Below are 288,358 nucleotides of genomic sequence, written 5' to 3' on the forward strand. Positions count from 1 at the left end.
TAGAATGACGCCATTCATTTTACCATTCAATGTACTGTAGAAAAAAAAGTATGGTGATATTAGGAGAAAAAATGCAATTCAGTCATGTTTGTTGTTTTTTTTGTTTTTTTTTATCGGCGTACATTCTGTGTTAAGAGTTACTGTGAATCCTGATACTCCAGTGCAGTACAATTATGCTGATATCAAACCTATGTACATTTTATTTAAAGGGGTTTTCCCATGAATGAAGGACACTTTAATCAATAGATCTGTGAATAAAAATAAGTTTCTCAATTGGATATGTTAAAAAAAAAAAAAGACCTGTGCGTGGACTTTTATGAATGCGGCTATACGAAATATATTTATCTTAATTTCTTTATTTTTAGTGAAGAAAAAGAACTGAATCCATTTAGTTGTGCCTTTTGCCGTTCACCTTTCACAAAAAGTATGTAAGTGTGATGGATGGGTTTGTATAAATAACTTTTAGGCACCTGATTATTGTTGATCTGGTTGTGAAATATATTTATTATCTTAATTTCTTTTTTTTCAGTGGATAAAAAAGGAGTGACTTGAACAATTGTAGTATTTTTTACATTTTTATATATTTTTAATAATTCAGCTTTTTACATTTTTAGTCCTTTAGGCTACTTGAACCTGTGATTGTCCATTTGTATATATTATATACTGCAATACCACAGTATTGCAGCATGTAGTATAAAGCTCAGCCTCCTTTGAAGCTCAGTATATAGCTAAACTTTAGAGGAATACCATGATGGTGGTGATGCGGACCTTTAGCACGCCCCCCAGCTGTCATAGTAACCCATCACTTTCTTACACTTGCGGCTCAGGACCCTGATGAGAGCTGGTAAGCACAAGCAGCGGAGCACGTTCCATTTAAATGCCACTGTCAGAGGTTGACAAATTGCTAACTACCCGCCTATTCTTCTGTACAATGCTTTTTCTGTGATGTCAAGCCATCAGAGCAGTTCCTTCTCTTCCGCTCTGCTCTGCTGACTGGTCATTACTGCTGCAATCATATTGAGAGCCGGCTCCCCCCCGCCTAGCTAGCAATGCTTCCTGTTCTGTAACACTCAATGCTGGGTCAGCGCTATGTATACAGAGATGGAAAAGGTAAACATGGTAATAAACGATGTTAATCTTTTCTATACGGGGTCTGGCTGTGTCTGATAGTCGGTTCCCTTCCTCCGCAACTCTACAGTCTTCTGCCAGCTCCATACACTGTATTGACATTTTAGAACGTCAGTGCAGAGTAAAATGAGGACTGCCTGGATGGGTATAGTCCATGGGCAGTCCAGAAGTAGTGAAGCCCCATAGCCACAGCAACTCAATTCACAATACATTGGACTGCTTGTCTCGATGCATAGACTGGACCAATATCTTCTCCCTTGACTTGGAAATAGATGACGCTCTTAAGTAAGACTGAGCACTAGGGGGCTTTGAATTCAGTATTATAGCCCAGCTTACATGCTTGGACCTTATAACACATAATGCTCTTACCCAGTTATATGTTCTCACCCATATAAATGCCACCATCTCAGTAACATTGCTGCTGAGGCGGGCAGCAGCATCCGCTGCCATATTGTAGCGCTGCACAATTTGACTGTTCACTTTTTTTGAGCTGCCTTTCTTCCATTGAGAACAGATGTTTGGCAGCCTGTCTCTTCTACTTATCGTCCTCTCTTCAAGGAAAAACAAATGTGCACAAAGCGTTACTCTCCGAGCTTCTCCTATTCTCTATCTGGAGTGTTGTTAGGGTTGTATGTCTCGGAGTTTGCCAGTTGCCCCCACTGGAATGAACTCGCACAGCTGGAGGTAAAAGGACACAAACATTTTACAATTTTATTGACCAAAGAAAAGCGGAGTACAATTCCAGAGTAAAGACGGAAAGTGAATAAAATAAAGGTTTACTGCCCATATCAGTTAGGATTTAATTAAGCCTCAGTTTCTCCTGTTTACATGCACGCAAATGTTGTTTAATTTATGAATAGTACAAAACATCAGAAAAATTGTAGGACATAAAACAAAAATAACAAAACAATAAGAAATTAATCAAAAATCACACTGTAAGCCACAGGTAAAAAAAAACCTTGATTTCTTTTTTTCTTTCACTGTCAGTAAAGGCTCATTCGGATGTCCAATTTTCATGGATAGCACTTGTACCTGTGATAGTCTGTAGGGCCATTCATGCACCAGTGATTTTTCACAGACTGAGAGGTCCGTGGAAAATATCGGAGACACGTTCGATTTCGATCTGGGGGTCGGATGAAAATCAGCAGTGCAAGTCAATCTGTTTGTGAAAAAATTGGACTGTCAGAATGGAGAAGATGGAGAATTTATTTATTTATTTCTCAAGAAAAACACATGACACTCGGATCACGCTCTGGTCTAACTCTGTCCAAAGTCTGATTAGAATAATCAGTTCGTTTTTCTTGTACGTGAAAAAAATCAGACATATGAATGATCCCGAAGACAAAAAGAGGATATAAGGGAACTTTTTCCTTAATGTGAAACGCTGAGAAAAATGTTTTGCTAGTCAAAGTGAACCTTTAAGGGTTTAGGAAGATATCTAGACAGTTAAAGGGGTTTTCCCACAAACAAAATTAAATTTTAATCAATAGATTTTTAAATAATAATAATTTTCACAATTGGATGTGTTTAACCCCAAGGGTGGTTTGGATGTTAATGACCGGGCCAATTTTTACAATTTTGACCACTGTCCCTTTATGAGGTGATAACTCTGGAACGCTTCAAAGGATCTTGGCGATTCTGAGACTGTTTTTTCATGACATATTATACTTCACGTTAGTGGTAAAATTTCTTTGATATAACTTGCGTTTATTTGTGTAAAAAAACAGATTTGGTGAAAATTTAGCAATTTTCAAATTTTGAATTCTTATGCCTTTAAAACAGAGAAATATGTCACACAAAATAGTTAATAAATAACATTTACCACATATCTACTTTACATCAGCATAATTTTGGAACCAAAATTTTTTTTCTTAGGAAGTTAGCAAGGTTAAAATTTGACTAGTGATTTCTCATTTTTACAACAAAATTTACAAAACCATTTTTTAGGGACCACCTCGCTTTTGAAGTCACTTTGCGCGGTCTATAAGGCAGACAATACCCAAAAGTGACACCATGCTAAAAACTACACCCCTCAAGCTGATCAAAACAACATTCAAGAAGTTTATTAACCCTTCAGGTGCTTCACAGGAATTAATGGAATGTGAAAAGAAAAAATGAACATTTAATATTTTTTCACTAAGTTGTCACTTTAGACTAAATTTTTTTTAATTTCACAAGGGTAACAGGAAAAAATTAACCCCAAAATTTATTATACAATTTCTCCTGAACATGCCAATACCCAATATACAGTACAGACCAAAAGTTTGGACACACCTCATTCAAATAGTTTTCTTTATTTTCATGACTAGAAAAATTGTAGATTCACTCTGAAGGCATCAAAACTATGAAATAACACATGTATAATTAACAAAAAAGTGTGAAACAGCTGAAAATATGTCTTATATTCCAGGTTCTTCAAAGTAGCCACCTTTTGCTTTGATTACTGCTTTGCACACTCTTGGCATTCTCTTGATGAGCTTCTAGAGGTAGTCACCGGAAATGGTTCTCACTTCACAGGTGTGAACTAATGAACTGCGTCACTAATCAAAGCTCGGTGGCTGCTGGATATGCACACGGGGTGGCGCAAGGGGGGTGAAAAAGAAAAGTTGAAAACAGAAGGCACGAGCTCTGATGAGTGAACTGCATCACTCATCAAAGCTTGGCGGCTGCTAGATGTGCGCATGGAGGTGCCGCAAGTGGGTTCAAAAAGAAAAGTTGAAAACAGCAAGCACGAGCTCTGATGAGTGAACTGCGTCACTAATCAAGGCTCGGCTGCTGCTGGATGTGCGCATAGAGGTGGCACAAAGGAGGGTGAAAAAGAAAAAACGAGAGTTGATTGGCGAACTGTTAACAATCAACGCTCGGCGGCTGCTAAATGTGCACATGGAGGCGGCGCAAATGGGGTGGAGGGGGTAAAAAGGGAAAGGGAAGGGGGGATTGGGGTGGATTGGGGTGGATGAAGAGAGATCGGGCAGGTATCAGGAATCAAAAAACTTACAGTTGTCTCTCCTCTTTCTTCTGTCTTGTCTTCTTCTCTGTTCTTTGTTCAGCAGGGATTGTGGTGTCACAGGCCTCTGTGGCACTACAAGGCCCAGCACCACAGCAGATCCTGTAGCATGACCGCTCTTCAGAATACCTCAGCAATGATCCTAGGCGGGTCATATCCGGAGCACAGCCAGGTCACAGCACGGTCACACCACAGATGTGCCCTGTGATTGGCGCGATCGATGTAATCAGCAGGTACTGGCCATGCCTGGTGTTGCTAGGCACCAGTCTAGGATCGGTGGCCTTACAGCTTTGATCCTAGGCAGGTCACAGGCAGGGCACAGCGCAGTCATAGAATCATAGAATCGTAGAGTTGGAAGGGACCTTCTGGGCCATCTGGTCCAACCCCCTGTTGAAAAGCAGGATTCGCTAAATCATCCCAAACAGATGTCTGTCCAGCCTCTGTTTGAAGACTTCTATTGAAGGAGAAGTCACCACCTCTCGTGGCAGCCTGTTCCAATTATTGATCACTCTGTCAAAAAGTTTTTTCTAATATCTAATCTGTGTCTCCTCCCATTCAGTTTCATCCCATTGCTTCTAGTCTTTCCTTGTGCAAATGAGAATAAAGATGATCCTTCTACAACGTGACAGCCCTTGAGATATTTGTAGACAGCTATTAAGTCTCCTTTCAGTCTTCTCTTCTGCAAGCTAAACATTCCCAAATCCTGCAACCTTTCCTCATAAGACAGGGTTTGCAGACCAGTCACCATTCTGGTCGCTCTTTTCTGAATTTGCTCCAGTTTGTTGATGTCTTTTTAAAAATGTGGTGCCCAAAACTGGACACAGTATTCCAGATGAGGTCTGACCAAAGAGGAGTAGAGGGTAATAATGACTTCAAGTGATCTAGACTGTATGCTTCTGTTAATACATCCTAGAATTGCATTTGCCTTTTTTGCTGCTGCATCACACTATTGACTCATATTCAGTCTGTGATCTATTAGTATACCCGTCTTTTTCACATGTGCTGTTGTTTAGCCCTATTCCTCCCATTCTGTATATGCTTTTTTCTTTTTATTGCCCAGATGTAGTACTTTGCATTTTTCCCTGTTAAAAATCATTCTGTTAGTTGCTGCCCACTGCTCCAGTTTATTTATATCTTTTTGAATCCTCTCTCTCTTCTCTAGTATCAGCTATCCCTCCTAGCTTTGTGTCATCAGCAAATTTAATCAGTTTACCCTCAATTCCTTCATCTAAATCGTTGATAAAAATGTTGAACGATACAGGGCCCAGGACAGAGCCCTGTGGTACGCCACTTGAGACATTCTTCCAACTGGATGTGCAGCCATTTACGACCACTCTTTGGGTCTGATCACTAAGCCAGTTATGAATCCACCTAACAGTTGCCTTGTCCATTCCATACTTAGCCATTTTTTAAGTAAGGATTGTGTAAGATACTTTGCCAAATGCTTTGCTGAAGTCAAGATATACTATATCTACAGCATTTCCCTGATCCACCCAATCAGTGATTCTGTCATAGAAGGAAATTAAGTTAGCCTTACATGACTTATTAGTTACAAACCCATGCATACTCTGTTTAATCACTTCATTCTTATCCAGGTACTTACATACATGTTATTTAATAATTTGTTCAAAGATTTTTCCTGGTATAGAAGTCAGATTCACCGGCCTATAGTTGCCTGGGTCCACCTTCTTCCCCTTTTTGAAGAAAGGAGCATTTGCTCTTCTCCAGTCTTCTGGGACTTCTCCTTTTCTCCAAGAATTTTCAAAGATTATGGAGAGGGGTTCAAAAATTTCTTCTGCTATCTCCTTCAGTACTCTGGGGTGTAATTCATCTGGACCTGGAGACTTTAATTCATTTAGGTTAGTTAAGTGTTTAGTTAAGTGTTTCCTCACTATTTTTCTGTTTATAGATATCCTGGATTCTTCTATTCCCTTAATAGGACAGTGAAGAACAGTTGATGTTACATTTCCTTTCTGAGAGAAAACAGATGCAAAATAGGAATTTAAAAGTTCGGCATTCTCAACATCCTGTCTTACCATTTCATCATTTTCATCCTGTAAAAATCCGATAGCATCTTTGACTTTTCTTTTATTTTTGACATATTCCCAAAATCCTTTATTATTGCTTTTGACGTCTCTTGCAAGCCTCAATTCATTGACAGCTTTAGTAATCTGATTTGTGCCCTGCAAGTTCTGCAAACAGCATTATATTCTTCTTTAGATATGCCTCCCTCTTTCCATTTTATAAACATTTCTTTCTTCTGTTTTAGCATGTGCTTAAGTTCTGAGTTCATCCATCCTGGTTTCCTTAAATGTAGCTGTACTCTGTGTTTGGCGGAATCGATGTAATCGGCGACCGCGCCAATCAGAGTCGGCTCAGGCGATGCCAGTTCAGCAGGCAAATTATCTAGAACAAAACAACTTAATTTTTCCACATGAGTAGAACCCACTTTCAGAGAAAAAACTTCAGACATGAACAAATTCCGTCCCGGATGAAAGGAGATGAGTCAATAGTCACAATTGATGCGAGTGAACCAGGGCTTGCTGCTCCATAGACAGCTTTTGCATCATCTGAGCGAGGCTATTCACCTGCTCAGAGAGAGCATGCAGCGAATCCATGACCAGGGGAAAAAAAAGGTGCAATCCCATTTAAATGTTATGGTCAGTTATAATGTCAGGAGACAGACACTGTGTGCGGTGCATACACACTAGAGAGAGAAAGGACAGTACCGTACAGTACAGAGGGGGAGGGATGGAGAAAGTAGCAGGCAGAAACGACGGTATGCAGAGACACAGACAAGGACCTAGCGGGTCACGTGACCAGAGCAGGAAGGTTCTCAAGCCTAGAACTAGTACTCGTGCGAACTGGGGAGCACGAGGCGGAAAGTAAGAATCGGCAATGCCTGGAGCGGGGTCGGACTAGCCAAGGTCAGTAACAGGAGGACAGCACAGGACAAAAGGAGTGAGACAAAAACGTAGTCAGGAGACAAGCCGAAGTCAAGTACCAAAAGAGCCGAACGAGGTACAGAATCAACAGGCAATAGCAAAGTGAGGGACAGACTGGATCACAACCAGAGAACATACACGCAGTGCAGGCACAAGGCACAAACACACAAAACACCAGGGTCAACTTAACTCAGCCGAGGGCAGGAGTATAACTGACAGTGAACCCTATTCCAGCGTGGGTATAAATATCCCTCCCAGATCCAAAAGGAGGCCACAACAATTAACCCTAAGAGGGCAGGGCACTAACCCTGTCCAAACCATGACAATGAGGTCACAGCTGATTTTTTTTGTGAGGTAAAACATTTCCCTGTCTGTTTTTAAACAAAGTTTTACTTCAAAGAAAGAATCAGCTGTGATCCCATGCTGTAATGTCTGTATACCTTTTTTTCTTTCCCACCCTGCCCAGGAGATGTGGTATGATCATGTTCCTGCACGGTCAGACACAGCCATTACATAGTACACAGCAGGGGTACATTTATAAGATTACCTCAGCACAGGAACATTATTTTTAAACACATCCAATTGTGGAAATTATTATTACTCGAAGATCTCGTAATTAAAATCAACTTTTGCTTGTGGAAAAACCCCTTTAATGCTTTCTCTCTGTTCCATTAGTTTCAAGGTGTACTGTTTAGAGTAGGTACTTACCACAGCAGGACATGACAAATACTGCGCTGCACAGCAGAGGTTTCCCAAACCTTGCCTCCTTCTCTGACATCATTTCCTGATCTATAGCTATTGCCTGGAGCTGCTCTTCCAGACTTCACGCTCTGAATGCATTTACTCTCTGCTTCCTGTCAAGGAATTCTTCCTGTTTTCTAAAATAAAGAGGAGACAGGTAAAATGGAGCAGAGAGCTCCAAGTGTTACCAGTGTTATGTGCAGAATGACTGCAGGTCAAGTGTGCAGAGCAAGGACTATATAAGGGGAAACTGCAGCCAATCACATGCAGCTCTTCTATTTCCTGCTGTGTAAAAAATCAAGAGTGTATATTGCGCCTTGGACACTTGAATATGAGGGAAAAGGGTAAAAGAACTAACTACATTGGTCTGGTTATTACATGACCTAATTAGCTTCACTTTACTAAAACTTTCCTGCTTTTTGTGTTTGTAGCTTCACAGTTTTTCCCCAGAATAACTAATACAGAAAACAAGAACATATCAATTTAAAATAAAATAAAAAAAATAGCATTTCTTGCATGCATGGCAGTGATGTGACTTTCCATAGAATTAGTTGTAAAAACATTTATTTTAGAAATGCCTCTTTAAGAAAAAACAAAGAATATGGTACATCGTAGCTAAGCTAATAGGACACTGACTGTGAAAAAAATGTGCAGAATTCATAAAAGCTAGTCTATATTTACTGGCTAATTGTATTTATCTACAGTTTATACAAGGACACATCACACCTAACTTGGATTTTAATTAGTAGAAACTCAGCTTGCCATCTATAATAGGCCGTTAAACAAGAGGTGAGATTCTCCATAAAACTGATAACTATTTGCGAAACGTGGCAAGAATTATAGTGGTACAGATATTTTGGATACATGAGTTATTTTTGTGTATACAGCTACAGAAGAAAAATAACGCATGTATCCAAAGTATCTGTACCGCTATAATTCTTGCCACATTTTGCAAATTTGTAGACTTCTGGATGTTTGTGTGGTGTCAGAAACAGAACTCTAGTTATAAAATACCAGCCTATGTGTGTGTGTGTGTATATATATATATATATATATATATATATATATATACACTGCTCAAAAAATAAAGGAAACGCTAAAATACCACATCCTAGATATCACTGAATTGAATATTGCCGTTGCAAATCTTTGTTCATTACATAGTAGAATGCCTTGAGAACAATAAAACATAAAAATGATCAATGTAAATCAAAACGAATATCCCATGGAGGTCTGGATTTGGAAAGATACTCAAAATCAAAGTGGAAAATCAAATTACAGGCTCATTCAACTCTAGTAGAAATGCCGCAAAACAAAGGAAATGATGCTCAGTAGTGTGTGTGGCCTCCACCTGCCTGCATGACCTCCCTATGCCTGGGCATGGTCCTGATAAGGCGGCGGATGTTCTGAGGGGTCTCATCCCAGACCTGGATTAAAGCATCAGTCAACCCCTGAACAGTCTGTGATGCAACGTGGCATTTTTGAATGGAACGAGACATGATGTCCCAGATATGCTTGATTGGATTTAGGTCTGGAGAATCGGCAGTTCAGTCCAAAAAGTCATTCCCGTTATCATGCAGGAACCGCTGACACACTTCAGCCACATGAGGCCTAGCATTGTCATGCATCAGAAGGAACCCAGGGACCAGTGCACCTGCATATGGTCTCACAATGGGTCTAAGGATCTGATTCCGGTACCTAATGGCAGTCAGGGTACCTCTGGCTAGCACATGGAGGCCCTCCAAAGAAATGCCTCACCACACCATGACACATTGCCAAACCTGTCATGCTGGAGGATGTTTCAGGTAGCAGAACATTCCCCACATGCTTAGTGTGAACCTGCTCTCATCCATGAAGAGCACAGGGCGCCAGTGTCAAATCTGCCAATCTTGGTGTACTTTGGCAAATGCCAATCGCCCTGCACCCACTTGTGGACGTCACGCCCATATACCACCCTCATGGAGTCCGTTTCTGACAGTTTGAGCAGACACATGGATGTTTATGGCCTGCTGGAGGTCATTTTGCAGGGCTCTGGCACTGCGCCTCCTATTACTCCTTTCAAAAGGAGGAGTTAGTGGTCCTGCTGCTGTGTTTTTGCCCTCCTACGGCCCATTCCAAGTCTAAAGCCCCCTTCACACATAGCGAAATCGCTAGCGATATCGCTATAGCGTCACCGATTTTTTGACGCAACAGCGATATCGGTAGTGATCTCGCTACATGTGACCCGTACCTGCAACCCGGTCCCCCGCTGGATATCGCTGATCGCACGAGAACGGGAAGGCCCATTTTCTTCTCGCTGGCTTCCCGCTGACATCCCGCTGCCACCGCCGAGCGACGCATGGACGCAGGCGGTAGACGCCATCATCGTTGCGTCTTACAAGTAAGTAACGACCGCCGACGGGCTGCTGCGTCGCTGGTGAGATCTGCCTGTTTGGCAGCTCAATAGCGACCATTTAGCGATGCACCAGCAATCCTGACCGGGTCGTATTGTTGTTGGGATCGCTGGTGCATCGGTAAATGTAACGGGACCTTAATGGTATCTTCTCCATGCTCTGGAGACTGTGCTGACAGACACAGCTACCCTTCTTGCCACAGCTCGCAATTATATCACATCCTGGATGAGCTATACTACCTGAGCAACTTCTGTGGGTTGTCTTACTAAGTGCATATCATTTCTACCTGTTGTCAGTTCCATTTGCACAACAGCAGGAGACATTGATTCACAATCTGTGTTGCTTCATAACTGGACATATTGATTTCATAGAAGTGTGATTGACTTGGAGTTACATTTTTGTTTAATTGTTCCCTTTATTTTTTTTAAGCAGTGTATATATACAGTACTGTGCAAAAGATTTAGGCAGATGTTGAGAAAATGCTGCATAGTAAGAATACTTTCAAAAATAGAAGTGTTAATAGTTTATTTTTAGCAATTAGTAAAATTCAAGTGAATGAACAAAATATCAAATCTAAATCAAATCATGATTTGGTGTGACCAGCTTTTGCTGGTGATACACAACTTTACCAGGTGAGCAATTTCCTGTACCTTATTGTCTTTTACATCGGATAAGACCCTATTGCGCTTTTTGCTCAACTTTCCTGAGATTATATGATGAGACAGAAGGATTTGCACAAACCTGCATTCACTGAAGATCTGATCTTAGTTCTCCAAGATGTTTGGATCTACACCCATGCCAAGTTACTTCAAAATTTGTCTGCAAGTGTACTACTTATGTTAGTTTGAAGGTATATGGTGGTTATTCCAAATATTGATTATATGTAGATTTCTCGTTATATACTGTATATAAACAAACATTAAGCAATGACCTATAGAAAAAAAGGTATACAAATTGGCTTTCTTCCTGATAAAATAAAACATTCTATATAGTGCCACCCATAGAGGGTTGCTACTCTACAGGTTTGATTCATCAAAGTTTTCATGCCAGAATTCTGGCATAAAAGTTTTGAATAGTCGTAAAATTTAGGGGGAAATTAAAGTTGTGCAAAAATGTTTCAAATTTTGGCGCTTTCTCCCAGCGCCACCTAATGGGTGGAACTGGGGCAGGACAGGGTGTGGCGAGGGCATGACATTACACCTCGTCTAATTCATGAGCGTTCCATACCCAAGAAATCTCACTCCATTCTTTGAGAGGATTTCTGGCATGGCGCACGTCACCCCAGATTCATAAAGAGGCGGGCAACTATTCATAGATCTGGAGTGTCTGACTCTAGCACACCGCCTTATCAAGACCAGTGTGATCAGTGCCGGTCTGGATGAATCAGGCCCTAAATGTTAATATTTACCCCTTGAGGAAGCACATTGTGAATTTTATTCCGCTTCCTATGACCTACATGCCCATATGGACGACTACATAGGGTTGATCCTACTGTCCGATTCCCATTAAGCCATACAGCATGGGACTCTGGGAATAAATGCAGACAAGAGTCCCAGTACACTTCTTTTGTAGCTGCGCCCATGGCAGTAGGGTTGCTGTCATCAGCTGTATTGCTCGCGCACTTGTTCTGTTGTACATTAGATCACCGTGTTTGGTGCCCTCCAGGATAAGACATATGTTTTTACTCTTTTATCTAACAGGAATGACTGCTTTTATGGTATTGCATTTCTTAATTTTTGTGAGTTTTGAACACAGGTTCTGTAGGATAATCTTCCTTAGTTCAGCACATCCTCCAGCTGTTATCCACCCATGTAGACATGAAGCAGCTGTATAGAAATATCCTCAAGCTTGATACGATGGGTAACCGTAATTATAGCTTGCAAAGTTAATGTCAGCTGTTTGCTGCCGCTCAGTAGTCTGATCTTCAGGGGTCAAAGGTGCAAACCGCTGAGGCGGCTCTGTCTTGAATATAGTGGGCTCCAGTAATAAGTACTTGTCACCTCGAGGCTGTTTGGCGGTATTATTAGATTTTATTTATAATGTCTCAGAATACTCCCTGGAGCTGAAAAAGGTAGAAAAGGGGCACAAAGGCTGGGATCGGTGGTCACAGAATGACAGTAAAGACATATTTATGTACTAACGGCCCTTTGTTGTTACGATGTTTTTGTTGTACGTTTGCTCTGCATTAATTTATTTAAAAAACCACTCCAGTGATTTTTTTTCCCTGTGCTCTAGGTATCATATATGTAAGTGTAATTAGTGTAGTAAATAACTGGGGAGAATCTAGCTCCAACAGGGTCTCATCCAACAATAAGATTTATCAGATTGTGCTAACCTGATCCGTCATTGCGTTTTTCAGGTGTTGTTTTCCTGCTGCGGATCTACGGGTCGTCAGACTGATCAAATGAAGATATGGAGAGTTTGTGGATATTTTCTGCGCTGCCAATTACTGAAGACATCAGTTCTCAAGAATTTACTAAATATGCGGTTTTTATTCAAAGTGCACTTCTTCCTCCAGACACAGGTTGTTTCCTGGGAAAGACGTGGATGTCACTTTGAAACTCAATGAATAAAACCGCATGTTTAATTGATTTTTGCCGGAGTGCTGGATACAATCTCCATGTAAGTCTATAGGACTGAGAACACAACCTCAGAGCCGCCTCTGAATTCCCATAGACTTACATTGAGAATATTCACAAAGTGACCTGACATCCGAGTGCAGTCCAATTTCTGTGGACTCACATAATGCAGAAATCTTGTTCTCCATCTTCTCCACACCTGTGCTAAGGTTCTCTCATCTAAGCGATTCAGATCACACTAAGCGGACACTCAGATCAGAGTTTGATCCGCGTGGCATTTACGTAATTGATCCAATTTTCTCGGAGGAGAGAACATACGCTCGGGTGACCCTGGCCTTATAGATATTTGGGGGAGTTGTTTCCTGGATTTATGGCATATTTTTTATGGATTCATTTAACAATATTGTACTTTGTTTTGGGGCTTTTCCCCCAATTTCTCACAGATTTCCAGACAGTATAACTATATTATTCTCTTCACTAATGCATACTAACATTTCCAATGTATCCTTTACTGAAGTAGTTAAATGAATGTGTATTGGAATATTATGTCCTGTTCTTGTAGCAGCAGCCAGAAACAAACATCTGGATTTCCCAAGAAGACTGCAATCTTTACTGTTTACTTTAATGGGATGAAGCTAGTAAAATGTGACAAGTTACTTCCTTTCCACTTGAAGAATGTAATGAAGAGATTATATATTCTGTATGTGTGCATACATACACTGCTCAAAAAAATAAAGGGAACACTTAAACAACCGAATATAACTCCAACTTAATCAAACTTCTGTGAAATCTAACTGTCCACTTAGGAAGCAACACTGATTGACAATCAATTTAACATGCTGTTGTGCAAATGGAATAGACAACAGATGGAAATTATTGGCAATTATCAAGACACTCAATGAAGGAGTGGTTCTGCAGGTGGGGACCACAGACCACATCTCAGTACCAATGCTTTATGGATGATGTTTTGGTCACTTTTGAATTTTGGTTGTGCTTTCACACTCGTGGTAGAATGAGACAGACTCTACAACCCACACAAGTGGCTCAGGTAGTGCAGCTCATCCAGGATGGCACATCAATACGAACTGTGGCAAGAAGGTTTGCTGTGTCTGTCAGCGTTGTGTCCAGAGGCTGGAGGCGTTCCCCGGAGACAGGCTAGTACACCAGGAGATGTGGAGGCGGCCATAGGAAGGCAACAACCCAGCAGCAGGACCGCTACCTCCGACTTTGTGTAAGGAGGAACAGGAGCACTGCCAGAGCCCTGCAAAATTACCTCCAGCAGGCCACAAATGTGCATGTGTCTGCACAAACGGTTAGAAACAGACTACATGAGAATGGTCTGAGTGCCTGATGTCCACAGATGGGGGTTATGCTCACAGCCCAACACCGTACAGGAGGCTTGGCATTTGCCACAGAACATGAGGATTGGCAAATTCGCCACTGGCGCACTGTGCTCTTCACAGATGAAAGCAGGTTCACACTGAGCACATGTGACAGATGTGACAGAGTCTGGAGACACCATGGAGAGCGATCTGCTGCCTGCAACATCCTTCAGCATGACCGGTTTAGCAGTGGGTCAGTAATGGTGTGGGGTGGCATTTCTTTGGAGGGCCACACAGCCCTTCATATGCTCGCCAGAGGTAGCCTGACTGCCATTAAGTACCGAGATGAGATCCTCAGACCCCTTGTGAGACCATATGCTTTAGCGGTTGGCCCTGGTTCCTCATAATGCAGGACAATGCCAGACCTCATGTGGCTGGAGTGTGTCAGCAGTTCCTGCAAGATGAAGGCATTGAAGCTATGGACTGGCCCGCCCGTTCCCCAGACCTGAATCCAATTGAGCACATCTGGAACATCATGTCTCGCTCTATCCACCAATGTCACGTTGCATCACAGATTGTCCAGGAGTTGGCAGATGCTTTAGTCCAGGTCTGGGAGGAGATCCCTCAGGAGACCATCCGTCGCCTCATCAGAAGCACACCCAGGCATTGTAGTGAGGTCATACAGGCATGTGGAGGCCACACACACTACTGAGCATCTTTTCCTTGTCATGAGGCCTTTCCACTGAAGTTGGATCAGCCTGTAATTTGATTTTCTATTTTGATTATGAGTATTATTCCAAATCCAGACCTCCATGGGATATTCATTTTGATTTACATTGATAATTGTTATGTTTCATTGTTCTGAACACATTCCACTATGCAATGTATAAAAATTTGCAACTGAAATATTTCATTCAGAGATATCTAGGATGTGGTATTTTAGTGTTCCCTTTATTTTTTTGAGCTGTGTATAATAAACATAAGAACCAGTAATGCTGAGCCAGATCTTTCCTACATTGGCTCCTACTGACCAATAATGGGGGTGTTAAGGTATCGCAAGGTTCCCTCCTTGGCTTTCTGATGGCTAGGATACTGTGGACACCAGTACACCGACACCTTCAGTCAGTTATAATGTACAGTTAGGTCTATATATATTTGGACAGAGGCAACATTTTTCTAATTTTTGTTCTAGACATTACCACAATGAATTTTAAACTAAACAATTCAGATGCAGTTGAAGTTCAGACTTTCAGCTTTCATTTGAGGATATCCACATTAAAATTGGATGAAGGGTTTAGGAGTTTCAGCTAAATCCTAAATCCTTCATCCAATTTTAATGTGGATACCCTCAAATGAAAGCTGAAAGTCTGAACTTCAACTGCATCTGAATTATTTTGTTTAAAATTCATTGTGGTAATGTCTAGAACCAAAATTAGAAAAATGTTGTCCCTGTCCAACTATATATGGACCTAACTGTATCTATTGTATGAGAAGTCCTGCTCTGCACTGTGGCGTCCATTAAGAACAGACTCCATGACACACATATGAACAGAGGGACATAGAAGACTTTCTTCATGCAGACATAATGCGTATGAAAGATGATTGATCAGGACAGATTATCATTAAATTATCCTGGTATTACTATTTTATGCTGGATACAATACTGTAGGATGTTACACTAATCTGACCTTCAGGGAGCTACTGAATCCTGCCAGAGGAAAACATGAAACTATTACTCTAAAGTTTTAAATGGGTTAAATTGCAAATTGATTATAAAAACAAGAAACTTTGCAATTTAAGTCTTATTAGAAATCCTCTCTGTTCTCGAAAAAATGAGGAATTTTTGCTCTTTTTTACATATTGTTGTCTAGACTACCGGCCACCACTGCAGTCTATCAGCGGTGGCCAGTCTCCTAGGCAAGGAGTGTAGCGCTTGCAAACTCTCCCCCTGCGCTCCTCCGATGCTATAGGGGTAAAGCTGCAACATCGGAGAGTTCACAGTTCAGGCCAGCAACACACCAATACCGCTAGTCTAAGCTGTCAATCAAGAGCATAACGCCCACCCACCGGCAAGCTGGAAGCCATGAGGCAGGTACACTGCTGAAACACCAACATGAGGCAACTCATGTAACACAAATGTGCACAGGGCCTAATAATAGGTGTACTGATCCATGTCTGTTCTATATCTGGTACGTAGTGTATTATACAACCTGTATACACACTAACACACACAGGCGCACTATTGGCAATACACAGCCTCACCAGGACCAATGATCATGTGTAGGGATCAATCCAAATGCCACGTTCGCCTCACAGAAGCTTTATCGTAATAAAAAGAAGAACACAGAAAAGTTTTCAACTAACTTTATTCTCAATGAAAAAGTTGAATCCAATCTTTTTAGAATTGTAACTGTGCAACAAATCCTCGTAACAAAACATTAATCATCAAAAGGAGCATTTTGTAGCATGAAATGAGGAACACATCTTGACACGGTCAGAAATCCAGGTGTGTCCCTGTCAGTGAGACCCCAAAGTCATTTCAAATAATGGCATCACTAATAAAAGTCTAATGGTCCTACAAAGATCTACATACAGGGATCCTAAGGAAAGCTGAAGCCAGCTTCATCTTCACAAGACATAGGTATTTACACCGAAATTCAAGTATCCGATTAAAAAGTAGAGATGGCAAAAAAAAACAAAGTTACCAACGATGCAGAACTGCAAACATGTCATCCAAAGAAATCCCCACAAAAGTCCCCAACATCAATCTGTCCACTATCCGCCTCCCGCTGTCTCCTACACTGTCTACAATGGCGCAGAGCGACACATACTGATCTGGAAGAAATCATATCATTGCAGGTACATAGAATTCGTACCTGTGTCACAGCTGGATTTGTAATTTGGCACAACTCTCTGGAATATTATTCTATGGATTCACATCAGGTGAGTTTTCTTAAAGGGGTCCTGCACTTATATACAGTTACGCCAGGAGCACATCTGTGCCGGAGGGTGTAATGAGGGGCTTCTCTCGCGTCTTCTCACCACTCTCAGCAGCAAGGTGCACGGTCTAACCCAAGTTAATATTTTCTCTTATCGGCTGCCACAGCACATATTCTGAAAGGTTAATACAAGTATAACTCTGCTACCCCATTACAGCATTGTTATGTTGCATCCTGCAAATTTTTGCTAAATGCATGTTAGTATTTTGTTAGATGGTTTGCTACCACTAAATATTTATTAATGACCTTGTAGGGGGCATAGAGAGTAGAATTTTTAATATTTGCAGATGACACTAAACTCTGCAGGGTAATCAATACAGAGGAGGACAATTTTATATTACAGGAGGATTTATGTAAACTAGAAGCTTGGGCTGATAAATGGCAAATGAGCTTTAATGGGGATAAATGTAAGGTCATGCACTTGGGTAGAACGAACAAGATGTATAATTATGTGCTTAATTGTAAAACACTGGGCAAAACTGTCACTGAAAAAGACCTGGGTGTATGGGTGGACGACAAACTCACATTTAGTGGCCAGTGTCAGGCAGCTGCTGCAAAGGCAAATAAAATAATGGGAGTCAATAAAAGAGGCATAGATGCTCATGAGGAGAAGATAATTTTACCTCTATACAAGTCACTAGTGCAACCACACTTAGAATACTGTGTACAGTTCTGGTCTCTGGTGTATAAGAAAAACATAGCTGAACTGGAGCGGGTGCAGAGAAGAGCGACCAAGGTTATTAGGGAACTAGGGGGTCTGCAATACCAAGACAGGTTATTACACTTGGGGTTATTTAGTTTGGAGAATAGAAGGCTTAGGGGTGATCTTATTACAATGTATAAATATTTGCGGGGACAGTACAAAGACCTTTCTAATGATCTTTTTACTCTTAGACCTGTGACGGGGACAAGGGGGCATCCTCTACGTCTGGAGGAAAGAAGGTTTAAGCATACTCACAGACGCGGATTCTTTACTGTAAGAGCAGTGAGACTATGGAACTCTCTGCCATATGATGTTGTAATGAGTGATTCCCTACTAAAATTTAAGAAGGGACTGGATGCCTTTCTTGAAAAGTATAATATTACAGGGTATACACACTAGTTTCCTTAATATTGCGTTGATCCAGGGAGCTAGTCTGATTGCCGTATGTGGAGTCGGAAAGAAATTTTTTTCCCCAATGTGAAGCTTACTGTTTGCCACATGGGTTTTTTTTGCCTTCCTCTGGATCAACATGTTAGGGCAAGTTAGGATAGGACATGGGTTGAACTAGATGGACTTAAAGTCTTCCTTTAACCTTAATAACTATGTTACTATGTTAAATAAGTTGGAAAAACTTAAGACTAGGTTAAATAATACAAAAAACATAGAATATGTTAAAGGGGTTGTCCGATATCAGGCTGATGAATGGTGACAGCCTGGGAGAACACTGTCACAATTCCCCTGTAGGTTGGTGATCATGTGGCTGTATGTATGGGATTTGCTACATGCTGTCACATGATGACTCTCACGGCTTCTCTTGATAGAAGAACAGAAATGATGTATAACCCCTCCCACACCATCGATTGGCAGATTGTCTACCTTTGCACAAGTATCACAGAAAGTGGCCAATCAGTGGTGGGGATGGGGTTGGACTGACTGGCAGCAGGTTTACTACTGTTCTAATAATAATCTCTTGCTGATCTTGCAGTGATTTTATAAAAATTACAGCAAGCAACCCAGTAAGTGACACATTGCTGGAATCAGGGTCTTTGTCCCTACATCATTCTGTTCTCAGATTAGGTAGCAAAAATCTGGTGATAGATTCCCTTTAAGATATCTAAAACAGTTTTTTTTGTGGGGAGAAAGTAATACGGGGTGGACACATCTCCATTTTGTGTTCAAGCTTTCAACTATAGTGTAAATTTTGTGTAGATGTATTGTTATGGCTACACAGCAGCAAGACAGAAGCAGCTCTAGGTAGATTCTCCTTGATGTTAAGAGGCACATAGGGCGGCCTGATGAGAATAAATATAATGCAGAACAATTCCCACCCAAAATAATTGTGTAGTGATGTATGAACCATACTTATTAGCTGTTAGGATACTCCGTGGAAGGAGAAATCATGGTTTTCAAATCAATATTTTTTTTCTACCACACTTTAAGTTTTCCTTCTCCAAATGTAATTTACGATGCTCCAGTAATTTGTGCTTCTTCTGGAAACATCCTACTCTGGCAGGAAATCACCCAATCGAAACTCTGGCCACTCACGTTATTTATTTCCTGTTAACAAAGGGGTATGTCTACTGTTGTGTCTGACACTGTTATGGGTCTGCTGTTGTGCCTGACACTGTTATGGGTCTACTGTGTGTCTGGCAGCACTGTTATGGGTCTAATCTTGTGCCTGACACTGTTATGGGTCTACTGTTGTGTCTGGCACTGTTATGGGCCACTGTTGTGTCTGGCACTGTTATTTGCCACTGTTGTGTCTGGCACTGTTATGGGTCTAATGTTGTGCCTGACACTGTTATGGGTCTACTGTTGTGTCTGGCATTGTTAAGGGTCTATTATTGCTGGTACTGTTATGGGTCTACTGTTGTGTCTGGCACTGTTATGGGTCTATTGTGTCTGGCATTGTTATGGGTCCACTGTTGTGTCTGGCACTGTTATGGGTCTAATCTTGTGCCTGACACTGTTATGGGTCTACTGTTGTGTCTGGCACTGTTATGGGCCACTGTTGTGTCTGGCACTGTTATGGGTCTAATGTTGTGCCTGACACTGTTATGGGTCTACTGTTGTGTCTGGCACTGTTATGGGTCTATTGTGTCTGGCATTGTTATGGGTCCACTGTTGTGTCTGGCACTGTTATGGGTCTATTATTGTGTCTGGTACTGTTATGGATCTATTGTATCTGGCACTGTTATAGCCACTGTTGTGTCTGGCACTGTTGTGGGTCTATTCTTGTGTCTGGCACTGTTATGGGTCTATTCTTGTGTCTGGCACTGTTATGGGTCTATTCTTGTGTCTGGCACTGTTATGGGTCTATTCTTGTGTCTGGCACTGTTGTGGGTCTATTGTTGTGTCTGGCACTGTTATGGGTCTATTGTCATGTCTGGCACTGTTGTGGGTCTATTGCTGTGTCTGGCACTGTTATGGGTCTATTATTGTGTCTGGCACTGTTGTGGGTCTATTGTGTCTGGCACTGTTATGGGTCTATTGTTGTGTCTGGCACTGTTGTGGGTCTACTGCTATGTCTGGCACTGTTATGGGTCTATTATTCAGCCTGTGTCTGGCACTGTTGTGGGTCTATTGCTGTGTTCGGCACTGTTGTGGGTCTATTATTGTGTCTGGCACTGTTGTGGGTCTAATGTTGTGCCTGACACTGTTATGGGTCTACTGTTGTGTCTGACAGCACTGTTATGCGTCTAATGTTGTGCCTGACACTGTTATGGGTCTACTGTTGTGTCTGGCATTGTTAAGGGTCTATTATTGCTGGCACTGTTATGGGTCTACTGTTGTGTCTGGCACTGTTATGGGTCTGTTGTTGTGTCTGGCACTGTTGTGGGTCTACTGCTGTGTCTGGCACTGTTATGGGTCTATTATTGTGTCTGACACTGTTGTGGGTCTATTGTTGTGTTCGGCACTGTTATGGGTCTATTGTTGTATCTGGCACTGTTATGTATCTATTGTATCTGTCACTGTTATGGGCCATTGTTGTGTCTGGCACTGTTGTGGGTCTATTATTGTGTCTGACACTGTTGTGGGGCTATTGTGTCTGGCACTGTTATGGGTCTATTGTTGTGTCTGGCACTGTTATGGGTCTATTGTTGTGTCTGGCACTGTTGTGGGTCTATTGTTGTCTCTGGCACTGTCATGGGTCTATTATTGTGTCTGGCACTGTTGTGGGTCTATTCTGTCTGGCACTGTTATGGGTCTATTGTTGTGTCTGGCACTGTTGTGGGTCTACTGCTGTGTCTGGCACTGTTATGGGTCTATTATTGTGTCTGGCACTGTTGTGGGTCTATTGTTGTGTTCGGCACTGTTACGGGTCTATTGTTGTATCTGGCACTGTTATGGGCCATTGTTGTGTTTGGCACTGTTATGGGTCTATTGTATCTGGCACTGTTATGGGCCATTGTTGTGTCTGACACTGTTATGGGTTCACTGTTGTGTCTGACACTGTTATGGGACCACTGTTGTGTCTAGCACTGCTATTGGGGCACTAATGAATCTGAAAAGTTAATTGCAGTGCCTGCTTCCTTCTACTTCAGGGTATAATTTTACAGTAATTAATTTTTACCCTAGTTACATTTTCTATTGCAGTGCTCTGCCCACAAACACTGTTATTAGATATAAGATGATGTCAAATGGAACGATTTATTCTAATGCCCGTCTGTGCACAGACGTCCCGGGGGGGAAGGAATGACTGCTGTACATTTAATGCATAAGTTGAATACAGTGTAATAACCTATACTGATAACCCAATTCCCCATGAGAACATCTACATTTCCACAAGTTTATTTGATTTTTGCGAAATTTTCCCTTAAGCATATAAGGAGAACTTGTTATCTTTCCTGGCTGATTTAGTAAAGAAAAAAAATATATTTCCCATAAAATAACAATTTTGGAGCACTTTCCTAGAGTTTCCACTGTTTTGTTCATCTATTCTTCCTTCTGGAAATTTATGAATAAATTGTTAACTGCTTGTTATCATTCCCTTTTACACAGTGACTCAGTCAGCACTGATTGGACAATGTATTTGTATTTAGGAACATACCCCCAACTGCTAACTCTTTGCTGTCCATTTAATCCCAGGTCTTAAAGGGTTGTCCAGGCTTTGGATGAAAGTCTCCAGTCACTCTATGCGACTGCAGACGCTCACCGCATGCTATCAGGATTTTTTGGTTTTGCCAGCATTACTGGGCGGTCATGTGATCCCAGGTATAACATGTGCATACTTGGAACTACAGTCTGACTAGACATTCTCAATTCACTTGAATTAGCACATCTAGTCTGCATATGACCACAAATATACAAATCGCACACTTGCAGTCACATGACCACCCGCAGTCACCGGAGAACCCTGAGAACTTGCAGTGCACTGCTGTAAGGATTCAGGAGTCTGCAGTCAAATGATTAGAAGTATTATATAGTTTACTGGGAAAAGCTCTGGAACTGATATTTTGGGGTGGAATAGGATTAATTACTGGAACAGACAAGTCAGGAGAGCTGACACATCTTCTTTAAGGGTATATCCAGAATCAGAAAAAAACAAATATGAGCTGACTCATCAAAGCTTCTATGCGAGAAAATTGGGAGTAAAAGCTTTGAAAATTTGCAAAATTTTTGCGCCTCTTCCCGGTGTACACAATTTGTGAATCAGTGGAATAAAAAATAAAATAAGAAAAGCTTTTATAATTATTTTTCCTATTTGGTCAGGACTGTGGATAGTAAAGTGCTAGAGATTCCAGTCCTAAAAGCATGGTCAGGTACAGAGAGTCTACGTAAATTTTTTGTTGCCATCCCTCACCAGCAGCTAGCACTTTATACATAGGTACAGACATAATGTACGGTATGTTAAGGAATGTGTTGCCGATCAGGCATTGTTTTCTCTAACAGAACCTATGTCTGTAGGTGGAAGATGACCACCTATAGCCACGTGCTGAGAACGGAAAATCTGCCAGCCCAAATTGCCATCTCTGTAACAATATTTGCAATCAGGCCATAGAAAACATGGAAAAATGCTGCTTCCTCTTGCTGCGTCTGTCCTAGAAATGGTGCAGATATAAATTGACCAGAGCCAGGACCATTAATAGTGCATTACAAAGACAATTTTTATTACTGAAAAAAAAAAAATCCTTAAGATCACAAACACTCTGAAAATTGTAAACAGACAGTTACGGCTTTTACTCCGCTTCCCTCATGTCCGTCGTTACGAGTGTGACACTGCTATGCTACAAAATACACACACCCTACGCCACCATCAAAACTTATCATTATTAAAACACAGGCTATCGTCAGTACCTAGGTCAGTCGGAGAGAAAAGAATCCAGCTTCTCTTTTCTGTGCCATTTCATAAATTAATAAATTGTTATATTTATCATTCAAAAGACTTTATCTATTAAAAAGAAAAAAAAAGGGGATTTCAAATGTACAAAAACTGAAAAGAAGCAAATAAATTATTAGCTAACACCTTGTAAACATCGGTTTATTTGCTGTTAAGGTAAAAACAAAAAAAAAGTATAAACTTAACAGTACAAGGCACAAATGACATGGGCAAAAGAAAGTCTGGGGAAGTAAGAAACCAGTAGACACTTTCCAGGCCCTTCCAATGCACTTGCTCTTCAGCACTCCACAGCGGTGCCAGAAGTGCTACGTCCAGTGCCATTAGCAATTTCTACTTCGACAGGTTGAAGATAAGTAGATCGTCTGTTATGAGGCTGCTTGGATATGTTTGTGCTCATTAACGGATGCAGGTGAAGAATTAAATGTTCTCTACAAAGCTGCCGGGGAACAAACCAGTTTTGCCGTTCCGCTGTAGTGTGCCTTTAAACCAACCGTCTTCACGTTTCTTGTGCACAAATACAATGTCCCCTTCCTTGAGTTCAAGCTCAGCCTCACTCTGCGGAGGATATGATACTACCACCCTGTATCTGGAAAAGAAAGAGGCTGTGATCTCACATAACACACGTTCTAAATCAGAACCATCAGCTACAAGATGAGCAGGAAGTTGTCTGTGTAGAGCGACTACTCTCAACAACATGGAAATAATTACATCTGGCATGAGTGCAGAGGACTGTTATGGCGGCACATGTGCGCAAACTCCTCATTCATGGAAGCTGCGGCTAAGCTCGAGGAACGGCGATTTCACCATGGGTGGTAGGGTGCGCTCATGGTAATGGCTTTACCATCTAAGAGGAGTTTTGGGAACCATCACTAGATATGTGCAAGACAGTGCTATGATATAGGCAAATTAATCTACAAAGAAAATCCTAGGTATCACTCAAAATCGCAGTGAAAAATGATCTTCTAGAGAGCAGACCTCTCAAAAATGGCCGAGTATATACAAAAGTTAAGGGGATTGAAAACCCAGCACAGAAAAATGTGGCCTACATGGGGGTGGTCTTCTCAAAGAGGTGGCCTTTTGAAGACATTTAAAGAATAACCGTCAATTTTTTTTTACTTCATAAATCAATTAGACACATGAAAATAAGCAACTTTGCAACATGTCTTTCTCTGCCAGAATTAATCAGTCCAAATTCTCAATTCTGAGGTAAAATCTGTATTCAGTGAGGACAGACATTCCAATTACTGAAATAGGAGATGGCAGGCGCTACTAATAAGATTCTACGTAGACGGGATGAAGAGGGAGTAGCCAGAGACAGAGCTCCTCCCTCCTCCTCCCGATCTTATCAGTAGCGCCTGCCATCTCCTATCTCAGTGATTGGGAAGTCTGTCTTCACTGAATAAAGATTTTACCTCAAAATTGAGAATTTTGATAATGACTGATCAATTCTGGCAGAAAGAAGCAGATTTCTTTGATAAGATATATCACAAAGTTGCTTATTTTCATGTGTACTAATGATTTATGAAATAAAAATTACACGTACACATTAACTGAGTTTATTTCACTGTATTTTATTGCTGAGATGATTACCTTTCACAGACTACAGGCCGGGAATCGTTAAGTACAGGGCCCAGTGAGGAGCAAGGCTGTCTTGGTGGAGGTGCTATGGGAATGTTGGGATCCACCATACTTGTCTTGCGGTTCTCTTGTGTCATGGTGGACGCTGATACAATCTCACCCTCCACATTGCAGGCAGCTGCTCGACTGCTGGTACCGGTGACGTCAGGACCTACTGCTCCTTCCAGAGCGGCTTCTGAGACGACTTGTTCCAGTTCTTGAGTTGGTGAATGAGGTGGAGATGTCCGGGTCTTTCTCTTAGTGGATGCACCAGACAACAACTTAAGTAAGCCTTTTTTTTCCTTCTGCAACAAATCAGAACACACACACGTTACCGGCCATTCAGCTCTTTTCTCATGGGTGCTTTACTATTGGCAGCAAACAGGAACCGCTTCTATAATGGGGTGGTCCTATTAGTAACCACCGCTTTTAGATTGCATCCACTTTAGAAAAAAATCAGTAGCTGTTTGCTCAATTGCCGGCAAACAACTGACTTTGTTGGGGAAAGCTGAAGCCAGACAGAAATTTGTAGAGATATTACTTGACGACCATTCAAATAAATGGCCATACATGTAAAGCAATCCTTCTCTATGACCACTAGATGCATATAGGACATTGCGACTGGGGTGGTCTTCGCGAGATAACCCTATTGCTAACAAAGCATTAAAAAGGTTGGGGTATTTTTTTTTTTACTTAAATACATGCAATTTGGGCTAAAAAAGAATTTTTGCAATGGAGTTTCACTAAAAGTCAAGCACTGTTTGCCTTCTACAGCCTCTGGTTGCACTGCCCATTGGTGGCTGCACAATGGGTTATCTGGAAATCCATGAGTCAACCTTTTCTGATAGGGACTTAACTGAAAAAAATCAACTGGAGGAAAAGTTGGTATGCATGCAATATATGAGCTTGTTCACACTGGCCATTAACCAAGCAATGGTGTGACCTCCCTTTCTTTGCGCTGAACATAATGTTTATATAGCTTCAACATTCCCAATTAGATGCCCATTTGCTGGGTATCCCTTCGGGACCTGGTCCCTCTCTGTCCATATTCACATTGATGTCACTTTGACACATGGTAAGGTTACTAGATAGGGCCGGCCCAATTGGGTACAATTTGGTGCTGGTGGGATGGCTTTTATGTTTTTTCTTATCAAAAACGGTGTTTAATAATTACCCTACGTTATTTCTAGGCACCATTACCCTTATTTACAGCAGGGTATATGTTCATTTTGTTTCTATCTTGGGATTCTTATAATAGGGAGTGTGTAATTCTGGCATCACTCTTTTTTTTTCCTTTTCTCGGCTGACTTATGGCCACAGCCCACATTAAAGTTGAATGCGCAGGAAACAAAGGAGGCTGCAAACTGCAAACGGTGCAAAAAAGTTTTATGGAACCCAGTTGCAAAAATGATTTTTAGCCACTAATACACAAATGTAAGTGTCAACAAAATGTCCCGCAAGGCGACCAACAATACACAGGTCATATTCAATACCTTTCCAGACACAATGACTTTATGAGCAGAAACTTTCCTTTTTTAAATTGACTGTTCGTGCACAATTACCACTTTTGTTCAAAAAAAATCTATTTCTGCTAAATAGGAAAAGGTCATTTAAATGGTCAGAAAAGCTTTTCACAGCCGATACAAATCATCAAGGGTCGAACATGCAAAACAGCAACCTGCATAGCTAAGCACTAGGAAAGAGGGTCAGGACCAGTGTAGCCTGAAAGGTAAAATACGAGCCCATCCTGCAGGTCAGTGCACAATGGTACCCTCATTATAGTAACATTCAGAGGAAAACAAGCCCACCGGTGGACCACCGCTGGAATGCCACGGGGCCCCTCTATCAGCTCTTTCCTTTCCTAATATGAACTTACTTTTTAGAAGTAATTTTATATAGTTTTCGTAAATCTACAGAAAAACAAAGCTCAAGATTTTCCATCTAGCGTCACACATAATTATGTTACATAGCTGAGACATCACTTCACCTCCGGTGTAGTATAGAGAGATTTTGTTAAACCTGGAACAGATAAATAATTTATGTATCCAATGCTAAAGACGATATGGCTGCTCCTCCTGCACTGAGAGAATAAGTGGGTTCCTGTATAAAAAAACAGCACAGCAGATCACATCTTATGAACTAATTTACACTACAAAATAGACTCTGATCGATTGCTAAATGTAACATCTCCATTTAACGTCTGCAAAATTTTTCATAGTCGATGACCATATTTTGCTGTTCCGCACTCACCTTGCTGTCCTTGTCCTGCTTGTTGGTGGCGGAACTTGAAGGTGTATTATCAGGAGATGAAGAACATCCAGTGACCACGGAGCTTGTTTTCCAGTTGCCATCTACCTCTAAAGAGGGGACACTGGTACTGGAAGGGGTAGCAGCCACTGGCACATTTGGTCTGTTGAGATTCATCGCGGCGTTGATGTAAGCAGCTGAGCTGGAAAGCGGTGGCTGCAATGGCTGAGAGCTGCCTTGGTGGTTATTGACAGAAGCTGGTGGGATAAGGCAAGATGGGTTCTGAGCTTGCATGGGGGTAACTGCAGCAGTCGGACGTTCCTGACCATGAGCAGCGGCTGGAAGGAACCGGTGAAAGAAATAAGTCACAAAGAAGTGTCATTGAGAAGCTCTGGAGAGGGACAGGAACGCACACAAAATAGAGCAATACCGTCTGCTATAAGCAATGGTGCACCTAAAGGTGTTGTGTGCAGGCACAACACCTATAAAAAAGAGTGGAAAGCCGCTATTGCTTTCCCGTAGGTGGAGGAAAAGGTTCTTCCAGATGTATAATGCCAAAAATGGAAGTTGGCACATTGGGTGGGCTGCGCTGCATGAATGGAAAGCCTTGGGATACCAAAACGTTTCTTCACCAGACCACAGCCATTCTCAAGGTAAAAAAACAAGTGACTTGAGAAATGCGCCCGTCCGGTGCAAGAAACGTGTTAGTATTAATAAAAACTGTTTGGGAATCCCAAGGGTTTTCATTCCCGCGGCACAGCCCACCTAAATGTGCCAACTTCCATTTTTGGCACAAAGATGTGTCATGGCAGATAATGGACTAGGGAACCATTTAAAAATTGTATTAGGTGCATTTCCCTAATATACTACTTATACAAGAGTCACTCCTTTTGGCCGGGATCACACTACCGTGTGTGATGCGAGAAACTCGCACGAGTCTCTCGCATCAACTCCCGGCACTGCCGCCGGCACTTGGGACCGGACCTGCGGCTGCATGTATTTCTATCAGATAAGTGTCAGGCATACAGGCAACATACTGTCACAGATGAAAGTAGCCATCGTCTGCACTAGCGCAGGTTCTGGACATTCAGAGAAGCAGCACATGTGCTGAGTGTTTCCATAGAGGTATGCGGCTTATTTAGAAATTACTGAACAGTAAAACGGGAAAAATATTGGTACCTAAGGGATAATATCACCCACCGCCTAGAGGGGTCATTTATTGCTGCCTTCCATGGAGGTAGCGTGCGATTACCAATGGACAAGTCACATGCCCCTCTATCAGCAGCCATGTTCTGGATGGGAGAGGCGTAGTCTCAGTAAGGTAATAAGGAAACAACAAGGAACTTCCACAAAGGATTTAAATAAATGTTTCATATATATGCCTTTTACACATATTATTGAAAATTATCCATAAATCTATACAGTAAAAGGCACAGACTGGAACTTGTCAAAATGTTTTCGACGTGGCTTCCATTGCTCTGTTAAAAGGGTAATCTGTCTCTGTTCATTTCCGCATCGAGAGATGAGTGGGGCAAGGGATGCTGCAAAATATGGTCTGGTTGTGAGAGTGGCTGATATCACAAATGTGTCCTATTCTCATTAGAATAGGACAAGTGTGCTATATCTGCCACTCGCACGATGAGACCGATATCTGTAGATGTGATGTCTCCGATCCCACTCTCCTCTTGAGGGAGGAGTGACCATAGACAGATTACACCATTGAGACCAGAAGCAACTGCATGGTCTGTTCTCACTTTTTTTGGATCTATTGGCACAGGTGATTTTAATCAGCAGGAGCTTGCAAGGGGGGTGCCCATTTTTGCTCTCAGCTTATACACTAAGAACATTTGGAAGGTCAATTTTTTTAGGTCCTTTCACTTGGTGTTGGTTCTGTATGACGGCCATTGTTGCTGTGCCTGTGTGGTGGGGAGGCCTGGTGTCATGAGCCATGGCTGCTCAGCCTTGTATCATGGGTGCTGTTGAGCACCAGGTCGCTTGCCCTGCTGGTGCACCATCCTCGTGGTAGTGGTTGCTGCACTTTTTAGGTCAGGAACTCACTAAGAGGTTTGCCGTGGCATGGTAATGAGCTTCATATAGGCTGATCAGGATGTTAAACTAAGAAACTTATGTCCAGTTTTGTACATTATTGCAGGAGATCAAGGTGTGGTTTTTGGATGTGTGATCCATGAGTTTTTCTACAGCTTTGACAGAAGCACTGATGCTAGTTTGGCCTGCGTCCTCCAGATCAGCTAGGCATGTGGTTAGCAGAGCTGTTTATCAGCACTTGGGTCCAGAGATTGAATCCAGAAAGTTAGATTCTGAGCTCTAGATGGGGGCAGGAAAGTAAGTGAATGTGATAATCTCTGTACAGCGCTGTGGAATATGTTGGCGCTATATAAGCAATGGGAATGTATTATTGTTGTGGCTCACTGAAGGTACATCTACAATGTCCCCTGTCAGCGTTCCACCTCTGAGAATGTAGAAGGCTTATTATGTTGTGTAAGTGACGGGATCTGCTCGACTGGTTACTACCTGAGGAGGTTTAATAAGCGCCGTTAGCGGGAATCATGCGGCTTCACTGCACCGCACCATCAGCAGCTGCCTAATCTAATTACACTTGTTTTTACAGGGCAGAGCCAGGAATGCCAGCACTTGTTTTCTTTTTTATTATTGGAGCCTAAGCTTTAGGTCAATCTGGGCAGAAGGAGTCGGTCTTATAAATTTAAATAACCATATGAGAAAATAACAATGTTTTCTTAGCTTTGTTTTACTGCACCTCACTGCTGCCTTTATTCTCGCCCTTAGCGGAATAACCGTCCATATACTCAATATTCAGCGGAACAGTAAAACCCGATACTTTATTCACCCTTTGACTGAACTCACAAAGATTTTACAGAGCGAAAATATGTATATTTCCCATTTCATCAATTTGTCCTATGGAGCTTAATAAAGAGATCTGTAAATGACGTGCCCGGGAACAGATGTGCAGCGCAGCATTCTCCTACGTCTAAACACTCCCTTTCCAGTTGTAAAACAGATTTGACAATTTCACTTTGGGTAATGTGTTTTCTCGATGGCGCAGACATTTCTACCAATGACCATAAAGAGACTTCTCGGTTTTCAGAGGAAAATTAAAGAGAAAAAAGAAAAGCAAAATGCAATCAGTAACCCCAAAACAGTGTTTAGAGGCCATATTAAAGCATGTGGATCTGGCACTTCGGCTCTCATTGCCTCGTAAGTAAATAATTTTAATTATTTCGCTCATACTCAAAGTTAGGTTAACAGCAGGCAGTAAGGAGGCAGCACAGCCCACCAAGTGCGTCTGCACAAGTGAGAACATAGAAACCAGCATTACAGTTCTGTGTACCCAAGCTTGTATTTAGGTCCACACTTTGTATTAGTGCGCTCCAACACTACATTATTTGACAGCTGCAGTTTCTCCTATGCACATACATATCCATGTCAAAATATGGCTGCATACTTCATACAGATATAGCAGACGTGCAGACACAACATGGCATCTTGTTCGCTAAATCCTCGAGCAGTAATGCAGTGTAAAAGTTATACATTCACTGTTCGATGCTGTACTCCGCCTGCGCCTGTTTCCATTTGACTAATTTTCTTAGGAGGTGATGGTCAGATTTTTTTTTTGTAGTATACATTTGGGGGTAGTGACTGTTGCCATATTTGACGGAGTCCTCCTCCCATCTTTCTAAGGCTAGGGTCACGCGACCGTTTTTCTCTAATCGGTCATGTGGGTGGAAGATGGAATCCCATACTTCGGTATTATGCTCACCACCTCCAAAAGTCTGCTGGACAGTAATATCTCCAAATTATTGAAGTCCATAAAAAAGGACCTAGAGAATCTTCAAATTGTATCTGTGTCGTGGATAGCCAGAATTAATACTTTTAAGATGCTGTTACGTCTAAAAATTTTACATTGCTTTAAATGCCTCCCGATTAAGTTCGCCTGAGATATATATCTTCCCTTCAGAGGATGACCAACCAAGTCATATGGGCTAATAAGAAGCCCAGAGTGGCCAGTAAAACAATAAATTATCCCTAATGATTTGGGGGGATTGGGAGTTCCAAATATATTAGCATATCATAGAGCAGCCATTCTAGGGGAGATCCGGAGTTGCTGGTTAGTCAACAACCCCAACAAATGGTTTCAAATAAAATCTTTCTTTGCTAAAGGGGGCTCAACCAGATTGGTATTGGTAATTGAGACAATTAAACATAGCTACTGCACTCCGTGCCTCCCGACAATGGAGGTTACCTTAAAAAATTGGAGAACACAGGCCCCAAAATTGATAAAAATTCCCCTAATGGACATCTCACTTGAATCTCACATTCCCTTTCTTAATCTTCAAAAATGGGTAGAGGCGGGAGTAAAAAATGTACAAGACTTAATGGACAATTTCTCAGTCATCCCCTTCGATCCATTGACAGCAACATTTCCAGGGATTCAGCATTATTTTTACCAATATCTACATCTTCAACACCTCATCCAGACCTCCCCACAATCTGTACTTTTCACTCTGCCCGTAGAACACTGGGCTAATAGTTTTATTCTACGACCGGATTCTAAGTCTAAAGGAGTTTCAATTTTATACAAAGCTCTGAATGACATAGATTGGGAATTGGAATTAGGCATATCCCTGGAACCAGACGAGTGGAGGGTGGGTTTGGGAGAGGTACAACGTGTATCCTCGCTTATAAACCATCTTGAACACTTGAAAAAGATACACCTATGATGGTATCAGTGGCCAGCGAAACAAGCTCATTTTGTTCCAAATCAGTCCTCACTATGTTGGAAAGGATGTGGGGAGAGAGGTACATTGGGTCATCTTTGGTGGTTTTGTCCTATAGTCACTAATTTTTGGGAGGGGTTAACCGATCTTATTAAAAAGGTTCTCATGACGCAGATATTATTGGACCCCAGCTTAATGGTACTTCACATTGGAACGGATAAGGTTCTTTTTGACCTTATAGGTTCCCTAACTCACATTTTACTTGCAACTAGATTAATTCTCGCTGCTAAATGGAAAGATCAGAATGTACCTACTATTAGAGAAGTGGTTGAAAGAATTAACGTAAATTGTCAACATGAATTATCTTTGGCTCAGTCCTTAGCAGCTAAGAACAGAATATCCCGCATATGGGATCCCTGGTTAGACAGTCCTATGTCCACTCCACGTCATTGAGACAGGACGAGATTTAGAAAAGTAATGGTGGAATCTCCAGCTTCAATGTGACCATGCACATGTTGAGTTTGGGTGTAATTATGGAGTAACAGTTCATATTGCCTCCTTGTCCAATACATTATGTTTACTTCTTAATATTCAAAAGTTAATATACAATACATGATTACTTGATGGAAAAGCTGAAATCAGTGTTATTGATATATTGCACAGATATCCTATGCTAGTTATGTGGTTCCGTCAGCCATGTTGGCAGGAGGCTGTTTGTATTGAATTTTGAAAACTTAATAAAAATTTATTGGAATAAAAAAAAAGACTTGTGAATATGTTCAGGCTTTTGAAAGTTAACATTTTCAGGTTTCACAATACATCACGTGGCTAAAAGAAGAGGAGGATATCATTCTTGACCCCTTCGCGACATGCGCCGTACAAGTACGGCGCATGTTGTGTCTCCCCCTTTGATGTGGGCTCCGGCGCTGAGCCCACATCTTTTCCGGCACATGTAGCTGTTTTGAACATGCCCCTGACTAAGCCACTCTAGGTGGTGACACGCGTCAGGCATTCATCCAGTCCTCTTGATGGGACTTTTTTCAGGCATGACCACCTAAGTACACCGTTATCCTGGGAGGTATTGTAGGATCGTGGGCATTTTTCTTTTTTATTCAGGTGGAATTTAGATGTCCTTTCCTTTTATATTGGTTCTGGACATTTTTGTCTGAAAGCACTTCATACTCAATCTGTATCTGTTGCTCATGGATGCACTTTATCTTGTCACCAATGCATTATTTTTGGAATCTGCATTATGTTATTTCATGGGATCTAATTGTAGATTTTTTCTACTCAATTAGCTGGGTTTACACAGGTTGTTTTTCTGTGCTTTCTTATAGGAGTTTTACTTCAAACTTCCTTATTGCTACCAATGTGTAGGTTATTCTTATGCTGTTTTCCACATCTTTGTTATTATCCCAACATACATTGTCTATAGGATCTTCTATGTTCCATGGATAATGATTATTTTTGGGATATTTTAGCATGTTTATTCCCTTATTCGGCATATTGGTTTAGTCTGTTTTCTAGGGGGCTGTGGCTCTATTATGAGCATTTTTTGTACAGCATATATGTCATTTTATGACTTTTAAATGTTTTTATGTGGGTGTTTTTTGTCTTTCCATTGTACCTAATAAAGTATTGTGATTATTTGAGGTGATCCCTGTCCACATGGTTTGTAGTCTTTACTGTTTATGTTTCCATTTTTGGTTGTGATAGGCCTGAGGTGTATCCCTCTCTATGTAGTGGTGCTCTCCAAGACCTGTTGCTGCTGTTTTGAACATGTGTCCGTAACAGCCGCAGGTATAATTGCAATCCACCCACAGCTGTTAACCTGTTAAATGCCGCTGTCAATCTTTGACAGCGACATTTATTGTGATCGCACAGGAAGTGTGTGGCGCCCCTGAGGGTCCGGTCGCCACAGAGGTACTGCACCTCATCCAGAGGTGTGGTATCCCACCCTCAGGTAAGGAGGGATCACCACCCAGGACTCCTAACACTCGCACCCAACACATACTAGTTAGTCAGGGCATCTGGGTGTACCCTTCGGGAGGATGGCCTTATCCCAGACTGGCTAAGAAAGGGTGCTGGGGAGTTCGTGGGGAAGGTAGGTAGAAGGGGAGGAGCTTAAGAAGTGGAGTGATTTAGAACAGCCAGAGGAGTGAGTGGGAGGATCTAGTCCTGAGGTAAACAGATCTTTCCAGAGAGTGGTCGGTCAGTGGCAGGACAGCAGATAAGCAGGAGGGAGTAGAGAGATACCTTTAAGAAGGAAGAAAGCTGCTAAGAGAAGGAAGGGGTCCTAGGTGCACAGGCAGTGCCATGAGCCACCTGTGAGGCCCGTATCCATAGAAGGAAGGACCAAGCCAGCGAGAGGGAGCCGGCCCCTAAGTCTAGCGGAGTATACCGAACAAGGCTCAACTAGTAAGCCAGAGGCTATAGTGACTGTAGTGGGACAGCCAAATCCACAAGCATTCCTTAAAAAGGCAGCCGTAGAGATAAAGGACCCCAGAGCCTGAGCCACGTCGCTCGGCAAGGTCCGAGGCTACTGGATTGGGGACACTGCTTATGAAGGCGCAGGGCAGGAAAGAAGGGAGAGATCAGCGCAAAGAGACGGCCAAGAAAGGAGAACATAAAGAGGAGTCCTAAAAAGGTGTTACCAATCCACCTGAGAGTTTGCTGGACCCTTTCCCCAGAAGACACAGTGCCAAGCGGGTCATCGTGTGCACAAGAATTGTGAGTAAAAACTCAGAAACTGCACCTAACTGTGTCCTTGGAGTCTTTTACAACTCGCCTGCCATACACTGCATACACCACCGTCACTGGCTCACAAGCACCATCTCAACTGCCCTGGGACACAGCTCTGCCCATGGAGAGCTTCACCATCTTGGCTGCTTTAACACCGTCCCAGTGGATCTGCATCGCATTGTCGGCTACCCTAGCCAAGTACCATGGGTGGCGTCACGATTCCCCTTTTCCCAATTAATTATCCCACCATCTTCCCCCTCATTTGAACTTACATCTTCTTTATTGGACACCCAGGGCCACGGACCAGGTCACCATCACCACCGTGAAACATTTCCCCCTTAAAAGAGCCTGAAAGGCCCAGTACCGAGTTCCCTCGGCCCTGCGGGGCGCTCCAAGCGCGTCACTAATCCTGCCCATTTTTGCTACACACAGGCGATCTGATCATCGCCTTGTGTAGCTGAGGCGATCAGACAACTGCAGCTTCTTGTCTCCCATGGAGACTATTAGGGTGTGTGCACACGCTGCGGATTGTCCTGCGGTTTATCTGCAGTTTTCTGCGGTTTAGCCTGCGGTTTTCCCCTGCGGTTTGACACCTGCCATGGAGCAGGTGCCAAACCGCAGCGGAATCCGCACAAAGAATTTACATGCTGCGGTTTTGAAACCGCAGCAAATCCGCGCAGAAAAATCCGCACTGTCTGCACTGCGGTTTTCATTTTTCATTGATTTTAATGGTACTGTAATGGTACGGATCTGCAGCAGAATCTGCAGCGTGTGCATACACCCTTAAAGCATGCAAAAAGTAAAAATGTTAGAAAAAAATAAAATAAATATAACAGTTCAAATCACTCCACATTCACATTCAAAATAAAACAGTTAAAAAAAACCCAAAAACATATATTTGGTATCGCCGCGTTCAGAATCGCTCAATCAAGCTATAAAAAGAATTAATCCGATCGGTAAATGGCATAGCGAAAAAAAAGAGTAAAAACTCCAGAATTACGTTTTTTCGCATTAAAACGCAATAACGAGCGATCAAAAGAACGTATCCACACCAAAATGGTATCATTAAAAACTTCAGCTCGGCAAGCAAAAAAATAAGCCCTCATCGAGCCCCAGATCATGAAAAATGGAGACGTTACGAGTCTCGGAAAATGACACAATTTTTTATTTTTTTTTTAAACAAATTTTGGATTTTTTTTTCACTGTTTAAATAAAAAACAACCGATACATGTTTGGTATCTACGAACTTGTAATGACCTGGAGAATCATAATGGCAGGTCAGTTTTAGCATTTGATGAACATGGTAAAAAAAAGTCTAAAATACAGTTGTGGAATTGCACTTTTTTTGTAATTTCACCGCACTTGGAATTTTTTTCCTGTTTTCGAGTACATGATATGGTAAAACCAATGGTGTCGTTCACAAGTACAACTCAGATGCAAAAAACAAGTCCTCACATGGCCATATTGATGGAAAAATAAAAAGTTTTGGCTCTGCGAAGAAGTGGAGCAAAAAATAAATGCAAAAACGAAAACGGGTTGCGGCATGAAGGGGTTAATGCATCTTCCTCTCAGAAGATGCTCTATACTTTACAATCTAAGTCAACAAGAAGTCTCAAAAGATGCCTGGGTGTCTTATTGTAAACTTTCCCAAATTCTTCAAATAAGAAACCGCAAATAGTTTCTTCATTGCTGAATGGAGAAAAAAAAAAGATGATGTTCTGCACACCAGTCTTGATGAAGAGTGCTCTGGAGTAACATGCACCAAATTCATGCACCTCTTAATGAATTTGGTGTATCTTTCAGCTGTTGTGCGCCACCACAACCAATGTATTCCAGTCAGAAACTGGAGTATATTTGTGTGATAAATTACTCAATTTTTGTGGCATAAATTGTAATGAATTTGTCTGCCGCACTTGACCATGCTCCTCCCAGCTAAGTTCTGGCCACTTCCCAGAAAGTTGCCGAAACTGGCTGGGATTGGCAAAAAGAAGCCAAAAGTTGCTAAATGATTGTTCCTGCAATATTTTTAATAGTTTTACAAAAGAATTGTGCCGAAAACAGTCTGGCGAATTGTCCCCTCAGTGTATTGCCATTCTTGTATGTTCTTTTTACAGATCTGTCCTTCCTTATTGCTCTCTTGGACTGAGATGAGGGGCTCAGGATGACCAGCTTTGAAAATAAACATGATATTGTGATACTCTGTTGGGAGATGGTTCTGCTATATCTGTGCTCACCCAGCGGTTGAGATGTCATTTTCGGCATGAGGTGGGTTTTCATAGCATGTCACAATATTGTATTTGATTTCCATTGTGAAAAACTGAAGTCCTAATAATATTCATAAGGCCTCCTTCATACGTCATGGTGATCCCGTTACTGGAAAACCTTGTCCGTGTGTAATATACATGTAGCATCTGTGTGCTGTCTGTGTGTCGCATCAGTGTGACACATACTGGCGCCTAAGAAAAGCAGTACAGGTAGCACTGTTCCCAGGCGCCGGGTGCTGAATACAACTCTCATCATTGTTGCCTGCTCTCCCTGCGATCAGCAAGACCAGGCGACACTGATGGGAGTTGGAGTCAGCACTCGCTGTGCGTATATCGTGTATTAAATGAATATAAAAAGTGAAAAAAGGATTGGGGCCCCCCTTCATTTTCCTAACCAGTTGAGGGAAAGCCGACAACTGGAGCCTGATATTAATATTCTGGGAAGTGGCCAATAGCCATAAATGTTTCCAGCGTATTAATAACAGCTCACAGCTGTTTTCTTAGCCTTTACTGGCTATTATAGGGGTAACCCCCCAAAAAAAATGATGTGGGGTTCTCCCCCATGTTTACTAATTAGTAAAGGCTAAACAGACAACTGTGGGCTGATATTAATAGGCTGGGACAGTGCTATAGATATTGGCACCCTCCCAAACTAAGAACATCAGTGCTCATCATTATTCTGGTGCTTAGCCTCTGCTCTATCCACTTGCCCTGGTGTGGTGGCAAGTGGGTTAATAGTTGTGGGGTTGTTGTCAGCTTTGTAATGTCAGCTGACATAAAGTCTTGGGGTTAGTAATGAAGAGGTGTCTACCTGACACCCCCATTACTAACCTCATAGTCAAATTTAATAAAGACACATACATAGTAAAGTCCGTTAATTGATAGAGACATGCCTGTTCTTAGTCCGGGAGCGGGCAATATCCATGGCCCCGTTCACGCCTGTTAATATCAGCCCACAGCTGTCTGTTTTGCCTTTGCTGGCTAGTAAATATAGGGGTGTCCCTCCTATAACTAGTAAAAGCTAAGCAAACAGCTCTGAGCTGGTATTAATGCGCTGGGAAAATTTTTGGTTATTGTCCCCTTTCCAGAATATTAACATCAGCCCCCAGCTGTCGGCTTTCCCTCAGCTGGTTAGAAAATAAAGGGGACCCCACGCTATTTTTTTAAATAATGATTTATTTAATACACAATATACACACACATATACACATCACCATCATTGCCTTGGTCTTGCTGATCACAGGCAGATCAGGCAACAATGATGAAATTAATTCAGCACCCGGGGACTGATAACAGCGATAACTGTATTCCTTTTTTCCAGGCGCAGGTACATGTCATAGCGATTACACACGGATGTTATCTGTGTGTCATTAGTGTGCACGTGTGTGGAACGTGTTTAGTCCGTGGAGTGAAACACTTGACATGTGCACACCATCATTGAATACAATGGGTCTGCATATGTCCGTATTTGCAGTCCTTAAAAACAGACCACATACAAACACAAAAAACGGATGTGTGAAGGGGGCTTAAAATGGTAACCGAGGACAGATTTGTATTTTGTCAGACCCCAAAATACAGATAAAATAAGGGCTGAATATACCAAGGCAAATTGCAAAAAATCTCAAGCAAGTATTACACATATAATACAGACATAAAATACAGTGAGTGAATGTAAGTAAGCATTCAAGTTTCACTTCCCATTTATTTCAATCAAGGAAAAAGTAGGTGTATTCTACATATTCATTGTATGATGAAAAATTATGCAACTTTCATATTATGTCTTTAGGTCCTACCTGTGCGGGCAGCATTGCGGGCTTGGTTCACAGTCATTTGGCCGGTCATGTGAATGAGGACCTTGGACTGTGGGCTGGTTTGGATATGTCCTCCTGGATTAGTTGGGGAGACGCCATTTGCATTCACTGTTTTGCTAAAGTCCACACCATTTCCCTGTAGCTTCTGACAGGGTACTCCACCAGAGCACGGTGCCACCATGTTGACCATCTGGGTGCCCGCTCCTGACGTTGCCATGGCCACTTTAGCCTGTGAGCCAGTGGTTAATGCCCTAAACAAGTAACATTTGGGAGTTAATAAATCTTTTTTCTACAGTCTGTGTTGTAATCCCTGAATATTAGTAGGTATACTTTGAAGTCATCGTACAATATAGGAAAGCTTTTTATTATTATATATAAATGTTGTTTATAAAGTGCAAAACCAAAAAGAAAATCTAAATCAATAAAGGGTCCTGACAACATAATAAACCTATACAGTTAGATAACAAATGTATTCTGTCATTGCTATAAACATTGTTTTCCTCCATCACAGTGATCTAGGTTGGCAGTTCATGGTTTGGGTGCATTCCCTACAGCAAAATGAATAATTCAATCAAATATGTTACACGGAGAAACGCACTAAAACATTAATAGAATTGCAAATGAATAAAAAGAGAAGTAAAATTTGGGGAATCGATCTATTGATATTCAAGCAGTGCGCAGCACATACGTAGCTGTAGAATACAGATCACCGAGTCTTAGGGTATGCTTCCACGTTCAGGAAACGGCAGCGCTTTGGACGCAGCTCTATACAGATAAACGAGTCATACAATACTGGATCCTAACCACTGCCCCCTATTGTACTCACGGTGATTCTGCATGCGTTCATTGAACACATGTGGAATCACTGCATCCTATACAGAGACTCTGTAATTTACCTTGCAGAGACGGAGCATCTCCGCAAGACTAATAGACATCCTGCGGTCCATAAAGACACGCCGCTTGTGTGTATATGCAGGTCTGCCAACTGCGTCTTTGAACGCATAGTGGAGATGGGATTTCATAAAATCCCATCCACTATGTTGTAACAGCTGGACGCTGCGGCTGTACTCAGCGTCCAATCCGCAGCATTTCCTGACAGTGGAAAAATACCCTTACAGTACTGGATCCCAACCACATGGCTGTAGCAGTTCAAGGAGACTTAAAGTACTGGATCCTAACCATATGACCGTAGAATACAGATCACCGAGCCTTACAGTTCTGGATCCTAACCACATGGTTGTAGAATACAGATCACTGAGCCAGTACTGGATCCTAACCAAATGGCTGTAGAATACAGATAAACGAGTCTTACAGTACTGGATCCTAACCACATGGCTATAGAACACAGATCACCAAATCTTATAGTACTGCATACTAACCACATGGCTATAGAATACAGATCACCAAGCCTTACAGTACTGGATACTAACCACATGGCTGTACAATACAGATCACCGAGTCTTACAGTACTGGATCCTAACCACATGGCTGTACAATACAGATCACCGAGCCATACAGCACTGGATCCTAACCACACGGCTGTAGAAAACAGATCACCGAGCATTACAGTACTGGTTCCTAACCACATGGCTATAGAACACAGATCACCAAATCTTATAGTACTGCATACTAAACACATGGCTATAGAATACAGATCACCAAGCCCTACAGTACTGGATCCTATCCACATGGCTGTACAATACAGATCACCGAGTCTTACAGTACTGGATCCTAACCACATGGCTGTACAATACAGGTCACCGAGCCATACAGTACTGGATCCTAACCACATGGCTGTACAATACAGGTCACCGAGCCATACAGTACTGGATCCTAACCACATGGCTGTAGAATACAGATCACTGAGCCTTACAGTACTGGATCCTAACCACATGGCTGTAGAATACAGATCACCGAGCCTTACAGTACTGGTTCCTAACCACATGGCTATAGAATACAGATCACCGAGTCTTACAGTACTGGATCCTAACCACATGGCTGTACAATACAGATCACCAAGTCTTACAGTCCTGGATCCTAACCACATGGCTGTACAATACAGATCATCGAGCCATACAGTACTGGATCCTAACCACATGGCTGTAGAATATAGATCAGCAAACTTTACAGTACTGGATCCTAACCACATGGCTGTAGAATACAGATCACCGAGTCTAACAGTACTGGATCCTAACCACATGGCTGTAGAACACAGATCACCGAGCCTTACAGTACTGGATCCTAACCACATGGCTATAGAATACAGATCACTGAGTCTTACAGTACTGGATCCTAACCACATGGCTGTAGAATATAGATCAGCAAACTTTACAGTACTGGATCCTAACCACATGGCTGTACAATACAGATCACTGAGCCTTGCAGTACTGGATCCTAACCACATGGTTGTAAAATACAGATCACCGAGTCTTACAGTACTGGATCCTAACCACATGGCTGTAGAATATAGATCAGCAAACTTTACAGTACTGGATCCTAACCACATGGCTGTACAATACAGATCACTGAGCCTTGCAGTACTGGATCCTAATCACATGGCTGTAAAATACAGATCACCGAGTCTTACAGTACTGGATCCTAACCACATGGCTGTAGAATATATACAGATCAGCGAACTTTACAGTACTGGATCCTAACCACATGGCTGTAGAATATAGATCAGCGAACTTTACAGTACTGGATCCTAACCACATGGCTGGAGCTTGTATGTCCTCCTGGCCAATTAGCACTACATTGCATACATCTACAGTAAGCAGATTAGATGCTTCACCCACTGTTCATAGGAAAAATTGGTAATCAACCTATATTTTTCAAATTTTATTTCAATATTGCATGTCATTTTTCTTTTCTTCCTATTATGCAGTCATGCTAGTTTATGAAATTATTTTCTTCGTACACATACAAACTGTAATGTTTATTAGAAGCTATTAGATCTGATTCTTTCGATAACTTTCGAGGTATCTGGGACCCTTGGATTCAGGCACATAAAGACGATGATCTTTCCAAAATGATATCTTTATCTATATAATATATTGGCATGGTAGTAGCTCCTTACAATTAGAGACTCTGAAATAGGTACACTGGCGCCCCACGTTTGTGTATCTCGCATTATCGACACTCACTTTGAACCTCCCACTTTCCCTCCCCATCCCATTAAGTCTAACTTAGTTGTGTTATAATTGTTTTTCTACACATATTCTAAGCGAAGATTTTGTAGTCAAGGATACCGTATGACCTTAAGTGCCTTTTTTTCTATGTATTCCCCCTGCGAGGGGATCTTTGTACTTTAATATGAATGTATCTCATGTTAAATGATGCTTTCATTTCAATAAAACTGTTGAAACTAAAAACTGTAATGTTTGTCATTTACCGTGTAACAGGTGCTACATAGTTCCCAGGGAATACTCCGATTTTACTTGTGTGCATGGATGTTCCCTTAAACCAGCCATCCTGACAGCGCTCAAACACTAAAAACATTTCACCCTTTCGCAGCTCCAGCTCATCCTCTTTGCGCGGGAGATAGGGATAGATAGCGACATACCTGAGAAAAGACATTTTAGCATATAGTTAATGGAAGTGAAAAAATATTTGATGGAATGGAGTCAGTATGAGTAAACACTTTATACATTTGCTATCCCCCTACTGGTATTGTAGTCCCCCCATGAAGTTTTCTTTTCAGTAAACCTGTCTATAGGTGTGTGACGACACAGCAGTTGATCGTAATTATGCCAGATGTATATTTTCAGTAGGTCAGGAGACATAGACTATTGTTCATATGAATCTGAACGTTGGCTCTTGAATTAAAGTGTTTTTCTTTTGTGTGTAAAGAGACATAGGCCATTGTTCAAATGAGCCTAAATATTGACTCTTTTATTGATTATTGTGCTGCCATCCTTGGAGGACAGGGACACAGGGTCATTGAACAACTGAGGGTTGCTAATATGTTGACTACCCATTGTATAAGTACATGCAGCTTGTAGACCTGCAAACAGGAAAGAACAAACTATGCAGATTGATTAAATACTCAAACAATGAAAGTTTCTCTCATCCCACCTTACCCCTGACCTGTGGATGATGGCGTAAAGGACAGTTGTAACCTATAAAAGGGGATCTGCCTCTGTTCCAAGAGATAATCTACAGGATGCTAGCTTATATGACCAAGGCCCTAGCTGGAGGAATACAAATCTGCTCCATTGAATATCACTGAACCCTCAAAGACGATTGGGGAATCCAGGTTGGGGCAATCGGGTCACCTGACCACATACTTCACAGCACTCGGACAGCTTCCTAAGCTTGTCGCTACCTCCTCTTTGTGGGTGCCCACCAATAGTGGGATGCCACTGTTGGAGGTAGTCGGCCCTGGAAGCCCTGAAATCGCAGATGCTCTAATTCCTGTGAGACAGTGGAAGGGTGAGAATCTGAAATTTGCACCATCTTTGGTATTTGCTAGGACTGTTCTATATGCTATTGTCTTAAGACCCCGTCTCGCATAGCGAGATCATTAGCGAGATCGCTGTTGCGTCACCGATTTTGTGGCGCAACAGCAATCTCGCCAGCGATCTCGCCATGTGTGACACATAGCGGCGACCGGGCCCCTGCTGCGATGTCGCTGATCGTGCTCGAATGTCCTGGGCCATTTTTTGATCGCTGGTGTCCTGCTGGCCAGCATGCATCGCTGTGTTTGACGCCGGATCGTTGCTGTGTCGTTGAAGAGATCTACCTGTTTGAGTATACAGTATTAATAAACTCACCTATTGAAGCCTTATCCACAATCCAGTGCTGTTCTTCTCTTCTCAGTGCTGTCACAGATCTGCAGACGCTAAGGGTCACACAGAGTGCAGTGAGGTGGCTTTTACATTGTAAGTCTATGGAGCATCACAAAAAGGCTCCATAGGCTTATATTGTAAAAGAGATTTTCAGCTCACACGTAGAGAGCAGTATGACATGGAGAGTCTTAAAAGCAGCAAGGTCACTCAGAAGAGGAGTACAGCAGCGCTAGATAATGGAGAAGACGGTGGTAAGTGAGTATATTAACACACACATTGCATTATATACGGATTTACACAGATTTAGTGTAAAAAAAAAAATTAAAAGGAGGGCATCTTTATGAAGACAAAAAAACATATGACCTGATTCATTAAAGTGCTTTTCTAAGAAATTTGTCATACAACACTTCTCTGGATAATTCGCAACTTTTGATGTTCTCACATTAGTTTCACACAACTTTGCCAAAATGGGCAGAGCTGGGTGTGACGCCACAGTTTATGTAATGCAGCGTGCCTCCCATGTTACAAAGACTGGAGTAAGATTTGTGGCGAGGCATACGCCACTTTTAGGCACATCGGATTCATATACTGTATGTATATACAATATTTCTACTATATATAGTATAGTATAGCACTGCCATACTGAATTCAGTTACACACGCTTCAGATGTTTTTTCAAAACTTATATTGATTGAGAGGCTTCTGTAGCCTTGTAGGAAAGAAGGCGATCACTCGTGATTTTCTTTACTTCGCTAACAAAACAATGACACGCAGATTTAAGAAAGAAAAAAACAAAGCTTCTTGGACCATATCTACAATTTTCTTAATCAGGGGAAAAAAATAGCTGGCTGCTACCCTGCTCCCGCCATGCACATGATAAATGAATAGTTTATTTTGATCATTCTTCAAAGAGCCCATCAGATCTCTCTTTCCTGAGTGTAATGTGGTGGGAGTATGTTATTGGGGTTAGTATAGTCATTCAGTCAGTATGTGTACATGATATTGAATATGTATCTTCTTGCTTTATATATCCTAACAGGAGAGTAATCCTATGCCAAAATGAGCAGCATTGAGGATGGTATGGCGTTATAGTCATAGCATGGCGCAAAGTCACCCCAAACGAGATCCCTGAGCTCTATTAAATATAAACAAGCTAAAAAAGGCCAAATGTGCCATGTGTATACTATGAAATCAGATCTTTATGAGTCAGTGATATTTCGGTTCTAAACAGTAACATGCAGTGAAACCTCCCCAAAGACCACCCATTTGAGAAGAATATCCACTCACACTGACAGATTCCCAGTTTCACCAAATATTATGCGAACATCCTACCTCCCCCAACAAACACCACTTCTCAATGTGGGAGAATACTTCCAGGATTCATTATTTTTTTTAGAGAGATGGATCTTTAAGCCAAAGCTTTTCCACAGAAATCACACTGAGGCAGTATACCAAGATCCAGAGGTTCCAATATTCTCACATCAATCACTCCACCACACCGTTGGATCCAGCCTCAAGCACCACCTCTGACTTGTAGCATCATTCGGTCTTCGGTCTTCAGCTTTCCAATGTGAATTTATCTCCAAACCCCCTAGGCCAGAATATGCACATTCAGATCTGCTCTTTTGTGCGTAGCTACTCACAAAATTCACCATCTGGAGACCTGCTCTTCATAATTGTTTGCTAGACCTGGTGCAAATGCACCAAGCTGGCAGGCAGCCGCGAGCCACACATCATGGGACCGCGAGCCACCAGTTAGTGACCCCTGTCCTATACTACTGTGTTTTGCTAGTTTGCACACAAATATATCTCTCCTTCCATCCTCTTTACTTTGAAATTAAAAATTCCCTCTCCACAAAATTTTATAGCACTGTGTACTTACAATTGCTCATTTTACCCTTCTGCTGTATGCAGAAACAGAAAGTTTCTTGTCCCAGCATTCATCATTCCCCCCTCTTCAACGCCTATCCCATCTGCTCCCTCCTCCCCCTGCCATAGACTTTTAAAGTGATTCTGACTCACACAGGGAAAATTGACCCCCTGTCAACTCAGAAGGAGTCAGCTAGTCAGTTTTTAATCATGTGATGTCATAGACCCAATGGAAAAGAGAAGAATTATCTGGGTAGAAAGGCAAAATGAGCAATTGTAAGTACACAGTGCTATATAATATGATGATTGCAGTATAGTTAAAGGATAAAAATGTTGATGGAAATGCTACTTTAATAATGTTAATTAAAAATAAAAAAAAATATCCATGAGGCAGATGCTAATTGTCCCATATTAGGTGAAAAATCTGTTCCGGACTCCACATACGACAATCATACTATTTCCCTGGATCAACGCTCCATCACAGAATCTGGTGCCCATAACCTGTAATATAGTTTTCAAGAAAGACGTTCCGGCCCTCGTACTATTGTAGTGAATCAACCATTACAACATCATGTACAGAGTACAGTCTCTGTTCCTGTGATGAAGATTGAACCTTCTTTCCTCTGGATGGAACAGATACCCCCTAACTTGCAATTGTAGGTATATTCAGGAGCAATTCTTTGAACTGGACATCTTCTTAAATAACAACTATACCTCGGTTTCAAGCATCAAACCTATTTAATGAATAAGTATCTAATTTTCAGACTCAAGTCGACAATATATGCATCGTTCTGTAGGACATATGGACACCATGCCAAACGCCTGGAAGTCTTAGCTACGAAAAATACAGCAGAGTCCCTGTAGCGTCTCTTTCATCACTAAACTTATAGTCTAGCACTAAAACACTAGACACAATAAGTCTCACTTTTTAACTAACAACATTTTCATTTGTAGTCATTTGTACTGTAAGCCCAAGTGTTTTCCATTGAAATACAAACTTTGAAGTCTGCCCACCACACGTAATGATAACCACATGCAACAGGAACACTCGCATCAAATCAGGATAATCCACTTTCCTAACATATCTCATGGAGGCCTAACATCAGACCACATTTCATAATGATATTTATTTGGCCAGTCAATCAATAGCACTACATGTAATTGGGAAATCTTTAATTTTTACTCCACATCTGGATTGAAGAAATTACTGAACCATAAGTTAAATGAAGACAAGGACATGCTGCCAGAGATATGTCGGAAACTCATGTGGCTGCTCAAAGGAGATCTCTCTTTTACATAAAGATCATTTTAAATATGAAGGGTATAATTAAAAACTTGGTCCAAAATAGAAAATTGGGTTCATAACTCGCATATAGCTAATTATATTTATTATGTGATAGGATGGAAGAATTGATATGTCACCGTATGTTAAAATAAGAATGATATATGTAAAAACAATGAGAACATTTTAACTGCATATTCCAGGGTTAAGGGGTATTCCAGTTTTTAAAAAGTGTTCATGCTAAGCACCACTGCAGAAGGGACCTTCAGTGTGGTCTGACAGGTGTCCCAATCTCCGTCCTCCCACTAGCTCATGTGGATGACGTGTCCTATGTCATCCACACAGTGTCCCCCAATCATGCTCCTGCGCAGGCGTACTTCCTTCTGTCCTGCTGAGAGCAAAGTACTGTAATGCGCATGCTCTAGGAGAGGCCAAAAAGTGTGGATGACCCAGAAGTAAAGCTGATGCATGTGCATTACAAAACTCTGTTCGCTACATGGCAGAGAGAAGTACATATGTGCATGAGTGTGATTGGGGACACTGTGTGGATGATTTAGGATGCGTCAAACACATGAAGCAGGGCAGTAGGATGCCGCTTGCAACAAGCGAGGAGGTGCCAAAGCAAGACCAGTGAAGCCCATTGGACTGGAGTGCACAGTATGGGGGTATAATAAAAGTTATTTTTTTGTGCTACGCAGAAGGGATTGGGAACTGACATACTGCTTAGTACAATACCATAAAAAGAGGCCTTAAAGGTGGTGGTCATACTTGGAAACCTGGTGACAGGTTCCTTTAAAAAATTAGATAACCTTTTTCATTTACTTTGGACATTCTTTCTTTGTTACAAAGATTTAATAAAAATAGACTTATCCCAGGGTGGTGGGGAAAAACTGGCAGTGCCACTCCAGAGTAAATGAAGCATTACACAGTGCCCATAGTATTCAATGGGCTGTTTGTGTAATGCACCGATGTGCCAAATGCTCCAAAGCAACAGACGCCCTTTGCAGCCAATTTCCACTGACTAAGAGATGAGGGTCTTAAATATTATTTAACATGGTATTTGAAATTGAGTCTTATAAAACAAAATTAATGACCTAGGATATCTTAGGGTAGTGAATGCTTAATCTGCCCAATATTATACACCTTGGATCAGAAGAGGCCAGACTGTCCCGTCAAAGAGTTTAACATTTTATTTAATAATGATAGCCTCCATATGGCTCAGCTTTGGAAGAGAAACCATGAGCCAAGGCACAAAAGACAATAGTCTTCCGAGGCAGACCAATCTTGAACAGGTACGTTTCTACTCAATATGTAATATATTCGGTTTACAGTGATTTACTTTGAACAGAACTTTCAATCTATTCCATGTGTGGGCCTTTCTGGGTCAAGTACTTGAAAGGAAATCACCCTCCTTTCATGATATAAAAAATAACTAGCCTAGATAGAATGGACAACAAGATTCTGGAGTGGTGGAGAAAACAAGTTTGGAAACGGGAGGGAGCAGATGTGGAAATGATTCCATAAGGCTAAGTGCACACGTTGCAGAAAATTTCTGCTCAAAAACCTGAATCCCTTCCCAGAAACCGCACCTATTTTTCCGCGGCAGTTTTGATGCGTTTTTCCGCAGCGGTTTCAAACCGCATGGAAGAAGCCAAAACCGCAGAAAAATCCGCAAAATTAAATTAGCATGCTGCGGTTTTTACCGTGATAGAAATGACTGGGAAGCTTATTTTTAGCGGTTTTATAGTGAAAACCGCGGTAAAAAACGCTAAAAAAACGCTGTGTGTGAACACAGCCTAAGGCTTTAGCGTAGCATGGTATAGAGCATGGGTCCTCAAACTACGGCCCGCGGGCCGCATGTGACTTTTATCCGGCCCCTGGCCAGGCCGACATTAACCTGCACTGATTACAGGGCCGGGCCCTGTAATCGCGGGCGGGGCGAGGCGCCGAGGAAAGGCGTTGCGCAGCCCTCAGTATGCAGCAGAGATCACACAGGTGACGTAATTATCACCACGCCGCCTGCGGGGCCTGATGACGTCACGCCGCCTGTTCCTGTGCTGGAAGAAGACGGAGATGAGTGGGCGCCTCTTCAGAGCAGCAGGGGACATAGGTGAGTACTGTTTTTTTTTTCTTTTTAACTCCGGGTCCTATTGGGGACCTGTGCTTCATAATGGGGACCTGTGCTACCTTTTGGGGACCTGTGCTACGTATTGGGGACATGTTCCTGTCTATTTGGGACCTGTGCTACCTACTGGGGACCTGTGCTACCTTTTGGGGACCTGTTACAGTACGTATTGGGGACATGTTCCTGCCTATTTGGGACCTGTGCTGCCTACTGGGGACCTGTGCTACCTTTTGGGGACCTTTGCTACGTATTGGGGACATGTTCCTGCCTATTTGGGACCTGTGCTGCCTACTGGGGACCTGTGCTACCTTTTGGGGACCTGTGCTACGTATTGGGGACATGTTCCTGCCTATTTGGGACCTGTGCTACCTACTGGGGACCTGTGCTACCTTTTGGGGACCTGTTACAGTACGTATTGGGGACATGTTCCTGCCTATTTGGGACCTGTGCTACCTTTTGGGGACCTGTGCTACGTATGGGGGGACATGTTCCTGCCTACTGGGGACCTCTGCTGCCTTTTGGGGACCTGTGCTACGTATTGGGGACATGTTCCTGCCTATTTGGGACCTGTGCTGCCTACTGGGGACCTGTGCTACCTTTTGGGGACCTGTGCCACGTATTGGGGACATGTTCCTGCCTATTTGGGACCTGTGCTACCTACTGGGGACATTTACCTGCCTATTGGGGACCTGTGATACCTTTTGGGGACCTGTGCTACCTGTTGGGGACATTTACCTGCCTATTAGGGACATGTGCTACCTATTGGGGACCTGTACCTGCCTATTGGGGACCTGTGCTGCCTATTGGCGACCTGTGCTGCCTATTGGGGACCTGTGCTACCTATTGGGGACATTTACCTGCCTATTAGGGACCTGTGCTGCCTATTGGGGATCTGTGCTACCTATTGGGGACCTGTACCTGCCTATTGGGGACTGTGCTGCCTATTGGGGAACTGTGCTGCCTTTTGGGGAACTGTGCTACATATTAAGCACATTTTCCTACCTATTGGGGACCTGTGCTGCCTATTGGGGACATTTACCTGCCTTTTAGAGACCAATGCCGCCTATTGGGGATTCTTGCACCACACTAGTCTGAGCCTGTGGTAAAAGTGGAGTTCCACCAATATGGGCACTGGTGAGGCTGCATTGATGTGCACTGATCAGGCTGCATCGATGGGCACTGATCAGGCCGCATTGATAAGCACTGATCAGGCCGCATTGATAAGCACTGATCAGGCCGCATTGATAGGCACTGATCAGGCCGCATTGATGGGCGCTGATCAGGCTGCATTGCTGGGTGCTGATCAGGCCGCATTGCTGGGCGCTGATCAGGCCGCATTGATGGACAGTGCAATCTGTGTGTCTCTGTGTGGGAAATTTTATTGCTGGTATATTGTTTTTGTAGCGCTGTATATATGTTGGTATTTTGCTAATAGCACTTTTGAATCCCTAGGAAACAATGATATCAAGAAAGAGAAAAAATTGACTCGAAGTGTAGGATATTCGAAGAACCCCAAAAATTCGGTAAGTTTGATGATTTAACTACTTCTTCATTTTTAATATTGTATTTGTTCCTATTTTGTTTTATTATTTCTAAATAAGATATGTGCAGTGTGCATATGAATTTGGTCCTAATTTTTTTTAAACTATATTCCGGCCCTCCAGTGGTCCGAGGGACCGTGATCTGGCCCCCTGTTTAAAAGTTTGAGGACCCCTGGTATAGAGTCAGAAATGCTGGACTCGGATATATAGTTTTCTAGCATTTGATCCAACATGTTCAAGTCATGATGAGTCTAAATTCTTCCAGGACTCATACCCAAAGGGCCCCATTCATTATTTACATTTTTTAAGACCCTTTTTTTTCTTGTGGTATTCGCTGATTTTTTTTAGAGCAAACTCCTCAAAATGGTTCATAAATTTTGTGCAAAATAAAAAAAACACTCTCCATTTTTATCATGATCCCGTTTTGCAAAGAACAGCTAAAAAGTCACATGTTTCACTAAAATGGTGCAGAATTTGTGTCAAAGTTTCATATGCACATGAAATCACTCCAGTAGAGGACCGGGGAACAAAATGAATCAAGGAAAAACATCCTGAAAGTCTAAACTCCACCCACCGTGGCAAATTACAAAAACCTACAAATAATAGTGACTTTAAAAAAATGGCAAATGGAAAGATGAATATGGCGCAAATAAAAAACAAAATCCAAAACACCGAAAAAAATCAAGAAAAGCATTGAACATCTGTATCTGTTTCAAACCCCATACACATACAGCAGGAAAGAACCCCTAAGATACAGTAGGTGTACGTCTCAGATTGACCTATATGAGATCCAACATGTATTTCTCAAAGAATCTGTAACTGAATTAGGAGGCTGACACACCAGCCGATCAGTACGAGGCATAGCCCTATTTTCATTCCGTGTGCATATCCACAGAGTGGACATTACTCCAGAATGCCCTATTCACTTACACTGAACGAGAAGTGTCAGCACTGCAGATGTAGTAAGGAATTAGGTGCAGAATCAGGTCCTAAATCCTCATCAGATCATGAACAGCCATGGAATCCTGCTGACACAGAGTTATAGATAGCTCTCCCCGTACAAAAACCCATACATGAAAAGCTGTCAATCACTGTGTCTCCCATTATCCTAAGGTGCTCTCACATTACGTAGCACTGGAGACCTGACGGGCCCACTTAGTTTGCTAAGAACATGCCTTCTATTATCTGTCATACATTTTAGCTCTGAACTGAAATTAAGTCATTAAAGATGTGCAGGAATTTAAAGGAAAGAAGAGGAGAGGACGGCATCGTATGAAGATGGTAGGCACCGGACCGGACCGCGACACCCATCGGACCGGAACCCCCCCCCCGGTGAGTATAATGTAACTCTTTTTTCTTAACTTTCAGGTTACATTTGGGGCTTATCTACAGCATTACAGAATGCTGTAGATAAGCCCCTGATGGCGGTGCCAGCAGCTCATATTCGAGAAAAGGGGTGACAGTTTCCCTTTAACTGTAATAGGAAGTGGGAATATAGATCTCCCATGTAAGTAACTCTAGGCAAGCACACTTAAAATGCCAGCAACAAACCACTAAGTAATAGAAGGTATGTAGGAGAGCTCTAGTCACAAATACAAGACACTTGTGTTTTCAGGGAGTCCCACAAGCAGGGGGTAGTAGTTTGAAGTGGTTTTTTCACATAATAGATCACTAATCAGGGCCGGCGTCACCACCCAGCGTATCCGGGCAAGTGTCGGGGCCCTGGACAAAGGCGGGGGCCCACTTGTTGTCACTCAGCACCGCCCTCCCGCATCGTACTTTCAACTGTTCGGGATCCTGGATGCCAATGATGGGAGGGGGAGCCGTCAGCCGATGCTCCCTCTCACATCATTCCCCCTTTTCGTCTGAGCTCTGTGACGTCTCAGAGCAGAGGGCGCGATGAGGTCACTACAGTGCACCTTCTCTGCTGAGCAGTGCAGATGGTCAGAAGATGCTAAGGAGACCAGAGAAGGGGGAGCAGGGAGAGGTAAGTACTTGATTATTTACAGTATATTTTATGTATGGAGCATTATATTGTATGGAGCAATATATGGGACCCATCATACTATATGGAGTAATATATGGGGCCCATTACCGATTGTATGTAAAAGTCAACATTACTGCTATTGTGACTGTTAAGCAAGTTGAAGATAAAATGATTTCTAAAAAGCCTATAGTTAAAGATGACACAATTCCTTTGTGTTTTAGACCAAAAAAAATTTTCATTTTTTTATATTGTGAAAATTATAAGGAAAGGAAAATAGGTCGATGCAAAAGTTTGAGATTTGTGTGTTCAGATATCTTTGCCCAAGGCTTCAGACCTTAATTAGCTTGTTAGAGTTATGGCTTGTTCACTATCATCATTAGGAAGGCCAGGTGATGCAAATTTCCCAGCTTTATAAAAACCCAGCCTCCTCTAATATTGTGTCAAAAAACAAAAAACAGCAACCATGGGTTCTTCTAAGCAGCTGCCTAGCACTCTGAAAATGAAAATGGTGGAGGCCCACAAAGCAGGAGAAGGCTATAACAAGATAACAAGCGGTTTCAAGTTGCCCTTTCCTTAGTTTGAAATGTAATTAAGAAATGGCAGTTAACAGGAACAGTGGAGGTCAAGATAAGGTCTGGAATACCAAGCAAAATTTCAAAGAGAGCTGCTAGTAGGACACCTATAAAGCATCAAATTAGAACCCCCGCTTGACTGCAGAAAGATTTTGCATACTCTGGAGTTGTGGTACATTGTTCTACTTTTCAGAGACACCTGAACAAATATGGCATCCATGGAAGTCATCAGAAAAAAACCTCTCCTGCGTCCTCACCATGAAATTCAGCTTCAGAAGAATGCAAAAGAACGTCTAAATAAGCCTGATGCATTTTGGAAACAAGTCCTGTGAGGTTAAAATAGAACTCTTTGGCCACATTGATCAAATGTATGTATGGAGAAAAAAAGGGCACAGAATTTCAGGAAAAGAACATATTGCCAACCATTAAGCATGGGGGTGAATCCATCATGCTTTGGGGTTGTGTTGCAGCCAGTGACACAGGGAACATTTCACTGGTAGAGGGAAGAATGGATTCAATGAAATTTCAACAAATTCTAGATGCAAACATAACACCATCTATAAAAAAGCTGAAGTTGAAAAGAGGATGGCTTTTATAAATGGATAATGATCCTAAACACCCGTCAAAATCCACAATAGACTACCTCAAAGGGTGCAAGCTGAAGGTTTTACGTTGGCCCTCACAGTCCCCTGATCTGAACATTATTGAAAATCCTTGGCTAGATCTCAGAATAGCAGTGCATGCAAGACGACCCACGAATCTCACAGAACTGGAAGAATTTTTCAAGGAAGCTTTGATGAAAATCCCTCAAACAAGAGACACTTGGCTAGCTAGAAAAAGCATTTACAATCTGTGTTATTTTCAAACGGTGGTTATCATTTTTGCAATTTTTAAAATGTAAAATATGACAATATATATTGTTTGCCTAGAATACAAAGGAAATGTGTCATCTTTAACTTTAGACCTTTTAGAGATCATTTCATCTTCAACTTGCTTAACAGTTCACAATAACAGGAATTTTGACCAGGGGTCCCCAAACTTTTACGTGCCACTGTATGGAGCACTATAAGGGGCCATTATACTGAACGGAGCAATATATGAAGCCAATTATACTATATGGAGGACTATATTGGGCCATTATACTGTATGGAGCAATATATGGGGCCCATTATACTGAATGGAGGACTATATTGGGCACTATACTGTTTGGAGCAATATACATGGCCTATTATACTGTATGGAACAATATAAGGGACCCATTGTACTGTATAGAGCAATATATGGGGCCGATTATACTGCATGGAACAATATAGTGAGCCAATTATACTGAATAGAGGAATATAAGGGGCTCATTATACTGTATGGAGAACTATGTGGTGCCAATAATACATAAGGGACCCACTGAGACTATTTCGCCCACGAAAACCTTAAAGCGAACCTGTCAGCTGTTTTGGCCGATATAAGATGTGGCCACTGCCTTTCAGGGCTTATCTACAGCATTCCATAATGCTGTACCTAAGCCCCCGATCCGACCTGCAAGATAAGAAATATATAGTTTGTTATACTCATTGGGGGGGGCAGTCCGGTCCGATGGGTGTCACAAGTCCGGCGCCTCCCATCTTCTTGCGCCGCCGCCCTCCTACTTGCTTCATGGTCCCGGCATCACGCGCCTGCGCAGGCGTACTTCTCTGCCCTGTTGAAGGCAGAGCAAAGTATTGCGGTGCGCAGGCGCTGGGAAAGGTCAGAGTGGCCCACTGCAGGAATTTGCTCTGCCCTCAACAGGAGTGCGATGCCGGGGAGCCTGTGAATCAAGCAGGAGGTCGACGTCGCAAGAAGATGGGAGGCGCCGGACCCGGACCTGCGACACCCATCGGACCGGACCACCATCCCCCGGTGAGTATAATAAAACTTATTTTTCTTATCTTTCAGGTCGGATTGGGGACTTATCTACAGCATTATAGAATGCTGTAGATAAGCCCTGAAAGGCAGTGGCTGCATCTTATAGCAGCCATACCTGGTGACAGGTTCCCTTTAAGCCTGCTCTATCACAATGGTAGATGCATCACATCGATAGGACATACCTGGCCTGTTCTGTTAGTACCCTGCCTTTGAATACTTACACACTTGGTCGAGTGGACGGCCTGAGGTGTGTGACTTGTTCAGCAGGACCACCAGTTAATCTCTGTCCAGCAGTAGAAGATGTCGCCCCAGAAGTTGTGGAGACGATAACAGCAGCAGTCAGGGGCGGAGGAGGGAGGAGAGGAGGATTCATGTCCTAAATAGAAAAGTGAATAGTAGTTCAAAATATTGAGTGTATCATGATTTACTATAAGCAATTCTACAAAAGGTTTATGAAGGCAAGAACCATAAGATTATGTGCACATGTCTTCTGCTGGACATCTTCTTAAACGTCCTGAGTATTGTTTTGTGTCAACTTGGCCTCTGGCTTTTTAGTTTTAAATTCAGGCAGAAGCCTCCTGAAGGACAGGTCACTACTTTTAGCCGTTTCACAACTTCTAACGCCGAGAGTTACGTTACAAAAGATGGAACATGTGCACAGCAAGTCATTAATAACAGACGATCATTCTTTTTGGCTTTTCTTAGCACTTTTTCTGATGGATTCCAGGCAGAATCCGCCTCAAAAGACATTGTGTTCACATACCCTACAAGTCTTAGTATCTTATATACTGAGATGATCATGTTGGACATGAAGTGTAGCATTTCATTTCAAGGATCCATGTAGAAGTTTAGGGTGTGTGCACACGTTGCGGATTCTGCTGCAGAATTTTCAGTGCGGATTTTCTGCGGATTTGCCTGCGGTTTGACACCTGTCATGGAGCAGGTGCCAAACCGCTGCGGAATCCACACAAAGAAGTGACATGCTGTGGATTTAAAACCACAGCAAATCCACACAGAAAATTCCGCACCGTGGGCACTGCGGTTTTCACTTTACATTGCTTTTAATTGTATTGTAGGATCCGCAGTTGCAGATCCGCAGCAGAATCCGCAACGTGTGCACACACCCTTAGGGTCCGGGAAAGTTCTGCTTGGAGGAATTCTGTTCTCAGGTCGGTAATACAAGGAGTTGATCTTATCCTATGAGTGACTATATCACAAGTGGAATAAAGCAGCACTTTTGCATTTACTATACAGGTCCAGTTATGTTTCCATGGCACTTAACAGTGAGAGACCTGTTGCAGTGTGACGTAAATCACAGACGTTTAATTTCATATCCTAATTAAATCCTATTTAGATATATCATTAAAACATAGGAATCTGACAAATGTAAGAATATGAACGACTTTGACAATGGCCAGATGTGATGGCTGGATGACTGCATAAGTGACAGGTCTTTTGGGTGTTCCTAGTATGGTGTGATCTATAGAAGGACAATGTATTGACAGTTGTCAGAGTCATGAGTGCCCTGGTCTGGGCTCATTGATGTGCATTGGAAGTGAAGGCAAAAAGTTTGGTCAATGTTACAAAAGAGCTACTTTAGCACTGTTTACTGTTAAGAATGGTAATGCTGGCTGTTGCAAAGGCGCCACACTACACAGTGCCTAACGGTACAGTATGCTGCATAATATTAGGGTGAGACGTTTAAATGTTATGACTGATCAGTGTACTTGATGGTTAATTAAAAGCCTGAGAACCATCCAGCTAATCCTCCGATTACGAGCTTGTCTTGCTCTTCTTGGATTAAAATCAGCAATTAACTGCAACCCTCAAATGAAACATTACTAGCAGCAACTGCTGAAAAAATGTGCTGGAAAAGAGTACTGCGCAAAAGTTCTAGGCAAGATGTCTGTTTCATCTGCTGCACTGTGTCCTTGGCCAACAATTGTGTCTACAGTCCTCAACATACAGTTAGGTCCATATATATTTAGACAGAGACAACATTTTTCTAACTTTGGTTCTAGACATTACCAGAATGAACTTTAAACAAAACATTTCAGATGCAGTTGAAGTGATTCAGACTTTCAGCTTTCATTTGCGGGTATCCACATTAAAATTGGATGAATGGTTTAGGAGTTTCCGCTCCTTAACATGTGTCACCCTGTTTTTAAAGGGACCAAAAGTAATTGTACAATTGACTCCAAGGCTATTTCATGGACAGGTGTGGGCAATCCCTTCGTTATGTCATTCTCAATTAAGCAGATAAAAGGCCTGGAGTTGATTTGAGTTGTGGTGCTTGCATTTGGAATGTTTTGCTGTGAAGGAAACATGCGGTCAAAGGAGCTCTCCATGCAGGTGAAACAAGCCATCCTTAAGCTGCAAAAACAGAAAAAACCCATCCGAGAAATTGCTACAACATTAGGAGTGGCAAAATATACAGTTTGGTACATCCTGAGAAAGAAAGTAAGCACTGGTGAACTCATCAATGCAAAAAGACCTGGGCGCCCACGGAAGACAACAGTGGTGGATGATCGCAGAATAATCTCCATGGTGAAAAGAAACCCCTTCACAACAGCCAACCAAGTGATCAACACTCTCCAGGAGGTAGGCGTATCAATATCCAATTCTACCATAAAGAGAAGACTGCATGAAAGTAAATACAGAGGGTTCACTGCACGGTGCAAGCCACTCATAAGCATCAAGAATAAAAAGGCTAGACTGGACTTTGCTAAAAAAAACATCTAAAAAAGCCAGCACAATTCTGGAAGAACATTCTTTGGACAGATGAAACCAAGATCAACCTCTACCAGAATGATGGAAAGAGAAAAGTATGGCGAAGGCGTGGTACAGCTCATGATCCAAAGCATACCACATCACCTGTAAAACACGGCGGAGGCAGTGTGATGGCTTGGGCATGCATGACTGCCAGTGGCACTGGGTCACTAGTGTTTATTGATGATGTGACACAGGACAGAAGCAGCCGAATGAATTCTGAGGTATTCAGAGCTATACTGTGTGCTAAGATCCAGCCAAATGCAGCCAAACTGATTGGTCGCCGTTTCATACTACAGATGGACAATGACCCAAAACATAAAGCCAAAGCAACCCAGGAGTTTATTAAAGCAAAGAAGTGGAATATTCTTGAATGGCCAAGTCAGTCACCTGATCTCAACCCAATTGAGCATGCATTTCACTTGTTAAAGACTAAACCAGACAGAAAGGCCCACAAACAGCAACTGAAAACCACCGCAGTGAAGGCCTGGCAGAGCATCAAAAAGAAGGAAACACAGCATCTGGTGATGTCCATGAGTTCAAGACTTCAGGCAGTCATTGCCAACAAAGGGTTTTCAACCAAGTACTGGAAATGAACATTTTATTTACAATTATTTAATCTGTTCAATTACTTTTGGTCCCTTTAAAAACAGGGTGGCACAAGTTAAGGAGCTGAAACTCCTAAACCCTTCATCCAATTTTAATGTGGATACCCTCAAATGAAAGATGAAAGTCTGAACTTCAACTGCATCTGAATTGTTTTGTTTAAAATTCATTGTGGTGATGTCTAGAATCAAAATTAGAAAAATGTTGTCTCTGTTCAAATATATATGGACCTTACTGTAGCTCATTTCTTGGTGCTTCTTCAAAAGGGCAGCACAACTGGAAACCCCAGTTTGATTAGAAATTTTAGTTTGAGAAAGGACTTGCTGATACAGTATAACATTTTTGTATCTTATTGCCGTGCTTAGTCATAGTGTATTAGACATGTGACAAGAATCTGTCTTCCAAAACCTCACCTTTTGTAGCAACTGTTGGCTGTTCCTCACCCAGTCTTAAACCTCCTAATGACTGTGTTTCATCCTATATATGAAAAAGATCATTTCCACTTCTCTAATCGGTCACGAGTACACCAAACTATAATCCTACAAAATGCCTGACCTTGTGTACACTTGTGAAAGTGTACCTAGAAGAACTGATATTGTATTGAATGCCGAGAGTGGTCACACCAATCACCGATTTCATTTAGATTTCTCTTTTGTCTATTCATTTTGCGTTTTTTGTTAAATGATAAAAATAAACATTTATTTTTTTAAACATTATTACAAAGCAGATTTTTTTTCCACAGTTGCCTAAAACTTTTACGCAGTACTGTATATGAAATATGTAGATCAATAATGCACGTACAATGTAAAAATTAATGTCACTTTTTTTTTTTAACTAGTTTCCAAACCATGGCACATTAACTGCACTATTCCTGAATCCATGGCATCAAGGAACAGACAAGCATTCCCCTTTGATCTACAGGCGGCTATTGTTCATACAATCACTGTTGCGTTCTTGTAATTGCTTATTCATATTTCCATTCTTTGAAATGTATAATAGAGGATAGAAACAACGTAAAAGGCACACAAGACTCTCTTTGAAAACCGGTAATACAGTTGTGAGATGTTAATCCATAAAGCATCAGGCAGCCTTATAAGAGTCTCCGTACCAAGACTCAAGAGACAACGTCAAAACAAAGGACACAAAGCCTAATTCCACGCTACATCTTCACCAACAAGAGCTGGGAAAAAAAGAAGAGAGACTAAATCTAATTAAGGAAATTGGAATTATACGTTATGGAAAAATAATAATCTGGATAAAATATTCATTTCCACATGGCAGCTCAACACCTCAGGGCTTTATTAATAAGCGACATTTGTCGCCTTCTTGAGAAGATAATTGTATTTGGCTGTGTGATTCTAAGTAACATTGCCAGCTTTCTTCCTGCAGAAGTTCCTTGCATGTTCTGGACGTAATACAAACGCATGGGCCATGCACACAGCGAACAAGTCGGTAGGACAGTGTTCACACCAGCAAAAGACTGAAACACAGAGAATCACAGTATAATAAACGTATAAAAATACTCTGTTGTAAAAAAATAAATATAACAATAAACAGCAAGTGCTAGTAAAAAGATGATAACAAAACAGGGTATTTAGTTGATACGTTTTTTTTTTTTACAAAAAATGTATACTAAGCCGCCCTACCAAACGTCAAGGTATACCCATCAGAGCAGTCCCTAACCGATGTATTTAAAACCTGTTCTGGATGTAACGTAAAAAGTAATGCACAGTATAGAAGAGAACACAGACGGCTCAACGCACCGATATGTCATGGGAGGTTTACGCTTCCAAAACAGCAGAGACTGCGTTTGTGGGGTTAATGTCCAGTCATTATCTTTCCTGTTTAGATTTGTTTGGGAACATTCACAGTGATCCATACGCCAACATTCAAGATATCCTGGAAAAAGTTCAAGTATTTTGGATATCGGCAGACAAATGCAGCTTTAATTTTAGCAAATAGGTGACTGGCTCTATTCAGTCTCTGACGATGGATCTGGCACACAAATCAAAGCCGTCCTCTCTCAAGAATTCCTTTGCTCCCTTATTTTCATACATGGGATAACCCTTTTCAGTTGACCTGTGTAATATTAATCTATGATGTCTAAATGTCAGGCATTCTTGTAGTGTCTACCCACCAGCAAACTATAAAGAAAAGTAACCCCGATGTATGCTTCCAATAAGCCTATTAATCCAGGGTTATATATTACAGTATCACATACACTGGAACTACCGGAGAATCCGAACAATGTAGGATGTTGATGTAGGATTACACCTCTATTTGTGACGTTAACAAGTATTACACTAAAGGTCCTCATACACTTTAGATAAAAGTCGTCTTGTCTGTAGGACTACTGTCTCCCCAGTAGATTATACAAGAGGATATAAGGAGAGGGTGTTTGGAATTCAATCGGCCAATCCTTATATTCCTTATGTTCAAAGAGAACACAGCCGAGTGTTCCTGTGTATGGGGGAGACGGGAGAGATAGCTGTTGGCTGGAGGGTCGTTTGGCTGACAGTCATCTAATGTGTATAAGGGAAGAAAGCAGAACTCCATACTTTATGAAAAGGTTGTGAGTTATTCATCCAAGTTTCAGAGACATGCCTTGCTTCTCTTCCTCTATGGGATCATCATTAAGGCCCTTGATGCTTGATCACAAGCGTTTCTTAATGTTTGGAGTGCTGCTTTCCTCTCGCTTTTATGACTGGTTATTTGAAGATGGGACTCAACCCCTTGGAAGATCTGCACCCTCCTGTTGCTTGCTCACAGTGCTTCTCCCTCCACTCTTTGTTTTCAAGTATTTCACTAATAAGCTATTAAACCTCCATGTACATTAGATGAAAACACTCAGAACCCAATGATATCTGTGGGACCAGAAAACCATCTAATGTGTATGAGAGCCTACAAACTCTCCCTAGACTAGACAGATGATGATGGATGAGAGAAAGATTGGGTAGCTTGAATTTCAATACAAAATTATTTTTATTTTATTTTTTTATGGGAGATAAGCTAGTACCAGAGGTGTCTGAGAGCAGTTTTCTCTCTCTCTCCCTTGAAAACACATGAATGCTTGGCCAAACACATGTAGCTCTGGCAAAAATGAAGAGACCACTGCAAAATTTTCAGTTTGTCTGATTTTTCTCTTTATAGGTATATTTTTGAGTAAAATGTAAATTGCTCTTTTATTCTATAAACTACTGACAACATGTCTCCGAACTTCCAAGCACTAAATTTTGCATTTATTTTCAGAAAATGAGAAATGGTCAAAATAACAAAAAAAAAAGTGCTTGCAGACCACAAATAATGCTAAGAAAACAAGTTCATAATCATTTAGAAATAACAATACTAATGTTTTAACTCAGGAAGAGTTCAGAAATCAATATTTAGTGGCATAACCATGATTTTTAATCACAGCTTTCATGCGTCTTGGCATGCTTTCAACCAGTCTTTCATACTACTTTTGGGTGACCTTATGCCACTCTTGGTACAAAAATTTAATCAGTTCTTCTTTGTTTGATGGCTTGTGACTATCCATCTTCCTCTTGATTTACATTCCAGAGGTATTCAATGAGGTTCAGGTCTTGAGATTGGGCTGGCTATGACAGGGTTTTGATGTGGTGGTCCTTCATCCACACACTGATTGACCTAGCTGTGTGGCATGGCGCATTGTCCTGCTGGAAAAAACAGTCTTCAGAGTTGGGGAACATTGCCTGGGCAGAAGGAATCAACTGTTTTTTCAGGATAACCTTGTATGCGGCATGATTCATACATTCTTCACAAAGATTATCCTGCCCGATTCCAGCCTTGCTGAAGCATCCCCAGATCATCACCGATCTTCTACCAAATTTCACAGTGGGTGCGAGACACTGTGGCTTGTATGCTTCTCTAGGTGTTCGCCTAACCATTAGACGCCCAAGTGTTCGGCCAAGCTGAAAATTAGACTAATCAGAGAAGATTACCTGGCTCTCCTTTGCTTCTCATTGATGAAAGGCTTTTTTCTAGCTTTACAAGACTTGAGCCCTGCCTCTAAGAGCCTGTTACGAACTGTTCTTGCCATGCACTTCACCCCAGCTGCCATTTTCCATTCCTTTTGTAGGTCACTTGATGTCATCTTGCAGTTGCTGAGTGACATTCGAATAAGATGACGGTCATCCCGGTCAGTGGAAAGTCATTGTCGCCCTCTGCTAGTCTATAGCTTTGTTGTCCCCAATATCTGCTGCTTGATCTTGTTGTAATTGACTTCCGTCTTAGAAATTTTAAGGATGGAGGCAACATGATGCTCACTGTATCCCACTGCTAGTAAAGCAAAAATTGAGACCTTCTTTTCCTCACTCAACACTTTTCTTTTCAACTCCTTTGGCATGGTTAAAAGTTATTATTTCATTATTTCATTCCTATTACTTTTGGGATATTACTAGCACTTGTTTTGCCATCCAGCTTGTCCTATTGCAAGAGGATTGTGAACACCACAGCAGGGTTTTTTATACTTTCCTTCTTTAAATAAGATTTGGTTCAGGTGATCACCTAATCCGAAGCATATTAAGTAGAATGAGGTGTACTCTGGTTGGAATTCAATTGACGCTGGAATGGAATGGCTGTCAAACATGTAGAGAAGCTGATTTTTTATAAAACTATGCAGTGGTCTCTTAATTTTTGTCAGAGCTGTAGTAGGGAGTGGTAGCTAGAGGCCAAACGAGTATTCATCTGATAGCCAGCTCTACTAATGCTGGCCATAAAACTAAAAGTGGCCATTCATCTTAGATAAAAAAAACTTATAGCTGATTGAGATTATTGAAAAGTCCCAAATATACATGCACACTCTGCAAAAGCCGACCATGCATAGGTTCCAATAAGGACAGGGAAGTAAGCCACTACCAGACTTCGCTTGAGCATAAAGGATCTGGTATATGGATATTCTGTCTCATCCACCTTTTCCCCTTGCGTTAGCAGACGCTCATACACGTTGGATTGTTGGCCAGTATTAGCCAACAGAACAGATAAATGTCAAAATGAACAATTATTTATCTTACTATTTTTAATCCTGATTACTCTACCATTGTGCACGGCCTGAAGAACTGCAATACAGCAGATGCCAATTTAAGAAGCTCCTCAACAACCATGATAATGCCATAATGCTCCCATCATCTCGATTGCAGAAAACTAGTTAGGTAATAAGCCTTAGGAATGATAGGGGTCTCAGAGGACAAACCTTCCTGGGTCATAACATTATACCTTGTATTAGAATTTGACATAATATTGCAAAATGGGTATAAACATTTAAGTACTGTGAGACAATACTGGTGGCACTTCTCTCTAAAGAAAAAATAGACTGATCTCAAAAAATTCATCATTTTATATCCATGTTTCCCATGACATTGATTTGGGGAACGGTGTATGTGCCTGCACCCATACTCTGAATTGGCACAATAAAAAAAAAACCATAAAAAGTTGTGTATCTCAAGTGACAATTTACAGTACACAAAGGCCAAAGTGGTTCTCTAAACACCCCCTGATTTTTGTTTTGGGGTAATCAAATTGTTTTTGCGCTCTGATGCTTTTATGCTTATTACACATTCTTTTGTCTATTGTACAATGAGCTTCTGAATTATAGATCTTTGCGCACATTTTAGCTGAGGAATTCCCTCTCTGGCCCTTTTTTTAATTATCCTAAATACAGAGGACAGCTGAAAAATAATTCTAGTGGTGATATCTTGCTAACTGTCAAATCAAGTGTAAAAGGCACAGAAACAGCATAAGATAAGCAAATCTAGCAAAATGTCTCACACAGAGGCGAATAAGGAGCCCACATTCATCCATGGGGACACTGTGTATTCCTCTGGTTACACACTGATGGTTCTGATTATACATACATCCAGAAGAAAGAAAACTGCACGACTTTCCATATTGCTTGTCCCCTAACAATCTCTAATACGGAAGTTTGAGAAGAGCATTATTGTCAGTTCAATCCTTTCCATGGCAGCACCCATCACAGCTGATCCAAAGTGGTGCAGTTTGGAGGATTTCGACTTCATAGTAACATTGGGGTTCCTTCAGTCAGGTTTCTATAGATTTTTGATGATCATCACAACAACGTCTGCTATACCAGCTTGTCGGACCTCAAATACATGGACAGGGATACTACTAAGTGATCAATAATTATATGTCATGCTCTGTTAATAGCTAATGTAAATATAGGTAATGTAAGACCAATAGCAAGGAACAGGATCTACTGATTTGCCCATCATCTTTGCTGAAGAACGTGATTATAGCCATATATGAAGTCAAGCTCTTCACAGCACCAGAAGAGGGGATTCAGAATACAATAGGGTTATTTGGCTCAGATATAGGTACAAGATACCCATACAAAAGATTGGTTGCACTTCCTACATTTTAACAATCTGAAACTTTATAAGAAAGCAAACATAAAACCAGACTCAAAAGAAATAAAATCAAACGCAAACATTGCACCAGAACATGTTTTTCCGGCCATGAGCAGCATGATAACCAATAGAGCCAAGTAGATGTAATTAATGTCTGAAACGGATGTAGATAGACAATACTCCTACAGTTAAATCAAATAGTATTCAATAATAATAAAAGTGCAACACACAAGTCTGTTCAATCATTTACTATCTAAAGAATATAAAATAAGTAACACTGCTTACTATAGGAAAATTGGCTCACAGAAAGCGTCAGATAGGAATGAGGACCAAATGTGTTTCGCAATAGGAAATGGCTTCCTCAGTGGTGCACATGTGACAGAGTTTACTAGAAGGTTGAATATCTTTCACATTTGAAATACAATTATTTGATTTTTCTCCTATTGGCCAATACAACCCATTTAATGTTGGATGCTCTATCCATCTGTAAGGGCCCCGTCACACAAAGCGAGATCGCTAGCGAGATTGCTGATTTTGTGACGCTTCAGCGATCTCGCTGTGTGTGACATCCATCAGCGATGGTATCGCTGATCGTGCAGCATCGTCCTGGGCCATTTTTTGATCGTTGGTCTCCCGCTGACCAGCACACATCGCTGCATGTGGCAGCGGGAGACCAACGATCAGCGACGCTGGTTTCTAGGGTAAACAGCGGGTAACAAAGAGCCGCGTGGCTCTTGGATACCCGCTGTTTACCCTAGAAACCAGCGTCACTCGCTGGTCCTGATCGCTGGTGAGTCTGTCTATGTGACAGGTCACCAGCAATCAGCCTAACTATGTCCCAGCGATCCCATCCATGTCGGATCGTTGGTGGGATCTCTGGGACATCGTTGTGTGTAACGGGGCCTTAACACACCTGGAATAGCCCTAGAATTGCTAAGTAGGCTTTTTTTACATAGCTGGGTAATAGTCATGTATACAGCAGCAGAACTTGGAAGGAAGACTTCAGAAGCCAAAGACAACATTACACAAAGAATATGTATAATGGAACATAAAAAGCTCACTCTGTATAACAAACCGTATTTTACAGATTTACTTAACATTTAATTTTGCAGATTCAAGTTCCTTTGTAGCTCAGCACTACTTAGCCCTGTGATCTTTTATGGCCTCCTTTGGCAGGCTTTAATGGCTGGAGTTCATGTAATACTATAATTGCATGCAGGCTCTCTGCTTATTAATTTAGTGTAGTATCTCAGCTGCACTTACTTCCTCTAGCAAATTATCCGCTTATGAGTCATTGATGGCCCGTATTATTAAAGAAGCACTCCGATCAAAGTTTTTATTCTCCTAATATATTGCAGTCATCATCTTATGTATCTCTGTGTACTTACAATTGCTTATGTAGAAACAGGAAGTCTCTTGTCCCTGCAGAAATCATTCCCGCCTTCACCTCCTGACCCAGTTGCTCCCTCCTCCCCCTGCCAGGGACTTTTGCAGTGACTGATGACTCATGCAGGAGAAATTAACCCCCTGTTTCTAAGTAGAGCATAGAAGGATTCCGCTAGACTGTTTTTTATCAAGAGATGTCAGAATGCCTTCTTGGCAGCCCGGGCAATCTTTTTTCATGGATCCAACCAGTCATCATTTTTAACTTTCTAAAATAATCCAATCCTGGTCAATAAATGCTTGCAGCCAAAAAGCAATTATTATCTACCCAGCTGGCAAATCTCAGCACTGAAGGGGAAAATATTGATTGCCCAATAGACATTCTTTGCCCTTCAGCACTGGTTGCTGCACAAGTGAATATTTCATGGACCGAGGTGGGAAAAGTTAAACAATATATTAATCTGATAGCGACCAAATAACGTAAATTTACTAGTGTAAAGAGCAAGCTCAGGAACTGCGCCTGCACCATAACCAGCAGATGATCACTGTGATACACAGCCAGTATCTGCTTGTAACAGCGTCAACAGCTGTTTAATCATTTAAATGCCGTTGTCAATCACTGACAGTGGCATTTAAAAGTTGGCATTGCCTGGGTGTGCCGACACTGACTCCCATTATTCCCCTGTGACAGGACTGCAAGAAATTGATTGGCTGTAATGGCAGGTGTGGCCTGCCGAATCCCTCTGAAACTGCCATCTTCGACCTCCTGTGAAGCTCAGCAATAGTAGTAGTGCAGCATATAGTATAAGATATCGCAAGTTCAAGTGCCCCACGACTAAAAAAAAATAAAAATTTTTTTTTTTTTACTAAGTTATGACTTTTTTAAAACACTAATATATATATATATATTTTTTTTAAAAAAAAACTTTTTACATTTGGTATTCATACTGACCTGAATAATATCATATTATCAGGTCATTTTTACCATATAATGAATGCCGTAAGAACAACACCCCTAAAAACAATAGTGGAATTTTACTTTTTTTCAACACCAATCTAACAGACTTGGATTTTTTTTCCCTTTTTTCAGTAAAGTGATTGGTGTCATTCATAACTACAACTCGTCTTACAAAAAAAACAAAGCAGCCTTCCTATGGCAATGCTGATGGACAAATAAAAAAGTAATGGCTCATGGAAGAAGTAGAGGAAAAAACAAAAGCGCAAAAAAATAATTAGGAAAATTGCTATGGAGGGGTTAAATTATTAGTATAGAGCATCAGTTAAGGATTATATCTGTAAAAAATTGTGAAGAAAAAAACCCAAACACTAATATGTTTTTAATGACCTGTCTAAGGGAGCACGATTATTATTTGGACTCCTAGGAAAAACAAGCTTTGATATAGCTGTATTCCCTAAATCCCGGCACTAACATGTTCCACAACTGTACATTTCCTACACAAATCTTCCTTTCGGATGGTGTGGATATTTTGTATTGGTGATCGCAGCATCCATACACGTAATGGTCGATAGCAGTGATCACCGGTAGTTGTTCTAAGGACGGATGGCAAGAAGGTTCTTTGGTGGATCTCATGAGACACGGGGTTTCCAGTTGATCTTGCTCCAGTTTTCTTGTGCTCTGGTTTTTTAGATATCACTAGTCTGAAGTCTAGTTGAATTTATAATGTAAAATTGTAATGGGGCCACATGTAGACATGTATTTGCTCGGCCATATCACATTACCTCTGATTGTTCTAATTCTACAAATTAAACTTACCTAAGTGTACTTTAAGTAGAAAGCTTTGAGTGCTTTGGACAGGTTGGGGTACTGGGTGATGTATCTGGTGTTTCCAGACAGATGACTGTGGTTGTTAAAATTAAAGCTGGAGGTATTGTAGCTCGTATATTAGGGAGCCCCATTATGTGCACTACCCTCATATACTGTAATTAGATAGAGTGATCCCACCAAGGAGAGGGGAAGTTGCAGGGAATTCCAATTTATTTAGATCTTTTTTCAAAAAATATATATTAAGCCTACTGATTTCTAAAAAAGCAAGACTACATGAAAACCCTCTTAGACTCTAAAGCCTACTGCTTCCTCCATCAGAAAAATGTAATCTTCAATTTCCTCTGAGTTGTAGAGTGGAAAGAATTAAAACTGGATGGTTTTCAATAAAAAAAAAAAAAGAAAAAGCCGTAAAAAATATTTCCACAAAAAAAAACGCCAGAGCATTTTCATGAATAGCTCATGCTTAAGTAAGATCGATAAGAGGAGGAAAGAGGACTCCCCACCAAAAAGTTTAAGAAAAAAAAAGAAGTTCAGTTTAGGGGCAGAAGATAGTGAAGACAAAGGAAAGATTCCCAACAGTGAGAATAAGATTAAAGGACTTATCTAGGACTATTTAATTTATTATAACAAGCCTAAGAACTAACAGGCAAATAGTCGCTAACTACCTGCCTGTTTGGCCTGGCACTGATCTCTGCCGGTATAGAGAAGTCACAGACCACGCCAGTCAGTGATTCAGTGGCTTCCACTGACATGACTTCGAAAGAGCAGCGGCTTCTCTTCCACTCTGCTCTGTTGACAGGGTGTCCCTGCCGATGTCATGCTGAATTACAGGCGGCTCCCCGCTGCCTAACTGCAGGGAGCCAGCTGCCAATTGTCATGACATTGGTAGTCAGGCGCCATTGACAAAACAGCCATGAACAAGAAGAACTGCTCTGCTAACGTGGAGCAGCTGAATCACTGGCAGGTGTGGTCAGTGAGTGCTCTGAGCCGGCGTCGGATAGAACAGGCAGTTAGTTGCCTCTGTTATCAACTACCTGCCTGTTTTTTTATGTTTTTTTTTAATATGGGCCTAAAATCTAAGTCCTGGACAACTCCTTTAATACTAGTTTACAGAGAAGAGTTGAGGTCCAGAATTGACCCCAGAGGAGAAACTCTTAAAGCCTACTACTTACTCCCAGAGCAGCTTGGTAGGTGATTTCCGGAGGAAATGTAAAAGCAGGGCCAGTAACCACAGGGCTGCTCGGGGGTGGGGTCACAATAAGCCCTGTAGTGCTGATATGGACCTGACAGAAATAAAGCACAAGGACACAATTGAATAAATTGATTATTTTTCAGCAGGTTGTTCATTAATATATGGAAATTTGCTTAACCAGTAGTAAAAATAAAGGCTCTTAAAATATGTATATTGTTGATTACCACTAATATTAATATCAGTGCAACATTTATATACGTATAAAGATGCTTGTGTAATAAAATTAAATTACCTATTTGAAGAACTAGCGTTGATCCGTTGGCTACCTTCCCCTGAGCCCACCAACAAAAATCTCATCTGAATGGCCAACTTTTAAGTGATGGATTCTCTCTGGAGTCTAATGACAAGCATAGAGTGGTCGTACCGTATCCAGACGAATTCCCTAGAGTGCTGCCCCTCCAGGCACATCTGCAGATTACAGGCTGCTATCTGAAGGTTCCAGACTTGGTGATTGTTTTTGAAAACCAAGAGCTTTCCTTTAAAATAGCGAAAATAGGGCAAGTGCAACATTCCAAAATACCCAATACCTGATGCATGGATTCAAATATAGGAAATTATAGGCACAGATTGGATAAAGAATTTAAAGATAAATTCTAGATCAAATTTATTGTCTATTGGGAAACGTCCTAAAGTAAACGGGTCCGTGTTTTTGCTTTTTTTATGAAAATCACGGCAACTCTTTATATCTAGTTTTATACAACTGTATCAACATTATTCTAGTAATCTTCAAGGCTTAGTAAAAATTAAAGTAAACAGTAATTTTCTGCAAATGTGTCTTTATAGTTTACAATGTACTCCCCTGGCATTCACACCATGCCCCTATGGTTACCTGCTGCGTCTATAAAAATATATAAATGCTGTTCCAAAGCTAAATATGCGAATATTGCAATTACACCAGATTGCTCTTGGGCATAAACCTCAAAAACAATTCCTTACACAGGCCGTTTATCGCTGTGTGAGCCGCTGTTTTCCATGTCCTCATACGCTGGGCTCACTAAAGGATAATAAATTCCCACCAAGTCATAAGCTGGTCTAATGGACAAGCCACTGAAACAACCATGATTCATATACAGTAATCCCCTCACATAAAGAAATTGCATGTTTTGTCGTTAAACACAATTATCTTTTTTTTTCTGTTTTAGCTGTTTTACCTTTTTTACCTTTTATTTTTTTAGAGTAATAATAATAATAATATTCTAAAGTTTTCTGCAACATCCTCAATATATTTCTGCCATGAACCACAATAAATATTAGCTTCTAAAGACTGGTAAATAAACTTATCCATAAACTGATTTAAAACACATTCTAAAGTAACCTTCATTCGAGTTCAAGATCCTAATACAGTCATATGTAAAAGTTTGGGCACCCCTATTAATGTTAACCTTTTTTCTTTATAACAATTTTGGTTTTTGCAACAGGTATTTCAGTTTCATATGTCTAATAACTGATGGACTCAGTTATATTTCTGGATTCAAATGAGGTTTATTGTACTAACAGAAAATGTGCAATCTGCATTTAAACAAAATTTGACCGGTGCAAAAGTATGGGCACCCTTATCATTTTCTTGATTTGAACACTCCTAACTACTTTTTACTGACTTTCTGAAGCACTAAATTGGTTTTGTAACCTCATTGAGCTTTGAACTTCATAGCCAGGTGTATCAAATCATGAGAAAAGGTATTTAAAGTGGCCACTTGCAAGTAGTTCTCCTATTTGATTCTCCTATGAAGAGTGGCATCATGGGCTCCTCAAAACAACTCTCAAATGATCTGAAAACAAAGATTATTCAACATAGCTTTTCAGGGGAAGGATACAAAAAGTTGTCTCAGAGATTTAACCTGTCAGTTTCCACTGTGAGGAACATAGTAAGGAAATGGAAGAACACAGGTACAGTTCTTGTTAAGCCCAGAAGTGGCAGGCCAAGAAAAATATCAGAAAGGCAGAGAAGAAGAATGGTGAGAACAGTCAAGGACAATCCACAGACCACCTCCAAAGACCTGCAGCATCATCTTGCTGCAGATGGTGTCACTGTGCATCGGTCAACAATACAGCGCATGCATAACGCCTTTTTGTATGACCAAACAACTCAATCTTTGTTTCATCAGTTCACAGGACCTTCTTCCAAAATGTAACTGGCTTGTCCAAATGTGCTTTTGCATACCTCAGGCGACTCTGTTTGTGGCGCGCTTGCAGAAACGGCTTCTTTCGCATCACTCTCCCATACAGCTTCTCCTTGTGCAAAGTGTGCTGTATTGTTGACCGATGCACAGTGACACCATCTGCAGCAAGATGATGCTGCAGGTCTTTGGAGGTGGTCTGTGGATTGTCCTTGACTGTTCTCACCATTCTTCTTCTCTGCCTTTCTGATATTTTTCTTGACCTGCCACTTCTGGGCTTAACAAGAACTGTACCTGTGTTCTTCCATTTCCTTACTATATTCCTCACAGTGGAAACTGACAGGTTAAATCTCTGAGACAACTTTTTGTATCCTTCCCCCTGAAAAGCTATGTTGAATAATCTTGGTTTTCAGATCATTTGAGAGTTGTTTTGAGGAGCCCATGATGCCACTCTTCATAGGAGAATCAAATAAGAGAACTACTTGCAAGTGGCCACTTTAAATACCTTTTCTCATGATTTGATACACCTGTCTATGAAGTTCAAAGCTCAATGAGGTTACAAAACCAATTTAGTGCTTCAGAAAGTCAGTAAAAAGTAGTTAGGAGTGTTCAAATCAAGAAAATGATAAGGGTGCCCATACTTTTGCACCGGTCAAATTTTGTTTAAATGCAGATTGCACATTTTCTGTTAGTACAATAAACCTCATTTGAATCCAGAAATATAACTGAGTCCATCAGTTATTAGATATATGAAACTGAAATACCTGTTGCAAAAACCAAAATTGTTATAAAGAAAAAAGGTTAACATTAATAGGGGTGCCCAAACTTTTACATATGACTGTATATGAGACATATCGAAAAGTGTCTGTATTGGGCACTTCTTACTTTTGAGGCTCTCAAGAACGTTGATTTTCTTGCCAGTCTTGATGAGAGGACGTGGAGTAGTCAGACGCTCCTGATTCACGTACAAGTCCTACACCTGTCCTTGACTGGTATAGCATTTCTAGCATAAGTAACACCACAGCTCCTCATGGATTACGGTACATGAGCCATGGTGTCACGTCCACGTCAAGCCCCAGATCCGCCCGTAGATGGGAGAAACTGGCACAAAAACAACTAAAGTTGCTAAATTTCTGCAAAACTTCAAGTTGAACCAACGTTTTGCAACTTTTCAAAGCAATGTATGAAAGAATTCTGTCTAAATTGCTTTGGTGAATTGTGGCCTATGTAATGCTTAATTTTCCCTGTGGGGGTGCTGCTGTAGGAGGACTGAATTCCTTCCACCAAACTCCATCACATATCGCAGCTGACTGCTGTGTTGACTGGCCACATCACTACTAGGGAAATCTTGTAGGAAAGCAGATTGTCCAATGCAGAAACCACTTTAATCATCAAAATCAACATAACAGTGTTATAAAGAAAATTAAATATATAAAACAGATGCATAAAAAATGTAAAAAGTGTGGATTTAGTAAAGCATGCAAAACACAAGCCGCGGAGACACCATCACATGTTTCTCAACGCAAGCACATGTGATGGTGTCTCCACAGTGTTGGATGTTGATCTCCATGAGTTCATTCATTCTCATTTTTCACACGATTTAGTAAAGCAGACACCCGAAAATCTGCAAGCACTATAATAAAAGAGTAGAGTTCCCTACAGTTGTTCCTCACAGCCGATCACAAGGTACAATAGTACCCCCCCATCTGTAAATGCTACAAATTATAAAACCTTGCCTAAAGTAATTACAGAGAGCGAGATGCTCAAATGCTTCGTATCAATCAATGTCTGCTAGTAATACCTTCTCCATAGCTGTCCTGCTTGAAGAAAAAATATGAAAACCTGAAGATAATAAAGTAGAAAAGGAAGCAATTGGGGAGGCAGGTAGTAAAGTTGTGGCCTCTAATTCATTTCCAGAATTGGACAGCCATTTTAATTAAAGGGTGAAAAGGTTATTTCTACAGTATGATCATTGGGGGAAGTTAGAAGAGCAGTTTAATTATATGGGGAACGTGGTGGACCTCATCTGAATATTGGCAAAATATTTTCCAAGGTATTATTTTTCTATACCACTGCTTCGATCAGGCGATTAAGTTACAAATGAAATAGTGGCTTCATTTCCAGATGTGAGCAATTGGGCATCGACCACAAATATAATGTTTTTTCTTCATCCTTTATACCTATCACGTGGTCAAGGCGCTCTCAGTAATGACCGAATGTACAGGACATCTCTAGCTAAATACATGGGGTCGGGGAATGGCCATGTCCCCTCTGTACTCTGTTATTACCACCCATTCAGAAGATTGAGAGAGAAGCGATGTACATGCGTTTATCAGTGCACTCAATTTTGGGGACCGTTGGTTTAGCAGGATATTTAAGGTTCTGGAGCCCTGCAAAATTGGCCTAGCTATGAGAAAAATGCAAAAGGGTATTTTTTGTTATTGTCAAGTCATTACAGAAAAACATTTGGAATTGTTTTTGACAACTGAACTTCATGGGCCACGGAGATAAGATAAACGCAATAATAAGACACTCAAGAACACAAAGCAAACACTAAAACAACGCTATGTGGCACTGATATTATGCCCAAAGATTGGAACCTTGAGTAGTATCCACATATGGAGGATGAGGATTATCTGGTTCACAACCAAAGCTTAGTGAGACAAAGAAGAAATGTTATTGAGAGGCATGAAGTACATTACATCTGCAGGAAGATGAGGTTATTACTAGGAGGCGCTTTCCTCACCTGAGAGGGAGCACTGCAAGACAGGCCGGAGAGCTCGTTTATCCTGGCAGCAGCTGTGGGGTTGCTGGAGCTAATGAGCACAGGAGGACTGATCTCCATGGAATGACGGTTCTGGACAGACTGCGACGACTTGTTAGACATGGTGAGCGAGGTAAAGGAGTGACGCTTTTTGGTGTTCTTCTTCGTATCTGTGTGCTTTTGGGAAGAGCTGCTATGTGCCGTCCCAGAAGTTCCTTCACCAGAGTCCACTCCCGAAGGCTTGTCTACCTCTATGAGTTGCTTAGCTGCTGAATTAAACTGAAAACAGAAATGATTTACAGTTAGTGGATCTATATATATTAGAAAATGAGCGCTGATAAGAAAAAAAAAAACAGCGAGCACACTATCGGACCACCAAGTCACACATGTAGCCGTACTCTGGTCAACACCACTTTACAATGCACCATTATGTCAGAAGTGATGGTTCTAATCGTGGGATGATGGTGTGGCCAACATTCTCCATTTAAAAGGATTGAGCACGTTCTAATAATTTTTTCAAATTTGCAAAAAAAACAAACATACATTTAGTCCAATTGATCATATACTATATTTACTACAGTAACACCAATCTCTTAATTACAAAAGTGGTGCCCCTTCACAGTGCAACACTCAATACGTGAAACTAGGGCATGCACAATGCAGAATTACTGATGAACAGGACTGGTCACACGCCCCTTCTGTAACGGCAATGGTGCGGGACGGGGCACCGCTCGGTCAGTAGGTGCCACTTCTGAAGTAATGACATCAGCATTGCTGTAATGAATAGATTGTAAGAGTCACTGGTATAAATCCATGTTTTCTGGATATTTTACAGCTATGTTCTCACGATGAGCTTTTGGTGCACTTTTGACGCTGTGTAATTTTGCGGCATAAAAAACGCAGAGTCTAAGGGTACGTTCCCATGTTCAGAATTTGCTGCGGTTTTGACTCTGCGTGTTTATGCAGTGTCAAAATCACAGCAGCCAGAAGCTACACCATAGTGGATGGGATTTCTAGAAATCCCATGTCCAGTATGCGCCTATGTGCACCTGTGAATCACCTGCGGAAACTGATATGTTGCATGTAAATTTCTCTTGCAGGTACGCATGCGGATTTTCCCCATAGACTTGCATTAATGAGGAAAATCCGCATGTGTAAAAACCTAACTGCGTATCCACTAATTTGCATAATAGGTGCGGAAATGGTGCGGACATTCTGCAGTATCAAAACTGCAGCAAATCCTGAACATGGGAATGTACCCTTAGGCCGGAGTCACACTAACCGACGCAAAATACGGTCAGTATTTTACATGCGTAATACGGATGAATGACCCCTAAATAGTGCTCCGTATGTCATCCGTAATCAAGGTGTGGTCGCGTATTTTGCGCATGTCAGCATCCGCATGTAATCCGTATGGCATCCGTATGGCGAGATTTTCTCGTCACCTTGCAAAATGGACATATAATGGAGCCCTATGACAGGTTTTATAGCAGAAAGCAAAGAATAGATATAGACTCATAGAATGCATATATATAGATAGATATATATATATATATATATGTATTCTGTGTCTATATCTATTCTTTCTTTCTTTATTAAACCTGTCAGTGTGAGTTTACTGTATCGCGCACTGAATTGCCGGCTTTGCTAAAAGACACCGGGTGCGTATTTCTCGCAAGTCACATGTGTGGTCCGTGTGTAATCCGTATTTTTTGCGCACCCATAGACTTGCATTGGCGTATTACGGGCGTAGTACGCTGACAATCGCAGCATGCTGCGATTGGCACGGAGCGTAGAATACGGATGAGAAATATACGGCTGGTGCGAGGGACCCCATAGAGAATCATCGGTCCGTGTCTAATGCGTGCTTTTTGCGCCTCTCACTCGGCCGTATTCCTCGCCAGTGTGACCCCGGCCTTACAGTTCCAGCAAAGCGGATGGGATTTTGAGATATCTCATGCCCACTGTGCAATTTTTTTACTTAGTGTAAACTGACCTGTGGTGCATGTTTCAAATCCGATGCATTTCTGCGGTTGAAACGAATCAAAAATTCATGTTAGCCCCTAAGTGTATCAATAAAGTTTTGTCAAAGCCAAATACAACGAAGAAAAAAAAGCAGGTTTATTTAAAGCATGACATTCTAAAAAGAGACCGAAAATGCACTAAAAATGCATAAAAAATGCACACAAAATGCAATGGAAAAAAACACAAGTAACCTAATTTAAATAATAGGTGCAGAAATTCTGCAGCGTCAAAAACTCATCGTGGGAATGTAGCCTAAGGCCACGCACACATTGATTATTTGGTGGTTTTTTCACATCAGTATTTGCAAAAGAAAACCAGGAGTGGGTGATAAATCCAGAAGTGGTGATGTGTTCTATTAGGCCGGGGTCACATTAACCTGCGCAAAATATGGTCCGTAGATTACAGGCGTAATACGGATGAATGACCCCTAAACAGTGCTCCGTATGTCATCCGTAATCAAGGTGTGGTCGCGTATTTTGCGCATGTCAGCATCCGCATGTAATCCGTATGGCAAGATTTTCTCGCAGGCTTGCAAAATGGACATATAATGGAGCCCTATGACAGGGTTTATAACAGAAACCAAAGAATAGACATAGACACACAGAATGCTTATATATATATATATATATATATATATATACTGTGTGTGTGTGTCTCTCAATGACATGTACTGTGTGTATATATACATATATATATATATATATGTATTCTATGTGTATATATCTATTCTTTCGTTTCTTTATTAAACCTGTCAGTGTGAGTTTACTGTATAGCGCACTGAATTGCCGGCTTTTCTAAAAGACACCGGGTGCGTATTTCTCGCAAGTCACACGTGTGGTCCGTGTGTAATCCGTATTTTTTGCGCACCCATAGACTTGCATTGGCGTACTACGGCCGTAGTACGCTGACAATCGCAGCATGCTGCGATTGGCACGGAGCGTAGAATACGGATGAGAAATATACGGCTGGTGCGAGGGACCCCATAGAGAATCATTGGTCCGTGTCTAATGCGTGCTTTTAGCGCCTCTCACTCAGCCGTATTCCTCGCCAGTGTGACTCCGGCCTTATACTTTTCCTCTGATTGTTCCACGCCTAGTTTTGGCTTACAAATACTAAGGTGAAACACTGACCAAAATACTGAACGTCTGAACGTGGTCTAAGGTTATGTTCCCACAATGAGCTTTTGGTGAATGTTTGATGTGCAGATTTTCTGCACCCAATAAGTAAAATAGCTAACATGCATTTTTCTAAAACACTCGCTAAAACTCATTGTGGGAACATAGCCTGAAAGTTATAGAAAGTGTATGACCACCAAAAAGAGTTTCCTTAAATACTTGTAATCTCCATGAATCAGCAATTGTGGAGAATCTTTTCAAAGACCTCGGAACTGAGTTGTTGTTTTTTTATTCATCTCAAAAACCTATCAATGAATTGACGAATGGATTCAACCATTCCCAAAGTTGTGTCCATATACAGTCCTGTATAATGCTAAGGCCACATTCACACGTTCAGTATTTGGTCAGTTTTTGCCTCAATATTTGTAAGCCAAAACCAGGAGTGGAACAATCAGAGGAAAAGTATAATAGAAACACGTCACCACTTCTGGATTTATCACCCACTCCTGGTTTTGTTTATTTCACATAACGAATGAATGTTTTTAGCCTGCATCATTATCATGAAATACGAATTCTTAGGAACGCTTGTTCACAATAATCTTGAAGTGTAAATTAGGCGTACTTGTATGTCCAGCAGAATACTTGTTATCTATATGCTTGTTATTTAAGATGTATAGCCAATGGAGTTGGTGCAAATCAATTTGCAAGACTGTCAATCAGCCATGTCAGTAATCGGTGGCAACTGCATGGGAGCCCTCCTGACTGTATCCCGGGCAATTCTACAAATTAGCTGGCCCAGGGCAGCTCCATCATTCCAGCATGACGCAGATATCACGTCACACCGGTTAATCAAATGAAGAGTAATCAGGTAAGAGGTGGTTCTTAGAGATCATTGCTAAGATTACTGACATGACCGATTGACTGGGTCCTGCAAATTAATTTTGCACCAAGTCTACTGGCCTCTTTTAATCCATGGTCAGCATAAAACTGAAGACCGCGCGTTCATTCAGAAGACGCCCGTCTCTCCTGACTCCCCCATACACCTGTGCTTTCAATAGTTTGGTAGGAGGAAATCAAAATGATTGAGTGTTGAAATTCCAAATGTCCAATCATTGTTTCCTCTGACGTCAGATGGTCATACGGTCCTCCCAAAATCAGTGGGTCCAGACAGCTTTCATTTAGTGTGCATGGGGGCTTTAATAATCTATTCTCAGCTTCTCAAAAAATATATCTCACACACCCTGGGGGTAAGATAAGGGATTTTATCTTTGAATGATGAATCTGGCAGCACTACAGCTCAGCTAGCTGGACTGGGATTTTCTGGTGAACCCTAGTCCCAGAATTGCTTGTCCCATTTGCACTTCCTATTTTCCACCATTTTTCTTGTGCCACAATTTTTTCCAGAATTTGCATTGGAAATCCTTTGATAAATAAAATGCATACACGGCATTTCTCAGTCATCGTCAATACTGTTTCTTGCCTAATCCTGCAATAAAGAGTCATCTATAGGGCACTGTTACCTCTAGGTGAGTGGTTACTGGGAGCGGGCTGCAGGGATTTTCTTTACCGGTTTTAAGACTTATGTTTGAATAAATGGAAAAAAAATCAAGTAAAAAAATACAAATTAGAATATAAATGTATTGTTTTTGTGATCAATTATGATATAAAATCTTAATCATAGGGACAAGCCTTATAATAAATGCTTCTGCTAGTAACAGAACTCTCCGTAGCTCATTTAATAAATCAGTCTGATGAGGAAGATCAATTAAGGAAAGTGAGAACGGCTCCCCCTGAGTTTTGTCACTTTTCCTTTAGGCATGTTTTCCATTTAATTAAGATATTTGTTTCTCTCATGAAAATATTAGACTAGAAGAGATCTGCATGCTGATTCCTGGGCAAAGACAAGTATTTGTGTGCTCATGGGACTACGCCGATAGGAGATCCAGGTCTGTGAGGCAGGCTGGAAAGATGGCTACAAAACACAACCATATGTCCCCTTATCTAGGTAATTAGCCACGCATGCATGTTACAGAATTAAGATGCCTAGGGTTATTTAGCAGCCAGAAATAAAAAAAGACCCTACTATGAAGTATAAACTGGAACGAGGTAATCTAGGAATTGATAAAACAATCATGGACACTGTGTGATGCTGGAAATTCATTAGGACAAACAGGCAAATCTCATTACATTATGGACACACTGACTATAGAGAACAGATAATTCAGCCAAGAGAAGACCGGACAAGTGTCTGCACCGGATCTGGGCACCACGGCAAAATGATTGTTTCCAGACGGGCATAATTATCCGAGAATAGTTATCGGGTGGCAAGATTTTCTCCGCAGATTATGACTATTTGTTAACATGACCCTATAAAAAATGGTCTGATTTTCATCCAAAAAAAAAAAGGATGATTGTATTGTCATCCATATGGCATGAATTTTTATACATCAGCAGCTGATGAAATTTACTAGACCATTGTATTTATTAGGACTATAAGACACACTCTTTTCCCCCAAATTTGGGAGGTAAATGTGGGTGCATTTTAAAGTTCGAATATAGCTTACTGGAGGGGGCGGCGGCGGCGGTGGAGCGAAGTCACAGGAGGCAGGGTCATCATTACAGGAAGGCGGTGGCAAGAGGGGGGATGGGAGGACAGATTCCCTTAATCACTTACAGTCATATGTAAAAGTTTGGGCACCCCTATTAATGTTAACCTTTTTTCTTTATAACAATTTTGGTTTTTGCAACAGGTATTTCCGTTTCATATGTCTAATAACTGATGGACTCAGTTATATTTCTGGATTCAAATGAGGTTTATTGTACTAACAGAAAATGTGCAATCTGCATTTAAACAAAATTTGACCGGTGCAAAAGTATGGGCACCCTTATCATTTTCTTGATTTGAACACTCCTAACTACTTTTTACTGACTTTCTGAAGCACTAAATTGGTTTTGTAACCTCATTGAGCTTTGAACTTCATAGCCAGGTGTATCAAATCATGAGAAAAGGTATTTAAAGTGGCCACTTGCAAGTAGTTCTCCTATTTGATTCTCCTATGAAGAGTGGCATCATGGGCTCCTCAAAACAACTCTCAAATGATCTGAAAACAAAGATTATTCAACATAGCTTTTCAGGGGAAGGATACAAAAAGTTGTCTCAGAGATTTAACCTGTCAGTTTCCACTGTGAGGAACATAGTAAGGAAATGGAAGAACACAGGTACAGTTCTTGTTAAGCCCAGAAGTGGCAGGCCAAGAAAAATATCAGAAAGGCAGAGAAGAAGAATGGTGAGAACAGTCAAGGACAATCCACAGACCACCTCCAAAGACCTGCAGCATCATCTTGCTGCAGATGGTGTCACTGTGCATCGGTCAACAATACAGCGCATGCATAACGCCTTTTTGTATGACCAAACAACTCAATCTTTGTTTCATCAGTTCACAGGACCTTCTTCCAAAATGTAACTGGCTTGTCCAAATGTGCTTTTGCATACCTCAGGCGACTCTGTTTGTGGCGTGCTTGCAGAAACGGCTTCTTTCGCATCACTCTCCCATACAGCTTCTCCTTGTGCAAAGTGTGCTGTATTGTTGACCGATGCACAGTGACACCATCTGCAGCAAGATGATGCTGCAGGTCTTTGGAGGTGGTCTGTGGATTGTCCTTGACTGTTCTCACCATTCTTCTTCTCTGCCTTTCTGATATTTTTCTTGACCTGCCACTTCTGGGCTTAACAAGAACTGTACCTGTGTTCTTCCATTTCCTTACTATATTCCTCACAGTGGAAACTGACAGGTTAAATCTCTGAGACAACTTTTTGTATCCTTCCCCCTGAAAAGCTATGTTGAATAATCTTGGTTTTCAGATCATTTGAGAGTTGTTTTGAGGAGCCCATGATGCCACTCTTCATAGGAGAATCAAATAGGAGAACTACTTGCAAGTGGCCACTTTAAATACCTTTTCTCATGATTTGATACACCTGGCTATGAAGTTCAAAGCTCAATGAGGTTACAAAACCAATTTAGTGCTTCAGAAAGTCAGTAAAAAGTAGTTAGGAGTGTTCAAATCAAGAAAATGATAAGGGTGCCCATACTTTTGCACCGGTCAAATTTTGTTTAAATGCAGATTGCACATTTTCTGTTAGTACAATAAACCTCATTTGAATCCAGAAATATAACTGAGTCCATCAGTTATTAGATATATGAAACTGAAATACCTGTTGCAAAAACCAAAATTGTTATAAAGAAAAAAGGTTAACATTAATAGGGGTGCCCAAACTTTTACATATGACTGTATCACGAGGGTGTATTGTCTGCGCAGTTAATCTATTTGACCATATTGTCTGTCGTGAAAACAGACGAGTTTATGATGAAATTAAAAGTAGCAGTGTAAGGAAGTGGTGGGGACCCTCGCGTGCCTCCTCTTCCCTGGACGCTGTTTGCACTATTACATACGGCACCTCATCGTTTATTATTGTGAAATGTAACATTTATGCATTGTAATGTCATATACTTTGTTTAGGCTTAGGGTTAGGATAGGATCTTAGATAGTATAGGACCATAGGAGGATTAGAATAGAGGGAGGCACATTAGAGATATAGACTAGAATAGGCAGGATTGTTAGTTAGATACAGGCAGCATAGAGGTTAAGCAAATGGGAGGGTCACAGAGCAGAGCAGCACAGAGTAGAGAGTTATAGGACAGGCACTTCCTGATTAGAGGCAGAAGCCCGGGCATCCTTGCCCAGGGCAGGGTGCATGCAGAAGCGAGTCCAGACGGATTACTGGCCATGGGAATAAAGCTGCTACGGCAGGGGCCCCAGGTGGAGAATAGTGCAGTCGGGCACCAGCTCAACAGGATCATCCCCAAGAAGGATTCGGGGTCTAGGACTGGGGCAGGAGCAGCTGAGATGGCATTCCCGGTACCTTTCCCATTTGGAACCAGATGAAGGGCTGACAGGGAGCTGGTGACGTGGAGGGCACAGATGGGACAGGGACTGTCCAAAGAGACTGTACGGATCGCAGGGAAATGTAAGGCACGGACAGAATAGAGTTTGACTAGAGGTACGGCAGTGAATGCCGGGAGGAAAGTGCAGAATACATGGCTCTGTGTAAGTTATGCTGCCCATGTGATGAATATGCTGCTGTCCAGTAAAGTTAAGCTGTTGGAAAAAGACCTCGTATCTGAAGTAATTTGTGGAGCTCACAGATTCCGCGCCAACATGACAGCAGCTGAGGGGTATCTGACAGAGCTTGCAAGTGTGCTGTGGCACATGCTGCACATGCAGGAGAAAGGACATTGTGTTTTATCTGTGGGGCGCCAGCGTGTGGGAACCGTACAGCCTATTGCCACGACTACCACCCCAGCCTCTTTACAGCTGTGCCCATATTTTGTATTGATGGAGGATGAGAATCTTTAACCCTGGTGAAACCACCGACCTGACATTGCACAGTGATGGCCCACCACCATTCCCACTGCTCTGCTTGTAGAAATGTCAGTTTTCACTTTGATTCTGGGAGACAGTTATAAATAAATGTATTTTCTCTTCTTCTATACATAGCACTGTCTTCTGCAAGTCTTGCACCACCAATAATGTGAACATCTGCTCTCAGCAGGAGAATAAATGAAATAAAGCATCCAAAGATTACAACTGCTGAGCTAATCACCTCCCAGCCAAGGGACCGTCGCGACAATGGAAATGGACAGTAAGTACTTGCCAAAGTTTTGCAGGTTTCAATTTCAGCCCATTCCAGATACTTTACCCCCTCCTTCTCTTGAAAAAAAAAAAAAGTTTTATTGGGGCAATTACTTTCCTAATACAAGTAATAATGCTTTTCGTTTATTTTGGCTCCCCAAGCATTCAATAAGGTGGAAAAGCTCTGCTTAAAGGAATTACACTCACTCCATATGTGCAACCTGCTAGAGAGCAAGGTTTGGTCCTGTATGAATTTAATAAGCAAAATCCAGATGTCGAAAATGACTGTGATCATAGTGGCCATTCTATTGTATTTAACTCATTGTCAGGTCCTGGGTCTGAGTGAGCCTTTGTCAGCCTTAGGGTACCGTCACACATAGCGACTCACCAGCGATCCCGACAACGATATCAACGTGTCAGGATCGCTGGTGAGTCGCTATGTGATCGCTGGTGAGCAGACAAACAGACAGCTTCACCAGCGATCAGCACCAGCGACGCCGAGCGCCCGGCGTCGCTGTGTACTTTAGTTACCAGCGCGCTGATGCAGGGAGCTGGTAACTAAGGTACACATCGGGTTTCTAAGGGACGTGCGTCACGGTGATTAGAAACCCTGCGTTTACCTTAGTTACCAGCTGATCGCTGGTCTCCCGCCTGTCACACGCAGCGATGCGTGAGGGCCAGCGGGAGACCAGTGATCAAAGAAATGTCCAGGGCTTTCCAAGAGCGATCAGCGATACCGGCAGGGGGGCCGGTCGCTGATCGCTGTCACACACAGCGATCTCGCTGGTGAGATCGCTGTTGCGTTACAAAACTTGTGACTCAGCAGCGATCTCGCTAGCGAGATCGCTATGTGTGACGGGGCCCTAACTTGCGTATAAACTTGGTGAGTGCAATGAGAAAAGAAAAAAAAACTGCATTGTACTCATACCAATGTTATTCAAAGAGTCAGTGCTCCCATGATGAACCCCAGCTCTGCTACATCCAGATGGTGAAATTTTTCACACATCGAGCGTCGACATTGGTAAGGTAATAGCAGTTCATAGCCAAATGAACTCTGGTCACCTTACTGTATCATCGCTTGTCACTGCAGATGCATTCTCACACTACTGTCAGTGTGTTCCTGCTAGCATGATGAGTGGTCACATCATGTCACCACTCAACACACCATGCAGATGTAGCAGAGTTAGGGTTTGTCATGGAACATCATAATTGAGGATTACTTTGTTTTATTTGAATCTTAATATATGGGTAAAAGAAGGTTGGGAAGTGTTTTGCTCAAATAAAGGACTTTGCTCTGTACTTATTTTTTTACTTAAATTTACTGCGTTAGTAATGGGGGTGTTTTAAAGACACCTCTTCACTAGTAACCGCTGGGCTTGATGTCAGCGGACAATGAACAGCTGACATGAACCCCAGAACCATTACTTCACTTGCGAACGCACCAGGGCAAGTGGGAAGAGTCGAGGCTAAGCCCCAGAGATGGTACATCTAATGAATGCGCCATTTCTGGGATGGCTGAGGGCTGATGTTATTAGACTCGGAGGGGACCAATATCCAAGGCCCCTTGCCAGCCTATTAATAATCAGCCCGTAGCTGTCTGCTTAGCCTTTGCTGGTTATTAAAAAATAGGGACGATCCCACGTCATTTTTTAGGGGTCCCCTTTGTTAATAACCAGTAAAGGCTAAGTAGACAGCAGGGAGCTGATATTAAAATCCTGGGAATTTCCATGTTTATTACCCCCTTAATGGATTATAAACAGCCCCCAGCTGTCGGCTTTCCCTCAGCTGCTTAAGAAAAATAAGGGGGACCCCAAGCCATGTACGGCAAGCTACACCCGCACTTCACCAATTACCGTATATATCTCAATGACATCTATCTATTCTATTCTGATGAAATGTCGGGTTTTCTATGAGATTTTTTTTTTCACTCACTGACTCTCATTGCTGAATCTCAGCCATTTTATCTGTTTTTTGAGCACTGTCTAATCGAATAATATTGTTGCAAGTGCAATGCGATTTTTTTTTTTTTCTCAAATTGTACTCGCCGATTTTATATAACCAGTCACTGTGTGTAATGAGATCCTGTAATCATATGTTACAAGAAAATGCTTTAAATAGTGTACATATCTTTTATCTTTAGCTATCCTGTTTTTTTGTTTACTTTGAGTGCCCATTAATAGCAAAAATAATTAGGGACAACTTTGCCAATGTCATTCTTTTTTATTTTAGAAATCAACCTAGAAAATTACTTTTATAAAAGAAAGGGTAGGTGACCATGCAGATTTCTATTTCTGATATGTGGTACCCTCCAGAGAAGTACCACTTACTGTAGCATGTAGCTCTTCAATAGCAATAAAATTCTCCATGTATAACAATAGTGGGCGGATGTGCAATACCTGGCCGTGGCCACTATGCCGTTGTTCAAGCTGTCTTTTGCAGCTCTACAACGGAGCAGTTACGGCCCCCGCCAGCACCAGGAACAGCTCTTCGACAGGGGTGCTGTTGGTTGCACCCCCACTGATCAGACATTGATGACCTATCTTAAGGATAGATCATCAATGTTAAAGTCCTGGACAACCCATTTAAGGTTTGCATGTCTGTTCCCATAAGAGAATCTAAACTTTTTTATGGACAGATGTAGCTGAGTTGAAATAAAAATGTTCTTTTCTTTTATGTACTAGGTTACCTCACAGAGATAACACAATGCAGTAGGTTTACGTGCAGTGTCAGACTGGGGTGCCAGAGCCCCATTTTTCAACTACATGCAAATGAGACGTTATCCTCAATCACAAATTTAAATAACAATGAACTGGGTAGATTGTTACATGAATAAGATGCCGCCATTGACTCTACATAGTGATTCAGGCATATTGTGCCAAGTACTGCTCATATAAGAGGGTGATGGCCCTCTCTTGCATACAGTCCCACTGGTGGATTCTCCTGTGGGCCTGTCCAAGACTGTTTATGTATAATGTTGTTGAAAACCACAAATAGTACATTGTGACAAAGTCAGAAATGCTACGCCAGCAGCTAAAGCTTTAGATTCCGTAGGTTCCGATCATGATTTATTCCAAGCCAATGTCAGAGGCATATAATCTTGCACTGTATAACCCTGTTAAATGAACACAGAGACACACTTGTGGGCCCACACTCATATAAATATACAATTAAAAAGTAAATATATGTAAAAAAATTTATATAACAATATAGTGATTGCCCCAGGTGCTCTGTGAAAAGAGTGGTAAACACTCAAATAGGAGAGCAAGAAAAGAACACTAACCTGATAGAAGGCTGAATACATCCCACTACAGTATATAGACATTCAGTGTGATAGGCTGTATATGGGCTTTATATATATATATATATATATATATATATACAGTCATATGTAAAAGTTTGGGCACCCCTATTAATGTTAACCTTTTTTCTTTATAACAATTTTGGTTTTTGCAACAGGTATTTCAGTTTCATATGTCTAATAACTGATGGACTCAGTTATATTTCTGGATTCAAATGAGGTTTATTGTACTAACAGAAAATGTGCAATCTGCATTTAAACAAAATTTGACCCGTGCAAAAGTATGGGCACCCTTATCATTTTCTTGATTTGAACACTCCTAAATACTTTTTACTGACTTTCTGAAGCACTAAATTGGTTTTGTAACCTCATTGAGCTTTGAACTTCATAGCCAGGTGTATCAAATCATGAGAAAAGGTATTTAAAGTGGCCACTTGCAAGTAGTTCTCCTATTTGATTCTCCTATGAAGAGTGGCATCATGGGCTCCTCAAAACAACTCTCAAATGATCTGAAAACAAAGATTATTCAACATAGCTTTTCAGGGGAAGGATACAAAAAGTTGTCTCAGAGATTTAACCTGTCAGTTTCCACTGTGAGGAACATAGTAAGGAAATGGAAGAACACAGGTACAGTTCTTGTTAAGCCCAGAAGTGGCAGGCCAAGAAAAATATCAGAAAGGCAGAGAAGAAGAATGGTGAGAACAGTCAAGGACAATCCACAGACCACCTCCAAAGACCTGCAGCATCATCTTGCTGCAGATGGTGTCACTGTGCATCGGTCAACAATACAGCGCATGCATAACGCCTTTTTGTATGACCAAACAACTCAATCTTTGTTTCATCAGTTCACAGGACCTTCTTCCAAAATGTAACTGGCTTGTCCAAATGTGCTTTTGCATACCTCAGGCGACTCTGTTTGTGGCGCGCTTGCAGAAACGGCTTCTTTCGCATCACTCTCCCATACAGCTTCTCCTTGTGCAAAGTGTGCTGTATTGTTGACCGATGCACAGTGACACCATCTGCAGCAAGATGATGCTGCAGGTCTTTGGAGGTGGTCTGTGGATTGTCCTTGACTGTTCTCACCATTCTTCTTCTCTGCCTTTCTGATATTTTTCTTGACCTGCCACTTCTGGGCTTAACAAGAACTGTACCTGTGTTCTTCCATTTCCTTACTATATTCCTCACAGTGGAAACTGACAGGTTAAATCTCTGAGACAACTTTTTGTATCCTTCCCCCTGAAAAGCTATGTTGAATAATCTTGGTTTTCAGATCATTTGAGAGTTGTTTTGAGGAGCCCATGATGCCACTCTTCATAGGAGAATCAAATAGGAGAACTACTTGCAAGTGGCCACTTTAAATACCTTTTCTCATGATTTGATACACCTGGCTATGAAGTTCAAAGCTCAATGAGGTTACAAAACCAATTTAGTGCTTCAGAAAGTCAGTAAAAAGTAGTTAGGAGTGTTCAAATCAAGAAAATGATAAGGGTGCCCATACTTTTGCACCGGTCAAATTTTGTTTAAATGCAGATTGCACATTTTCTGTTAGTACAATAAACCTCATTTGAATCCAGAAATATAACTGAGTCCATCAGTTATTAGATATATGAAACTGAAATACCTGTTGCAAAAACCAAAATTGTTATAAAGAAAAAAGGTTAACATTAATAGGGGTGCCCAAACTTTTACATATGACTGTATATATATATATATATATATGCTATATATCACCTCCTGTCGCCTCCAACTCAAAAATATTTCCAGAATCCGTCCCTTCCTCAGTCCTCAATCTACTAAAACTCTTGTATATGCCCTCATCATCTCCCGCCTTGACTACTGCAACACTCTCCTCTGTGGCCTCCCTGCTAACTCTCTTGCACCACTCCAGTCTGTCCTCAATTTTGCTGCCCGACTAATCCACCTCTCTCCTCGCTACTCCCCTGCCTCTCCCCTCTGCAAATCCCTCCATTGGCTCCCAATTGAATCCAGTTCAAACTACTAACACTGACCTACAAAGCCATCCACAACCTTTCCCCTCCCTATATCTCTGAACTAATCTCCCAATATCTTCCCTCACGTACTCTCCGATCCTCCCAAGACCTCCTACTCTTCTCCACACTTATTCGTTCCTCACACAACCACCTCCAAGATTTCTCCCGAATATCCCCTATCCTCTGGAATGCCATGCCTCAACACGTCCGATTATCCACCACCCTCGGATCCTTCAAACAGAACCTGAAAACCCATCTTTTCAGGAAAGCTTACAGACTGCAATAACCATTTTGCCGCCTCACCACCGCCTGAGCTGCCGCCTCATCACCACCAGAGCCGCTGCACCCCCGACCCTCTGTCTTTTCCCTGCTATCCTGTAGAATGTAAGTCCGCAAGGACAGGGTCCTCTCCCCTCTGTACCAGTCTGTCATTGTAAATTTGTTGTGGAAACTTGTTTACTGTTAACGATATTTATAACTTTGTATGTAACCCCCCTTTTCATGTACAGCACCATGGAATTAATGGCGCTATATAAATAAATAATAATAATATATATATATATTGTGGTGTAGTTACCACTATGTCAGCTAGGGGGCGCTGTGTGGGTGTCCCAGGACGGGTGTACAGGCACATTCAGTGTGGTAACAGGAGCAGGGTCCTAAATGACCATTATGGGTCTCAAGGTGGGTGGCCTTGGGATGCAGGCTCCAGGGTGTATTGATCAGCAGAGGTACTGCTGATCTTTCTGTTACACTGTGTCAGGGAAGCCTGTGTGTGTCTATACAACCTTTAGTGATGTCATAGCCATGTGATCACCTGTGGGTGTGGTTACAGGGCTATGTAATTGAGGTGTTTGGCACATGTGAGTGTGTGAGAGTGAGTCTGTCTGAGTGTGGACAGACTTCCATGTGTCCAGGTGGGACACTACAGAGAGTGTATATGGGGAGGACTACAGCTCCCAGCATGTGCTGAGACTCTCAGTCCGAGTCTGAAGCCACGGACATTTCTGTTCCTTTGCCTGAAGTGAAGGTTACATTTCAGTGTTATGCTGTCTATGGTTTATGGAGTAATAAACCTGGTGAAATTTTAAAGGAACGTGCCTCATGTTTGTCTCCCGCTGCACCTAAGCGAGTCGAATCCCTACAATTGGTGACAGACTGCGGGCAGCGATTCCCAGAAGCACGTGTGGCAGTGCTGGCGATTCTGAGCCAGGAGAGCAGACGCTCTGACAACCGTGAGTAATACTGACTGAGTTAATATTTGTGGGATACCTCTGAGGAGAAGAGGCGTCGAGGAACCTGTGTGGCCGACACAGGTAACAGACAGGAGTCTGTGTTGCACTGACCAGGGTCAGTGAGAGACTGTGTTCCTGGAGGGGTCAGTGAGCAAGGTCCTGGAGGGTCAGTGTTGGGAGGTTCTGGGAGAGGAATCGGATCCCTGGAACACGTGCTATGACCTTGGACCTGGTGAGGCGTGTGTTGGGCAGTCTCAGGCGGAGACGGATGTCCTGAAGAGCACCCGCTGAGCCCCTGGACCTGGTGAGGCTGGTGTGTTGGGAGACCCTGGGAGGAGGGTCGGCTCCCTGAATAGCACCCGGTGTGCCCTGTGTGTTGGACGGTCTCAGGTGGAGACGGTACGTCCTGAGTGGCACACGAACAGGACATGTGAGAGACTGTGCATGTGTTTTTTTTTCTTTTTCTTTTCCTCTGCAAAACCTGAAGGTGCTTGCTGTGGCTCAGTGGGGTCACGAAGGTCTCGCAGCACAAGGACCTGGTGTTTTCTTTAAGGGATCTGCCCTGGGAGCATTGGTAGCAGACGCTGTCTGTCTACACCATCCTGCTGCAGCTTTATGGCATGTGACTAAGCGGATACAGTAGTTGTGGCTTTACACAACTATTAAGGGTGAGTACCCTGTATTATTGCTGCATAACCCATTATACCTGCACTGGTAAGGCCCTATGGGCGCACTTTTGTGGCTTTTTTATCTTTGAGGGTGACAAGCGGCTTCCAGTAACCCGGCGGGGTTACGAAGGTGACAAGCGGCTTCCGGTGGATCGGCGGGTCCACGAAGATGGCGCAGCAGGAGCTGCAGTGACACCAGCCGCTGTGTATGTGTGTGAACAGCAGCCAGAGGTGCCGGTGATCAGTGACAGCAGGAGCTGTGGTGGTGCCAGCAAAGACTTGTGTGGTATCGTTAAAAGACAAACTGTACTGTGTGAACTGTGGCCTAAGAGGTTCTGCAGGACGGACATGGGGAAATCCCAAAAGGGGGCGGTGACCCAAAAGGGGGCGGTGACCCAAAAGGGGTGGAGTCCCAAAAGGGGGCGGTGACCCAAGTTGGAGTGGTGACCCAAAAAGGGGTGGAGTTCCAAAAGGGGGCGGTGACCCAAATTGGGGTGGCAACCCAAAGTGGGGTGGTGGTCCAGAAAGGGGCCAAGTGTGAAGAAGTGACAACACTGGGTGACTCAGTAGATATGTCTGGAGTACCGCAGTGTATGTGCAGGTCTTTTTCAGAATGTGGAATATCCTTTCCGGGTAGTAATGACGGGCCACAGATGTGTACAGTGATGCTGCACCGGGAAGGAGCCTTTGGTCGGCTGGACTCAGAGAGTCAGGTGACTCTGACAGGAACGCCTCTCGTTTTCTCTCTGGCCGAGAAAAACGTCAGGGTTCGCTGTAAACACGGGGTCACGGTGAACTACGCAGTAGACACAGTAGTGTTTGAGGGGACCAAAGGTGATGAGTGCCAAGGTAGAGGAAAAACACGGGACTTAGTCTATGCCTGGGAGAGGGGCCGGGACTTTCTTTTGTTTGATGACGTTTGGTCTGACGATGGAGATGCTTCGACTGTGGGGCAAGCAGACACTGAGACAGTGACGGCTCCTGACATGGACAGGTCAGAGGTAGAACTGACCAGAGGAAGAAGTACATCTGCCCAACTGACGGACCTGACGTCTCGTGATAAGACAGATGGTGGGCTGGGAGATGAGACGACTGGACTAGACACATTGGTGCTGGACGGTAACTGGAGGGTTCACTCGACTGGGGAGACTGACCCAGTGGTACCCTTTAACGATATAATTAAAGAGGTAGTAGTGAGACACGTGATGGACAAAAGAGAGCAGGATCGTGAGATACAGCTGATAAAGGAGACTGTAACAGAACATGTCGAACGGGAAAGAGTCCTAAGGCAAGCAGCTGAGCACAGAGTGGATGAGCTGGAGAAGGAAGTCTCTGAGCTCAGAGGTCACCTGTCAGCGTGTAAAACCATGAACAAGACCCTGTTGGAAGATATGGAGGTGCTCAGAGAGGCCCAAGAGAAGCATCAACAGGAGATTCTCAGGAGAGAGGATGAGCGTCGCTACCTGGCAGAGGAGAAAGATAAAGTTCTGCAAGAACTCAGTGGAGTAGTAAAAGGTCTTCTGCAGGAGAAGTGGAGGGGCGAAGACGTACAGCGGCCTTGCCCGACTGATAGCAAGGCAGAACTGCCAAAGCCCATCTTGGAAAAGGGTCCTGAAGACTGTAAATCTCAGGAAGATGGTGAGCCAAGAGCTGCACAAGACAGTCACCCGGTCTTGGCAGATACCTTGAGGGAAGTGTCCGTGGGGAACCCAGAGCCATCTGTCCAGGATGAGAGCAAGTCCATGACCTTCAAGTGCGTGATGGAGGTACCCGAAGACGTGCGAGAAGCGTGTGCCAGCGAAGGTGTGCATGAGACCTTTAAAAAGGCAGTAAAGGCCTATAGGGTGAGCTGGGCACCAGAAACAGACCAGTTGGTGATACTGGCAGAAACGGAAGACACAGAGAGAAGGGTGGCTGTCCTGAAGGAGATGCACCTACAATGTCTCCGCACGAAACAGATGCTCGTGGAGCGTAATAGGAAAGCCGCTCGACGTCTGGAGCTTGCAAGGGAAGCACAAAGTCGGCTGGGCTTTGTGGAAGACATAATTCCGGTACCCAGAAATCTGGTGGGGAAAGTCGTTGGCAGACTTGGAAAGGTGATGCAGGAGATGGTGAATCGATCCTGTGTGAAGAGAGTGAGGATCCCACCTGCTGGTGAAATCCAAGTCGTTATTGAAGATGACATGGTTCCTGTCATTGTGGTTGGTTCGGTGGAAAGCATTGGGAAGCTTCGCATGCTCCTGGAATATCGGGTAGCGTACCTGAAGGAGATTGAGCAGCTAAGACAGGATCGACTGCAGATGAATGAGCAGATAGAGAACGTCAGGTGGCGTCCCCCTCCAACCCAAGGTGTAAGGACCCGAAGGGATCCTCCAAGGAATGAAAGGACAGGTAGTCGAAGGCAAGAACGTCGAGAGTCCGCAAGTGGCCGTTCTAATCTTAGTAACATAGGCACGAGACTCGGTGGTGGACATAGCGACAGAGGGTCAGACTCAGACCAGCCAGTTGGCCCAGCTGGACGTGGGACTCATGACCGTGCGAACTGGGAGAGCCAGCCAGTGAGAGAAAGGTCGCGTGATGAAGCACACTGCAGACATGTGGAGACTAAAGAGTGTCTGGTCACACTGACGGACGTTGACGGGAAGGCCAAAGCCCAAGGCCGAGATACTGACCGCTGGGGGCAGGGGAGGCCTAACGTAAATATGCAGTATGACTACCGAAACAGACGGAGATGGTCCTCCCGACTGGTAGGGCAAGGTGACATGGGTGCCAGGTCTCAAGATCCCTGGGTGATGTCATGTGTTCAACCCCACAAGTTTGAACAGAGGGGGGAGGTATGTGGTGTAGTTACCACTATGTCAGCTAGGGGGCGCTGTGTGGGTGTCCCAGGACGGGTGTACAGGCACATTCAGTGTGGTAACAGGAGCAGGGTCCTAAATGACCATTATGGGTCTCAAGGTGGGTGGCCTTGGGATGCAGGCTCCAGGGTGTATTGATCAGCAGAGGTACTGCTGATCTTTCTGTTACACTGTGTCAGGGAAGCCTGTGTGTGTCTATACAACCTTTAGTGATGTCATAGCCATGTGATCACCTGTGGGTGTGGTTACAGGGCTATGTAATTGAGGTGTTTGGCACATGTGAGAGAGTGTGGAGGGAGTCTGTCTGAGTGTGGACAGACTTCCATGTGTCCAGGTGGGACACTACAGAGAGTGTATATGGGGAGGACTACAGCTCCCAGCATGTGCTGAGACTCTCAGTCCGAGTCTGAAGCCACGGACATTTCTGTTCCTTTGCCTGAAGTGAAGGTTACATTTCAGTGTTATGCTGTCTATGGTTTATGGAGTAATAAACCTGGTGAAATTTTAAAGGAACGTGCCTCATGTTTGTCTCCCGCTGCACCTAAGCGAGTCGAATCCCTACAATATATATATATACATATATATATACACAGTATATATCTCTCTATATATAAAAGTGAATGTATGTATGTATGTATGTATGTATGTGTGTGTATATCACCAACCAATCACGAAGCATCTTTCATTTTACCAGAGCTGTTCAAAAGAAGCTGAGCTGTGATTGGTTGCTATGAGCAACAGTTTTCCTTGCAACCAATCACTAAGCATCTCTCATTTCACCAGAGCTGGTTAAAAGTAGCTGAGCTGTGATTGGTTGCTATGAGCAAGTTTTTCCAGTTGACAACACCTCAGCAGACACTGACATGGTGGGAGAAATCTAGCATCCCCGGGAACATAAGCTCCCAGTCATTGTCTGCCCCCCTGAAAGGAGCAGAGAGCACATGACAGAAATGAATCCCCCTCTTCCTGCCCATATCCCCATCACACATCCTCCATCACGTAGGCATATCTTCTCTCTTAAAGGGATCCCTGGTATGGAAGTTAGGACCATTCCACTCAGCTCTGTGGTTGTGACCGCAGGGTCTCTTAAAGGGATCATTGGTATGGAAGTTAGGGCAAATCCATTCTGCGCTTTGGTACTGACCCCAGGCCTTTCTTAAAGGAATCTCTGGTATGGAAGTCAGGGCAAATCTATCCAGCGCTTTGGTTCTGACCCCAGGCTCTCTTAAAGGGATCTCCTGTATGGAAGTTAGGGCAAATCCCTCAATGCTCTGATTCTGACCCCAGGGTTCTATTAAAGGGATCATTGGTATGCAAGTCACGGCAAATCCACTCAGCACTCTGGTTCTGATCCCAGTCTCTCTTAAAGGGATCCCCGGTATGGAAGTGAGGTCAAATCCTCTCTGCGCTTTGGTATTGACCCCAGGCCTCTCTTAAAGGGATCTCCTTATGGAAGTTAGGGTAAATCCTAACAATACAATATAATGCACTACCCATGGTTCTCCATAAAATATAATGCACTCCCAATGGTCCTCCATACAATATAATTCACTCCCCATGGTCCTCAATACAATATCATGCACTCCCCAAGGTCCTCCATACAATATAACGCACTACCCATGGTCCTCCATACAATATAATTCACTCCCCATGGTCCTCAATACAATATCATGCACTCCCCAAGGTCCTCCATACAATATAATGCACTCTCCATGGTCCTCCATACAATATAATGCACTCTCCATGGTCCTCCATACTATTATGGCCACCAGTCACTGATTTAAAAATATAAATAAATACAATACTCACCATTCCTCATTAATAATAATAATAATCTTTATTTATATAGCGCCAACATATTCCGCAGCGCTTTACAGTTTTAAAACACAAGTCATAAGTAACAACGTTAATAATACAATAATTAAAGCAAAATAAGACGAAATAAGACGACCCTGCTTGTGAGAGCTTACAATCTACCATGAGGTGAGGGAGATACAAAGTACAGGTGTGTATTTACAATTGTATATTTACAATGAAGGTCCAGCCATATTGAGGGAGTGAAGGATGGATGGAGATAGTGAATGGGCTATACACGCACACTTGCACATAGAATGACTTTGATTAGTGAACGTGATCAGCTGCTCTGAACAAATGTGTTTTGAGGGAGCGCCTAAAACTATGAAAATTGTGGTTAGTCCTAATTTCTTGGGGTAGAGCATTCCAGAGGATAGGAGCAGCACGGGAGAAGTCTTGGGAGTCAGGAGTGGGAGGTACGGATTAGTGCAGAGGTTAGTCGAAAGTCGTTTGCAGAGCGTAGCGGTCAGCTAGGCCGATAGACAGAAATGAGGGAGGAGATGTAGGGGGGTGCCGCACCGTGGAGAGCTTTGTGGGTGAGAACAAGTACTTTGTGTAAAAAATACTATGGTGACCACTGACAAATTATGGCAGATACTGGTACTCCGGGGTATAGGGATAGTTTGCCTGGGAGCTGCCAGAGTCAGACTGGTTATAGTAATTTGGGTGGTTCATTGGTGGCCTGTACTCCACTGGTCGCTGCTGTTGGGTGGGTGGTGTTGGACGGAACAGGCCAAAAACGCCCATTAAGATATTGTTATAGGGAGCAATGGGAGCAGGGTCCTGCAAAGCAGTTAGAGACATCTGCACCATGGTCATTACGATAGACTGCCTCTCCGGTGTCAGTGCTCTAGTTTTACGGGCTATTGCCATCCCAAAGAAATCAAACTCGCCCTCAGTGGTCATTTTTCTAATTAAATCTAGCGTTTCAGATGTTGCCTTCAAGGTGGTGTCCTGGTGTTTCTTTTTTTTTTTTTTTTTGGTTTGCTCTTCAGACCCCGGAAAGGCAGGATTTTTTTGGCCACTAGCTTCTGAGGAACCCAATGGTTCATCAGCTGCAGAAACAGATGTTCCTGCAGCTGATGAAGATGGGGCTCCATCAGAAGGGGTGTCAGTACATGGTGCCAAGATGTCACCAGCTTCACAGGACCCTGCTCCATCGTCTGAATCTTCAACTATGCATCGTCTGAATCTTCATTCCATCCGATGCTTCAGTCTCCTGAGCGTGTGGTGTCACGTGGCCTGCTGTTATTGGCGCTATGCCACTGGCCAGAAGGGATCTCTTTTGGGCCTATGGTTATGTTTGATATAACATTTAAGGAATATTTCTGACATACAAAACTGTGTGAAAGTTTTAGGCAGTTTTAATGCTGCAAAGTAAGAATACTTTCAACAATAGAAGAGTTCATAGTTTATATTTTATCAATCAACAAAATGCAAAGTGAATAAAAAAAACCCTAAATCTAAATCAATTCAATATTTTGTGTGACCGCCCTTTATCTTTATAATACAACATTACTTCTAGGTACTTGCATACAGTTTTTGAAGGAATTCAGCAGGGAGGTTGTTGCAAACATCATTAACCACAGATCATGTAATCCCAGACAGACTTGAAGATATTAGCCACAAAAGAAAGCAGCCGACAGCACATTCAGAATGAAAGAGATGCACACTCCCAGTCCAAGGACCCAATTGGACATAAAAAATCCAGAGAAATAACATAGAGGAGCAGCATCCAATCCGGGTGAAAAAATGTACAAAAGTTTATTCTGCCATTAAAAAGACATACAACTTTTCGACCACAATTGGTCTTTTTCAAGACTTGAAGATATTGACACCTTGTTCTTCTTTACGCTGAAGATAGTTCTTAATGATCTGGTAGAAGGTTTGCACAGTAAAATATCGATATTTGCAGATGATACAAAACTATGTAAAGCAGTCAATACAAGAGAAGATAGTATTCTGCTACAGATGGATCTGGATAAGTTGGGAACTTGGGTCGAAAGGTGGCAGATGCAGTTTAACAATGATAAATGTAAGGTTATACACATGGGAAGAAGGAATCAATATTACCATTACACACTGAACGGTAAACCACTGGGTAAATCTGACATGGAGAAGGACTTGGGGATCCTAGTTAATGATACGTACCTGGAGCAGCCAGTGCCAGGCAGCGGCTGCCAAGGCAAACAGGATCATGGGGTGCATTAAAAGAGGTCTGGATACACATGATGAGAGCATTATACTGCCTCTATACAAATCTCTGGTTAGACCGCACATGGAGTACTGTGTACAGTTTTGGGCACCGATGCTCAAGAAGGATATAATGGAACTAGAGTGGGTACAAAGGAGGGCAACAAAATTAATAAAGGGGATGGGGGAACTACAATACCCAGTGAGATTAGCAAAATTAGGATTATTTAGTCTAGAAAAAAGACGACTGAGGGGCGATCTAATAACCATGTATAAGTATATAAGGGGACAATACAAATATCTCTCCAAGGATCTGTTTATACAAAGGAAGGTGACGGTCACAAGGGGGCATTCTCTGCGTCTGGAAGAGAAAAGGTTTCTCTACCAACATAGAAGAGGATTCTTTACTGTTAGGGCAGTGAGAATCTGGAATTCCCTGCCTGAGGAGGTGGTGATGGCGAATTCAGTCAAAGGGTTCAAGAGAGGCCTGGATGTCTTCCTGGAGCGTAACAATATTGTATCTTACAGTTATGGTTCTTTAGAAGGACGTAGATCTGGGGATTTATTCTGACAGAATTTTATAGGCTGAACTGGATGGACTAATGTCTTGTTTCGGCCTTACTAACTATGTTACTATTTTACTATGTAATGACATTGGCTGTAGGTTTGGGGTTGTTGTTCCGCTGCAGAATAAATTAGAGCCAATGAGACGCCTTGCTGATGGTATTACATGATGGATAAGCATCTGTCTACATTTTTCAGCATTGAGGACATCAAGAAAAGGTCAACATTGTGGACAAAGTGGATGGCCAAGGAAACTTAGTGCAATAGATGAAAGACAAATGCTTACTTCCCTTCAAAATCACAAAATGTCCTGCAGTGCCATCATCTCGGAACTGGAAGTAACCAGTGGGACCCAGCTGCGCCCATCTACTGTTCAGAGATGTTTGGCCATAATTCATGGAAGAATTGAGGCCAAAAACCAAACCTTCGGGAAGGAAAGAAAGGTCAAGTGACTCAACTAGCATTGGTACGAGAAATATGGCAGCAGTTGCACTGGAGTGATGAGTCAAAATATGAAATTCTTTTGGTGTAACAGAAGTCAGTATGTTTGCCGGAGGACAGGAGTGCAGTACAATAACGAGTGTCTGCAGGCAGCAGGGAAACATGGTGGGTTTCCATACATGTCTGGGGCTGAATTTTAGCAATTGTAGTTGGCAATTTGATCAGGATTAATGGTGTCCTCAATGCTGATAAATACAGGCAGATATTTATACAGTACATAATGCAATACCATCTGAGAAGTGTTTGACTGACTACAAACGTACTCTGCAGCAGGACAAGGATCTCAAATATGTAGCCATTGTCATGGAAAAACAGAGTCCTGGAAATGATGGCATGGCTCCATAGAGCCTTGAGCTCAACATCATTGAGTCTGTTTGGGATTACATGAAGAGACAGAAAGATTTACACGAGCCTACATCCACAGAAGATCTGTGGTCAGATCTCTAAGATGTCGTCAGTACCCTGCGCCTGTGTATAGCTTACACTCTACTGCTATTCACAGTTGCTGGAGCCAGTTTTGGGGAACATGGATTACATTGGAGCTTCGTGGAGCATTTTTTGTAATAAATTGGTGAATAATGGACAGTCTCTTGCTTTTATTTCTGTCTTTTTATGTTTTTCAGGTATCCATTTCTGTACTACAAATCACAGTTGTCATCAACTCCAACTACCATTACCCCGATTGCCACCGCACCGAGGCAATCGGGAAGAGTGGGGCAAAGCGCCAGAATTGGCGCATCTAATGTGACACACCAATTCTGGGGTGGCTGCGGACTTTTATTTTTATGCTGGGAAGAGCTCAATACTAGTCTGATAATACAAGCCTACAGCTGTCTGCTTTATCTTTATCAAAAATAAGGGGGATCCTGAGTCATTTTATTTTAAATTATTCATTTTTTTTAATAGGTTAAATAAGGCAAAAGTTTGTTATTTATAGGTGCTTGTGAAATTATATATCTACAGGATATCTATTCAATCTATCTATTCCGAGGGTTCTGGCCCTGAATTTACTGTACTCGGCTGAGTTTCCTTTGAGATGTGGGCGTAAAAATCATGCGGCATACGCATGGTCCATGTGCTGTCCAATATTTTTCCTCTCATCTATAGACTTCGGCGAGTCTCGTCCGATATACGCAGACAAAGTATTCTCCAATTTTTTTTCGTCAGTCCGATTAGAGCTGAAGAAAAACTCATAGATCAGCACTGACTCATTGAATAACATTGGTCAGAGAGCAATGCGATGTTTTACTCACTTTGCACTTGTCTGATTTATACACTCGTGTGAGCGAGCCCTATGCCTGAGTTTCACAGGATGACTAAAATGGCAGCCAATGGAGACTTCAGAAGGCCTCCAGCTGCCACTGTGCTCCATGGGCTTAAATTGATCATGTCACATGGGGGCTGAACAGAACCAGTGAACAAGTGCATCGGCAATCACGACATTTAAGTGCGGTAATCACTAATTCACAATGGCATGTAAATGCATGTAAGTGGTAAACAGCAGAGATCAGAAAAAGCTTTTAGTGCTGCTAAATACAGATGTTGGCTATGTAACAAAACCAGCATTTGCCGCATATGAAGAAGGCTCAGCTCCTGAGCCTGCTCGATACACCACCTGCAATTAAAATGTAAGACATAGAGCGTTAAGCAGTTAAAGAGGCCTGTCTGACAGAATACCTCATTTACCAAAATAGCAACCAATTACAATACAGCTCTCTTTTTTCCTGAGCAGTTTACAAATTGAAAGCTGAGCTCTGATTGGCTGCTGTGGGCAACAAAGCCAGTTTTCATAAAAGAGGCGCGCTGTCTCTCCATGTCACACATGGAGTTTTAGCTATTACTACTCAGGCAACACAAAAGATAGAAATTAAGATAGAAAACAAGTTAGAACATAAAATATAGTGAGTCATATGCCAGAGGTTTAGGGGGTTAATAATCTACAAATTGTTCTTATTTCCTTCCACCATGACTAATTTAGGAAATATTCAAGCAAAGTATGGGATCTCTGGTGCAGACATATCCATGGATGTAGCACAAATACCACAGAATCATCTGTGCTTCTCCTGAAACCTGCCAGTATGGTGACTTGTGAGGAAAATATGTCTTTATACATCAGCCACAGAAAAGAGAGCACTTCGCAGACCTGAAAAAACAAAGCGAGCCTGAGCTAACATACCTTCCCGATGACATTGTGGAGGAATTCATTCTCGATGATAATTGTGGTAACCGTGGACTAGTAATGACTTCAGAATATTCTATGAGTGATGCAGACAAGACACCACATGCGCTTTATTAATGGAGTCAAAACTAATCGGCCTGGAAGATGTACGTACATAGAAAATCATAAATGGTCCTGATCTGGGGTTATGTGAACACAGGAATCATGATTCATTCCTAGAAACCAGCACATTTTTCTACTATCCTGAGTGTATTACTTACTTCCACGTAGGAAATTGGGAATATTCCGATTTTGTCCCCCAGCATTCCTTCTGCCCAGTTCTCATCCACTCTGCGGATCACCGTGAGAATGTCGTCCTGTAGAGACAGAGAAAATGATCTCAGAATTTGTCACATTGCGATCCACATGAACCCACCCGGGAGCCGTACAGTGGTGGACGTGTGAGTTATCGGTAATCCGTACACCTATAATGAGGTTCACATGTGCTCCAGTCCCGGATTTCTCTAGCTCCACTGGTCTTAGGTTTCTTACAGTTGGGAATCCACCTTTTTTTCAGGCATTGAAATTCGCCTTCTGTAAAAAGTGTAGAAAGCGCAAATCTGCTCACAAATCTCTTTCTTAGGAAGGAAAACCTGTAGTCACCAAGTCAAGCCTAGAGAATGACTTAGTCTTACTCTGCACATAAATTACCCATTCCCAACAGAAATGTGGCAAATGCCACCTGCTCCTATGTGTACAGCCCGTCTGCAGAAATTTCTCAATGCCTTACACTGTGAAGTATTTATTGAACCATACTAATAAAATACGATAAAACAAAAAAGCATAAACTCATGCAAATAAAGCAAGATAACTTCACTGTAAAAAACAAAATGGGCTATTATATCTCCGAATATACTGAAGTAGCAGTCGTCAACATGATGGCTGCCGCATCCATCCTCCATTACTTTGGGCAAATCAAAATTTGCTTTTGTCATCAATAGCAAGCCACCAAAGCTCAGCTTTAATTTCTTCAAAGTAGATTAAGAAAGCATAGCAGAACCATTAAACTGTTTCACAATTTTGATAAATGAGGCCTTTTAGGTTGAATATCTGTCTGTTATTTTCATCGCAAAGCTCATCAGACCGGGGATTTCTGAAAGTTTGGACAAACCTCTTAGCCAAGTTGAAATGTTACTGATTTAGTGGGGATTTTATGCAGAAACATCCGTCTGTGTTAAATGCTGAGTTTGTTTCAAATTTGATGCAGATTTCACCCTTTCCATTGCAAAAGTAAAAATACATACTACGTCATGTTCCTCAAAAAAAAAAACTGCAAAGCGGCAGATTTTATCATCCGCACCTCGTGTCAATTTGTGCAAAAAAAAAGTTCAATGAATAGATCGGATTTGTTATGATTTCATTCACTTAGTTGGCTCTATACTACTCTGTTACACTGCAGATTTTCAACACACAACTCAGATCTGAAAATGCTTTCTAATTATGCACCATGTGAATTTACCATTAAGGTCTAGATATATCGGAAATTCTAGGTCTCCCGTCAAGAGCGGACATATCATAGGTGCAATCTGTGACCAAAGAGTTAAGGAGGCTCACATCCACTTCCAAAGCCAGTGAAATTGTGCATTATGATGATATTGGATAGCAAAGGGCTCATATATTGTCCTTGCACAGGGGCCCTGTTCTGTCTGTGCCCGCCACTGCCTACCGTACTAAAACTGAGCCGTTCTAACTGAAGGGATTAAGGATACTTTTTGATTTTTAGAAGGTTTAGCTCATTATGATCATAGCACTTGATAATATTCTTAGAAGACAAAATATAGAGCAATACAACAATATTTCTCAATAAACAAATGATTCTATAAAGGGAAAAATCTAAATCTATCACTTTGTGACAAATATCTACTCTCGTGTCACCATTTCCTCAATGACTGTTAGATCTGTATGGCTGCATTATCAGCACCTTGTTACATATAGTCCAGCACCAGAACGTGGTTGGTAGAGTATAGCAGGCACCGCCCAAGCATATAAACTTCTTACCAAGCTGCTACATTCTGATGCTGGCCATGGGCACACAACATGATGTTACGGGTGAATTGCGCCAACTGGGTCAACTAAAGAATATTCACCGTGCGGAACACCACAATTTGCAAAACCTCCCTAATAAGTTCCAATGTAGTCCAACTGTCAGCTGGATTTCATCCTGTATAGTCATGTGTTGGTTGCCTGGGTTCATACATGAATAAATCAAGGCCTCCAAGGTGCAAAACAAATCAGCTAACATGATAATACTATCCATTCTGGATTCTTATTTTATACTACTAAAACTATCAGCGACTTGGGGATTAATAATGAGAAAAGCAACAACTCATCACATTAGAGGGCTCTTCAGTTAAGGCCATGTTCACACGTTCAGTATTTGGTCAGTATTTTACAACAATATTTGTAAGTCAAAACCAGGTGTGGAACATTCAGAGGAAAAGTAGAGTAGAGACATGTCACCACTTCTGTATTATCACCCACTCCTGGTTTTGGCTTACAAATACTGACAAAATACTGAACATGTGAACGTGGCCAAAATCAGTTTTGAAAACTATTTTCCTGGAAGTACATTTTTATAATATGAAGAGTTTCCCTAACATCAAATATCGCCTTAAAGTGCTTTTCAAACAAAGTGTTATTGACTAAGCCAGAATGGTGACGGGATGTCATCCCACCAGAGTGATGACATGCCATTTCTCCGGCACCAGTCAGCGGCCTCAGGGCTCAGATGATCGCATGGACGTGAATCATCACTTCTCGTAGGATTAAGTCCCGACCAGCTAACCTGTGTTCAGCAACCAAGTAATTGTGTCTCCTGCCAGGGACCACCAGGGTGGCCGGGGTTGGTAGACTTTAGTATGACCTCTAGATTTTATAACAATCCCTTCCTTCTTCGTATTTTTCACAAAGGGGACTGTAATAAAGTCTCATAATAAAAATAAAACTGTTATTCATGTCAATGTAAAATATTGTATCATTTGGTAGATAAATTATATCTTTTAGCCCCGGGAGTAAATGCAGAAAGTGCTTATCCAGGATGTTGTCCTGCTCATGGTCTTTTGACTCAAATGAAGATTAAAAAAAGCCTACAGAGACATGGTCAGGAGCAAGAAGGCATTTAGCGTTACATAAAGGAGAAAAAATAAATAAAAACTGGGCTTCAGTTTATACCATTGCCCCCAAAGCTTATATTCCTTCAGTCAGGCTATAACCAATTTTATGACTTATCATTTTCATGCCACACATGAAACTAGGTAAGCAACACTCCTTAGGACTTGTTCACACGCTGCACTTAAGCCACATTTTTCCAAGGGAATGACAATTCTGATATGGCATGCACATGCTGTTTATTTTTTCCTTATCTTTTCAAACCAATTATTTTGTCATTTTTTACAGCGTTTTCAATCATTCAAATGAATGGGGAAAAAACCCAAGTAAAAAAGGCCTCAGAATTCTGTGTATTTTATTCAGCATTTTTCCAGCCAACGCTCTTGTTTTTTTGCTGCAGAAAAATCTGCTGCAAATACTCAATAAGTGCCCACAGGCTTAGGCAGCATTTGGGTAGATGTCTGTCCACGCTACACTCCAAATTCTAATTAATCGGCACAAATAATGGTATGTGATATAAAATAAGTGTGATCTGACATTACACTGCGATGCACGGCCTGGCGCATGGCCTCGAAGCATTGCCTTTCCTTAAGTGAACTATGATGTGGATTTAATGAAAATAAGCAGCAGCCCAAATAAGCAGATTGCCTGCCAAACTCCAGTGAGAAGCATGATAATATTTGTTTTGTATCATTATGGCATTATCAGCACGCTTACAATAAGCTGTTTACACAAAAGCAAACATATGGAAAGCAAGCAAACAGTAGACAGCGTACTGGGGGCAGTCACTCATTCACTATTATAGAAGTAAAGAGAACATGGACTGACATACAGTAATGGCCAAAAGTGTTGGCACTCTAGAAATTGTTCCAGAAAATGAAGTATTTCTCCCAGGAAATTATTGCAATTTGTGTGTATTGGAACATCACAAAAAAAAACAAAAAAAACAGAAAAAAGGTACATGGGACAGTGTGCCAACACTTTCGTCCATGGCTGTATGTCAAGATGATATACTGGATTGCAAGCACGGATTCGTCAACTTAAAGCAAATGTGTCATCAGGATTTTGCTAAGTAAACTACAGGCAAGGTCAGGTTGGCGCCGTTATACTAACTAAAATGATACCTGGGTTGATGAAATCCTTCTTGTGGTTGTTGTTTAAACTGTATTTGTAGTTTTCAGCTAATAAGATTCTCGTGCTCCGGGGCGGCCTGTGGGTGACCTTTTTTTGATACTTTGGATCATTGTCATCCTTGTGAGCTTAAATGACAGGTCCCTGAACCTCAGTGACCTGACCTGGACCAAAAATAAATTGACTCCAGCAAAATGGCGCTGGCGGCGGCAAGCAATAGATGCTACTGCGCAGGCACCACCGCCATTTTGTTTAGTTAAATTTTTTTAAAACACCACAATATTAACTCTGCAGTATGTAAAATAGGAGGCAGATCACTGAAGGATCAGTGACCTGTCATTTAAGCCCACAAGAATTACAATGAGCCAAAGTACCAAAAAAAAAGACCTGCCCCGGAGCACAAGAATCACATTTACTCAAAACTGCAAACAAAGATTAAACAACCACCACAAGACGGATTTCTTCACCCCAGGTATTATTGTCATCAGTATAACGGTGCCACCCTGACACTGTCTATAGTTTACGGAGTACAGTCCTGCCGACAGGTTCACTTTAATGAGTTATTAGTAGTATTTATTATTATTGTAGCGCCATTTATTCCATGGCGCTTTACATGTGAGGAGGGGTGTACATAATAAAAAACAAGTACAGTAATCTTAAACAACACAGGCCACAACAGGTACAGAAGGAGAGCGGACCCTGCCCGGGAGGGCTCACAATCTACAAGAGTTTGCCATGTATGTCCCCTGTGCTGGACACAGCTTGAGCTTGGAGTAAAAGCAGAGTGTTGCCTACAGCCTGAAAAATTCTCTGACTTTGTTCAGCGTCTGTACTCATTTTTTGCTGGTTGTACTCATCGCTAGAATGTAATGAAATAATCCTTAGGAAAAGATGTTGTGGTCCAGCATGTCTGACACATGATGGTCAGCTCATTTTCATACTGTTCATGCTCCGTATGAAGGTTTCGAGAAAAACAAAAAATGCACTGGATTCTCTGTGACTTGACAACGAACAGTAAGAGAATACAAGGAAAAATGCAGAAGGATTGGGCAAAGAAATTAAAAAACCTGGAGACAATCTCTCACAATTCTTTGGAATGACTGCTAGAAAGAATGAACAAAACATGCAAGGCCCCGCAATCAGACAATGTGAACATCCTTGTTGCCACAAATCTCATGAGTCTATGAAAACCTATTTTCAGGAAACTAGAGGCAAATTTAGTGAATATGAATTCAAAGCCGAGAGCATGTGTCCAGATACAGATTACAGTGATGGGAAGAACGGGAACGAATATGAAGTGTGCGTCTTAGTAGATATGATAATGATGGATCAGCAGAAGAAGAGGTACCTCTCAGTAAAACGGAAAAGGTCAAGATGGAAACTTTCTTCCCTATTCTCTATTCTTAGTACTGACAAAGCGGGCAGAGGGTTATTCACAGAGAGGAAGACTGATTTCTTTCTTCAGTGAATTGACAACCATCGCTTCTAATACACAAAATAAAAAAGTGTGAACATCTGGCTAATATGTATCACAAAGACCTGAATTACCATGACCAGGGGTCCATAATGCCGAAAAGACGACCCTGACATACAGTAGGTCTATAACATTAGGTTCTTTTACAAGCATAATTGCCTAATGGCTCAGGTGCCTGTGGCACCAAAGTGACTAAACGCCTACTGTACAGATCAGAGGAGCACTGCAGCCATGAGACATGGGACGGACAGGACTGCCACCTTTTTGCTTTGCATGCATATTGCTATGTTAAACTAGCCAGAGGCAAAGACAACTCTGGACAGTAGAGCATGTTTGTTCTTGCAGGACCCTGAGCAGCCGAGAACTATTGTCCTCTGTTAAATTACAAGTATGAGAGCTCCTAGGGCCGACTAAACCCATCTTAGCACAAAGAAAGCTCCATGTCTTGTGGAACGGAGTAGTGTGCCTTTTATGGTGGCAGTAGAAATAGGGGGACCATCATGGTAACGGTATGGAGTCCTCACATTTACAGATCCAGAAGGTGGACTTTCTGGGGAGGTTTTTACAGTGTGCATTGTCTCAGAGCCTGGTGAGACTATGGACAGGACGGAAGATACATGGCGACTGGTTGCAAGACATCAGCTTAGATAATCACACACAGACAGCACTGCTCAGATACATGTGTTTGACTAGTAAAAAATGTATCAACAAATACAAAATCCATCATACATTTCCAGATAAAATAAGTTATCTAAAGATACGACTACAGACGATGGATGCTTATTTTAGAGTCACAAGGGTGTATATGAATAATCCCATCCCCCCATGAAGAGGAGGAATGGAGGATCTAGTCCTCTAGAAGGTGAGGACGTGAGTAGACATACATTATGTAAATGGAAGAGAGGATTTGTGACATGTCTGTACAGCAATGTGGAATATGTCAGCGCTATGTAATAAATAAAGCCAAGATATTGATGAAATGTAATTGAGAAGAATTCCATGTGGAGATGAGTCAGTAAAAGAAAAGCTGTGGCTTCAGCCTAGCTTGTGTGGCAGTCACAAAATGACTAATCCCCCGTCTTGTGTCACTCAGATGGTCTCCGTTCCCGCTCTCCAGTACTCAGGTTGTCACATAATAACAGGTTCCCCCCGAGGAGTCTACGTTGGCTAAGAAAGAAAGCGTTCCAAGTCGCGGCATATGAGGTATTGCTAAAGGCTTTATGGATTTACTGATGCGTATTTTCCAGAATGTGTTTTTACTTTGCCACAAGCCAACAAAAACCTGTTTGCTTTGGCATTCCAAGTTGGAAGAACATGAAAAGCTGTATCTTTTACACAAGTGTTTGCCTACACTTACAAGCGTGCACCTAACCCAAATACGACTATATCCAAGCCAGACAAAATCCAATGATCACCTAATAAATCTGGATTTGTGTGTCCAGAGGGAATAATCCGTGCAGACGTCCACAGCTATTCTTCATCCTTCCTACCATGACAACACCTTATTTTACATGTATCTTTCTTAATGCAAGAATATGACTTAATTTATTTCCATATGTGACAGGCAATAGATTTTACTGCACTGTGAAAGTCTAGTCTCGTGTAGTCACCTACGTGCGGAGTGATGGTAAGGCTCTGTTCACATCTTGTTATTTTTGTATATCCTCCAGCATGCCCCATAGGCCACCTCGCACTTAGCGTATCATACGGTCAGAGTCCTTATACAACACACTTGGCCTATATAAGTATCGAAAAGCAACTCCTATGCAAAGGGGCACAAATGTATAGAATGGCCGAGGAATGCCACCACATGGCATAATTCAAGAAATACTCCCAACATACACATCTAACGTGCCTGGAAAATGAGACGCCAACTGAGGGGCCCGAACGGAGCCCGCACAGGGGAACGAAAGTTAAGTAGGCGTTGGCTCTCTTCCACTTCCCAAGCAGGTGGAATTGTGCATTATGATGAGCTATTGGGCTGAAAAGGGCCCATATAATGTTCTTGCACAGGGACCCTTTTTGATCAGTGTCCATCAGTGATGAGATATAACTATACCCTGCATTGATACACTGCATATAATGAATACATTGACTCCATTATTGCTATCTAAGCAAAAAACATGCACTTAGTTAACATTTTTTATCAAAAAGCGTAAGAACCATCCAACCACTTTACAGTGTACCTCAATATGAATGGTCCCTAAGTCCATTGACTCCCGTTCATATGGGCCCATCCAGTCCTCAAATAAAATGGTGATGAGCTCAATATAAGTGTATGGAGCGAGGCTGTGCCCACTGGACGGGCTCTGCACGGGAGTATGTATAACTCATACATACCCTCCAGTCCTGGGTCGGGAACCAAAGCATCCCTGCAGCACACAGTGCATGCGCTGGGGGATTCAGAAGTCAGGAGTCACACAAAGTGACTGTAGACTTATTGATTTACACCGGACAACCTGATTAAGCAAGTCCACTGATCTAATGCATGAATGACCATAAGTAATAAGATTGATCTGAGAATAAACACCTGGTAGACATTTAGGTGGTCCTTCACGTTGGCCCATAACGTAGAGTGGTCAAAGCCTTTCCATGCGCTAACACACCAAAACTAACTGAATAAATAGGCAGACATTTCTATAGCGCCACAGTCAATAAGTGAAGGATTTTTAGGACCTGAAACATGTTCTCTTATGGTGTCTGTTCTAGTTTGGATTCACGTTTCTGCGTCATGGTGAGACACAATGAGTTACAGTTCAGTTACCATATGCAAAATGTCCTAAAGGAAGTTCACATGAATGCTGTGTGGGTGGCTTACAAACAATAATTTCACTGAAAATTAGGATATCCAGCCAAGAAGTAACTTGTACGTGCTTGCATTGTGCTTGGAATAAATGGTGTATTAGCATCTATTTTTCATGTTACTGTAAAGTGAAAAATAACACATGAAAGGCGCGTCAGCAGGTGTGTCCCAGCATCAAAAAGACTGAAATCGCTGTCCTAAGGGGTTCTTGTTCTCTCCTCTACTGTGTGCGCTTGCATGTTATTTAGAAGAATTACTAAGAGCAGTCCTAAGAGACAATTGTTCGCTCTCATCCATCACTGTAGCAATTGCCATTTCTGGTGGGCTGAGGTGTACCAGAAATTCCTATTCCCTGTGGCATAGCTCGAGGTGACCCAGAATGTAAAATTTCCTCCTGTCACTTCACTAAGATCAAGTCTACCCAAGAGATTAACCTCTTCAAGAAAACATAAAATTACAAAAAAACAAGCAAACTGCTATTCTATTTCACAGTGCAACACAAAAATACAAAGAGGAACAAAAGTAACAAAACAAGCAAATCAATAAATAACTAATATTTTATTTTATCTCCTCCTTCCTGACATTAGGCTATGTGAATAAAAGTTTTAGGACTTAAAGGGGTTGTCTGGTCACACCAACATGAAATCAATGGGGATCCAACACCTGGCACCCCACCAATCTGTTGTCATTGTCTCTGGAAAAGTGAAGCTCTATTCAATTTGCAGAATGCTCCTATTCTATACTGTTCTGCAGTACCCATCAGCGGCAACTACACATGGAATGGAGCAGCGCTTTACAGCTCTGTTGAAAGTGTTTATATCTGGCCGCTGCCAGAGCAAGTATCAGCTGATTGTTAGGGGTCATAGACATGGACCCCCACCAATCATATTAATGAACTACTCGGTGGATAGGTCATCAATATGATGTACCTGCACAACCAGATTAAAGGAGTATTTCCGCTAAAGCCAAAAAGAGACTGAATGAAGTGGACCGACTCATCCTTGACTGCTACTGTATTTAAAAGCCAAACTGTGGACTGCACTCGTGTGGACTATTGGGCTTGGATCTACGATCTAAGATCAAGTGATCGTGGGGATCCCAACAGTCCGATGTTTATCACCTGCGGATAGATGTAAATTTCCACTGTGGGACATCTAAGATGACGGAACAAAACTACTATACAGCTGTTGTACTGTGTTCAGCCCAGATTGTCTGATCACATTCAGCTCATTCATCACAAGTCAACCAGGTGGCATGAAAACAATCAGCAATCCGCATCAATGAAAGTCAAATGAAGTTGGTGGAGACTGAGAATAGGAAGGCCCTACCACCTGCACAGCCAGCACTACAATACAAACCTCTACGTATAAAGCAAGAGCAAATCCTGAAAGAGCAGAATCAAGCACAGAAACAGTGCCCGAAAACACTGCTCTCCCCTGCTGGGCAGAGGTTATTCTAGGTTCACCAAACTCTTCACTAATCTGTGATTATTCTGAGCCTTAATGGATCATTTATGACCACCAATGTGAAAGGATGCCCCACATGGGCATTAATACACTCCAGTGTTCCAGTCATCAGCTGTTTCTTTGCATTAATGTCTTTCCTATATGTTAGAGGGGCTGTACACTACGTTTTTTTTTTTACTAATGAGCCCATGGAGGTATGAAAACTAAAAAAAAGACATACTGTATAGTCACCATTCCTTAGTACTACAGTCCATCAGTCCCCCACAGATTTCCCAGTTTCTTGAGGGTGCGGCACATGACCCCTAAGTCAGTGGCCACACCTGCATGGTGGCATCCAAGCCAAAAGAGATAGTTCAGATGTGACCCCTGCAGCCAATCAATAGCTGGGAAGAAATCCAGAAAAACTTTGAGGGTCCCCTAGGGAAGTATGAGTGTATTTTTTTAGACCACCATGGGCCCATTTTTCCAACAAAACATTTCAAATTTAACTAAAACCCTCAAATGTTGCATACACATCTACACTGGGTTTCCTACGATTAAAAGGGGACAACAGTTTTACATGATAGAACGGTTTAAAGATAGAAGATGTGGAAAGTAACCTGATAAAAACAAAGTTCAACTTACCGGTATCTGGTCCAGATTTTGAGTTACATGAGGTTTTATTTCTCCATCCAAAATTGCTAAGCCAGCCCCCTTCTCTGTCACAGCTGATGTATTGACAGAGATAGTGTAGAAGGGGGGTGGCTCAGCTATCTTGAATCGCCGTTAAACAACAATCATTTTTAGCTACAGAACCTTTTTAATCATTAGAACAGCAAATAGTTTGGATTGTTATTCAATGCTTGATGAGGCATGAGTGGGCAGACATTTATGGCATATCCACAGGGTACCCTATCTCCAGAATGAGGGGTCCCGTTCTGACTTATGCCTAACCTGCAATGACTGGAGAGTTGGCCAAGTATATGGCACTCTCTGCTATGGGAGTTCTGACTACAGCTGAAAGAAACCACCTTTCCCGATACTGGAGTACAGGCGCTAGTCGAAAGAGATGACCTGTCTTTGACATAGGTGTGGGCCTAAGAGGTGGGACCTGAGCGTTTATATATTCTGTGATATTCTGTGGATATGCCATAAATGATAAGACTGAAACTAAAAAAGAGGGTGGAATGCATTACTCCTTAAGAAACAGAGTTGCTTTCCTATATGACCAGAGTGCTGCTATCCTACATGACCAGAGTGTTGCTATCCTACATGACCAGAGTGCTGCTATCCTACATGACCAGAGTGTTGCTATCCTACATGACCAGAGTGCTGCTATCCCACATGACCAGAGTTTTGCTATCCTACATGACCAGAGTGCTGCTATCCTACATGACCAGAGTGCTGCTATCCTACATGACCAGAGTGCTGCTATCCTACATGACCAGAGTGATGCTATCCTACATGACCAGAGTGTTGCTATCCTACATGACCAGAGTGTTGCTATTCTACATGACCAGAGTGCTGCTATCCTACATGACCAGAGTGCTGCTATCCTACATGACCAGAGTGCTGCTATCCTACATGACCAGAGTGCTGCTATCCTACATGACCAGAGTGCTGCTATCCTACATGACTAGAGTGATGCTATCCTACATGACCAGAGTGCTGCTATCCCACATGACCAGGGCGCTGCTATCCTACATGACCAGAGTGCTGCTATCCTACATGACCAGAGTGCTGCTATCCCACATGACCAGAGTTTTGCTATCCTACATGACCAGAGTGCTGCTATCCTACATGACCAGAGTGCTGCTATCCTACATGACCAGAGTGCTGCTATCCTACATGACCAGAGTGATGCTATCCTACATGACCAGAGTGATGCTATCCTACATGACCAGAGTGTTGCTATCCTACATGACCAGAGTGTTGCTATTGTACATGACCAGAATGCTGCTATCCTACATGACCAGAGTGCTGCTATCCTACATGACCAGAGTGCTGCTTTCCTACATGACCAGAGTGTTGCTATCCTACATGACCAGAGTGCTGCTATCCTACATGACCAGAGTGATGCTATCCTACATGACCAGAGTGCTGCTATCCTACATGACCAGAGTGCTGCTATCCTACATGACCAGAGTGCTGCTATCCTACATGACCAGAGTGTTGCTATCCTACATGACCAGAGTGTTGCTATCCTACATGACCAGAGTGCTGCTATCCTACATGACCAGAGTGCTGCTATCCTACATGACCAGAGTGCTGCTATCCTACATGACCAGAGTGCTGCTATCCTACATGACCAGAGTGATGCTATCCTACATGACCAGAGTGATGCTATCCTACATGACCAGAGTGTTGCTATCCTACATGACCAGAGTGTTGCTATTCTACATGACCAGAGTGTTGCTATCCTACATGACCAGAGTGCTGCTTTCCTACATGACCAGGCCCTTTTTTAATGATTTTTTTAATGATTTTTTGTGAGTCAAAATAATTTTGTTCGTTGGGCAACAAAAATAAGGTTTGTGATTTTTTACCTTCATAAAATACGGTAAATGTCTTTAAATTTATAGCTTATTTTTCAATAAAAATGCATACTAAATAGCCAGATGGGTTCCCTATTTTGTTGTAGTCCTTTTGATAATCATCTGGCTATGACAATGGCGTGTCGGCAGTGTTTTTTTTCCATTTCATTAATTCATTTCTTTTCATTTCTGTTTTCCAATGATTATAAATATTTTTGCTATACTGTATAATATGTGCCATAAGAGGGCATATGTAAAATCTCTTCAGAACACCTTCTTGTTTAATTTTTGCAGTTTTATAGAGTAAAACAGCCCCACTCCTAAGACCCAGCAGTTGTGCCATGCCATGATTTGGCCATTTTCTAATCTGGGGCATGTGAGCCGACCCATCCATCAGGAGCCTGAGTTGAATAACAGTGTACACAGCTCTTCCCGGGGAAAGACCTGGCTAGTCATTGCTTGCGTTGAGAAACATGTGATGGTGTCTCCGCGGCTTGTGTTTTGCATGTTTTTACATATTTCCCATAAGGGATGGGGGCTTTGCTCTAGAATCACTGCGTTGAGAAACATGTGATGGTGTCTCCGTAGTGTTGGATGTTGATCTCCATGAGTTCATTCATCCTCATTTTTCACAATTTTCTAATCTGGGGCATGTGATCCGACCCATCCATCAGGAGCCAAGGTTGAATAACAGTGTACACAGTTCTGTGCACGACCTTGTTGTTCCTAAATCTGTGTTACTCAAGGGAAGACGCTGATGAACGGCACTTGTCACATGCTACTTCATGTTGTAAAAGGGGACCACTGTGCTGTCAATTCTACTGGGGTACCACTTTGCAAATGAGAACATTGGCATAGATCACGTAATAATCTTATATTACTAATTAGATTAACCCCTTAAAGACGCAGTAGATTTTAATTTTTGCATTTTTATTTTTTCCTTTATCTTTTTCAAAGAGTTTTCATAACTTTTGTTATTTTTCCATCAGCATAGCCGTATGAGAGCTTGTTTTTTGTGGGACGAGTTGAAATTTTCAATTACCTCATTCATTTTACCAAATAAGGTAATGGGGAATGGCGAAAAAAATCCACTTTAGGTGAAATAATGAAGAAAAATACGCAATTCTACTATTGCTTTTGAGTTTCATTTTTACAGCATTAATTTTGCAGTAAAATTGACCTGTCAACAGGATTCTTGACATTTGTAAAAATAATTATAAAGTGTCCAACCTCAAATAACTATGTAGTGCCTACAGAATACATTGCCTGTCAATATACAGTATGTTTTGTCTATCAATTCTAAGCTCACATTACTTGAATTAGATCTGAATGACTTTACTAGAAGTTCGTGAACCATCACTATTTTCTAGCGATTGGTTATTCGGTTATCCAACTTTTCTTACCTTTGAAAAGGGTAAGCAGTCCTTGTCAGCTTCCTTGTCTTTCACTTCAAAGTCGTAAAGTGCTTTACATTGAGGCGGAGGTTGAGGTAAAGGCTTTATAATCTGCACAAAGTTGGTTGGGAAGAAGCCATGGACTCCATTAATTTCTCCATGGTACCAATTTTCATCAACCTGTCGGCGAAGGACAATGATGTCACCTTTGTTGAATTTTAGATCCCCTGGTTCTTTGCCTTCGTAGTTGTACAAAGCTTTGGCACATGGTAACTGAGGTACACCCTGAAAACAAAAATACCTATCATTATTAAGAGCATTTTTCCAATTTACATCAATCACCCCCAAAAATTCATTTTGTATAAATCAGATTTCTCATTTTAGACAATTTTGCTTTATTAAAAAAAAGATAAAATAATCCTGAAATCTTGCAGTTTTCACTTTGGCCAATCAGCCTTATAATAATCTGACACTTTCAATTCTGTAGTATTCACTTTTCAGCAATCTCATTATTAACACAGACAGGATTATAATGACTTGTAACATCTATATACAGTGGGGAAAATAAGTATTTGATACACTGCCGATTTTGCAAGTTTTCACACCTACAAAGAATGGAGAGGGCTGTAATTTTTATCGTAGGTACACTTCAACTGTGAGACAGAATCTGAAAAAAAATAGAAAATCACATTGTATATAATACATTTGCATTATATTGCATGTAATAAGTATTTGATACAATAGAAAAGCAGAGCTTAAGGCTAAGTGCACACGTTGCGGAACTCCCGCGGAAGTTACTGCGGGAATTCCGGAATTCCATTCCGCGGAAAACCGCATTTTAAATTCCCACGATTTTCCCGTGGAAAAACTAGCGATTTGCAAGCGTAATTAGCTTGCAGAATGCTAGCGTTTTCCAAGTGATCTGTAGCATCGCTTGGAAAACTGATTGACAGGTTGGTCACACTCGTCAAACACAGTGTTTGACAAGTGTGACCAACTTTTTACTATTGAGGCTGCCTATGCAGCATCAGTAGTAAAAAGATCTAATGTTAAAAATAAAAAAATAAAAAATCGTGTTTTTCTCACCTTCCGACGTCCCGCGCAGCGTTCCCGATCATCGCGATGCTGCCGGCAGGTCCCATTCCCAGTGATGCATTGCGGCAATGACCTTTGATGACGTCGCAGTCTCGCGAGACCGCTACGGTGTCGGGAGACCGCAACGTTATCAAAGGTCATTGCTGCAATGCATCACAGGAAACGGGACCTGCCGGCAGCATCACTGAAGCCTGGTGACGCTGCGTGGGACATCGGAAGGGGAGAATATGACGATTTTTTTATTTTAATTCTATGTTTTACAGACCGTGGGTACCATCCGCAAATGTTCTGCTTACTTTTCGCATGGTGGGCACAGCCACATGCGGAAAGTAAGCAGAACAATGCATTCCTATGTGGGCGGAATCGCCGCGATTCCGCAAGTTAATGAGCATGGTGCGTATTTTTCCGCGATGCGATTCCGCCACTGGAAAATCCGCAGCATTAGCACAGCATTGCGGAATCCCATAAGATTGCATGGGATGCTGGTTTTTTTTGCATTTTCGTGGCAAAATCGCGCATTAAAAACCGCCGCGAAAACGTGGAAAAACAGCAACGTGTGAATGCAGCCTAATACTTGGTACAGAAACCTTTGTTTGCAATTACAGCGGTCAGCTGTTTCCTGTAGTTCTAGACCAAGTGTGCACACTGCAGCATGAATTTTGGCCAATTCCTCCATAAAGATCTTCTCCAGATCTTTCAAGTTTTGGGGCTGGAACTGGGCAATATTAAGTTTCAGCTTCTTCCAAACATTTTCTAGTGGGTTCACATCTGGATAGAGCACTGACTCGCGAAACCCCTGCAGGCGGTGCTGTCACCGGAAAACTTATCGGGCAACGGGAGGCGGGTTATTGTCGGCATAGGAGTGTGTGGACACACGTGAGACAGCTTCTGTGACTACCTGAGCAGCAGCCACTGTAGCATTCGCAGCTGAGGTGGAGCTCTCAATAGCCGCCAACTTGCTCTCCAGCTGCCAAATGTACCGCTGTAGCTGCTGCAGGTCCGCCATTACTAGCCAGACCCTGGCGCTAGTATAATGTTAGGGACGGCAGAACGCACTAAATATTAAATAACAGAAAGTGTGTTCGCCGCCTGGGGTCCACCGTGCAGAGGTGTTAAACTGCTGCTATATAATGGCAGACGCGCTAGATGGCGGTATAGCACACGCGGGTTATACGTCACCCGATGTGCGCTGGCGAGCTCTGTTAACCTCACAGAGATGCCTAAGTTATAAACATAAATGCCGAGCCTGTTGACCTCACAAGTCTTAGCGGTGTGCACACACAGTTGTTGTGAGCTCATCTGTTCATTCACCTTTTGTGTCCGAGGATCTCCCTCTTCTGGTGAAGGAAGGTAGTGAGGCTGATTTGGATGAAAGAAACCAAACACCTGATCAGGTGGATTGTGACTGGGTAACAGGAACTTCAGACTGGATATAAGGCAGCCGACGCCCTTCTGAGTGGCTGGTGATTTATCTGCTGGATTCTTGGAGACCAGTCTGATTCCTGCTTCCCAAAGATAAGTTTTTGCTCTGCTATTGAACTTATTAGTTTTGGTTTTGTTTACCTTGTTTTTTTTAGTTCAGCCATCCCCGGCCGGGGGTGTGCTGGATTCTTATACCTTGAACAGTGTTCTCTTTTGCTCTGCTTTCAGACTATTCTGAGTGCTGATATAGGGTTTGAAGTCTAGTGACTTCAGGGTCCTTTTTGCTTATCAGTTGTGTTGGTAATATTTTTAGCAGGGTTTTCTCGGATTGCAGACAGCAGCTTTACTGTCCTGTCCTTTTTAGTTAGCGATGGCCCCATCGTTTGCTCAACCTATCTTTCTATCTGTGTTAGTGTTTTCATCTTGTTTCACCGTCATTATATGTTGGGGGCTGCCTATTGCTTTGGGGTCTGCTCTGGGGCAGTCAGTTTTTCTCTTTTCTCTCTTTAGGCTTATTTAGATTTCCGGCTGTGACGAGGTGTCTAGGATCACCGTAGGAACACTCCACGGCTACTGCTAGTTGTATGATACGATTAGGGGTCTGCAATCCGCTAGTTTCCAACCTCTCTGATTTTCTGGGCTGAGCTTGTGTTTTGTTTTTTCCTCCTCGGTGACTCAATCATAACACACGGTATACGGTCACAGGGCTAGGCCCAAGACTCAGGGTCAGTGTCCGTCTAGACCAACCGTGCGTGCGGCGCCGCTACCACGGACGTCAACAAGTGCTGCGACCGACTCATCCGCCACACGACAATGCCCAAGAGAGGGTGCACTGTCGGATGCTAGTGCTGTAAGATGTGAACTGTGGCCTGTAGCGCACCACTGACTGGCACTGACTCTATGACTAAGTCCCTATCCACACACGTAATATCAGAGGGAGGGGATCTTAATGAGTCATTCGCAGGCACATGCATTCATCATAATTCACACAGATAGCAATTAGAGTCTATACTAGCGCATGGCCGCTCGGCCATTCGGGCCTTTTATAGCCGTGCGCTTCCGGGACCTTCCAGATCTCTGAGATGGACCAATCACATCAGGAGAAGGTCCTGAGCATGTGACTCCCGATCTCCACTGGGAGATCGTCTCGTGTGCATGCCCAGTAGCGCGGCGAGAGGACTTAGCCTCTGAAGTGGCTTGTTGCAGAGCAGGCTGCGCTACTATCACTGGTCCAGAGGTGGCAGCAACAACCAGACCCAGAGAACTGGTCTGAGCAGGGCGTCTGGATCGCCGAGATTGCTGTGCAGGTCCCTGAGAGGTTGGAGGGGAATGGGAGACCGCTGGCTGCATGGCTCTGGATTCCTGCTGTGCAGCTGCAGGAACCCAACGCCTAACACATCTGACCACAGGACCTTCTCCCATGCCACCTCTGGATCATCCAGATGGTCACTGGCAAACTTCAAATGGGCCTTGACATGTGCTGGCATGAGCCGGGAACCTTGCGTGCCCTGCAGAATTTTAATCCATGATGGCGTAGTGTTTTACTAATGGTAATGTTTGAGACTGTGGTCCCTTATCTCTTCAGGTCACTGAACAGGTCCTCCCATTCATTTCTGGGCCAATTCCTGACCATTCTCAAAATCATCCTTACTCTACTAGGTGAGATCTTGCATTGAGCGCAGACCAAGGAAGATTGAGAGCCCTCTTGTGTCTCTTCCATTTTCTAATATTTGCTCCAACATTTGGTGCCTTCTCACCAAGCTGCTTGCCTATTGTTCTGTAGCCCAGCCTTGTGCTGGTCTACAATTTTGTCCCCGATATTCTTAGACAGCTCTTTGGTCTTGGCCATGGTGGAGAGGTTGGAGTGTGATCATTTGTGTGGACAGGTGTCTTTTGTACAAATAACAAGTTCAAACAGGTGCAATTAATACAGGTAATGAGTGCAGAGTAGGATGGCTTCTTAAAGAAAAACTAACAGTTCTGTGAGAGCCAGAATTCTCGATGGTTGATAGGTGATCAAATACTTATTTCATGCAAAAAAATGCAATTTAATTGTTTAAAAATCATACAGCGTGATTTTCTGGCTTTTATTTCTAGATTCTGTCTCTCACAGGTGACGTGTACCTACAATAAAAATTACAGACCTCTCCATTCTTTGTAGGTGGGAAAATGTGCAATATTGGGAGTGTATAAAACACTTATTTTCCCCACTGTATATATTATAGGCTTTTATATAAATAAAAAAAACTGCTCTCAGAATAATAGAAGTGATTACTAGATGAGCTAGATTTGTAACTCTAGGAATGGCCGGCATCTTCCACTAAACGCTGCACAGCTCAGCATTTCACATATTACTGCAGACATTGGAAAGTCAGAATGTGCGCTCCATATGTTCCCAGCACATTCACTTCTATCATGCGAATCACTGGCCCTTTAGTGCTTGTGTTATTCCAAGAACAAGGATCTAAGAGAGCTGTCCTCCCAGCTTTCAACACCACAAGCTCTTTCCTATGGAAGGAAATGGACAGCAGATCTCCTTTGCAGCAGCAAACTTAAAAGCAGATAATAATAGTCTCGACTTCCCATAATCATTCATTTTATAGCATCTAACCACGCTTTCCAAATCTGGCAGATGTCTGATTGCACATATGTTGGCGGAAATAGAGGAACTAAGTCCCCATATGGGCTTCATGCTTGCCGGAGCACTCCGTATGCATCCATCCATCATGCAGTCACTATTAATCACATAGGTTACATTGTAATACGTGGTATACGTGAGCTTACCTATACAGGAAGTCCTGCCATGGACACACGGTACATTATGTGGTTACGGTAACACTAATGCTAACAACATACAAATTACTAATGGTAATTGGGGAAGATTCCATAGAAAGGACATCTACTAATACATGTTCATAGAAAGGCTGACCAGTAGACGATTTACCAACGCCTACACATCACAGTGAGACAAATCTCAAAAGTGGTTTTACGGGATCAATCAATGATCATCCGACGGCACCGATTAGCTGAACAGAATCTTTATCCCTGTTAGAATGGAGTGGCAGTGCGCTTCATTCATTCCCTATAGGCCTGCTGAGAGCTGCGCCCGGCTATTTTCGGCAGTCTTGTAGAGAATGAATGGAGGGGCTATATCAGGCATCCAACCTGCCATTCTATTGTAGCGGGGATAAAAGCAGGGCTGTGGACTCGGAGTCGTGGAGTCGGAGTTAGTTTTGGTTGGAGTCGGAGTCGGTAGAAATGTACCGACTCCGACTCCAGCTTTAAAAAAAATGTATTAATATTTCATAATTGAACTTTCATATGAATTTTATAAATGTTACTCAAATATATATGTTCTATCAAACTATGAACAACAGTGATAAGCAGTTCTGCTGGAGATAGAGACATTTCTTACTTCTTGTGTGTCACTGTTCTCCACTGCCCTTATCTAATCTTATACTTGGTTAACCTCATGCTGCCCCAACCCCCCTACTTACAATGTATGAAACTGAAAGTGAAAATGTGTTGCAAATTCTTAGTAGTAAAGCTCCTTCTCTAGACTAGATCATACTAGGTGTGCGTCTTCCAAGCATCTCACAGCTGCCTGCTACTCAGAAGAGGAAGACTGTAAGAAGTATTATCCTTTCAACAAACTTTGCATCAGTTAACTGTGAGTACATGAGGAATAATAACAGTATTACTGACCACTATATCAGTTGTACGACCTGGCAATAATTTTGTACAATTGTTTTTAGGAAAAACAATTGTCATTTGGATTGTGAATGCAGAATTAAAAACCTGAGAATGTCAAAGAAGCATCACATTAAATCAGCTGTATTTGAACATTTCACCATCACTCAAGATAGAAAACATTATGTCTGTCAGTGTATGACAAATGATCCAGATGAAAACAAATGCTGTGAAGCCAAGATGAGTGCATATTCAGGCAAAGATAAAAATGCTCCTACCAGAGCTTCTAATCTAAAGAGACATTTACAGCGCTTTCATCCAGAAGTACTGAAAGCAGTGGATGAGAAAGACTGCATCCAAACCAATGAACCAGTGCCCAGCTCTTCCAGCCAAACAAAGGAGCAGCCATCAGTTGCAAGATATTTTGTCAGTGACAAAGTTACTGTGACAATGACAGTAGATACATTTAAAAAACAGATCATAGAGCTTGTTGTAAAGGATAGTGTGCCTATTTCATTATTTTCACGACCAGCTTTTATGTGTCTGAATGGGGAAATGGCCCGCAAGCTTGGTGTTTCTCTGGAGAGAGAGAGTATTAGAAAATTAGTAATCGAAGAAGCTTTTAAACAAAAGGAAGAACTTAAAAAAACTCTCAAGGGACGCTTTCTGTTTCTTAAAATGGATGCCTGAACTATTTTGCCATCAATGTCCGATTTGTTTGTGACAAAAATGAAATAGTTACCAAGACATTGGCAGTAAAAGACACCAAAGCTCATCACACCAGTGAGTTTCTCCAGGTCTTGGTGGAAAAGGTTCTGCAAGACTATGAACTTAAAAAAGAGCAAGTTCTTTCTGTCGTAACTGACAATGCTTCAAATATGATAAGTACTATTAAGCTAATGAATGAGAGTAATGATGGTGACCAGCAGCTAGAAGAACATTCTGGGTCCACAGACACAGAAATGTTTGAAATAGAGGAACACAGTATTGTAACTGAGGAGCAAACTGAAGTTGCTTCAGATGAACAGCAACATGATAGTTTAGATGATCTTGTTGAAACTGTGTCAATATGTTCTTTCATTCATCACATGCGCTGTGTTGTGCATACGCTACAGCTGGCTATAAGAGACAGTCTGCAAGAAGGACATGCTGCTGCACTGATTGGCAAGGTGAGAAAATTGGCTACTGTTGCCAGAACCCCTAAAGTTGACTCAATTTTGAAGAGACGTGCTGGAAAAGGGGCAATTATTGATCAAGCCACACGATGGGGCAGTACTTACTTAATGATTCAGCGCTTGGTTGAACTGAAAACCTTTCTTGTAGACATGGCTAACCCTCAACTGACGCTAAATGAAAGTCAGTGGAATCAGGTGACTGAGCTGGAAAAATTGCTAGAGCACCCATTTACAGTGACTAAAAAATTACAAGCAGAGGACTTAACTCCAGGTATTTTCTTAAAGGAGTGGGAGAACCTGATGTTTCGCCTGTCCCAAAGAGGAGGGTTAATTGCAAGTGGCATTGCTACATCAATGAAACGGAGAGAGGAGCTACTATTACAAAATAACATTCTTTTGGCAGCTGTTTATGTAGACCCAATGCATCGGATTCTTCTAGATGATCAACAGCTAAGTAAAGGAAAAGAAGATCTGTTTGAAATAGCAGTAAGGATGAAAGGGTTGCAGAACAGTCAGGAGGAACAAGAAGAATTTGGTCGTCCTGCCACATCTTCACCCTCATCATCAACTGATGAAGAATTTAATTTCGAAAAATATTTGGATCACAAGGACCGTGCAAAGCGTTCCCGCATAGAAGAAGAGTCATCCCCATCAAGGAACACAGCCAGTACATTTCAGCAGAATTTTTCATGTGCACTAAAAGAAATTGAGAAATTTGACCGTTCATCAAAAATAACAGTGCAACAAGCAATTCCTCTGTATCCTGACATTGTCAGAGATGTTGCCCGAGTGGTTACTGCTTTGCCACCAACACAAGTTAGTGTAGAGAGGTTGTTCTCTGCTCTCAAAATAATTAGATCAGATTTGAGGGCATCCATGAAGGAGGATCTGACAGAGGCAATACTTTTTCTGAGGACAAATTTATAGATTTCTTCTTATTAACTGCATAAAAGTGTTTATTGCATATTTACTTACAGTTTAGAAAAGTTTATAAAAGTTATTTGCTATATTCTAATTGTATTCTAATAAATGTAGTTTTTGCTCTAAGTGGTCTGATTACTTATATGATGGTGAGAAACTGAATAAGCACGATGTTTAATATTTTACAACAGTAAATTTGTTGTTATGAATTGGCCATTTATGAAGGAGTCGGAGTCAGAGCCGGAGTCGGAGCCGGAGTCGGAGCCTGATAAAATCCAGGAGTCGGAGTCGCAACTGTGGCTTACCGACTCCACAGCCCTGGATAAAAGTACCCTATTCTTCCAATAAGTTGTCACCTAACCTGGAGATAGGCAATACCTTGTTTTCACTGGACAACCCCTTTAAATTGACCTATTCATCTCAGGTGTTTGGGTGATTTCTCATCCAATTTTAATTTACGGTACTAAAAAAAAATAAAAATCGAACATTCTCCATAAGTGGTCCTACATAGTTTAGCCCATCCTGTGTCTACATTAGATTGGGATAACATCATTTATTCTTCATTTTCCATTGATGAAATTGCTTTAAAAATAAACATAAAATAGAATTCAGTTATTGTTTCACTCATTTGTTAAAAATTCTCAATATTGGGCGATCACTGATTTGGCAAATGATTCAATTACTGTATATTAAGTACCTGCTCAGATCACCCACATATAGATGCTGTCCAGGTATCTTCTGGACAACATCCTACTACTATCCTAAGGTATTTTCCCCGGGGAACATTATATCAGGTTTTGACTTTCACCTTTTAATTATAAAAAAATACTCATTCTTAAAATTCCAGAGAGTTTCAGAATTTTTCCCCCAAGAAGTAATCACTGGAGCTATGAAACCAGGGACTATGAAAACAGATCTGTAGGCTCTACATACATCATTGGATAGGGAAGTCTCTGCTGAGGCCACAAGTGGACAATGTACTGCTGGCATCTCGCAGCATAAGATTTCTAATGAACACAGAAAATTCCCCCATCAAAGGGAAAAAGGCCATTACAGGATCAGAAAACGGAGCCTTCAGTGACAACTATGGTTTATTTCCTGACATATAACTCCAGCTTATGCCGTTGTTTAGGCATATGGCGGCATGTTTTTCCATGGGCTCACGTGTTAAAAAAAAATTATGACGCACTACTGATTTTTTTTTTACTGAATGCAGAAACATAAAAAAAAAACCACCATAAAGATGAAGGTCGTTTACACAGTAGTCATTACACCTTTCATATGGGTTGCCACCACGCAATTTAACATACAATTTTACAGGGAATGTGTTATGCGAAAATTAGCTAGAATTTTAGTCAGGTATTGTGTTAAGTGTATCTTCATGCAATGTAATTTTTTTAGACTACTTCTAGTTCTGATCATTTTTCAGCAGTCTCATTAGCAGCACAGACAGGATTACAATGAAAGACAACACCAGGATCCACTATTCATAAAAGGTGAAAAAAATACATTTAACATAAAATTCTGATTTAAACAATGGGTCATTTTCTGATGACAAATTTCCTTTAACATTGTGATGGCTAAAGTTACCAGTATTCCCTATAAATATGATGTATATCAAGTTAATATATCGCGTATTTGGTGGTGCACAATTTTCACATTTCTAAATTGCCTGCCCCAATGAATAGAATTCCGATACCAAAAATGAAGTGGTCGGTATGCAGCCATACGTGGAACTATTTCTTTGAGTCAGCTCAGATCTTTCCAGATGAAATGTTACCGGTGACTGGTGATTGCAATGATGTGCTGATGTGTGCTAATGACTGGTCACATACTCATTCACATTGAGACGGGCACACAATCTCCGCATAGCTCGGTGGCAGCTCAATGGTACATGTCTAATAAAGACAGACATGGGAAGCCAGATTCGTGTGGCTGTTCACAGGTTGGCCTATTGAGAGACGAGTTGGCCTCTTTCTACATCCTTGTTTCAAATTTGCAGTTCTCTATGTAAGGAGGGGAGAAAAAAGCCTTTCCTTGAATAGATGCATTGAGATGCATATTCCTTTTCCTCAAAGAGAAGATCTGTTCTGAAAGAGGCTTTCACAAGCTTGGCTAAGATCTGGACTACAACCCAAGTCTGTGACAAATGAGACCAAGGCTTTCTGTAGGCCGGACGCATCTTCTGCCTATGTCCTGTAGGCCTCATCCTCTGGTGAACCCTCTAGCTGACCCTACACATGGGATCATTGCCAGTCGGAAGACGTTTCAGATAGCAATTAATAGGGCAGATTGAGAGACCTCTGCCAACAATCCAGTATCTATTGCCAACTTCCAGCTTGGAGACTGTTGGAGTTCAGTCTTATTTATTTCCAGGACAGTCTGACACAGAGCCAGGCTTTCCCATATGACGGGCAATTTCACAGGCTGCTCACACAAAGTCAGTAATGTATCTCTAAGCTGTCGCTATGCCACCTGCATAGGACAGACACCCCGGCAGGGCACGAAGACTGGCAGACACAGTGCTCGTATGGCTTGTTATTTCATTGTATAAAATGTGACAATTCGACAAGCAAGGACGAGATGATATTTCTGATCTAATGATGTGAAGCAAATGTAACGATAAGTCTTAGACGAGAATTGTGCACCCATGTTCTTTACAATATTAATATGAAAGATTCATCCGGTGCGATGCCACATCCTCATTATGTCACGGCAGCATCTAATGGCGTCTGCGTCCTGTGGTTACTTCATCGCTGCTCGGGCGTGTACACACTGACACTGCAGCCATGCACCTCTGCACATTGGAGACATGGTGGCCGGAAGCAATGATAAGTCCCTTATTAGGAAAAATACATTATTTTATAACAAAGGCTTTGGCTGAAAATAAAAATGTTATTGTTATTGTTTTGCTGCAAAAAAATGGATATATAGTCCCCCAAATCAGTACCAAAATGAGCGATCTGCTCTATTATGTTTTTGCTGCGTTTCCCCTTTTTTGTACATTTTGGAGCAGATTTGATATTTTTAGAGCAGAAACGCTGGGATTCTACACTTAAAAAATACTTCCATAGAAGCTTATAGGAAAAAAAGCAGGTTGGAAGTGTCTTTAGCGCACAGATGTCATGAAGCTTTCATGACATCACATCCACTGCGCTGGAACACTGCCATTTTTGCCTGTACTCAGACCGTGCTTCATGGAAATCTGAGCGATCCATTATTCCTGACTAGGGATAATCAGACCTGGGAAGTTCGGGTTCTGGTACCCGACCTGAACTTTAATCCAAAGTTTGGTTTGGGTACCGGAACTGTACCCAAGCTTGAGCCAGAACCCGAATCCCATTGAAAACAACGGAGACCCAATCTCTCTCGAAAATCCGTGTTCGGCATTTTGCACTGTCCGGTACAAACGCCGAACTTTTAACTTCAGATTCACTCATCTCAAATCCTGACACTTCTTATCATCCAGCAAAACTGCAATAAGTTATGGGAATATTATGAATTAAAAATACATATATAAAAAACAAAACAATAACATAAAAAGAAGGTTTTTGTAAGCGGTGTTGCCACAGAATGCCTGTAGTGATGGTATAAGATGAATGAAGCGGAGCCGCAGCCCCCGCACTTTGCGCGGCCTCCACTGCAGCCCCTCAGACAACGACCCCTTGAAGATCTGCTGAGTTTACATTTCACTGCAGCCTTTCTCTTGGCTTCACATGAAAGAAGTAGTAAAAAAAACAACTCCCAGCAGTCTGCCCACAGGTTGCAGCTGCCATTTTTTCCTGCCAGCAACATGGACAAATCTCAATCCTAAACTGAGTGAAACAGAAGAACAATCACATCGGTATTGCCCCAGCTCTGAGAAACTACAAGTTACTATAGGAAAAAAGGGTTTAGTTTCTCTTACTTCATTGCATCATTAAAATGCAAATACTCTGAAATCTGAGGAATTGGGGCCCAGGAGACCGGGAAGAGAATCTGCTGAGAAGAACTGTACAACCTGTTCGATGACCTTCCCACATGGATAAGATGCCGTGGCTCCTTATAGGGGTTTTAAGGAGCAGAAAACGAAGTAATTTAAAATGTGACTGTAAATAAATTCATAAATAATTTGAATTAGCAAATTACAATTGTTTTGCCTAGGGAGGTAATGATTATAGAATAAAAAGGACGATGTTAAGTTACACTGACGGAAAGCTTTTCTCAAATGTTAGTAGGACACTCTGTGTGATTGCAGACTTATGAATCCCCCCAGTACATACACGGTGCACTGCGGGGATTCACCGGCTTCAGACCCAGGACCGGAGAGTATGTATGCGATATACTTACTCCTGGCCAGTGGGCGCGGCCTTGCTCTCTATAATCTTGTATTGAACGAGGCCACGCCCTCTAGTTGAGCACGCCCACTAGCTAGCGGCATCACTAGATGGGGTATGGAGCGAGGCCACAACCACTGGCCGGGGGTATGTATAACTCATATGGTCCCATTACATTTAGCGATCCCGACAACGATACGACCTGGTCAGGATCACTGGTGCATCGCTAAATGGTCGCTAGTGAGATCTGCCTGTTTGGCGGTCGCTGCTGTGTGTCACACAAAGCGATATCGCTGTTGCATCACAAAATCGGTGACGCTTTAGCGATCTCGCTATGTGTGAAAGGCCCTATACACAGGCCGGGGTCACACTAGCCTATTCTCACCTCAACACTCCTGATATCAGTGCTTTTTTCACCAGATGGAGAATTTTTGGGCACCCATATGGCTGCTATGTGTCTGCATACATCCAGCAGACTGCTCTTTCCTGTGACATGCGATATACATTTATTTTTTTTTCCAATCGATTCCTATGGCTGACAGGTGCCACTTCATCCATCCGGACTATGGCCACTGTTGATCGTTCACTTCATGACTGTACTTGGCCAACAGTAGCCAAAGACGTCTTGTACGCTAAGCTTTATTGTGGCTGCACAATGCAGCACACTGACCGCTCACTATTACATAATGATAATATAACTATACCATGGAGGAGAAATTGACAAATCAATTTTCACAGTGAACAGATGCAATGCCCACTGAGCAATACCATCCCGGCCCACTGAGGTTACAGGGCCGGTTATGGCATAGTGTTACATAAAAGCACCGCCATCTTTCCGCGGAGAGCTGGCCACATTCTTCTGCTGATACAGTTACATTGAGACGTCCAATTTACACAAGCAGCCACAGCACCACATCCGCTTCCTTTGAAACCTAATCCTTTACATGAAAATAAAAGGAGGGCTGTGGAGCAAGAGGAGCGGAGACGGAGGGCAGCGACGCAAAATAAAGATGCTTTTCAACGCTAAAAACACAACAGCACTTACATATTCACTTTGAATGTCAGCAAATGAAACAGTAATAACCTGAAGCTGACAATGTGCTCCAGAAATGGCTTCTATACTCTCCGGAGTCACAAGAGCCGACTGCTCTGAGCCAGCACACACTCCAGTAATAGTATCATTCTACATCTGATCTCCTGCACTCACTGACGCCCTGATCCATAAAACTGCTCTCCCCATCTGGAAGTATCTAGAAATCATTACCTGCTGATATAGTCAGTAGGGCGTGAGATGACAGACCCCGACACAACGGTATATTTACAACATTTCCACCTTGTTTGTGAGAGCCAAAGAAACATGTTATATAAAACAGCTGGAAATGCAACTATGACAAATAATATTGTCAAGACATGTAAATGCTACATAGGTAACGTAGAAAGAAGTCACAAGGATTTTTAGCTGGATGAAATAAAGAAGATTGGTATATCTGGCTGAACATAACATTTTCTTGCACATTCTAGACATTTGGGGAAAAGAAGTTTAGCAACTCCTCCATCCCACTTTGGCAATGACATCACTATAAAAATGTTATCTAAGGCATTTTAATCTGACTGATAAATTGATCTTACCAAGCGTCTATAGCAATGTAGCAAGGCCATCAGCCAGCCCTCGTTTACGTGCAGTATTCTGGACAATTATCACCCAAAGTAATAGACCTGCTGTCACCAGGTTTTTGCCACTTAATCTGAGAACAGCATAATATAGGGGCAGAGAGCCTGATTCCTGCTCTTTGTCACTTACTGGGCTGATTACTGTAGTTTTAATCATTTTTATCAGCAGGAGATTATGATTAGAGAACGACTAATAAACCTGCTGCCATGCAGTCCTCCATATTCATGAGCTCTGTGTAACCCTGCCCCAACACTGACTGGAGACTTTATGCTTATGCACAGTGTTCACAGAAAGCTACCAATCAGTGGTGTGAGAGCCCAGCATTCAGAGAACTACTAGATCTGCAGTTATTTAATCAAATCTTTATTAAAATCTGTGAATTTACCAAATCGCTGGAATCGCAGCTCTTCCATCATGCTGCATGGTAGGGTAGCAAAAATCTGGTGGGTAATTCTTTTTCTTCATCTCCATGGCCATTGCAAAGAGATGGAGAGGAATATGGCAAGTCAGAATCACTCCTCTGTTGACTTTCTCTAAGGGTACCGTTACACCTAGCGACTCACCAGCGATCCCGACCAGCGATATGACGCGGTCAGGATCGCTGGTGCATCGCTAGGTGGTTGCTAGTGAGCTGCCACACAGGCAGATCTCACCAGCGACATCGCTGGGGACGGGGATCGCTACTTACTGTCAGACGCGGCGATCCTGCGTCCTCCCGCCCGGCTCCACGCGTCGCTCATCGTCACAGCAGGAAGCGCCGCAGGAAGTGGCCGACGAGGAATGATCCAGGAGCTTCTCGCGCGATCAGCGATAACCAGCGGGGGAGTCGGTCGGAGGTAAGTATCACATGTAGCGATATCGCTAGCAATATCGCTGCAACGTCACAAAATCGGTGACTTTACAGCTATATTGCTAGCGATATCGCAGTGTGTAACGGGGGCTTTAGAAATATATAGTCACTTACTGGGCTGTGTTTTGCTGTTTCAATACAATCAGTGTTTCAATACAATCAGCAGGAGATTATCACTAAAGGACAACTGGCTTGTGCCTCCTAGTCCATCTAAACACCCAGCACTGATTAACAACTCTGTCACCATACAATGTACACTGAAAGCTGTGGTGTGGGGAGGGTTACAGGGCTCAGCAACTGAGCTCTGCTAGATGGGCAGCACGGTGGCTCAGTGGTTCGAATCCCACCAAGGACAACATCTGCAAGGAGTTTGTATGTTCTCCCCGTGTTTGCGTGGGTTTCCTCCGGGTACTCCGGTTTCCTCCCACACTCTAAAGACATACTGATAGGGAATTTAGATTGTGAGCCTCATCGGGGACAGTGATGAAAATGTGTGCAAACTGTAAAGCGCTGCGGAATATGTTAGCGCTATATAAAAATAATTATTATTATTTATTATTATTTATCTGCAGCAGAGAAAGCTGTGACTCTCTCATAACTGCTGCACCCAGTCACAGCACTCAGTCCCCCCGATCAACAGCTGATAGGTGATACCTTGTTTTTACTAGACTACCCCTTTAAGTACAGAATTTACAACCAATTTTGTCAATATCTGTAAGTATACAGTAAGAATAAGTGAGTAAGAGCCCTGCACAGAGACCCTGACACAAGAGAGCTGACAGACCCCATAGAGGACTGCTCTACAGTTATAGGGTGGGCTCCATATACCACCAATGTAGGATTTATACTTCCCTACCTAAACATAAAGGGGTATAGGATTACCGGACCCACAAAAATACCACGCAGCGGCAACTTTGTCGCTATTAAACGATTGGACGAGAGAGAGCACCAATCTCTACTATCCTTCACTCACCAATGGGTTTTATAAAGAAGGTTCTCTCCACAAATGCAATAACAAAAAATTTAATCAGGACCTGGACCAGATTCTCATCCTCACTAATGCCACTTCCATCACCCCTGATAAAAGTAGGGGACCTACCTGGCCTCTGTTTAGATCACCCTTTTCTTAAGGACACAGACTCTCTACATAAAATAAACAAAAGTCTAGATGCTTTCATGGAGGATGGTGTGATCCTTCCTCTGCAAGATTTACAAATGAGATTTCCACACTATCATATTAACTTTCTTCATTACAACAGGCTCAAAAACTCGATCAGATCGTATTTACAATCTGGACTTCCGCACAGAGAGTTGACCGCTTTTGAAAAGTTGCTGACTCAGAGAAATAAACCAAGGGGCGTGTTGGGTAAGCTTTACCAGATGCTCCTGGCCCACTCAACCTCGGTTAAACGAGCGTTTATAATGAAATGGGAAAGGGACCTTGAGGTTGTATTGCAAGATTGGGAGGTTGAAAAGATATATAAAAACTCGCATGGTCCTTCTGGCTGTGTGAGGGTCCAAGAAAATTCTTACAAAGTCCTTACTAGGTGGTACACCACCCCTGACACTAGAAAGAAGTGGCAGCCTGATGCACCCTCTAATTGTTGGAGATGTTTCGGGGAGAGGGGATCTTATTTACACATATGGTGGCAGTGTGAAAATATTCAACCATTCTGGAGGAAAGTGCTTAAAATTGCAACAAGACTTTGTCAGCTTCCAAACCCCCCATCCTTGAAATTGATTTTTCTAAACTGGTCAAGCGATCTTGCACAATACAAACATAAACAATGTCTTATGTATTTGTTAGCAGCAGCCAAAATGCTTATCCCCTTACATTGGTTATCACAGGACTGTCCTACCCTGGCAGAATGGTTGCACAAGGTGAACCAAATATATTATATAGAAGAAATAATAGCCAGCACGACCTTTATGATAGGTAAATTCAGATTGACCTGGGCGCCGTGGACACTCTTTAGGCCTGTTTCACACTTCAGTTTTTGACCATCACTCAAGATCTGCCGTTTTGCAAAAAAAATGGATCCGCCATTTTGTTTGGCGGATCCGTTTTTTTCCCCATTGAGTTGCACTACCGGCAGATCTTGACGGATGGCCATCCATTGGATCCGTTTTTTTGCGGATCCGTCAAAATTTTGCCATCCGCCGACATGCCAGAACGGAGCATGTAACGTTTTTTCGGCCGGCAGGATCCGCACTTCACACTGCGCATGCCTGAAAATCTTCACTCAGCCGGAAATTTAACCCTAAAGTCTGTTCTGGCGGCTGAAAAAAAAACAATCTCTCTCTCTCCTCCCCGGGCTGCGGTTCCTTTAAAATTCTTCATTCATCGGATCCGTCAAAAAAACGGTCTGGCATCCGTTCACATCAGTTAGCAACGGATCCGCTTTCCGCCATTTTGGCGGATTTTAACTGACACAAAAAAACTGAAGTGTGAAACAGGCCTTAGAGAAACAGATGAATACTTAAAACTACTAAACCCTTAGTAAAATTTATTAGATTGCCCTAAGACCAACTAATCTTGGAACAACATTGGTTGACCATTCAGACAATAGGGCAAAACCCCCTGCCGAAAGGACATCACCCCCTGACTGGAATCCCTACTCCATCCCACCCTTAATTGCTCCCCCTTCTATCCACTCTACTTCTCTACCTAACTTTTACTCTTTCTACTCAGTTAAAAGTTTGCATTTTGTTACGACTGATGTGTACATCTTTTCCAGGGATCTACGTCAAAGATTTTGTCTGGGACTCATGAGTTTAAGCAATAAAACTTAGACGGACACTACCTGGTTTACTGCATAGCAACAAGTATCAAGCAGTAATATATGAGATGTGAATATACGATTAGTAAGATCAATCTTTAAATGTGAGAAACTAATAATGCTTGATCATATCAGTCACATGTAATGTTATTTCTCTTTGTTAAACCAATAAAAAGATGTTTAAAATAAAACATTGTAGGATTTATACATCCGGGGAATTTTGCAAGAACCTCAAACTGTTTTTTTTTTTCCTGTGTATTTATTATCTTTCTTTCTTTCTAAGTTGTGATTGAAGGTTATATATTACTTTTAACCACTGATTTCTTTATTGAAAGCCAGGAATGATTTGTTATCTACTTCCATTTTAAATGGTCTTCTCGCTTATTGAAGTGTCAGTGAAGCAAAACAAAAACAATTTCTATGCAAATGTGTTCCCGGGGCTGTAGCCACTAATACCGTGCCCCCTGTTACATCAACTGAAGAGGGGACATGGAGGATCGTTTGCTTTTCCGGGGAGTTCTGCACCTGGGGGATCGTTCCTCACTGAATGCCATTTCCAATCATTCCACACAATACACGGCTGCAATGGAGAGATTTATTGTAGCACAAATGGTTAAAAAAGCAACGCCCCCAACAAGAAATAATGAAATCACACCCTAATATTAGGGATAGAAATGATCTACATCTCCATTTTGGGTGGGATCACTACTCCGATCATTAGGCTCCAGAGTTTACGCGCAGGAGGGGAAGTTCAGCACAGCCATAACACAAGAAATAGGAGCTCCAGAAAACGCAGTTCTGCACGTTATTCCTAATATACAGATTATAAATATTACCATCGCGAATATGTCATATAAGATCATGCATCTGTGACAACACTGTCAGTCCTCATAAAGGCTGTGACGGGCTCGGATAGCTCACATCAGTAATGACTAACGCTTCCCAGTGACTACGGCTGTGTGAGGCCATATACTGTAATGGAAACGGCTCCAGACAATAAAGCCAAGTAATAAAGTGCAGATAATGGTGAATAAAAAAAGGGACGCGGGTATACAGTCAGAGGAGAAAAGCCAGGTAAAGGCAGAGCGCGCGTCGGGGACACTAGCACAAAACTAGACCAAGATCACCAGGTACAAATGTATCTTGTAAAATATAGGGGTAACACCAAAAAACTCATGCCAGAGATGTCTGAAGGGCTGGGTGCACCTCCGAGACTATGAAACAGCTACAACCACCAGCAGGAGACTCTTAGGGCTCATGCAGACGTCCGCTTTTTTCCACATACAAGAAAATGGTCCTAGTCTCATCGGAGTTTCATCAGTTTTTCTCAGATGAGGGAAAAAAGAGGTTTCCTACCGTTTTTGGTCTAAGAGTCAGTGAAAAACAGACAGCACTCAAAAGGCATCCGAGTACTGTCTAATACTTTCACATTACCAATTTTGATCAGACACTCGGATCAATATCGGACACCATTTTGAACTGTCCACTTGGTCATCAATAAAAAAATTAGACATGTGAACAGCCCCATAGACTATACTAGGTACACGTTACATCCGTGTAAAACACTGAGGTCTGAATGAACCCTTAGGAAAACTAGATACATGTATTGAAAAAAAAATTAACAATACTGGTTAAATGGATTTTCCCAGAATCATCATTTACCGCATATCCTGTGGCTGTGGCTTATCGCTGGACCCCCACCGGTTATGTGAACGAGGGTCTAGTGTAGTCTTGTTTAAATGGAGCTTCAGTTGTGCAAGAGCTCCATGGTAAATCTATGGGGATGATGCACGGCCGTACGCCACTTCCTTCCCTTTAAATGCAGCCACAGTGTTGGCCCATCAATCCTTTGGAATAGGTGCTAGTCTATTCACATGGAAAGGAGCTACACAAACAGCCAAGAGTGGCAGAGCTACGTGGTTCACGCAAGTCCTGTGGAAATAAATGGGAGTTCTGGAAACAAAGTCTATCAGCCGCTCTCTACTATATCCTCTCTCTACCAATAGTGGTCTGATGGATTATTCTCGTCTCGGCCATGAAAGACTGAGAAGGGAAAACTCCTTCGTGACTGACCACCTGAAACTGTCTGTCTAACTACATAGATGAGGGCATCCAAGTAGTTTGGCAGAGGTAGGGGCCCCCTCTGCTACACTGTAAAGTGACTGTGCGCTGCCAAAGGTTTTTATGGCATCTGGGTAGTGATGAGTGAGTATACTCGTTGTTTGGGTTTTCCCGAGCATGCTCGGGTGTCCTCCAAGTATTTTGCCGTGCTTGGAGATTTAGTTACTGTCGCCGTACCTGCATGATTTGTGGTCGCTAGACAGCCTGAATACATGTGTGGATTCCCTAATAAACAGGCAATCCCCACATGTATTCAGGCTGTCTAGCAGTCGCAAATCATGCAGCTGCGGAGACAAACCCTAAATCTCCGAGCACGCCAAAATACTTGGAGGACACCCGAGCATGCTCGGGAAAACCCGAACAACGAGTATACTCGCTCATCACTACATCTGGGGGCTAACGGGCTGTGGATCAGCATCATGCTGACAGGTATAATACACTACAATACAAATATGCGAACTAGAAAAGTAATTACAAAAAGTTTAAAAAGTAAGAAAAAAATTTTCTCCTTTAAAACTACTTTATTAGAGCAAAAAATACACCTTAAGTGCAGATAACAGGTATTGGAACGTAAGCAACAATCTGAAATATAACGAGCACGTCACTTACATAAACCGCACAACAACGAAAAGAAACCCCATAAAAACAAGAATACCAGAACTGCTGTTTATCATTTGTCCCAAAAAACTGTAAGTAATTTCCGTTGGAGCAAACACATTGAGATAATGTTTCTAGTCTGCTCGTTTCCACTCTTACATGGATAATTACCGCTACGTTATTGTTAAAAAAGAGAGGCCGAGATTCATTGGAGCATGGAAAGCCATAGCAATGTCAAGGTGAAAGTCAGGGGGAGATGAAGGATGAAAGCCACCTCAGGAGAAATAAAGAAGTAAGGATTGCCTTCTACACGAGCAATGTGTTCTCTCTTATAGCAAAAAGGGAAAAAGTCACATCCTATGGTTAATGTGTTTATTACCACAGCGGGCTGGAACCAATTTGCAGTTTACTCATTGAAAACACAGAGCTTTCTGGCTCGTAGGACTTACTCGCTGCCAAACCTAGCATGTGACTGACAGGTAGGCCGCACAAGTTTCTTATATACGCTCAGACTAGAGCCATAAACATGAAGGGCTGAAGTAGTAAAACCAAAAAATATCAACAACTCCGTTTAGCAAGAATGTCAAAACACTCCGATGTGCGCCATGACCAAAACTTAAGCCCCTGTTACACATAGCGATATCGCTAGCAATATCGCTGTAACGTCACCGATTTTGTGACGTAGCAGCGATATTGCTAGCGATATCGCTATGTCTGATACTTACCTCCGACCGGCTCCCCCGCTGCTCATCGCTAGTCACAAGAGAATATCCTGGACCATTTCTCGTCGGGCGCTTCCTGCTGGGCTTCCTGTGGCGCCGACGTGTGGACGGGAGGACGTCAGGATCGCCGAGTCTGACAGGTAAGTAGCGACCCCCGACCCCTGCTATGTCGCTGGTGAGATCTCCCTGTGTGGCAGCTCACTAGCGACCACTTAGCGATGCACCAGCGATCCATATTGTGGTCGGGATCGCTGGTGCATCTCTAAGTGTAACGGTACCCTTACTCCGATGCCCCAAACCTACCCCAACACAATTATACATTAAAAAAAACAACTTACGGGATGGAACATAGCATGCTGTCGTTAATGCATTTAGTTGAACCTATTCTAAATAATAGGGAGTACTCTCAGAATGCGGACCATGATGTCCAGACTGGTGAAAGTCTGACCTGAACTCAACACTCACACCATAGGCATACATGAAGCTGTTGAGTTTGGGTAAGGAGACCCTCGGTCAGCCTGTATATTGCGGAGTATACACTAAGGCCGGGGTCACACTAACCGACGCAAAATACGGTCAGTATTTTACATGCGTAATACGGATGAATGACCCCTAAACAGTGCTCCGTATGTCATCCGTAATCAAGGTGTGGTCGCGTATTTTGCGCATGTAAGTATCCATATGGCATCCGTATGGCGAGATTTTCTCGCAGGCTTGCAAAATGGACATATAATGGAGCCCTATGACAGGGTTTCTAACAGAAACCAAAGAATACATATAGACACATAGAATGCATATATATATATGTATTCTATGTGTCTATATCTATTCATTTGTTTCTTTATTAAACCTGTCAGTGTGCGTTTACTGTATAGCGCACTGAATTGCCGGCTTTGCTAAAAGACACTGGGTGCGTATTTCTCGCAAGTCACATGTGTGGTCCATGTGTAATCCGTATTTTTTGCGCACCCATAGACTTGCATTGGCGTATTACGGGCGTAGTACGCTGACAATCGCAGCATGCTGCGATTGGCACGGACCGTAGAATACGCCCGAGAAATATACGGCTGGTGCGAGGGACCCCATAGAGAATCACATCACTGGTCCGCGTCTAATGCGTGCTTTTAGCGCCTCTCACTCGGCCGTATTCCTCGCCAGTGTGACCCCGGCCTTAGACATACAGTTACATGGTTTGAAAAAGACCTGGGTCCATCAAGTTCAGCCTATTGTACGTTTTTGTCACTAAATTATCTATTACCCGCAATGTTATGTGTATTAAGGAAATCATCCAGACCATTTTTAAAAGCTGTTATAGTGTCTGCCATTACTACCTCTTGTGGTCGGTATTCCACAGTCTGACTGCTCAAACCGTAAAGAAGCCTTTCCTATTATTTAGCTGCTGGAATCGCCTTTCTTCCACCTGTAATAAGTGCCCTCTGGTCTTTAGTATGGTCTTTGGAAGGAATAAGTCATGTAGACAGAGACTTTCAGAAGTATAAAACCTACATGTTGGGTTCACAGTGCCACGCTGCTTCCGTGTACTGGATAAATACTGAGTACTACAGATTCTTTGATCACTAGTTCGTTATTGAGTTGATGAAATATCCATTTTGTTTCTCCCTTCAATTGATCCTGATCCATTTTCCTAGTACATTTACTAAGAAATGTAAAACCAGCCCGATTCTAAAGGTACTGTCACACTTAGCGATGTACCAGCGATCCCGACCAGCGATATGACGCGGTCAGGATCGCTGGTGCATCGCTAAGTGGTCGCTAGTGAGCTGCCACACAGGCAGATCTCACCAGCGACATCGCTGGGGACGGGGGTCGCTACTTACCCGTCACACCAGGCGATCCTGACGTCCTCCCACCCGGCTCCACGCGTCGCTCGTCGCCACAGCAGGAAGCGCCGCAGGAAGCTGACGACGAGAAACAGTCCAGCCTGTTCTCACGCGATCAGCGATAACCAGCGGGGGAGCCGGTCGGAGGTAAGTATCAGACACAGAGATATCGCTAGCAATATCGCTATAACGTCACAAGTTATAGCGATATCGCTTAGTGTGACAGTACCTTAAGTCACAGTAAACATTTCAATTTCAGTAGATTTGTTTGCAAATCCAAAACGATAACACACAGATTACTTTCTGTCTGGATTATATGGGATACCATCAGCGCAGATTATCTGCTAATTCTCCTCGTTTGTGACTATCCACGAGTAGAAACGTTACCCCTTAGAACCGAATCAGAGGCCTCTCACCCAACCATATCAGATTTCATGCTTTGCACTAATGAGGGGCAACACCCTGAAACATGTGTCTGCAGATTGCGATTCTGGTTTGTCTTTTATCTTAAGTCATGAGGCTCATAAAAGTGGCACTCCTCCCCTCAAAGTTAACCTCTAAATATATTGTATATATTGCAGTCATCATATTATATCGCACTGTATAAGTGACGACTCCTGGAGTGGACCCTCTGGGTCGTGGCACCTTCCCTCCCAGGGCGAGCTGACCTAGTGAGGACCACCCCTATACAGGGAGTGTCAGGAGCAAGCCCAAGGGGGTAAGGTACCACGACTGCTGGCACCGGGTGGCCGGCTCACAGGAGACACGAATGAGTGTGTCTGCAGGAACGTGTAAAGCGTGGACACAGGGACACGTGGTGTACAGGACCGTACAGGGTATACTCGGGAACATAAGGAGTGTACACGGGAGTGCGCTAGATACAGGATAGTGCAAGACGGGTACACGCAAGCACGTTTGGCGTGCAGTGACTAGTACGTCCGGGTGTGAGCAAAGCAGGACGCATGCAAAGGAGCACGTCAGAGCACTGAGTTACTGAGTTAGGCAGCAGGTGTGCCAGGAGGTGCAACAGAGTACAGGAACAGAGTGTGTGCCGGGAGGCACAACTGAGCATAAGACAGAGCACAGGACCAGAGTGTGTGCCAGGAGGCACAACTGAGCACCAGTCAGAGTACAGGATCAGAGCGTGTGCCAGGAGGCACAACTGAGCATAAGGCAGAGTGCAGGTTCAGAGCTTGTGCCAAGAGGCACAGCAGAGTACAAGGCAGAGTACAGGTTCAGAGCGTGTGCCAAAAGGCACAATAGAGTGCAAGGCAGAGTACAGGTTCAGAGCGTGTGCCAAGAGGCACAATAGAGTGCAAGGCAGAGTGCAGGTTCAGAGCGTGTGCCAAGAGGCACAGCAGAGTACAAGGCAGAGTACAGGTTCAGAGCACGTGCCAAGAGGCAGAATAGAGTACAAGACAGAGGACCCGAAAATAGCGCACAGCCAGGCAGGGACACGGCAGACCAAGCCAGGAAGTACAACAATAATCAGGCACCTCCCATAGGAAGAGGTAGCCTGATATAGCCTGATATAGCACATGATCACTAGGACTTCTGGGTCAAATCCTCGAATACCAGAGGACAGGCCTAGAGAAAGAAATGAGAAGAGCGCGCAAGCGCACACAGAACATAGTACACACAAGAACCTAAGCACGAGAGGTGCGCGTGCGCACCCGGAGCGGCCGCGGCTCTGGAAGAGGTGACGTCGGGACCGAGGTCTCGCCCCCAGGTGAGCGCGGCGTGACAGGAGGCGTGACAGTATACTTGCAATTGCTTATTTTGCCTTTCAACCCAGCTAATTCTCTATGCTCTATGTAGGAACAGGAAGTCTCTTGTCCCAGCATTTAGCATCCACCTCCTGATCCAGCTGCTTCTCCTCCTCCTGCTAGGGGCTTTTGCAGAGACTCATGACTCATACAGGGAAAATTGACCTCATGTATCTACATAGAGCTTAGAAGGATTCAGCTACTCAGTTTTTAATCACGTGATGTCATAGACCTAATGGAAAAGAGAAGAATTAGCTGGCTAGAAAGGTAAAATGAGCAATTGTAAGTACACACTGCTATATAATATGATGACTGCAATATATTAAGAGAATACAAATTTTGATGGGAGGAGGAGTGCTTCTTTAAAGGGTCGATATTGACTTTTAGGATTGCCACTTCCAATAGGCAGCGTGGGAGTTCAAGTCCTCTTGCTCTCTGGAGAGACAAATTGCATTTTTTACATTTTTTAACAATATGTACATTGTCTTAGCGCTTTTACTGCAGTTTTTCTCCATTGAGATCAATGAGGCTTAGGAGCACAAAACTAACAACAATAAAATGCATGAAAAGAGCCTCCAAAATGTCACAGAATTTCAGTTTTCCAGCCATAGATTCCATGCAGGAAAAAATTGTGAATATACCCTAAGATGAGTATGGATTTTAATTTTTGTTATTTTATAATATTTGACAATAGGATTACAATCTTTTTTTTTACTATCTAGACAACCCAGACAATGTTTCCCATTCAGCCGAACTGAATTATTGCTGTCAAATTTCCCCACAACTTACAGCAGATCGCTGGGGGTCGTTCACAGTGGAGAACGCCTGATCAAACCCTTTGCTTCATATTCCAACACTACCTCACCTCATTTCACTACAATTCCCTCAAATTAGATATTTCTTACATTAGATATCACATTTTTGCTCCATATTATTGATTTAAGGAATCCATCAAAGATAAGGGTCAGAAACTTATCATGTACAGATCTTTCTTGGCCATTACTGGTAAATGCTACTTTCTTAATTCAGTTTATTATTATGCAACCACCAGTATCACACCTCCCCACCCCCCAAAAATGATGCATTGTTTTATGCCCATTGTCTAAGATCAGCTTAAAACCCATTCACCTTAGTAAAAACCGTAAAATTGGCAGGAGATTTCTGATAGAGTAACAATCACATTAAGGACCTGGCTGCGACCAGTACTAGGCACATCACTAGAAGGTACAGCATGGCAATGTGCCACACGTGACTTACGCTTCCCCCTTACCTTCTTCTTCCCTAATGAACTCATACTGCTGCGTGAAAGCTGTTTGTTATGAGTCAGGTCTAAGGTATGTGAAACTGAAAAATTCAATAAAACTGCAAAAGTAATGTGGGGTAAGTCATGGAGGAGAACGTCTGTAACTATACACTAACACAGGAATGGTAATTGGTGCTGGCAATAAAAAAAGGGCAAAAAGTTAGAAAAGCATCAATGTAACAAAAAAATCTGCAGTTTACCTTACCTGTCCGCAGCTGCAGTATCTATCTAACGTAGCTAAATCTTACCCATCCGTGACACATCCCCATGGCCTACATACCCGACTTACCATCTGCTGCTTCTCCAGAGAGCGAGAGAGCAGCCACAACCTGACATAAAGAAATATTACATATTAACAACTTAAAGGCGCCACACCTGGCCATGGATGTGTCTTGCATCTTCCTAACATTTATGCTCAGCATCAAGCATGCATCCTCATGAGGGATACAAGTACCCTCTGTTTTAAAGTGTATAGCCTGCATCCACTTTCATATACCGATTATGGAAGCTACAGACACACAAGGGCCTCAGCCAAGACGAAAATCTCGACATGTGATTCTACCGCACAACTGGGCTCAGAATTTTGTTGGTAAAACTTGCAAAAATTGCCATTAACCAAAAATTGGAAAACCACGTCAACTTCCAGAAAAACTGCATGGCAGGCGGCCCTACTCCTATGATGAAAATGTACTTGCCTGCACAGTAGGCGATAAAAATATTGTTTGTGGCAGATATTCATCAGTCGTGCTGGTGTAAGATTCCCTGCGATTAAAGGAAACCCGTCATGTCAAGAACCCAATGTATGGGGTTAATCTGCAGGTTAATAGTGCTCTAAAGCCGTGTGGCCACTGCTGGGAAAGCTCGGCTACAGAGAAGAAATTAACTTTATTCCTCCCAGCAGCCTCCGGCTTTCAGTCATAGATGAGCGTCCCGGCACTGACTAACAGCTGCCCGCACTAACCGGTGACTAAAGCCGTGCCTCCATGCCAAGCCAAGGGTAATACAGTTCATTTCCGTCTGGTAGCCGGGCAGAACAGAGGCTGCACGGCTTAAGAACGCTTATAACCTGCAGATTAACCTCATATCTGCAGGTTAATAGTGTTTTGGGACATGACAAGATCCTTTTAATAAATGGAAATAGCATTTATAATAAACAATGTTAGAATACTTAAAATTTTAAAATATTTTAAGACAAATACTGTGTGACCGGGACCAGGAATTACTTTAGGCTCATGAACCAGTGTGGTGTCCACATACATGCAAATTATCTTTCTCTCCTGGAAATGGTATTGTTAGAGCCACCCAGAAGAGGTTTTTAAAGTAAAACCCTTTAACCAGCCTCGCAACATGACTGAACATATTGGCCACGATGTAAAACCATCTGGCAAGCTAGACAGCTCTGTGAGGCTTATCAGTGCCTTGCCAATAAAACGCCAAACTCAGACGGTCTTAAAAAGAAGCTGTCATTAGAAAATAAACTATTGTTTAAATCAGGGTTTTGTGTTACATGTATTAATATCTCATTACCTATATTTAAAAAAAAAACAAAAAACAGTGATCTTGCAGTTTTCACTTTTCACACTGGTCAATACTAATATACTTCCTATAATTTCAGGGAGAGTTTTCAGCAGGCTCTTTATCATCAGAGGCACATTACATTGACAGGTGACAACTCTATCCACAGCTGATAATGCAGGATTCACCAATCACAGTAGGTGATATCACAGCTCCCCTGCTCCTTCACAATACTCTTTGCACACGTTCACTAAATACTTAAACACAAAATATAGGTTCGGGATCTGACCATTGTCGCTATGCACATGTTTTGTTTCCTGAAATTGCAGGAAGTTCGAATGTCGAAAAAAGCCCCCAGTGGCCAGTGTGAGAATTGCAAGATTTCTATTTTTTTATTTTTAATACAGATGAGGAAAGGAAAAAAAAACAATGGAAAAAATGTTTTAAAATACATGTAACATAAAAAATGAATTAAATCAATAGGTCTCTATCTGATAACAGCTTCCCATTAGGGTCAGCCAGTGCCCTCGCTAGCCAAAGTTGTATTAAGGGCATCTCATTCAGCTAGCCAAACCGTGCTCTGTAATGATGAGGTACAAGTACCCTGAAACAGCAGGCTGTGGGTCCCCAGTCATGTTGCCAGGCTTATTAAATGGTGGAATATTGATGTACAATGTAGCTGCCCCCAGAATGTGCATGAGATAGAGACAGCATGCTTTTCTTCCTGGATAGAGACAATTTGCATGTTTTTTTCCCATGGGCCATTGCCAAGAGAGCTCTAAATTTCAGTGATTGTCATTAAAGAGAGTGAGTCCGCTCCCTTCCCGACGTTGCGCCTACATACATAGAAATGATGTGGCATTACCTACAGTGGTGCACAAATGGGTTAAGGAGCGCGGAGCAGCAAGCTGTCCCTAACACCCAAAATACCATCACCAGTGTCCTTATTGTTGGCAGCAAAGACTTTGACTGACGAACTGCACAAACGCATGCATGACTGGGGAATAAGGATACGCCAGCTTCCCCAATACAATTCCTGCGTCCGCCAGTGAATACCTAATGTGCCAATGTGAATACATTTGCATGTTGTACCCATCTGTTAAATATGGAACACAATCCAATAACACAGGCTTTGTGGGGAATGGTGAATGTCAGTAGAGCCCACTCCTCTCAGCTCCAGGAGACATTCTCTTAGATACACATATATGTGGCGTTTCTTACTCCTGTGGTAACTACAGAAAATGCTGTAGAACAGTAAATAAAGCGCTTTTCTCTGCAGCCGTAAACCACTTTTCATAAGGATGTGAGTGATCTGAATGTTAACGAGAGCGAGTACGCCATGTAATTCTATGAACAGGCAACTGGCATGGCTGTAGGAGAAGGCTTTGCATGCATCTCAAGTAGCCGATACAACTGGCATGGCTGTAGAAGAAGGCTTTGCATGCATCTCAAGTAGCTGGAACAAGTGGCATGGCTGTAGGAGAAGGCTTTGCATGCATTTCAAGTAGCCGGTACAATTGGCATGGCTGTAAGAGAAGGTTTCACACACATCTCAAGTAGCTGGTACAACTGGCATGGCTGTAGGAGAAGGCTTCACATGCAGCTCAAGTAGCTAGTACAACTGGCATGGCTGTAGGAGTAGGTTTTGCATCCATCTCAAGTAGCCGGTACAACTGTCATGGCTGTAGGAGAAGGCTTTGCATCCATCTCAAGTAGCTGGAACAAGTGGCATGGCTGTAGGAGAAGGCTTTGCATGCATTTCAAGTAGCCGGTACAATTGGCATGGCTGTAAGAGAAGGTTTCACACACATCTCAAGTAGCTGGTACAACTGGCATGGCTGTAGGAGAAGGCTTCACATGCAGCTCAAGTAGCTAGTACAACTGGCATGGCTGTAGGAGTAGGTTTTGCATCCATCTCAAGTAGCCGGTACAACTGTCATGGCTGTAGGAGAAGGCTTTGCATCCATCTCAAGTAGCCGATACAACTGGCATGGCTGTAGAAGAAGGCTTTGCATGCAGCTCAAGTAGCTGGTACAAGTGGTATGCCTGTAGAAGGCTTTGCATGCATCCCAAGTAGCTGGAACAAGTGGCATGGCTGTAGGAGAAGGCTTTGCATGCATTTCAAGTAGCCGGTACAATTGGCATGGCTGTAAGAGAAGGCTTTCGCATCCATCTCAAGTAGCTGGTACAACTGTCATGGCTGTAGAAGGTTTCACACACATCTCAAGTAGCTGGTACAACTGGCAGGGCTGTAGGAGAAGGCTTTGCATCCATCTCAAGTAGCCGATACAACTGGCATGGCTGTAAGAGAAGGCTTTGCATCCATCTCAAGTAGCTGGTACAAGTGGCATGGCTGTAGAAGGCTTTGCATGCATTTCAAGTAGCCGGTACAATTGGCATGGCTGTAAGAGAAGGCTTCACATCCATCTCAAGTAGCTGGTACAACTGGCATGGCTGTAGAAGGCTTTGCATGCATTTCAAGCAGCTGGTACAAGTGGCATGGCTATAAGAGAAGGCTTCGCATCCATCTCAAGTAGCTGGTACAACTGGCACAGCTGTAGGAGAAGGCTTCGCATGTATCTCATGTAGATGGTACAAGTGGCATGTATCTCATGTAGCTGGTACAACTGGCACAGCTGTAGGAGAAGGCTTCGCATGCATCTCAAATAGCCGGTACAACTGGCACAGCTGAAGGAGAAGGCTTCGCATGTATCTCATGTAGCTGTTACAACTGGCATGGCTGTAGAAGAAGGCTGTGCATACATCTGAAGTAGCCGATACAAGTGGCATCAGAGGATTGCTCTCTTTTCCTTCTGTGCATACGCTGACAAATTAGCATAGCATCCCCTAGTTTATCCTGCTAATCGCCCAATGGAGATCTTGCGGTGGTAAGGGATACGGATCACATAGTAATTTGTTCTATTAATGGGCTGGCAAGACTCCGAATCACAGTGTGGTAATTGGTTGGAGTAGTGCTACCACACAATGCAGGACGGTACAAAAATACAAAAAGGACAGTACAAAGCAGAAGAAAGAAAGCGGCAAATACAGCGGAACAGTATGACAGAGAGTCAGGATCTTACCGCCGACTTCTTATATGTTTTCTATAGCTTTACTAAATGTACTGTATTATTTGGACATTCTATAGCACCATTACTAGATGGCCTTATGGAGCTTTTACTTGTACACTGTGTGCTGGTTTTATTTGAGCATCGTATGACAGCTTTTACCGGCAGGAATAGCATGGCACTGGTATTGAGGCACTGTACTGTATTGCAGGGTATGGTAGCGGCAGGACTCTATAGACAACTGTTCGGCGGTCTTGTTTGCTTAATTTATTGCACATTTGTTGGGCACAATATGTGTTTAGTGTGGTTATTCGTATATAGGATGAAAGGACATCATACAGGTGGGACGCCAAAAGACGATATCTGTCAGGGAACCACTCAATACAGGGCCATCATCCGAACCTGGACACAACCAGGTAATAAACCCTACTAAGCACTCTTCAAAGTTTAATTTTCCATATTTGACCTTACAATAAGAAGTTTTGGGAACAGAAACCAAAGTAGAAGTAGTAGAAGTGTTCTTATTTGATACAATCTAACCGTGTGACAGAAAAACTTCCCTTCGCTTCCAGACAACTGAAAACCTTCTTCTTTTTTATCAACCTGTCAAAGTGTCTTTTGTAGACTGGAAAGTCTTATTGTGAGCAAACAGGATCAAACTCATGCTTCCAGGCAAGTTTGGGGCCCCGGCCTCGTTTTCCCCACTTGGGAGGCATTTCTTTCCTTTTATCTTGGTTCCTCCTTCTAGTTAGATACAGCTTCTTTATTGTTGGACATGCCCAGTACACTTTGATCACCCCAACTGACAACTCGGATCATGTAGGCCCTGGTTTTCTAGAATGACACAAATCCCTTTGTATCAGCTGCTATAGTTTTCTGTAAACTCCGATCTATATACTTTACTTCCCGTCAGGTTTATTTTTTACATTGAAATGGGGAAGTATCCTTAGAAAATGATCCACAATAAATCATGTTTTTATCTTCAAAGTATTTGCTAATAATGTTGCTGTCATGTTTTCTATTATTCTGAGTTACAGTCTGTATTTATTAGAAAATCCTGAAGATCTTGCAGTTTGCGCTGCGGCCACAGAGCCTCGTAATAGATTGACACATACTGTTCTGAGGAAAGTAAACATTTCATTACCATCTATGTACTGCTAAACACAGGATCCGCCATTTAAAACAGGTCATAATTACAGCTCACCTTCTCCCCCTCCCTGCGCAAGGGCTTCTGCACAGGTCATAGAGCATGCACAGAAAACTTTACCATAGAAGTCAATGAATCAGATCATGTCTACTGCTATTCATGGTCAATGTGGCTACTGTAAATGATTTATCTAAATGCTGAACATCGACACCTGTTATCTGTAGAGGACGGAGGTCCAGATTTATCATATATCGGTACAAGGTGTTTATCACATCGGTTCCTACTCTATGCACATACCTAGATAACTGTGTAAGTTTCAACTACCAGTAAAATATTATCTGTTAATCCTCCCTGGACTTAAGCAGGGGCAAGAGGACAACATGAACCAGCCACTCCAGATAAGGATGGGTTATGCCAACTTTATCTCAGATCGGACTCCAGAGTAACTTTCCTTACATACAGTCCTTTGTGGCACACAGCGAGCACATTAATACACAATGTGCCTGAGACAACGCCAGCTACTGTCCACAGTTTAATTGCCCTTTACCCTGCCACCTACTCTGTTTCCTGAACGAATCTCATTCATCCCCATGTGACACATCGTCTCCTAAACAACTTTACATTTCCCTTTTCATTATTGCAGTTTATTACGACTTTTTTTTTGAGTGATAAAAATAGTAAAAAAGAAAACACTAAAGTAAAGTATAAACATCATAGTCTGTGACTTATGGATGAAACTGACTGCTCTGAAATATGGGTACTAGTATATAATAATATAGTGCAAGTGGTTGTTTTATCACAGACTGGGTCTTTTAAGTAGGAGACACCGTGGATTTTCAGGGCCTGCTAAAATGTAGTATCACACACAGCCACTCTAATCTTTTAGATGAATGGACCAGATAGATCAGCCAGGGTAGAAGTTCTTCACTCACATGAAGTCCATATTTTAACAGGACATTCATATTTTGACTCTTTTGTCCCTGATTCATCAAGATCGATGTTATGATGGGCTGTGTTGCAGTCATAGAATCATAGAATGGTAGAATTGGAAGGGACCTCCTAGGTCATCTGGTCCAACCCCCTGCTCAAAGCAGGATTCACTAAATCTGTCTCTGTTTGAAGTAGAACTCACCACCTCTCGTGGCAGCCTGTTCCACTCATTGATCACCCTCACTGTCAAAAAGTTTTTTCTAATATCTAATCTGTGTCTCCTCCCATTCAGTTTCATCCCGTTGCTTCTAGTCTTTCCTTGCGCAAATGAGAAAAGATGATCCTTCTACACTGTGACAGCCCTTCAGATATTTGTAGACAGCTATTAAGTCTCCTCTCAGTCTTCATTTTTGCAAGCTAAACATTCCTAAATCCTGTAACCGTTCCTCATAGGGCATGGTTTGCAGACCGGTCACCATTCTGGTAGCTCTTCTCTGAACTTGCTGGAGTTTGCTGATGTCTTTTTTAAAATGTGGTGCCCAAAACTGGACACAGTATTCCAGATGAGGTCTAACCAGAGAGGAGTAGAGGGCAATAATGACTTCACGTGATCTAGACTGTATGTTTGTATGATCCAGGACGGGGTTTCGCTTTGGCCCGTCCTGATCAGACTGGGGGTTAATTGTTCCGCCTCTCTCTGGTAGAGGGCGGCTATTTAATGCTCACTGGACCTAGGTCCGGTGTTAGTTATACTCCTGCCCTCGGCTGAGTTAGTTGACCTTGTGCGTACGTGTGCCTTGTGCCTGATATCTTGCTTGCTTGTTTGGTTTTGATCCAGTTCTGTCCCTGTTACGAGTTCTGCCTGTTCCTCTTGTACTGCGCTACCTCCTGTGCCTCGTTTGCCCGCACTGTGTGTGACCTCCGTTTTGCCTGAATCTGAGTTGTTGTATGGTGTCCTGTCATCTCTGAAAGCAAGACGCTAAGCCCCTCCCCCTTGCAGTCACATGACCATAGGTCCTGTGCCAGCTTTCTAACTTCAGTGTCCTCAGGTCCTGTGCATCTTTACTTTCCGGCACTGACAGGATCCTGACACTGATAGTTTGAAGCACGCATTGTCACCTCTGCTGTCCTGCTCCACAGGTATCTTTTAGCACTGTTTCTGTACTCAGGACACTCGCACTGGCTCAGTGAGTGAGTGTAGTGCGGTGTTCCTGACAGTATGCTTCTGTTAATACATCCCAGAATTGCATTTGCCTTTTTTGCTGCTGCATCACACTGTTGACTCATATTCAGTCTGTGATCTATTAGTATACCCAAGTCTTTTTCACATGTGCTGTTGCTTAGCCCTATTCCTCTCATTCTGTATATGCTTTTTTCATTTTTATTGCCAAGATGTAGTACTTTGAATTTTTCCCTGTTAAAAACCATTTTGTTAGTTGCTGCCCACTGATCCCGTTTATTTATATCTTTTTGAATCCTCTCTCTTCTCTAGTATTAGCTATCCCTCTTAACTTTGTGTCATCAGAGATCAGATGCTCTTGATTCATTAAGAAGACTCTTAATGAAACCAACACAACTGAAAAGTGGTATGCGCCTCACCACAAATCTTACTCCAGTCAGGGGCCGGAGAAAGATTTCTAGGATAAGGTAGGCAATAATTCATCATAATACCTCCATTTTGGCAGAAAATGCCAGAAGTCATAACATTTTTGTACAACCTTGAGTTGCACAAAAATGTAGCAAATTATCATAGCATTTTATTCCAGATTTCTCACCAAAACATGAATCGGGGCCTTCATATGCATTTTTTACATGAGGTTTTTGCGCAGTCTAAAACTTCATTCACACATTTGCTTCTCACATATGTATTAGATAAAATACACAGCCATTGCAGTCCATGGGGCTGTTCACATGCCTTTGTTTCTTTGTGCACTGGGGGTTGCAAAAAATCAGTTTCTTAATAAGCGACACGGATGAAAAATCACCCATTCAAGTCTATGGGTCTGTAAGACTCATGGACAGCACATGGATGGCATCAGTGGGCAGCTTACTGCTGACCATGATGAATATTTTAATGTAATTAATTTTTTTTTTAGTTTGCGAAAATCACTGCTAAAACACTGATGGTAAAAGCAAAAAGAGACCAAATATTGATGAAACTTACACCATTTTTTTGCATACTTGAAAAATCACTGAGGCCCAAATCTAATTTGCAGGCTACAGACTGTTGTAGACTGCAACGTTTTAACTGCTGACAAATAAGATGGGAAATAGTGCGGAGACTGGATGTTCCCATCAGTGTATGGTCATCTCACCTGAGCTATTTTAGACAGTAAATGAGCACATTGTGTTCTTGGAAAAGTAAAATCCAGGTCCTATATTAGCGGACTATGTGGGGCCAATTTGAACTTGGGCTGAAAAGCGAATTGAATAAAAATCCTATGAATGCCATTTGCAGATTTCTTGCCTGCACACACTCCTTCACTTTCCCAGCCTCACATGCAAAATCCCATCTCACACTTGGATGAAAGTTTTTTTTTCTCTTTGGGCGGCCAACCGTAAACCCACTTAATACACTCCAATGGGGGGAGGATGGCAAAAACACAAGCAAAACACAGCTTTTACTGAGCGAGGAAAGGGTTTATTAATTCAGATTCACTAGAGAGCAGAAGAAGAAAGTGAAATATCTTTCTCTGGCCTTCGGGGAGGACGAGGCAGCTAAGAGCAACCTAACGCATGTCTTACTACAAAGGCTGCCAACAGGGTCAGTGTGCGGCTCTGGGGTCTGTCAGAGAGAAGGGCTAAGTGATTTGGATGTGTCAGTGGCAGGATATGATCTGGATCTGGGGAAGAAAAATACTGTTTCCACTACAGGGTGGAAAAGGTGTTGAGAAGACAGAGAATAGCACATTAGTTTCATGGTTCTGCGGGTCCCCAGCGAGCCACTACTTTGCTCCCATCTCTAACCACAAGCAGATGCTTTCACTCACCCAAAGTTCCCAATAATAGTCAATATTGTAGGTGGACTGCACTTTCTTAAAAGTCATTTCTCACCACCGATTGGGTCTATTTTAGATATTATAGAGTAATTTCCTAATATTATTTTATCAGAATTACTCTTTTTATTGGGAACTACTACCATGTTTAGTTCATTCAACTTCCTATAGAGGCGTATGGCATCTGCCCTAGGCCTAGATTAAATACATATGTATTCCATATATATGGAGCGCTATCACTGGAGCTCACCCCAGTGCAGATCAAGCCTGCTCTTCTTCCTACATCTTGGCACCGATGCACCTGGACTGGGTCTGTTCTTCATCACTCTGGGCGAGGAAAGGGGCTGCACCATAAACTGTACTGTCCAATGGAATATGCTGCAGTTTTCTGTCTTTCCAAAGTTCACCTAGAAGGAAAGGTTTAGAACATGATGTGAAAAGGGCCTAAGGTGCAGTTCTTCTTTTTTCTTAATAGGTATTTCCCACCATAGTTAGTGATATCATTAGGCTATGACACCACAGTGGTGGTCCAAGGGGTTGAGCCTACACTGATTCCTAAAATGAAGGAGCTGCAAGACTTAGAAAAGCATAGCTGCCTATTGGCGTTTTCCAGGTGCTGTGCAGAAAACTGAAATGCATCCCTATTTTGGTGCTATATCTGGAACTACAGCCCCTCAAAGAGAACCTGTCAGCACCATTTTGAAACGTAAAGTGAAGTGAAGACATGGCTGTAATGCCGCTGTAATACTGATTACATTGGTATATTTGGTGAAGAAATCAGCTTGGTGGTTTTTCTGTAATCACCATTTGAAGCTTCCTGCTAATTAGATTTCGGAGCAACGGGGCAGGACTGCACAATAGGTTTTCTTTCTTCTACCTGTCTCCGCCTGCCTCCGGTCTGTGATTCCCTGGCTCCAACACATGCCTCCAGTCTGTGATTCACCGGCCCCTCCACCTGCGTCCAGTCTGTGATTCCCTGACCCTTCCGCCTGCCTACGGTCTATGATTCCTCAGCCCCGTCACCTGCCTCTGCTCTGTGATTTCCCAGCCCCTCTGAATGCCTCCTGTCTGTGATTCCCCGACGCCTCTACCTCCATCCAGTCTGTGATTCCCCGGCCCCTCCTCCTGCCTCCGATCTGCGATTCCCCGACCCCTCCGCCTGCCTCCGGTCTGTGATTCCCCAACCCCTCCGCCTGCCTTCGGTCTGCGATTCTCCGGCCCCTCTGCCTGCCTCCAGTCTGCGATTTCCCGACCACTCCGCCTGCCTCAGGTCTGTGATTCCCTGGCCCCTCCGCCTGCCTCCAGTCTGTGATTTCCCGGCCCCTCCGCCTGCCTCCAGTCTGTGATTCCCCAGCCCTTCACCTACCTCTAGTCTGTGATTCCCTGGCCCTTCCGCCTGCCTCCGGTCTGTGATTTCCCAAACCCCCCGCCTGCCTCCGGTCTGTGATTCCCCAGCCCTTCACCTACCTCCAGTCTGTGATTCCCTGGCCCCTCCGCCTGCCTCCAGTCTGTAATTTCCCGACCCCTCCGCCTGTCTCCGGTCTGCAATTCCCCGGGCCCTCCACCTGCCTCCGGTTTGTGATTCCCCGGCTCCTTCACCTATCTCCGGTCTGTGATTTCCCGGCCAGTCCAACAGCCTGAGGTAGGTCAATAAAAGACAAGAAGCAGGCGGAAGGGTCAGGAAATCACAGACATGGAGAAAACCCAGTGCACAGTCCGCCCCCTGTGCACAGAAATCTATTTAGCAGAAAACTACAAATAGTGATGGAAGAAGAGCCACAAAGCAGATTTCTTCACCAAAGGTATCAATGTAATCAGTATTACAACGCCATTACAACCATGTATTTACTGTACTTTACAAAATTGTGCTGTCAGGTTCTCTTTAAGCCTAGGACTAGGTGAATTGTTGGTCTCAGCAGCATGTCAGCATGTCTGTAATTTAGTGAGATAACGGGGCAGATGAAGAAGAGTAAAGGCCCCGTCACACTTAGCGAGATCGCTAGCGATATCACTTAAGCAACATTGATTTGATGATGCAACAGCGACATCGTCAGCGATGTCGCTATGTGTGACATGCAGCGGCGATGTGTCCCCCGCTGCGATGTCGCTGATCGTGCTCGAACCTCCTGGGCCGTTTTATGATCGTTGGCGTCCTGCTGGTGCGCCTGAATCGCTGAGTTTCACACCCTTTATAAACGACGAGCGACCTCGTTGGCAACTCATATCTCTGCGGCGCAGGCGGGACTAGGTTGAATCGTTAAAACACTACATGCTGTGTGACAAGGTCCCAACGACCGCCGAGGTCGTTATAGAGATCGCTGATCGCTGCTGCGTCGTTTAGGAGATCTGCTTGTTTGGCAGCTAACTAGCGACCATGTAGCGATGCACAAACGATCTTTGCCAGGTCGTGTTGTTGTCGTGATCGCTGGTGCGTTGCTTAGTGTGACGGGGCCTTAACACTGTACTAACGTACTATTTGCAGAGTATGTTTGTATTTTGTAGCAATGTAAGTACATACTGTATGTCTGCATAAGAGTCGCATACATAATACTACAGGGTGTTTATAATCAAATTGTTATTTTATGGTACATCAGATATATCAAATCAAAGAGGCACATGATCTGCTTTAAAAAACAATGGGGAATATAGGTACTTGATTTTTCATCCACTGATGGAAAGCATACTTCGTTAGGGGGTGACATGCTGGTGACAGGTTCCATTTACGTGTAGAATATATTTACTTACCTATATTTAAAAATGCAGTCATTCTGGTGAATACAGCTGCATTATGTCGGGTGTGTGGTGATATTAATCCGTTTGTGATTTCAATCATGCATATTTGTAAAGCATACAGTTAATGTTTGCTGAATTCTAACCACAAAACCAAAACTTTGATGTTTCTCTCACTCTAACAACTCCTGACATGTATTTATCACAATCTTACTTCACAAAGCTGTCTGTGAACATTCACTAAGTATGGTCACTGAGAATTATTGGCGCATGAAAACCGCCAACAGCAGAAGACCACATTCATGTATTATCTCAAAATCAGGGAGAAATGTAAAAATAATAAATACAACGCAAAGTCAATGACCAGAAGGAGAATACTTAAGCACATCATTTTAAGCTGGCTATAGCGAATATTATGCTTAATTATCCACACGATTTTGAGTTTATTAATAATTCGTACATTTGGTGCTAAAACAATTGGTTCTGTCAGATAAAAACCTGCTCTTGGGTTGCAACTCTTACAGTGGGGAAAATAAGTATTTGATACACTGCCGATTTTGCAAGTTTTTCCACTCTTCAACTATGAGACATAATCTAAATATAATTAAAAAAAAAAACCCTGAAAATAACATTGTATTATTTTTAAATAATTAAATAGCATTTTCTTGCATGAAATAAGTATTTGATCACCTACCAACCAGCAACAAGACACCTGTCCACACAATCAATCATACTCCAACCTCTCCACCGTGGCCAAGACCAAAAAGCTGAATAAGGACCCCCGGGACAAAATTATAGACCTGCAAAAGGCTGGGATGGGCTACAGGACAATAGACAAGCAGCTTGGTGAGAAGGCAACAACTGTTGGCACAATTATTAGAAAATGGAAGAAACACAAGGTGAGTGTACATAGTCCACAGTCTGGGGATCCAATGCGACATCTCGACTCGTGGGGTAAGGATGATTCTGAAAAAGGTTAGGAATCATCCCAGAACTACACGAGAGGACCCGGTCAATGATCTGAAGAAAGCTGGGACCACAGTCTCAATCATTACCGTTAGTAACTATGCCATCGTCACCCTGCTCACGACAGCACATGTCCAAGCCCGTTTGAAGTTTGCCAAGGAACATCTGGATGATCCAGCAGAGGTTTGGAAGAAGGTCTTGAGGGTGCTTGAGACCAAAATAGAACTTTTTGGTATAAACACCACTCGCCGTATTTGGAGGAAGAAGAAGCATGGTGGGAGAAATTTCACAGGGCATTGAAGATGGGTCGTGGTTGGGTCTTCCAGCATGACAATGACCCGAAACACACAGCCAGGGCAACTAAGGAGTGGCTCTGTAAGAAGCACTTCAAGGTCCTGGGGTGGCCTAGCCAGTCTCCACACCTGAACCCAACAGAAAACCTTTGGAGGCAGCTGAAATGCAATGTTGCCCAGCGACAGCACCGAAACCTGAAAGATCTGGAGAAGATCTGCATGGAGGAGTGGGCCAAAATCCCTGCTGCAGTGTGTGCAAACTTGGTGAAGAACTACAGGAAACGTCTAATCTCTGTAATAGCAAACAATTACAATTATTGCATCAAATATCTATTTCATGCAAAAAAATGGAAATTAATTGTCGTATGTAAAAATCAAACAATGTGATTTTCTGGATTTTTTTAAAGATTTTGTCTCTCACAATTGAAGTGTACCTACAATAAAAATTACAGACCTCTCCATTCTTTGTAGGCGGGAAAACTTGTCAAATCAGCAGTGTATCAAAAACTTATTTTCCCCATTTATCTACTCCTATGCAAATTTGTAGCTAATTAAATTTTTATGCTTGCAATATCAATATGTACCTGTAGACTTAAGTCCCCTTTACATTTAGCGATGCACCAGCGATCCCGACCAGCGATATGACGCGGTCAGGATCACTGGTGCATCGCTAAATGGTCACTAGTGAGCTGCCACACAGGCAGACCTCATAGCGATGCAGCAGCGATCTAGCGATCGTTACTTACCTTTCAGACGCGGCGATCCTGACGTCCTCCCGTCCGCGTCCACGCGTCGCTCGTCGGCGCCAGCAGGAAGCCCAGCAGGAAGAGACCGACGAGAAATGGAGCTGCGCGATCAGCGACGGACAGCGGGGGAGCCGGTCAGAGGTAAGTATCACACATAGCGATATCGCTAGCCAAATCGCTGCTGCATCACCAAGCGATATCGCTATGTATAAAACCCCCTTTAATATTTTATGAAATAAGCCTGTTACTCAACTGTCCTGGCTCAGGTGCTGGGCCTTGCTTCCTTCCCCCATAGATGTTCCCTTTCCTTACTTATCTCCTGCTACCCCTAACTTCTATTCAATTACTAGTGTTTATTTCCAAGCTAAATCTAAATTACCTAAGTGTAGTCCACACATATCTCTGCAAATCAGAGATTACCAGTTGTTCTCAGCACTGTTCATATGTGAGTCAATGAAATCAAGGCAATGCATCACAGCAAGCTAGTTATGAACATCACCTCTGCAAGTAAGAACCAGTTGCCACTACTTCAATTCTACCATTGCTACAAGATACTGTTTGCATACATTTGTGCTTGAAACTAACTCTACAAACTATTTTCCATATTGTCAATTCATCTATTATTCATTTGTGTTACTAAAGCTCTGCAAGCAAGAACCAGTTGCCATTATGTCACTGCTATCCTGCTATTAACCATTTGCCTGCTGCTTGTTGCAGATTGTCTACTCATCCAATTTTCCCATATGTATCCTCAGATCTGGCTCAGCTTTATCTGATGGTTTCTGCTCCGCTTGTCTGTTTACACTTCTGTAAAACCTGATGTCCCGATTATCACTTAGCAATGTGCCATCTAGCAAAACCAGTTACACTGCATCATCGCATATAGTCCATGCTGCCCAGCCTGACCTGCAGCTTAGAGAATCCACCTCAACAAGTAAGCCCCTAATAAAACCATATTAAAATAAAATCAGGAAATTACAGCGGTTGTCTTCTTTAAAAAAAAAAAAAATGACAAAAGAACAAAATCAGTTTTTAAAAATGTTGATTGGGCATATTAACTTAATATGAAAGGCGATTAACAACATCACCTACTACTAACCAAGTTGAGGAAAGCGACAAAGAGCATCACTTAGGGCACCTGGCTTGTGAATCACACAGATAAGCCTCTTGATTTCAAAGAGAAGTGTATAATAATTTCACCTGTAAAAACACTGCATAGAAATTGAACCCTTATTGACAGGTTATTTTACATATTATTGCTAATTGCTGGGAAATCCTGTGATTGGCTAATCACTGGACCTGTCTTCTGAAAGATAAGTGGTAGACAAAAATGTTTAGTGGCAGCTTACCAATACTCATGTAAAGAGAGATAGCTGTGGTCTGGAAAAGCATTCAGCAGATAGCTATCTCTGGTGTATAGGCATCTTTAAAGGGAATCTGTTACCCATTTTTAGTGATATCATGTAAAGATATCACCCAATTGTGCGTCTCATAAGGATTCTATTAGGACTTTTGATTCCTCCCGACCTCGCACCTTTGAAGCATAAATACCATTTTTATCTTGGAGGCCACGGCGACTTCCATACATCTCCACCAAGATAAAAAAGGTATTTATGCATCAAAGGTGCGGGGTCAGGGGGAAATAAAAAGTCCTAATAGAATCCTTATGGGACGCACAATTGGGTGATATCTTTACATCATATCACTAAAAATGGGTGACAGATTCCCTTTAAGGTAGGTTATTAAAGGGATTGTCAAGTGTGGGGTCCAACACCAGACATCCCACCAATTACTTATCAACTCTGATGATCAGAAATAAACATTGAAAGGAGCTGAAAAGCACAGCCATGTTCAATGTGATTGGGCTGATACACATTCAACAACGATGTTGTGTTCAACTCCTTTCACTAGAGCCAATAAAAGCTGATTGTGGAGGGATTCCAAGAGTCTGGGCCCCAATGATCTGGTATTGATGACCTATAGTGGAGGGGTTTCAAATGAACTCCCAATGATCTGGTATTGGTAATCTATAGTGGAGGAGTTCCGAGTGTAACCCTTAATGATATTGTATTGATGACCTATAGTGGAGGAGTTCCTAATGTCTGGCCCCCAATGATCTGGAATTGATGATCTATAGTGGAAGGGTTCCAAGGGGTTCCAATGATCTGGTATTGATTACCTACAGTGGAGGAGTTCCAAATGTCTGGCTCCCAGTGATCTGGTATTGATGACCTACAGTGAAGGAGTTCCGAGTATAACCCCCAATGATCTGGTATTGATGACCTATAGCGGAGGGGTTCCAAGTGTCTGGCTCCCAATGATCTGGTATTGATGACCTATAGTGTAAGAGTTCTAAGTGTAACCCCCAATGATCTAGTATTGAGGACCTATCCTAAGGATAGGTTATTAATATTATTTAGGCAAAACAGGAGAACAAGCAGACTTTAGCGTAAAAACATGAACAATCTTTATTGATGTACACAAAGATAAAAACGGCATAACAAACATAGACCATGTAGAGACACCAATGAATCCGGAATGCATAACACCATGCTGTAAGGTAACATCAAAGACTCTCCCATGAATAGTAGATTTTCTATGTCAAAGAGGGGTTAACAAATCCAGAGCCCCATCACAATCCCGGGCAGTCGCGGCTGTACCAACTATGTGAGTATTTACTCCCTCTTCTCTCTCCCGCTTATGATCTATTCACCGGTTTGTGACCGTTCATTGGGGTATGATATATAATAACCAAGTAAGGGCATATGGTTGGCTGAGTTCTAATTAATTGTGATGGGGCTCTGGATTTGTTAACCCCTCTTTGACACAGAAAATCTACTATTCATGGGAGAGTCTTTGATGTTACCTTACAGCATGGCGTTATGCATTCCGGATTCATTGGTGTCTCTACATGGTCTATGTTTGTTATGCCGTTTTTATCTTTGTGTACATCAATAAAGATTGTTCATGTTTTTACGATAAACTCTGCTTGTTCTCCTGTTTTGCCTGATTCGTTGGCAGAGTGGCTAACCGCACTGATTTGGGTGTCAGCACACCCGGTGCAGTTTATGATGAGTCTGGTTTTTGTTTTGCTATTAATACTATTTGCCTCAACAACCCCTTTAATTTTAGAGAGCTGAGAAACCTATTTAGAGAAAAATATATATTAAAAAAACCTCACAAAACTGGGCAGTGATCATGACGTTTTCTCGTTTTATGGTTACTTGCACAAACACTTCATATATAATTTACATATCAGTTGTAGAGAATCTCGAACTTCAGCACACAAATGGATATTAAAAAATGAAGACTTTTATTTTCTTCCTAGACGCTAAGCTCTTTCCACTTCTACTCCCAAGTTAAGCATTATGTGTGCTCAGTAAACACATTTTCTCATTAAGAGACAGTGAATATTTATCCAGTAATTGATTAACAGCTAAGGTTCGGCAGGTGAAATTCCTACTAGAGTTTCATACATTATAAATCACCTTTTCTCTACTTATTTGTACAAGGAACCCTGGAATTCCTCCTCTATATTGCTGTCTCCTCCAGCTGGAAGCAATTACGTCCAACTTCCACTCAAGTCTCCGCAGGACACTGTCCATTTCTCACACGGTGCTGGAATGAATGTGTCGCATGGATTTATGTCTTTTTACATCAATTAAGGAATTTCCTTTTAAAACCGTGTGGGGGCATCACAACACAGAACTAGACCCCAATCAGAGGACCATAAAACATCCGGACTCCTTATCTATGAACTGGTCCAATGTTTATATTTATGTTTCTCCCTCTCCCATATTGATAGTTCTGCTTCACGTCACTTGTCTTATCTATTGCATTTTTTCTGTGTTGTATTGTGCATAAATATGTGACTCTTCAGATGTTGTATTAGTCTAGCCTGAAGAAGAGACCTGAGTAGTCTTGAAAGCTTGCAATGTATTACCATCTTTTCAGTTAGCCATTAAAAGGTATCAACTACTGAGGACTCTCAATCCTGAATATTTTTCTGTCCATTTCTCAGTGCTTTAGATAGCACTGCAGATTACCGCAACATGATATGTCACCAGGAGATCAGATGCCACTTTACATAGTAGATTCATCATGACAGCTTAAACTACAGGAAAATCTGCGCTCAAGAAAAATATGAGCAGTTTTATGAAAACCATTAGGCCTATGGGGTATTCCTCATATATACTGGAGTAGACGTGAATGCTTACTTCAATATAATGTAGTCAGCCATGGGTAAAAATAAAGTGCTACGAAAAACTACACCCAATATGTGCATACTTACTGGTGGACACAGACAGAAGAGGGCCCCTGTGCGAGAACATGGGCCCCTTGGAGCCCAACAACTCATCATAATGTACAATTCCAGCTAGAAATGGGTCCTCTCGCCTTTTGGGCCATGTGCAGCCGCACAGGTTGCAGCAATGATATGTCCGCCTCTGAGAATACTGCTTGCATTTTTGACGCAGAGATGAGTTTTGGTAAACTGTCTTGGTGTATAAGAAAAAAAAAGTTGCAAAATTTGTCACAAATGTTGCTTTTTGGTGAAGTTCAGGCATTGTGGTTGTTACTGACTCTATATAGTGGCCACATTATGACCCTCTGGTGGGGGGTGAAGGAGATAAATTATGAGGAGCCAAGTTTCCTTACATTACATTCTGTTTAGAGCTGGTGACCATTAAGTGGGACAAATATGCAATAATAGGGGCATCCTCAAGTGCCAAGCCCTTTTTCTTTGCATTGTAAATTTTACGACGTTTAACAATAGGTTCTTCATTAGCTTTTTATCACACTTCAATCCAGAGTTAAAAATAGAAGCAAAATGCTCCTCAAACTAACAGAACATCTGCTGCCCTAAGGGGCTGAAGTTCCAATGACTACCAGCAAAGGAATGTTGGGGGTGGTCAAAAATGCAGAGCTTTTACAAAAGGCAAAGACTGGTCAAAGCATCCAAATCTGTGGTCAAAGTGTCTTGGCCCATAGTCTCCTCTCATCTTAAAGCAATTAGAACAGATTAAAAAAAAAGGCAGATCAGTGAAACCTAAAAATTCCAAGAACACAGGGTTCATCATTTGCCTTTTTTTAAATAACCTTGTGGTACTCGTCACCGTTATTTGATTCTTCAAAATGATTGATGAATTTTGCACAAAACCAAAAAAGTTTACTTTTTTGTTTCGACTTTTTACAGCATGAACCTTTAAAATGCTGCATGTTCCTGCTGACGTTTTGAACTTATTCATGTTCTATTCATATGAACATTGCAATCATTTAACAATTTCTTATTTCTGTAATTGTGGAAAATTTCAATAAATACACAGTTAATTAAAAAAAGTCACATATTAGTCTTTGACTGTGCAAAAATGAAGTCATCCGTTGCTTGAGAAGATTACCATCTTGGAATCTAGAAGAGATACTTTTCTTGCTCCACTCGTCAGGAGAAAAATAAGAAGGAAAATTAATCATAAACTTAACATTTTCCTTTAAAAAAGCAAAATAAAAAAAATAAATAAAATGTATGTCGCATTATTACTATTTCAGCGTTTGGCTAATAAATCTGTAGAGAAATTCCACAAGCAGCAGATAAACCAACGAGGAAATTCTTGTCTCTTTAGCCTGTTTTGTGCCATAAAGATGAGGTACAGCTGAGCTAATTCGGCAGATACCCCCCAGCAGTTCTTCACACTACAGGGGATGTTTGTCTTGCTGTTTAAATATGTGGAACTTTAATTAGTCTCCTTCCTCACTCACAGCCTTTCAATTCTACAGAATTAACCCATTACTTTACCTATGACTAAGATAACCCTGATTAGATGAACTAATTAGACATTTCAGAATTATCACGATGACTATATCAACTCGAAAGATGCATTTGCCTACTGTACATGATTTGTTAGTCAGTAAACTTCATGTTTTGGGGTAAATTTAAATGTAATTGTGGATTAGTCACCTAATCTATACAGCCATAAATCATACTGGATTGTTAATATGCTAGCCACATACTGGCATAGATACAGGCTCAGCACCCGGCGCGCTGCCATTCTTGTGTCCGATGCGAGAGGATAAAAGCTGGAGCTACACGGTCACTCTGCAACACAGGGACACAACCAAAGATCGGTCAGAGTTGGTGAGAATCGAAGGCACATCGTTCACGTCAGTAATCTGTGGCCGATACATGAGAGCTTGAGAACCGCCTCCTACCTCCCAGCATTCGCGGCTCTTCTTTTGATTAACCAGTATGGCGCAACGTCACATGTACGATGGCATCACACCGTGCCGTCTGATCAAAATAAAACCTGCGGATGCTGTGAGCCAGGACATCATTCTCGGGGTTCCCGTCCAGTTGCCACAGTTTACGGACATGGCTGTTAAACCAGGTCCTGCAAATCGACAACTCTATTCGGTGTATACTGCAGAATAGTGCAAATGAAAGGGTTTGCATTGCAACTTGCAAGGTAGCAAGTCACAAAAAGTTGGAAGCAGTTGACTTTTTTGTACCTTGTTACAGGGCTGTGGAGTCGGTGTTCATTTTAGTGGAGTCAGAGTTGGAGTCGGTATAAAAACTCAGACTCCTAAAATATATAATAAACTCAGTAGTTCAGTGCAGGATGTAGTTCAGTAAATGTTTTCATAAGAATTTGGGAAAGTTCAGAAATGTCCTATAAATGCATGTTCTGTTCCTGATCTAAGGATCTCGGCTTTTAGCTGAGATGAATCTGTGCTGCACTTTATGTACATGCTCAGTAGTGACCAGTGCTGTGGAGTCTTAGCTGAGATGAATCTGTGCTGCACTTTATGTACATGCTCAGTAGTGACCAGTGCTGTGCAGTCGTAGCTGAGATGAATCTGTGCTGCACTTTATGTACATGCTCAGTAGTGAGGCAGGGCTGTGGAGTTGTAGCTGAGATGAATCTGTGCTGCACTTTATGTACATGCTCAGTAGTGAGGCAGTGCTGTGGAGTCATAGCTGAGATGAATCTGTGCTGCACTTTATGTACATGCTCAGTAGTGAGGCAGGGCTGTGGAGTCATAGCTGAGATGAATCTGTGCTGCACTTTATGTACATGCTCAGTAGTGAGGCAGGGCTGTGGAGTCGTAGTTGAGATGATTCTGTGCTGCTCTTTATGTACATGCTCAGTAGTGACCAGTGCTGTGCAGTCGTAGCTGAGATGAATCTGTTCTGTACTTTATGTACATGCTCAGTAGTGAGGCAGGGCTGTGGAGTTGTAGCTGAGATGAATCTGTGCTGCACTTTATGTACATGCTCAGTAGTGAGGCAGTGCTGTGGAGTCATAGCTGAGATGAATCTGTGCTGCACTTTATGTACATGCTCAGTAGTGAGGCAGGGCTGTGGAGTCGTAGTTGAGATGATTCTGTGCTGCTCTTTATGTACATGCTCAGTAGTGAGGCAGGGCTGTGGAGTCATAACTGAGATGAATCTGTGCTGCACTTTATGTACATGCTCAGTAGTGAGGCAGTGCTGTGGAGTCATAGCTGAGATGAATCTGTGCTGCACTTTATGTACATGCTCAGTAGTGAGGCAGGGCTGTGGAGTCGTAGCTGAGATGAATCTGTGCTGCACTTTATGTACGTGCTCAGTAGTGAGGCAGGGCTGTGGGGTCGTAACTGAGATGAATCTTTGCTGCACTTTATGTACATGCTCAGTAGTGAGGCAGGGCTGTGGAGTCATAGCTGAGATGAATCTGTGCTGCACTTTATGTACATGCTCAGTAGTGAGGCAGTGCTGTGGAGTCATAACTGAGATGAATCTGTGCTGCACGTTATGTACATGCTCATTAGTGAGGCAGGGCTGTGGAGTCGGAGCTGAGATGAATCTGTGCTGCACTTTATGTACATGCTCAGTAGTGAGGCAGGGCTGTGGAGTCGTAGTTGAGATGATTCTGTGCTGCTCTTTATGTACATGCTCAGTAGTGAGGCAGGGCTGTGGAGTCATAGCTGAGATGAATCTGTGCTGCACTTTATGTACATGCTCAGTAGTGAGGCAGTGCTGTGGAGTCATAACTGAGATGAATCTGTGCTGCACTTTATGTACATGCTCAGTAGTGAGGCAGGGCTGTGGAGTCATAGTTGAGATGATTCTGTGCTGCTCTTTATGTACATGCTCAGTAGTGAGGCAGGGCTGTGGAGTCATAGCTGAGATGAATCTGTGCTGCACTTTATGTACATGCTCAGTAGTGACCAGTGCTGTGGAGTCATAGCTGAGATGAATCTGTGCTGAACTTTATGTACATGCTCAGTAGTGAGGCAGGGCTGTGGAGTCATAGCTGAGATGAATCTGTGCTGCACGTTATGTACATGCTCAGTAGTGAGGCAGGGCTGTGGAGTCGGAGCTGAGATGAATCTGTGCTGCACTTTATGTATATGCTCAGTAGTGAGGCAGGGCTGTGGAGTCATAGCTGAGATGAATCTGTGCTGCACGTTATGTACATGCTCAGTAGTGAGGCAGGGCTGTGGAGTCGGAGCTGAGATGAATCTGTGCTGCACGTTATGTACATGCTCAGTAGTGAGGCAGGGCTGTGGAGTCGGAGCTGAGATGAATCTGTGCTGCACTTTATGTATATGCTCAGTAGTGAGGCAGGGCTGTGGAGTCAAAGCTGAGATGAATCTGTGCTGCACGTTATGTACATGCTCAGTAGTGAGGCAGGGCTGTGGAGTCGGAGCTGAGATGAATCTGTGCTGCACTTTATGTACATGCTCAGTAGTGAGGCCGTGATGTGGAGTCAGAGCTGAGATGAATCTGTGCTGCACTTTATGTACATGCTCAGTAATGAGGCCATGATGTGGAGTCGTAGCTGAGATGAATCTGTGCCGCACTTTATGTACATGCTCAGTAGTGAGGCCGTGCTGTGGAGTTGGAGCGGAGATGAATCTTTGCTGCACTTTATGTACATGCTCAGTAGTGGGGCAGTGCTGTGGAGTCGGAGCTGAGGTGAATCTGTGCTGCACTTTATGTACATGCTCAGTAGTGAGGAAGTGCTGTGGAGTCGGAGCTGAGGTGAATCTGTGCTGCACTTTATGTACATGCTCAGTAGTGGGGCAATGCTGTGGAGTCGTACATGAGATGAATCTGTGTTGCACTTTATGTACATCCCCAGTTGTGAGGCAGTGATGTGGGGTCGTAGCTGAGATGAATCTGTGCTGCACTTTATGTACATGCTCAGTAGTGAGGCAGGGCTGTGGAGTCGTAGCTGAGATGAATCTGTGCTGCACTTTATGTACATGCTCAGTAGTGAGGCAGGGCTGTGGGGTCGTAGCTGAGATGAATCTTTGCTGCACTTTATGTACATGCTCAGTAGTGAGGCAGGGCTGTGGAGTCATAGCTGAGATGAATCTTTGCTGCACTTTATGTACATGCTCAGTAGTGAGGCAGTGCTGTAGAGTCGGAGCTGAGATGAATCTGTGCTGCACTTTATGTACATGCTCAGTAGTGAGGCCATGATGTGGAGTCATAGCTGAGATGAATCTGTGCCGCACTTTATGTACATGCTCAGTAGTGAGGCAGGGCTGTGGAGTCGGAGCTGAGATGAATCTGTGCTGCACTTTATGTACATGCTCAGTAGTGACCAGTGCTGTGGAGTCGTAGCTGAGATGAATCTTTGCTGCACTTTATGTACATGCTCAGTAGTGAGGCAGGGCTGTGGAGTCATAGCTGAGATGAATCTTTGCTGCACTTTATGTACGTGCTCAGTAGTGAGGCAGTGCTGTAGAGTCGGAGCTGAGATGAATCTGTGCTGCACTTTATGTACATGCTCAGTAGTGAGGCCATGATGTGGAGTCGGAGCTGAGATGAATCTGTGCCGCACTTTATGTACATGCTCAGTATTGAGGCCGTGCTGTGGAGTCGGAGCAGAGATGAATCTGTGCTGCACTTTATGTACATGCTCAGTAGTGAGGCAGGGCTGTGGAGTCGTACATGAGATGAATCTGTGTTGCACTTTATGTACATCCCCAGTAGTGAGGCAGGGCTGTGGAGTTGGAGCTGAGATGAATCTGTTCTGCACTTTATGTACATGCTCAGTAGTGACCAGTGCTGTGGAGTCGTACATGAGATGAATCTATGTTGCACTTTATGTACATGCTCAGTAGTGAGGAAGTGATGTGGGGTTGTAGATGAGATGAATCTGTGCTGCAATTTATGTATATGCTCAGTAGTGAGGAAGTGATGTGGGGTCGTAGATGAGATGAATCTGTGCTGCACTTTATGTACATGCTCAGTAGTGACCAGTGCTGTGGAGTCGGAGCTGAGATGAATCTGTGCTGCACTTTATGTACATGCTCAGTAGTGAGGCAGTGATGTGGGGTCGTAGCTGAGATGAATCTGTGCTGCACTTTATGTACATGCTCAGTAGTGACCAGTGCTGTGGAGTCGGAGGTCAGGGAAATTGTCAGAGACAGAGTCGATGGTTTGGCTTACTGACTCTACAGCCCTGCTGTTAGTTGCAGTGCCAACCTTAACTTGCACTATGTTACGATGCGATGTAGTATAGACATAAAGCAATCTTTACTAATGCTTCGTGCCCTCTCTCGTGGTCGAAGTTAATATATAGCCCGGTAACCACCAGTTTCTCAGGTTCCTTGTCAAGAAGTAATCCTCAAGCTATTAGTCACAATGTCCAAGTCTGAACTGAAACATCAGACTAGCCAACTATATCATCCAGGGCTTACTGGATGCAGCTATAAATGTATGGTCCAATATTACAAAAAGAGATTTAGGTTTTTTTTTATTATTATTATAAAACACCATCTTCACTCTTGTCCATAAGCTGTGCCTAGTATTGTACCTCAGCCTGAAAGACGTGAAGGTAGATGAGCTGCAATACCAGACAACACATGGAGAAGGTAGACGTTTTTATCTTGGCAGGGTTGAGAGAACAATCTTTTTTTCTTCCAGACGCACTTGCACAATAGAAAAGCATAATATTCCTTAAAGTTAGATTTCTCTGTTTTAATACAGCAAAATAAAAACATACAGATTTATCTGGTAACAGAAGCAGCGGTGTTATTATCGGACATCATAATCTCAAATGCAGTATGAAGAAGGAACTTCAAATGGAATCCAAAATCTAGGAAAGGTGCATACACTACGCGCACGTGGATAATCATCTCAACTGAAAGCCGGGATCCTTAGATCAGGAACAGAACAGACATTTATAGGAGGTGTCAAAACTCCATGGTAACCGACTACAAACAGACCCTGTATGATCCGATTGTGCAGTCCCACTTTCCCAAATCAGTCATATGATTGGTATCAGTAGGATACAAAAAAGTAGGGTCAGACTATAAGCGGTTACAATGAAAACGCATAGGTTTACAAAGAAGCTGTATCAACAAAATGATGGAAAAACTTGAACGAAGATCCATGACAAAGTTACTTAAAGGGAATCTGTCACTCCATTTTTCAAGTATCAGCTGCCGTCACCGTGATCAGAGGCTTATCTACAGCATTCTGTAATGCTGTAGATAAGCCTCCCGCTGTAACCTGAAAGATAAGAAAAATGAGTTAGAATATACTTATACTTATTGTCGCGGTCTGGCGCCTCCCATCTTCTAACGGTGACGTCCTCTTCTTTCCTTCCTGTCGTGGCTCCTGCATACTCGCACTGCTCTGCCCTGTTGAGGGCAGAGCAGAATACTGCAGTGTGCAGGTACCGGACCTCTCCCGGCGCCTGCGCACTGCAGTACTCAGCTCTGCCCTCAACAGGGCAGAGCAGTGCGCCTCCGCAGGAGCCATGACGGGAAGCAAAGAAGAGGACATCAACGTTAGAAGATGGGAGGAGCCGGACCTGACCGCGACACCCATTGGACCTGGACCAGACCAGGACCGCCCTCGGGTGAGTATAATCTAACTCGCTTTTCTTATCTTTCAGGTTACTTCGAGGACTTATCTACAGCATTACAAATGCTGTAGATAAGCCCCTGATGGCGGTGCCGGCAGCTGATACTCGAAAAATGGGGTGACAGATTCCCTTTAATTTTTCATCTGAGATGTAGATAAAAAAAACTGTGAAGGTGAACATAGCATTATATCCTCATCTCCAGTGATCAGTGATAAAGGATCTGGTGTTTACCACCTATAAGGTCCGTGAAGACAATGGAGAAATGCCGCAAAACCTTCCCCCGAGAGCTTACGTCTAAGCCATTATTAATCTTTTGGCACTGTCTCAGATATCATCATTTTTTGGCTATGATGGAGTCACGCACTTGAGCCTGCCTTCCTCCTCTGACAATACTGTCTATATTATATATCTGCTCCTCTGTCTCTTCCTAAATAGAAGACTGTTCAGTTTTTTCTGGTTTCACTAATCTCGGCCATCATTTCAGTGCAATTAGCACAGCAATCCCCCCACATTCCATGGAAACTAAATCTGAATGCTGTACAGTCTGTGCCGGCTCTTTCCCACGGATCTTTCGGCTCGGCCTTTTTATGAAGGCCTGTGTGAAGCCATGCTCCATGGCCATAATGTGGGCCGACTGTCCCATAAGGATTCACTTTACATTACTTGCCGCACAATCTACGTGCTGGAACTTCCTACACACTCAGACAATTCGGCACTGGTCCCTCGGGAAATAACATTCACTGGAAGTAGAGAAAAAAGGGAATTCACAGTTAAAAGGGACGGCTGAATAATGATACGGCCTCAATGTGTTGTCATTTTCACAGGGACAAGATGGATAAATGCCATAAATAGGGAATAAGGGCCAGAATCCTTTCTAGCAGCGCTAGTAATGTCAATGTGATTCTCCATGAGCCATAAAGCACAATAAAGGGAAGCCACCATCAGAAAATGACGGGGTTTAAATCAAGTTTTTATGCTAAATGTATTTTTTTTCGGCTTGTTTTTTTATTTCACATCACATTCGTTAGTATAAAAAAAATTAAAAACTTGCAATCTTCACAATGATCACAGACTGGGATCCTACCTGGTTATATATGACTATGTTAGGGGGCTTTCACATAGCATTCAGGCAACCATTCAGTGATCCCGTCAGGGTTTAAGTCCAAACCCCCCCCCCCCCCCCGCAAAACGGGAATCGGCCAAATGCGCAAAGGGGGCCATAGACTATAATGGTGCAGATAGAGCGATCGTGCTCCGACGTGCCTCATTTTGGGGCTTATACGCCTACTGGAGGCGGACACCCAGGTACAGTCTGCAATGTCAGAGTGTCCACCTCCAGTAGGCCACGACTGAAGATGATGCATGTTAGAGAGCACATTCGCTCTGTCGGCACAATTATAGCCTATGGCCCCGTCAGCGCATACGGCCGAATCCCACTGTGCAGGGTATTCAGGTATAAACCCTGACGGGACCACTGAACAGGTGCCTGACGAGAAAGCTCCCTTCTACACCTGCTCTGATTACAGCAAGGTTAATTGTGAATTAAGGAGAAGCAGGTGAGGTGTGACCTTCCATTGTAATCCTGTCTGTGATGATAACGAGACCTCTGAAAAGTTTTCTGTAAAGAACAGGAATATTGGGAGCGATTCATCAAGAATTAGTGAATGTCAAGATTTATGACTTTTTATACACCGTAAATGTAAATAGTGATATGGCAAAAAAAAAAATTATTTTCAGAAATAACATAAAACGCTGATTTAAGCAATAAGTCATTTTTAATGACACATTTGCATTAAAAGAATTAAAAAAAAAATAGAGCTGCTATAGTCCATGAGCCTGGATCATTCCCATAGGACTGAGCTGCAGTACCCGACACAGCTTACTGTGGGGAAAGCACTGCATCTGGGAATTAAAAGGAGATCGCTGCATGAACGGGGTTATAGAGTAATTACTATCTCTGGGCAGCAGAATCCCACACTCATTATGTGCTCATGACCTTCCATTGTTTAACCCCTTAGTGACCACCAACGTGACTTAACACTAACTTAAGAAATAAGTGAATAGCATCCGCTGATGGGTGAAAATGCTGCATCGGTCGGCTGAACACTATAGCTGACACCCTGCTGCGTTAGTCACAATCGGTCGATGTTGGCACCAACCATAGCCGGTTAACCCCTTCGATGCTGCTGTCAATAGTGACTACGGCATCTAGATGGTTAACATAGGACGGCAGCTCCCTCTTTAACCCCATCGGCACCTTGCGATCACGATCGTGTGGTCCTGATGGTTGCCATGGCAATTCACAGCCAAATAATGGCCTTAGAGTTTGCCGGCTATAGTTACCTGCTCAGAAATAAGGCTACTTTCACACTAGCGTCGTGCGACGGCCGTCGCCCTGCGTCGGGGCGACGTACCGCCGCACGCTGTGAAAGTTGTGCACAACGGGGGCAGCGGATGCAGTTTTTCAACGCATCTGCTGCCCCATTGTAATGTCCGGGGAGGAGGGGACGAAGTTTCGGCCGCGCATGCGCGGTCGAAAATGGCGTAGACGACGCACAAAAAAAGTTACATGTAATGTTTTTATGTGTGTTGCGGCCGCCAAAACACGACGCATCCGTCACACGACAGATGCGACGTGTGCCCATACGTCGCAATGCGTCGCTAACACAAGTCTATGGAGAAAAAAACGCATCCTGCGGGCAACTTTCTCCAAAACGACGCATTGCGACGTACGTCGGCCAACGCTAGTGTGAAAGTAGCCTTAGTGATATATAGGTGACAAAATATATTTTTTTTTCCTTGCTGTCATGCCACTTTGCATTAATTCCTGAGAAGCACCTGAAGGGTTAATAAACTACCTGACAGCAGATTTGAATTTGGTGAGGGGTTCCCGTTTTTGAAATGGTATCACTTTTGGGGGGGGGGGGGGTTTCCAATATTTAGGGCCCCCAAAGTCACTTCAAACATGGACAGATCCGTAAAAAAATAAGTTTTGTGCATTTCCTTGGAAAAAAAAAGAAGAAAAATGACAGCTACAATTGTAAAGCTTCTAACATCCTAACAAAATGAAGGAACATTTTACAGATGGCGCTGATGTAAAGCAGGCAGGAGGGAAATGTTATTTATTAACCATTTTGTGTGATAAATCTGAATTAAAAGGATAACCATTCAAATTTTGAAAATGGCATCTTTTTTTGAAATTTGACAAATTTTTGATATTTTTATAACTAAACACAAAACCTACTCGACCTAAATGTACCATTGTCGTAAAATATGTGTCATGAGAAAACAAATCTCAAAATCACTGGGATACATTGAAACATTCCAGCGTTATGGCCACATAAAGGGACACAGGTTTGAAAAATCTGTCCTCGTCACTAAGGGGTTAAAGCTGTTGTCTCTCCAGGATAACCATTGTCCATATGTACTCAGGCACATACGTCATAAATAGGGATCTTACGGTGTCCTTTATGACAGGCTTATACCTAAGAAGTGTAGTGTGTACTGAGTAAAGGGGTTGTCCACTACTCATACAACTACTTGTCAATTACTACATTCCCCAGTGTAAAAAAATAACATCCTGAGGTGACCTCTGGAGCCAGCGCCATTCCGAGGACATTGTTATGACACGTGAGTCGTGAAGCCAATCAGCGGCCGCTAACAGCCCAATAGCCACTGCACTCTCACTTCCTGAAATCCCCCGCAAAACAGGATCTAGATGCATGCGCCGACGGCGGCCAGAGACTATAATGATGACATGAGTGTGGCGTTCGTTTATCTTGTACGCAGAAACAACAAATTTCAAAAGCTGCACCCACTTATTAATCAGAAAAATAGACTGCACTCTGATGGTATCTGACTGCTAGATTGATTGCAAATCTGATCAAGAACAGACGTGTCTATGCTTTTTTTTGCAATCAAGAATAAAAACGGACATAGGAGCCCGACCACTAACTGTAACTGCCGTGTGTTCACTCCATAAAACACATGATGTGAAACACGGATGTCTGAATGAGGTCGTTCTAGTACCAGTATAGACCCCCACACTCTGAAACTGCTGCTGTAGTGTTTAATACAAGACCTCGGCTTAATGTACATTATTAGCCCCTTATAACAGAACCTCCATTAATTATGAAGGAAGAATCCGCCTTCGGTATTAGGCACAGAACAGATACATCACATTGATAGCGATAACGCCGGTGAAACTTCCTGGCACCACGCGGAATAAAGAAGACAGCTTGTCTGCAGTGTATCTAGTCCATCCACATGGCCAAGCCTCACAGGGCTGGAATTTACTGCCATTTTCCATCATTTAGGTCTTACAGAAGGTTGCTGTGTAAGTCTGTATGTTCTGAAGTATAGCCAGCAAATAGGTCATAAGTACCCGAAAACTCAGGCCGTGTCACTGTGCCAGAGGCAGCCGAGAGTGAATATACACAGCTTAGCATGAAACAGATGCACTAGATTCCTTCAGAAAAGAATCTGAAATGGATATCTCTTGAGCAACTGTTCATATACGATGCCCTATGTATGATCACATGCTCTACGGGCAATGCAGAGCATGCCGGGAGGGAGATTGTTGTGCGAGACTCCTGACTGCAGAGCACGCCGGGCGGACGATTGTTGGGAAAGGCTCCCGGCTGCAGCAGCAGCGTAATAGACTAGGGGCTCAGCGGGCAAAACCTGTGACCGCCCGCTGTGGTCAGAAGTAGGACCGTTTGTTAGGCGGGAAGCCTAAGGGTGTGTGCACACGCTGCGGATTCTGCTGCGGTGTACAGTACCATTATTCCCTATGGGAAATGGAAACCGCTGTGCAGACGCTGCGGAGTTTTCCGCGCGGATTATCTGCGGTTTCTAAACCGCAGAAGGAATTGACATGTCAATTATTTCTGCGGATTCCGCAGAGGTTTCCATTGTGGAGATGGTGAAACCGCAGGGCCAAACCGCAGATAAACCGCTGGTCTTTTGACCTGTGGATTTATCTGCGGATTTTGCAAAATCCGCGCGGATAAATCTCATTACCATATGTGTGTAACCTGGCTGTGCTGGGAATGTCCAGATGTAATGGTCAGTCATACCCTCGGCCATGATGAGAATATGGGTCTAGGGGTGAGGGGTATTTCTCCTTGAATTGTATGACTACGTTACTAAACTGTTGGAGGCATGTCCCTGCCTCTTGCACCGTCCAATCAGAGCTGCCGGTATCAGACTGTGTAGGGACACACCTCTCTAAGATGAGATATAGTAACACCCAGTTGTCAATTTCTGAACACATTTCTAAAAAAGGAAGATCTTTGAGACAAAAAAAGAGAGCTTACTGCAGAAGCTCAACGACGGCCCCTGCCCATATGGCAAATAGGTAAAATAATATTCTTTATTCATATAACACCAACATATACTGTAGCTCAGCTATGGGTGTGGAGATCTATAGAAACAGATCTGACATCTTCCTGTTCTCCACGCACTGATGCATAACCAGTCTTCTGGGTACGATAATAATGTGATTTCCTAGAGACCTTGGAATCATGACACAGAAATCAGCATATGTATGAGCTCTGAGATTTGGAGACATTGTGTTGTCGGCAAAGCAAAGTAAAATCTTTTTTTGGCCTCTAAACGTTCTTCTTTTAGTGCACTTGACTAAACCCCCGTACACTTGCAGGCTTTGCCAGCCATGATTAGGCGCACTTTATTTGCTCGGCATTTTCCCTGCACTGAAGACGACTATTTCTCCTGCCAAGTCTCATTACCGTTTGAGTTCATTCAACTCAGTCAAGACACAGAATAAACAGGCATTTGTATTAGTAGGCTCAATGTGTTCTGCCCGTCACTGCAGAGCCATCCCCTCCAATTCACACTCTGCATCTGGTGGGAAGAGCAGTGGCCGCAAGATTCAATCCAGTTATGGCGAGAGGAATCCAGTGCAAAGTAAATCTGCAGAAGATAACAGATTGGATTCCCCGCTCCCCAACGGGATTGTCAGGGGAGTTGAGGATCTGGCCCGCTGATTTCGGACTGCCGATCCATTTGCTCTCTAGAGATAAGCCGTCAGATGTCTGGCAGAGGCTCTCTCATACAGGTCAAAGTCGGCAGAAGGTCCACTCCTGCTTATGGGACAGTTCAGTGAGATGGTTGCCAGTGAACAATTGGCCAAATGATGCCATCTACTAAATATGGAGGGGACTTTACAGAACTCCAAAAGGACTGACCTCTATGTCCTATGTATCTGGTGATGAGAGATCAGCCGAAAATCTAATGTGCATGAGTGTTCCTGATCTGCTGGTTGTCGATGGACATTGAGGGACTGTAAAGCTGCCCTCAAGAACATTAGATTGTCAGTCGATCACGCCAAAATTATGTAGTTCATGTGAGTTGAGAGGGTTTGTAAGAGAGTTAAAGATGTTGTCTGGCCGTAGGCTACCAGTCTGTAGTCATTCTATGCTACTGCAGACTTGTGAATCCTCACATCATGTACACTGTGGGGATTCATGGTTGACAGTATAGGAACATGCAGTCATGTGACCACAAGTATGTGATCTGCATACTCCGGACACATTCTGACTAGACTGTGTCCGGCCTCGCTTAAAGGGAATCTGTCACCTCATTTTTGGCCTATGAGATGCGGCCACCACCATCAGGGGTTTATGTACAGCTGTTAGGGACGGCGGAACGCACTAAATAATAAATAATAGTAACTGCGTTCGCCGCCCGGGGTCCACCCTGCAGAGGTGTTACACTGCTGCTACGTAATGGCAGATGCCCAATATGGCGGTATAACGCACGCGGGTTGAACATCACCAGGTGTGCACTGGGCAGACTCTGTTACTTCACAGAGGCGCCGAAGCGTTAAACACAAATGCCGAGCCTGTTGAACTCACAGGTCTCAGCAGATTGCACGCACGGTATATGGTCACAGGACTTGGGCCCAAGACACACGGTCAGCGTCCCTCTAGACCTACCGTGCGTGCGGCGTCGCAACAACGGACGCCAAGAAGTACTGCTGACTGCAGCGCAGTGACAGACACTGCCGCTGTACGACAATGCTCGGTAGCAGGCACACTGTCGGACACTAGTACTGTGGATGAATGCACTGTGGCCTATAGCTTGCCACTGACTGGCGCTGACTATCACTAGTTCCCTATCCACACACGTAACATCAGAGGGAGGGGAATCTTAATAAGTCATTTGAAAGTCCATGCATCCGTCATCATTCACACAGGTAGCAACTAGAGTCTATACTAGCGCATGGCCGAGCGGCCATGCGAACCTTTTATAGCCGGGACCTTCCGGAAGCTTCCAGATCCCTGAGATGGACCAATCAGATCTGGAGAAGGACCTGTGCATGTGACTCCCGATCTCCAATGGGAGATCGTCTCGTGAGCATGCTCAGTGGAGCGAGGGAAGGACTTAGCCTCTGGAGTGGCTTGCTGCTGATCAGCCTGCGTTGCTATTGCTGTCCCAGAGGTGGCAGCAACAGCCAAACCCGCAGAGCTGGTCTGGGCAGAGCGTTGGGAATGATGGAACTGCTGAGCAGGCTCCTCTGCGGTTGATGGAGAATGGGAGACCGCTGAATGCAAGCCTCTGGATTCCCGCTGTGCAGCTGCAGGAACCTGACGCCTAACACAGCATTCTGTAATGCTGTAGATAAGCCCCGATGTAACCTGAAAAATTAGTTAATTATACTCACCCGGGGGTCCAGTCCGATGGGTGTCACGGTCCGGTCTGGCGCCTCCCATCTTCATGTGATGAAGTCCTCTTCCTTAATTCTGCAATGGCTCCTGTGCAGGTGTACTTTAAATGCCCTGTTGAGAGCAGAGTACTGCAGTGCGCAGGTTCCGGACCAGGTCAGAGAGGTCCGGCGCCTGTGCACTGCAGTACTCAACAGGGCAGGTAAAGTATGCCTGTGACGGGAAGCAAAGAAGAGGATGTCACCGCTACAAGATGGGAGGCGCTGGACCGCGACACTCATCAAACCAAGACCGGACCACCCCCCCGTGAGTATAAACTAACTCGTTTTTCTTACCTTTCAGGTTACATCCGGGGCTTATCTACAGCATTACAGATGGCGGTGGCTGCATCTCATAGGCCAAAAATGAGGTGAGATTCCCTTTAATACACTTGTACTGAGCAAGGTCGCGGCTATCTAGTTGGCATGTAACTGCATTTATGCAAATCACATATTTATGGTCCCACACCTGCCAGCTCCTGGCGCCCACACCGGAGAATAGCTGTAAATTTACAGCTTTTAATCAAGGAAGAGCAGGCAGGAGATGAAAAACAAGTAGGTAGGAAGGAACTGTTTGGCCATATCAAGAGGACATCTGGGTGTCTTTGCTTGGTTTGAACAGTCATTTTATGCTGGCTGACTTCCTTTAAAGGGAACCTGTCGGATTGTGCTCAGTAACCTACAGACAGTGTCGGGTTGGCGCCATTATACTGATTAACTGAATAAAATGATACTTTGGTTGATGAAATCAGTCTTGTGGTGGTTGTTGTTTAATCTTTATTTTCAGTTTTTAGTTAATGTTATGCTCGTGCTGTGGGATGGTCAGTGGGGGGGGGGTCTTCATGTGGTGCTCTGCAGTAGCATCTATCCTGTTCCAATAGATCTTGATGGAGCATATTTTTTTCTCTAGCAGTAGCATCTATCGGAACGTGATATTTTTCTCCCCACAATACTATATGACTAAATAATAAATCAATATATGAATATTAGCCATTGCATAATGCCGGTCCCTGCGTGATGAATGTTGTTTTTTTTTCCACACAATATTCTATGCATTCTATGCAGTGTGTAAACTAGTGGGCAGGTCAGTGAGGGATCAGTGACCTGTCAGCAGTCTACATTACAAGTACCTAATGAGAGAACAACATAAAGACCCCCCACAGACCGCCCCAGAGCACGAGCATATCATTAACTGAAAATAAAGATTAAACAACAACCAAAAGACAGCGTTCATTAACCAAGGTGTCATTTTAATCAGTATAACGATGTCAAGCTGACACTGTCTGTAGGTTACTGTGCACAATCCTACTGACAGGTTCCCTTTAAAGTGGAATATATGGATGGCTTTGGATTTTAGCATGCCCAATTTTTGTTCCATAATTCTATCCATCAGCGATATAAAAAATACTGCCAAATGGAGATTAGTGCCATAGGCAGCAATACCACCATATTGAGTAGCAGATAAATGAAAGACTGCGGCCGGTGTTCTCCACAAGCCTTATGACTGGTGCAGTAAGCCCATACCATAGCAAGCAGCAATGACGTGTCAGCACAAGTTTACTATATTTCCCGTCAGCAATGTGGAGTTGTTAAGATAAAAACCTGTAGCTGAAAATTATACACTTAGCAGAAAGCCAGTGTTTTGCCACCGTTGAATGTCATCTATGTTATGTCATCTGGACTGATAGATGATACTCAACACCCACACAACGATACTGGATGGAGACCAGTCATGGCCTGAAACGTGTTATTATAGCAGCTATATGTTTTCTTTGCTCTGATTAGACCACTTGACTTTCAGCATATGGCACAGACATGCTAAGATCCGCCATGTGCTCATGTGTCAGGATTCACATTTCATGGACAAAAGCAACATAATTACAGCCCAACCAAAGCTGCGAGCTGACAACCTGGGCTAGCTCAGCGCCATCAATGCTGATCAAGAAACACTTAGTAACATGTCATTTCATTTTTATCACGCCACAATAAGTTTCTGTGTGAGATTGGACGATTTTCCATTTCCATTGCTTTTAAATGGCTACTTCAGAGTATCCTGTATAAGACTAAAAAATAGACTGGAAAGAGTAACTCATTTTTTTTGTTGCCATAAATCAATAGAATGCAGGAAAATAATAAGTTTTGTAATATATTTTACCAGAGAAATCTGCGTCTTTCTTCTCCTAAGCTGATCATTCATTATCAAAATTCTCAATTCTCAGATATAATCTGTCTTCAGTGAATACAGACTTTGCCATTGCTAAGATAGGAGATTGATGGTTAGAAAGATCTATGGAGATCTGTAACTGTTGTCTCAGGAGAACTTGCAGCAGAATGTCATTGTCGGCCTCTAGTTCCTCCCTCATCCATAGAATGTCAATGTCGGCCTCTAGCTCCTCCCTTCTCCGTAGAATGCCAGTGTCGGCCTCTAGCGCCTCCCTGCTCCATAGAATGTCAGTGGCAGCCTCTTGCTCCTCCTTCCTCCATAGAATATTAATGTCGGCCTTTAGTTCCTCCCTCCTCCATAGAATGTCAGTGTCGGCCTGTAGCTCCTCCCTTCTCCATAGAATACCAGTGTCAGCCTCTAGCTCCTCCCTCCTCCGTAGAATGTCAATGTCGGCCTCTAGCTCCTCCCTCCTCCATAGAATGTCAGTGTCGGCCTCTAGTTCCTCCGTCCTCCATAGAATGTCAGTGTCGGCCTCTTACTCCTCCGCAGAATGTCAGTGTCGGACTCTAGTTCATCTCTCCTCCATAGAATGTCAGTGTCGGCCCCTATCTCCTCCTTTCTCCATAGACTGTCAGTGTCAGCCTCTAGTTCCTCCCTCCTTCATAGAATGTCAGTGTTGGCCTCTAGCTCCTTTCTCCTCCATATAATGTCAGTGTCGGCTCCTAGCTCCTCCCTTCTCCATAGAATGTCAGTGTCAGCCTCTAGTTCCTCCCTGCTTCATAGAATGTCAGTGTTGGCCTCTAGCTCCTTTCTCCTCCATAGAATGTCAGTGTCGGCTCCTAGCTCCTCCCTGCTCCATAGAATGTCAGTGTCAGCCTCTAGTTCCTCCCTCCTCCATAGAATGTCAGTGTCGGCCTCGATCTCCTCCCTCCTCCATACAATGTCAGTGTTGGCCTCTAGCTCCTCCCTCCTCCATAGAATTTTAAAAGCACCAACTGCCATCTCCCATCTCAGTAATTGGAAAATCTGTCATCACAGAATACAGATTATACCCATGAACTGAAACGATCAATCCTGTAGGAGAAAGAAGCAGATTTATATTATAAGATATATTTAAAAAGTTGCTTATTTTTATGTATTAGAAAGACGGTTACTCTTTAAGTGTTAATGAGGCAAATACTATTGTAAATGATAAAGACCACACGTTATCCAGCATGCCTAATAGCTATTTCCAACTACTGTAATTTGTCTCTAGTCTAAAACGAAAGATCATGGGTACAACACTTGTGTATTCAACATTCCAGTAGTCGTGGAGATGATAATCAGGCTTCATAGAAATAAACAGGGTCTGCCCTTGCCTCCCACCCAAAGCTGCCGCTTTACATGTTGGTACTTCCCCAATCAAAGGCTTCCGATTAAACAATTAGATCCACTTTTCCAAGTTGAGCCGAACGAGCCACAGGTTTTTATACATGTGCCAATAATTGGCAGAACGAACTTTCATAGGCATACTCATTCTTCATCATATGTCCATCATAGAGATCCCATGATATTACAAAGTTGTATCACTTTTTCTTATATAGTATCAAGTCTTTTTTTTTCAGCATAAAAGTACCATTAATGGTTTTATGGGATCAGGACATTAAGGGTACACATTAGATTGGTGGGGGTAGAATCCTTGGCACCTCTGCTATCAGCTGTTTTCAGGGGTTGTGGTGCTTGAGGAGGGGTTGCAGCCTCTTCTCTGGGTACATAGCGCTTTGTACCTGTGCACCGTCTACTTGTTAGTGTCAGTGCAGAGTATGGAAGTGTGATGCTACAGCCACTGATACTAAGTGCACGGTGTTAAGATAGAGGGTGCGAATTCAACACAGAAGAAACTGTAGTGCATGTTCTAGCACCAATGATTGATGGAGGATCTAAAAGTTAAAGTCCAACCATATAATATTCATTGCCTATCCTAATAATAGGCCATCAGTACTATAAACACAGAAAACCCATTTAAACTACCAAAACATATTAGATACTAGATGACAAATCCTGCAGATAACATAATCCTGAAAGAGGGCAGCTGTACCATTGCTTTATTGGGAAGGCGATCAGTTGGGTTGGATTTTCGCAGTAAATCATTGCCACCCTGTTACCACACAAACAGCACCTTCTCCGAAAAGCTCAGAACTTCCCATAATGTTCTTCATCTTTTTGTTTCGGAATTTGTAGCAAAATCTCAGACTGTTTATCTGAGATCAGAAGGTTCCCGTTAGTCCAGTTTATTTACCACAATTTTTATCTTGCCTAGAAAAAGGTGATACAATAGTCCAGCCTTTGTCCACCTTAAGCATCTTTAAGCTACCGCCAAAGAGAATAGATTCTTTGTCCTTCAAAAACCAGTTCTACCCCAGAAGAATCTTTTTCTTTTTATTGTGCGTTCACGGTTCACAAGGCACGTGTCTCGGGCAGGAGGCTCGTAAACGCTTTCATACATAGGTACATTATAAACAATTTCAAGAACTGAAATGAAAAGGGAGTGGTCTGTACAATGAAAAGAGCAACAAAAACCCTGTGGAAAAAAGATATGTGTGTCCAAATGGCACGTACGTCACCTGTGAGGCGAGTCGGTGACACGGAACAAGAGGTGGTTTCCTTTACAGACAGGGCAATCTGTTCATCAGGACGGTTCACTGCTCTTAAATGGGTTATAGGATATCTGAAACATTATCTACAGTGACTGCGCCCAGTCTGACTTCACAATCCCATTAGGCAGATATGGGAAATTGCACGCCATACACAAAGCAAAGTACAAAGGAAATCCATATTGTAAATATGAGGCATGCAATAAAAATACCAGAAACACCTCTCTACATTTAGTAGGACAAACCCTGGCCAGACATACATGAAGCAGCCATCTCTCCCAACAATGCACGTCTGGTGGTATGACGTCCAGCTATCACTGGTCTCCTTGGTCAGCCCACCTGGCACATGTAGTGACAAGATGGCTCCTCAGTTCATATCTGTTCTGTATATTAAGAGGATCTATCACCAGGTAAAACACGGCCAAATTCTCATCTTATTTTAATCCCGCTGCTCCCTTGAGTGCTGTTTTGTTTTGTTTTTTGTAAATCCGCCATACCGTTCCAGAGATATGGACTTTTTACCGTATATAGTGCTACTTTGTATGATTTTTACCAAGGGAAGCTCAAGAACAGGAACTTTTAGGGATCGGTGATAGGAACTATGCTTTATTTAAAGTTGTTATCCACATATAACATATTGATAAAGAGTAGCAGCCGCTGCAGGGTACTGCAGAGCAACTATGATTTTGCGATGACAGGAGCAAATAACAGATAATCAGTGGTGGTAACTGGTTGTCGAACCCATACTGATCTGACATTGATGAACTCTCACATGGGTCATCAGTATGTTGACCATTTTAAACTTTTCCGCCCTTTATTTCGGATGACCTGGAAAACCCCTAATACTAATAATTTTGAAGTGCACATCTTTTTGGACTGATCTGAACAAAAGTTCCAAAAACGATCAGCCGTACGCCTCTTTTTGCCTCATTTGTGAATCAAGAGATCATACTGGTAGAATCCACCGCTGTGAACTTCTTCTGCCCTTTCACAAGTGAGTCCAAATAAAATCGTGGTAAACTAAACTTGGCAATAATGACATTAAAAGCAGGAAAGCTGCCTGACCATAAAATAATGCAGCACAGTGAGATACGTAGGAGCCGGGACACCTGGGATCTCTCCAGGCCTGTAAATAACCGTGTAATAATACGTGTTATGTGTTAGCACAAAGGCCTCTAGTTCTCGTCACTGACTGGGCTATTCAGAGACATGGCTGTACACAAACCACAAAAGTTCATGATTAATTTCAGCTCTTGAAAGCGACGCCTTATTCCACACACCACACAAAGACAAGTCAAATATGGGATTTATTGGAAACCGTTTGATTGACGCTCACATTTTTAGGCCTTTATAGCGGCCACCACCGCGTTCCTGCAGTTATTCGGTTCCGTTGAATGGAGGGGACTTGAATCACGTCACAGGCCGAGTTCTCACTTGCTTTTCAATGTTGATTTTTCTAGATGTAATAGATCATAACTGATTCCTAGAACTTCGGCTTTGTGGGGTTTTGTCTTCATGAGTTACATCCTAATCCACTTCTAAAACTGCTTTGTTATCAGGGTCCATCATTTGTCAGCTCGTTACATTGTTGTCTGCTACATTATGAAAAATCGTAAAGTACGATTTATTATAATCAGAGTTTCCATATGTGCTTTTTTTACCATAATACGACATTAAAAAAGCTCCAGGGAGAGAGATTTCAACCCCAAAAAATCCGAAAATTTAACATAAGTGAAAAAGGTGCAATTGACAAAGTTTTTCTATTTTTGTGAGAGCAACATACTGAACCTCAGTGTTAGCAAAACCCGCCACAAAGAAACAAAAGTAAGAGATAATAAAAAAAATATGGTACCTGGATCAGAAACAAGGTAATAAAACTGAGAGACCACTTTACCTGCACATTACTTCCTTCCCGTGACTACAATTTCACCGAGAGTCTGGGTCGCGCAGCACAGGACACCGCAGATAACCTGTTATTAGGGGAACCAAATCTCTTCCTCTCTCCACTTGGAAATCACACAATGAGCCGCCACAAGACATTATTTCATGGACGGACAATGGACGCATTCAGACTGACTGTTCAAATGGGAGAGGTCAATGACAGTACACCTTGCCGAAAAAGAACACAACAGCGTCCCGGAGTTATAACGGAATATCAAATATTAGAAATATAAAATCAGTACATAATGTGTTTCCATGGAAAGTCTTATGTGAAGTGATTGATCTTTTGTCATGCAGGAACGGCTATGGCTGGTGGTCACTAATCATTACGGTGTATGGGGTTGTCACCCAATTTTACACACACAAGCTCCATTTCTATTGTCCTATATGCCGTATTGCGATAAATGCATGAAACAAGTAGTCGGTACTTCTTTATGTCCCTAAGTGCACATTTATGTTGTGCAATATGCTACGTTAAACGATTGCCAACGTGTTTGCCGCTCGGCGGTTGTTTACTATCAACACAGGCAGACGGCACGGAATGGTCTGTAACAGACCCTTACGGTGTATACGCCACCATTGTTCTCCGCAGTGTAGGTCCGGCTTACGCAGTGTGATGCGCTGCCGAGGTCAAACCAAAAGATCATTTTACCCAATAATTAATCATTTTGCTTGCTTGTCGGGTGACCAGCAACATTTTTACACAACACGATCATCTTCAAACCAGCATTCTTAGGAACTCTCATTCACGATAATCACGTATTGTAAATTCCCGTCAAGGCTGCGTTCAGACGGTCCAGTTAATTTTTCAGACAAGTCATGCCCGTAAACTGCAAATGTGAGGGACTCTGTGTGCAGCTGTGTGTGCCCACCTGCACTGCGGACGGGCACAAGGGCTGCCTGCTATTTACTTGCTTTAGGCTACTTTCACATTAGCGGTTTTAGCGCTGCGCTTCATGTGCAATAGAAACGCATGCAAAAAACGCATAATGCGTTTTGCATGCGTTTGCTTTTTTAGGCGCATGCGTTTGCCATGTTAACTCTTAAAACGCATGTGATTTTAAACACAGGCGTGCGCATGTCTATGCGCATGCCTGCGTTCCCATAGACTGTAATTAGTTATTTTGGCGCATTCCGTGCGCAAGTGTGCGCATGCGTTTTTTTAACACAGATTGGACGGACCAAAAATGCAAAGGTTGCGTCCGGCGCGCCTAGGCGCACACTACAAAAACGCATGCAAACGAAAACGCATACAAACGGGTGCAAACGCTAGACCATGTGCCCCCATGTTAAACATAGGGGCGCACGATGCGCTGTGCTAAAAAATGCTAATGTGAAACCAGCCTTACCCTGGTCTGTAAATCGAGGGCCGTGCGAAAAATTGTATGTATAAACTAGCACATAGGCAATGCTTTCCACACGGACTGTACATGGAATAAAAATACCTTAATCTAAGGGTACGTTCAGATGTGGAGAATGTGACCTTTTCACACAGACCTCACTAATTTGCAGACTTGACTTGACCCTTAACTGAAGCGGACTATGCGTACGTAGACTTGGGCCAAACTTTTCACTTATATATGTTCTCTCCATGTTTTTCACAAATAGAACACACCTCTTAAAGTCTATAGCCTGATTCATCAAGACCGGCGTTGTTCATGCCAGACATTGAAGAGAGGGTGTGTTAGAGGGAGATGCGAAGGATTCATTTAGCGGCAGACACCTCTTAATGAATCAGGCGTGTCTTACAAGTGGTATGTGATTCCGAGCGTCCCACCACAAATCTTACTCCAGTCACAGACTGGAGTAAGATCTGTGGTGGAAGGTATGCCATAGGTCATCATGAATTAGACGTGGTCGGCGCCATGCCCCTTCCTGCCCGCAGCTGGACTGGCTGAACTGGAGTGATAATACCAAAAGTCACAACATTTTTGCACAACCTCGCATTGCAAAAGAATTTTGTGACTTATAAAAGTGTTATATGCCACATTTCTAGGATAAACACTTTGATGACTTGGGGCCTTTGAGTTTATTCAAACGTCCATTTTTTTGCAGACTGAGTGTGAGCAAACTAAAAAAAATGAAGCATTCAAATCAATGGGAACATGGTGTAATCCTCATGATAAAGATGACTCTACCCTGGTCCAGTGACCAGCATCCTGGGCGCCTCCTGCAATTAGTAGGCCTACATGACGTTGTGGTGATGCAAAGTCATGACGTCACAGGAGCCTAGTAATCGTAGGATGCCGACATTAGAGTGTCAGCCAAGGACGTTCACATTGCCCCGTTCTGGCTTCCACAGATAAAACTAAGTGGAGGCCAGACCAAGGTAGAGGAAATCTTTTTGCTCTGCTTTAGTAGGAGATGCTTGGAAATATTTACTATTTTTTCCATTTGAGAACAGATTTTGCACCGATTGTAAAAATTAATAAAACATGGATTCAGAACACTAATGAAAAATGGCCCATTTTTTGTAGTGGCTCAGTGGTTAGTACTGTAACCTTGCTCCACTGTGGTCTTGGGTTTAAATCCCACCAAGGACAAAATCTGCAAGGAGCTTGTATGTTCTCCCCGTGTTTGAGTGGGTTTCCTCCCACACTCCAATGACATACTGATAGGGAATCTAGATTGTGAGCTCCAATGGGGACAGTGATGATGTCTGTAATGTGCTGAGGAATATAAATAATAAATAAAAGTATGCAAAAATCAAAACAACTGACCTCTATACAAGGCCTCATACATACAACTGAATCACTCTTCTGTAAGCAGTGTAAGATTTTATGGTTTTCAGCCTATTCACTGATTGCAAGCAGATATTTTGTAACTTTCCATTATTTGGATTCATTAAAAAAAAAATAGGAAAACCTCATAAAAGTTATCTTTACACCAATAACAACAAAGGGACAAATCCAACATCCCAGGAAGCCCAAGCACCAGGAAATCACTGTTAAGGCTGGCGGAACGCACCAAAGTATAAAATACTAGTAGGTGCGTTCGCAGCCCGGGGTCCATCGTGCAGAGGTGGTACACTGCTGCTAAGTAATGGCGGAAGAATAGAGCGGCGTAAAAACAGTCACACGTGGGTTACGTCACCCAATGTGAACAGTCGCACAACCGCTGAACGTAGATGCCGGAGCCTGTTTAGCTCACAGAGCCTGGCCAAAAGAGCGCACAGTGTACGGCCACACAACTCTACCCCAAGGACACGGGGTCAGAGTCCTTCTAGGCCCACTGAGCGCGCGGCGTCGCTGCCGCGAGCGCCGCTATAAAGTGGAGCACGTGCACTGAGGCGTGCTGAGTCCCTGGTGAGGGCTGATGCCTGACTCAACCACTGTCCTACCTACACCTAAGCCTGGGCGCTAGCAGGCTAGGCTGCACAACACATGCGTACCAAGGGTAGGGGTTTCTTAATGAGTCATTCACCAGAGACATTCATACATCACTCACTCCACATAGTCTGTAAATACAGTCTTATCCTAGCGCATGCCCGAGCGGCCATGCGAACCTTTTATAGCCGCGAGTGTCCGGGACCTTCCTGGCTTCTCAGATGGGCCAATCCGAACACGAGCAGGACCTGAGCACATGACCTTCGATCTCCAATGGGAGATCACTCCACGGGCATGCTCAGTGGCCCGACATGGGGACTTAGTCCCTGGAGAATCTTGCTGCTGAGCAGCATGTATTGCCATAGCTGTGCCAGAGGTGGCAGCAGCAAGCAAACCCACGGAGCTGGTCTGGGCAAAGCGCCTGGACCAACGAGTTTGCTGAGAAACCTCCTCTGCGGCTGGAGAAGAATGGGAGACTGCTGTAAGTAAGGCTCAGGATTCTCGCGCTGTGCAGCGACAGAAATCTGACGCCTAACAATCACACTGCGTCATGGAGGGGAATTGGTTACTAAAGTCTACAGCGGTTAGGAAAAACTCAAAACATCACAAAAAAAGGACAAAGGGAAAAACTGTCTGAAATCATGTCACATTGCCAAATTCCCATTTCAGCTATAGCAAATGTCTCCTAATTAATATCTGAGGTTTCCTAGTGAAGCACACCAATAAATTAGAATAATAAGTAGATGGGTGCATGAGTATGTGAATGTCAGCCAGCATCATCCTAAACATGTGATAAAGGCACAGGAACGACAGATTGCACCAGAAAATGTCATGCATTTTTATTTCCCTAAAGAATCCAAGACAAAGTTGCTCGGCCGTTTACTGTCAGGATAGCGCTGACAAAGATCCCGCGAGGGGCCGACTTCTGTCTTCATCAAGACATGGAGATGGATTACAATTATCATCACAATCTGCTTCGTCTTCGTCCTTCGTTATTAAAGTACAATGATGACAAAAGGCAGAATAAAGTGAAATCTTGGTGAATGTTACTTTTCAGGTAAGATCGCAGCGTCTTGTGACAATGTGACTCATCATTCTTATTAAATGCTGAAAAAATTCATGCAAAATTTGTAAAAGAATATTCAGAATTGAGAGTCCTCAGTGGTTGATACCTTTTAATGGCTAACTGAAAAGATGGTAACACATTGCAAGCTTTCCAGACTCCTCAGGTCTCTTCATCAGGCTAGATTAATACATCTGAAAATTTGTAAACAGTTAAGTTATTGTGAATGTCCTGTATCAACAATTTCATTATCAGATCTGATGCGACAACAGAAGATCCTTAGACCAGTTTGTTGTAATTACTATTGTACAGGTTGGGTTCACATGTCCAGTAAACAGCTGTTTGAAACGGATCCAGTGAGCAAAAAATACTGATCCGTTTCAAAGATTAACGGCCGGCTACCCTCCGTCAGGAACAATATTCGCACTAACTCGTAATGGAACAATGTGCCTGTCAAGCGCAGGCTAGAAAAATGCCTAGAATATCTAATTTTCTCAATTTCAGTGATCTAAAAGTGATCAGAGACCTTCATAGGGATGTAATAAAAGAGACTACACATTATCAGGTGCAAAACAAACCCATTTACTCAACATAAAAGTAATAACTTTGATATAGACAAATTTCAAAACTCCTGAGAAGTACACTTTCATTTGTAAGAAAATCTGCCTTTTTTATATGAAATATCCACAAACCTTTCTGTATCCATTCATAAAACAAGCTAAATAAACAATAGTAATGACTAAAAACATTGCATACCAACCTTATAAAGTGTGATGTGTTCGGGACCAATGAGCCTGAGAAGCCAGCACAGCTATATCTTCCTTCCTGAAGCTCTGCAGACCAACTGTGGTATCAGGTTTCACACATCAGCTAAAGCCAGGAGACTATCTAGAGGGAGGGGGTTTCCTGAAAATCTTGGTGAGAAGGGAGAAATGAAAGTAGAAGAGCTGCGCCTGTCAGATCCATTGTTCCTGACGGAGGGTTAAGGGGGATCTGTTTACCATAGACTACAATGATAAAAAAAATCCATAAGAAATCATTTTCTTCCTGCTGGACAACAAGGTTGTGTCTTTATAACTTAGTTGTCCTACGTCACTACTGCTGGATCTGTTTCTAACAGATGATTCCAGGACATGTGAGTCTTAGGCTTGCCTAACACCACCGGCATCAGGTCGATTATGTAAATCACACTCTGATCAGAGTTTGAGCAAAGTGTGATCTTAGTGGGATCCGATTTTTTGGATGAGGAGAAGATGGGAAAAAACAAATATCTCCATCTTCTCCATTGTGTCAGTCCGTGAAAATCATTCTGATTAGTTCTATGGACTCATTGACTTGCATGACCAGAGTGCAATCCGATTATTGGTTCCAACTCGAACATGCTACACTTTTTTCCTCAGACCAACATGTGCACAGCCCCATAGAATAACATTGTTCCGAGTGCGATGCAATCTTTTGTCGGATCACACTCGGACCAAAAATACGGTCGTCAGCACTAATTAGCCCTTATAGTTATCGGAAGACAGCATTCTCTCGCAAGTCCCCACTATATTCCTGCTTGACCGAGCTTTCATGGGTTTCCAATTGGGAAATTGATGTACGGCAGCCATTCACATCGGATGGTCGGCTGCTCCCGCTGAAAAGTGCGTTGGCCGACAATTCTTTAAGCTGAAGGAGACACAGGACCACAATGCATCGATACCAAACTCATTGATGATTGCGCCCTTGCAATACAAGTATCTGTTCTGACCCTCCTGTGCTTCTCCCAGGGCTGTGGAGTCGGTAAGCCAAACCTCCGAATCCAAGTCCTCAATTTCCATGACTCCGACTCCACGACTCCGACACCACAGCCCTGGAGCCTTCTCCACATCATAGTTTTTCTGCGCAATTTCCACTAACTGACGATTTATCTTTTTTGAAATGATATATGGAGAATCCAGCTACTAAACATTTATATATATCATGATTGTAGTAGGTGGCTTCCCTGCACCCATGCCATACCTCCATGCTTACTTGGGGCAACTCTCCACCAAACCGCCAGAACATTCAGTAGATAACATACATCTACTGTTTATAAAAATGGAGTTATTCCCAATATTAATCTAATACATCAATTACTTGCCTATATCAAGGTACAGAGAACTAGATCATGGACTATTAAAAAATATTCTTTTCACAGTTTGTCTGGAAATGAAGGACATTTTGGTAAAGTTCTGCATATGACGATTTACACCAGTGTGTGACAACTGTAACCAGAACTTACCGGACGTTTAGAGAAGTCAGTAAAGGATTTCAAAGAAGAAGAAGCATTTATATGAGGAGATTATACGAGAGCCCATTATAAAACACGCCTGGATGATATTTACGGGTCTGAAAATGGTAAGGATCCTGGTCCCGCTGCGGTTATTAATACAGACTACATTGCTTTTCAAAGATGGAAATCTGTATTTCAGGTTAAAGGGGGAATCCACTTTGGACAATTCCTTTTTGTTAGTAGAGTCCCAACAATAAGCTAAAAATGCTAAAAATGACATGACAGGTTCCCTTTAAAGTGGACTGTCCACCATTTGCTTTTTAGGTCTTTTGTTTCCTTGCACATTGAACTGTGATGTAGGCTGTGGTCATAAATCTGCTGAAATGAGTTATGAGAATCAAAAACTCCCCATCATAGCGGACTGACTGATGGACTCTCAATTAACTCATTCTGCAGCCAATACCTAAAGAGATGAACTGGAATATAATGGAATATAAGTTGGTATCAATGCAACGTGTAGGCACATGTTCACACTGGCCACTAAAGAGATTTTCTTGTATTACTAAAAATGTAAGAAAAGTAATATTTATGAGATATTTATACATGCCTATGTACAGTATGTATTGTTATCCTTCTTATTTTCTTCAATAAAAACTATTTGATTTAAAAAAAAAAAGAAAATAGACAAGACCTAAGATTGAAAACAAAATATGCGAATACCTTACCATATGTCAAATGACTTCAATGTGAATAAGGGCCAAGCAGGATCAAGACCCCGACTAATGGACACTCAGCCATGGGAAGCGATTTTTTATTAAAAAATTCTATGCATTTAATTAAAACAAAAAAGAGTCCCAAAATCTCATCACATAGGCAAGAGTAAAGTATGGGTCCTCAGATGATTCCACTGTGAGACATATCTGTTTCTGATATCCCTGAGAATCCTCTGATCTCTCTGTGAGGGAGCCACGTGGTGGCCATTGTGGATGTCACAAAGCACACCATGACTTACTGCCTACATTCTGTAAACCACTTTTCAGATGTTATCACATCTGGAAATGGGATATCTGGTCAATGCCATAAGCAGAAGAAATATCTAAGTGGACTGAGACAAAAAGTCAGCTAATAAAATACAAGATGGTGGCAGTTTACTAGCCGGGAGATCAAATATAAAACCTTGCTGAAAACATCAGCTAACTAATTACGAGTAAAGCTTTCCCAGACAACGCATTTGGGGTATACTTATGTACTGTCTGCGGCACGTTCAGCAAACCAGGGCCAGTCCCTGGAGAATGGCCGCATTGTCTAGTTAAGCTCTTCAAGATGTATGCTGTATGACAAACGCAAGCTATAAATTACACTAATAACTTATTTGCACCCAATAAATTGCCCATTATTCTGATATTTGCCTGTACTTCAGGATTTAACCCTTCAAAAAATATCAAGAGTAATTGTACTGAAATGCGACAGATCAGGGACAGATAAAATACTCTCGACTATAAGAACAAGAAATACCGCTGCTTGCAGGAGCGAAGGCCATATCATTATTTTGTAAGAATACTCATAGATAATTAAAACTGGCGAAGTAGAAAATCTACAGGCACATTGGCTACCTAGCTAGAGGAACGTTCAGTCCAGCTAAAGGCTAGGAGTCATGAGATACTTTGGTCACAACAAGTTTTAGCAAATGCATCAGAGAGCAGAGATAAATGGCCGACTGATCATACCGGAAGATCCATCTTCTCACAGGGTAATAATGCTGAGCAGCCCAAAGACACATTCCAAGAAAATCCTGTACATTGCACCCCTTGGTAAAGACCATATAAAGTAGCACTAAATTAAAATTCCACATCTCTGGAACGGTATGGTGGCTTTATGGTGGACTAACTGCTGAAAGATCTAAATGTGGACTAACTGCTGAAAGCAGGCGACTTACAGGACAAGAAAAAAAACTGCATCTGGGGATCTGTGGAAATTGTCAATTTTTGGTGACCTATGGCAACTCTCCCGGAATGTCCAGACAAACTCCGGGACGATGAGGGACCCTCTTGACTCCTGTAAGAGTTAGTAAGTATCCAGGGTAGAAGAGAAGTCTCCCGGAAGGCGCGTGGATGCTTCGTCATCTGACTGAGCTGCAGGGTCCAGACACACATTTAGGGGGCAGTAAACAGGACAAAGAAGTTTCTTGACCTATAAAAAAGGGTTGGTTAAGCAAAAATCCTATTCATGCCATGCTCTGGAACCTGGCACAACTCCATTTCATAAAGGTGGCCTGTCTACAGATCAGATAAGTGGCCCAGCCTACAGCCCAGATAGGATGAACACGAGGAAACCAGCAAGGCAGGCACAAATGGGCGCTTACACCGAATACTCAGTCTATACTTATCACAGCTTGAGTCACTGTAGAAATACATATTATTGAACTTTATCATAAATGACTGTCAGTAGACACCAACAATTTCCTGCATGCTTACCAGACCATGAACAATTCAGACAATGGCTACAGTCCAGCAAGTCTTTAAGACAGCGCTGTATACAGGCATCCTATTATTAGGTGTAGGGGTGATAGGCTGCACTCATTGCATGACTGCCACTGTTCACCGTAATGCCTCTGTGTACTGAAGAAGTCACTCACAAGGGGTATGCAGAGCCCTCTATGCTACATTCAGTCATAAGTATTTATTAAGCAAATCATCCATATTTCCATCTACATTTACAAGCAAAAATGGTATGAAATTATTTCAGATTTTTGCTGTATGTAATAAGCCATGCCTTAGGCACCATGTAGTGTTCTCACTATTAGGACTCATGCTGATGACCATATAAATCGGACGAGTGTTATCAGTTGTTTTGACGGATAGTACTCGTCCCCATGTTAGTCTATGGGGTTGTGCAAATGTCGAATTTTTTTCTTGCAGCATGCAAAATTTGCCTCCGAGAATTGGATGGCACTCACCTATTAAACTGTATGGGTTAGTGAAAAAAAATCATGAAATTATATATTGGAGAAATTTTTCTTTCCTCTTCAGCGTGTGATTAGCCTAATCGGGTGTGTTGAGAAACCGGTCGTGTGCACCTGCCCTTAGGATACGGTCATATGCATCGAATTTGGTGCAGATTATTTCTGCGGAAAATCTGCAAGAAAATTTGCAATGACTCACATAGCTTTTGGTGTGGATTTTCCTGCAGATTTGACATACAATGAGCAGATGTTAAGCTGCCTTCTTGGATACATTGAACTTCGTACAACAATCACTGCATTTAAACGAAAAGATATTAGGTGATTAAGAGTTCATTGGAAAGTTTGCTCCCGATTATCCACCCGTATAAACATGCTGGCGATCACACAAGCATAACACTTGCTCTTCAGATGATCAAGTGTTCATTGCGGTAAAAAAAATAATCAGCATCACATGGCCCCAAGTAATGGTACATCTAGACATGCCACTGCAGCCCGTCAGGACACCTTAACGAACACCGATTTACTATACGGCTGGTCATTTGGCACTGGTGACAGAACAATCGCTGATACATGGGCCGAAACCGGGAACGAGAGTTCTTCCTACGACAATTATCGTTTTTCAACAGATGTAATGCATTAGCGATAGCTATGTCTTCGTCATAGCTTGGTGGCCTGAGTGACTTGTGATATAATCGATCAGCGCTCATTAAATTAATCAGCAAGTCTACATGAACCATATCTCTTGGCTACAGTTCCTATGGTTCTGAACCGACACCCTCATGGTCCTAAATGTTCTGGCTGCAGACCATCCTCTCTACTGCATCCTTATCAGAAGTGCCGAGACGATTGCGGGGAGCAGATTGCCGGCTCGTTTGATCCCTCCGGCTCGTTTGATCCCTCCAGCTCGTTTGATCTCTGCACTTTGGCAAATCCTAGTGCCCGCCAACTACATGGAATTGGTGGCATGTCAATATACTATCTGTATTCCATTATCCAGCCAAGTGTGTGACATTCTGGGCCCTAAAGTGATGAAATGTAAAAAAAACAAAACTTCAACTATAACAATACATTATTTGTGGCCTTTTTACCCCATGTTTCCTTCCCCCATTAAAGTCAATGTAGTAAATCCCCATCAATCTGCAACAGACATGGACATATTGGAGAGCGCAAAATCGGCACTGCACGTCCTATTCACCATGTCGAGACAAGCTAAGTCCCACCTGAGTGACCCGATGAGAAACCGGAGCTATGCCCTGCAGATGCCATGTGCTGGATGTAGACCATATATTTCAAGATACCTGATCTTCTTAGGCAGATCAGTATTTTCCTTGCATGAGAGGGTTAATGTTCGGAGCCATGGTTAACCTTAGCCCTGACGGAAGAATCTTCTTACTTTTCCATCCATTTCGATGGATTGCAAATCTGATATGATTGATCTGTTCATTAAACTGTCTCCTCTCATTATTAGACTGATACCTGGGGAGCTGGCGCTACATAGGACTAATAATGAGCGCCTGTACTTTTTTGATGTAAGGATCCCAGTCAATGTGACGTGAAGCAATTTCACCCACCATCAACTTTGTCTTGCTTCTCTTGCGGCGCGCAGCGAGATGTCAGTTTATGTAAAGTTAAGTGCAACACTTCTATTTGTGAGGAAGATGCTCCATATTGAAGGCTTCATCTACTCTGCGATATCAGCCCGCCCGGCTCACGACAGATTATACTGCTCCCAGACCGTGGCTGGCAGCCACTGTAATCGACGCCAATGTGAGGAACGTAGCGCAGGAGGCGAGCAGTCACCAAGTACACGTGTACTGTGAGAGCAAACATTTCTCAGAAGTAATTCTCAGAAGGTGCGATAATCATTTATAGATAGCGTCCGGACTTTGTAATCTGCTGGCCGCCAACATGTCAAACACGCAAGGAGGAAGAAGCAGAAAACAATGTTCCTAGCGGGAAGACTGAACACGTTGCCCTGTAATTACATTTACTAGACTGCTCTCGAGAATCAGAATACGTGCTTCCATACAAGCAGAACATCAGGAAACAACACATAACACAAGACTGCTGCCGCCCATACAGATGTTGTAAGCATCACTCACCCAGCAAATCATTACATGCAGGCTAATGGTGCATCTACTTCAGTAGACAATCTGCGAATGAGCATTTGTAGAAACATTGCTTCCAGATGATCCGCAGGTATAAACATGTCTTAAAATCATCAGATGAACAAGCAAAACGCTCCTTTGTCCAGTGATCGGATTGTTTATGCCAACGAGAAATAAATCATTGTTATCGACAGCACATTGCCTTATGTAAACAGGCAATGTGCTGCTGACAACAGGATTGTGCATGGGGACAAAAAAAGTGTAATGCTATTGCAGTGCAGAATAGCCCAACCTCCACCAGCGGGGAGCTGGTGAGGGAGGAGAGGCTGCACTCACAGCATAGCCCCACAGTGTGGCAGCACAGGAACCACTAGGTGGCGAGAGAGTGGTCAGACGAGCCGGGTCAGCAACAGTTAGGAAACACAGTACCAGAGGGAAACACAATACATGTGGTCAAGTACAAGCCAGAGAAGTCAGAACCAGCCGGTTGCAGAGATAACAGAGACGTAAGACAGTAAGACAGGTTAGAGGACAAGCCAGGTCACATACCAAGAAGTCAAAGCACGGGGAACAAACACCAAGTCAAATGGGGAAGCAGGCAGAGGACAAACCAGGGTGTAACGGGGTCAGCTGCTCAAGCCTGGGGGCAGGAACTATAACTGATGATGCCTGCCGGGCCGCGGTGGACAGAAATAGTAACAAAGATCCCAAAACGAGGCAGAAAATGTTAACCCTAGCATGACCAGCCTGGGGAGAGAATAACAAGAAACAAACCCCGGCCTGGATCATGACAACCAGCATATTAGTACATATTTTGTCCCCATCATTATTCGTGGACATGTCTAAATAGGCCAGTAATCAAGTACCAAACGACGTATTATATAGTGGATTGGCGCTTGCTTATGGTGCATTGAGATGCCAAAATCAGCACATCTAAATGAACCATTATGATACTATAGTGTGACAACTTACTGGAGACTTAGTAAGCAGTGCACTACTTCAGCCAGTTGCCAGTTTTTGTAGCCAGGTAGTCCCGCTGGCCGTGGGCATAAGATATTTATCTGCAGATCATTGGTAGATACAGTCCCTATAGTAGCATCTACTCTTGTATGTGTATGACAAGCACTAACACCACCTGGTCAGCAGATCTCACAAAATATAATGGGATCTTCCATTGGTCTACAGAAACATTTGTAACAAGAGGACAAATGTAAAGCTTGCTATAAACATATTGTTTGGCAGACACCAATCTCTCCCATCTTCCCCATTCACAGGAGAGCTTGCCTCGGCGAAGCATTCATGTGCCGTCAACAGGGAGAGAGGCGTAAGCCGCTGCTGCCAGACTGGAGCTTATCTCCGCTGAAAACAAAAAGAATGGGCATCGCAACTCCAACTACCTGATCCTTTTCATGATTCATGATGTGAGGGGAGAGTTGGGAGGTCCTCACACACATCAGGTGGCCAGCTTGTCCCACCAAATTTCCTCAATGTGTTCAGGGTCCTGATGTCCAAAAGCTACATCTCCCTTTAACGTGTGTGTGGGGAAGAAAGGAATAAGTTGCTACCAGACACCTCTGACTGCTGCTTATCTTCTGCGACAACAAGCAATTGGGCACGATGAAATCTAACATGCCTGATCCTTTTTTCACCATATATCTGCCATTGGGGCAAGTCGGGATACACCCATACATATTAGTTGGTCAGCTGGTTCACAAAAAAATGACAGGGCTGCCTGATGTTCATCTAAGGGAAATTAAATGGAAACTGAAAAAACGCCATTAACCTGCAAATGTGGGGTTAATCTGCAGGTTAATAACATTCTGAACTTGCCCGATGCTGGAACCTAGAGTCCCGCTGCCGGGAGGAAATGAACTTTATTCCTCCTGGTTGCATTCGGGTGTCAGACACGGGGGCAGCACCGGCGCGAGTTCAGTCACTACTTTGTATATAGAGAGCGGCAGCTGTGACCACGACCCCTGGCACTGACTGACAGTAGGCCCCAAAAATTTAGCAAGAAACTCCTAAGTGCATGGGCTACCTAACCCCTAGGATTTGTTTAGTCCACTGCCCATTACAGGTTCAGTTCTATTTCTCTTTAGGGTCAGCAGCACACCAGAATAGGATGGTGCAAAGTGGTCTAAGCGTTATAGGAGTGTGTCGTTTCCGTAAGGCGTTTTCAATAATAAAATAAGTTTCTATTGTTTGCCTCCAATATACCCATCTACTATGATCCATCTTAGCCAAGAACTGCTGATTGTAAGTTCTTTTCAATATAAAAAGACTAGACACTTATTAAACATTGCCCATAAATCAGCCACATGCACCGTATAATATTATGGTTGTAAAAATATAAAGTACCTTAGAAACAAGACAGCAATAAAATAGAACATTTTGAAGAACACAAGGCAAACACGCCCAGGCTTAACCAAGTCCTCCTAGACAGCTGCTCACAATAAGCAATATCCCCTTCATACAGTCGCGAGACAGATGTTTGGCATCACCCTTGCAAAAAGTTTCTCTATCTTGACAAACCACTGTAGCAGAAAATCCTTACATATTCAAACAAATCTGCTGCGAGATTAACAGTGTCAAAGGTGGGTGGTTTAACTAAGTCCTGAAGCAACATCCCAAAGGGACATGTGTCATGAAAGCTGCATCCTACTAGTACAAGAGGGAACAGAGCACAAGATCTCGCACCTCGCCTCATATGAACTGGGGAAGAATATCACAAAACATTCCCCTACAACCACGACTAGAGAATAAGTTGGGTAGAGGGTACTCATTATCTACAGAAATCCACAAATGTCCAAGCTGATGACAAACATAAGGGAGAAATTATCACCTCTCAACTGGAATTGCTACAAGGGGTATTTGTGAAAATATTTTGAGCTTTTTTCTCACATACACCACTCTTTTAAAAAATGGCACTATTTAGAAGAAGGGTTGGCCAGCCGCGATGTGACAATTTCACTATAATGTACACCAGAGATCTGAAGTCCAATGTAGCTGAATTATGCTCTGACGCACCAAAGATGCACCACATTTTTTAGACAAGCACCTCTTAATATATTTGATGAACCTTATTCCAGCAAGTTTTTGGTTCATACTGGCATAAGACGTGCCAGTATTGATAAATTCCTCACATAAGACTTGATATAATTGATGAGAACACATGCAAAGTCTTCTCGTGAGCTTTGACGGAGGTTTCATGCAAGGTACTCACCCTCACAGGAGGGCTCCGCGCTTGTATCCTCTGAGGTCCTCCTTGGGTACTCTGTGCATCATTCGTGACACAATTAGTGGTAATGCTACCTTGTGCTCTTGATACATTTGTGCCATTCCCAGTGATTGGCCCCGCTTTCCGGGGCCTTTGTTTGATTCCATCCAAGAGTCTCACCAGTAGAATATTGCTAGGAAGTTCATCAACCCCACATTCCACCAGCGTCCTGCACTCCGGGCAGCGTAGCTCACTCCGGGAACTCACAATCCCCTGTAGGCATCGTTTGCAGAATGTGTGCTGACATGGCAAGACTTTAGCGGAGGCATCAAGTCTCTCCAGACACACTGGGCACTCTAAAAGGTCCAACAAGGCTGATTCATCCATGCTTTTTTCAGCACTATTCTGCAAGGAGACAAGCATTTGTAAAGATTCGCAGTCCGTTGTCGCAACTCAAGGCCGATTATGTGATATCCATGCCTCTAGTCGTCACCTTTAACGAGACGGGAAGAAAAAATAAACATAAACACGTGTTTGAGTCAGATAGAAGGCTTATATAAATATTGTCATGTCTTAAAGAAATTATTCCAAGCACGATTCTAGCTCAGTTTTTTTATATTAGCTTTGCTACATAGGATATGATGCCTGAAGGCAAAGAAACAAATGGCTAATTGTGAAGTTAAAGCCTAGCAGTTGGATTTTCATCTAGACTTTTATATTTTTGTCAGGATAAAGATCAACGTGATTCAGCAAAACGCATTGCAGATATTTTTCCAAAAATTATTACTTTTATTGCTCTGAGCCTTCTAGTAATTCTATAAGACAAGCATGCTATAACTTATTTTCATGGCTCTTGGATACCGCACAGTTCAACTCTCCACATTGACCTCAACCACGCTAATGTTTTCTATGTTCAAACAATTTGAGGCCTTTTCCTGGAAATGCAAATTTCTTCTTTAAGACAAAGTGAAGAAGGAAAATAAACAGTATTTCAAATAGTCTGATTTCACCATGAACTAGGACGGTGTTCACACTAGGGACACAGCTTCAAGCACATGCATACTTACACCAAGGGAACCCATTAACTTAAGATAAAACAAACATTGCAAATTGCTGAAAAATTATTAGCAATCCTGGTGGACTCCAGAAACGTTTTCCACTTTCTCTACAATGCCCCATATATATACATGTGTTCTCATAGGGGAGAGAGGTATAAGCTACTGCCAAGTCTAAAGTCCACCATGTTCATTAGATAGCTGTCGGATGAACTGTGATTCAGACAGTTCTCTCTTAAACATGAAAGCTTGGTCAGCTGAGCTGCCACAGCCTGGCATGTCTCATCTCCGGGAGAACAAAAGGATCGGCAGTCCTAAATCGGACATAGTGGATCCTTAACTCCTCAATCAATTGATCGGAGCCAACATACACATTAGACCAGGGATGTCAAACTCAAACACCCAGAGGGCCAAAAAAACTTGGGCCAACCAGTATACAGTATTATGGACACCATATAGTCCTCCATACAGTATTATGGACACCTTACAGTTCTCCATACAGACTAATGGCCCCACATAGTGGATGCAGTTTTGGTGTCACAGGCTAGATATAACCACCCTGCAAGCCAGATTTGGCCCACAGGTTAGAGACTGACTTGTATGCATTAGGGTTCTTTTACACTTGCCGTGTTTTTGCGGAGTGCCGTGTGCCGTATGGCCGTGAGGGCCGTATATACGGCTGTGAAAAAATATCGAGCTTGCTCAATATTTTTCAAGGCTCATGGACACGGCCGCAATACATTTCAATGGTACCGGAAAAACAACGGTAGCTTGTTTTGCGGTACACCGTATTTGCGGATGGCTGTATTTTTTTCCCACCAATTTGTTAAAACAGGGGAAAACGGTGATCTGAGGTTTTTTGTGTCCCGTTTTTGCTGGAGACCGCAAAAATCATGGCAATACGGCCCGCAAAAACGGGCCGCAAAAAACCCGGGAAATGTAAAAGAAGCCTTAGACTGTTAGCCGAACCTATCAATATTGGTGGGATTGGTCAATATTAGTCTAATATGTATTGGGGGCTTAACACATTAGGCAACAACACATCTATTGTGAAAATAAAAAGATGGGTTATGTTGAAATCCAACAACCCTAGCCTTTTACTTCTGAAAATCTGCAATTAGAGGACATTTGGAATATACCCATACCTATCAGACGGTCGATCAGTCCTATTGAAATCAGCAGGTTTGTTGGATTTTTATCGTATAAACAGGGCTTAAAACATAACTGGAGAAAGGGTAGGCAATAAACTAAAGCATTAAAACTGTACTGCTGAATGCAGACTGGATATTCTACTAACGGACCTTGATGACTGCTCAGTCACTCCCTTATCAGATGTGATGTTCTTTTGCTCAAATTGTGACCCCCTATAATGAGGGGGGGCATAGAGCCCGCTACTTGGAAATGTATTTTAATAATGTCAACTTCACATTTCATTGGAGCCAGCTCATAGCAAGAAAAAAGCATTCTACGTGGCGGTTTTATTTTGGCCCATTTTCTTTACACTGTGACAGTGGTCACGCACGGATGGAACACTAACCTTGGGCTATGCAACGAAAATGTGACAAGTAGCTGTAAATGCTGATAAATGGGGGAGATCACTGAATGCTGTATAATTTTCTGCGTGGGAGATGGAGAACGTACACTCTGCTGTATTATCTTTTATAGAACATGGTCCAGGTTTAGCGAGAAGCACATTGTAAGTTTATAAACATTTGTTATAGATGATTGTCAAGTGAACTTCTCATTCTGAAGGTGTTTTAAAGGGAGTCGGTCAGTCTGAACTGACAGTAGAAACTAAATACATAGCCTTGCAGTGGAAACGGCCCCTATAAATATCGCACCTATGGTGTCCTAATCACTGCTTCCTTTCTGCACAAAATGACGGCTAGTTAGGGCTCTCCGTGTACCCTTGGTGTGGCCGAGAGGTTCATTGCCTGTTCTGATCATTGATTTTGCATGTCTACACCTCCCTCAATGGTGATTGACAGCAATGGCTTGTGCAGACAGCGCTCATTCCAGGCACACTCGGTGCAGACAGCACTCACTCCAGGCATACTCGGTACAGACAGCGCTCACTCCAGGTGCACTCGGTGCAGACAGCGCTCACTCCTGGCGCACTCGGTGCAGACATTGCTCAATCCTGGCGCACTCGGTGCAGACAGCGCTCGCTCCAGGCGCACTCGGTGCAGACAGCGCTCGCTCCAGGCACACTCGGTGCAGACAGAGCTCACTCCAGGCGCACTCGGTGCAGACAGTGCTCTCTCCAGGCGCACTCGGTGCAGACAGCGCTCACTCCTGGCGCACTCGGTGCAGACAGCGCTCACTTCTGGCGCACTCGGTGCAGACAGCGCTCACTCCTGGCGCACTCGGTGCAGACAGCGCTCACTCCTGGCGCACTCGGTGCAGACAGCGCTCACTCCTGGCGCACTCGGTGCAGACAGCGCTCACTCCTGGCGCACTCGGTGCAGACAGCGCTCACTCCTGGCGCACTCGGTGTAGACAGCGCTCACTCCTGGTGCACTCGGTGCAGACAGCGCTCACTCCTGGCGCACTTGGTGCAGACAGCCCTCACTCCTGGCGCACTCGGTGCAGACAGTGCTCACTCCAGGCGCACTCGGTGCAGACAGCGCTCACTCCAGGCGCACTCGGTGCAGACAGCGCTCACTCCAGGTGCACTCAGTGCAGACAGCCCACACTCCAGGTGCACTCAGTGCAGACAGCCCACACTCCAGGCACACTCGGTGCAGACAGCCCTCAATCAAGGCGCACTCGGTGCAGACAGCGCTCACTCCAGGCATACTCGGTGCAGACAGCGCTCACTCGAGGCACACTCGGTGCTGACAGCGCTCACTCGAGGCACACTCGGTGCAGACAGCACTCACTCCAGGCACACTCGGTGCAGACTGCGCTCACACCAGGCGCACTCGGTGCAGACAGGGCTCACTCCAGGGGCACTCGGTGCAGACAGCGCTTACTCCAGGGGCACTCGCTGCAGACAGCGCTCACTCCAGGTGCACTCGGTGCAGACAGCGCTCACTCCAGGCGCACTCGGTGCAGACAGCGCTCACTCCAGGCGCACTCGGTGCAGACAGCGCTCACTCCAGGGGAACTCAGTGCAGACAGAGCTTACTCCAGGGGCACTCGCTGCAGACAGCGCTCACTCCAGGTGCACTCGGTGCAGACAGCGCTCACTCCAGGCGCACTAGTTGCAGAAAGCACTCACTCAAGGCGCACTCAGCGCTCACTCCAGGCGCACTCGGTGCAGACTGCGCTCACTCGAGGCACACTCAGTGCAGACAGCGCTCACTCCAGGTGCACTCGCTGCAGACAGCGCTCACACCAGGCGCACTCAGGGCAGACAGCGCTCTCTCCAGGGGCACTCGGTGCAGACAGCGCTCACTCCAGGGGCACTCGCTGCAGACAGCGCTCAATCCAGGCGCACTCGGTGCAGACAGCGCTCACTTCTGGCGCACTCGGTGCAGACAGTGCTTGCTCCAGGCGCACTCGGTGCAGACAGCGCTCACAGCGCTCCCTCCAGGTGCACTCAGTGCAGATAGCCAACACTCCAGGTGCACTCGGTGCAGACAGCCCTCACTCCAGGTGCACTCAGTGCAGACAGCCCACACTCCAGGCGCACTCGGTGCAGACAGCCCTCACTCAAGGCGCACTGGGTGCAGACAGTGCTCACTCCAGGCATACTCAGTGCGGACAGCGCTCACTCGAGGCACACTCAGTGCAGACAGCGCTCACTCCAGGCGCACTCTGTGCAGATAGCGCTCACTCCAGGTGCACACGGTGCAGACTGCGCTCACTCCAGGTGCACACGGTGCAGACTGCGCTCACTCCAGGTGCACACGGTGCAGACTGCGCTCACTCCAGGCATACTCGCTGCAGACAGCACTCACTCTAGGCGCACTCGCTGCAGACAGCGCTCACACCAGGCACACTCAGTGAAGACAGCGCTCACTCCTGGGGCACTCGTTGCAGACAGCGCTCACTCCAGGGGCACTCGCTGCAGACAGCGCTCACTCCAGGCGCACTCGGTGCAGACAGCGCTCACTCTAGGGTGCACTCGGTGCAGACAGCGCTCACTCTAGGGTGCACTCGGTGCAGACAGCGCTCACTCCAAGCGCACTCGGTGCAGAAAGCGCTCACTCCAGGCGCACTCGGTGCAGACAGCGCTCACTCGTGGCGCACTCAGTGCAGACAGCGCTCACTCCAGGCGCACTCGGTGCAGACAGCGCTCACTCCAGGCGCACTCGGTGCAGACAGCGCTCATTCCAGGGGCACTCGGTGCAGACAGCGCTCAGTGCAGACAGCGCTCATTCCAGGGACACTCGGGGCAGACAGCGCTCACTCCAGGTGCACTTGAGGAATGTTAAGAGAAAGCGTATCTGAGATCTAAAATTGTAGTGCCCAACTAGCAAGACTATGGTGCCTGGGCCACCAGGGGAGGGGAAAGAGTGAAATGGAATTTAAGACCATCACAGAGACTGGTTTTACATTAAAAACACCATTATATAACAATGCACAGTGTGATTTATTACTTCAGTCTAAACCTGGAAATATTTTTCGCTTGCTAAAAATAATAAGTTGATAGTATGTTTTCAAGTAAACTTCTGACTTATTTTCTGGCCTCTATTAAATCAAGCACTACAGTGCTAATTCCAATCTCCCCTTAAGTGGGGCCCAAATACTTGTTTGTTGAGTGTAGGGACTAAAATAAATGGAATTAACCAACACAGGAGCCCTGGAACTGACAAACTGGTTTTCATCAGGAAGGATTAACATTTTGGCCCTTGCAGGGATCTCCAACAAAGAAATCCTGATCTTTGTTAAAGTAAATTGTTTGCCCAAAGATAATTTGGACTATACACTGAAGAACAATAACCCTTTAACTTTCAGAATTAGTCTATCAGTTTGTCAGCTAAATGCATGCCATAGCTAATGTGTTACCTCATTATACATAATGGATGAGTAATAACTAATTATGATGAAACAAAGAATAGAACTTTGACCCCAATTAAGATGGCACTTGTGAGATCCATTAGTGGGGTCTCAGATAGGATATTCACCAAACAGTAAAATGAAGCAGACCCTTACGGTTATGCTGGCCGGTCAACATTAGTTCATAGGGTTTGTGATCACCTACCTAATGCTGAAGAGGCCTACTTATCCAGCCCCAGGGGGTCCTTATTTTAGCATTGGGAGGGTATACTAGCTCATGACTCCCACCATAAAACATCTGATATATCAATGTTTTAATGTCTTTAAATCCACTGAGAAAGTTGTAAACCAAAAAGCTAAACATATTGATGTCTGGTGATGTCTTCACCTACATGGACTGAGGATCACGACACAATGGCCAGATTCATTAGGACTTAAATTTTGTAGGCCAGTCTCCATGAAAGGAGCACTGGAGTAACATGTGCCCATGTCATTAAGAGACATGCACCCAAGGAATGTGGTCACATCTTTTAGCTGCCAGGGAATGGAGTACATTTCTGTCATAACTAACGTCACTTTTGTGGAATGTATGTTTTCCAGACACGCTCCACCATGCACCCGCCAATCTTCTCTAGAACCAAATGGTGGATTTAACAAAGTAAAAAAAAATGGAATACTCAAGGGAACAGCATAAAATAAGATAAAAATCTGGCAACTTTTGACCTGGTGACGTGTTGCCATGATCCAGGACGGGGTTTCACTTTTGCCCGTCCTGGTCAGACTGGAGGTTAATTGTTCTGCCTCTCTCTGGCAGAGGGCGGCTATTTAATGCTCACTGGACCTAGGTCAGGTGTCAGTTATACTCCTGCCCTCGGCTGAGTTAAGTGACCTCTTGTATACGTGTGACTTGTGCCTGATTACTTGTTGTTTGTTTGGTTGTGATCCAGTTCTGTCCCTGTTACGAGTTCTGCCTGTCCCTCTTGTACCGCACCACTCTCTCGTGTATGACTCTCTGCTTGTGACTCGACTGCTCTCTGCCCGTCCCTTTGGTACCGCACCGCCCTCTTGTGTATGACCTTTGGCTTTGTCTGACCTCCCGTCTGTTTATCCTTCCTGTACCTTGTTGCCTGTACTGTGTATGACCTCCGTTTTGCCCGACTCTGAGTTTTCTACCTTCTCTGAAAACAGGACGCTAAGCCCCGCCCCTTGCAGTCACATGACCGTAGGTCCCATGCCAGAAGAATGGGCAAGAATTTCAGTCTATTGATGTACAAAACTGATAGAGACATACCCCAAGCGACTTGCAGCTGTAATCGCAGCAAAAAAGTGGCGCAACAAAGTATTAAGTTAAAGGGGCCGAATAATATTGCACGCCCCACTTTTCAGTTTTTGAATTTCCACAAAAATTTAAAATAACCAATAAATTTCATTCAACTTCACAATTGTGTCCCACTTGTTGTTGATTCTTCACCAAAAATTTACATGTGGTATCTTTATGTTTGAAGCATGATATGTTGGAAAAGGTTGAAAAGTTCTAGGAAGCCGAATACTTTAGCAAGGCACTGTATGTGCTTGTAAGGGCCCTCATTCCTATTGGTATCTGTTTTGATCTATGTGTTTATTGCTATGCTGTGCTGTAATGTCTATTGCCTGTAAAAGTCCCCTCTATAATGTAAAGTGCTGCGGAATAGTTTGGCGCTATAGAAATAAAATTATTATTATTATTATTATTAATAATAATGTGTGTGTATATACTCCCCTCCTGCGGCTCTCTCCATTGTCCAGCGCTGTTCTGCTCTACTTCTCAGTGACGTCACCTCGATTGCTACTAGCTGGCTCAGTATATAGGTGAGCCAGAAGTCTCTTTTACAAAGAGGCCTATGGGGCCTGAATTTCTGACGCTCCATAGCCTTACATTATGAGAGCCGCTTCGGGGTCACGCAGAGCGCAGCGAGTCTGAAGGGCGGGGACGTCACTGAGAAGAGGAGAAGAACGGAGCTGGACACCAGAGATAGCAGCGGTAGGTGACATTTTATACACGCACACTACAGTACATGCACATATACAAATATTTCGGGCTTGCTCAGACTAGCATATGACTCGGACGAGTGTTATGTTTTATCGGACAGCGCTCAGCCCAATGTTATACTATGGGGCAGGGCAGATCTGCCATTTTTTCACATGCCAATTCAGCATGAGAGAACAATCGCCACCTGCTGCGAGTGCATCCGATAATCGAGCCCTAAATAAAAGAATAAATACATGGGAGTGCTTCTTTAAGGGACACTGGCTTATTAACAGTTTGGATCTCCAGTTCTTATTTTTTAGCAATAAAGCCTAGTTTTCTACAAAGCACACATCAATACAATTTTCAGCATTGGCAGGGAGGCAGATCCGCTCACTGCCGGCCTTACTAGCCAAATTATCACCTGAAGAGCACAGATATACATAACAAGCCTCATCTAAAGTCTGGAAAACGATCAAATACATACGACATACTGCAGTTTCTGTAGGCGACAAACACCGATCTACGCACCGCCATATAACGTGTCGGACATATCATATACATTGAGTAACCCACAATGTCGTCATCCATATGCTAAAAACATGTAGAAAATTAAAAACTAATCAATCTCACTATTCACCCAAATCTGTCCCCTAACATCATTTTATCATGGTAAAGATAATAGTGAATTAAATAACAGAATAGCCAAAAATGACCAAAATGGTGCCTGGAAAAGACCTGGACATTATTATTGGGTCATGTAACTCATCCGGAAACATGAATGTGCAACACATGGCACCAAAATGGAAATTATTTTTCTCGTTCGGAGGTAAAATATAGTTTTTCACAGATGATGTGTATTTTTCACTTGTATGTACATTCTTACAAGACGTCAGGAGTCGGGAGAAGCGACTCCATATATCCTGACCAGATGATAGTGCTGGCTAATTTGTGGCCAGTAAAGTCCAACTCTCGGCACATACGGGCCACGCGCTGGCTCAGACATGGGTGCCAAAAGAAGGGATGGGGGTAGGGCACACAAAGGCTCCGCTTCCACTCAGTGACTAGATACATGCATTTTGCTGTCTGTTACTATGGTAGCCAGTGGGAAAAAAAAACAGATTCCTAGTGCCGGCTGCATCTTCCTGTGTGGAAGAAAAAGACTCCGCTAACTCTTAAGAAATACAAAAATCTAGAAGAGAAGAGAGGCCGACAGCTGGATTTCCAAGCCGCCCAGAGAAGGGGCAGGCATTCACTAGTGGATCCCACAGCCAGTCTGGCCTGCTGAGTAATAGCAGGATGGCCACAGTGCACCGGTACCTGTGGGAATGACGGGTGGGCATGTGACAGAAGGCGTCATGGATAGGGAGGAGTATATCATGACTGATATCACAATCCCGGATATTGGATGCTGCACCTGAGCAGCCATAAGTATTCTCTACCCTATAAACAAACATTAGGAAGTGTGCTGAAAAAAAGGAAAATCCCAACTACGCACTGATGTTACGGCTAGTAGGCCATACTGTCGGTATACTCTGTATCTTTCAGACTTGGGACCCGATTCATTATTCCATTTTGTCTTTTCCATTTTGTCTTCTTGTTTTCGTTGCCACTTTTTATTTTTGGGCTAAATTCTTCCAAATGGAGGGCGCTGTTTATGAATTTTTTGATGCAAAGTAAAAGTGGTCCTTAAGAAGACGCACAGTTCACAAAATGGCGCAAAGTATCTGTCTTTCATAAAATCAATAAATTCACTCTGGGAGTGAGGTATTGGATCGGGGGTAAAAGAATGGAGTACATTTGTTACGGATTTTGCAAGTCGCAAATGAAACAATAAGAAGCTGAAGTATGAGATTTCAGGAATCGAATGCACGCATTTACAGTATATCCTTTTAATCCTAATCGTTTCAAATCTGCAGTATGCCCCTTCTTTCAGCGTTTTTGCACCCAGAGAAAGCAAAGACAAACTGCACAAATGTCATCCAAGTGCAGTCCGATGTTTCGCATGCACCCATAGGCTTGTACAGGCGAGTGCGATACGATTCTCGGATGCAATCGCAGCATGTTGCTTGCTATTCTCTTCTCATGCTGAATCGGGATGCGAAAATAATCGCGATCTCAGCTGCCCCACAGTACAACAAGACATCGCATAGAACTCGGCTGTGATATATGCTCGTGTGAGCGAGCCCTCAGAACAGGCGTGGGGACCCTCCGGCCACATGCGGCCAGCTCATTACCTTTTCTGTAGCCCCCAAGTAGATTTCGCATTTTGCTGGCTGCCAGGCCTTAAAACACCACACTTGAACGGCAAGCAAGTGCATGCAGCGTCCACTACTGAACACTGTATGCGCATGCATTGAAGGATTATGTCAGCAAGCTGGCCAGTGTGTTAGCGTGCAATGCACTCCAGTACCACCGATGAAGAAAGCAGCGACAGCCCCACTGTCCCCTCCCAGCCCTCCTTAGTTATGTCTATGCCCCTCAGACCTCCCCAGTGATGTCTATGCCCCCCAGCCCTCCCCAGTGATGTCTATGCCCCCCAGCCCTCCCCAGTGATGTCTATGCCCCTCAGCCCTCCCCAGTGATGTCTATGCCCCCAGCCCTCCCCAGTTAAGTCTATGCCTACCAGCCCTCCCCAGTGATGTCTATGCCCTCCAGCCCTCCCCAGTGATATCTATGCCCCCCAGCCCTCCCCAGTGATGTCTATCCCCCTCAGCCCTCCCCAGTGATGTCTATGCCCCTCAGCCCTCCCCAGTGATGTCTATCCCCCTCAGCCCTCCCCAGTGATGTCTATGCCCCTCAGCCCTCCCAGTGATGTCTATGCCCCTCAGCCCTCCCCAGTGATGTCTATGCCCTCCAACCCTCCCCAGTGATGTCTATGCCCCTATACACAGTGTAGTATACTATGCGCAGTGTATGATATAGCGCAGTGTTATACATGAGTATTGCTATACACAGTGTAGTATACTATGTGCAGTGTATGATATAGCGCAGTGTTATACATGAGTATTGCTATACACAGTGCAGTATACTATGTGCAGTGTATGATATAGCACAGTGTTATACATGAGTATTGCTATACACAGTGTAGTATACTATGTGCAGTGTATGATATAGCGCAGTGTTATACATGAGTATTGCTATACACAGTGCAGTATACTATGTGCAGTGTATGATATAGCACAGTGTTATACATGAGTATTGCTATACACAGTGCAGTATACTATGTGCAGTGTATGATATAATGCAGTGTTATACATGAGTATTGCTATACACAGTGTAGTATACTATGTGCAGTGTATGATATAACACAGTGTTATACATGAGTATTGCTATACACAGTGCAGTATACTATGTGCAGTGTATGATATAGCACAGTGTAATACATGAGTATTGCTATACACAGTGCAGTATACTATGTGCAGTGTATGATATAGCACAGTGTTATACATGAGTATTGCTATACACAGTGTAGTATACTATGTGCAGTGTATGATATAACGCAGTGTTATACATGAGTATTGCTATACACAGTGCAGTATACTATGTGCAGTGTATGATATAGCACAGTGTTATACATGAGTATTGCTATACACAGTGCAGTATACTATGTGCAGTGTATGATATAGCACAGTGTTATACATGAGTATTGCTATACACAGTGCAGTATACTATGTGCAGTGTATGATATAGCACAGTGTTATACATGAGTATTGCTATATACAGTGCAGTATACTATGTGCAGTGTATGATATAGCACAGTGTTAAACATGAGTATTGCTATACACAGTGCAGTATACTATGTGCAGTGTATGATATAGCGCAGTGTTATACATGAGTATTGCTATACACAGTGTAGTATACTATGTGCAGTGTATGATATAGCACAGTGTTATACATGAGTATTGCTATACACAGTGTAGTATACTATGTGCAGTGTATGATATAGCGCAGTGTTATACATGAGTATTGCTATACACAGTGCAGTATACTATGTGCAGTGTATGATATAGCACAGTGTTATACATGAGTATTGCTATATACAGTGTAGTATACTATGTGCAGTGTATGATATAGCGCAGTGTTATACATGAGTATTGCTATATACAGTGTAGTATACTATGTGCAGTGTATGATATAGCACAGTGTAATACATGAGTATTGCTATACACAGTGCAGTATACTATGTGCAGTGTATGATATAGCGCAGTGTTATACATGAGTATTGCTATACACAGTGTTGTATACTATGTGCAGTGTATGATATAACACAGTGTTATACATGAGTATTGCTATACACAGTATAGTATACTATGTGCAGTGTATGATATAACACAGTGTTATACATGAGTATTGCTATACACAGTGCAGTATACTATGTGCAGTGTATGATATAATGCAGTGTTATACATGAGTATTGCTATACACAGTGCAGTATACTATGTGCAGTGTATGATATAGCGCAGTGTTTATACATGAGTATTGCTATACACAGTGTAGTATACTATGTGCAGTGTATGATATAACGCAGTGTTATACATGAGTATTGCTATACACAGTGTAGTATACTATGTGCAGTGTATGATATAGCGCAGTGTTATACATGAGTATTGCTATACACAGTGCAGTATACTATGTGCAGTGTATGATATAACGCAGTGTAATACATGAGTATTGCTATACACAGTGTAGTATACTATGTGCAGTGTATGATATAGCGCAGTGTTATACAGGAGTATTGCTATACACAGTGTAGTATACTATGTGCAGTGTATCATATAACACAGTGTTATACATGAGTATTGCTATACACAGTGTAGTATACTGTGTGCAGTGTATGATATAGCACAGTGTAATACATGAGTATTGCTATACACAGTGCAGTATACTATGTGCAGTGTATGATATAGCGCAGTGTTATACATGAGTATTGCTATACACAGTGTAGTATACTATGTGCAGTGTATGATATAACACAGTGCTATACATGAGTATTGCTATACACAGTGTAGTATACTATGTGCAGTGTATGATATAACGCAGTGTTATACATGAGTATTGCTATACACAGTGCAGTATACTATGTGCAGTGTATGATATAGCGCAGTGTAATACATGAGTATTGCTATACACGGTGTAGTATACTATGTGCAGTGTATGATATAACACAGTGTAATACATGAGTATTGCTATACACAGTGTAGTATACTATGTGCAGTGTATGATATAACGCAGTGTTATACATGAGTATTGCTATACACAGTGCAGTATACTATGTGCAGTGTATGATATAGCACAGTGTAATACATGAGTATTGCTATACACAGTGTAGTATACTATGTGCAGTGTATGATATAGCACAGTGTAATACATGAGTATTGCTATACACGGTGAAGTATACTATGTGCAGTGTATGATATAGCATAGTGTAATACATGAGTATTGCTATACACAGTGCAGTATACTATGTGCAGTGTATGATATAGCGCAGTGTTATACATGAGTATTGCTATACACAGTGTAGTATACTGTGTGCAGTGTATGATATAGCACAGTGTAATACATGAGTATTGCTATACACAGTGTAGTATACTATGTGCAGTGTATGATATAACACAGTGCTATACATGAGTATTGCTATACACAGTGCAGTATACTATGTGCAGTGTATGATATAATGCAGTGTTATACATGAGTATTGCTATACACAGTGTAGTATACTATGTGCAGTGTATGATATAACACAGTGTTATACATGAGTATTGCTATACACAGTGCAGTATACTATGTGCAGTGTATGATATAGCGCAGTGTTATACATGAGTATTGCTATACACAGTGCAGTATACTATGTGCAGTGTATGATATAACACAGTGTTATACATGAGTATTGCTATACACAGTGTAGTATACTATGTGCAGTGTATGATATAGCACAGTGTTATACATGAGTATTGCTATACACAGTGTAGTATACTATGTGCAGTGTATGATATAACACAGTGCTATACATGAGTATTGCTATACACAGTGCAGTATACTATGTGCAGTGTATGATATAATGCAGTGTTATACATGAGTATTGCTATACACAGTGTAGTATACTATGTGCAGTGTATGATATAACACAGTGTTATACATGAGTATTGCTATACACAGTGCAGTATACTATGTGCAGTGTATGATATAGCGCAGTGTTATACATGAGTATTGCTATACACAGTGTAGTATACTATGTGCAGTGTATGATATAATGCAGTGTTATACATGAGTATTGCTATACACAGTGTAGTATACTATGTGCAGTGTATGATATAACACAGTGTTATACATGAGTATTGCTATACACAGTGCAGTATACTATGTGCAGTGTATGATATAGCGCAGTGTTATACATGAGTATTGCTATACACAGTGCAGTATACTATGTGCAGTGTATGATATAGCGCAGTTATACATGAGTACTGCTATACACAGTGCAGTATACTATGTGCAGTGTATGATATAACACAGTGTTATACATGAGTATTGCTATACACAGTGTAGTATACTATGTGCAGTGTATGATATAGCGCAGTGTTATACATGAGTATTGCTATACACAGTGCAGTATACTATGTGCAGTGTATGATATAGCGCAGTTATACATGAGTACTGCTATACACAGTGCAGTATACTATGTGCAGTGTATGATATAACACAGTGTTATACATGAGTACTGCTATACACAGTGCAGTATACTATGTGCAGTGTATGATATAACACAGTGTTATACATGAGTATTGCTATACACAGTTCAGTATACTATGTGCAGTGTATGATATAGCGCAGTGTTATACATGAGTATTGCTATACACAGTGTAGTATACTATGTGCAGTGTATGATATAACGCAGTGTTATACATGAGTATTGCTATACACAGTGCAGTATACTATGTGCAGTGTATGATATAGCGCAGTGTTATACATGAGTATTGCTATACACAGTGCAGTATACTATGTGCAGTGTATGATATAACACAGTGTAATACATGAGTATTGCTATACACAGAGCAGTATACTATGTGCAGTGTATGATATAGCACAGTGTTATACATGACTATTGCTATACACAGAGCAGTATACTATGTGCAGTGTATGATATAGCGCAGTGTTATACATGAGTATTGCTATACACAGTGCAGTATACTATGTGCAGTGTATGATATAGCACAGTGTTATACATGAGTATTGCTATACACAGTGCAGTATACTATGTGCAGTGTATGATATAACACAGTGTTATACATGAGTATTGCTATACACAGTGCAGTATACTATGTGCAGTGTATGATATAACAGTGTTATACATGAGTATTGCTATACACAGTGTAGTATACTATGTGCAGTGTATGATATAGCGCAGTGTTATACATGAGTATTGCTATACACAGTGCAGTATACTATGTGCAGTGTATGATATAGCACAGTGTTATACATGAGTATTGCTATACACAGTGCAGTATACTATGTGCAGTGTATGATATAGCACAGTGTTATACATGAGTATTGCTATACACAGTGCAGTATACTATGTGCAGTGTATGATATAACGCAGTGTTATACATGAGTATTGCTATACACAGTGCAGTATACTATGTGCAGTGTATGATATAGCGCAGTGTTATACATGAGTATTGCTATACACAGTGCAGTATACTATGTGCAGTGTATGATATAGCACAGTATAATACATGAGTATTGCTATACACAGTGCAGTATACTATGTGCAGTGTATGATATAGCACAGTGTTATACATGAGTATTGCTATACACAGTGCAGTATACTATGTGCAGTGTATGATATAGCACAGTATAATACATGAGTATTGCTATACACAGTGCAGTATACTATGTGCAGTGTATGATATAACACAGTGTTATACATGAGTATTGCTATACACAGTGCAGTATACTATGTGCAGTGTATGATATAACACAGTGTAATACATGAGTATTGCTATACACAGTGTAGTATACTATGTGCAGTGTATGATATAGCGCAGTGTTATACATGAGTATTGCTATACACAGTGCAGTATACTATGTGCAGTGTATGATATAACACAGTGTTATACATGAGTATTGCTATAAACAGTGTAGTATACTATGTGCAGTGTATGATATAACACAGTGTTATACATGAGTATTGCTATACACAGAGCAGTATACTATGTGCAGTGTATGATATAGCACAGTGTTATACATGACTATTGCTATACACAGAGCAGTATACTATGTGCAGTGTATGATATAGCGCAGTGTTATACATGAGTATTGCTATACACAGTGCAGTATACTATGTGCAGTGTATGATATAGCACAGTGTTATACATGAGTATTGCTATACACAGTGCAGTATACTATGTGCAGTGTATGATATAACGCAGTGTTATACATGAGTATTGCTATACACAGTGCAGTATACTATGTGCAGTGTATGATATAACAGTGTTATACATGAGTATTGCTATACACAGTGCAGTATACTATGTGCAGTGTATGATATAGCACAGTGTTATACATGAGTATTGCTATACACAGTGCAGTATACTATGTGCAGTGTATGATATAGCGCAGTGTTATACATGAGTATTGCTATACACAGTGCAGTATACTATGTGCAGTGTATGATATAACGCAGTGTTATACATGAGTATTGCTATACACAGTGCAGTATACTATGTGCAGTGTATGATATAACGCAGTGTTATACATGAGTATTGCTATACACAGTGCAGTATACTATGTGCAGTGTATGATATAGCGCAGTGTTATACATGAGTATTGCTATACACAGTGCGGTATACTATGTGCAGTGTATGATATAGCACAGTATAATACATGAGTATTGCTATACACAGTGCAGTATACTATGTGCAGTGTATGATATAGCACAGTGTTATACATGAGTATTGCTATACACAGTGCAGTATACTATGTGCAGTGTATGATATAGCACAGTATAATACATGAGTATTGCTATACACAGTGCAGTATACTATGTGCAGTGTATGATATAACACAGTGTTATACATGAGTATTGCTATACACAGTGCAGTATACTATGTGCAGTGTATGATATAACGCAGTGTTATATATGAGTATTGCTATACACAGTGCAGTATACTATGTGCAGTGTATGATATAACACAGTGTTATACATGAGTATTGCTATACACAGTGCAGTATACTATGTGCAGTGTATGATATAACACAGTGTTATACATGAGTATTGCTATACACAGTGCAGTATACTATGTGCAGTGTATGATATAACGCAGTGTTATATATGAGTATTGCTATACACAGTGCAGTATACTATGTGCAGTGTATGATATAACGCAGTGTTATATATGAGTATTGCTATACACAGTGCAGTATACTATGTGCAGTGTATGATATAACACAGTGTTATACATGAGTATTGCTATACACAGAGCAGTATACTATGTGCAGTGTATGATATAACACAGTGTTATACATGAGTATTGCTATACACAGAGCAGTATACTATGTGCAGTGTACACATACTGCTGCAAAAACAGTGGATATTATTACAGATGTCATTCAATATGTAAAATACAGTTCAGTGTTTTCTGTTCCTCATAAAAATAGATATATAGTGCACTGTATAATCTGTATAATATGCGGAGTATTTTATGCATTGTAAACTACTTAGTGTGTTATATGCACTGTTAGAGTGTAATATATGCAGTGTGGTGTAATAAAGGTGAGCGACACTTCATTTGCACTGGGATGTATTATGGGGGAGTGACATACATGAGGGTAGCAGTGCAGCACAGTGCCTCCTCAGTGGTTAGCATTGCACCCTTGCTGCGCTGGAGTCCTGTGTTCAAATCCCATCAAGGACAACATCTGCAAGGAGTTTGTATGTTCTCCCCATGTTTGCGTGGGTTTCCTCCCACATTCCAAAGACATACTGATAGGGAATCTATGGTAGATTGTGAGCCCCTTTGGGGACAGTGCCAATAATGTCTGTAAAGCGCTGTGGAATTAATGGCGCTATATAAATGAGTAAAATAATAATAAGAAGAATGTAGTTTGGTGTTTTGTTTAGAGTTATACAACATACACTTCAATGTAATACAGAATGGTTTGTGCACTTTGTTGGGTTGTGTAGAGTCATGGCCAAAAGTTTTCATCCTGTATAACCCTTCTCACATGTAAAGCGCCATGGAAGAAATGGCACTATAATAATAATAATAATAATAAATAATAATAATAATCCTGTACGCAAATTTTGGTTTTCACAAAGTTTACTGTTTGAGTTTTTATAGTGCCTACCTGCATTGACTCTAGATTGTTATCAAGAATGATCAAATGATTTGCAAAACATTGCAAAGTCATTCCTTGCCATGAAAACTAACTTAATCACAAAAATACCATTATTGCTTTTAGTTATCTCAGGAAAAAGTATCAACCAGGACAAGACAGCTGATATCACCCTGTCATGCATATTAAACTGACAGCAAACTGGTTGCTTATCGCCTTCACCCAGCAGCCCATTTTCGTTTTTTCCTCCCCTTCTTTCCAGGGCCATAGCATTTTTATTTTTCTGTCCACATAGACATATGAAAGCTTGTGTTCTGCAGGACGAGTTGTACTTTTGAATGACATCATATTCCTTTGACCACATTGTGTACTCGAAAACGGGGAAAAAAATTCCAAGTGCGGTGAAATTGATTGCTTTTTTTTTTTAGAAATTGTTTTTACAGTGTATATTTTGTGGTAAAAATGACCATGCAATGTGATTATCCTCATCAATATGATTACGGCGACACCAAACGCCCAGTGTTTTTATTATTTTCGAGGTGAAAAATGAATCTGAAGTTTGTAAAAAAAAAAATTTTTTGAAGTTGTGTTGCCACTTTCCGAGTCCAATAACATTTTTATTTTTCGTCCAATGGAGCTGTATGATAACTTATTTTTTGTGGGGTGAGACATTGTTTCAATTAGTACCATTTCGGGATGAGTAGGGCAGAGTTTCAATGGATTTTTGTAAGGACAAGCACAGGTGTCATCAGCTGACCCCCCGGCTGTCGTGACAACCCATCGGCGACCCGTGATCACGTCACAGGTTCACCGATGGGTGGAAGTACTGACATGCGCACATGTTGGCGCATGGTAAGTGCCGCTGTCAGAGATTGACAGCGGGATATAGCAGGTTAATAATTGTGGACAGAGTTCTGCTCTACCCACGATTGTTAGCACCAGGTCCTAGCTGTAATGCTCAGTCATTGCCTGTCGGGTATAGGGCGAGCTTGCTGCGTGAGCGCGCTCCATACACCCGCATCCCCAATGTACCGTATATAAAGCAGGTGTCGTGAAGGGGTTAATGTGTGGCTGGTGCTTGAAATCATGGTCTTCTTCTGTTTACCATGATTACCTCCAAGACAACACATGCAGTCATATTTGTGTTGCATCAAAGGAGCGTTATAAGAAAAGACATTGCTGCTTGCAAGATTGCCCCTAAAATAACCATTTATTGGATCATCAAGAACTTCAAAGAAAGAGGATCCATTACTGTGAAAATGGCTTCAGAAAGTCCAGTAAATGCCAGGACCATATCCTAAAGAGGATTCAGCAATGGGATCAGTTCAACACCAGCGCAGAGCTTGCTCAGGAATGGCAGCAGGCAGTCGTCAGTGCATCTGCAAGCACACTAAGGCAAAATCTTTTGTAGGCTAGTCCGGTGTCAAGAATGGCAGCAAAGAAACCATCTCTCCCCAAGAAAAACATCAAGAGCAGCATGGTGGCTCAGTGATTAGCACTACTGCTTTTCAGCGCTGGGATCCTGGGTTCAAATCCCATCAAGGGCAAAATCTGCAAGGAGTTTGTGTGTTCTCCCTGTGTTTGAGAGAGTTTCTTCCCACACTCCAAAGACATACTGATAGGGAATTTAGATTGAGAGCCCCAATGGGGACAGCGATGATAATGACTTGTAAAGCATGGTTAAGTTACTGGTGTTATGTGAGAAAAATCTACTATATAATCGTCTAATTCTGTCTGTAACGGAAATCTCGTGGCGCTGCACATTCAAATGATGCACACCTCTGTCGGGAGATCTGTGGCGCGAGAGAGAGATTCTATAATACCTGATGCGTTAGAATCGGGCCACCATCTAGTACATTAATAAGGACAGACTGACATTCTGCAGGGATGGGACTGGGGTAAATTTATTTTCTCTGATGAAGCCCCCTTCTTTCTGTTAGGGATAACGTAAGAATGATTGTTTGGAGAAGAAGAATGGTGAGCCGAACTATGAGTCATGTGTCATGCCCACACGAGACCATTCATGCGGGCCATCTTTTCATCTATGGAGGGGGCTCACTCACAATTTTGCCAGTGATCCAGGAGCAATCTACTGATGAACAATGCTTTATCCAGCATGACGGAGACCCTGGTACAAGGCAAAAGTGACTCAGTGAACAAAATATTGATACTGAAGCTGCTATACATCATGGCAATAGCAAAAAAAAGTAAGGGTCAACCCTGTAAATATTAAACCTTTCCACAAACTTAATGTATTTCTCAATAAAAGTATGAAATCTTATGAAATACTGATAATTGTACTTCGGTAACCACAGAAACATCTGACTACAAGATCTAAAAACCCCGAAGCAGCAAACTCTGAAAACCAAATTGTGTCAGTCATAAACTGCTGGCCGCAACTATAATATGAGGACGAGTGTGGTCTGCTTTGTTACATACTGCAAAATGTGTAGTGGAAGGTCAGATATTATAGCATGTATTATGTGCAGTGTACTACATGGTGCATATTATATACAATGCAGTGTAATACATGGTGCATATTATATACAATGCAGTGTAATACATGGTGCATATTATATACAATGCAGTGTACTACATGGTGCATATTATATACAGTGCAGTGTACTACATGGTGCACATTATATACAATGCAGTGTAATACATGGTGCATATTATATACAATGCAGTGTACTACATGGTGCATATTATATACAATGCAGTGTAATACATGGTGCATATTATATATAATGAAGTGTAATACATGGTGCATATTATATACAATGCAGTGTACTACATGGTGTATATTATATACATTGCAGTGTACTACATGGTGCATATTATATACAGTGCAGTGTACTACATGGTGCATATTATATACAATGCAGTGTAATACATGGTGTATATTATATACAGTGCAGTGTACTACATGGTGCATATTATATACAATGCAGTGTACTACATGGTGCATATTATATACAGTGCAGTGTACTACATGGTGCATATTATATACAATGCAGTGTACTACATAGTGCATATTATATACAATGCAGTATACTACATGGTGTATATTATATACAGTGCAGTGTACTACATGGTGCATATTATATACTATGCAGTGTACTACATGATGTATATTATATACAGTGCAGTGTAATACATGGTGCATATTATATACAGTGCAGTGTACTACATGGTGCATATTATATACAATGCAGTGTAATACATGGTGTATAGTATATACAGTGCAGAGTAATACATGGTATACGGTATATATTATATACAATGCAGTGTAGTACATGGTGTATATTATATACAATGCAGTGAAATACATGGTATATATTATATACAGTACAGTGTACTACATGGTGTATATTATATACAGTGCAGAGTAATGTAATACATGGTGTATATTATATACAGTGCAGTGTACTACATGGTGTATATTATATACAATGCAGTGTAATACATGGTGCATATTATATACAATGTAGTGTACTACATGGTGTATATTATATACAGTGCAGTGTAATACATGGTGCATATTATATACAGTGCAGTGTACTACATGGTGTATATTATATACAATGCAGAGCAATGTAATACATGGTGAATATTATATACAATGCAGTGTACTACATGGTGTATATGATATACAGTGCAGTATACTACATGGTGTATATTATATACAATGCAGTGTACTACATGGTGTATATTATATACAAAGTAGTGTACTACATGGTGCATATTATATACAATGCAGTGTAATACATGGTATATATTATATACAGTGCAGTGTACTACATGGTGTATATTATATACAATGCAGTGTAATACATGGTATATATTATATACAATTCAGTGTAATACATGGTGTATATTATATACAATGCAGTGTAATACATGGTGTATATATTATATACAATGCAGTGTAGTACATGGTGTATATTACATACAATGCAGTGAAATACATGGTATATATTATATACAATGCAGTGTACTACATGGTGTATATTATATACAATGCAGTGTAATACATGGTATATATTATATACAATGCAGTGTACTACATGGTGTATATTATATACAATGCAGTGTAATACATGGTATATATTATATACAATTCAGTGTAATACATGGTGTATATTATATACAATGCAGTGTACTACATGGTGTATATATTATATACAATGCAGTGTACTACATGGTGTATATTATATACAATGCAGTGTACTACATGGTGCATATTATATACAATGCAGTGTAATACATGGTATATATTATATACAGTGCAGTGTACTACATGGTGTATATTATATACAATGCAGTGAAATACATGGTATATATTATATACAATGCAGTGTACTACATGGTGTATATTATATACAGTGCAGTGTAATACATGGTATATATTATATACAGTGTAGTGTAATACATGGCATATATTATATACAATGCAGTGTCATACATGGTATATATTACATACAGCGTTGTGTAATACATGGTACATTTTATATACAATGCAGTGTAATACATGGTGTATATTATATACAGTGCAGAGTAATACATGGTATATATATTATATACAATGCAGTGTAGTACATGGTGTATATTATATACAATGCAGTGAAATACATGGTATATATTATATACAGTACAGTGTACTACATGGTGTATATTATATACAGTGCAGAGTAATGTAATACATGGTGTATATTATATACAGTGCAGTGTACTACATGGTGTATACTATATACAATGCAGTGTAATACATGGTGCATATTATATACAATGCAGTGTACTACATGGTGTATATTATATACAGTGCAGTGTAATACATGGTGCATATTATATACAGTGCAGTGTACTACATGGTGTATATTATATACAGTGCAGAGCAATGTAATACATGGTGAATATTATATACAATGCAGTGTACTACATGGTGTATATTATATACAGTGCAGTGTACTACATGGTGTATATTATATACAATGCAGTGCACTACATGGTGTATATTATATACAAAGTAGTGTACTACATGGTGCATATTATATACAATGCAGTGTAATACATGGTATATATTATATACAGTGCAGTGTACTACATGGTGTATATTATATACAATGCAGTGTAATACATGGTATATATTATATACAGTGCAGTGTACTACATGGTGTATATTATATACAGTGCAGTGTAATACATGGTATATATTATATACAGTGTAGTGTAATACATGGCATATATTATATACAATGCAGTGTCATACATGGTATATATTACATACAGCGTTGTGTAATACATGGTACATTTTATATACAATGCAGTGTAATACATGGTGTATATTATATACAGTGCAGAGTAATACATGGTATATATATTATATACAATGCAGTGTAGTACATGGTGTATATTATATACAATGCAGTGAAATACATGGTATATATTATATACAGTACAGTGTACTACATGGTGTATATTATATACAGTGTAGAGTAATGTAATACATGGTGTATATTATATACAGTGCAGTGTACTACATGGTGTATATTATATACAATGCAGTGTAATACATGGTGCATATTATATACAATGCAGTGTACTACATGGTGTATATTATATACAGTGCAGTGTAATACATGGTGCATATTATATACAGTGCAGTGTACTACATGGTGTATATGATATACAGTGCAGAGCAATGTAATACATGGTGAATATTATATACAATGCAGTGTACTACATGGTGTATATTATATACAGTGCAGTGTACTACATGGTGTATATTATATACAATGCAGTGTACTACATGGTGTATATTATATACAAAGTAGTGTACTACATGGTGCATATTATATACAATGCAGTGTAATACATGGTATATATTATATACAGTGCAGTGTACTACATGGTGTATATTATATACAATGCAGTGTAATACATGGTATATATTATATACAATTCAGTGTAATACATGGTGTATATTATATACAATGCAGTGTAATACATGGTGTATATATTATATACAATGCAGTGTAGTACATGGTGTATATTATATACAATGCAGTGAAATACATGGTATATATTATATACAATGCAGTGTACTACATGGTGTATATTATATACAATGCAGTGTAATACATGGTATATATTATATACAGTGCAGTGTACTACATGGTGTATATTATATACAATGCAGTGTAATACATGGTATATATTATATACAATTCAGTGTAATACATGGTGTATATATTATATACAATGCAGTGTAGTACATGGTGTATATTATATACAATGCAGTGAAATACATGGTATGTATTATATACAATACAGTGTACTACATGGTGTATATTATATACAGTGCAGTGTAATACATGGTATATATTATATACAGTGTAGTGTAATACATGGCATATATTATATACAATGCAGTGTCATACATGGTATATATTACATACAGCGTTGTGTAATACATGGTACATTTTATATACAATGCAGTGTAATACATGGCATGTACTATATACAGTGCAGTGTACTACATGGCATATACTATAGACAGTGCAGTGTAATACAAGGTGTATATTATATACAGTGCTGTAATACATGGTGCATATTATATACAGTGTAGTGTAATACATAGTATACTGTATATTATATACAGTGCAGTATAGTACATGGTGTATATTATATACAGTGCAGTATAATACATGGTGTATGTTATATACAATGCAGTATAGTACATGGTGTATATTATATACAGTGCAGTATAATACATGGTGTATGTTATATACAGTGCAGTGTAATACATGGTATATATTATATAAAGTGCAGTGTAATACATGGCGTAAATTATAATCAGTGCAGTGTACTACATGGTGTATACCATATACAGTGCAGTGTAATGCAATACATGGTATGTATTATATACAGTGCAGTGTAATACATTGTGTACATTATATACAATAGAGTGTACTACATGGTATATAGTATGTACAGTGCAGTGTAATGTAATAATTTGGTATATATACATTGCAGTGTAATACATTGTGCATATTATATACAGTGCATGTGTAGTAACAGCCCTGTGTATACCGTTCATGTGTAGTAACAGCCTGTGTATACCATCCATGTGTAAAAACAGCCTGTGTATACAATCCTTGTGTAATAATAGCCTGTGTATACCATCCATGTGTAGTAACAGCCTGTGTATACCATCCTTGTGTAATAACAGCCTGTGTATACCATCCATGTGTAATAACAGCCTGTGTACACCAACCATGTGGAGTAACAGCCTGTGTACACCGTCCATGTGTAGTAACAGCCTGTGTACACCGTCCATGTGTAGTAACAGCCTGTGTACATCGTCTATGTGTAGTAACAGCCTGTGTATACCGTCCATGTGTAGTAACAGTCCTGTGTATACCATCCATGTGTAATAACAGCCTGTGTATGCCGTCCATGTGTAGCAACAGCCTGTGTATACCGTCCATGTGTAGCAACAGCCTGTGTACACCATCCATGTGTAATAACAGCCTGTGTATACCGTCCATGTGTAATAACAGCCTGTGTATACCGTCCATGTGTAATAACAGCCTGTGTATACCATCCATGTGTAATAACAGCCTGTGTATACCATCCATGTGTAATAACAGCCTGTGTATACCATCCATGTGTAGTAACAGCCCTGTGTATACCATCCATGTGTAGTAACAGCCTGTGTATACCATCCATGTGTAATAACAGCCTGTGTACACCATTCATGTGTAATAACAGCCTGTGTATACCGTCCATGTGTAATAACAGCCTGTGTATATCGTCCATGTGTAGTAACAGCCTGTGTATACCGTCCATGTGTAATAACAGCCTGTGTATATCATCCATGTGTAGTAACAGCCTGTGTAATAACAGCCTGTGTATACCATCTTTGTGTAATAACAGCCTGTGTATACCGTCCATGTGTAGTAACAGCCTGTGTATACCGTCCATGTGTAATAACAGCCTGTGTATACCGTCCATGTGTAATAACAGCCTGTGTATACCGTCCATGTGTAGTAACAGCCTGTGTACACCGTCCTTGTGTAATAACAGCCTGTGTACACCGTCCATGTGTAATAACAGCCTGTGTACACCGTCCATGTGTAATAACAGCCTGTGTATACCGTCCATGTGTAATAACAGCCTGTGTATACCGTCCATGTGTAATAACAGCCTGTGTATACCGTCCATGTGTAATAACAGCCTGTGTACACCGTCCTTGTGTAGTAACAGCCTGTGTACACCGTCCATGTGTAATAACAGCCTGTGTACACCGTCCATGTGTAATAACAGCCTGTGTATACCGTCCATGTGTAATAACAGCCCTGTGTATACCGTCCATGTGTAATAACAGCCTGTGTATACCGTCCATGTGTAGTAACAGCCTGTGTAATAACAGCCTGTGTATACCATCTTTGTGTAATAACAGCCTGTGTATACCGTCCATGTGTAGTAACAGCCTGTGTATACCGTCCATGTGTAATAATAGCCTGTGTATACCGTCCATGTGTAATAACAGCCTGTGTATACCGTCCATGTGTAGTAACAGCCTGTGTACACCGTCCTTGTGTAATAACAGCCTGTGTACACCGTCCATGTGTAATAACAGCCTGTGTACACCGTCCATGTGTAATAACAGCCTGTGTATACCATCCATGTGTAATAACAGCCTGTGTATACCATCCATGTGTAATAACAGCCTGTGTATACCGTCCATGTGTAGTAACAGCCTGTGTATACCGTCCATGTGTAATAACAGCCTGTGTATACCGTCCATGTGTAATAACAGCCTGTGTATACCGTCCATGTGTAGTAACAGCCTGTGTACACCGTCCTTGTGTAGTAACAGCCTGTGTACACCGTCCATGTGTAATAACAGCCTGTGTACACCGTCCATGTGTAATAACAGCCTGTGCCTGTATACACCGTCCATGTGTAATAACAGCCTGTGTATACCATCCATGTGTAATAACAGCCTGTGTATACCGTCCATGTGTAATAACAGCCTGTGTATACCGTCCATGTGTAATAACAGCCTGTATATACCATCCATGTGTAATAACAGCCTGTGTATACCGTCCATGTGTAATAACAGCCTGTGTATACCGTCCATGTGTAGTAACAGCCTGTGTATACCGTCCATGTGTAGTAACAGCCTGTGTATACCGTCCATGTGTAATAGCAGCCTGTGTATACCGTCCATGTGTAGTAACAGCCTGTGTACACCGTCCTTGTGTAGTAACAGCCTGTGTACACCGTCCATGTGTAATAACAGCCTGTGTACACCGTCCATGTGTAATAACAGCCTGTGTATACCGTCCATGTGTAATAACAGCCCTGTGTATACCGTCCATGTGTAATAACAGCCTGTGTATACCGTCCATGTGTAATAACAGCCTGTGTATACCGTCCATGTGTAATAACAGCCTGTGTATACCGTCCATGTGTAATAACAGCCTGTGTATACCGTCCATGTGTAATAACAGCCTGTGTATACCGTCCATGTGTAATAACAGCCTGTGTATACCGTCCATGTGTAATAACAGCCTGTGTACACCGTCCTTGTGTAGTAACAGCCTGTGTACACCGTCCATGTGTAATAACAGCCTGTGTACACCGTCCATGTGTAATAACAGCCTGTGTACACCGTCCATGTGTAATAACAGCCTGTGTATACCATCCATGTGTAATAACAGCCTGTGTATACCGTCCATGTGTAATAACAGCCTGTGTATACCGTCCATGTGTAATAACAGCCTGTGTATACCGTCCATGTGTAGTAACAGCCTGTGTACACCGTCCTTGTGTAGTAACAGCCTGTGTACACCGTCCATGTGTAATAACAGCCTGTGTACACCGTCCATGTGTAATAACAGCCTGTGTATACCGTCCATGTGTAATAACAGCCCTGTGTATACCGTCCATGTGTAATAACAGCCTGTGTATACCGTCCATGTGTAATAACAGCCTGTGTATACCGTCCATGTGTAATAACAGCCTGTGTACACCGTCCTTGTGTAGTAACAGCCTGTGTACACCGTCCATGTGTAATAACAGCCTGTGTACACCGTCCATGTGTAATAACAGCCTGTGTACACCGTCCATGTGTAATAACAGCCTGTGTACACCGTCCATGTGTAATAACAGCCTGTGTACACCATCCATGTGTAATAACAGCCTGTGTATACCGTCCATGTGTAATAACAGCCTGTGTATACCGTCCATGTGTAATAACAGCCTGTGTATACCGTCCATGTGTAGTAACAGCCTGTGTACACCGTCCTTGTGTAGTAACAGCCTGTGTACACCGTCCATGTGTAATAACAGCCTGTGTACACCGTCCATGTGTAATAACAGCCTGTGTATACCGTCCATGTGTAATAACAGCCCTGTGTATACCGTCCATGTGTAATAACAGCCTGTGTATACCATCCATGTGTAATAACAGCCTGTGTATACCGTCCATGTGTAATAACAGCCTTTGTACACCATCCATGTGTAATAACAGCCTGTGTACACCGTCCATGTGTAATAACAGCCTGTGTATACCGTCCATGTGTAATAACAGCCTGTGTATACCATCCATGTGTAATAACAGCCTGTGTATACCATCCATGTGTAATAACAGCCTGTGTACACCGTCCATGTGTAATAACAGCCTGTGTATACCATCCATGTGTAATAACAGCCTGTGTACACCGTCCATGTGTAATAACAGCCTGTGTACACCGTCCATGTGTAATAACAGCCTGTGTACACCGTCCATGTGTAATAACAGCCCTGTGTATACCGTCCATGTGTAATAACAGCCTGTGTATACCATCCATGTGTAATAACAGCCTGTGTATACCGTCCATGTGTAATAACAGCCTGTGTACACCGTCCATGTGTAGTAACAGCCTGTGTATACCGTCCATGTGTAGTAACAGCCTGTGTATACCGTCCATGTGTAGTAACAGCCTGTGTATACCGTCCATGTGTAGTAACAGCCTGTGTATACCGTCCATGTGTAGTAACAGCCTGTGTATACCGTCCATGTGTAGTAACAGCCTGTGTATACCGTCCATGTGTAGTAACAGCCTGTGTATACCGTCCATGTGTAATAACAGCCTGTGTATACCGTCCATGTGTAATAACAGCCCTGTGTACACCGTCCATGTGTAATAACAGCCTGTGTATACCGTCCATGTGTAGTAACAGCCTGTGTATACCGTCCATGTGTAGTAACAGCCTGTGTATACCGTCCATGTGTAGTAACAGCCTGTGTATACCGTCCATGTGTAGTAACAGCCTGTGTATACCGTCCATGTGTAGTAACAGCCTGTGTATACCGTCCATGTGTAATAACAGCCTGTGTATACCGTCCATGTGTAATAACAGCCTGTGTATACCATCCATGTGTAATAACAGCCTGTGTATACCATCCATGTGTAATAACAGCCTGTGTACACCGTCCATGTGTAATAACAGCCTGTGTATACCGTCCATGTGTAGTAACAGCCTGTGTATACCGTCCATGTGTAATAACAGCCCTGTGTATACCGTCCATGTGTAATAACAGCCTGTGTATACCGTCCATGTGTAGTAACAGCCTGTGTATACCGTCCATGTGTAATAACAGCCTGTGTACACCGTCCATGTGTAATAACAGCCTGTGTACACCGTCCATGTGTAATAACAGCCCTGTGTATACCGTCCATGTGTAATAACAGCCTGTGTATACCATCCATGTGTAATAACAGCCTGTGTATACCGTCCATGTGTAGTAACAGCCTGTGTATACCATCCATGTGTAATAACAGCCTGTGTACACCGTCCATGTGTAATAACAGCCTGTGTATACCGTCCATGTGTAATAACAGCCTGTGTACACCGTCCATGTGTAGTAACAGCCTGTGTACACCGTCCATGTGTAATAACAGCCTGTGTACACCGTCCATGTGTAGTAACAGCCTGTGTATACCGTCCATGTGTAATAACAGCCTGTGTACACCGTCCATGTGTAATAACAGCCTGTGTATACCGTCCATGTGTAGTAACAGCCTGTGTATACCGTCCATGTGTAGTAACAGCCTGTGTATACCGTCCTACACTTGGGAACAATCCCACAACTCCAAGTCCTGTTCTGCTGGCGCAGGAGACAGCACTGACCTGTACAGGAAGAGCCACCAGTCCGGGACATGGGCACTGCCCGCAGCTTGTCGGGAGCCTCCCGGGCTGCTGATGGGGCACTGCCAGCACGGAGCGGGGCTGCAGTCTCCGGTGCCTTTGTCCCTGCGGCAGTGTACCAGGCAGCTCCGGCTCTGTGCTCGGGTCTTCTCTCCCGGAGACTGTGCACCTCCTCCTGCCACCCGCCAGCAGGCACGTCACTGCCCGGGGAGGGGACACGCGGGGCGGGGGAGTGATCGGCGGCGCCGAGATGAATGCGAGGAAGGGGGATCGTTCATTCATAGATCGCGGCAGTGTGACAGGCAGAGCGCAGTCTGTGGACACGGCGATCGCCGCCTTCTCCGCAGCTCTGTGGCTCATTATTCACCACATTATTACTTTTATATTTTTGTTCATTAGACAGAAAACTGGATTATTACAGAAGCTTGCCTCCGAATGAACCAAGGATGTCTGCAATCTGCAGAAAAGGGCTGGATGATCGATCGATGGGTGAAAGGGCACTGCCATCTCCTTAGCAGGTGGCATGCTGCTTTGTGATGAGTTTTTGGTCTGCAATGGGCTCATAGATTGTTCTTGGCCAGGTGTGTCCTGAGACAGAGGGAGACAAGTATAGCCAGACGATGATCTCAATGCTGCACCCACAACCTATGTGCTACCAATGCTTCACTCTTAAGGCCGCGTCACATATAGCGAGATCGCTGAAACGTCACAGGTTTTGTGATGCAACAGCGACCTCGCCAGCGATCTCGCTACATGTGACACATAGCGGCGATCGGGCCCCTGCTGCGATGTCGCTGATCGTGCTCGAATGTCCTGGGCCATTTTTTGATTGCTGGTGTCCCAGCATGCATCGCTGTGTTTGACACTGACGAGCGACCTCGTTGGCGACGCAGAACTCAGGAACACAGGCGGGAGTCGTCAGAATAGCTGCTGTGTGACAAGGTACCAATGACCGCCGAGGTCGTTATACAGATCACTGTATCGTTGCTGCGTCGTTGAGTAGATCTGTCTGTTTGGCAGCTTACTAGCGACCATGTAGCGACGCACCAGCGATCCTTACCAGGTCATATAGTTGTCGGGATCGCTGGAGCATCGCTATGTGTAACGGGACACTTACTATTTGTAGGTAGTTATAGATCATAGGTGATAATTGACAGATAAATTACCTGCACTCACGGAAATTAGCTCAAACAAAGCCCAAATGTTCTTATTTTGGACTTCATTTGCCTCGGTAAAGGCATCGGCCCGACTTGGCATGTCTGCACCGCTCATTCTTCTCAACTGTGCGTGCTGGAAATGAAAGTGTTAAAGGGAATCTGTCAGATCTGCCCTGCCACACCACATGCTGGTCTATGAAATGTAAATCCAACACCTTTTTAGCTTCTATCTGTTGCTGCATTCTCCAGTAATGGTGTTATTCATATGTAAATGAGGACATATGACAGTGACAGAGCACTTCCTGAGGTGTTTCCTGCCCAATCTCTTGATTTATAGGTCACTGCCTGGGTGACACCAAGCAGGGAAATCAGACAGGCTCTCCATGCATGTGCTGTGACGGTGACACATGCAGCTGCGGCGCCGATCAGCTGATTGGCCGGCGTGATCCAGGCATCCGGATTCCCGCTGTAGCTTATTTGGTTAAGTGCTCCAGCTTGCCGAAGAAGAGGGAACCGAAGATATTCGCTCCCCTCTACCCGCAGGCCCACATACACTATGTGTTTTGTGAGGGGTTAATCTTACTGACAAATTCCTTGTACGGCATCGTTCACATCTGAATATAAAAGTGCCGTGTGCAGTGCTATAAAACAGCGCTCCACACTCACCGCTATGGTGCTCAGTCAGTGCTGATCTGCGAGCTTCTCCGCAGCTGGAATCAGACTAAGGAGAAAATGGCTGCATGTGCCGTATGGCCACGGACATCAGACGAGACCGGACTATGCAAGCCTATGGCTGCAAGTAAAACGGGCAACACGCGGCCCGTGCGGATGCCGTCCAGTATTTACACAGCTATGTCAAGGGATCCAAGAAATGTCATTAGGCCGATACAGGGAGTTCACAGCCAGAACCCTCCTGGCAACCAAGAAAACTCAAACACCTTAGATATAGGTAGGTGATTCACTGGTCAACACAAAAAATCATCAGCAAAGGTAATATGTCTGTTTCATGGAGTATTCCAAAAATATGCTTCGTTTCGCTCGATCATGTAAAGTTTCTGAGATAGAAGTATTTTTGTTATTACGTTATTTCTGCATTTTCAATGTATGTGTTTTTTCCTATGTTATTCCAATTTCTTTGATTGTCTTATTTAATTGTGAATTTTCTTACAGTGACAACGTCAGTAAAGGTTTTAGTGAGTTTTATGGGAAGGAGTATTGACAGTGCAGTCAGCCAATGACTGCTTCTCAGAAAGTCACATGTTATGGGGAGGAGCTAACTGTTATGAGGCGGTAAGATTGGAGTCAGTCAGAAAAGGATGGTGATGGCAGCAAGGACTGGTATGTGAGACTCCGACAGGAGACAGGCCTCTACAGGGACCTGAGCCCTGCCACAGGGAGATAGAAGGGAAGGCAGTGGACAGCCGCCATTGTGAGAGGACTTTCACTGCATTTCTGGGAGGGCAAGTCGCCTCAGAGGGGAGAAAACCGCTCAGCCACTGAGGTGTAACTGAGTGAGGGTCTCCACAGAGAGAACCTGAAAGCAGCCAATATCACACTGAGAGACTGCCTGTCTGCAAATGTTTATCAGTAAGGAATAGGCTGACCCGTTTACCTCACAACTGTATATAGTTATCTACCAGATTACCGCCAGTAAAATCAGTTCTAAATACAAGCTGCCTCTGTCATCTCTGGGGAAATATCTTCATATAGTCTGTCGGCTCATCGCATTTTTTGAGTTTGTCACCACCATTGAACTGAACTTACTCTACTGTTTGATCTGATTTAGGCCGGCTTCACATTTGCACTTTATAGCGCAGCGACGGCCTGCGCACGGCCGCCGCTAATCCCTGCCCCCTGTCGGCTCCCTGCCCGCCCCATCCGGTCATCGCCGCCTACTAGCGCACATGGGCGCTTGCGATCTGCGCACCCTATCTTTAGCATAGGGTGCGCAGATCGTGCGCTGGCCGTGTGCTAGCAGGATTTTGCCGTGCGCTGCGCACTTTTGAAGGTGCGCCCATGTGCGCCGAACGCAGCATGTTGCATTTCGGCACGCACGGCGCACCTTCAAAAGTGCGCAGCGCACGACAAAATCCTGCTAGCACACGGCCAGCGCACGATCTGCGCACCCTATGCTAAAGATAGGGTGCGCAGATCGCAAGCGCCCATGTGCGCTAGTAGGCGGCGATGACCGGAAGGGGCGGGCAGGGAGCTGGTGGGGGGCGGGGCTTAGCGGCGACCGTCCGCAGGCCATCGCTGCGCTATAAAGCGCAAATGTGAAACCGGCCTTAAAGGGGAAAAATGCCCCAACAGTGTCTCAACAGATTCTGCTATGTGTGTGGTTCTTTTACTCCAAAAGACCAAGTACGCTCAGTCACACATGATATTAAAAAGATGTACCAGATGTACTTTAAGTGTCCACTTGGTGATCTAGACAAAAGCTGGGCCCCTCATGTGATATGATAAAGTTGTTCAAATGGTCTTTGCGACTGAATATGAGGAAAGGGCTATGCCATTTGCTGTTCCCATGGTTTGGAGAGAACCCAAAAATCATAGTGATGCCTGCTACTTTTGTCAAACTGAAGGGCTTTTCTACAAAGAGCAAACATAATAGAAAACAGGAGAAAGATTGGAGTCCAGAACTATTTAAATGAAGTCAAATTTTTATTGTTATATCAAAAGTAGGCACACAGAAGAGAACACAACAAATTTTAAAACATATTTACAGTGGGGCAAAAAAGTATTTAGTCAGCAATAGTGCAAGTTCCACCACTTAAAAAGATGAGAGGCGTCTGTAATTTACATCATAGGTAGACCTCAACTATGGGAGACAAACTGAGAAAAAAAAAATCCAGAAAATCACATTGTCTGTTTTTTTTTCATTTTATTTGCATATTATGGTGGAAAATAAGTATTTGGTCAGAAACAAGCAATCAAGATTTCTGGCTCTCACAGACCTGTAACTTCTTTAAGAGTCTCCTCTTTCCTCCACTCATTACCTGTAGTAATGGCACCTGTTTAAACTTGTTATCAGTATAAAAAGACACCTGTGCACACCCTCAAACAGTCTGACTCCAAACTCCACTATGGTGAAGACCAAAGAGCTGTCAAAGGACACCAGAAACAAAATTGTAGCCCTGCACCAGGCTGGGAAGACTGAATCTGCAATAGCCAACCAGCTTGGAGTGAAGAAATCAACTGTGGGAGCAATAATTAGAAAATGGAAGACATACAAGACCACTGATAATCTCCCTCGATTTGGTGCTCCACGCAAAATCCCACCCCGTGGGGTCAGAATGATCACAAGAACGGTGAGCAAAAATCCCAGAACCACGCGGGGGGACCTAGTGAATGAACTGCAGAGAGCTGGGACCAATGTAACAAGGCCTACCATAAGTAACACACTACGCCACCATGGACTCAGATCCTGCAGTGCCAGACGTGTCCCACTGCTTAAGCCTGTACATGTCCGGGCCCGTCTGAAGTTTGCTAGAGAGCATTTGGATGATCCAGAAGAGTTTTGGGAGAATGTCCTATGGTCTGATGAAACCAAACTGGAACTGTTTGGTAGAAACACAACTTGTCGTGTTTGGAGGAAAAAGAATACGGAGTTGCATCCATCAAACACCATACCTACTGTAAAGCATGGTGGTGGAAACATCATGCTTTGGGGCTGTTTCTCTGCAAAGGGGCCAGGACGACTGATCCGGGTACATGAAAGAATGAATGGGGCCATGTATCGTGAGATTTTGAGTGCAAACCTCCTTCCATCAGCAAGGGCATTGATGATGAAACGTGGCTGGGTCTTTCAACATGACAATGATCCAAAGCACACCGCCAGGGCAACGAAGGAGTGGCTTTGTAAGAAGCATTTCAAGGTCCTGGAGTGGCCTAGCCAGTCTCCAGATCTCAACCCTATAGAAAACCTTTGGAGGGAGTTGAAAGTCCGTGTTGCCAAGCGAAAAGCCAAAAACATCACTGCTCTAGAGGAGATCTGCATGGAGGAATGGGCCAACATACCAACAACAGTGTGTGGCAACCTTGTGAAGACTTACAGAAAACGTTTGACCTCTGTCATTGCCAACAAAGGATATATCACAAAGTATTGAGATTAAATTTTGTTTGACCAAATACTTATTTTCCACCATAATATGCAAATAAAATGAAAAAAAAACACAATGTGATTTTCTGGATTTTTTTTTCTCAGTTTGTCTCCCATAGTTGAGGTCTACCTATAATGTAAATTACAGACGCCTCTCATCTTTTTAAGTGGTGGAACTTGCACTATTGCTGACTGACTAAATACTTTTTTGCCCCACTGTAGATGAGGCATCTAGTAACCAAGTAACCCAGAGCCAAGGCGCTGGCCGTCCCTCTGTGACGCAGTTGCGTCACGTGCTCCGGGTGCGGCCCGGTTAGCAGTCTGCTTCGCGGACTTGCTTCTGGGTTGCGCCTTACTGCACAACACGCCCACTGGCGTTGCCTTGATGCGGCCACGCCATGGCCGGTGTTAGGTGCCGCCGACGCGTCCTGTGATGGCATTGGTGGCGGGGTCTTCCCTCCCCCCTGTGGCATGGCGCTTGCACCTATTTCCAACACTTTATTGGTTCTTTTTTGTCAGATGACATTTTTGGGTGTGTATTTAAACCAGTACATCTACTATCTTAGCCACGCCCCCGAGGAAGCGGCACTTCAGCCGCGAAACGTGCGTTGGGGTTCCAATCCAGCACATTTTGTCATATCTTGCCATGATGGGTACGTTGTTCCAGACTACTTGAGCCGTTTTTCATGCATACTTAGTACTGTCTTATATCTATTGCTCTTCAGGCACAGCTGCCTGCTGTTTTTTGTGTATATTGCCCTCTAATGGTTATATTTCTTGTGTGGCTGCTTTTTGTATGATGATTTATACATAGGTTATTTTACACATGTATTACGCCGAGATTGTGTCATGCCGATATCAGCCACACCTTTTTTATATTAGGAAACATATTTTTTGCCTGGGCAATTGTACAATCAATAATGGAGGATTAATTTTGCCATCATTAGATGCATGATAAGCTCTGATATATATATACATTTTCTGTTTCATACTTCCCTGAATTGGTTGTCCTTCTAGACATTATTTTATGGCAATATCCCACTGCAGCCACACAATGAAACCGGTATAAATATATATATTTTTTTTATGCACTTGTATTTTCTTGGGGTTTTTTTTTTTACCCCTTTTGTGCTATATTATTCACATTGTTGCGGCATGATATTGCTGTCTTAATATAGTGGGCAACGTGCAATATTTTCCAATTAATAATTTAAATTTGGTATTTATACAGGCATTGTTAGCCCCCAAATAAGGATATAAAAAAAGAAAAAAAAATAGTCCTTGATCTACCTATTTCTTAGTAGGACTGTCTATTTGGACCTTTTGATTGTCAATAAGTGTTGACCTGTTCTTCTATTGGCTCTGGGTTACTTGGTTACTAGATGCCTCATCTAAATATGTTTTAAAATTTGTCGTGTTCTCTTCTATGTGCCTACTTTGGATATAACAATAAAAATTTGACTTTATTTAAATAGTTTTGGACTCCAATCTTTCTCCTGCTTTCTATTGGATTGTTTAAGGAGTCGTCTCTATTGCAAATATTACTGAGGTTTATAAAATATACTTTACTGGTGATGGATTAATAATGTCTGTTTGGAGTATTTTCATTTTTTATATTTGACGCATTATATAGGGCCCATTATGTATGGATCATTATATGGCACCCATCATATACTGTAGCATCATATGAGACCCATTATATATGGAATATCTTATGGGGCCCATTATATATGGAGCATTATATGGGACCCATCATATACTGGAGCATCATATGGGACCCATTATATATGGAATATCTTATGGGGCCTATTATATATGGAGCATTATATGGGGCCCATTGTGTTTGGAGCAATATATGAGGCCCATCATATACTGGAGCATTATATGGGGCCTATTCTGTATGGAGCATTATATGGGGCTCATCATATACTATATGGAACATTATATGGGGCCTATTCTGTATGGAGCAATGTATGGGGCTCATTTCCTCCCAACTCTCTTCTAATTTGCCCTTTGACAATCTGCAATCTAGTTTCCGTCCCCATCATTCCACTGTGACTGCCCTGACCAAAATTACTAACGACCTACTTATAGCCAAAGCTAACGGACAATACTCTGTCCTCCTCCTTCTATACCTGTCCTCTGCTTTTGACACAGTTGACCACTGCCTCCTACTACAGATCCTCTCCTCCTTTGGCATCAAAGACATCACCCTATCCTGGATCTCATCATACTTTTCCAACCGCACATTCAGCGTCTGCCACTCCCACACTACCTCCTCATGCCACCCTCTCTCAGTTGAAGTCCCCCAGGCCTCTTTTCTAGGACCCCTACTCTTCTCAATTTATATGCTTGGCCTGGGACAACTCATAAAGTCCCATGGATTCCAGTACCACCTTTATGCTGATGACACTCAGATCTACCTCTCTGGCCCAGACGTCTGCTGTCCAGAATGCCAGAGTGTCTATCAGCCAAATCCTCCTTCTTCTTCTCTAGCTTTCTCAAACTCAATGAGGACAAATCTTAACTCATCATCTTTCCTCCATTTTAAAGATCTTCCTTTCCTGATCTATCTATCACAATTAATGACATCACGTTTTCCCCCGTACTGGAAGTCCGCTGCCTCGGAGTAACCCTTTACTCAGCCCTGTCCTTCCATCCGCCCATCCAATTGCGTACAGCGGCCAACGAGGGGTGGAGGGAAGGAGACGAAACACCGCCCGTCGGACCGGACACAGCTCATTTACATACAGCGCACAATTGAGGTGACAGATTCCCTTTAATAGTAATAATCTTTATATAGCGCTAACATATTCCGCAGCGCTTTACAGTTTGCACACATTATCATCGCTGTTTCCGATGGGGCTTACAATCTAAATTCCCTATTAGTATGTCTTGTAATGTAGGAGGAAACCACGCAAACACGGGGAGAACATACAAACTCCTTGCAGATGTTGTCATTGATGGGATTTGAACCCAGGACTCCAGCGCTGCAAGGCTGCAGTGCTAACCAGTGCTGACCCCTTATTATGATGCCTTTAATTCTGAGAAAGCGGGGATGCTCAATAAACCTAACAAATGGAAATTAATGCAGAGATTCTCTTAAAAACTGAAACACAAATAGGTACTACCCATAATATCTATATGGGGAAGGAGCAGGCTGTTTGCGTTGCGATACATAGTACAGTGAAATACAAAAACCTTTAAATGTGTCTGTACCCCAATCGGGGGATCACCACAGGGAGCTGATTCCCACCCGAGTACGAATGAACCCCCAACCAAAGAATAAATGTGAAAGCAAAGGATGAATGTTGCGGGTAATGTGGAGAGGCTAACAGCCGCTGGCTTACCTAAATTGTTGAGTACCCGCTGGACTAATACGCTATACATTACCATCACACCATATAGAAGATGCACATCACTATTCACATTACATGTAAAACCGCATGACACTGTACAGATAGCGTGGTTGTTTTCTTCAGGGGTAGGAAAGCAGCGAAACAGTCCATCACTCTGACACTAAGGCAAAATAGAAAACTGTTGTGTGGTTGGGTGAACCAGCATTTCAGATTCTTTATTGAAACCATGGACGCTGTGTCCGACAGCCTGCTGACACACAGTGAGGTGAACTACAAGAGTTAGGGACCGTCCCGATTGGGTACACCTTGTGGGTGGCATAGCATTTATGCTTTTTGTGATCAAAATAGAGTTAACTAAGTATACTTTGTTATTTCCATGTATTGTTACCATTCACTTACTACAGGGTATTTCTTATGGGCAGTACGGTGGCTCAGTGGATAGCCTTGCAGCGCTGGAGTCCTGGGTTCAAATCCCACCAAGGACATCTGCAAGGAGTTTGTATTTTCTCCCTGTGTTTGCTTGGGTTTCCTCTGGGTACTCTGGTTTCCTCCCACATTCCAAAGATAGGGAATTTTGATTGTGAGCCCCGTCGGGGACAGTGATGATAATGTGTGCAAACTGTAAAGCGCTGCGGAATATGTTAGCGTTATATAAAAATAAAGATTATTATTTGTTCATTTTATTTATATTTTAGGTTCTGTCTGTTACATGGCCACAGTGTGAACACACACCTATGCATTGTACTCATACCTGTTTGTTAGGCAATCCCTGTATGCGTTGTGGCGAGACATACAGCCGCCGAGACCTATTTTTCTTTTCCAATATTTTTTATTATTTGAAATTTATAACAGGGACATGGTGGGGGAGGGGATTGGAAAGGGGGAAGGGGAGGGAAACAACAAACAAAAAGGAGGACTACAAGGTCCCAGCAGGTTCTTGCATTAATGTATATACAGAAGGTAAATATACACTCCATTGTTACATATAAAAAAAAGAAAATAGCAGTAGACCTGAGCATCTGTAAGATACCAATTAGAGTATAGTTCTAACCATTTTTCCCATTTTTTAGCGTACTTACCAAAATAGTTACTAGCAATTGCAAATTTTCGCTCATATGTTTTATGTAGGTTGATCCTTTCCGTAATGTCGATTAAGTTGGGAGGGATTGGGTTTTTCCAATGGAAAGCAATCGACTGCTTAATTACCAGGAGTATGTGAATTATAATGGGTCTGACTTTTGGATTTATGTTCTCCATTTCCAATTAAAGGAGGGCCATCTGTGGGGTGAGCGTAAATTTGCTATCATATATAAGGTTAATTAAGTCAGAGGCTTGTGCCCATAGGGATTTTATTTTGGTGAGGTCCCAAAAGATATGAAGGAGAGTGCCACATTGTCTCAAACCTATTTTTCGAGATTGCCGAAGTCAGTCGGTTAGCACCCGACCATTCTCAGATAACACCTTATCTGAACACGTTCGCCCATCACAATTGAGCAGCTAGAATCCTACATCAGACAAGACTGGGACAACGCTCCTCTCCTAAAACTTTTCAGACTGTTGTAACAAGAAGAGTGGATGCTATACAGTACAATGGTAGACATGACTCTGTCACAATTTTTTTGAGATGTGTTGCTGCCATCAATGTCTAAATGAGCTCATTTTCTTCAAATGAAGATTGCTAACTTTCATCTTCTGCTCTAACTTCTGTTGTGAAATAAATATGGCTATAAGACATTTCCACATTATTGCATTCTTGCTTCTTTACATTTTATATGTTGTGCCAATATCCTTGGTGTTGGGGATGTATGCAGGAGGCATTTATGCACATGTAATCGAAGTACATGTATCAAAGTACTGGCAGTTACGACATGGATGAATGTGACACGCATCTCTATTCTCTTCATACAGGTAACCAGCTCTTTCAATCTCTGCTCTGAATCAACTCCTGTGTTTCTCAACTCCATTCAATGTTAGCAAGCAGTTAATACTGAATGCCACATATGTGTTTTCAACTATGCAAGCTTTTATCTGGTATATAGTTATTTCAACTTACTCCCCTTATGTTGTGAGGTCAAGAAACTTTTCAAAGTGCTTTATGATCCATGTAGTGCTGGACATCTGTTCATCTGACCACAACATTTCATTGGGTCCTGCTGTCTCAATTTAGTTTGATGGATTAACGAGAAAAGAGAGCACAAAAAAAAAATCTAAGCCTTAGCCTCCTATATATTCAGACATAGCTTGGGGGAGCATTTATGCAGGGGGCATTTATGCACATGTAATCGAAGTACTATCTCCACTAGATATCTGAAACTCAACATGGACAAAACAGAATTCATCATCTTTCCCCCATCTCACGTGACCTCCCCTACGAACCTATCAATTACAGTAAATGACTGCCCACTCTCCCCAGTCCCACAAGCTCGCTGCCTCGGAGTAATCCTTGACGCTGATCTCTCCTTCAAACCACATATCCAAACCCTTTCCACTTCCTGCCGACTTCAACTCAAAAATATTTCACGCATCCGTTCATTCCTCACCCAAGAATCTGCAAAAACCCTAGTCCATGCCCTCATCATCTCTCGCCTTGACTACTGCAACCTCATGCTCTGTGGCCTCCCCTCAAACACTCTCGCACCCCTCCAATCTATTCTAAACTCTGCTGCCCGACTAATCCACCTGTCCCCCCGCTATTCCCCAGCTTCTCCCCTCTGTCAATCCCTTCACTGGCTCCCAATTGCCCAGAGACTCCATTACAAAACCCTAACCATGACATACAAAGCCATCCACAACTTGTCTCCTCCATACATCTGTGACCTCGTCTACCGGTACTTTCCTGCACGCAACCTCCGATCCTCACAAGATCTCCTTCTCTACTCCCCTCTTATCTCCTCTTCCCACAATCGCATACAAGATTTCTCTCGCGCATCACCCCTACTCTGGAACTCTCTACCACAACATATCAGACTCTCACCTACCATCGAAACCTTCAAAAAGAGCCTGAAGACCCACCTCTTCCGACAAGCCTATAACCTGCAGTAACCACCGATCGACCAAACCGCTGCACGACCAGCTCTACCCTCGCCTACTGTATTATCACCCATCCCTTGAAGATTGTGAGCCCTCGCGGGCAGGGTCCTCTCTCCTCCTGTACCAGTTATGACTTGTATTGTTTAAGATTATTGTACTTGTTTTTATGTATACCCCTCCTCACATGTAAAGCGCCATGGAATAAATGGCGCTATAACAATAAATAATAATAATAATAATAATAATGTATCAAAGTACTGGCAGTTATAATATGGCAGTTAGACAGGGCTGGAGACAGGTAAGACATTTATATACATCTATTCCCTGTACATTTGGAGTAGAACAAATAGATACCATATGCATTTGTGTAATTTATATCCTGGCTGCTGCATTCACACACATCCACCGCCCTGGCATTAACTCTCTACACTCCATCCATATCGGCCCCTCGCTCCTTTCCTCTCCTATGTATAGCACTCACGCTCTTTTCACATTGTTAACTTGCACAGATCCAGTCAGTCCCACCATTCAACATAAGAGATGCTCTCACAAATCACTTAACCATCTGCTCACTCTTTCTATCCTTCTCCTAGTCGCAGGAGACATTGCTTCCAACCCTGGTCCCCCATGTTACAGAAAGTCAAACCCCCCAACTGCTACACTCAGAAACCCCTCTAATCTTATTAATATTCCCTGCATGCCATCTGTCTCTCTTAACTGTGCCCTTTGGAATTCTCGCTCAGTATGTAACAAACTCTCACTCATCACTTTTTCCTTTCTAATTCTCTTAACCTCCTGGCTCTTACTGAAACCTGGATCCAGCAGTCAGACACTACCGCTGCTGCTGCTCTTTCATACGGGGGACTACACTTCTCTCATACCCCAAGATCAGACAATAGAGCAGGTGGAGGCATTGGTCTGCTCCTATCACCAAAATGTACCTTTCAGGTTATCCCTCAACTACCCTCACTAGTCTTCCCTTCTTTTGAGGTCCATGCCGTCAGACTCTACACCCCCTTCTCCATGCGAGTGGTGGTGGTGTATCGTCCTCCTGGCCCCTCCCATCAGTTCCTGGATCATTTTGCCACTTGGCTTCCACATCCCTACCCTCATCATGGGAGATTTCAACATCCCCATTGCTCTTCCCCTCTCCCCATCTGCTACTCACCTTTTATCTCTAACCTCCTCGTTTGGCCTTTCGCAGCTTACTAATTCTCCAACGCATGAAGACGGAAACTCCCTCGACTTGGTCTTCTCTCGGATTTGTGCAGTGGATGATTTTGCAAAGTCCCCTCTCCCGCTCTCTGACTACAATCTTCTTTCATTCTCTATCAAGAACTGCCAGGCTGCTCAGGTCACCCCCACTGTCCATATTTATAGAAACATACAGGCCATTAACACCCAGAAACTTATGAAGAACTTGCAGTCTTCATTGGCCCCTATCTCCTCCCTCTCATGTCCTGATTCTGCATTGAAGCATTACAATGAAACACTTCAAAGTGCCCTGGATGAATTTGCACCCCCTATAAATAGAACACCACAACACAGACGGCGACAACCCTGGCACACCCTGCAAACACGTTTCCTGCATCGGTGCTCCAGGTGCGCCGAACGTCTGTGGAGAAAATCCAATGTACACGAAGATTTCATCCATATAAGTTTATGCTTAGAACATACAACACTGCCCTTCACCTCTCTAAACAAACCTATTTCAACACCCTCATCACTTCACTGTCCAATAACCCGAAATGTCTCTTTGACACTTTTTCTTTCTCTACTCAACCCAAGAGTACAGGCCCCAACCACGGAGCTTGAAATGACGATCTGGCCAATTACTTCAAAGAAAAAATTGACCAGATTCGACAGGAAATTATCTCCCAATCACCTCATACCATGCACGGTCCTCCCTCCCCCACTGCATCTAGCTCACTCTCTGATTTTGAACCAGTCACAGAAGAAGAAGTAAGCAGGCTCCTTGCATCTTCTCGCCCAATCACTTGCACCAGTGACCCATTTCCATCACATCTACTCCAGTCCCTTTCCCCTGCTGTCACCCCTCACCTAACATATTTAACCTCTCTCTTCTGGTATCTTTCCCTCCTCATTTAAGCATGCCATCATACATCCACTACTTTAAAAACCATCCTTCGACCAAAAATGTGTTCCGCTAACTATAGACCCGTCTCTAATCTTCCCTTCATTTCTAAACTCCTGGAACGCCTGGTCCACTCCCGTCTTATCCGCTATCTCTTTGATAACTCTCTTCTCGACCCTCTCCAATCCGGTTTCCGCCCTTTACACTCTACTGAAACTGCCCTCACTAAAGTCTCTAATGATCTACTAACAGCTAAATCAAATGGTCATTACTCCATGCTAATTCTCTTGGATCTCTCTGCAGCATTCGATACTGTGGATCATCACCTCCTCCTCACTATGCTCCGTTCCATTGGCCTCAAGGACACAGTTCTCTCCTGGTTCTCCTCCTATCTCTCTGACCGCTCCTTTACTGTATCTTTTGTCGGTTCCTCCTCCTCTCACCTTCCCCTTACTGTTGGGGTTCCTCAAGGATCGGTTCTAGGCCCCCTCCTCTTCTCCTTGTACACTGCCCCTATTGGTCAAACAATCAGTAGATTTGGTTTCCAGTACCATCTCTATGCTGATGACACCCAATTACACGCTTCTTCTCCTGACATCACGCCAGCCTTTCTAGAAAACACCGGCGATTGTCTAAACGCTGTGTCTAACAACATGTCCTCACTATATCTGAAACTGAACCTGTCAAAGACTGAACTCCATGTGTTTCCTCCCTCTACTAATGTACCTATACCCGACATTGCCATTTCTGTGTGTGGTTCCACTATTACTCCCCAGCAACATGCCCGCTGTCTTGGGGTCATACTTGACTCCGAGCTTTCCTTTGCCCCCCCACATTCGATCACTGGCTCGCTCTTGTCATCTGTACCTCAAAAATATTTTTGGAATTCGACCTTTTCTTACTTTTGACTCTGCAAAAACTCTTACTGTTTCTCTTATTCATTCTCGTCTCGACTATTGCAACTCTCTTCTAATCTGTCTCCCTCTTACCAAACTCTCCCCTCTCCAACCTGTCTTGAATGCTGCAGCCCGGATCATATTCCTCACCAATCGTTACACCGATGCCTCTACCTTGTGCCAGTCATTACACTGGCTACCCATCCACTCCAGAATTCAGTATAAACTTATTACCCTCACCCACAAAGCTCAGCATCACCTTACATCTCCTCCCTTGTTTCAGTATACAACCCTACCCGCGCCCTCCGTTCTGCTGATGACCTGAGGTTAACATCCTCAATAATCAGAACCTCCCACTCCCGTCTCCAAGACTTTACACGTGCTGCGACAATTCTTTGGAATGCACTTCCCAGGTCAATACGATTAGTCCCCAATCCCCACAATTTTAAGCGTGCCCTGAAAATGCATTTATTCAGACTGGCCTATCGCCTCAACACATTAACCTAATCTATCCCTGTGTGGCACAGCCAAAAGTTTTACCATAACCAGGTTCCCCGCATCATGTTCCCACATGCTTTATGCATCCATTAGCCCTCTGTGTCTGTACTGTTACACACTTAACATTATGGCTGGTCCATACAATCAGGGCAACTGTTACAACCCACTTTTCGTGTCTACCTCTTTCCTCATAGACTATAAGCTTGCGAGCAGGGCCCTCATTCCTCTTGGTATTTGTTATAATCTATGTGATTATTGTTATGCTGTATTGTCTATTGTCTATACAAATCCCCTCTGAAATGTAAAGTGCTGCGGAATATGTCGGCGCTATAGAAATAAATGTATTATTATTATTATGTATATGCACTTGAACAAATACAACAGGACAAGTCAGAGGATGAGCATTTACTGTTCAATAAATGATCACAATTGATTTTCAACAAATAAACAATATTTTTAGCATTTTCACCGGACAGTGAGTGCGGAGAATTGATCAGATCATACCCACAATGGCTTCGCGTAAACGAGTCTTTAGAGATGAATGATCACCATGGCTTTGTGTGCAAACTTTGATGAATAATAGTGGTTTCTGCAAGATGAAAGGTTCAGGCAGAACCTGGAAGGTAATGAATTGGAAGGTAATTTGATGGTGAGATAAGGAAGCATAATGACAGAGAATACAGCAGAACAGGAAATTGGAAACTGGGCGATGTGCTATTAACATTTTACTAGAAGGGGATCTGCCTCTCATGGCTGGTTTTTGCCACATTGCCAGCCATTGTGTGCTGACCGGCAGCAAGCCCAGACACATGATAAATTTGTATGAGGCATCAGAAGCAGCAATCTGTCTCCCCAGCAGCGCCTCTGGCAGAAATGAGTTGCATCACTATTAGCCAGTGACCTTCCATGCCGCCCCCAGGGGAAAGACACTAAATAAGGGCCCCTGCACCATCCCCCTCTCCCTCTTACCCAGAGCAAATGCAGAAAGATTGTATCTGAGATAGCACTTGTGTCTGCATGTACAAAGGTAAAATCCTGCACATATTTACTGATGAATTCTCCATGATTAGAAAATCGCGGACTGTCATTAGACAATCGCGCATACGTTTACTTGGTATTATGGTCGCCACCCTCTTGGCGGCAGTGAACAGAATAGCAATAATGAGTGTGAGCGCATAATACGGACATCTACATACAGCGTCCTGAGGCTGTTCATACAAATTCAAGATTTGTCGGCAGTTCAAGCTAATTTTCGTGGGATCTTCTGACAATGTAATACACAGCACTGTCGGTGCGACCTCAGCACTGCAGACAATAAAGAACACCAGATGCAGCAGCGGAGAGTAAGCGTCGGCCCTAGAAGCGTGCAAAGAGAACCGTTAAAAAAAAAAAACTGCAGCCCAGGAGACAGGGTTTCTCCAAACTAGTAAACACCTTTAGGTCTCATTCTGCCATCCATGTTTTTTCATTCAAAAAAACGTCCGATGTGTCATCAGTGTCTTGGATCCGATTTTCTTCAGGGTTTAGTTAGTGTCTGTTTTCACCATCAGTAATTTTCACATATCAATGAAATAAATTGCAAAGCTTCTCTGATCCAATGCAGTATGAATCCTATCTGTGTGCTGTCCGTGCAGTTCACTGACCCTATAGATTTGCATGGGTAATTTTGATCTGTGCCTCTGATCAAAAACAAATGTGTCTCTGAAGAGGCGTAGCTAGTGGTTCAGCTCAAAGGGGGGCGAAACGTCTAAGTGGATCCCTAATCAGGTAACCCTGATTACAACTACGGTGGTGCACCCTAATCATGGGTATAGGGGAACCTCCCCAGATGACCGCGCTGTAACTGGAAAAAAATCTCCACACAATGACCAACACCGATATTACCACCATACGGTGACCATATAGTGGTAGATACCAGTCCTGCACAACCAGGGGTGAACCTAGCCTCTCTGCTGCCTGAGGCGAACTGCAAAATGGCGCCTCCCGTAGTAAAATCAGTACAAATAAATCTGGTTTACTCTTTACTAGCCTAACCTGACGCACATGTGTAGGATAGGGGAAAGTTTAACCAACAGGGATAGGGGGTGACCCGCTTCTTGCCGCGGACAGACACGAGACTGAGACAGAGTTTGTATTCAACAGGTCCGTTTTTATTGGCCGCCTTTCCGACGACCGCCGCAATTCACCACAGCAACTTTACACTTCTCTTGTACACAGACCCGGGTACCTTCACTTCCTTTGTTACTATAATTGTGGTGTCCTCTGTGGCTCTTTTCACTGTGGCTGCCCTAGGCTCATCCACCACAGCGATTCACCAGTCTGAGTACACCGTCCGTTCAATGCCCACAGGCCATCTTCGTCTGCGGCTACCGTTCTCTGGACCACCCCCCGTGACCGCCTCAACTGTCAGTCCTCTCTGGAGCCTTTCTACTGTCTCTATCTCCGCAGCACAACTTCCTCTCTAGTGTGCTCCCCTCGCTGACTGACTCTTCCAGAACCTTCCCTCACCCTTTTATACTCCCAGTCCTGGTAACTCCGCCCACTATCACCTGACAGTTTCTCTGACCAATGGCAGTTATTCAGTTTCACACTTACACTCTCCACTGCCCTCTAATGGTCAAACTATCATGCTGCACCCTTTTCTCTTTATCTCAGCGGTTTCACACCTACACTGCGCTACACCTCTGCCTCTCACTACAGGCAAGTCTGTCCGTCAGTCCAACTTCCCTACACATGTAAAATACATACACTTTTAAATAGGAATATATTTGAAACATCAATTTTTACACTTGTCTTCAGGGACTCAATGCCGCCTGAGGCGAAGTGATCAACTTGCTTGATTTTAGGTGCGCCCCTGGCCAGGGGACAGTGCTTACTGTAGCGCTTCTTCCCCGGCGGACATCCGTGTGGTACTGATGCGGCACACAGCTGCCACACGTATAAGGCTGGTTTCACATTTGCGTTTTTTAGCGCTGGAAAAAAACGCATACGTGCGCATGCGATTTTTCCCCTATATTTAACATGGGTGCGCATACCTGCGCGCTTGTAAGCGCATGTATGCGATTTTCATGCGCTGCGTTTTTTTGGGGTGTGCGTTGGTATTTTCCAGACGCTGCATGTTGCATTTTTTGGTCCTTGAAAAAATCGCATGCGCACGTATGCGCACGTTTTGCGCTAAAAATGGCCATTATAGCCTATGGATGCGCATACGTGCGCACTGGCATGCGCAGGTATGCGATTTTTTAGCGCTGCGTTTTTTGGGTGGTGTCCACTTTTTATCCTAGTTAGAATCTTCTAAAGTCAAAAAAAAAAAGTCTATATAAAGGAGGTGCCTGCCAAAACTCTGCCACTACTACACTAGACAGATTGAAGAGCAGACATTCAACCAAGAACCCATTATATCAGCGAAGAATGTGAGTATATTACATTATATGCCTGTCCTTTTAAATTATGTATGTACTAATGATTTTTATTATTTTTACATGCAGTATGTCTTCAGAATCTGAGTATTCCCCATCGCGGCAGGAATTGGCGCAAGCAGACCGTGAGGTGATTATTTTCGTGCATCTGGTAAGTATATCTGCTGCTTCTCCAAATCTCTTACGTTTTTTTCAACTTTCAGACATCGTCATCATCATCTGTGGACGGGAATAGTGAGGGCGAAGAGCAGGAGCAGCGAAGCCAAGTCCCGGTGGTGATACGGAATGTAAGTATCAAATGATTTGTAATGTTCTTTATTTTTTTTTTATCTTCTATTTTTACTCTTTTTTTTGTTTCTTTTTTTGTAACTTTTTAGTCAATTTAAATTTGATTATTCTAATGAATGTGTTTTGTCTAGGTTCCACAACGGGATGAAGACGTCTACCTGGATAATGAGCAGCTCATCAGCCTGGTCCAGGAGCGTTCGCCGTTGTGGGACAGCCGTGACCGGCTGTACAAGGACAATGTGGTGACCCGGCGGCTATGGAATGAGGTGGCCGCAGCGTTGATGGATGGCTGGGACAGCGCCACAGCATCCGCCAAAAAGGCGTTTAGTGAGTATTTCCCTGCTCTGTATTGTGCCGCAGTGACTGTTGTCCTTGACGGCACTGTTGGGTTTCGTGCTAGGCGTATTCTAGCAGGAAACCCAACAGTGTCATCGTGGTCTACAGTGACTGCTTTGAGTGTTGTATTGCTACATTGTGCCGCAGTGACTGTTGTCCTTGACGGCACTGTTGGGTTTCGTGCTAGGCGTATTCTAGCAGGAAACCCAACAGTGTCATCGGGGTCTACAGTGACTGCTTTGAGTATTGTATTGCTACATTGTGCCGCAGTGACTGTTGTCCTTGACGGCACTGTTGGGTTTCGTGCTAGGCGTATTCTAGCAGGAAACCCAACAGTGTCATCGTGGTCTACAGTGACTGCTTTGAGTGTTGTATTGCTACATTGTGCCGCAGTGACTGTTGTCCTTGACGGCACTGTTGGGTTTCGTGCTAGGCGTATTCTAGCAGGAAACCCAACAGTGTCATCGGGGTCTACAGTGACTGCTTTGAGTATTGTATTGCTACATTGTGCCGCAGTGACTGTTGTCCTTGACGGCACTGTTGGGTTTCGTGCTAGGCGTATTCTAGCAGGAAACCCAACAGTGTCATCGTGGTCTACAGTGACTGCTTTGAGTGTTGTATTGCTACATTGTGCCGCAGTGACTGTTGTCCTTGACGGCACTGTTGGGTTTCGTGCTAGGTGTATTCTAGCAGGAAACCCAACAGTGTCATCGGGGTCTACAGTGACTGCTTTGAGTATTGTATTGCTACATTGTGCCGCAGTGACTGTTGTCCTTGACGGCACTGTTGGGTTTCGTGCTAGGCGTATTCTAGCAGGAAACCCAACAGTGTCATCGGGGTCTACAGTGACTGCTTTGAGTATTGTATTGCTACATTGTGCCGCAGTGACTGTTGTCCTTGACGGCACTGTTGGGTTTCGTGCTAGGCGTATTCTAGCAGGAAACCCAACAGTGTCGTCGGGGTCTACAGTGACTGCTTTGAGTATTGTATTGCTACATTGTGCCGCAGTGACTGTTGTCCTTGACGGCACTGTTGGGTTTCGTGCTAGGCGTATTCTAGCAGGAAACCCAACAGTGTCATCGGGGTCTACAGTGACTGCTTTGAGTATTGTATTGCTACATTGTGCCGCAGTGACTGTTGTCCTTGACGGCACTGTTTTTTTTTTTTATCAACAGTGGACAAAGTCCGAACACGTTGGCGTTCGATCAAGGACCGCTTCAACAGTGATGTTCGTGCTGAGGGCCAGGTTCGCAGTGGATCTGCGTCAAGGACCAGAACTAGATACCGTCACTATCACGCGTTGCAGTTCCTAAGACCGGTCCTTGCCACAAGATCGTAAGTATTATACATTTTGGGTTTTTATTTTTATTAATCTGTGTTTTTCTAATCCACAGCTGATGCTTCTTGTAAAGGCATGGTAGTAATGATTTTCCTTTCTTCCACAGCACCTGGAGCAGCACCCTGCAACCTGGCCCTGGAGCGGTCCTTCCTCGGACGTCCTCTGACCCGTCCCAGCCATCCGACAGCCAGGAAGCACCTTGCAGGTCCCACACACACACAGCTGGTGACCAGGAAGCTGGGCCATCAGGTGTTCCCCTGTCCCAGGTCTCTGCCACTGGTTATGCGGGCACTACCCGCCAGCGGCAGAGGGCCTTGGACAGGAATGTCTTGCCCGAGTTTATGCATTTGAGCGAGACATTTAATTCCAGCCTCAAGTCACTGTCCGACAGAGTTGAAAGCGGTTTTGCACTGATGGAACGTGGTTTTAACCACTTTGAACACCGCTTCAATTCTGTAGAACAGCGCCTTGACCGTCTGGAGGCCGACCTCAACAGACCAGCACACCATTTTTTTAGTAAGATTGAAAAGGGCATGGCGGAACACCTTAGTCCTGATCAACAGCTGAATGTGCTGCAGGCCTGCAACAATGCTTTCTTGCAGGCTATGCAGCATAATCGGTACGGTCAGCAGTCAGTGGTGTCCTTTCCACCTGTGCCACCATTGACTCGCTTCACCTCACTACCGACTTATGCTGCATACCACTGCACGGACACCTCTCTTCAAAGCCAGGACACCCACCGTTACACCACCACAAGTCTGAGTGCAGCTGGTCACTTCACCGACACCACCATGGCAAGCGCTGCTCCTGTCTGGAGCACCACCGCCAATCCCATGCATGCGTGGAGCTCAGCCACCACTAGGCAAACATGGAACAGCCCTGCCGCTACAACAACATGTAGTAGCCCTGCCACCACCACTCTGCAAACCTGGACCATCACTGCCGCCACCAGTCCTCCTGCAAGGACGAGCACTGACAACGAAGAGCAGCAGCAGCCACCTCAGCAGCAGCAGCCACCTCAGCAGCAGCCACCTCAGCAGCAGCAGCAACCACCTCAGCAGCAGCAGCCACCTCAGCAGCAGCCGCAACCTCAGCAGCAGCAGCCACCTCAGCAGCAGCCGCCACCTGAGCAGCAGCAGCCACCTCAGCAGCAGCCGCCACCTCAGCAGCAGCCGCCACCTCAGCAGCAGCCATACCAGCAGACGGGGGACCTGCATTCCATATTTGCCCCTAGTTCTAGGCGAAATCAATCAAGGCGGGCATTGGGCCAAAGTCGGTCCAGGCACACAAGCCTACGGCGACATGCCATTACAACTAATGTACCTGAACAGATTTCCTCTCCTACAAGTGTTCCTACTTTAATTCCCTTAACTGGACTACCTTCCCCCACAAGTTTTGTTGCCCCTTCCCCTCAAACACCGTCTTCAACTGCAAGTGTTGCATATTCCCTGCACACCCCCAAATTGAAACCATCTGCCCCCAAACGCCGTAAAAAATAATTTTTAGTTTTATTTTTGTGATAAAAAATAAATTTACATTTGTGGTTCACCATTAATAAGTTTCATTAATGTTGTTTGCGCCGCTCACACACACTGATGGGTAAATACATGTTAAAAACAAACCCAAGGGCTAGTATAGTCATATGTGAAATAACATGGACTAGTATAGTCATTCCAAGGCCTAGTGTAATAACTCTATTTTTACCAAATAGAATCTGGTTTCATGAAAAACAAACTGTTGAAACTTGTCTAAAAAATAAGTTTCTTTCTAGTTTCACCAGTTTGTTTTTTGTGAAACAAGATGCTAGTTGTTAAAAATCGAGTTATTACAGTAGGCCTTGGTATGACTATACTAGGCCGTGGTATTTCACATATTACTATACTACTAAGGCCTACTATACTCATATTTGAAATACCACGGCCTAGTATAGTCATTACAAGGCCTAGTGTAATAACTCTAGTTTTACCAAATATAATCTGGTTTCATGAAAAACAAACTGTTGAAACTTGTCTAAAAAATAAGTTTATGTCTAGTTTCACCAGTTTGTTTTTTGTGAAAAAAGATGCTAGTTGTTTAAAATCGAGTTATTACAGTAGGCCTTGGTATGACTATACTAGGCCGTGGTATTTCACATATTACTATACTACTAGCCCCAAGGCCTACTATACTCATATTTGAAATACCACGGCCTAGTATAGTCATTCCAAGGCCTAGTGTAATAACTCTATTTTTACCAAATAGAATCTGGTTTCATGAAAAACAAACTGTTGAAACTTGTCTAAAAAATAAGTTTCTTTCTAGTTTCACCAGTTTGTTTTTTGTGAAAAAAGATGCTAGTTGTTTAAAATCGAGTTATTACAGTAGGCCTTGGTATGACTATACTAGGCCGTGGTATTTCACATATTACTATACTACTAGCCCCAAGGCCTACTATACTCATATTTGAAATACCACGGCCTAGTATAGTCATTCCAAGGCCTAGTGTAATAACTCTATTTTTACCAAATAGAATCTGGTTTCATGAAAAACAAACTGTTGAAACTTGTCTAAAAAATAAGTTTCTTTCTAGTTTCACCAGTTTGTTTTTTGTGAAAAAAGATGCTAGTTGTTTAAAATCGAGTTATTACAGTAGGCCTTGGTATGACTATACTAGGCCGTGGTATTTCACATATTACTATACTACTAGCACCAAGGCCTACTATACTCATATTTGAAATACCACGGCCTAGTATAGTCATTCCAAGGCCTAGTGTAATAACTCTATTTTTACCAAATAGAATCTGGTTTCATGAAAAACAAACTGTTGAAACTTGTCTAAAAAATAAGTTTCTTTCTAGTTTCACCAGTTTGTTTTTTGTGAAACAAGATGCCAGTTGTTAAAAATCGAGTTATTACAGTAGGCCTTGGTATGACTATACTAGGCCGTGGTATTTCACATATGAATATACTATTAGGCACAAGGCCTAATATACTCATATTTGAAATACCACGGCCTAGTATAGTCATTCCAAGGCCTAGTGTAACTTACTTGTATTCCCCATGGACTTTCATTTGGGTTGGGTTTTGAGGGTTGTGTTTTGAGAAAATCACATACTTTGTTTTAAACTAGTTGCACAATTTTCGATTGAAAAAAAAATTGTTTCATGATTCATGGCCTGCAGCTTTGCTCATTCCAATATATTTCACGCAGACTAGCAATGCTGAATTTTAACTCATATGTGTATTTACCTGCCCAGGTGTGTGAACATAAAAAAATTCAGTTATACATGGGAAGTTTTTTAATTAATTGGAGTTTAAAAAATATAGTGCACTCAGTAATGGTATCAAATAAGGATTTTTATTACCATAAACAACAACATTACACCATTTCATCTTGCCAGTGCACCCGTCCTACATCAGAAATAAAGTAGGCCGCAAATTTGTCCCTCATTTGGCCAACTTCAACGGATGACCTGAGAGTGTGCTGAGTGAATTCAGGCAATGGGTTAGGAGCATCATCGTCCAGTTCAAAGGTCGGGTGCTCTTTAGCCATCACAAAGTTATGTAGAACCACACAGGCCTTCACCACCTCATCGACTGTTTCAAGTTTAAGATTAATGGCCGTGCCCAGAATTCGCCATCTGGAAACAAGAATCCCAAAAGCACACTCGACAGTTCTTCTGGCCCTGGTCAGCCTGTAATTAAATATTTTTTTGCTGTGGTCCAAGTCCCGGCTGGAGTAGGGTTTCAGTAAGTTTCCGCACATTTGAAAAGCCTCATCGCCAACCATTACAAAGGGCAGTGGCGGAGCTTCGGTGTGAGGAAGAGGCCGTGGCATAGGGAAATTAAATTGGTTGCCATACAACCTCCGGCCCATGTCTGAGTTTTTAAAAGCCTGCGAGTCATTACCACGGCCAAATGCTCCAATGTCCACTGCTACAAACATACATCCGGCATCCGCAATTGCAATGAGTACTATTGAAAAGTACTTTTTGTAATTATAGTACTCAGATCCCGTTCTTTGGGGTTTGATGATCCGTATGTGTTTCCCATCAACAGCTCCCAAACAGTTGGGAAAATTGCATACTGTCCAGAATTTGTCAGCAATTTCCATCCACTTTTCAGCGGTGGGCAGGGGCATAAATTCTGGGCAAAGAACATTCCAGAGAGCCCGGCAGGTGTCAGCAACAATTCCAGACAAGGTAGAGATTCCAATACGGTACTGGAAGTGTAGTGAGGATAGGGTTTCTCCAGTCGCCAGGAATCTGTGAACAGACAAAGAAGTAAAATTAATATTTATGTATATTATTTTTAAAAACTATAAAATAAGATATTAGTACATTCACGAAAACTAATTACCCAAGGTTTTGAATACTAAATTTCCATAAAAAAACATCAGACCACACCCCTTTGTTTTTAAAACATACCGTAATGTCACCAGTAGCCGTTCCTCAGGAGGAATCGCACGACGGAGCTGTGTGTCCTGTCTCCGGATGGATTGTTGGACACGAGCAAGCAAATCCATGAAACTTTCGTGGGACATCCGGATATAATCATTAAATTTCTCCGGGTTTGCACGTAGCTCGCTGTAGAGGGTGTGGTATGCCCCACGGCTCTCCCGGAGTTCAACAATCGGATGTATCCACATACGCCGCCGTCTTCGCTGCCTCTCTCTCTTCCTTTGTTCATGGCAAGCAACTGCATACGCCTGAGCCATCGCGATGTCCAAATCCAAGTTGAAGTGAAAACTCTTCCAGCGCAGATCCATGGTCACGAGAAGAATCAAGCAAATGTGAAGAATACTGTAGACAAGGTCTATATATATTAACATACCACACCCACAATGAAGTCCCATTGGTCTTGTGTGTTGTTGAATGGTTGTATTTTCTTTTTTGTGGGGTTTTTCCAAAATCTGTAAAAAAACGCAAACGCACAAAAAACGCATACAAACGCGCAAAAACGCTGCGTTTTTTTCCTGCATGCGCATTAAAATGCTGGAAAAAAACGCAGCGTTTGTATGCATTTGTATGCGTTTTTTTAATGCGTTTTTTTGCGGGAAAAACGCGCTGCAAAAAAAAGCAAGTGTGAAACTAGCCTTACACACATGGACACGGATATCTCCACTACCGGTTTTTCCGGTACCGTAAATATCAGGATGTGTGAAACCAGCCGAAAGCCACAGTCACACATTCAGTATTTGGTCAGTATTTTACCTCAGTATTTGTAAGGCCAAATCAGGAGTGGGTGAGAAATACAGAAGTGGTGACGTGTTTCTAATATACTTTTTCTCTGATTGTTCCACTCCTGGTTTTGGCTTACAAATACTGAGGTAAAAAAGTGAACGTGTGAACGTGGCCTGATAAAGGGTTTCTGCTACTTCTGACTTCCCGCAGACAGAAGTTATAGTCACAAGATGGTGCCTATAAAAGGTGGAGATGATGACATTATACACAGGAGATCTGTATATAGTGTATAGTGTACAGGTAATACAGTGATCACCAGTGACATACACATGAGCTCTGTATATAGTGTCAGTGTACAGGTAATACCGTGACCACCGGTGACATTATACACAGGAGCTCTGTATATAGTGTTAGTGTACAGGTAATACAGTGATCACCAGTGACATTATACACAGGATCTCTGTATACAATATCAGTGTACAGGTAATACAGTGATCACCGGTGACATTATACACAGGAGCTCTGCATATAATGTATAGGTAATAAAGTGATCACCGGTGACATTATAGGTCAGATCGCTGTATATAGTATGCAGTGTATAGTGTCAGTGTACAGGTAACACACCAACTCACCAGTGACATCTCTAGGTGAAGTCCTTCATCTTTGGTTTTCATCTTTCATCCAGCAAAGACCGACGTTGCTTCTTCCAGCCATGGCTCATCTCTGCGGGAAATAACACAGTTATCTAGAGCACCACTTCCAGAACACATTACTTAATTTTATCCCAAATTCTAAACTACACCAGATGAAGAAAAAAAGCGACAGTGTCGCTCTGCACACTAACAGGACCCATTTAAAACAGTATCCTCAAAAAATAAAATAAATACATCACTGCAGTAATAATATCCCTTAATTAGCACTTAAAGCAGGAATTATACAATCCACAAAATAGATTATCTGTGTAGCAAGGTGGATATTAAAACTTAACCCTTTATTAGGTAAAATTGTAAAAAGCCAAATTAGTCAAAAACAAAGGGGTACCACAGTGAAGGAAGTGCCCTATAACCAACGAACAGAAAAAGGGGGGGGTTAAAAAGGTACTACTGGCCTCTCAGAGCCTCAATATTAATCTGACCTGATAGCAAAATGACTATAGTCATATATAAAAGAAAGAAAGAACAGAGAGAGAAAAAAGAAAGAACAGAGAGAAAGAAAGAAAGGAGAGAGCGAAAGAGCAGAGAGAGAAAGAACAGAGAGAAAGAGGGAAAGATTAGAGAGGGAAAGAAAGAACAGAGAGAGAGAGAGAAAGAAAGATTCTATAAAGATACTATAGCAGCCCGGCTCCCATTGTAATGTCCACCTGAGCCTCCTGATGCAGGACTTATGATGATCTCACATGGCCGGCATCTCCGATTCCAAGGCGATCCCGCTGTCCGCGCTGTTGGAGAACACTGTGATGGATCTGAAGCATTCCCTGAAGTGCCTCCATGGTTCCGTCACAATGTCCTCCCGAAATTGCCTCATTTCCGGTCAGCTTCCAGCATGTCACTTCCGGTGGAATGTCACGTGTGAGTTTTAAAGTGCTCCTCGAGACTCCGCTGTGTACTCCAGTGTCCGCGCGAAAAGTAAGCTCCCGGCCGGGACAGCGGGGCAGACTCTCAAAATTGGGACTGTCCCCCTGGATCTGGGATGGTTGGGAGGTATGAATGCTCCCCACAATAAATCGACCTCATACATGCACGGCTCCGCACACCTCATACACACAGTTTCGATTTGTATGCCTCGTACACACACAGCTTCGCTGCGTACACCTCGCACACACACGGCCCACTCAGTACACACATGGCTCCACTCCGTAAAACTCGTACACATGCGGCTCTGCTCCATACTCCTTGTACACACTCGGCCACGCTACATACACCTCTTACATACATGGCTCCACTCCGTAAACCTTGTACACGCGACTCAGCTCCATACACCTCGCACACATGCGGCTCCGCTCCGTACACCTCGTACTCATGCGGCTCCGCTCCGTACACCCCATACACACGTGTTATGAGCTCATTTTCTGCTCCTCCAGTTGAGAGTTCTCCTTCCGTTCTCCCTCTAGTGGTGACAGGAGGTAGTGAGGTTGGTTTAAGTGGTAGTGATCTGCCACCTGATGAGAAGGATAACCATTGAATCTCTGGAGTATCAGACTGGATATAAGACAGCCGACGCCCTATCCTGCTGCTGGTGATTCAGTCTGCTTCTCAGGTCTTGGACTTCAGCTGTCTTCCAGTCTTCTTAAGTTAAGTTTGTTTTTTGCTAATGTTCACACTTGCGCTTGTTGGTCAATTCAGTTTCTTGTGTAGTCAGCTTGCCCCTGCTGGGGCTATGCTGAACTTCCACTCCTATTTATCTGTATTTGCCAATTTGCCTTTTTGTCCCTTATTAAATTGGCCTCTTTTTGCTCTGTTTCAGAATATTTCAGAGTGCTAATATAGTGAGAGAAGTCTAGTGACTTCAGGGTTAATTTTGCTATCAGACGTGTTGGACATTATTTTTGGTAGGGTTTTTTGGCAGATTGCAGGCAGTGGCTTTCCTTTCCTGTCCTTTCTAGTTAGTCGGGCCCCATCGTTTGCTCAGCCTACTTTCCTGCCTGTGTATGTGTTTTCATCTTGCTTCACCGTCAATACATGTGTGGGGGCTGTCTTTTCCTTTGGGGTCTGCTCTGGGGCAGTTAGTTTTCCCTTTTCTTTCTTTAGGTTTATGTAGTCCTCCGGCGGTGACGAGGCATCTAGGAACAACGTAGGAACGCTCCACTGCTACTATTAGTTGTGTGGTTAAGATCAGGGATCTGCAATCTGCATAGTGACCAACCTCTCTGGTTTTCTGGGACTTAGCTTTTTGTTGTTCCTCCTCCGTGACCCATTCATAACAGAATCACCAGCCATACCGCAGATTCTAGGGTACTCAAAAGCAGGGAAAGATTGTTTAAACGAAAAGAAAAAAAAAAATAGTGTCAGAATTTTTTTTTTGGTATATTTTTTCCTCTCTTTGTTTCTGGGGCCGTAGGAGGATTTTTTTTTTTCCTAATGGAGATTAAGCAATTGTCTGATCGTGTGGAGCAACTTGCTGCTGAAGTGCAGGGAATTTCCACCTACCTCATTCAGTCACATGCTGCTGAACCTAAGATTCCTACTCCTGATGTGTTTTCTGGGGATCGGTCTAAATTTCTGAATTTTAAGAATAATTGTAAATTATTTCTTGCCTTGAAGCCTAGATAATCGGGGAGGTCTGTGCAGCAGGTTAAAATTGTCATCTCCTTGCTCCGCGGCGATCCCCAGGATTGGGCTTTTTCTCTGACACCTGAAAATCCTATTTTGACTAATGTGGATGCATTTTTTCAAGCCTTGGGGTTGTTGTATGATGAACCTAATGCTGTTGATCAAGCTGAGAGAACCCTGTTGGCATTAGACCAGGGTCAGGATCCTGAAGAGTTGTACTGTCAAAAATTCCAAAAGTGGGCGGTCCTTACTACATGGAATGATAGTGCATTGGCGGCTCTCTTTCGGAAAGGTTTGTCAGAGACAGTAAAAGATGTTATGGTGGGATTTCCTGTTCCTTCTGGTCTTGATGGCTCCATGTCATTAGCCATTGAAGTTGATCAGCGTTTACGTGAACGTAAAACTACACGGGAGGCGCTGCCACCTTTTGAACAAATGTCTGAACCTATGCAATGTGATGGGGTTTTGCCTAGGGCGCAACGTCGGGAGTTTAGAAGGCGTAATAAGCTGTGTTTTTTCTGTGGAGATGCCTCTCATACTATTTCTGTCTGCCCTAAACGAGAGAAACGTTTTGCACACACATTTGCCGTGGGCAGTATACAACCTAAGTTCCTTTTGGCAATTACTCTGATCTGCTCCTTGTCCACATTTTCCACTAAGGCTTTTGTGGATTCAGGAGCAGCTCTGAATCTGATGGATTTGGACTTTGCTAAACGTTGTGGTTTGTCCATGACGCCTCTGCAGACACCTATTCCTTTGAGGGGTATTGATGCCACTCCTTTGGCAGAGAATAAACCTCAGTTTTGGACCCAGGTGATAATGCGAGTTGCCCCAGACCACCAAGAAAATTGTAAATTTTTGGTGCTGCATAATTTGCATGATACTATTGTTCTGGGGTTCCCCTGGTTGCAAACTCATAACCCAGTTTTGGATTGGAAATCTGTCTCTGTGGTGAGCTGGGGTTGTCAGTGTGTTCTTAGGGACGCTCCTGTTTTCTCCACCTCTCCTCAGTCTCATGATGTTCCTGATTATCTGGCTGATTTCTATGATGTATTTAGTGAGAGTAAGTCTGCGTCTTTGCCTCCTCATAGGAGTTATGACTGTGCAATTGACTTGATGCCTGGGTGTAAATTTCACAAGGGTCGGCTTTTCAACTTATCTGTACCCGAACATGATGCTATGCCATCCTATATTAAGGAGTCATTGAAGAAGGGTCATATTAGACCATCCTCGTCACCTTTAGGTGCTGGGGTTTTTTTTGTGGCCAAGAAAGATGGTCCATTAAGACCGTGTATTGATTATCGTTCCCTTAACAAGATGACGGTTAAATATCAGTACCCGTTACCTCTGATGTCTGATTTATTCTCCAGAGTTAAGAGTGCTTGCTGGTTTACTAAGCTTGACCTTGGGGGGGCTTATAACCTTATTCGCATCAAGCACGGGGATGAATGGAAGATGGTGTTTAATACTCCGGAGGGACATTTTGAGTACCCGGTGATTCCTTTTGGGCTCTCTAATGCCCCTTCTGTCTTCCAGTCCTTTATGAATGATATTTTCCGAGACTTCGTGGATAAGTTTTTGATCATCTATCTGGATGATATTTTGATCTTTTCTAGTGATTGTGATCCCCATGTGGAACATGTCCGGAATGTGTTCCGGATTTTGAGGGAGAATTCCCTGTTTGTTAAGGGATCGAAGTGCCTCTTTGGTGTACAGAGGATTTCATTTTTGGGATTTATCTTGTCTCCATCGACTATTGAAATGGACCCGGCCAAGGTACAGGCCATTTATGATTGGGTTCAGCCTACTTCTTTGAAGGCTCTCCAGAAGTTTTTGGGTTTTTCTAATTTCTATCGTAAATTTATAGGTAATTTTTCTAGTATTGTCAAACCACTGACTAATCTGACCAAGAAGGGAGCTGATGTGCTGAATTGGTCTCCTGAGGCTGTCTCAGCATTTCAGGAGCTTACGCGGAGATTTACTTCAGCTCCAGTTTTACGGCAGCCTGATGTCTCACTTCCATTTCAAGTGGAGATAGACGCTTCTGAGATTGGTGCAGGAGCTGATTTGTCCCAAAAAGACCCTGTGACTTCTAAGATGAATCCCTGTGCCTTCTTTTCTCAAAAGTTTTCCCCATCTGAACGCAACTATGACGTGGGGATCGGGAATTGTTGGCCATGAAATGGGCATTTGAGGAGTGGAGATATTGGTTGGAGGGAGCTAGACATCAATTTGTGGTCCTCACCAATCACAAGAATCTGATTTATCTGGAGTCGGCCAAACGCTTGAATCCTAGACAGGCTAGATTGGCCTTGTTTTTCACGCCTTTTAATTTTGTGGTCTCTTTTCTTCCGGGCACTAAGAATGTTAAGGCAGACGCCCTTTCTAGGAGTTTCTTTGCTGATTCTCTTAATGTGACCGAGCCTCCTACTATCCTAGGTGAGGAGGTAGTTCTTTCTGCCATTTCGCCCGATTTGAGACGCGCCCTGGAGGAATTTCAGGAGGATAAACCTGAGCGTTGCCCTATGGGAAGATTGTATGTTCCTGACCAGTGGAGAAAGAGAGTGATGTCTGAAGTCCATTGCTCTGCATTGGCTGGTCATCCGGGTATTTTTGGTACCAGAGATTTGGTGAGTCGGTCGTTTTGGTGGCCTGCCTTATCTCGTGATGTCAGGAATTTTGTACAGTCCTGTGGGACTTGTTCTCGGTCTAAACCCTGTTCTCGTTCTAGTGGGTTGCTGATGCCCCTGCCGGTGCCCAAGAGGCCAAGGACCCATATCTCAATGGATTTTATTTCTGATCTTCCTGTCTCTCAGAGAATGACTGTTATCTGGGTGATTTGTGATAGATTTTCGAAGATGGTCCATCTTATACCACTCCCAAAGTTGCCATCTTCCGCTGAGTTGGTACCCTTGTTTTTACAACAGGTGGTTCGGTTACATGGGATTCCTGAGAACATTGTGTCCGATAGAGGGGTCCAGTTTGTTTCCAGATTCTGGAAAGCCTTTTGTTCCAATCTGGGAATTCAGTTATCCTTCTCCTCCGCGTTTCATCCCCAGACCAATGGGCAGACTGAGAGAACAAACCAGACCCTGGAGTCTTATTTAAGATGTTTTATATCTGCTGATCAAGATGATTGGGTCTCATTTTTGCCCTTGGCCGAATTTGCGCTGAACAATAGAGCTAGTTCTGCCACTTTGATGTCACCCTTTTTCTGTAATTTTGGGTTTCATCCTCGATTCTCTTCAGGGCAAGTGGAATCTTCGTCCTGCCCAGGTGTGGACACTGTGGTTGTGAGAATGCAGCAGATATGGGACCAAGTGGTGGATAAGTTGTCACTCTCTCAGGAAAAGGCCCAGCGTTTTTCCAACCGGCATAGGACCATTGGTCCCCGGTTTAAAGTGGGTGATATGGTTTGGTTGTCGTCTAAGAATATTCCTATGAAGGTTGCCTCTCCAAAATTTAAGCCCAGATTTATTGGACCTTATAAGATTTTGGAGATTCTTAATCCTGTTTCTTTTCGATTGGCTCTTTCAGTTACGTTCAAAATCCATAACGTATTTCACAAGTCACTGTTGAAGAGGTTTGTTGAGCCAGTAGTTCCTGTGGCGGCACCTCCTGACCCTGTATTGGTTAAAGGCAATGTGGAATATGAGGTAGAGATAATATTGGATTCTCGTTTGGTTAGACGGAGACTCCAGTATTTGGTCAAATGGAAGGGTTATGGCCAGGAGGATAATTCTTGGGTCTCTGCCTCTGATATTCATGCCAATAAATTGGTTTGTGTTTTTCACCAGGCCCATCTTGATCGGCCTGGTGGCATGGATGAGGGTTCGGTGACCCCTCCTCAAGGGGGGGTACTGTTATGAGCTCATTTTCTGGTCCTCCAGTTGAGAGTTCTCCTTCCGTTCTCCCTTTGGTGGTGACAGGAGGTAGTGAGGTTGGTTTAAGTGGTAGTGCCACCTGATGAGAAGGATAACGATTGGATCTCTGGAGCATCAGACTGGATATAAGACAGCTGACGCCCTATCCTGCTGCTGGTGATTCTGTCTGCTTCTCAGGTCTTGGACTTCAGCTCTCTTCCAGTCTTCTTAAGTTAAGTTTGTTTTTGCTAATGTTCACACTTGCGCTTGTTGGTCAATTCAGTTTCTTGTGTGGTCAGCTTGCCCCTGCTGAGGCTATGCTGAACTTCCACTCCTATGTATCTGTATTTGCCAATTTGCCTTTTTGTCCCTTATTAGATTGGCCTCTTTTTGCTCTGTTTCAGAATATTTCAGAGTGCTGATATTGTGGGAGAAGTCTAGTGACTTCAGGGGTAATTTTGCTATCAGACGTGTTGGACATTATTTTTGGTAGGGTTTTTTGGCAGATTGCAGACAGTGGCTTTCCTTTCCTGTCCTTTCTAGTTAGTCGGGCCCCATCGTTTGCTCAGCCTATTTTCCTGCCTGTGTATGTGTTTTCATCTTGCTTCACCGTCAATACATGTGTGGGGGCTGTCTTTTCCTTTGGGGTCTGCTCTGGGGCAGTTAGTTTTCCCTTTTCTTTCTTTAGGTTTATGTAGTCCTCCGGCAGTGATGAGGCATCTAGGAACAACATAGGAACGCTCCACTGCTACTATTAGTTGTGCGGTTAAGATCAGGGATCTGCAATCTGCATAGTGACCAACCTCTCTGGTTTTCTGGGACTTAGCTTTTTGTTGTTCCTCCTCGGTGACCCATTCATAACACACACGGCTCTGCTCCGCTCCGTACACACACAGCTCAGCTCTGTACACACAGGGCTCCCTTTCATACACCCCGTACACACGCGGTTCCGCTCCGTACACCAGGTACACACACGGCTCTGCTCTGCACACCAGGTACACACACGACTCTGCTCCGTACACCTCGTACACACACGGCTCCGCCCAAAATTGTACACACACAGCCCTGCTCCGTCCACCTTGTACACACACAGCTCTGCGACATCCACCCTGTAAACCCCTCCTGACCCCACACATAAATTTTCCCTCATCCAGCACCATGACAACCAGCACAGCAGAATCCTGCATACACTAAGGCCACTGATCATGTGGGGCTTGACTCCTCCTCTCCTGTGACCTCATCACAGGTCCTGTGCACACAGAACAGCCATTAGTGATGGGAAGTTCGGCTCTTTTTAGTGATCTGGCTCATTCGGCTCTGCTCACCATAAAGAGCCGGCTCTTTTGGCTCTTTAAATGGCTCTTTTTTAAATAGAAATCCGTTTTCCACAGTCCTCGTTCTAGTTCTTTGCCTGTAAAGTGAGGGCCTCATTTTACACCTGTATAAGGATCTAGTGACGCAGTGTAGACTGTTATTCAGCATTGCTGCTTCCTCAGATTGTCAGCTCTTGTGATCAGGCCCCTGCTCCTCCTCGGTTGTAGTCTTCACATGTAGTGTGGCATTTTTGTTCATGTCCTTTGTTAATTAGTAAGTGCTGTGACTGTTGGTGCACCTGATGCATCCTGATCCTCCTGCAAACGCAGGTCCGTGCGTCCCTATGTTAAGTATAGGGATCTAATCTGGATCAGGATGCATCAGTATTACTACGCATCACAACGCACCATACCAAAACGCTAGTGTGAACGCAGCCCCACTCGTACAGCCCCTATCCAGGTGCCCCCATGTTATATACATGCCCTCAATACATTTTATTATCATTACCACACTGTAACACAGGGCACAAGCCCTTCTAGTGAGGTGGGAAAGATCACTGTATGACAGAACTGCATACAGACGTAGTCTACATTATGTCTGCAGTCTGTTCCCATACAGTGTCATCACTTTCCCATACAGCACATCCCTTGCTTCCAAGCATGCTCAGTGCCGCAAAACGGATCCCTGCCCCCAGAAGCACATGGATCCGTGCTCCATAGAGCTCCATTTTAATTCCAGACGTGTAGCCGCGGATCCGTGCGTCACCCTGTGCCTGTGTGTTTTTCAGATGACACAAAACTGCAACAAGTTGCGTTTTTGTGCATCTGATAAAATATGCAGACACAGCGATCCACAGTCCCATCCTTCACCACTGAAAGTCAATGGAGATGAAAACGGATCCGTGTGCATCCAAAATATGCAAGTGTGAAACCAGTTTAACCCGATATAATGATTGGAGCTGGACCTGATCTCTCCACAGGTTTTGCCTAAAATCACTTTATATTTCTTACCCCACCCTTAGGGCTCATACTCACTTGTCTCTCGCATGAAAACCTGGCACTGCCGCCGGCACTGGGACTGGAGCATGCGGCTGCATAGAAGTACATGTAGCCGCACACTCCAGTCCGAGTGCCGGCGGCAGTGCCAGGTTTTCATGCGAGAGACTCGCACGAGAATCACGTGCGTCTCTCACAAGTGAGTATGAGCCCTTAGCAGCAACAACTGACGTCGTCTATCCTCCTCCCTGTAGTGTTGTCCTGAATCCTCCTGGCCCTGCGTTCAACGGGATCCGTTACATAGCGGCACTAACGCACCCTTTGGCCGCAATGATGCGTTATTTCATGACGCACCCTTGAACGCGGTCTGCAGCAGTCGGGGGTGCGTCATGAAGTAACGCATCATGCCGATTTTGGCATGCGTTTGGATGCGTTAGTAGCATTGCGGCCAATGGGTGCGTTAACACATCCATTACATAGCGTTAGTGCCGCTATGTAACGATCCCGTTGAATGCAGGGCCATTAACGCAATGTGAACCTGGCCTAATACTATGAGAAGATGATATACCAAACAATGTGCGGAGTCTCTCCTCCTACACATACCATATACTGTATGTATACACCATGGATGAGGGGCCAGTGAAGTGTATCTTTATTTGGGACTAAAGGTAACACACAGGTCATTGCAGATGATGATGATGATGACAAACAATGTGCTGCGTCCCTCCTCTTACACATAGTCACACACCATATATGCCATGGAGGAACTGGCAGGATATATTTGGGACTGAAGGGTTAACTCATGTGCATTTATTCACATCTCCTCCTCTCCTGACTGCTCCTCCCCCCAGATGAGTCACAGTCAGGCTTCACTAAAGGCCCCTTTACATTTAGCGATGCACCAGCGATCCCGACCAGCGATATGACCCGGTCAGGATCGCTGGTGCATCGCTAAATGATCGCTAGTGAGCTTTCACACCTGAAGATCTCACAGCGGTGCAGCAGCGATCTAGTGGTCGTTACTTACCTTTCACACGCAGCGATCCTGACGTCCTCCCGCCCGTGTCCACGCGTCGCTCGTCGGCGCCAGCAGGAAGCAGACGAGAAATGGAGCTGCGCGATCTCGCGCAATCAGCGATGGACAGCGGGGGAGCTGGTCGGAGGTAAATATCACATAGTGATATCGCTAGCGATATCGCTGCTGCGTCACCAAATCGGTGATGCGATATCGCTATGTGTAAAACCCCCTTAAGCTGCCAGGCGCCATAAAAAAAAAAAAAACTCGGCTCGTTCACCCTGCAGAGCCAGCTCATTTTGTTCACAGCAGGGAGCCGGCTCTTTGAATCGGATCGTTCACGAATGACACATCACTAACAGCCATATATGAGCAACCCGAACAGATGAGAGGAGAATCTGCCACACCCTCTCTTCAGGGATGCACCGCCGCCTGAGGCAGAGTGCTCAGCATGCCTCATGGTAGGTGCGCCCCTGTGCACAACATGTAAGAGATTACAGTACAGTTACAGACAGTGACTTACAACTGACGTCCTTTCTGATGGAGTTGTTAACTTTTCCCGTCTTTTCCATCTTGCTCAGACCGACATGACAGCTGCTTCCAACCATCTGCAGGGATTACAACATAGACACATTTGACTTCTCACATTTCCAGCACTGTCCCCATCTATCCCCAACTTGCACAAACTCCTCATCCTGCTGCTAACCCAATGCTGAGCTACTGCCATACATGTCCATAAAACCTGTTGTGTGGTACAAAAACAATGGTTCTCTTATTGCACCACATATTAATGCCACCTCTGTGCCCCTCAGGGCTGGCATTTGGGACAGACAGACCAGCCAAATGCCTGGGGGCCCAACCTACAAAGGGGGCCCCCTGCGTCTGCAGCCACTTTATGAAGTGCCCAGAGGGTGTACAGCAGTGAATAATGCTGTGCATCCTCTGAAGTCATGGAGCGTCTCTCACACATCCCCCTGCAGCCCCCCTGTCTCTCTCTTTCTCCCTGTAGTCAGAATAGAAATTGATAGTGAGGGGGAGGGGCCGATTACAGCACAGCAGACAAAGATCACAGCCCCCCAGGAAGATGCCTGCAGCCCTGTGTGTCTGTTATCTACTCCTGAGTCCTTATCATGGCTGCTCCTAGCACTGTCCTGAGAATGGATCTGTACAAGTGAAGCCGCAGAACCTGGTAAGTATATGTAGTATGTGTGTATATATATATGCAGTATATAGTATGATTGTGTATATCTGTGGTGCATGTGTGTATAATACACTACCGTTCAAAAGTTTGGGGTCACCCAGGCAATTTTGGTTTTCCATGAAAACTGATACTTTTATTAATAAAATGAGTTGCCAAATGAATTTAAAATCTAGTCCAGACATTGACAAGGTTCGAAAAAAAGATTTTTATTTGAAATAATAATTTTCTCCTTCAAACTTTGCTTTCGTCAAAGAATGTTGCTCCCTTTGCAGCAATTACAGCATTGCAGACCTTTGGCATTCTAGCAGTTAATTTGCTGAGGTAATCTGTAGAAATTTCACCCCATGCTTCCAGAAGCCCCTCCCACAACTTGTTTTAGCTTGACGGGCACTTTTTGCGTACTATACGATCAAGCTGCTCTGACAACAGCTCAATGGGGTTGAGATCTGGTGACTGCGCTGGCCACTCCATTACAGATAGAATACCAGCTGCCTGCTTCTTCCCAAAATAGTTCTTGCATAATTTGGAGGCGTGCTTTGGGTCATTGTCCTGTTGTAGGATGAAATTGGCTCCAATCAAGCTCTGTCCACAGGGAATGGCATGGCGTTGCAAAATGGACCGATAGCCTTCCTTATTTAAAATGCCATTTACATTGTACAAATCTCCCACTTTACCAGCACCAAAGCAACCCCAGACCATCACATTACCTCCACCACGCTTGACAGATGGCGTCAAGCACTCTTCCAGCATCTTTTCAGTTGTTCTGCGTCTCACAAATGTTCTTCTGTATGATCCAAACACCTCAAACTTGGATTCGTCTGTCCATAACACTTTTTTTTTCCAATCTTCCTTTGTCCAATGTCTGTGTTCTTTTGCCCATATTAATCTTTTCCATTTATTAGTCAGTCTCAGATATGGCTTTTATCTTTGCCACTCTGCCCTGAAGGCCAGCATCCCAGAGTCGCCTCTTCACTATAGACGTTGACACTGGCGTTTTGTGTGTACTATTTAATGAAGCTGCCAGTTGAGGACCTGTGAGGTGTCGATTTCTCAAACTAAAGACTCTAATGTACTTGTTTTGTTGCTCAGTTGTGCAGCGGGGACTCCCACTTCTCTTTCTACTCTGGTTAGAGCCTGTTTGTGCTCTTCTCTGAAGGGAGTAGTACACACCACTGTAGGAAATCTTCAGTTTCTTGGCAATTTCTCACATGGAATAGCCTTCATTTCTAAGAACAATATGTCATGATTCCAGTGCAGGTTTTTGAGCTGCACGTCAGGGGTTAATGTCTGGAGCTCAGTGCAGGTTTTGACCTGCACACCTGGGGTTAATGATTGTGGCCTCTTTCTGGTTCTGGGAGAGCTTCTTAAACCCCTGGGAAGCTCGAATCCCTGCCAGTTATACTTTTGCCTTTGGCCGAGTGTGCTGACCTCTGTGTGCCTGTGCCTGTCCGTTGTTATAGCTTGTTTATATGGTTCTGACCCGGTTCTGTTTCCCTTTGTGAGTTTGCCTGTTGATTCTGTACTGTGCTATCCTCTCTGTGTATGACTCATTGCCTGTGATGTGACTACTCTCTGCTCGCCCCTCTTGTACCTTGCAGCTATCTCTGTGTATGACTCATTGGCTAAGTCCTGACTATCCTCCCTGTCTATGCCCCTTAGTAACTGTTAGGAATCTGGTTTCTGACACGTCTATACAGAAACCCAGATTCTCACATGCTGCAGTCTCTTGCCCATCTGCTGCAGCAGAAGGGATTGCTGAGGAGATTGTCTCACAACAACTGTCTCTAGAGGCTAAGTCCTTTATTCCATCTATTGGGCATGCTCACGGGATGAGCTCCTATCGGACTTCGGGAGCTCTTCCTGGACTCCTGGAGATTTCCGGAAGGTCCCGTGCGCTATAAAAAGTGCGCATGGCTCCCTCCGTGCTTCCCTGAGCCCCCCACGGCAGCGTAATGTGCAGCGCTGCTGCGGGGGACTCCTTCCCTACAGGCCCCCGAATCCAAGATGGCGACGGGGGCCTGTAGGGAGCTGACTTCCTCACTGCCTGCAATGCGCAGGCATGAGGAAGTCTGCAGAACTGCCTGTGACAGATTGCTGATCTGTCACAGTGATCTGTGATGTGACAGATCAGCGATCTGTCACAGGACAGTGATGTCCCACCTGCGACTATGTAATAAAGTAAAAAAAAAAGTGAAAAAATAATTTTTAAAAAATCGCTAAATAAATTAGTAAAAAAAAAAAAAAAAAAAAAAAAATAATTCCCCAATAAATTCATTTTTTGAAAAAAAAAAAAAAAAAAGAAGTACACATATTTGGTATCGCCGCGTCCGTAGCGACCCGCCCTATAAAACTGTCCCATTAGTTAACCCCTTTAGTGAACCCCTTAAAAAATAAAAATAAAAAACGGAGCAAAAAATAATGATTTATTATCATACCATCGAACAAAAAGTGCAATAACGCGCGACCAAAAAGACGCTTATAAATATCCATGGTGCCGCTGAAAACGACATCTTGTCCCGCAAAAAACGAGCCGCCATACAGCATCATCCGCAAAAAAATAAAAAAGTTATAGCTCGCAGAATAAAGCGATGCAAAAATAATTATTTTTTATATAAAATTGTTTTCATTGCAAAAAAACGACAAAATATAAAAAAAGACCTAAATGAGGTATCGCTGTAACTGTACCGACCCGAAGAATAAAACCGCTTTATCAATTTTACCGCACGCGGAACTGTGTAAACGCACCCCCCCCAAAAGAAATTCATGAAACACTGGTTTTTGTTTATTCTGCGTCCCAAAAATCGGAATAAAAAGCGATCAAAAAAATGTCACGTGCCCGAAAATGGTACCAATAAAAACGTCAACTCGTCCCGCAAAAAATAAGACCTCATATGACTCGGTGGGTCAAAATACGGAAAAATTATAGCTCTCAATATGTGGTGATGCAAAAACTATTTTTACAATAAAAAGCGTCTTTTAGCGTGCGACAGCCGCCAAACATAGAAACTGCCATAAATAGTAAATCAAACCCCCATTATCACCCCATTAGTTAGGGAAAAATAATAAAACTAAAAGAAAATGTATTTATTTCCATTTTCCCATTAGGGTTAGGGCTAGGGCAGGGTTAGGGCTAGGGTTAGGGCTCAGATTAGGGTTAGGGGTGTGTTGGGGTTAGGGATGGAGTTATAATTGGGGAGTTTCCTCTGTTTGGGCACATCAGGTGCTCTCCAAATGCAACATGGCGTCTGATCTCAATTCCAGCCAATTCTGCGTTGAAAAAGTCAAATGGTGCTCCTTCCCTTCCAAGCTCTGCCATGCGCCCAAACAGTGTTTTACCCCCCACATATAGGGTATCAGCATACTCAGGACAAATTGCAAAACAACTTTTGGGGTCCAATTTCTCCTGTTACCCTTAGGAAAATAAAAAATTGGGGGCAAAAATATCATTTTTGTGGAAAAAATGTTTTTTTTTATTTTCACGCCCAGGCGTTATAAACTTCTGTGAAGCACTTGGGGGTTCAAAGTGCTCACCACACATCTAGATAAGTTCTGTGGGGGGTCTAGTTTCCAAAATGGGGTCACTTGTGGGGAGTTTCAATAGTTTAGGTACATCAGGGGCTCTCCAAAAGCACATGACACCCGCAGACCATTCCATCAAATTCTGCATTCCAAAACGTCACTACTTCCCTTCCGAGCCCCGACGTGTGCCCATACAGTAGTTTTCTCCCACATATGAGGTATCAGCGTTCTCAGGACAAATTGGACAACAACTTTTGGGGTCCAATTTCTCCTGTTACCCTTGGGAAAATAAAAAAATTGGAGACTAATTGATCATGTTTGTGGAAAAAATACGATATTTTTATTTTCACGCCCAGTCGTTATAAACTTCTGTGAAGCACTGGGGGGTTCAAAGTGCTCACCACACATCTAGATAAGTTCCTTAGGGGCCTAGTTTCCAAAATGGGGTCACTTGTGGGGGGTTTCCACTGTTTTAGTACATCAGGGGCTCTCCAAAAGCAACATGACACCCGCAGACCATTCCATCAAAGTCTGCATTCCAAAACGTCACTACTTCCGTTCCGAGCCCCGACGTGTGCCCATACAGTAGTTTTCTCCCACATATGAGGTATCAGCGTACTCAGGACAAATTGGACAACAACTTTTGGGGTCCAATTTCTCCTGTACCCTTGGGAAAATGAAAAAATTGGTGACTAAAAGATCATGTTTGTGGAAAAAATACGATTTTTTTATTTTCACGTCCGGGCGTTATAAGCTTCTGTGAAGCACTGGTGTCCGATCTGAATTCCAGCCAAAAACATCAAATGGTGCTGCTTCCCTTCCGAGCTCTGCCATGCGCCCAAATAGTCATTTACACCCACATATGCGGTATCAGCGTACTCAGGACAAATTGCACAATATCTTTTAGGGTCCTGTTACCCTTGGAAAAATAAGAATTAAGGGTGAAAAGATCATTTTTGTGGAAAAAATATGATTTTTTTAATTGTACGGCTGTATGTTATAAACTTCTGTGAAGACCTTGGGGGTTCAAAGTTCTCACCACACATCTAGATAAGTTCCTTGGGGGGTCTAGTTTCCAAAATGGTGTCATTTGTGGGGGGTTTCTACTGTTTTGGTACATCAGGGGCTTTCCAAACGCGACATGGTGTCCGATCTCAATTCCAGCCAAAAACATCAAATGGCGCTGCTTCCCTTCCGAGCTCTGTCATGCGCCCAAATAGTGGTTTACCCCCACATGTGGGGTATCAGCGCACTCAGGACAAATTGAACAATATCTTTTAGGGTCCTGTTACCCTTGGAAAAATAAGAATTAAGGGTGAAAAGATCATTTTTGTGGAAAAAATATGATTTTTTAATTGTACGGCTGTATGTTATAAACTTCTGTGAAGCCCTTGGGGGTTCAAAGTTCTCACCACACATCTAGATAAGTTCCTTGGGGGGTCTAGTTTCCAAAATGGTGTAATTTGTGGGGGTTTCCACTGTTTTGGTACATCAGGGGTTTTCCAATCGCGACATGGTGTCCGATCTCAATTCCAGCCAAAAATGTCAAATGGCGCTGCTTCCCTTCCGAGCTCTGCCATGCGCCCAAATAGTCATTTACACCCACATATGCGGTATCAGCGTACTCAGGACAAATTGCACAATAACTTTTAGGGTCCTGTTACCCTTGGAAAAATAAAAATTGGGGGTGAAAAGATCATTTTTGTGGAAAAAATATGATTTTTTTAATTGTACCGCTGTACGTTATAAATTTCTGTGAAGCCCTTGTGGGTTCAAAGTTCTCACCACATATCTAGATAAGTTCCTTGGGGGGTCTAGTTTCCAAAATGGGGTCACTTGGGGGGTTTCCACTGTTTAGGTACATCAGGGGCTCTCCAAACGCGACATGGCGTCTGATCTGAATTCCAGCCAATTTTGCATTGAAAAAGTCAAACGGCGCTCCTTCCCTGCTGAGGTCTGCCATGCGCCGAAACAGTGGTTCCCCCCCACATATCAGGTATCAGCGTACTCAGGACAAATTGCACAATAACTTTTGCAGTCCAATTTCTCCTGTTACCCTTGGTAAAATAAAAAAATTGAACCTGAAGTATTTTTTTAGTGAAAAAAAGTTAAATGTTCATTTTTTTTTAAATATTCAAAAAATTCCTGTGACGCACCTAAAGGGTTAATAAACTTCTTGAATGTGGTTTTGAGCACCTTAAGGGGTGCAGTTTTTAGAATGGTGTCACTTTTGGGTATTTTCTATCATATAGACACCTCAAAGTGGCTTCAAATGTGATGTGGTCCGTGAAAATAAAATGGTGTTGCAAAAATGAGAAATCGCTGGTCAATTTTTAACCCTTATAACTTCCTAACAAAAAAAATTTTGGCTCCAAAATTGTGCTGATGTAAAGTAAACGTGGGAAATGTTACTTATCAAGTTTTTTGTGTGCTGTATCTCTGTGATTTAAGGGCATAAAAATTCAAAGTTGGAAAATTGCAACATTTTTGAAAATTTTTCGCCAAATTTACATTTTTTTCACAAATAAATGCAAGTTATTTGAATGAAATTTTACCACTAACATGAAGTACAATATGTCACGAGAAAACAATGTCAGAATTACCGGGATCCATGGAAGCGTTTCAGAGTTATTACCTCATAAAGGGACAGTGGTCAGAATTGTAAAAATTGGCCTGGTCATTAACGTGCAAACCACCCTTGGGTCTTAAGGGGTTAACTGAGCTTGCCCAGTGCACCAGGGTGACGTAATAACCCCGTGCATTCTATCGCCTTATATTCTGCCATCTCTTAGCAGCGGTCTTACCATCTGCCGCACGATGGACCCCGGGTGGCGAAGGCACTTTATTTATCATTTTTATTTAGCGCCTTCCGCCACTCCTAACATTACACTAGCGCCAGGGTCTGGCTAGGGATGGCAGATCAGCAGCAACTGTTGCAATGCATTAAGCAGCTCGGCGACCGAGTGGCCGCCCTTGAGAAGGCTCTCTCAGCTGCACAAGCTACTGATGCTGCCGTACAGGAGTTAACTGATGCAGTAGCACGTTTGTCTATGTCCACCCTTGCGCCGACAGTTACCTGCCTCCCGTTGCCCGATAAGTTTTCCGGGGATGGCGCCTCCTGTAGGGGTTTTATCAGCCAGTGCTCGATCCATCTGGAGCTGCTGGCTGCACAACTCCCTACGGAACGGGCCAAGGTGGCCTTTATTATATCCCTACTGTCGGGCAAGGCCCTGGAATGGGCTACGCCATATGGGAGCGTGGTGATCCCGATATACGAACCGCAGCGCACCTGCTGATTCCCATCAAGCAGGTTTTCCTCGGCCCACGGGTCACGCACGACACCTCCCTGCAGCTACTCGCACTCACTCAGGGATCCCTCTCGGTGAGCCAGTATGCCGTACGTTTTCGCACACTGGCGTCCGAGTTGGAGTGGGCTGATAGGGCCCTTATCCCTGTCTTTTGGAAAGGGTTAGCGGAGCATGTTAAAGACGCTCTTTCTACCAGAGAGATTCCTACGACCTTGGAAGAGTTGATTTCCATCTCCTCGCGCGTTGACCTCCGTTTTTCGGAGCGTGCTCACTCAAAACGGAAGGGTACTCCGCTTCCCAAATTTTTCGAGCCGCTGGAGCCACCTGAGCCAGAGGTCCTACTTCCTGAGCCCATGGAGGTGTCTCATACCGATCTTAATTCGGACTCAGACCAGGAATCTGTTTGCGGTTGTCACCACGTATGTGCGGTTTCTCCGGAAGCCAGCTCCCCGCAATGGTCTGAGCCGGTTGTCGAGACCTTTGTCCCTCCTCATCTTAGGGCTCAGGTACTCGCTTGGGTGCATGCGTCCAATGCGTCTCACCACCGAGGCTACATGCAGGTCTCGAAGCTCTTAGCTGGAGCATATTGGTGGCCTCATAGGGCTCGGGATGTTAAAAGGTTCATTCAGGCATGTACCTCTTGTGCTCGGCATAGCCTCTCTAGGCAGAATGGGGCGACGACCATCGATACACAGCGGCGTGCCACGGCCACTTCCGCTCCTGCCATTTCCCAGATTTCCCTCCTGAAACCGGGCGACTTTGCCTCTGCTGGTACCTTCCATGTGTCCCGGCTTACCGTGTCACCTACCAGGACACCAAGCTCGTCTATAGGCGAGTTTGAGCCCTGTGCCACCGCTAGGCACAGGCTGTTGGATCGGAAGGTTCAGGGAGGGGGGGTAATGTTAGGAATCTGGTTTCTGACACATCCATACAGAAACCCAGATTCTCATATGCTGCAGTCTCTTGCCCATCTGCTGCAGCAGAAGGGATTGCTGAGGAGATTGTCTCACAACAACTGTCTCCAGAGCTAAGTCCTTTATTCCATCTATTGGGCATGCTCACGGGACGAGCTCCTATTGGACTTCGGGAGTCAGGTGCTCAGGTCCCGCTCCGGATCCTATTGGCTCTTCCTGGACTCCTGGAGATTTCCAGAAGGTCCCGTATGCTATAAAAAGTGTGCATTGCCGTTCCGCCATGCGCTAGTGTAGCATATTATGCTGTGTGTGTATGATGATGGATGCATGGACTGGTGACTGACTCATTAAGAAACCCCTTCCCTTGGTTAATACGAATGGTGACAGAGTGTCGGTCTAGTCAGTTACAGCACCAGCGCCAACGCGCCATTGCATCCCTGCCACAGCAGCCTAGCGTCAGTATTGCGCTTGCCTGATAGCAGCGTCCTCTTTGCGGCTGCGTTCCTGCCACGCTGCAGTTGCAGTGTACGTCCGCAGTTGCGACGTCTCTGCCACAGACGTATACGGTAGGTCTAGACGGAGTTGGTGCCGTCAGCCTTCACCTCTCCTGTGACTATTTACCACGTCTGTGTCGCTGAGTCCCTGTGAGTTAAACAGACTCAGCGCTTTTCTATTTCCGTTTATGCTGGCAGCTCTGTGAGTTTAACTGAGCTTGCCCAGTGCACCAGGGTGACGTAATAACCCCGTGCATTCTATCGCCTTATATTCTGCCATCTCCTAGCAGCGGTCTTAGCATCTGCCGCACGGTGGACCCCGGGTGGCGAAGGCACTTTATTTATAATTTTTATTTAGTGCCTTCTGCCACTCCTAACAGTAACTTTGTCTCGCAGTTACCCTGCTAGGAGTTCTCTTGCAGCTCCTCGCTCTCTGGAGTTTAGGCCACGCCCCTAGCAGTCACGTGCTTCAGGTCCTGCGGCTCTGAAGTACGCATCTACTCGGCTGCTGCCCGCTCCACAGGTATCTTTGAGCACAGTTCGCTTTACTCAGGACACGCGCACTGGCTCAGTGAGCAAGTTCAGTGCGGTGTTCCTGACACAATAATAGACTGTCGAGTTTCACATGAAAGTTAATTTTTTCTGGCCATTTTGAGAGTTTAATGTAACTAACAAATGTAATGCTCCAGATTCTCAACTAGTTCATAGGAAGGTCAGGTTTACAGCTTCTCTAATCAGCCAAACTGTTTTCAGCCTTGCTAACATACTTGCACAAGGGTTTTCAAGGGTATTCTAACCATCCAGTAGCCTTCTTACACAGTTAGCAAACACAAAGTTCCATAAGAACACGGGAGTGATGGTTGTTGGAAATGGACTTCTACACACCTATGAAGATACTGCATTACAAACCAGACGTTTGCAGTTAGAATAGTCATTTACCATATTAACAATGCATAGAGTTTATTACTGTATCATTTAATATTTGCTTCATTGGAAAAAACTGTGCTTTCCTTTCAAAAATAAGGAAATTTCTAAGTGACCCTAAATTTTTGAACGGTAGTATATATATATATATATGTAAATTGTATATGTATGTGAGCATACTGTATATAAACAATGTTTCTGTGTGTATATACTTTATATATGTGCTTGTGCACACTGTATGCATGAGGGATGTGTTGAGGGGTCCAGCAACCCACTTCAGCTACCGTGACATCATTATCTGCTGCCAGTGGGACTACATGTCCCAGCTGGACCTTCTGCAACTTCTGGCGCCTCCACAGTGGCCCACCACATCCATAGTGCGCAGTAGGATAGACTGTGAGCTAACAGTCACATATGTGCCCCTGGGCAAGAGTAAAGTTCCCAATCCCAGTTTTAGGATGCTCATAAAGTCCTCAGCCACTTATAATGTCTTCTCAGTAGCGTAGCTACCGGGGGGCAGGGGGGTGGTTCCAGGCCCTGCGCTCTGAGGGGGCCCACTGGAGCTACACTACACCACTATTCTGCAGCAGAGCAGGGAGACTCAATCTCCCTACTCTGCTGCCCGGGCCGCTATGGGCCCCTGAGAAGGTGGTAGGGGCCCCCCGATGCCAGCAGTGGACCCCCACCCATCAGCCAGCAATGTCGTCCTGGGCTTGGGCTATTCTGTGCGCACAGGACCTGTGATGAGGTCACAGGAGGGGCGGAGTCAGGGGTCACATGATCAGGGGCTTCAGTGGCTGCAGTACTCTGCTGTGCTGGTTGTCATGGTGCTGGCTGGATGAGGTGAAGTTTCTGTGTGGGGTCAGGAGGGGTTTACAGGGTGGATGTAGCAGAGCTGTGTGTGTATGAGGTGTACAGAGCGGAGCCGTGTGTGTAGAAGGTGTATGCAGCAGAGATATGCATGTATGAGGTGTACAGAGGAGCGGAGCCGTGTATGGGGTGAGCGGAGCCGTTTGTGTACAAGGTGTATGGAGCGGAGCCGTGTGTGTATGGGGTGTACGGAGCGGAGCCGTGTGTGTACGGCGCAGAGATGCGTGTGTACAAGGTGCATGGAGCGGAGCCATGTGTGTACAAGGTGTACGGAGCGGAGCTGTGTGTATATGGGGTGTACGGAGCGGAGCCGTGTGTGTACGGGGTGTTCAGAGTGGAGCTGCGTGTGTGCAAGGTGTACGAAGTGGAGCCGCGTGTGTACGAGGTGTACGGAGCGGAGCCGTGTGTGTATAGAAGGTGCGGAGCTGTGTGTGTATAGGGGGTATCAGGTGCAGTAATAAGGACACATGCGGCAGCAGTGGCTCAGCATTGGGGTATCAAGTGCAGTAATAGGAACACATACGGCAGCAGCAGCTCAGCATTGGGGTATCAGGTGTAGTAATAGAGACACATAAGGCAGCAGAGGTTCAGTATTGCGGTATCAGGTGTAGTAATAGGGACACATATGGCAGAAGCGGTTCAGCATTGGGGTATCAGGTGCAGTAATAGGGACACATACGGCAGCAGTGGCTCAGCATTGGGGTATCGGGCGCAGTAATAGGGACACATACGGCAGCAGCAGCGGCTCAGCATTGGGGTATCGGGTGCAGTAATAGGGGCACATACGGCAGCAGCGGCTCAGTATTGGGGTATCGGGTGCAGTAATAGGGACACATACGGCAGCAGTGGCTCAGCATTGGGGTATCAGGTGCAGTAATAGGGACACATGCGGCAGCAGCGGCTCAGTATTGGGGTATCAGGTGCAGTAATAGGGACACATACGGCAGCAGCGGTTCAGCATTGGGGTATCAGGTGCAGTAATAGGGACACATACGGCAGCAGTGGCTCCATATTGGGGTATCGGGTGCAGTAATAGGGACACATACGGCAGCAGCGGCTCAGTATTGGGGTATCAGGTGCAGTAATAGGGACACATACGGCAGCAGGAGCAGCTCAGCATTGGGGTATCAGGTGCAGTAATAGGGACACATACGGCAGCAGCGGCTCAGCATTGGGGTATCAGTAGGATGAGGAGTTTGTGCAGGTTGGAGATAGATGGTGATGGGGCTGGTATATGAGAAGTGAAATGTGTCGTTGTTGTATTCTCTGTAGCAGAGTCCTGGCTGGAGGAGTTGTCATGTTGGTCTGGGCCAGATGGAAAAGACGTGAAAAGTGAACGATTCCATCAGAAAGATCGTGAGCAGTAAGACACCAACTATAACTGTGCAGTAATCACTTATATGTTTTGTAGGAATGGTGCCACTGACCATATGGCGGTAATATCAATATTGGTCTTTATATAGGGATTATTTTCAGTAACAGCGCAGTCATCTCCTACATCCACTATTAGAGTGCGTCACCGAGTTGTAATCAAAGTTACCTAGTTAGGGGCCCACTCAGAAGTTTTGCCCCCTGAACCAAAACCCTAGCTACACCTCTACGTCTTCTACATGGATTTCATCACATATTTCTACCAAAAGCTGCATCAAATGCTTGTGAAGGGGTTTTCTGCAACACTTTCACATCCAACGGAAAATTTCTGAACAGATTTTTTAATTGAACTACAGAAAAAAATACACCAGTGAATGACGTTGTAAGCTCTATGCTCTTTATTCTATGTGGAAAAATCAGGGATTTCAATGAAAATAAGACCAACCCCGGTATAGATGTACTGCAGACCCGCTGCAGTGCCCACATCACACGTCTGCCACAGAAATTCTAAGGGCTCATTCCCACTTGCAATGAAATCGGAAGAATGCAATCAGATAAAAAATCGGATTGAATTCGGACCAATGTTATTCTATGATTGTGTCATCATCTGCGGTTTTTTTTTCCAGCTCGGATCGGATCACGATCAGACTGGAAAATTATCGCAGCATGCTGCGATTGTAATCGGTATTCAGATTGCTTCCCGCAATAGAAGTCAATGGGTGCGAGAGAAAAAACGCACAGCACTCGGACCATGCGAGTGCTGTCTGATTTTTAAGCACCGGTGTCGTTTGAAAAGCCGACAAATCATATGCGGTGTACAGTAAAATCACACTGACAGGTTAGAATATAATAGATACACATAGAATACATATATATATATAGATGTCAGTGACACCATGACAAGTTTTCACGGTGATCTGCTGTGAGGACTCTGAGCTTTACCTGCTGTCACCTCATCACTGGCATTTTCCCACGGTCCAGACGTCACCGCAGTTCAGGCTGTGAGGTCACCGCTAGTCACTGAAGCTCTGCTCCCAGCATCTCCTCATTCACCAGTGGTTTTCAGCCGGGGTGATTGCATCTTGGCACTGTCCAGGTTGAAAACTGTATATCCCCCAGATATGCATGGGACACAACGACGGACAGGTATGGTATATTGTTGGTTTATTATTTTACTTTATTACAGGAGATCGAGGACTTCGCAGGAATTAGGTAAGGTCGTAAGTATGGTTTAATTAAGAATATTAAAGGAGTCTGTGTCATTATTTCAATTAAAGGATTTTTTACTGGGTGTCTGTGTTTTCTTTACAATTAGACTATGGGGTTAGTAATAGGGGCATCTTATTGGCGCCTCTCCATTACTAACCAAAGGTGACATCAACCCCCCGCAATTATTACCCCACTTGCCACCATTCCAGGGAAAGTGGGAAGAGCGGAGGCTAAGTGTCAGAATTGGCGAATTTTAGAGATGTGCCTTTTCTGGGTCGGCTGAGAGCTGATGTTTTTAGCCAGGGGGGCAGTATCCATGGCCCCTTCCGTGGCTATTAATATCAGCTCGCAGCTGTCTGCATAGCCTTTGCTGGCTAATAATTATAGGGGACCACACGTGATTTTTTGGGGGGTCCCCATTTTAATAGCCAGTAAAGGCTAGGTACACAGCTGTGTGCTGATATTAATAGCCTGGGAAGCTCCATGTGTATTACCCCCTTTCCAGGCTATAAACAGCTGCCTCTAGTCATGGGCTTACCCTCTGCTGATTACGAAAATTGTCGGGGAGCCCACGCCATTTTTTTGGGAAAAATAATCTTTTATAAATTAAATACATGTCCAGTAATTTGCACACACACTGTACTAGTTGTACTTGTCACTGACATCTATATATCTAACTATTGCATTTGTATTTACTGTATGTAAACCATCTCCTCTACCCTGTCGGCTCCTGCAGTGATTTTACAGAACCCGGCAGATGAATTACCGGCTTTTCTTCTATTTATGTAATATAAATATATCTATATAATCACCAGTTGGCCGCTGTCCCTGAATCCCATAATGCACCGCAGCAGTGCCACTTGCTGAATACAGTACAGCAGCACAGCCAGAAATCAGACTCCGCCCACACATGTCACATGATCCTGATGTCATCACAGGTCCTTCAGCCCAGTTGCTATCAGTGGTAGTGAGTAGAGTTGAGCGATACCGTCCGATACTTCAAAGTATCGTATCGGATGGTATCGGCCGATCTTTAAAAAAAGTATCGGTATCGCCGATTCCGATACCGGAAGTCCCATTCAAGTCTATGGGACTTCCGGTATCGGAATAAGAAAAACCCTTTCCTGCCCTTGTACAGCCTCTCTGGGGTCTGTACGGGCCTTTCGGGGGGCTGTGCCGGCCTGCCAGGGGGTCTGTGCAGGCTCCGGGGGGCTGTGCCGGCCTGCCGGGGGGCTGTGCCGGCCTGCCGGGGGGCTGTGCAGGCTCCGGGGGGCTGTGCCGGCCTGCCGGGGGGCTGTGCAGGCTCCGGGGGGCTGTGCCGGCCTGCCGGGGGGCTGTGCAGGCTCCGGGGGTCTGTGCAGGCATCGTCCGATGGGACTACAAGTCCCATCGGGCGATGCCTGCTACCATGACAGTGATTGACACATTAGCCAATGATGGGACAGTAGTAGTCCCATCATCCGGCTAATGTGTTAAATGTAAAAAAAAAAAAAAAAATTACATGCTACATACATACAACATGCATACTACATACATGTTACATTCATACTACATACATGCTACATTCATACTACATAAATACTACATGCAACATACATACTACATGTATACTACATGCATGCTACATACATACTGCATGCTACATACATACCACATATATACTACATACATACTACATGCATACTACATACATGCTACATTCATACTACATACTACATACATACCACATATATACTACATACATACTACATGCATACTACATGCATGCTACATTCATACTACATAAATACTACATGCAACATACATACTACATATATACTACATGCATGCTACATACATACTACATGCATGCTACATACATACCACATACATAACACATATATACTACATGCATGCTACATACATACTACATGCTACATACATACCATATACATACTACATGCATGCTACATACATACTACATGCTACATACATACTACATACATACTACATGCATGCTACATACATACTACATGCATGCTACATACTACATGCTACATGCATGCTACATACATACTACATGCATGCTACATACATACTACATGCTACATACATACTACATATATACTACATACATACTACATACATACTACATGCATGCTACATGCATGCTACATACATACCACATACATACTACATGCATGCTACATACATACTACATGCTACATACATACCATATACATACTACATGCATGCTACATACATACTACATGCATGCTACATACATACTACATGCTACATACATACCACATACATACTACATATATACTAACTGCATGCTACATACATACTGCATGCTACATGCATGCTACATACATACTACATACATACTACATGCTACATACATACCACATATATACTACATACATACAATACATTCATACAATACATACATAGACATACAGTACATATAACATAGAGTAACATACTTACCAATACTTGTCACATTGTTCCCCGAAGCCATTGTCGTCTACGGAATAAATATTAACATAACAAACCACAAAAATACTCACCCACGATCCGAAGCAGTCCACGAGTGTGTCCCACGACGATCTTGGGTAGAGAACTGCAGCATCAGCTGTTGCTGCCGTTCTCTACGGGCTGCAGGAATCCAATGACGGAAGGTAGGTATCCTTCCGCACTGTATTCCTCCGCCACTTAAAAAAAAAAAAGTCCCTAGTCTCACTTTATGCCATTGCTGTGTGGGAATTTCCCACGCAGCAATGGCATAAAGTGAGACTAGGGACTTTTTTTTTTTTTTAAGTGGCGGAGGAATACAGTGCGGAAGGATACCTACCTTCCGTCACTGGATTCCTGCAGCCCGTAGAGAACGGCAGCATCATCTGATGCTGCAGTTCTCTACCCAAGATCGTCGTGGGACACACTCGTGGACTGCTTCGGATCGTGGGTGAGTATTTTTGTGGTTTGTTATGTTAATATTTATTCCGTAGACGACAATGGCTTCGGGGAACAATGTGACAAGTATTGGTAAGTATGTTACTCTATGTTATATGTACTGTATGTCTATGTATGTATTGTATGAATGTATTGTATGTATGTAGTATATATGTGGTATGTATGTAGCATGTAGTATGTATGTAGTATGTATGTAGCATGCATGTAGCATGCAGTATGTATGTAGCATGCATGTAGTATATATGTAGTATGTATGTAGCATGTAGTATGTATGTAGCATGTAGTATGTATGTATGTGGTATGTATGTAGCATGTAGTATGTATGTAGCATGCATGTAGTATATATGTAGTATGTATGTAGCATGTAGTATGTATGTAGTATGTATGTGGTATGTATGTGGCATGTAGTATGTATGTAGAATGCATGTAGTATGTATGTAGCATGCATGTAGTATGTATGTAGCATGCATGTAGTATGTAGCATGTATGTAGTATGTATGTGGTATGTATGTAGCATGTAGTATGTATGTAGCATGCATGTAGTATATATGTAGTATGTATGTAGTATGTATGTGGTATGTATGTAGCATGCATGTAGCATGCATGTAGTATGTATGTAGCATGCATGTAGTATGTATGTAGTATGTATGTAGCATGCAGTATGTATGTAGCATGTATGTAGTATGTATGTAGTATATATGTAGTATGTATGTAGTATATATGTAGTATGTATGTAGCATGTAGTATGTATGTAGCATGCATGTAGCATGTATGTAGCATGTATGTAGCATATATGTAGTATGTATGTAGCATGTAGTATGTATGTAGTATGCATGTAGTATGTATGTAGTATGTATGTAGCATGCAGTATGTATGTAGCATGTATGTAGCATGTATGTAGTATATATGTAGTATGTATGTAGCATGTAGTATGTATGTAGCATGTAGTATGTATGTAGCATGCATGTAGTATGTATGTAGCATGTATGTAGTATGTATGTAGTATATATGTAGTATGTATGTAGCATGTAGTATGTATGTAGCATGCATGTAGTATGTATGTAGTATGTATGTAGCATGCAGTATGTATGTAGCATGTATGTAGTATGTATGTAGTATATATGTAGTATGTATGTAGTATATATGTAGTATGTATGTAGCATGTAGTATGTATGTAGCATGCATGTAGTATGTATGTAGCATGTATGTAGCATGTATGTAGTATGTATGTAGTATATATGTAGTATGTATGTAGCATGTAGTATGTATGTAGTATTTTTTTTTATTTTTTTTTAACATTTAACACATTAGCCGGATGATGGGACTACTACTGTCCCATCATTGGCTAATGTGTCAATCACTGTCATGGTAGCAGGCATCGCCCGATGCGACTTGTAGTCCCATCGGACGATGCTTGCACAGACCCCCGGACATCAGCACAGCCCCCCGGCAGGCCGGCACAGCCCCCCGGCAGGCCGGTACAGACCCCCACAGGGTGCACAGCCCCCCGGCAGGCCGGCACAGCCCCCCGGCAGGCCGGTACAGACCCCCACAGGGTGCACAGACCACTGGCAGGCCGGCACAGCCCCCCGGCAGGCCGGTACAGACCCCGGGCAGTCCACACAGCCCCCCGGCAGGCCGGCAGAGACCCCCGGAAGGCCCGAAATGACGGCGCATCATGATGCGCACACACCGCGCATCATGATGACGTCAGTCTGTCAATCAACTTTGAACTTCCGATTCCGATGCCGAATTCCGATATTGAAAAAATATCGGAAGTCGGTATCGGAATTCCGATACAGCAAGTATCGGCCGATACCCGATACTTGCGGTATCGGAATGCTCAACACTAGTAGTGAGGCTTTGAACGCAGACAGGAAGTTTATGATCCCGTCAGACACCTTCCTCCTAGGGTGGCAGCGGTGCCTGCTGCAGTGTGGGCAGCAATGACCTTCCTCTCTTCGTCCAGCGGTCATTTGCAGAGCAGTGCCTGGCAGTCTGCAGTGTATGGGAGACGATGGAGGGAGAGTGCTGCTCCTGCTTCTACTGGGATAATTACAGCAGGTGTACTGACATGAGCTGGAGGCTGGGCTGCTGATGAGCTCACCCACAGCACCTACAGCCCTGGAGTCTTACACTGGCATGGATGCCAACGTGCAGATATCAGCATGAAAACCTGCTACACCACCATGAGGAGCGCTATCAAGGTTCTCTCCAATTTGACTATATATATATATATATCTATATATATATCTATATACACTCACTGGCCACTTTATTAGGTACACCTGTCCAACTGTGTGTTAAGACTTAATTTCTAATCAGCCAATCACATGGCGGCAACTCAGTGCATTTAGGCATGTAGACATGGTCAAGACAATCTCCTGCAGTTCAAACCGAGCATCAGTATGGGGAAGAAAGGTGATTTGAGTGCCTTTGAACGTGGCATGATTGTTGGTGCCAGAAGGGCTGGTCTGAGAATTTCAGAAACTGCTGATCTACTGGGATTTTCACGCACAACCATCTCTAGGGTTTACAGAGAATGGTCCGAAAAAGAAAAAAAATCCAGTGAGCGGCAGTTCTGTGGCCGGAAATGCCATGTTGATGCCAGAGGTCAGAGGAGAATGGGCAGACTGGTTCGAGCTGATAGAAAGGCAACAGTGACTCAAATTGCCACCCGTTACAACCAAGGTAGGCAGAAGAGCATCTCTGAACGCACAGTGCGTCGAACTTTGAGGCAGATGGGCTACAGCAGCAGAAGACCACACTGGGTACCACTCCTCTCAGCTAAGAACAGGAAACTGAGGCTACAATTTGCACAAGCTCATCGAAATTGGACAGTAGAAGATTGGAAAAACGTTGCCTGGTCTGATGAGTCTCGATTTCTGCTGCGACATTCGGATGGTAGGGTCAGAATTTGGCGTAAACAACATGAAAGCATGGATCCATCCTGCCTTGTATCAACGGTTCAGGCTGGTGGTGGTGGTGTCATGGTGTGGGGAATTTTTTCTGGGCACTCTTTGGGCCCCTTGGTACAAATTGAGCATCGTTGCAACGCCACAGCCTACCTGAGTATTGTTGCTGACCATGTCCATCCCTTTATGACCACAATGTACCCAACATCTGATGGCTACTTTCAGCAGGATAATGCGCCATGTCATAAAGCTCGAATCATCTCAGATTGGTTTCTTGAACATGACAATGAGTTTACTGTACTCAAATGGCCTCCTCAGTCACCAGATCTCAATCCAATAGAGCATCTTTGGGATGTGGTGGAACGGGAGATTCGCATCAGGGATGTGCAGCCGACAAATCTGCGCCAACTGTGTGATGCCATCATGTCAATATGGTCCAAAATCTCTGAGGAATGCTTCCAGCACCTTGTTGAATCTCTGCCACGAAGAATTGAGGCAGTTCTGAAGGCAAAAGGGGGTCCAACCCCTTACTAGCATGGTGTACCTAATAAAGTGGCCAGTGAGTGTATATATAATCTCTAGTTGGGACTTCCGGCCGCTGTCCCCCAATCCCATAAGGCACCGTGGCAGTGTCACTTGCGGAGGCGTGGCCTGACACACTAAGAGCAACCTGTGAGAGGCGTGGGCTGAGAGGTGATGGCAGTGGCTCGGTATAACACCATACGTGATGCAGCAGTGAGCACTGCAGTGTAGTCTGCAGGGATGTGACGATCATACACAACGCAATGTCCATACGGGTCCCTGCTGTAAGCGCCATCACTGGCACCCTGTACACACTCACCTCTCCGTCAGCCGCCCACGCTCAGCTGCGCGCTCCTGTCCCACCCCCTGGAGTCTGCACAGCGTAGGCCGGAGACGTGAGGTAAAGTATCGCGGGATGTGATATCACGTGACCAGCTGTCGGCTGTGCCATAATGTCACTCTGGAGGTTGGGGTGCCGGGTGTGGGCTCTGCAGGCACCGACAACATGTTGTCCCCTCGGGGCCCGAGGTTTCAAGGGCCAAAATCAACAGCAGCAGCACTGGAGGACACGGAACAAGACTGTGGTGACCTACGTGACCGCTGCGGTGATGGTGGGCATGTCCTATGCCGCCGTGCCCCTGTACCGCCTGTACTGTCAGGTACAATCTGTATGCCATCTACATGTGTGGTGTGGCCGGTACTGCTCCCTATGTGTATATAGTATACTGAATGCCACCTACATGTGTGAGGTGCCCGGTACTGCCCCCTATGTGTATATGGCATACTGTATGCCACCTACATGTGTGAGGTGCCCAGTACTGCCCCCTATGTGTATATAGTTACTGTATGCCACCTACATGTGTGAGGTGCCCGGTACTGCCCCCTATGTGATATGGTATACTGTATGCCACCTACATGTGTGAGGTGACCTCTACTGCCCCCCATGTGTATATAGTATACTGTATGCCACCTACATGTGTGAGGTGCCCGGTACTGCCCCCTATGTGTATATAGCATACTGTATACCACCTACATGTGTGAGGTGCCCGGTACTGCCCCCTATGTGTATATAGCATACTGTATACCACCTACATGTGTGAGGTGCCCGGTACTGCCCCCCCATGTGTATATAGTATACTGTATACCACCTACATGTGTGAGGTGCCCGGTACTGCCCCCTATGTGTATATAGCATACTGTATACCACCTACATGTGTGATGTGCCCGGTACTGAATCCTATGTGTATATAGTATACTGTATGCCATCTACATGTGTGATGTGCCCAGTACTGCCCCCTATGTGTATCACTTCCGTCCGCTGTCCCCAAATCTCATAAGGTACCGCGTCAGTGTCACTTGCGTAGGCGCAGTTTGTGGCTTTGCACAGTAACAGCAATACAAAAATCCAGAGGGATGATATAGAACAGATATGTTGGAAAGCGCAAATGGCGTGAGACATGTCCGCTGCTCCTGTCAGCACCACTAAGCATAATGTTAATTTCACTGCACTCCCGATGCAATAGCATCGGACCTATTTCTAGTACATATATATGTGTCTGTGTCACTGACGTGTATATATATATATATATATATATGTATGTGTGTATTCTATGTGCATATACTGTATGTATTCTATCTATTCTATTCTAACCTGTCACTGTGATTATACTGTACGCGACAGATCATTTGCCGGCTTTTAATCTATCTATTATATATACTGTACATTTCATTAGGCCAACATTTTGGATTTTAAAATCATTTTTCAAGCTGGTGTTATAAAGTATTCTAATTTACTGAGATAATGACTTTTGGGTTTTCATTGGCTGTAAGCCATAATCATCAACATTAACAGAAATAAACACTTGAAATAGATCACTCTGTTTCTAATGACTCTATATAATGAGATTCACTTTTTGTATTGAAGAACTGAAATAAAATAACTTTTTGATGATATTCTAATTTTGTGAGATGAACTTGTATTTATTTTTCTTTATTTAGGGATTTAAAAAAATATATTTTTACACTTTGTAATTTTTTTTTAACTTTTTTACATTGTCCAAAGATGGGACATCACTATATAATGTCAGATCGCTGATCTGACACCGCACAGCAATTTCATCGTGTTGGCCTTATGGAAGCACGCAGGGAGCCCCCTCTCTGCGCAATCCTCTATGCCGCTGTCACAACTGACAGCAGCATCAGAGGAGTTAAATGTCCGTGATCAGTGCTAGCATCAATCATGGGCATTGCTGCTGGGTGTCAGCTGTCACATACAGCTGATGGATCGCCCATTAGGGCAGTGGGGATACTCAGTACCAGGCCACTTCTTAAAGGGGATGTCACGGCAGCTGTGACCCGGTCCGTGGCCCTGGGCGTCCAATTAAGGGAATATTTACAAGGGATTAAAGTTTGTAATAAAGTGTTCATAACGCCACCTGTGGTATTCGGTCAGAGGACCGACGCTGCTATGCAGGACCTCTGGGATGATGACGGGGCAGCAGAAATGATTTAGATCTCCACAGGTAGAGCTGTATCCCAGGGCAGCTTGAATGTAAATGTTCAAGGTGAGGAGGGTGAACGTGGTGCAGGGCAGGTGTCACAGGAATAATTCAGAGGACACAGCAGGGTGCAGTTTCCAAAGGTTTACTCACTGTTCTGGTGCACACAGATGCCCACTTGGTGCCATATCCTCCAGGTGAGGGGTCCAGCAAACTCCCAGGTAGATCAGGATGCACCTTCCCAGGACTGCCTCTCCTGGCCGTCTCACTGTGTCCCTTCCTGCCCAACACCTCACAGTCAGTGTCCCAAGCCAGGAGCCACAGACTCTGTCAGGTAACATCCTCTCTGCGTTCCCTTGCTCCTTTATGGCTGCCTTTTCAGAGAAGATAACTGTGGCAGTGGCTGTAGCACCTAGCGATGCCCCTCCCTCCGGCCTGCCAACTGAGTCTGGTGATTTCTCTACTGGGCTCGGGGGGCCGGTACCCCACCGCGACCTGATCCCTCCAAAACTTGATCTGGCCCCACTTGTGGCTTCCGCACTTCCCGTGCCCCTAGGACCCTTTCTGCTCTCCGGGAGCTTTTTTCTGCCCGTTTCTCTAGGTCTCACAGGGAGCTACTTGTCAGCGCATCTGCTTCCCTTCCCTTCCACACTCTGAACTCTTCTCTCTACTGTCCTTCCCGCTCTCTAAACTCCTTCCCTTTCTTTCTACCATCTCCACCCACCTCCTAACATCCTTTACTACCCAGCCAGGGATGAGACCATCCTCCTTCAGGGTACGTCCAGGTTACCCTGCTGCTAGTGTGTGTTGGGTGCAAGTGTTAGAGTCCTGGATGGTGCTCCCTCCTTACCTGAGAGTGGGGTACCACACTTCTGGATGAGGTGCAGTACCTCTGTGGCAACTGAACCCTCAGGGGCGCCACACTGACACCCGCACACGATCGGCGCTTGGAGTGAGGGCGCGCGATCGTGCTGGCGTAGATATACTGCTCTTTGCGGGAATGCACATCCCGCAGAGCAGTATATGTACGATGCATGTCGGGAAGGGGTTAGGGGCATAAAAATTAAAAGTTTGAAAATTGGGAAATTTTCTCCAAATTTCTGATGTTTTCAGAAATAAATGCAAGTCAGATCATTTTTTTTTACCAGTATCATGAAGTACAATATGAGACGAAGAAACAGTCTTAGAATTAGTGGGTTACGTTGACGCATTCCAGAGTTATTAGCACATAAAGTGATGCTGGTTATAATTGTAAAAATTAGCAGGGTCACAAAGGCGGAAAAAGGCTCTGGCGCGAAAGGGTTAAGGTGCCCATTTGTTAAAAAAAACCTCAGAGGCATTTTTATGATGTGCCTGCTGTCTACTTTTAGAAACTAGGTGGGAGGTGGGTTTAATATAACATATTTTTTTTTAGAATTCACGTTTCATTGCACATGTCAAAAGTGTAAAAATTGTCTTAGCTACCAGAGGTGCAAAATGTACGAAACCCCCTGGCAGCAAAAGGGTTAGCACTTGGATATGTGGATAATAATTCCATGAAAATGATCAGTGACTGGATTTATACTTTTGTAACATCTGCATTTGAGTATGTTTTTACCTATTAATTATTTCACTGAAGTCATCTGTTTCCTTGACAACCTCATTTTCCGTGAATTTGCGTGAAAGGAAATGACCAATTGAATTTTCCACTTCCAGCAACTTATATCTCTATAGTTCACCTCCTGAATTTAAATAGTATGGTTACTTATTAATTAAACTGTATATGTATAACAACATCCGACTTTCTGAATTTACTGAATTATACATTATATTGAACTGTAAAGAAATACTCATTAAAGAAAGATTTTCTTAGAAATTTTAAACAATCCCACATTGATATTGTTTTGGATGGTGAAGAGAGGAAAAAGGCAAGCAAAAACAAAGTCAACTTAAGGGGAACCTGTCACCTGTTTTGGCAGCTATAAGATGCGGCCACTGCCTTTCAGGGCTTATCTACAGCATTCTATAATTTCCTTCAGCACTATGCAAGGACAGTCAGAGTTCAGGTTCAACTTTAACAAAACAAGTTTACTCAGCTCGTCCAGTTTAGTCACAGAAACAGCACAAGATTCTTCACAAAACATCACCATTCTGTTCCCTGTACTGTCCCTCACTTCTCCAGGAATATCGCAGGGTCGTACCGTCACCTTCGATACTGCAGCTTTTTGTCTGGTCAACCCAACCCGCTTCAGGAGTTAGGGTTGTTCCCACCAAGTTTGCCGCTACCATTTTGATGCTGCCTTGTATTCCTCCACCACCGTGTGACTATCAGCCCATAGGCCCTGGACGGCTGGGCTCCCACTTGAACTTTACAGGACACAACCATCCTGTCCTGGCTCCCAGCCCTAACTAACTAACTCCAGGAAGCTCCCTAACTTACTCCCAGTTGGCCCCTCCTAGCTAACTAAATCCTATTGGCCCATCCTACTCCTATCTTACTCTATTGTGCCCCCCCCAGTGGGCTAAATCTATATTCTACGCTTTCCTTACATCTATACAATACAAGAATATATATATATGTATATATACACTGCTCAAAAGAATTAAGGGAACACTAAAATACCACATCCTATGTGATAGTGTTCCCTTTATTTTTTTGAGCAGTTTATATATACAGTATATATATATACAGTATATATATATATATATATATATATATACATACATACATACACACAAGGCATTACACAATATAATGACACTATAAGACATATGAGGCTTAACAATTTGTACAGAGATGTAGGCGCGTGTGCAAGGTGAGCAGGGCATAAAATAGCCTTTGTACCCCCTTACACATACAAGGATAGGGATAAGGAGCATTGCATACCAGGACAAGGATGAGGGCCATGCAGACAAGGATGGGGATAAGGAGCCCTGCATACAAGGATAAGGATGAGGAGCCATTCAGACAAGGACAGGGATAAGGAGCCATGGATACAAGGACGAGGATAAGGAGCCATGTATACCAGGATAGGGATGAGGAGTCCATGCATACCAGGGTGGTGTGAGGCGTGGCCTACTGAGTGGAACATTGGGATAGAAGGGGGCCCGGCGGTTGCAGAACGGCCGAGAGTGAAGTGTGACTCGACGGTCACGTCAGCATTTGGACACAAAAAGAGGAATGCAAATCGAATGCGCAGTGCGGAGTAGTCAGAGAGTGACCGGCACCATTTTTGTCCCAGCACATGAGAGGTAAGGAGCTGGGGAAGA

At 43.1% G+C, this 288,358-nt stretch overlaps 1 protein-coding gene across 2 annotated transcripts; it reads right to left on the reverse strand.

The window, feature by feature from the left end:
• Positions 1-16,464: 16,464 nt before the first annotated feature.
• Positions 16,465-226,396, reverse strand: SH3RF1 (SH3 domain containing ring finger 1). Of its 2 annotated transcripts, XM_073577179.1 has the most exons (12): positions 226,258-226,396; positions 195,736-196,222; positions 113,822-114,097; positions 100,145-100,240; positions 73,695-73,991; positions 68,752-68,862; positions 54,877-55,031; positions 41,985-42,155; positions 38,576-38,844; positions 27,026-27,360; positions 24,749-25,080; positions 16,465-23,744 (listed from the first exon to the last, which is right to left on the reverse strand). In XM_073577179.1, the coding sequence occupies exons 2-12, from the start codon at positions 196,150-196,152 to the stop codon at positions 23,576-23,578; spliced, it is 2,628 nt and encodes an 875-aa protein (XP_073433280.1). In that variant the 5' UTR covers positions 196,153-196,222; positions 226,258-226,396; the 3' UTR covers positions 16,465-23,575. The 2 variants fall into 2 exon arrangements, with proteins under 2 accessions (XP_073433280.1, XP_073433286.1); XM_073577185.1 differs by lacking the exon at positions 68,752-68,862.
• Positions 226,397-288,358: the final 61,962 nt, after the last annotated feature.

Source organism: Dendrobates tinctorius, unplaced genomic scaffold, assembly GCF_039654945.1.
Source record: "Dendrobates tinctorius isolate UK_male_01 unplaced genomic scaffold, ASM3965494v1 ptg000008l, whole genome shotgun sequence".
Classification (NCBI taxonomy): Eukaryota; Metazoa; Chordata; class Amphibia; order Anura; family Dendrobatidae; genus Dendrobates; species Dendrobates tinctorius.

Bases quoted from the DNA above. Each gene is read 5' to 3' on its own strand.
- SH3RF1 (XM_073577179.1), bottom strand. From the start codon at position 196,152: ATGCTTGTCTCCTTGCAGAATAGTGCTGAAAAAAGCATGGATGAATCA. The intron at 114,098-195,735 runs GTGAGTACCTTG...TTTTGTTTTCAG, and splicing joins CGCGGAGCCCTCCTGTGAGG to GGTGTACCTCAGTTACCATG. The intron at 23,745-24,748 runs GTAATCATCTCA...TTTCTTTTCCAG, and splicing joins CGGCCTGTAGTCTGTGAAAG to ATACAGGGTGGTAGTATCAT.